This window comes from Mustela nigripes, chromosome 1 (genome assembly GCF_022355385.1).
Source record: "Mustela nigripes isolate SB6536 chromosome 1, MUSNIG.SB6536, whole genome shotgun sequence".
NCBI classification, from domain to species: Eukaryota; Metazoa; Chordata; class Mammalia; order Carnivora; family Mustelidae; genus Mustela; species Mustela nigripes.
The window spans coordinates 21,469,471-21,715,442 of record NC_081557.1 but is presented as its reverse complement, the minus strand read 5'-3'; the positions used below and the strand labels follow the sequence as shown (position 1 = coordinate 21,715,442).

The following is a 245,972-nucleotide window of genomic DNA, read 5'->3' as shown; positions in this document are numbered from 1 at the left end:
AATTTATTTGACAGAGAGAGATCACAAGTAGGCAGAGAGGCAGGCAGAGAGAGAGGGGGAAGCAGGCTCCCTGCTGAGCAGAGAGCCGGATGTGGGACTCTATCCCAGGACCCTGAGATCATGAACTGAGCTGAAAGCAGCGGCTTAACCCACTGAGCCACCCAGGCGCCCTAAAGAAAATATTTTTTTAAAAATGTTTTAGTTTTAATTTTTTTAGAGAGAGAGAATGTGTGTATGTGGGTCAGAGCGCCAGAGAAAGAATCCCAAGCAGGCTCCATGCTCAGCACCAGGCCCGATGTGGGACTCAATCTCACAACTCTGAGATCATGACCTAAGCCAAAACCAAGAGTTGGATGCTTAACCAACTGAGCCACTCAGGTGCCTCTAGAAATTTCATTGTAGGCAAATTACTTCACCTTCCTAGGTCTTAGTTCCCTCATCTGTAAAGTGGGATAAAAGAAAATTAATATATAATATATTAGGCACATATAAGTGCATAGTAAATGTTAGGTATGAATTATTCTTCTGTTCTCTTTTCTTCTAAGACAAGGATCTTTATTCCATTCAGACGACATTCCATCTGTCACTCTTACTCAGCTCTGTGGCTTGCGAACAAAGGAAAAGAGACGTGTCTGATGAAGGGGAGTTTCTAGACTAGCCAAGCATTGACCAGATCACCGGACAGCTCTGTCCAACATTGGCACTCAGAAGTTTTAAGTTCTCTTATTTAACACCAGACTCCACTGTTGCAGCTAGGAATAAAGATGCGGCTGGGAAGAAAACAAATTCCTTGGGAATTTATCGTTACCTCTCTTTAATACCATTTTCCCTTCCCGTTCTCTTTTCCTTTTTAAATTTTTTTAAAAGATTTTATTTATTTGACAGAGCATGAATAGGCAGAGCAGCAGGCAGAGGGAGAGGGAGAAGCTGGATTCCCGCTGAGCAGAGAACACAACGTGGGGCTCCATCTCAGGACCCTGGGATCATGACCTGAGTCCATGCTTAACCCACTGAGCCACCCAGGCGCCTCCCCTTCTCTGGCTTTTAAGGAGATATTTCAAATGTGTTCATAAATCCCAAGTCTAATGACAGAGATACAAACAACAAACAAATCAGTGTTTCCTCCTAGTTACTTCATGAAATCAGAGACTTAGCCTAGCTGCGAAGAGGGGCAAGCTGGTTAAATTAATGTTTTAACAAAAAGAGGAACCCTCTTCCATCCTGTTTTACTTTCAAAAATATTGAAGGCAATTTAACAACTTTACGCAAACCAGCCATGTCTGCTTCTGAAGTCATTGCTTTCCCTAATGTCAGCACTGGTTTGGGCTGCTGGCAGTTCAGCAGGATGGGGTGGGGGTGGGGAGACAGGTATGCTCTGGAGAGAGTCTGCCTGGGTTTGAGCCCCACATTTGTTATGGGACCTGGGGCAAATCACTCACCCTCTATAATGGGCTGAAAGATGGCCATTCAAAAATACCTTTGGAACTTGGGAATATTACCTTATGTGGGAAAAGTTTTGCAGGTTTGTCTGAATGAAGAATTTTGTCATGAGAAGATTATCCTGGATTAGCTGGGTGGGCCTTGAATGCCGTCACAAGCCTCCGGACTAGAGAGAGGCAGGAGCTGATGCCCACACACAGGAGGCAGCTGGTGAAGTGATGGTGGAAGCAGTGGGATCTGAATCCACCCTCCCGCGGGCTTTGAACATGAAGGGAGGGGCCGTGAGCCAAAGAACGGAGATCCAGGAGCTGGGAGACGGAGGGAGCAAATTTTCCCCCAGAGCCTCTGGAAGGCATAGAGCCCTGCCTGCACCTGCTTTCTGTCCACTGAAACTGCTGTCGGACTTCTGGCTCCAGAGCTGCGAGAGAGTACATTTCCGTTATTTTAAGCCAAGAGTTTAAGTCATAAATGGCAGTTTGTGATCACAGCCCTCGGAACTAACGTAGCCTCTAGGAGTCCGTGTGGACGACCCCAGACACAAGCTGGGACAGTGCGGGTATTGCGCCGGCGGTGCTAAGAAGGGAGATGGGGAAGCTGGCTACCAGCACCCTGCGGGGCCATTTCCTCATCAGACAGATGTCCCTGCATCCGTGTAGTCCTTCTTGAGGGTAGGGCCCTCGTGTAACGCCACGCAAATCCTAGTGATCGGACTCTGCAGTCAAAATTTTGCTTTGCCTCAGGGTCACCTGTGGTGGGTTATGGAAACCCAAAGACTCAGTTCCCTGAGCTGTAAATGTGCTTCGTGTGGTGACGTACAGAGGACACAGTGCCTCACCCAGCACAGAGCAGCTTTTCTCCTGGTCCTCTCAAGGGCCTGAGAAGACAGCAGGTGCTTCTCCCAGCCTCCTCTCCATCCCTGTCCAGCTGGACACCAGGAGCAGGAGAAAATGGTCTGTGCCGTGTGTGATTCCTGTAGGCGGGCAGCGAAGGTCAACCCGCAGGCCTCCAATGGCCCTCTCTGGGGTGGTCGGTGGCCCTTCGCTGAACACATTTGTTGAGCACCTCCTAAGGGCCAGGTGCTGATCAGAGCGCAGGTCCCAGGAAAATGTTTCATTTATTTATCTTTTAGGATTTCTTTTATTTGAGAGAGAGAGAACGCATGAGTCACCAGTCAGAAGGAACAGCAGGCGGAAGGAGAAGCAGGCTCCCCACAGAGTAGGGACCCCGATGTGGGACTCAATCCCAGGACCCCAGCATCATGAGCTGAGCGCAAGGCAGACGCTTAACCACGGAGCCACCCCAGCACCCCTCCAGTGAAATGTTTTCAGGTAGAACAATATAGTGCAGGGCCACTGCTGGCTCCAGAAGTGTTTTGTGAAGATTAGAAAAAGTTGCCTTTTCTGGGCAGACACAACCTGGTTGGCACACAACTTGGCAAGTAGGAGGCCCCTTTGTGTAAGGAAAAAAGTGTCCCCTCATCCAAGTAGACACAGCACATGCAGGGCCCATGGTTTGGCCGAGTGAGGACTGGATTGAAGGCCTCTTTACCCTTCATCCAGGGGCCTGGTCGGGCACAAGGGTCCTTCCAGAGGCAGCATCCCCTTAATCATGCTTTAAAGAAATTTTTATTTGAATAGAGTTGACACATGATGTCACCTTAGTTCCAGGTGCACAACCAAGGGATTTGACTTCTCTAAACACGACACTGTGCTCCCCACACAGCCCTATTACAATGCCATCGACTCTGTCCCCTAGCTGCTCCTTTTATTACTGACACTTGCTCATTCTGAACTTGAAGCCTGCGTCTGCCACTCCCCTTCACCCACTTTGCTCATCCCCCAAACCCCTTCCCTTTGGCATCCACCAGTTTGTTCTCTGTATTTAAAGGGTCCAATTCTGGGGCACCTGGATGGCTCAGTGGATTAAAGCTTCTGCCTTTGGCTTAGGTCGTGATCCCAGGGTCCTGGGACCGAGCCCCACAATGGGCTCTCTGCTCAGCAGGGAGCATACTTCCTCCTCTCTCTCTGCCTGCCTCTCTGCCTACTTGTGAGCTCTCTCTCTGTCAAATAAATAAATAAAATCTTTAAAAAATAAATAAAAAAGGTCTGATTCTGTTTTTTCTTTTGTGTTTATTTATTATTTAAAAAAATCTTTTAATGAGTGAGAGCATATGGTATTTGTCCTTCTCGGTCTGACTTATTTCACTTAACATAATGCACTCTAGGTCCATCCATGCTGTTGTCAATGGAAAAACCTCATTTTTTTTTTTAAGATTTTATTTATTTATTTGATAGAGAGAAAGAGCGAGAAAGGGAACACAAGCAGGGAGAGTGGGAGAGGGAGAAGCAGGCTTCGCGCCGAGCAGGGAGCCCAATGTGGGGCTATCCCAGAACTGAAGCTGAAGGCAGATGCTTAACAACTGAGCCACCCAGGTGCCCCCAAACCTCAACTTTTTTATGGCTGTGTATTATTCCCCTGTTATATGCCGCAGCTTCCTTATCATTCCTCTGTGAATGAACATGGGGTTGCTTCCCTATCTTGCCTATTGTAAATAACGCTGCAGTAAAGATAGGAATGCATGTATCTTTTTAAATAGTGTTTTTGTTTCCTTTGGGTAAATTACCCTGTGGTGGAATTGTTGGATCATATGCTAGTCCTATTTTTAATTGTTTGAGGAACCTCCATATTGTTTTCCATGGTGGCTGCACCAGTTGGCGTTCCCACCAACGGTGCCATGTGTTTGTGCTCTCTGTTTAAGGGCTCCTCTTTTAGTCTCTCCTTTCAGACATGAGAAAATGTCCTTTCATTTATGAAATGATGGTAAGAGTAGATGGCCTTTGTTTGCTTTATCTCTTTTGTGACACGTTCTCAACCAAGCAAGATTAAGTGGGCAACTTTGTCGGTTCTCTGTTTGGGACATCTTTCAGGTCTGTAAAATTCATAACCTTGGAAAGTCCTAACCAATGGGAGGGGCTGCCTGGTCAGAAGAGCTCTTTTCAAGCAAAGAAGAAGTCGTGGAAAACATGCAAAACATGGAGCCGGGCGAGCTGTGTATGAGCAGCAGCGTCCCCGAGCCGCAGCGATCCCTGTGACATCTCAGAACTGCTGGGTTGCTATGGTTATCCAGATACCTATGTAATTACCTAGGAGGTTGCTGTCTGTGTGACTTATGAGGCCCGTGCCATGCAGATATTCAGAAAAGATTTTCGTGTCTGAGAAAAATACACGCGAGCAACAAACGCCATTACTGGAATGCAACCGCCAGCACACGCAAAAACATTCATGCACACAGGAGAATCATTGTTGCTTGCATGCTTTGGCGTTGAGACGTGCCTCACGTGAAGTCCACATAGTGGTGGGGAGGCAGGCCTTGGTTCCAGAGATCAATCCTCTCTTAGCCAAGCTAGAAGCAGAAAACGGGTCTTGATGAGAGGGGAGTGAATTGGCTCACCCAGCTGAGAATGGAGGGTTTGTGTCAGGAATAGCTTGATCAGGCTCAGTGACTAAAATAGGACTCAGCTTTTCCCCCACCCCTTGACACTCTGCTTTCCCCCATGATTACTGGGCACAGGCTCTCCCTTGTGATGGCCTCACCACATGGTCGGTTGACTGCCAAAGTTCTAGTCTTGGATCCACCAGAAAAAAAGAAAGCTTATCTTTCCCAACAGTTCAGACAAACAAAAGTTCTCTGCCTGGGTCTCATTAGCCTGAGTTAGATCGTGCGCTTATCCCTGACCCTCTCACTGTAACCAGGGGCATGCGGAACCTGGAGCTGTGGGTGCAGTAGGGGGAGGCTACTAGAATCTAGTCAGGGTCAAGGAATGTGGCCAGCCAAGCTTACTTTTAATCCCAAAAGGAGTGGGTGCTAAGAAGTTAGTCCCCAAAGAGACATCACCCATGCTGCTCATTCTCCCTCTCCCAGTGCCTGCCTCTTTCCTGATCTGTTCTCCCTTCTCAAATGCTGCCCTGTAGGGACTTCATCCCCAGGCCGCTTGCTGGGTGGGCCCTGACTGGATCAGACAGTGAGAGGCACAGGTACGTGATCTGAGGGATGGGGGTATTTCTTCCCTGCTCCCTCCCTGCCCTAGTGTCTCTCAGGCCCCCATTCTCACCAGGATGCCAGTCATTTCTCTTCTTGCCTGGTCAGCCTTCCACTGCTGTATCTCTGGGTACCAGTGCCTTTTTTTTTTTTTTTTTTTGTTCCTTTGATCCTGTCCATATAGGATCTTGTCCATATAAGGACCTGTACATGGTCCCTTAAAGTCTTTTCATTTAAACCAAGGGTTAGCAAACTTTGGCCCACAAGCCAAAAACCCCCGTCCCTGTCTCTTTGTGTAAAGACTTACCAGAATGGAACTCCGCCACGCCCATCACTCATCACTAAGGTGCTCTGTGTGGTCAGCTGTGGCAGAGACCTTGCAACCCACAAAGCCATGATATTTATATCTGGTCCTTCACAGGAAAAATGCCCGACCCCTGGGAGAACCATCTGTGATGGACTTTGTCCTGCTGGGACTCTACTGCATTTCCTTATAAAATTTAAGAAGAGAGTGCTACTTTTGCGGTGAGATTTGTATGTGAATATTTATACAAAAGGTCAACCCTGCTGGCCCAAGGGGAGACCCCAAAGGGGAGAGAGACGTGTAGCAATCTTTTTTTTTTTTTTTTTTTTTTTTTTTTTTAAATCAGTGAGCTGTAGTTTCTCCCGGCCCTTGTGTTGAGGGGTCTAAGACAGAGGCTGCCTCTGTTGCTGATACCCGGCCAGCGCTCATACAGAGAGCACACCTGAGTGCTCCAACGCCATCGGAGCGTGCCAGCCAACGGGAAAATCAATATGTAAAGAACCAAACCCAAATGCTGGAAGAAAAAGATGAACATGGCTAGGTTTAGAAAATAAAAATGTTCTAAACAGATAAACAGGAAGCATCGCGTTTTGATTTGTACTGTTTTCCAGGCCATAAACCCCTAATATCCCCCGACGTTTCATTAAGAGCCCCTGTGGTAGCCGGCGTGTCTGCTGCGGCTTGAACAGATTGCTGCAAAAATGCTATCCGAGCTGCAGACCCGATCTTTCACAATGTTTTACATGGGCGCTAAATGGGGGAGAAGTCTGATCAATCACGAACAGAGCTCTCGTTTAGGGGGAAAGTAAATGCTAGGGTTAAATGAACATTATCTATCATTCTGCACAGCAGTTCTCCCAATCAAAAAAAAAAAAAGGAAAAAAAAAAAAAAAAAAGAAAAAAAAAAACCATAGGCAAAGAGCATTTATTAGAGTGAGAGGAAAAAAATAAAATAAAAACAGCAACAAACACATGCAACCGTATCCTTCGACTTTCAGAAAACGGGGAGGATTTGTGTTGTGAATAATAACTTCAGTGAAATAAATGTTCAAATTATGTTGGAAAATTGTTCATTTGGACTCCTAGCCTTTTGCAATCTCCAAAGCTAATAATACTCCAGCTTATGAAATCCCTTACTAATCTATCAAAGATTCTTCATCTGTTGTCATACTCATTCCCCCAGTGGCCCCCCCGGAGGCTTTCCCAATGATCAGCCAGAATCGAAGGCACTAGATGGGATGCTTTTCTTTGATGATTTCCGTTCTGTGCCTGCAAGGGAGAGGAAAAAGCCCTAGGTAAGAACTCAGCCACCCCGAAGTGCGTTCTAGGCTAGGCTGAGACGCCTTTGACAAATTATTAAAACACTCTGTGAGCCTCGATTTATTTATCTGTAAAATGGGACCAATGCCCTCTGCCTCCTGCCACCTAGGTTCCTATAAATTCATCTATTTCCATTTGATGACCGTTTACCAAGAGCCCCTTATGCATCAAGACGGTGCTGGGCAAGGAGGAAGGTGTCGCCCCCGCCCTCTTGCTCCCATGCAGAGCAAAGGAAGCCAGTGACTGCACACTGTGGTAAGCCCTAGAATAGCCAGAGACACTTCTTTAAAAGCACCCAGGAGGCACCTGGGGGCCAGAAAGAGCTTCTGGAAGCAAGGGATCTCTAAATGAATTGTTGAAGAACAAGTCAGGGGGGATGGGGGTAGAATGGAAGCTATTATCACTGCAAGGAAGACAAAAGGTACTGGAAGCATCTTTGCATGGCCACATCCTGAGATTCCAGGAGGGGAGGCAGGAGCCCTGGGAAGGAAGGAGAGCTAAGCAGGACCCAGTCAAGGGCCTCCTGGTTCTGCTACAGGGTTTGGACTTAACCTTGAAGGCAATGGGGAGGCCACAGAAGGGTTTCTGTTGGAGGAGGTGGCCTGACTGTTTCGGAAGGCTATCCCCACCCACAACAGCTGCCAGGCAGAGGAGTTAAAGGGGAGGCTGGAGGCAGGGAGACCTGAAGGCCGGGAGAGGGGCTCAGCTGCAGAAGCAGGAGAAAGGGAGTGGGGAGGAGGGAGAGCAGACCTGCAGGAGCACAGCACGGACAGGACAGCCTGATGACTGCTCCGTGGGGAAAGAGAGGAAGGTATGCCAAAGGATGCTAGGTCCTGGCTTGGACAGAAGGGCAGACGCTGGTTCTGCGCACTGAGAGAAAGAATGCTTGACTGTGGTGCCCAGCACAAGGTAAGGTACACAGTAGGTGCTCACTCTTTGCTAAGTCAAAGCAGAATCCTTCTTCTCCTAGCTTTCTTCTCCTCCTACCTCTGTAACCTCCTCCTCCTGTTGCCCCCCCAACCCTCATCCTGCACATCACTGCCTGGTAAATCTTCTTAAAACACCAATTTGTCTGTCAGATTTAAATGGCTCATTTAAATGGCTCAGGATTTCCCCAGGCACCACTCAAAGCCCCTCCGCTCAGGCTCTCTAATCCAGCTCCCCCACACCAAGCCGCCTTCGATCTATACTGCTTCAGCCAAGCTGTACAGACTGGGGCCCCTTGACCTGTTGGCCTCTAGTCTTTATTCAGGCTATGCTCCCTCCCCAGAGCACCCACCTCGCCTCTCCTTTCTTTTCTGCCACTGCAAATTCAAATCAGAGAATCACGGTGGAGACCAGGAAAAGAGAAAGAAATTCCCTCCGTACTGCTGTTACTTCTGTTCATTCAAGACAGGCTTAATTCTTTGACATCCAGGCGACTCACAGGGTCTGTGGTTAAGGAAGTTATGAAAGAGGAGAAATGAGAGGTAAGTTTGTCTAGATAATAAATAAATTGGCTAATCAGATGTGTCTTAACACAGCTTCCTGGCACATTCCAGACATTCAGAGTCCTTTTGATTTTTGAGATGCGTTTTTAAAGCATGAGTGGATTATGATGGGGGGAGCAGGTTCTTTTTTTTTTTTTTTTAATAGGACCTAAACTGTAAAAACTGCTATTCCCGATCTTACCACAAATGAACCCACTTTAGTATGTCCCGCTGGGAAATGAAGGCAATTGCTTTATGCCTGGGAATTACCAAGATTTACGTGAAAGTGTTACCTCACACTCTGTGGGAAATAAGTCTAAATGAAAAGGAAGACAATTAGCCCAAAAGTGCCAGCTTCGACAGTGTTGGTTGGCTGGTTAGTTGATTCTGAAAGCCCATTTTTATTTCTAGAATCAAAAGTTGCAAAAAAAAAAAAAAACCAGCAAACAAGACCACCAGTAGCTGCATGGTCCACAGATGAGAAGCCCCTGGGGCAAACACAGGCAGGGTAACTTTGAACAGTGCCCATCCCTATGTTTGATCCCCTCTCAGAACTCTGCGAAGGGCAGCCCCCTGGACAAATTGAAATCCCTCGGGCCAAGAAAGCTACAGAGCTACGTGAAACAACCAGCAGACCCAGGTTCTGTCGTCTGTCCACCAGGCTGCCCCATTGGCACATGACACACCTCTGGCCCCAAGTGGGCTTCGCTCCCTTTCCAGCCACTAGGGTGGCGTTTCTCCAATCATGGTCCAAGAACTACCTACATTTGCATTAATACGTGGTCTCTAGTCTGTGCTTCCTGAACCCAAATCTCAGAAGGTGGGTTCATGCTTCAACACCATTTTTGTGGCGTCAGACTAGCAAGGCTTCATTTTTCTCCCAGGATATTGGCATTCTCCGTCCATTGCCCTTCTCCAACTTAGGGTGTCTGAGCCATTGCTTTATTCTAATCATCCTTGCAATTCTACTGCGCCTTGCAATTCTATTCTGTGTCCCCAGGAAACTCACTCTTCACACACCTCAATAATGTTGTCGAATCTCTTCTAGTCTCTGCAAATTATAATTTCCTAATTACCAGCCCCACGACCGTATAGCATTGGACCTCAATGCCTAATTCTCCAAGGATTTAGAGGCTACTCAATGAAAATTCTCTCCTCCTCTAGAAATCAACACATACACAAACACACACACATGCACACGCACACACACACTCAAACACAAACACACACACCTGTCTCCACTGGCCCCATCCTTCACCTTGAGTCTGGTGAATCCCACCTTCCCCTCCTTCTCAGAACCTTACACTTTCATACACCTCCTCTCTCCTGTGTTTTTAGTCACCTTCTCTTAACTGAACCCTTCCCTTTGGCTTTCTTTTCCCATTGTAGAGCATCACTAGAGTAAAAAATTAGGATGGTGGTTGTCTCCCATATCCTGCTTGGAGAATAATTGCATCAATAAGGACCTATCCTATGTTGTCCATAAATCCTCAATAGAATGAAGAATATGATTCAGTAGAGTTTTTAACACTTGTGATTATAGAAGTGTTCAAATGTACTCAAGAGCAGAGAAACTAGTGTAAGGAACTTCCACTTAGCCATCACCCAGCCTCAGCAACTGTCATGAGTTTATGAACATATTTTAGAGTCAATCTTAGGTATCAAGATGCAACTCCAGATGAAAAGAAATTTCAAAAAACATTACATTCCATCCATTATCATAGCTAGATAATGGACAGTGATCCCTTAATATCATCTAATATCCAGTCCATATTCCATTTTCCCAAGTGTCACAAGATGTCTTTGTAAGTTGGGTTGTTCAAAATCAGGATTCAGTCAGGATGCCCATATTGTATCTCATTGTTGTGTTTCAAGTTGTTTTTATCCCGTAGCAGTCTCCTTGCCTTTATTTTTTTCTAAATATTTATTTCTTGGGCCATTTGTTACAAAGATTATCTCAAATTCTTGATTTGGTTGATCATATCCTTACAGTGTTGATAACTTGTGTCTGTATACCTCACATTTCTGGTAAACTGGTAATTACATCAAAAGATTTCATTAGATTTGGGTTCAGTCTTATTTTTAGTAAAAGTACTTCAGAGGTTAGAGTTTTTAAACATGACACAATAGAGACCACTTTTAGAAAAACTCTCTTTTATATCATATCCTCTTCTAACTATAAACTTTTCTATCTCCTCCCCATCCACAGTTAAACATTTACCCAAAGCATCTCGTTCACTTGTTTAACTTTTTTTTAGCTTCTACCCACTTTTTATCCCACTCAGATCTGGCTTCTGCCCTTGTTGCTCCTAGAAACAGTAATGACCTCTATACCACCAAATCAGAGACTTTTTTTTTTTTTCAATTCCTATTTTGTTCCAGTATAAAACTTAGGAGCTTAAAATAAGAATTTATTTTTATCTTTCCCGATCTTGTGGATTGACTGAGAACAGCTAGGCAGTTCTCACTTGGGGTCTCTCCAAGGGCTGGAGTCATCTTCACGTTCAAGATGGCTTCTTTCCTGATATGGCTGATTCCCAGGCTAGAACAGCTAGATTAACTGGGGTCTGGCCAGTATTTCTCTCTCTGCTTGGTCTCTCTCTCTCTCTCTCTCGCCCGTCTCCTTCCATGAGTCATTTTCACAGTTAGTTTGGGCTTCTTCACAACATGATGGTCTAAGAGCAAAATGACTTCTTACATGAAGTCATGACTGGCCTTCTTCTGAACAAGCCTTTCAAGAGACCAAGGTGGACACTGTAAGGATTCACATGACTTAACCTCAAAAATCACATAGTGCCCCTTCCGTGCAGTTTATCGGTTGAACTGGGCCACCCCTCATTCAATGTGAAGGACACCACACAAAGGTATGAATTTCAGGAGGCATCACTCATTGGGGGACCATCTTGGGAGACTAGTTGTCATACTTCTTTGACTTTTCAACAGTTATCAGAACCGTTGTGAACTATCTATTTTTTGAAATACTTTATTCTCTTGTTCCCATAACACATCACATTTCTATTCTCTTTCTGCCTCTCTGACAAAAGTCTCTCCATGGTCTTTGCATGCCTCATCTTCCTCTGCCCTTGTCCTCCAGGCCCGGCCCTAAGCCTCTTCTCTTCAAAGTCTCTTCTCTCCCAAAGCCATTTCATTGTCCACAGTTTTTACTAATTCCTAAAATGTGCATGGTGAGAATGTTAACTACTCCAACCCCATCTATCCTCTGAGCACCATCCTCCACCTTCTTGAAACTTCCCCTTGAATATCCGAAAGTACATCCAACTTAGCATGTCCAGCTGAACTCTGAATGGACCTCTGTCCCCAACTGGGGGACCTCTTCCAGCATTTTCTATATCATCTAATGGAACCACCATTTCCTCTTTTTGCACAGAAACCTGAGGCTCATCCTCCATGTCTGTCTGTCTGACTCTGTCTCTCTCTCCCTTATTGGCTCTATTCATCCTTTCACCAAAACATTATTTCTAGAATATTTCTGCCCCATCTTCCCCACCTCTATCTCCATTATCACCACCTACTATCCAGACTACCATTCACAAATGTCACCTCTAGGGCTCTCCCTTGAAGAGGGTGAGATCCAGGGCAACGCAAGCCAGTGCAGAGTTCATTGAAAATGCTGGCCCTTGAGAGGAGGCCATGCTGCATAGGCATCTTTTATGATCCCCTGAGATATTCTTAAAAATAGCAACATCAAAATTGAATTTCAGGGATACCTAGGTGGCTCAGTTGGTTAAGCATCTGCCTTCGGCTCAGGTCATGATCCCAGGGTGCTGGGACTGAGTCCCTCGTTGGGCTCCTTCTTCTCCATCTTGTCCCTCTGTCTGCTCCTCACCCTGCTCATGCACACTGCCTCTCTAACAAATAAATAAAATCTTTTAAAAAACTGAATTTTAGCGATGTTGATTAAATGATCTTCATTCTGCAGCTTCCCAAACTGTGTAGGGCTGAGAAAGATCCTCTGTATTTTCTCCCCAAGTGAAAGGCCTGCTAATTGGTCTCCTTGCATCTACTCCTGCCTCTTTAGAATTTCTTCGTGCAGCAGCAAAAGTAACCTTTGGTTCATGCACTCTGCTCAAAATTCTCTAATGACTTCTAATCGACCTTGGGATAAAGGCAGAGAAAAAACAATTCTTAACATAACCTCCGAAATCAAGAAGAGACATGGTCTCTTGTTTCTTGCTATGACATTATGACCACAAGTAAGAGACACTTGAACTCAATCTCAATTGAACAATAAGAAATTTCAGGAATTACATACCCCACGTAACCGGAAGTCCTGCGGTAGAGTGGCCTTCGGGGAACATTGATTCGGCACCTCAGCCTTTATCAAGGGGAAAGGTTCTCATGTGTCCGCTCCACCATCCTTGGAGCCGGCTCCATCTTCAGGAGGAGAAGACGACTGCAGCTGCCCCCCACTTCCCATCTAGATTTGACAAAACTCAGAGGAACAATTAAGGACCATCTTTTCTTTTGACTCACTCTTAGGAGCAAGGTAACTTTCCTTGGAAGTCCACGGGAAACTTTCCTTCTCTTCTCAGTTGCAAGAATCAGGGCACAAGTCTAAGGGAGTGACCCCTTTACACTGGGAGTCAAGTTAGTGTCCCCGAAGGCAGAGCACTGTGTTGGGGGTTGTCTGCATTCCTGAACAAAATGGGGATTCTGTTGGGAAGGAACAGAGGTGTAGGGGATGCTGGGTGGGGTCTCCATTCTGATCTCACTCCAAGTTCCCCTGATCCTCTCCACTGCGGCTACAGGAAACGTCTTTCACATCCTTGTCTATACCTGCTTCCTTTTTGGCAGTCTTCTTACATGCTCTCACTTGATCCTTCCCCCTGGGTAAATTCAAAGTATCCTTCCGATCTCAGCTAAAGCATTACTTCCCCTTGGATTCGTCCCTGCCTTCTGCAAGAAGATCAAATCTTCCTGTTACATAAATGCTCTTAGAATCGTGCACTTCTCCCTTGTAACCTTCACCACTGCTGCACTTCTGCATTGATTTCTGTGATTAAACCATCACTAGTTCTCCCCTGAAACATTTCAGACCGAAAGCAGGGACTATGTCTGATTTTGTTCACTACTGGATCATCAGTGCCTAAGACAATGTCTGACACATAACAAAACCACCAAAACACAGAACTTAAAACATCGTGGACTGTATGAAGGAAGGAGCTTGAAATCAAAGGGAATGATTTTTGTTAAGGTGACTTTTCCCTGGGCATTGTAAAATCTGTAGCCCAAAATGGAAATCTTCTGCGAGTGAAAGGGGGGTTTGCTTAACTGGTAAACCAAGACAACTGGGTGAACCAAGATTTCATGGAACCTGGTTCCATGAAAACCAGGAACTATGTTGACCCTCTTTGTCCCTCCACATTGTCTAGAGTCTTTCCAATACTTCTGTTGTTGTTGTTGCTGTTGTTTGTGGGTGTTTCTTTTTGTTCGTTCGTTTCAAGATTTTCCAATCCTTCTTAAGGAAGGAATAGGACGTGCGTTTCCAAAGGACCACACTGGGATACCTATCCTGCAACTCCCGAGAAGACCTTATTTTTCCTGGTTTATGTTTGTGAACCTTTGGGGGCACATCATACAACTTAACCACAGACCCCTAGAACGTCTGTAGTTTGCACAATATTTTTTCTATACATCATAGTCATAGAGAAATCTGCACTGTCACTTGCCATTAATGGGAATGGAAAGCCGCGTGCCTCTTCTGGAGAGCAAGCTGGTAGTTTTACTTCAGAGTCTTCAGAAAAGGATATACCTAGCAATTCTACTTGTAGGGGTTTGTTCCACAGAATAATAAGCTAACACTCAAAGACATTTGTTTTTGTTTTTGGTTTTTTTAAGCAGCAAGTATATTTTATTTTTAACTTAAATTCAATTAACCAACATATAGTACACCATTAGTTTAGATGTCGTGTTCCATTAATTTGTCAGTTGCGTGTAACACCCAGTGCTCATCATATCCTATGGCCTCCTTAATGCCCATCACCCAATTATGCCGCCCTCTACCCTCCTCCCTCTGTGCACTTGGCCCCGTGGTTCGCTTTGGCCACCAGGATGAGAGCAAATATGCCACAATCAGAGGCTTACGAAAGTGCTTGCCCATTTCCTCTTGGCTGTGGCTCCTCTGAATAGCCATGAGAACACTCCGGGGCTAGCCTCCTGGAGGATCACTCACCTGGAACAGGACAGAATCACCCCGGTTGTCCCAACGGTGAGCCTCCTAAAGAAGCCAGTGGCCAGCCTGTCCAGACACAGGAACAAGTCAAAATGAGGGCTGCTTAGCCGACAGGCAGCTGACTGCCAAGGTGTGAGTGAGCCGGGATCAGCTGAACGCCTGCAATCTTGTAAACTGAACAAATGATTATTCTTGTGTGCCACTGCAATTTTGTGGCTGCTACATAGCATTATTGTGTCCATGGCTCTCTGAAGCAATTGCAGTAGATCCAACAATCGAAGGATGGTAGGATATCATGCAGCCATTAGGAACGTTGTATAGATGTATACTGACTTGAAATGCTCACAATAGATGGATACATTTCCGAAGGAATACAAAACATTGTATAGAATAGGACACCATTTTCATAAAACATACATGTCTGCACCTGCAAATGAAAGTGTCAGGTCTGATATACAACAAGATGCTGACGTGGTAATCTCTGGGTGGTAGAATTTGGGGTGTTTTTCATTTTTTATTTATCTGCATTTACAGTTATTCTGTAAAAACACATGTTGCTTGCATAATTGTTCTACAGCACTGGGTGCAGGAAACTTGGAAATATCGCTTCTTTCAAGACTCACTAAGGAGTGCAGTAGCAGAACATGCTTTTCTGATCCCTCTACCAAACCTGAGAACAAAAGCTTCAATCTACCCTTCCTGACACAGTCATCATTAACTGGAGGGATGGAGACCACAAAGTGCCCTTCCCCCAGGGGAGACGAGGCTCTGGGAAGTCTTTTTCACTGGAGACTAGGGTTCTGTAATGAAGAACACTCTGGGCATCATGGTTACTTACGGTTACTGGGTTCAGAATGGCTGCTTTCCCCCTTCTACCTGCCAGAGACAGAAGGTGATTTTTCTCTTGACCCTTCCCCATGAGAACCTAGTGGGGCTCCTGGAGGCGAAACCTGTAAAAGCCTGACCCCTGACCTCATGACGCCAGCACTCAGGACAGTCTCATTCTCCCTGTAGTCCACACATTGCCTCCAGCAACTTATCAAAATTGCCATCTGAGTGTTCCTATCAGTTAGGGGTTCCAGAAGCTTCTGCTGCAGGTAAGCTGACCTTGGCGCTCGGCGCTCTGTGATCACCTATCTGTCCAGATTGGAGCATGCTGGTTTGTCCTGCAATCTCAGTTTTCTGATGGGATCAAGAAAAGTCACTGGTTCCCAGTTTGTTCAGCTTTTTTCCTTGTTTTAAAGTCAGGAGTGACAACCTCTAAGCTCTTTGTTTGTTGAAGCTGAAACTAGAAGTCGTGAGACAGGCTAGGTTTTTGTTGCCCGAGGTTAGCCCTTTCATTGGCCAGTTTGGCTTTGACCATGAAATCCAACAGTTGGTAGTAACAGGTCCCTCCACCTGAAGGATACACTTTATATTACTTGAATCCATTTAAACTTACTGAGACTTGTTTTATGAGCCACAAAATGTTCTATCTTGGTAAATTCAGTACACTTGAGAACAATGTGTATCTCGCTGTTGCTGGGTGGAGGTTTTTTCAAGACGTCAGTCTGGGCAAGCATTGCTAGAGGTGTTCAAGTCTACTATATTTCTGCTGATCTGCTATTAGTTCCATTAGCTATGGAGGGAGCATTTTCTAAAAATCTCTGGCTATAATTGTGTATTTGTCTATTTCTCTTTGTTGTTTTTTCTTCTCCATTTATTTTAAAGTTTTGCTATTATGTGCATGAACATTTGTTATACTCATTTGTTATTGTTAGAATTGTTTGATTAAGTGACCCCTATGTGATTGTGAAATGACCTTCTTTACTCTTGGCAATATTCTTTGCTTTGACATATAATTTATCTGATATAAATATAGTCACTCCAACATTCTCTTGGTTAGTGTCAGTGTGGTCTATTTTTCTATCCTTTTAACCCATTTGTGTCTTTACATTTAAGATGCATTTCCTGTAGGCAGCATATACGTGGGTATTGTTTTTTTACACAATTTGACAATCTCTGTATTTTACACTGCAATTTTTATACAAATTATCTTTAATATGACCATTAACATGATGATGTTTGAGTCTATCATCTTTCTATTTGTTTCTTTTTGTCTCCTCTGTTCTGGGTTCTTTTTTTTTTTTTTTTTCTCTTTTATCAGCCTGCTTTGGGATTAGCTGATTATTACTTTTTATGACTCCATTCTACAAACTTTGTTGGCTCATTTAACTCTTTGCTTTGGTAGTTTTGTGTTGCTTTAGGGTTTAGAGTATGGAAGTTGAAGAGTCAATTGCTAAAAATTAAGACTTGTGGGACTCAAAATGGCCATGCTTACAAGGCTAAAGGAAAAGGTATAAAACATTATAATACATACATAACAGCGTTAAAGTAAAAATATGCATCACAACCAAAGGCTATCTCACAATGGGGGGTCTGGAAATGTCAGAAGGAGTCCTCTATTGCCTCCCTTTTCTATAAGGGCCATGGCCAAATGAAATGTGTGTCTTGGATCAGGAACCCCTGTTGTATGTACAGAACATTTCAGAACCAAGTAGCCCCAAATGGCACCTTATCCAGTCATATAGTCATGTTCTTGCTACACAGCAATAGACTCCTCCAGTAGTCTCAATAAATGATGCTGGAAAGTTGTAAAAATCGCTCCCAAATTTCTTGGACCCTAGGTTTCAAGGCAATACTATGAATGGGTATGTTTCATTCCTTTACTAGGGGTCATGCCTTTACTATGCAGAAACTTTAGCAAAATGGCTCAGATTAATTCCTAGCGCACTGGAATTGACCTTACAGCACACTCTTTAATATATCATAGTCTACCATCAAGTGATATTTCACCACTTCAAGTGTAATAGAAGAACCTTAAAACAGTGGACATACATTTCTCTCCTCATGGCCTATATCCTACATGCAGCTATCATTATGTGTTGTATTTATGCACACGTTATCAACCCCACAATACAATGTGACTGTCTTTGCTTGAGAAGTCAGTTACATTTTTTAATGTTTTAAGTAATAAGAAGAAAAGGTCTTATATATTTACTCTTTCAGAGACCATTTTTGTCGCCTTTGGTTTCTGTGTGCTCAGCCAGATTCCCAGCTGGTGACATTTTCCTTCTGCCTTTTTTGTCTCTCTAGTCTTCCTTTCCTGCTTTCTTTGGCATTAAGTGAATGTTTTCTAGTGTTGTATTTTCAGTTCCTTAGTGATTTTTTTCACTGTGTATTTTTTTAGTTATTTCTTTAGTCCTTGTACTAAGGCTTATGCTATATGTCTTAACTCATTAGAATCTACTTTAGATATAAAAACCTAATTACAATGAGATATAGAAATGTCCATTCTCCGCAACTATTCTCTTCTCCCCCTTGTGCTATTATTTTTACACCTATTACATCTATAGCTATGTTACAAACCCAATAGTACATTGCTATAGTTATTACTTTATATAATTCAATGTCTTTTAAAGGAGCTGAGAAAAGAAAATAAAGCAAATATATATTTATAGCTTTTGTTATATTTACCTTGTATTTGTCATTTCTGGTTCTTTTCATTTGTCCTGTGGACTCAACTTTATCTGAGTTATCATCTGGTCTAATACAATCCAATATAGCTCGGACAAGCACGTGGTCACCCTGGAACGAGTCTCTAAGCAGAGCTCTCTGACAATTCCCTACGCTGCAACCAACTTTAGGCACCATGAATTGCCAGTTAATTACTCTATGGTTTTAGATAATGTCCTGGGGCAAAGACAGCTCCCCAGTCTGATCCCATTAAACTCATAATCTTTTGTAGGGTAGTTTCTTGAGATCCATGTTTGAGGTATGCTCTGACCCCAGGTGAGCTCTTCTTAGCTGTCTTTTCCTGATTGTTTCTGGTAAAGTAGCTGGCTTACGATTTCATGTGTGTTCTTATTACTAATTTGCACCCTTTCTTTTCAGCTTAAGGAGAGCCCTTTAACATTTCTCATAAGGCCAGTTTGTTGAACTCCTTTAGCTTTTGCTTTTGTTGTTGTTTTTGTTTCTTATTTTACTTTTTTTTTTAGCTTTTGTTTTCTGGAGAACGCTTTATTTCTCCTTCACTGCTGAATGATAACTTTTCTAGGCAGAGTATTCTTGTTTGGAAGCTTTTCTTCTTTCAGTACTTTGATTATATCATGCCACTTTCTTCTGGCCTGCAAAATTTCCGCTGTAAAGTCTGATGATTTTAGGAAGATTCCCTTGTAGCACTCTTTTTTTCTTTTTTCTCTTGTGCCTCGACTGTCATTGTGTCTTTAACTTCTGACATTTTGATTGTGTCTTGGTGTGGGTCTCTCTGCAGTCCTTTTATCTGGAACACTCTGGGCTCCATGATCTAGATGTCTATTTCCTACCCCAAGTAAAGAAGTTTCAACCATTATTTCTTCAATTAAGATTTCTGTCCCCTTTCTCTCTCTTTCCTCCATCTGGGAGACCGATGATGAGAATGTTAGTCCATTTGATGTCTCTTAAGTGATCTCCACTCTTTTTCACTTTTTTTTTTTTTTTTCCTGCTCTGTTTGATTGAGTTCCACTCATTTTTGAGTTGACTGATCCTTTCTTCTGCTTCACATGGTCAGCTATTCACATCCCCCGCTGGTGTATATTTCAGTTGCATTATTGTATTCTTCAGCTCTGTGACTTCTGTTTGGTACTTTCTTATTTTTCCATCTCTTTGTTGAAGTTCTCACTGTCATCATCCATTCTTCCCTCATTTGGTGAGCATCCCTACGGCCATTACTTTGAATTCTTTATCAAAGATAAGCATAAATTACTTATCTCCATTTCACTAAAGCTTTTTCTGAGGTTTTATTTTGTTCTTTCCTTTGGAACATATTCCTCTGCTTTATTTTTGTTTGTTTTTGTTTTGTTTGACTCTCTGTGTTGGTTTCTATATAGTAGATGAAAATGTGCCTTCTCCTAGTCTTAAAGAGTGGCCTTGTGTAGGGGATGAAACTTGTTGCTCAATCCTTGGCACTTGTCCAAGCAGCCAATTACAGGTTTAAGGGCTCCCTGTAATTAAGGATGTACCAAGACTTGAAGTGTCCCAAAGAGGAGGATCTCAGCAGTCAGATTCAGACTTACTAGAAGCCAGACCCTCAGGCATCAGTTTTTACAAGTATGCAAATACATATAGCCCTGTGGGATCACAAACATAGGTCCCAGTGGCCTCCAGAGCCACGCAAGGTAAAGGGACCCCTGGCAGCAACCACCCAAACGGGCACCAGACACAGGTACCCTCAAGGAGACACTGGTGCTCTGGACTGCAGCAGAGAGGGAGCCTAAAGGTAGAGCCTGCCTTCCAACGTCTCTGGAGAGGATCGCAGTCAGTCCCTAGATGCGTGTTTAATTAGAAGTCTGCTCCTCAAGTCTCAGCCTGATGATGATCAGCTGGTCTCTTTCTTAGAAAGACTGAGCTCCTGGGTATTGCTGGGCCCCAGGGGTGGCAGCTGTTTAGGAACTCTGCCACCTTTGGTTATAATCCTGTGCACCCAGCATATAAGTCCTTCTGGCCACCAGAACCTGGCAATGTAGAGGCACCCCTGGCAGCCGCCACAAAACTCAGGTACCAGATAACAACTATGAGCTCCTTTCTGGGTGACACCAATTATTAGAGTCCAACAGGACAGGGACTGCAAGCTGGTCTCCAGAGCCAAGTGATGAAGAGACTCCCTAGGCCACAGCAGCAAAAATCAGGGCCTCGTGTGTGTAAAAGCTCCTTTCCAGGAGATACTGTGGCTCCCACAGATGCCTTCATATAAACAGGTGAACCTCCCTCACGTTAAGTCTGGGTGCATGGACCATTCCCGAGCTGGGCCCGGAAGCTGATGAGCCTGAACCCTCCAGGCCTTTAACAGCGGTTCCTGGGCTCCCTACAGGCTTGTGGGGCTTGGGATATGAGCTCTGTCGGTTTTCAAAGTTAACATTTTGTAGGCTTATCTCTCAAGTGTATGTCTTAAAAGTTGGGATGCCTGACGTGGGGCTCAATGTAAGTGAACTGTTCCGTTGGATTTTTTACTTTAAATAAATGGAATTTTTGAAATGGTAAAGGAAACTTAAACACCAAATAAGCAAGGTACTTTATAAACGGGGGGTGGAGGGGCCGGTATTTTGACATTTTAGCTTCCACCAGAAGAAACAAAAAAAGCGTCTGCCATCCCAGGGGAAATTATATAAACTCTTCCAGATTCACAGCAGTGGAATTCTCTGGTAATTCCCACAGGAGCCAAGACTACCTCTGGAACAGTCTAACTATTGGAAACTACTAGTATCTGGCAGAAACCCAAATAGAACAGGGCAAACGATGTGCCACCCTCAGTCCTGAGAGTCTGGATCAAACCCAGGGGCCCAGGCCGCCTGTGGCAAAGTTGTGAATAAGCAAAGCAGAGACTGTCTCCAATCTCCACCCACTTCTCTAGTCCATTCCTAATCCTCCTCCTCTTTAGCCTTGATCTTTTTCTGGGCCTCCTCCAACTCCTTCTTCCCACCCCCCAACCCAATTCACATTCTGCTTGTGTGATGAGTACTGAAGGGACAAAGCCACCCACCTCAGGGCCCTCGCATTTTAGTAGGGAGCTCCTCTACACCCAAAGTATTTAAGAGTATGTAATGTCTCTCTATTGCTAGAAAGTCAAGCCTCCAAACTGACTGTGGGAAGCATGTGTGTTCTCTAGCCCCATGCTTCCTGCCCCACGAGAAGTCAGCTCAGGTTTGGTGAGGCACCAAGGACTATACCCCCACATCTCACTGCAGAGAGTTGCGAATGTATGGGGTCACAAGGATATGACCTCAAACTCCACCGCTCTGTGCCAGGTCACACATGACCTTGTCCTCTGCGCATATACCCACACCCCTGCTGTTTGGCTTAGCTTATTCACCTTCAGTCTCTCTTTAGATGTCCCTTTCCTTGGGAGGCCTTCCTCAGTGGATCCCCAAAGCTGGGTCTTGACCCACTGATTACCCCCATAACACCGAATGCCTTCCTCCCTCAGCACCTGACACGCCTATTTGCTACTCAGTAAACCAGTAGCCATCACAGCCCTGTCATTTAGCAGGTGCTTAGTTTACTGACTGGTCTACAAAACACTAAGCTCTGCAGGGACCATGACTGCCTTGTCCTCCATTGTATCCTCAGCATCCCATCCAGAGCTTAGGCCATGATGGGCCCACATGAATTATTCATTGATTGAAAGCCGTCTTCAGGGGTGCCTGGGTGGCTCAGTCATTAGGCGTCTGCCTTCGGCTCAGGTCATGATCCCAGAGTCCTGGGATCAAGCCCCGTATTGGGCTCTCTGCTCAGCAGGGAGCCTGCTTCCCTCTCTCTCTGCCTGCCTCTCTGCCTACTTGTGATCTCTGTCAAATAAATAAATAAGTCTTGAAAAAAAAAAAAAAGAACGAAAGAAGTCCTCATAAAAACAGTATTTGGATCTATGTTGATAATGTCCTGGTATCCTTGTTGCAAGGGGCAGCTCAGTGACAGGATGGGGGACTGAACAAGATAAAGGAAAAGATCTCTCCTCTCTTCAACCACACCTTTACTTTTCTAGGGATGCTTCACCTGAGGCTCATCAGTAGGGCTTCAGAAGATCGGCAGATTTCCTGACACTTTTATCAACGATTCCTGCCAATAGCTGTATGTACCTTTTTCTGGAAGGAGGCCCATGGATTTCAATGAGTCTCAAAAGGCTGTGACTCAGAATCACTGCCATACACCCACCTGGTCCGATAGGACAGCCACTAGCGGTATGTAGCTATTTAAGTCTAAATTTAAATTAAAATTTCAAAGGCTTAGTAACAGTAGCTACACACGAAGTGCTCAATAACCACCACAGGACAGCCCAGATGGAGAGCATTTCCATGATTGCACAAAGTTCTGCAGAGCTTCTCAATGTTGGTAGCATTACTCTGCATTTAATGTACAGACAAGATTTGTTTAAATCACTCGGTGTTTTGTAAAATGAGTTGCCATCGTTCAGAAGTGAAAACATCGGACATCTGAAATTCTGATTTCTTTTGGGAAGCGGAACTATCTCCCAGTTTGGGGCCTTGCACTCGTGGCAGCTGGAACGCGCAGGACTGCTCAGTTTAGTTGGCCCCCGTCATACTGAAGCCACTTGCTTGGCCCTCCTCGACACTTGGGTTTGCGACCCTTGTTTCTAGGGGACCTCGGCCACCCTGGTTTCTTTCCAGTCTCTTGTGTTTGTTACCAAACTCCCAAGTTTGGGTAAGTGGGGTTGAATTCGCTGTAGGAGCAAATCTTGGGACGGGGTCCAGGACTGGGATTCGGGCGCCCCGCTGGAAGCTGGGGAGGGGCAGCGCCTTCCTCCCTCCCTCCGTTCATTCTCCGGAACTGGGAGAAGAGAGGGAGAATTTTATCCCGAACATCTGTTGCTTGACAAAGAACTTCTTGCCCGGCTTCCTAAGAGCCCTCCAGTCCCCAGCCCAGTACGCCTGGGCCCGCCCCTCGCAACCAGATCGCTGGGAGGGGCCGAGGCGAAACCCGAGCCCCGCGCCCACCACCCGGGCTGGCGACGTGGCTCGGCTGCCCCGGCCTCCCCCCAGCAGCCCCGCGGCCAATGGGCGCGTGAGCCGGGCTGCCCGAAGCTTCCCTGCCCGCGGCCCGGGGCGCGCCCCTTCTCTCCGGCGCGGGGCGGGCCCGTCCCCTCCCCCGCTGCCGCCGCCGCCGCCGCCGCCGCGCTGGGAGCCCCCATTCCGAGTCGCCGTCCTCTTCGCTCGCTCGGTGCCTCCCCGCGGGCCGCTCTCCTGCCCTGACGATGGCGCGTGGCGGCCGCGACCGCCTCCTGGGGCTCGCCCTGGGGCTGCTGCTGGCGCTGGCGCTGGCGCCCCGGGCGCTGCGGGCCAAGCCCACCGTGCGCAAGGAGCGCGTGGTGCGGCCCGACTCGGAGCTGGGCGAGCGGCCGCCCGAGGACAACCAGAGCTTCCAGTACGACCACGAGGCCTTCCTGGGCAAAGAAGACTCCAAGACCTTCGACCAGCTCACCTCGGAGGAGAGCAAGGAGAGGCTGGGGTAAGGCCGCGGTCCGGGCCGCGCTCGGGGGGCGTCGCAGGTGCCCGCGGGGACACCCGGGCGGCCGCCACGCGGGACTTGCGCCGCAAAGCGAAAGCGAAATCGGGTGCGCGGTCGGAGGGCGGGGACCGGCGGGCGCGGCCGGCGGGCTCGCGCGGAGTTGCCCGGGGGTGCCGGGACCGCGGCGTGGACACGGCCACCGCGCCCGAGCCGGGGAGGTTTCCCGCGGGGAGGCAAGAACGTGGCAGCGGCCGCGGGAGCCAAGGCGGTCAGGGCCCGCCCCCTACCCTCGGTTGCATCAGAAGGGAGGGCGGAGGGTGTTCAAAAGAGTTTGTGCGCCGTGGCATTTTAGTGACATGAGCTCTTCCCCACCCTCCCAGTTTCCTTCTTCTCCCCCCACCCCGCCATTCCCCGGGGTTTAGGGTTAGTGGCACTGCTAAGAAGGTCTCCAGGATAAACAGAAATGGATAAAAGATTGAGGGGCAGATGAAGGAGAGGCTTGATTTCTGGGCGGGGGCAGAGATGTTCTTGCCATCTGGCTAATAGTAGGAATAGCAGAAATAGGGGTATAAAGATCCTCTCAAGAGAAGAGGGGCATTAGGGGATAGGGAGTGGGAAGTGAAAGTGGAAACTGGTCCCCCAGTTTATGTTTCCTGCAGTTGTCTGCGGAGGCACCCAGTCCTTTGGCAAGGAGGGCAAAAAGCTGGCGGGTTTGGTGGCAGATTGTGGATTTCACTGGTGAAGGCAGTTGAATCAGGAGCCAAACCTGGAACACAAAACTTTGGTACATTACTGCATTCTCTCTCTCTCTAGGTCCCCTGGGGATACCGTTGGGCTTGTGCAAAGGCACCTGGGAACCCTTCCACTGAGCAATCAGCCCCAAGACCTGGTACCAGGTGGAGGCTAGGCTGCTCTGGTGTGTGTGTTGGGGTGGGGTGGGGGCTCCCGTTAGCCTGGCCTACTGGGCACCAGGCCTCCCGGAACTTGCTTCCTGGGGGTGGAGGATCTTCTTGTCCTGCTACATGAAAAAGAACACAGCCATCCCTGTGCTGCCAGTGCTACCAAAGGCCAATGTGCTTGGTTAAAATAGGAGGCTAAATTATACCTATTGTGTAGGTGCACCAGCTGCCTTCTAAGATAAAAGGATCTTTGAACTTCAAAGTCATCCTCAAACAATCACCTTTTATTTTGCAGAGAAGTAGTTTCTCTTCTTGTCTGGCACTTAACAATGAGGGCCATTGATGGGTTCGGTCTATTGTATTGCTTTGAAGCACTTGGTAACTGATTTCTTCTGGGACCCTGAGAGGCCGCCATTTGCAGCACTGCCACCAGAGAGCAGGAGGACAGGTTTTGGGATGTGGAGTAGGGAACTCTGTAGTTTGCTGTCCTAACAGCTTCCGGTTTTAGTGCCTTCATCATGACAGGCAAGCCTAGTGGTGAGAACTAGTGTAGGTGGTCCGTCTGCACTTGGTCCCTTTGGGCATACCCCCACGTCACTCATTTAGTCATGCAGCAAACGTTTGAATGGCTGCTGTGTGCCAGGCACCTTGTTAGGTACCAGGCAGATACAAAGTTAAGACCTTGTACGCTAGGCCTCCAAGTCCTTACTGTCAGGAGTAGAGGAGAGAGACACAAGCAGACACTGCGTGTAACTGCTGTGATGGTGCCACGTACAAACCACGGTGACCACAATCGGGAGAAGGAGCCCTTAGGGCTGCAGGTTCCAGACGGGCCTAGGGGCCTGGGGACGCCATCTGATCAGAACCAGCGGGATGGTCAGAGTTTGCTGGGGGTACCAGCAGAGCGAGGCTTTCCTGAAGTGAAAACGACCTGCTCACAAAGGTGTTGAGACCTGTCCTGGGGGTGAGGAGTAGTGGGACAGTAAAGGGACAGGGCAGAGCAGAAAGGGTCTCTGTGAGATGGAGACTGGACATTACTCTGTACATGATCAAAACGTGAGCATCCTCAAAACTTGTTAGGAACACGAGACCAGCAGCAGGACAGAGAACGTGACCGAGGCATGGATGGAGAAACCAGGGACAGGGCAGTGTCCATGAGGGCCTGAAGCAGGCCCAGCCTGTCCCGAGGGCAGGAGAGGGTGAATCCAGACACAAGTGGGAGGTAGAACTGTGCGTGCTTGCTCTTGGCTTAGCGTGGGGGTGGGGAAGAGGAGGGAACCCAGCCGGTCTGCGGCCTGAACCACCGGATGGGGACTGGACACACCACTCATCGGTCAGGTAAATCTAGGCTAGAGGGGAGGGCTTGGGAGCGGTGGGTGCCGCCTGGGACAGACTGGAACAGGAACAGCCACCTCCCTGTCCCCTGCACCCACCGAGCTTGGGCTGCTGAGGGGGAGTGTGGCTGGATCCGGGCAATCACTGCCTGATGTTAGATTCTGAAAAGGGGACCTGTCCTAAAGCCACTGGAGACACGTAGGCCGGGGAGCTGCAAAGTGGAGGCCCAGGGGCCACATGCAGTCGCAGACATGCTGCATGGTCTTGGAGAAAACGTTGAGTACCATCCAAGTGATGTCACATGCAGACCCTGATTCCTAGTTTCTCTTGACACGGTCGACTTTTATTCCCACGTGTTAGGCAGTGTCTGGAGTGGAGATGGCCAGCCTTGCAAGTGGCCGCAGCACATCTCCAGGTTTGCCCGAGGCCCTGCCAGGGGTCTCTGCTCGCTCTGTTCCTCGCTGGGTGAGGGGAGACTGACTATAGTCGGGGAGACTGACTATAAATTGAGACTCCGAGGGGCTGTGGTTCCCTGGAAGGAAGCCTCGAGGCTTTGTCAGTCTTGTGACCTGTTAAAATGGCCGCTGAGGAGGGGACACCTGGAAGCTGTTGAGAGTGCTTACGTTTTCCTGAGTTAAGAGGAGCAGCTCCCTACCCAGACTCAGGTAGACGATGGAGACTTTACACGTATTAATGAATTCATCCCCCATTTCTAATTAATTAAAGAGTAGCTGTCAGTCAGAACTTCAGTTGACAGTAAGAAAGTTTTACCAGTGAGGTGACAGGCTACAGCACAAAGCAAAGAACCTAATCGCTAATTAGCCTGGGTGACCCCATCCCAGGTGAATGGAGTCAGACTTTTTTAAGCATTAGAAATAGCTTGTGGGTGTCCTTGAAGTTCCCCACAGGGACAGCTTCTTTCTCTTGGGACCCTCGGGCCTAGAGGTGGACACTGGGGAGTTCCCGACCTGAAGTTTGTTCTGGACTCGGGCTTGGGGTACCTCAGTAGAGTTGCACGGGCAGTCACTGGACTGGGGGCCAGCTGTGGAACAGGTGACGCCACTGGACAGAGGCATCTGTACCCTGAGGACAGGGGTGTGGGCTCCTGCGGGTGCTCAGCTGGTCAAATTTCTTGAATAGTTTCCGTGCCGTGAAGGCTCTTTCACCCCTGACGTCTTAGGCTTTGACTGACAAGGTCTGGTCTCCTTCTGCTTTACGCTTCAAGTTGTTGTTGTTTGTTTTTTTGCACTGGCCCTAGAGCCCGGTTACGCGGTCATAGCACATACTAGCCGTGTGATCTCGGAAAAGTCATCTCATTTCCCTCAGCCTCGGTGCCATCACTCTAAAGAGAGGGGGCTAGAATGCACCTGGAGAGGACTGCTAGGTTTCATCTTACAAATCAGCTCTGATCAGTTGTCCAGCTGCAGGGCACTGTGTTGAGAAGGATTCTGAGGCACATCTGGGCTTATCAGGACAGAGGCCATGGCCCACCCTGGTCGTGTCTGCCATTGGCACTGGGTCGGGAGAGGAGTATTATCTTCAGAAAAGATAAACTTTAAGATACCTCCCAGCACGATCAGATCATTGATTTTACTTCAGTTGTTTATGCATTTTAGATTCTATGGTGTTTGATCTTTTTCTGGATCAGGATCATGTTAAGTCTTGAAAATAGACTTGAGGGTTTGGTGTTGGCTTTTTTTTTAACTGCAGGAAGATTGTTGATCGGATTGACAGTGATGGGGACAGCTTTGTTACCACTGAGGAGCTGAAAACGTGGATCAAACGAGTGCAGAAAAGATACATCTATGATAACGTTGCCAAAGTCTGGAAGGATTATGATCGGGACAAAGACGATAAGATTTCCTGGGAAGAATACAAACAAGCCACCTATGGTTACTACCTAGGTAAGAGGTGCTGCCCGAGTTTTTTGCACAGCTGGGGCCCTCAGAACAAGCTCCCTACTCGAGCCTGTCCTCTCTGTCGACACATCTGTTGCCTCGGGGAGATGTCACAACCCCCTCAGCAGAACCTCCTTGTGTAGCCCCCTCCTCTGCTTAGTAAGAATGTACAGAGCTGCTTACTCTGACTGAGGCTGTAGGTGGTGAGTCGTGGGAGGCGTCCAGGGCCCAATAATGAGTGACTTAGCCTGGATGGCTTACGTGGTTAAGCATCTGAATCTTGACTCGGGTTCAGGCCATCATTTCAGGATCGTGAGATGTGACTTCGGTTGCTGCCCAATCTGAGCTTACGATCTCGGAGGCATAAAGAACAAAGAGAACAGAGTAGAGATGAAGCCTGTCTGTGGGACAGCTTCAAAATGCTGCCTGGTTTCAGATACCAAAGATGGCTGGAGCCCTCAGGGAAGGCTTCCTGGGGGAGGGAGGCCTGAGAGTTGGGCCTTGAAGAATGGATATGTATTTGGAGAGAGACAAGAGGGGAAGGTGGGTCAGCTGGGGAAGCAAAGGGATAGGAGTGTATTCAGCAGTGGACAAGGTTTGGATAGAAGCCATGCTTGTTCGTGGGGAATGATAGAGGGATGTGTGCAGGCGCAGTGTGCGGCCCCACTGGGTGCATGGGAGAGAGAGCTAGGAGATAGGTCTGAGGAGAGCCGAAGATGCACACACTCATAGTTAGGTTAAGGGAGATCTTAAGAGCCAGACAGAAACATTTAGACAGAATGTTGTGGGTACTGGGGAGGCTTTGTGTGTTCTAGATTGAACAATGATATGAAAGCAGCGTTCTGCAAAGAAAAGTATGACCATGTGGCCTAAAGCCAGCACTCTTAACCACTTGCTATAATGCCCCCAGTAAACTGCTAGGGCCTGGATTATTGCAGGGGAGGGAATGAAGGGACAGATAAAGGCATTCTGAAATGTTTCAAAGAACGCAGTGGATTTGGGACCTTTTGTCCCGTGTGTACTGTTTGAGCAAGAAGGATGAGTGGTCTGGAAGGAAATGCTTTCCGTAGCAGCCCCGTTCAGACATTTCTGCATACATCCTGCAGGAAACCCCACAGAGTTTCAGGATACTTCAGATCATCACACCTTTAAAAAGATGCTGCCACGCGATGAGAGAAGGTTCAAGGCCGCAGACCTTGATGGTGACCAGACAGCTACTCGGGAGGAGTTCACCGCCTTTCTGCACCCCGAGGAGTTTGAGCATATGAAGGAAATTGTGGTTTTGGTAAGATCATTAAAGAACCTGAGCTGGGAAAAGACCAGAGCTTCATCTGTACTAAAAGCTTGTCCCTCCTTGCAAAGAGAGTGCATTTGTTGGCCGGACGGGAGTTGGAAAAGAACTCTGAAGTGGACTACGTTGGGAATCCTTGTCTACCTGATAGATTAGTCAGGGTCGCCTAGCCGCTGTAACCAACAGCCCCAATCCCAGCCTTGGGAAACAAAGGTTATTTTTGTTTCTACCAAGTCCCATGCAGATGGTCTGAGTCATGTGGGCCTTCTGGGTGCTTCCGCGAGTACTATCAGATACCCAGACACCATACACCCAGACACGCTGCCATCTCGTGACTTCCTGGTCATCCTGGAACAACCAGCCGGGAGACAAAGGAAAAGAAGGGGAATGAAGAGAAGGCAACAGTCTGCTATTACTCTTGTGGCCAAGATTGTCCCTCCCTTTTACCTTCCACGGGCTCCTTCTGGATAGGATGAGGCAGGGAGATACAGTTTAGATGTGTGCCAGGAAAGAGCAGATGGGTTCAGTGATCCACTAGCTAGTCTATGTCCCATTTTTCAGCCTTGCAGGAACTAGAAAAAGACACTGAAAGTGTCTTGTTAAACCACTTGAAAGTGGTTTGTTACTTGAAACTTGAAAGTGATTGTTAAACCACAGGGGGATTTAAAACTGGCTGGAAGGATGCTTCTCTTAGGAGTGGGGCTTGGGAGGGTACGTGTGTCTGACCAAGGCTCGGGGTGGGGTGTGAATGGGCATTCCAGAGTGTCTGGTGGGGTCCCAAACGTCTTCATTTTCCGTGACAGTAAAATAAATGCCATCACCTATTTCTTGAGCAGGTGCCCAGGCCAGTTCTAACTGCTTCGATGCTGGGAAACAAGGGGCTAGGGTTTGTTGTTCCTAATTAGCTCTGGACTATTTTAGTTGCCCAGCTGGTGGATGGAGTCCCCTCTTGCCTCATGCTTCCCTCTCGTGATCACCGTGACACCAAGGACTGGGCAGTGGCTCTCAGCATCATTTCTTTCTATCACCCACCATCCATGTGGCGATAGCTACTTTGCCAGGGGACCGTGAAGATGGGGGAATTGTCTATAAGTGCATTACGTGCCTCTGGACTGGCTCCCTGCTCTCAGGTTGGCTGTTCGCTTCAGCCCAGGATGCATCTGACAAAGGAGAGTCATTTAATTACTCACCCGAGCAATAAACCTAATTAAGAAGTCAAATGCACAAAGTGTAGCACATATATGTCCAAAAGTATAATATACTTTTATGTCTTAATTGCCTATTGTTTCATATTTTTATGACATCCACTTAGTCTTCATCATCCACTCGACCCTGGAATCTACTGTTTGTGATTACCCGGTCCAGTGGTTCTCAAGCTGGGTTCCTCACAGTACCCCAGGGGATGATTTGGCGGGATGGTGGGCATGGTTGGCCTGGCAGGGCTTCTTGATAAAAATCGGAGTCCCTCTGGGCTTTTGCATTTGAAGAGAGTGTTCTGCTCTTAAAGTTGGGGGAAGAAGAAGGACTAACAGAAGCCACTACCTATTTTTCACAGGTAAGAAACTACTGCCCTGGGAGGTAAGGAGGTGAGCCAGAAGTTTCCAAGCACTTTCAGCCATAAAAGCCAGACAGAGAAGGACAGTAGGTAGAATTCTCAGATTTACTTAGAGCACGCCTCCAACTTGCCTTCTCTATTGCCCTTTGCTTCCTAGGAAACCCTGGAGGACATTGACAAGAATGGGGACGGGTTTGTGGATCAAGATGAGTATATTGGTAAGTGTGGCCTGGGGTCTTGCTAGGCCGTCCTCGGACATGCCAAGGGACACCATTACTCCACCCACATCTCAAACTGCTTTCCGTGCACATCTCTTTTAGCAACAGCTGCAAGTCTGAAGTTGTCACTCCTATGCCCTCCCACTGGAGAGGGACTTGTCACACCAGTCCCAGGGTACAGCATCTGGGATGCACTTGGGAGACCTCACCCAGGGGCCAACAGCAGGCCCCATGGCTCCGACAGGTGGCCCCCACTCCCCTGTCTGGTTTTACCTTTGCAAAATGGGCATGGAAATCCCACAGGTTTCCAGTGAGGCCAGAGCAGACTGGGTCAGGGGAAAGACCCCAAAGGCAGACGGTGGGTCTGTGGGGCCTCGAGGCACTGAGCAGGTGGAGCCGGGATGAATGCGACTGTTTACAGGCCCAGGCATCTGCAGGAAGGGCCTTCTCCTTAGAGAGGTGACTCCTTATACAGAGGGCACAGCTGCCCCATGCTTGGTCATCCTGTGCCTCTGGTTTTTGATGCTTTCATTGGGAGTACCGCAACCCGCCTTTTGCCCCGGTGGCTTCCATTGAAGCGTCAGGAAGTGGGTTTTTCTGGTACTGGGCACTGCGGGAGTGGGAGTCAAATTCATGCAGCTGGGTCAGAAGCTGCCTTGCTGGTTAGAGCCCTTCCGAGCAGCCGGTAGGCCTCCCAGCATAGAGGACTGGGGCAGGCCAACTGGAACTTTCCATTTCATCCTCACCGCGGTCACGTGGGTGCTCTGGTACAGGGCTCCCTAAAGCAGGTGCCCTCCCCTGGCGACTCTAGTACTCCCAAGTGTTGATAAAGTAAATGCTGGAAAGTCATCTGACGGATGGGATGCATATAATCTTCGTGCCCACTGTTAATAGAGGCAGTTAATTACCTTTTGGCACAAGACCAACGCACACGTTGCCGTTGGTCCCTGGTCCATGGTTGCGTTGCTTGGCCACCCCAGGCCCGAGAATCGTGCCTTCTGTAATGACGAGCAAAGTTTCTTCTAAGCAGAGGTGATCTTTGTGCTCGCTTCGGCAGCACATATACTAAGCAGAGGTGATCTTTGATCGGAAGGCCCGAGCGCTGTCCGCGGGTGTGTGGAACAGACCGTTCGCTCTCGCCGTGGTAATTAAAGCGATCTCGGTGGCACTACCTCCAGAGAATAACATACTGACAGGCCCCTCGTGGGTGCAAGCCGTGGAGCTTTCCCTGTGCCCGGGGTGCGAGCTAGGGACAGCTCAGAGCTGCGGACGCCTCGCCTTGATGGTGGTGATGGAATTAGAAAAGGCTGACGCGTTGAAACAAGCCATGTCACCCTTTTGATTAAAAGTGTGTGCTCTTCCTGGCCCTCCTGAACTCTGCATTGAACCGGTGCAAAGTCAGGGGCAAAACTCTGAGGGGCTCTGCCTGAAAGAAACACTCCATTCTTGACACCGGGGAGGGACGGAGGTGCGGGGCATGGTGCTTGAAAACACAATTCTGAGTGGCTCGCAGGCAGAGGGGAGGCCCGACGTGTGGACTTGCCCAACAAGTGACTTCATTTACGGAGGAGCCTTGTTTTCTGCTGGGAGTGAGCAGAAAACCGGTGGTGATCTGGTGTGGTGGGAAGAGCACCGGGCTTGGGAGTCCTGGCTTCTCCACTTAGTAGCTGTGCGACCCTGTGGGAGTCACGGCATATTGATAAGCCTCAGTTTTCTCATCCAGAAAATGGGAATACACAGCACACATGCATGTGGGACTTGATGAAGCCCAAGGTAGCTAATAAATGTGACAGCCTTGCTCTAAAACAGTCTGCAGTGCCAGGTGTGGCTCTGCCTTGTAGCAGAACCAAGGGTCTTGCCTCTCTTTTTCCTTCATTCACTACGCACTCTCCCTACCACTTGGCATTTCCAAGCTGTGTTTCCATTAAAGAGAAAACTGCGCACAGGGTATCTGTCTTTTCAAAGGAGAGCTAGTGACTTAGCAAGCAATGTACTTAGATTTTTTTTTTCCTTTCCCAGTCATTTCATAAAATATAATAATTCATCTTAGAGAATTGTTATAAGGATGAAATAAAATGATCTCTGGGGAAGCCCTTTGGAGATGATATAAACAACAGTAGGAATAAATGGTTGAGACCAGGGGTGAGAGCAGAGTGGCTCTGTTCCCATGTAGCCTCGAGCTCATACTAGCTGTGGGTCCTTGGGTTAAGGCTGTGCCTCAGTGTTTTCATCTATAAAATGGGAACAGTAACAGTAGCTACTTTTAGAATTATTATGAAAGTTAAACAACAACAACAAAAAATGTGTAAAGTATTTTATATATACTATCTGGGCCATAGGAAGTGCTTGATGTTGGTCTTTATTACTGTTTTTTCACCCACATAGTGCCAGTTTGGCTTGTAGAGTTTTTTTCACGGAGAGGATCCTCTTAATCTTCATAGAAACTCTGATTTGTAAATCACTACCTCCAAGTTACAGACAAGGCAACTTAAGACTCACTGAATTAAGTAACTTAATCCTGGTCACTGAACTAAGGCACGAGCCAGGATTCATCTTCTGGCTCCTGAGCTCCGTTTTCTCTCTGTTCCATGAGGTGGCCTGCACGGCGGCTAAGTCACTATGTCATTATCCTGCAGACACTGCCCGCCAGACATTTGGGTGAGGGGTCCCGATGGGCCCCATCATCTTTCCACAACCTCAGCAGCTCAGGTTTTCCTTGACTTGCCTTCCCGTTTGTCCTGCTAACCGAGAACCCGCTTCCCTTCTAGCGGATATGTTTTCCCACGAGGAGAACGGCCCCGAGCCAGACTGGGTTCTGTCGGAACGGGAGCAGTTTAATGAGTTCCGGGATCTGAACAAGGACGGGAAGTTGGACAAAGAGGAGATTCGCCACTGGATCCTCCCTCAGGACTACGACCATGCTCAGGCCGAGGCCAGGCACCTGGTGTATGAATCAGACAAAGACAAGGTAGTTCACGTTCTCCTGGAGTCATTCCTTGAAGGGAGACCGTTTACACAAGATGGGTTCTGTTTGCTTCTTTGGTGATAGCATTGGCCCGTGGCCCACGCAGCCGTGTCCTTATCGACTTCTCTCATATTTGCCCTACACTGGAGACTTGGGAGATTAAGCCAATACCGTGATAACCCACGGTGAACTCATTAGAGGCCCAAACAGTTCTGGATAGTCCGCTAAGGGCCACAGACTTAATTCCCTCCCCTAAGGATTGCAGAAACCGTCACTTCTTTGGCTGTGGGCCGGGCATGGATTTCAGAGTTGTACCCTGAGTTGTCCAAGGACCGGTTTGTTCATCCTGTCAGTTGGGTCAGCAGACACTTAGCAAACATCTGTAATGTGTCAGGCACAAGGGTGCCCATCCCATGACATCCCAGACATTCCCAAGCAAGCTCGTCCTGCTGGCTCAGACACCCAGCCCTTGAGCATCTTTTGATAAATACCCACATAAATAAATGAGATTTAGAAAGAAGCCCTGCCTCTTCCCAGTTCGATCGCTGTTCCACGTTCTTGGGAGACAGGCAAGTTCCGTAGTCAGGCCATAAAAGGGGAGTGGATCTCTTCTTCAGGGCCTGTTTTGGGAAAGCCAGCACTGCTTGTAGACGTAACCAGATTCTCACCGCGGTCTGGTTTTTGCAGGGTGGTGACGGTGGGTGAAGGGGGTGCCTGGCAGCTTCTCTTAATTATGACATGTGCTATTTTAAATGTTGAGAATCCATGAAATTAGGGGAGTTTCACGCTGAACCGTTCCTCAGAGTTACCAGAACTTCTGTGACAGATCTTTCCTCTCTCTTGCAGGATGAAAAGCTAACTAAAGAGGAGATATTGGAGAACTGGAACATGTTCGTCGGGAGCCAGGCTACCAATTACGGGGAAGATCTCACAAAAAACCACGATGAACTTTGATACCTCCTCCCATGGTGCATACAGCAGACTGTCACAGGCTTTCTCTCATTGTCTTGGAGGGTTTGCTACAGGTGTCTCGCTTACAGCAGTTGGGGACCCCCAAAAAGCAAGTTTCTGACCTCAGATTGGGGTTAAAATGATTTTTCACTCACTGTTTCCTGGAAAATAGTCATCGCGCTCATTTCAGTAAGACTTCTCCGCAAACACATTAAAATCTTGGTCAGTCGCGACACTCTATGGGGATAATTGCTAAAACATGATTTGGTAGTTTTTCCGTTAAACATAAATGAAAGAGCAAGAGAATGTGAAAGAGCCCCAGATTCAGAAGTTGGGGGCCTGGGGGACAGGACATGGAGCTACTGCTGTGTATTTTAACTGCACAGTTTTTGGGTCTGCCACTGTTGAACAGCGGGTGAGGGAAACATCTGGTGAAGCTACAGTGGTGTCCCCCCTCTGCAGGCTTATTTCAGAGCACGTCTAATATTCCCGAGTCTTCCTTCTTGACCTTATACTCTGAGCTGTCACTGTAAATGGTATATAAAACCTCTGTGCATTTTTCTGTACAGACCTGCTAATGTGCACAACAAATCCATATCTTTGTGGTGGTTTTTTTTTTGGTTTGTTTGTTTGTTTTTACAATAAGCAGCAATCAAGAAAGATAATGTGAAAAAGAAAGGAAGTTTAGCCGTAGGGAAGAAAGAATGTCAGGCCTTCGAAGAACTCCAGGAAAATGATGAACACTTTATTATACTTGAGAACATTTTCTTGACATGTAAATGAGGTAGGTCTGAGCTTTGAAAAAGTGAACAGTAGTACAATCCGTTTCCTCGCTGATCACCGACAGGAATGAAGCGGTAGGATCCTGGGGAGGCCGGTGTCGTGGAGCCCTGGAACCCACTCCTGCTGGTCCTGGGGAATCTGTGACCCTTGGACGTGCCCTGGGGACTGCTACACCAGGGAATTAGGAAAAGGTGGTGTTCCAAGTCATTGGCTGAACTGGTAGAAAACAGCTCTTAAAGGTTGAAATTTCACCTTATAAATAGTGAACAAAATAAAGGATCCCACTGAGGATTTTCTACTGTGTGCTGTGGTGTTTGACCTCTGACGTACTATTTGTGACATTCTTGTTCATATAGAATTAACAGTGGGATAGGATTATATTCATTAAGATGATAAAGGCTCCGTTTATAATCTGACTACAAAAATGTTTAGATTATGCTCACCTTTACCTATGTAACAAGTGCATAACTTCCTTCTTTCTCTGCTAGTAGGGGCATTTGCCAGTCATTTTAACTGTAAGTCTCTCTTGGACCGGTTTCAAGGCCTACAAGGCCCTACAGGCTCTGGGCCCTTCCTGTATCAGCATCTCCTTACCGCTCTCCCCTCCACCTCCCGTAGCGACGGACTTTCTAGTCTTCCAGCACAGCAAGGTCATTCCCAGCTTGAGCCCTTCGCACTTGCTGTCCGGGAGATCCAAACACCCATCTCCCGCGTCCTCAGGGAACTCGGATGGTGCCTCTACAAGGGGGCCTCCCACGTTCCCATCATCTATGGTGGTCCCATTTGAGTCCCTGTTTGTATTTTGTCTCATTTCCCTGTTCTCTTCTTGGTACACATTTAAGCCACTGTTTCCTAGGGTTGATGTCCAAATTACCACAAAGAGGGAGGCTTACAACAACAGAAACTTAAGTCTTCCCCAGTTCTTGAGGCCAGAGTCTGAAACAAAGGTGTAGGCAAGGCTTAACCCCCTGGGGGGCTCTTGGGAAAGATCCTTTCTTGCTGCTTCCAGATTCTGGTGGCCCCAGCTGTTCACTGGCTGTGGCTCATCACCCCCCTCTCTGCCTCCGTCTCATGGCCTTTTCTTTCTGTCTTCTCTGTGTGACTTACGAGGACACTTGTCATTGGATGTAGGGTCCACCTTGATAATCCAGCATGCTAACCCCCTCATCTCAAGATCCTTCCTTAAATCTGGTTTTCCAAGTTAAGGTCACAGTCACAGGTTCCAGGGGTTAGGAGGTAGACCTGTCTTTTGGGGGGGCGGGGGGTACCTGCAGCCCACTGTACCGTTTGATGTCTTCTTGTTTGTATACTGTCCATCTTTCCCAAAATGCAATGGGAGAGCAATGGTCTAGTCTGTCTTCTCTACTGCCGTTGTCCAGGACCAAGAGGAGGAGAGCCTAATCTGTAATAGGTGCTCCGTAACTACCCGCTGGACGGATGAGAGGTTGTTAGCTTTCATCAGAGAGAATGTTCTTCCCGGGGGAAAAGTGTATAAATAATTAAAAAATAGCTCACATTTGCTGAGTGAGAAGTTAAGTAATTTGCCTGACTCCACAATGATTAAATGGCAGAGCTGGGATCAAACCCAGGTGCTCCCAGCCCCAGATCTCCACTGGGTAGCACTAAGCCTTACTGCTCCAACTTTCAGAGCTGATACATATCCCCTTTATTTCTTTGCTCACCCACGGTGTATGATTATATGGTCCGGGAATGAGAATAACTCCTCTTACCCAGAACGAGGCTGACACCTTTTATTTTCTTTTTTTCTTTCTTTCTTTCTTTTTTTTTTTTTTTGGTAATGAAAACCTGTCTTTTGGAAAATGAGAAAATAATATCTTGTAACCTAATTAGAAGCATAACACTTGTAAAAGGTGCTAACATTATTTTTACCCCCAAAGGGATTGCTGGTTGATTTATGAAGTTATGCATAGTAAGATGTTAAATATATTTTGAACACTAAATTCTTCCTTTCAAGTCAGTGCACATAAGAAGAGAACCCTCACAGAGACTAGTGCTTCTGGGGCTGAATTTAACACTATTTAAAGAACAAAAACCTTAGCTAGGGGACATAACTGTTAACATGGTGATTTGTAAAGCCTTAGATTTCTAATAGGGTCTGACTGTTTCAAGGAAAACATATTTTGTTCCTAGGTAACATTTCAAGTCAGATTATGGACAAATGCTACAAAATTGATCTGTAATGGGAAATACTGTAGTGTCACAAAGCATTATTTATATGCTTAATGTGACTCAAAGCATTAATTGCTAGGAGCCAAAATCTGTCCAAGCAAAACATGAACACCCATTTTGTACCGCCTGTCTCTTACTATAGGTTTTTGAATGAATTCAAGTGTAACAAAAAATCTAGTTAGGAAATCAGCAACACCTGGAGGTTTTCTTCACCTGTGTGGATTGTTGTAGTTGCTTCTTGTTAGCAAAGGCATGAGTCCTGTCTGCTGAGAGGTGCCCAGCAAAAAAAGAGCGACACGGCTACTTGTTAGCCGCCCAGCAAAAATATTTTGTGGAGTTAAGTGGTGGATGGCTGACTGGATGTTTTTAAAAGTCTTTCTAGATTGATTCTGCCACCTTTATAATAAAGTCTGGCTTCCTCCCAAGTATATGCAACTAGGATTTGGCTCTCTCTGGAGTCTTAAAACAAGTTTATAATGCTAGAATTTCCCATTAAAAACCAATGAGCGCTGTAATGTTCACTGCTTTGGCTCATGCTGAAGACTGTGTCATCGGTACTTAAACTCCTGCAGTTTACATGAACTTGGAGCTCTTTGCACAGAATCCATCTGCACTCTCAATTCGGGCCAGTTCCACAGTCCGAGGCTGGCTCAATGTACCCTCAAGGTACTCAATGCCTCATACCCTAGGTAGGAGGCATCCCGGCATCCCATGTGTTTTCAGTACCTCTGTCATTTTTCTCATATAAAATAGAAAATAGGGGTGCCTGGGTGGCTCTTTCAGTTAAGTGTCAGACTCAATTTTGGCTCAGATCATGATCTCAGGGTAGTGGGATCGAGCTCCGCGTGGAGCCCCACAGTCAATGGGGAGTCTGCTTAAGGATTCTCTCCCCCTCTTCCTCTGCCTCTGCTCATTCCCCGACTCACGCTCTCTCTCTCAAGTAAATACATAAATCTTTAAAAAAATAAAATAAAATAGAAAACAGTGTGCATCTAGCCACTGAGGCGTGGGAAAGAAAATGAATATAAGGCTTGGTTACTTCCCACCTTGAAGGTGCTTGTGTAACGAGAACACAAAACATTTCTTTTCTCTTACACTAATAGCCATACCAGCCACTAAGCCAAGTTCTTCCACACATTTCTCCTGGAACCCTCGTCACAACCTATGAGGCTGGTACCCACAGGAAAGAGGGATAAGCTGGGCTGTGCTGTGGGAACAGACAACCCTACCACCTCAGTGGTCTAAAGAGGCTGCTCTAGGCCAGTCGTCCACGGCAGCTGTGGTGTGGGGGCTCAGCGGGGTGAGAGTCAAACACAGGCAAGCCGGTGTGGTCAGGAGTGACAGTGTTGTATGTCAAAGAATGTTCTCCTAGTTAGAAATGGCAGGGCCAGGATACAAATCCACGTCCCCGTCTGATGGGGGACCCCACTCTCTTAATCACCCCACTATGTTGCCCCCAGCTAAAGAGCCTCTTGGTAAATCCGCTGCTAATATTCCTACCATTTTAAAAAATGGTGGCTATGCATGGTGTAATTTGAGAATTCAGGACCACTGGGGTAAGATGCAGAGCTGGTAGCATGGAAAGACAGGTCCAGAGGTCTGGCTGGATTGAGTTTCAGCTCTGCTACACAGTTCTGTCATCTCAGTAGGTCACCTTCCTCCTGAAAGGCCTATTCTGACATGTATAATAATAATAATAATAATAATCCCCAGCTCTCAGAGTAGTCACAAAGATGCATAAAATAAGGCACATGCAGGAACCACAAGGACTGAAAAGTGACACACACAGAAAAGTTTTTCATTTCTGAGCAGGTCACATGGCTGCAGTCAGGCCAGACCTGCAGACACCAGGTGGCCAGTTCGCATTCTCTCCCTGTGTGAAGCTTTCTCAAGACGGATCTACCACCTGAGGGAACTGACTGGATGAAATGACAAAGGACTTGCCCTCAGCACTGTTGTTATCACGGTGACAGCATTCCAAAGCTCTGTGTGGAAGTGGCAACGACTTTCCAGACCAAAAGAGCCTCTACACTTTCAAAAAAAACCACCCAGAGACCCAACTGAAAAACCATCACTCCGGGTCTTGCTTCCAGAGGAGGAAACTGAGGCTCAGAAAGAGTCAGTTTCTGGTTTTCCTTCCTCTGCACTGAAGCACAGGTTAGACTAGAACTCCTTCCTCTACTCCCACTGTTCGCTCAACCACTGCATCAGAAAAAGGGCAACAGTAATTCCTACCTTGGAGAAAAGGAAGAGGGATTGATCAAGGCAATGCCTGTAAAGCACATCAGGAAGCCAGGGCACAGCCCACGGGAACCATTTTCATTAGTCTGCCACAGCAGGGGCCTCCCACCATTCAGAGCAGACAGTGGATGTATTGGTGCTTCCTTCTGGGCCTCTACCCATGGCAGGAGTGAGCTATCGAGGTTGTGGATCAGAAAATTGTCAGAGGCTTGTTTATTGTTTAAGGACAATGAAGAAAGGCAGGGGTTTTTGTTTTGTTTTGTTTTTTTAAAGTTCATATCTTAAAAAAAAAAAAAAAAAATAGAGGTCACATGGTTATTACCAAGTCCTGTCAGATCAGTGATCCCAAACCAGGGAAGTGTGTGGCCGGGCTGCGAAGACATTAGCCATAAAGATGCACGTGGACAGCACCCCTGGGGGACCGAGGGTCAGACGGACTCGCCCACTGGGATGACTCCAGACCCATTGCTTCTACTCTACAAACCTCCTTTTCCTCTCCAGAAAAAGGCAGAAAGAGCCGGACCGGCCCTGCTGGGTGGCTGAGAGGGCTCGGGGAGACGCTGTGTAAAGCTCTCTACCCCTGGCCTGACTTCTTTGGTGGGGCCAGAGGACTGTGTCCTAAAAGCTTTTAACTGACAGTCATTTTAAGAATTATAAGATATGCCACGGAATCCAAAGAGCTCGTTTAGAAAATCATCTGAATTTTATTTTCTGACGGGCGTTATGCCACGTACAGATGATTCACATGGAAGCTGGGCTCATTAACCTCTGCAGGCCCTTCTTGAAGTCTTCTGGAAGGCCCGTTGGCTTGCTTGTGGCTGGATTCACAAAGACATGGACTGAAGACCCGGTGGTACAGGCCAAAGAGTCAAAATGGGCCAGCTTGGGGTCGCCAAAGAAAAAGCCATCCCTGAGGTCACAGTGATTTACAGAAGGCTTCTCGTCGGTGGCCTTGGGTGGGAACAGAGCCAAGCGGTAATGCACACTGGAGTGACCCACTTTCTCCACGGCCAAAGCAGCCACTGGGACCTGAGGAAAGCCGATGGCTGTGTGGAAGGTACACTGATTGGTCACCATGAACCCCACCATGGGGGACGTCAGCAAGCCGGTCCTCAGGCCACAGTATCTAGAAAGTTGAATCGCAATGCTTATTTCAGGCCTTATGACCCTCTCTCCCAGCCCAAGGATGTGTGTTCCAGAGTGAAGGGCTCTAGCCTCAAAGGGCTACCATTTGCTAGCCGAGTTACGGAGTTAGGTGGGCAAGTTAGCTCACCTCCCTGGACCTCAGTTTTCACAACAATAGAATGTTCCTAACTGTAACCCCTACCCCGTGGGCTAGCAGTGAGAATCAGCAGTGCGTGTCACTTAACACAGTACCATGCGCTACATGAACGGTTCCTGGACATAGTAAGTGTTCATTAAACATGAGCTATTACTAGCGTTACCATTTCTATTTTATCCTCGCTTCTTATTGTGAAGAGCCAGGAACTTCTGGGAGTGAAAACTCACTTTTTATATAGATGGCTACCATGTCTCTCATCTCTGCTATCAGATTATAATCTCTTTAAAGGACAGTGGTTGCGCTTTGTTTATTTTTTAAGTTGGAGGACTAGAAATGAGGCTGCACATGAAATAAACTTGGAGGCTGAACAGGATCAGAAATAAAAGCATAATGCCAAATTACAGTCTACCCCCAACCACCACCAAAGAGGCCCACTTGCGACCTAAACATTTTCACCTGCTTATTATCTTCTTTTCTTGAGAAAATTAACACTGAATGTGAAAATTCACTGTAATGGAACAATCAGGGGTGGTATAGAGGCTTGACTACAAAGTCACTCACTGAGTCACCGTCCACAGAAACAAACTGCCAGACCCCACACAGGGAGGGCACGGTGAGTACCTGTTCCAGCTGCCCTGGGCGTCTGTTGATGTTGCTCATGGGGACATTAGATAACGTTCATTTGCGGACATAGAAGCTGTTCCATGAGAAAAGATCAGACTATAGAGCGGTAGGTACCATTTGATCTCATTTGTCATATAAGAACTATCGGTTGACATACTTATGGCCTAGAAAAAACTCTGAAAGAATGGACTCCAAAAAAGTCTTCAGGAGCCATCCTGCTAGGGAGTTTCTGGCTAACTTTTTCCTTCTTTTGGCTTGTGTGAATTTTCCAGAATGAACACAATTTGCCTTTGAAATAAGGAAAAAAATGTTATTTTAAAAAGTCTGAATATGAATTTTATTTTAAAAATATATATATACATATAGATATACTTACAAAAAAAAAGTAGTAGTTCTCTGACTGGTTCTGCTATGGGCTATCGTCTAGGTCAAGAAGTTCTTAGAATGACCTCCATGGCACACCTGCTCTTTGTTAGGTACTGAGGACACAGCACTGATTATGAGAATTCCTGCTCTCTTAAGTGCTCAACTCTAGGAGACTGGGGTTGGAGGTGGGCTGTATCGGCTCTTGTCTTCCCTTGAGCAAGAAGGAGGTGCTCGTGGTGTTCCTTTCTGGTTCCCCTTCCACGCTCTCCTTTTTCTCTCCCTTTCCTCAGCAAACTTTGCACACTTCTCTGTTCCAAGCATGTGCTAGGCCTGGAAGAGAGAGCAGGGAACAAGCCAGACCATGACCCCTCCTGCCCTCATGTAGCCTTAGTCCAGAGAGCATGCAGTCAGGCTGCTGTGTGGGGGGTGCCATGCCAGGGAAGGCACAGGGGCTCGGTGAGCTCGGAGCAGGGGCCCTGACTTGACCTGAGTATCACAGAAGACTTGAATAGGAAGTGACTTCGAAGTGGGACATGAAGAAACTGTAGCAACTATTCAAGTGAACAGTAAGGGGAAGAGTCCTCCAGGAGGAGGAACGGCATGTGCGAGGACCCAGAGGCCAGAGATGTAGTAGGCACATCCCAGCGATAACACAAGCCCCAGATGTCTAGAACACAGATGGCCGGATGCACCATGGCTTTGAAATGAGCAATGGGTCAGACCAAGACAAAAATGTCCGCAGGAGAAAAATCCAGCAACGACCACAGGCCTGACAAAGACGATGGTGACCTGAGCTGGGATGGTGGTCGTAAGAGGGAAAAAACGGAATGGAACCCAAAGAGATTCTGCACAAGGTCTGACGTCCAGGTCCGTCGAGGGAGACACAAGGGCCCAGGATGGCTTCCAGTCTTACACACTTTCTGGTGATTCATTTGTGGAGAGAGGGAACACAGAGAGGCCGGGGATGAAGGTGAGGACAGTGCTGGGCTCTGTTTTTAACACTGTAGGTGGAGCTGAGGTGCCCACAAGACCCAGAGAGGAGGTGCAGAGTCGAGATAATAACATCACTCGTGTTTACCCTGTCCTGCACTACAGGCCAGGTCTCCCATTAAGTACACAGCTGGATTCTGTCTCAAAAGGCATGTGGCTATATGTGCCTGATGCTCAAAAAGAGGCTGGGTCTGGGGACAGGAGCTAAGATGCTACATTAAATCTAAAATCGGGGTCTAGGCAGGGAACGGAAAGCCATAACGCTGGATGGGTGTAACATACTCGGGCGTGGTGGGCCTGTGGGGAGCCGGGAAGTAAATACTCAGGCTGACCCCACACGGCTGCAGACTTAAAAAAAAATATTGGGCAGACTAAATAAAATTCATGTGTGGCCAGGCCAGGTTTGTCTTTCTGACCCCCCATTTGTGACCTCTGGGAGAGAAAGTAATTAAGCCATGGGAGAGGGAGGGGTCGCCTAGGAGAGAAAGTAGAAGTGGGTGAACACGCACATGAAAAACTGGCTTAGGAAAGTTCCCGACTGGTGATTTCTTGGGGTGCAGCGAGCAACTGATGAAGTGTCTGACTCTGATGCTGCCTGACTACTGTGTGAGGCCAATGCCTACCATCTGTTCTCTCTTATCGCTGACCGGGCAAACTTGAGAACACGGGGCTGTTAGGGAAGACCCCTCGTGTCCATCTAGTACAGGGGCTCTCCCACACTGGTGTGGACCAGAGTCTCCTAGGGAACCTGGGAAACCTCCAGATCCCCAGGATCCTCCCGGAACCCCCTGGGGAACCAGTCTGCAAGGAGGGTTCCAGCATCCTGATTCTGACATGCTTCTAGGGCATTCTGATGCACACACCTAGGACAGCAGCGGCTCCTCTGGGCCCACCGCTTTGGATAAGAAAACGGCTCAGAGATGAAGTAGGCTGTTCCCCTGCATGCAGCTAGAAAGGAACCGGGTCTGCCTACACTCGACTGGTCACCCCAGCCCTTTCAGCTGGGTCCACTAACCCTTCACACTCAGACTAAGTCCCAGCCCAGGGGTAAGGACTGGTGGATCTCTGCTATATTCATGGCTCAGGATGAGACCAGCCATGCTGGTTTCTACCCTGAATCTGTACCCCACTCCAACAGCTGGATTCGGTCTTGCCTCATTCCCCTCTTCCTAAGCTCCTGCCTCCATCAGTCCGTAACTCGATTCTACTCCCCACACCGGCATCTCCCCGGGCTCTGGTGCTTCTGGGTCTGTGTCAGAAGCTCTGCTGCCATGTGAGGTCTGGAAGGAAGCATCTTTCAGATGGTAGGAGGCCAGTGGGCATATGGCACAGGCACACCTTTCAGAGGGACAAGGCTATTTTCAGCACTCACTATAAACAGCAGAATGGGCCTTAGCTTATGGTCAGCTACCTGGAATGCCAGAGCAGGATTCTGGCAAAAAGTCTATCCCACACTCCTGAAACTAAGAATAAGCACAAGCTTGGCAGCATGACCTGATGACCATGCCAAGTCCTCCAGGAGCGTCACGTGGGCAGCTGAAGGAGGGTCAGCTCTTGGGACTCTGTACAAGGAGGTCCCTGTCTGGGTGGCGCTAGGAAGTCCTGAGGCTACAAGGAGAAATACAGACATTTAGAAATCTAGACTTGGGAGAAAATACCTTACATGTGAGCACGTATGAAGTTAAGAGATTAAGATGATAGAACAGACGCTTAGGAATGCACTATGTGTCTTTCTGGAAATAATCTGTCTTTAGTTGAGCCTATCTGAATACCGCCTTTACAGGACCGTTTCAGCCTGGGGCTAACTGAAATCAATCGGAAGCAAGTCCCGGTGGCAGCCATGCCCAACCCCACGGCCTGCAGGTAGAAGACTGGGTGAGAGCTAACATGGCGAGACCTAGGTTGGACTCGTGGCCCTGCCACTGTGTCAATGGGTCACTCAGTGTCCCAGAGTCTCAGTTTTTTTCTCATCTCCAAAACAGGAATGAACACTCAGAACACAGTCCGGAGTGGATTTTGTGAAAATTAAGTAAGGCGGGAGCGCAGAGCTTCTAAGGAATGGAAGGGAGGCCAGGGTAGCCCCGAGAAGGGACTGCAGGGCTGGAGGGGAGCAGGGCGGCAGAGGACCAGGGGCCCAATCGTGCAGGCGCTGGATTTCAGCCCTAACAGAGTGAGGAGCCACTGCGGTGCTCTAGGAGGGGAACCAGAGTCATGATCCCACTTGCATTTCAAGCGCAGAACTTGAGGGAACAGGCTGGGGAAGGCAAGAGTGGGTGAAGAGGGAGCAGGAGGACACGAGGGGATGATGAGAACCCCGCTGGGTGGCGGTCCTGAGACCGAAAGTTGTGGCTCCAGACACATTCAGGGAGGGGCTCAAAGGACCCAAACCTGGGTCTTCCAGGCTGATTGGCTTCCGCCTTTCACAAAGGTCAGTGTTTGATGGTAACAGCACCTACAGCAAGAGCGGGGCCTCCTCCGACTCCTTTCTAGCCTTTGGGGCTATTTTCCCACTTTCTAGCCGAGTATAATTTTAGGTCCAAGTCTTCCAAGTACTTTAAGAAGAATATTATTCCAAACCTCAAGGGAATGCCCATGCAAATAAATTCATTTGCAGACTTGTAAGCTGTTTTGTTTTCCAAAGGGATGAAAGGGATATTTTGAACAGTCTTGACCTGAAGAATACTGAGTTTTTCCTTTGATTAGTTTTAGCTGAAATACTGGCTTTATTTTAAAGGATAAATGATGTCAAGAAAAAAGCAACAAGAAAGATTCCTTAGAACTAAGGTCCAGGAAGACATGAGCCTGAACAAATATTTAAGCAAGCCTTTACCCCTGCTATGTTTATCTTGTCACTTGGCAATATTAAAAAAAATAAGAAAAATGATACTTCTAAACCAGGTTGCCTATCTCCTCAAGAAGCTGATGTAATGGGCTGGCCGTGGCTCGCAGTAGGAAAATGTCCAGACCCAGTGGGCCGCAGATCATCACCATTGCAATTTCCACAGCGTCTGGGTCCCCAAACTGAGCAAAGCGAACGACAATCATTTACTGTCAGAGCAGAACAATTTCTCCGCAACAGTGTTCTCTCAGGAAGTTCATTCTGGTAAATCAGCGTCAAAATGACAAGAAAACCCAACCTGTCTCAAGAGATACAATATATAACAAGCAAAAAACTCCAAATCTATGTTCAGAAACAATGTTAAAGGGTCTGATGAAGAATTCAAGACAAGAAAACAAAGGAAGTGTAACAAATTCATTAAAACATTTTGAATAAAAATAAGAAGACCGTGACATTATGCTCAATTAACAGGAAAACACAGTCTTACAGGGTAAATGTGGTAGATGATGATCTGATTTTTTCGGACATCCAGAAGCCGAATCATCCATGAGAGATGGCCCTGCAGGACAGATTAGGGTAGACAGAAATTTTTAATCTACACACTAACAATGTTTTAACTGTTGTGCTTTTTGTCCATGCTAGAGTTGCTCCTGGAGAGAGAGATTCCAAAGAAGGTATCTCCGACAAGGGAGTACTCCATCTTCCAAGCCCTCAAATTCAGCAAGGCAGGGATGGAGTGATCAGTCCTGCACCTGCTAAGAGCAGGTTCAAGTGGAACTAGGCGGAGGTGGGTGATACTTCCCTCACACACAGCACACAGTGAAGGGCCTGACATCCAGCATCTTGCTATCAGGAGAAATTGCAGGAGACTAGAAAGCAGTTGAAAAACCTCCCTGAAATCCGCCAGGTAGCAGGAAACACTGAGAACACACAAAGAGCAAGCTAGAATACCAAATACACGAGAAGGGGCTTTCTGAGGCTCTGCCTTGAGAAGGGAGAGCTGCGGGAGACAGAGGGTGGGGGATATAGAGTTCTTCCTTTTCAATCACCACAGGGTGATGTTGGAAGTTGACAGAATGTTGAGCTTCTGCCAAGTAAGAGGTTACTGAAGAAGGTAGGTACCCCAGCTGAGAGGGCCCCCATCAGTCCATGCACGGGCATGGCTTTAAAGCTTTTTTTGTCATTTGTTTCTTCACAATATTTAATTATTAATTTTATGGTACAATTAATGCATGCACATTAATAGAAAAATAGAAAACATAGATAAACACAAAGAAAAAAATTTAAATTATCCTTTATTTCCTAACTTAACAATGACCAGAGTTGACATTTTGGTACACATCTTTCCAGACTGTTCTTTAGAACAGGAGATTTTTGTTTTGTTTTGAATAAAACCAAGGTCGTACTGCAACTTGCTCTCTTCAATTATATATCAAGAATTTGTTTTCACATCAATCAATAAATTTCTTACAATTATTTTTAATCACTGCTGCTTATAAAAATCTTTTTTTGTCTTTGAATACTTTCAAACTTTTTTTTTTTTTTTTTTAAGATTTTACCTATTTATTTTGAGAGAGAGCTGGAGCAGGGGTACAGACAGAGGGAGATGGTGAGACAGACTCCTCGTTGAGCAGGGAGCCCGACGTGGGCCTCGATCCCAGGACCATGGGATCATGACCTGAGCCGAAGGCAGATGCTTCATCGACTGAGCCACCCAGGTTCCCTGAAATACTTTCAAACTTAATGAAAAGTTTATAAGAACAGTACAAAGGATGCCTGCATATCTTTTCTACAGAGTCATCCGCTGGTAACACTTTGCCACAGGTGCTTTCATTAACTCACAGAACTCATGAACTACTGGAGAGGGGGTTGTACACATTGTGGCACATTCCCTCCAAACACACAGTTCAGTGCGTATTTCCTAAAAAGGAGGAGAGCCTCTACCATAATCATAGCACAGTGACCACACTCAGGGAAAGGAAAAGGAACACGGTTTATCTAATCTATAGTTTACATTCCATGTTTGCCAGCTGTCCCTCTAAGGTGCTTTATTAAAAAACAAAACAAAACAAAATAAAATAAAATAAAGAAGAAGAAGAAGAAAAACTTCTCTTTTTTTTGGTGTAGGACCTGATCTGGGCTCATGTATGATATTGAGTTGTCATCCTTTAACCTGGGACAGGCCTTACCTTTTATGACACTGATATTTTTTAAGAATATGGGCCAGTTATTGCACAGCATGACCCTTAACTGGGGGTCTCCCTGGGGACCCCTCAGGGTTGGACTGGGGTTTGCATTTTTGCTGGAATGCTACATAAGAGGTACTGGGCCCTTCTCAGGCATCACATCCACATTTGCCTTTGATCAGTCATGTTAATTTTGACCCTTTGATTAGGTATTTATTGTCCAGTTTTCCTTCTAGATAGTTTTTCCCCTTTGTCTATTTTTTTTTTCATGGTAAACTATACACAACACAGAATTGATCATTTTAACCATTTTTAAGTATAGTTCAGTGGCAGTAAATATATTCACATTCTTGTATATCTGTTCTGGGTTTTTTTTTTTTAATATTTATTTATTTATTTATTTGAGAGAGAGCGAGAATGCGGGTGCATGCACACATGTGGGCAGGGACGGGGAGAGGGAGAGAATCTCAAGCGGACTCCCGGCTGAGCATGGAGCCTGACATGGGGGTTCAGTCTCACAACCCTGAGATCATGACCTGAGCTGAAATCAACAGTCGCGACGTTTAACCCACTGAGCCATCCATAAACCGCCTCTACTCTAGTTTTTATTTTTCCTTTTAACGAGTACTTTGTGGGGAGATACTGAGATTACCTTAGTCTCGTTCTCAGATACTGTCCTATATAACTTTCCGTCTACCTCCTACCTTCCTATTTAGTATCCACCAATGATCTCCACAAGACCAAAGAGTAAGCAATGCCCTACACTAACTCCCGCCCTCTCCTCTTTACCTTTCCCTCCTTCCAGAGACATGGGTGGAAGGTTTCTACAGTCACAGGCTCTGAATCTGGGTAAGGAAATGCTCACCTGGATGATTTCCAAGAGCCATTTCTGTCCTGAATTGCCTTAATTATTCACAAAAATAGTCATCCCTTGTCTGGTATCATGTTTAGATCTTCAAATAATTCTTGGCTCTACTCTGAGCCAGACTCTGCGGTGGATGTCAAGAAATAACAATGCATAAAGCAACAGCGCCTTTCCTTGACCGACCTGTCTTTTGAGGGAAGTGACACTAATAGTACTCACAGCGCAGTGTGGTGAAGGCCACGTGACACTCCGGGCTCAGAGGTCGCTCTCAAAGTTCAATAGAAGCACAGAAAAGTAGCAAGTCTCACAGCTAGAGTCAAGGCGCATGGAGGTGAGCGACATGTCTGTGGGGGCTCCGGGATTCGGGGGGCCGGGAGGGAGTGTGTTCTTGCACATACACTATCAGCAGGGAGCAGTGGGAGATGAGGCTGGAGTAGAGGCAGGGCAGAGCATAGAGTCCCTGGGTGTGAGCTCAGACCTGAGTCTGAAGATGATAGAGCGTAAGCAGAAGATAACCCGACCAACAAGGCCTGATGACTCACCCTGGACGCAGCAGAGAGGTCAGGTCAGAAGGCAGAAAATCCAGGGGCAGCAGACCAGCTGGTAGAATATTGCAATAGTCTGGATGAGAAAAGAGACTGACCTGATGAGGACAATGAGGGTGGGAGTTGTGAGAAGACAATGGATTCAAGAAATATCTAGAAGTGCCTGAGTGTGGCCATGATGGTGAAGGAAGAATCAAGATTGACTTTCAAGTTTCCAACATTTCAGAGAAAAAAGAAATCATGAGCAATATTACTTATCTCAAGCCGATCACTATAACCACTGTCAGACAGATAGGGCCAGTAACTATATGCCCATTTTACAGATTATTAAACTGAGATCCGGAAAGTCAGAGTGACTTGCAAAAAGCCACACAACTACTCAATGGTACAGCAGAGATACCAGGTTCATCATGGCACATGTACAAAGAGATGATATAAAATTATTCAAAATGCTGGAACTGGAGAACCATATGCAAAACAAAACAACAAACTTGGATCCATACATCACATCATATACAAAAATTAAAAAGCGGATCATAGATCAAAATTTAAGACCTGAAATTTAAAAGACATTCAGAAGAAAACACAGGAGGAAATCTTAGTGGTTTGGGGTTTAGCAAAGATTTTCTTAAATAGGATGCAAAAAGTAGAAGCTATCAAGAAAAAAATCAATAAACAGGACTTTACCAAAATCAGTATCTTTTGCTCCTCAAAACCTACTATTAGAAAAAATGAACGGGCAAGCCACAAACTAGGAGAAAATATTGGGCAAACCGCTCCAACAAAGGACTTGGATCTAGAATATAAAGTATTCCTGCAAGTCAATAATAAAAAGACATACACTATACTTTCAAAATGTGCAGAAAATTTGAGCAGATACTTTACCAAAGAAGACATATGAATGGCAATAAAAATATGAAAAGATAGTTAATATCATGAGTCATTGGGGAGGTGATCATTACAACCACAAGGAGATACCCATTGCACACTAAATGGCTAAAATTAAATGGCTAAAATTAAGGGCTAAAATTAAAAAAGATGGACTATACCAAGCAATGGGGATGCAGAGGACTGGAAATGTAAATCCTGATTGCCGATGGAAATGTAAAACTTTGCAACTGCTTCGGAAAATACTCTGCCAGTTTCCTGAAACAAAGTGAACAAGGCACCTACTGTACCACCCAGCCATTACTGCTAGGTATTCACCTGAGAGAAACAAACGCATACATGCACATTAATTCTTGTATGTGAGTATTTGCAGCAGCTTCATTTATAATAGCTGGAAACAACCCAGATTTGGTCCACAGGTCCACAAAGCACAGTGCCTCCACGCTATAGAATATCAGCCACCAATTAAAAAAGAATGAACATACAACAATGTGGATGAAACTCAAAATAATTGTATGCTGAGTGAAAGCCAGACAAAACAAAACAAAACAACAACAACAAAAAAGAGTACATACTGAATGATTCCACTTGCAAAAATTTCCAGAAAATGCAACTGAATCTCTAGTGAGAGAAGCAGATCAGTGGATACCTCGGGGTGGAGAGGAGACGGTTGAGCAAGGGTCACCAGGAAACTCTGGGGTGACGTTCATTATCTGTGTTGCAGTGACCGTTTTGCAAGTGGAATTATGCCCCAGGTCATCAAACTGTATGCTTTCAGTATGCACAGCTTATTTTATGCCATGATAGTGAGGCTGTTTTAGAAAATAATAATACAATGGAGGGAGATAAACCAATATCTTAGCAGCAGCAGATATACCAATATCTTAACAAAATCAGGCTCTCATCATGGGATTATAGGATTGTTAATGATGATGCCTTTCTTGTTTATCTTTTTCTGAATTTTCCAAATTGACCTAAATGAGAATATATATTACTAAAATTTAAAAAGTTACTTTTGTGGGGTATGCTTGGGTGACTTAGTTAAGCGTATGACTCTTGATTTTTGGCTCAGGTCATTATCTTGGGATCCTGGGATGGAGCCCTGTGTTGGATTCCCTGCTTAGCAAGGAGCCTGCTTCTCACTCTCCCCTACCAAATGGCAAAGATCCTCTTTTCTTTCAAAGCTGTGGTAGGCCAGAGGGGACTATGAAAGGGTTTTATGTGTTCCACAAGAACAAAAATATCTTACTCTAAAGCAACCTAAAGAGAAGGTACCACATTAACAAAATGTCTCATTCAGCTGGACTGTTCAGCTCAAATGTCTTCCCAATACATCAGTGGGAGACAGAGGCAAGGGATATGGAAAAGAAAGAGACAATGCCAGAGAGCAACAGAGGGTGAATTATTACATGATGTCATGACCCATCATTTCTTGCGTTCACCCAGGAGTATAAGGATTAAGGGATAATCCAGCATAATTAGCAAGTAATCTACATTGTATATCCTTAAAAAGAATACATACTGCAAAGTGCAAGTTAGACGATGGAAAAATGCTATTCCACATCTGACCAAATATGGTGAAGAATCATTTATCTGGGTTTCCACTCTTTGAAATATTTGCTAAAACTGTCTGTACTGAGTTTAGGATTCACTCTGGACTTTTATTAATAGTGAAAATAACAACTTCTTAAAAAAGTTTTCAGGGAACATATTTTACCTACTTAGATGGTAAGCAATGTTTTTAAAGCCCTCGGTGCACTAATTATTTAGATATCAAGTACTGAGTTTGATCAAGTAATTTTTTTTATGTTTATTTATTCAACAAATGTCACTGGGCTATGTCCTAGGATATAAAGAAGCAAATATAACCCATGCCTTCTCAGAGCTCTTAATCTAAAGACTAAGAAATCTATTAACAGTTGCAGCACAAAGTATCTGTGACTTGAGAGAATAAAAAAGAAGTCAGAGAAACTGGAGAGGAGGTAACACTGAAGCAGGGTTTTGAAGGGTATATAGGAGTTCTCTGCCTAGAAAAAGAGAGACATTCTGAGCAGAGAGGACAGCATAAGGCAGTGAGGCATCAAAAATGCTGAATTAGGGGCTCCTGGGTGGCTTAGTTGGTTAAGCAACTGCCTTTGGCTCAGGTCACGATCCCAGGGTCCTGGGATCCAGCCCCACATCAGGATCCCTGGTGAGTGGGGAGCCTGCTTCTCCCTCTCCCTCTGCTGTTCTACCTGCTTGTGTCTCTCACTCTCTCTGTCAAATAAATAGATACAAATCTTTAAAAAATGCTGAATTATTTGATAAATGCTAAGAGCTTTGGTGAGAATTAAGATTAGGATCCTCTTGAAGGTGATAGGACTTGAAGAAGGAGACCCTTTATCCCATGCAGAGAGAGTTCCGGCTTTATGTTAGAGGGAACAAGGAAGTGTGTTGGGTACAACTCCCCATTTAAACAGAAATGAATTCATTTAAGAGAGAGAGAGAGAGAGAAAGAGATGGTCATGTGTCTTGAGAGACCTCGAGGGCCTCATGCGGTCAGGCTTCGAAAGGGGGTAGAAGCTTTCTAGCAGAACTCTCCTCTACCTTTTGTCTTATTTTTTCTTTCTCTCTTCGCATCTAGTTTGTATTACCCGGGATTCTTTTGGTCATAAGTGACAGAAACATAACTCAAAATAGTTCAAGCCAAAAGAAATGAACTGGCTCTCAAAAGTGGGAAGTCTTGGCATATGCTACAACCTGAGTGAACCCTGAAGACGTGGTAAGTGAAATGAGCTGCTCACAAAAGGACAAACATTGTATGAGTCCATAGAGATGAGGCCCCTAGAGTTGTCAAAACCACAGAGACAGAAAGCAGAATGGTAATTGCCAGGGGCTGAGGGGAGGGGAACGTGGGGAGTTGCTGTTTAACGGTTTCAGTTTGGGAAGATGAAAAAGGTCTGGGATGGTTGGGATCCCGGCTGCCCAACACTGGGAGCGTACTTAGTGCCACTGGACTATACACTTAAAAATGGTTTAAATGTTAAATTTTATGTTATACAGGTTAACACAATAAAAAATGTGGAGAATCTAAGATGAACACACACCTTCTGGTACTGCTAGATGCAGGAGTCGAGGGACATTATCGGGGTCCTGACACTCTATTTCACTTCACTTTCTGTGTTGGCTTCATTTCCCAAACGCTATCCTTAAGTGCAGACAAAGATGGCCACTCTCCACTGAAATCATCTGCAGAGCTAATGTTTGCAGCCAGCAGCAAGACTGTCATCTGAAAGTTCCAGCAAGAGTTCAGGGGATGACCACCTGGCCTGGTGTTGGGCCCTGGACCACTTCTGAACCAATCACAGTAGCCTAGGAGTGGAGAACCCTGTTTGGCCAAGCCTGGGCCATGCGTCCAAGCAAATACTGCCATCCCCAGCTCAAGTTACTCTTTCTCTCTAGTTAAGAACTTTTAGCTCCAATTCAAAACCCCTGGGGGAATCTGACCAATGAATTGCTTGTCCAGTGAACCGTGATGGTGAGAATGGGGATAATCTTAGGGATAATATGGTGGCTATCGGCCCATTTTTGTGCATTTGGGGTAAGTTACGAGGGTTACCAGAGCAAGACAAACAGCTCAAGGGTGTCTTTTACAACAGATACTAGACAATTTTACAGGAACGTGGTGCGAGCCATGTGTACGAACATATTTCTGGCTGCTAAACATAGGACAGGCTGGAGCAGGAGAATCTGATGATGAGAGGATGAATCACAGGGCTGCTGCAAAAAGATGACTCTGAAATTTCTAGCTTAGGAGAACGGAAATAGAGTGATGTCGTCCACCAAGAATGGAACTATAAAGGGAAGATCTGGTTTGGGGTAGGGTCACAAGGAAAGGATGATGAGCGTGGCTTTGTTGGTACTTCCTTCAAGATGCCTATGGGACAGCCCCAGGGGAGAGGCTCGGTGGGCAGTGGAACCTGAAGACAGTGTAGCTGGGGCCAGAGCTTAGGGAATTTCTGAGACATAGAGGGCTGGTGAAGTCATAAAGCGTGTGGCAGGCGCATGGAGAGCACAGAGAGGAGGCAGAGAAGAGAGGGCAAACCCTTGGGGGCCATGGCCATAAGATACCCTTAGTGCCCTGCCCATTTCTGCTCAGAAATATGTTTCCAAATATGCTCATGGCATCTTGCTGACTCTCTCTTCCCAGGGCCTTCTCTCAGGCTGCAGCCACAAATGCCTGGGTCAACAGTCCTCAGCAGATGACAGATGGGAGGCAGAGGGGAACTAGCTTAGCTTCCTCACTCCATTGTGTCCTGCACCACCTCCCAAGGGTCTCCCTGGGATGGCGTCCCCGCTGCTCACAGCAGTTACCTCCTCATTCCTATCTGCTCTGGCTTCCTTCACTTCACAGCCTCATGTGTCTATTCTACCGGCTTGTCCTAGGATCAGCTCCCAAGTAAACCACTTATACTCCAACCCTTGTTTCAAAGTCGTCTTCTAGGAGAACCCAACTTAAGACAGAGGCACACAAAGAAGAAGGCTCTGAGAAGAACAAGACTGAGGGGTCCAAGTGGTGTGAGAATATCCAGGAGACAATGATTTCCTAGGAGCCCGGAAGGAGAAAATGAGAGAGGAAGTAGGGCTCCACTGGAAATACTTGAGTGGCGATGGATCCAGGAGGAGGGAGCTATTCCCAGATATCACAAGCCAAATGTTTCTGAATCTCCTCTCAGGCCTGCCTGAGCACCCTAATACATCTCCATTTTATAGATAAGAAAACTGAGGCTCATTTAGAGTCACATAACTAGCAACAGATAGCAATGAAATCCAAACATAAGTCTATCTGACTCCAAAGTCCATCCCTCGAGATGGCCTCACGAAGAAACCATGGATTTGGTTCAGGAGAATGTAGTGAATTTATGAAAGAGAATTGGTTTGGAAATGGGCTAGAAAAGAGAAATTCCAGATGGCTCAATACCCAGGTGAAGGCCAGGCAGGCAGGCCGGCCCATGAGAAGGATATGGGAGGCTGTGATTGGGGCACATACGCAGGAATGGGTTTGAGATGTAGCTGAGAGCAAGCATCTGGACACAGAGGTGGGATCGGAGAACTTCCGGTGCCAGTGCTGCCACCGAAAGCACATTTCATCTCATCAATGATGGTTCGTAATGATGAAGAAATTGTGAGCACAAGCATCTATAATCCAATTAAATGGTTTTGTGGAGGGAAATGGAGCATACTTTTCAGGTGGTATCCAGGCAGAGATGAATAGGAGGTGTTGGACCATGGCTGCCAACGGTGCCGGTGGATTAGAAGGTACTGAGCTGATGTTATAGCTCGGGAGGTAAGGAAGGAAGACAGCAGGGGGTTCAGAGCTCGGGCGTATACTCTGGAAGAGCACGAGCGACAGCAAAGAGAACATCACCGTGGCAGCACCACTCCTACAGGGGGCCTTCTGCGGACTCCAGCAGCCAAAAGGCTCTGGCTGGGAAGGTTATCACTGGGACATAAAAGCACCTGATTAGAACACCCAAGCACCTGACTAGAAGAAACTCGGCCTGTTCTCCTCAAAGCTCTTTCAGTTAAAAGTGATAGTCAGCTCAAAAGGCTGTAGAAAAGGAGAGTTTATTGGCTCATGAACTGGGAAGTTTAAGAGTAGCCTCAGGACACTGGGGATTGAAGCAATGTTCACAGAAATTAGCCCTGTCCTGCTTTCCTATCTGACTCTGCTTCCGTTTGCTCCAAGGGACATGTCCTCCTGCAGCAAGGCCATATCGTCCCAGCTCAACACTCACGGAAAAGGGAGTGAGCTGCAGCCTGCCCATGTCTGAATATAAACTCTCATTGGTTCACATCCAGTCATGTGGCCATCTCTGGTCCAATCAGCAGGGCCAGGCAGGTGGGTGTCATGGCTGCCCAGGCCTGGTGTCCTACTGAATTGGCAGCTTTGCCAGAACCCCATGGAAGAAAGGGGCACTTCTCACCAAGTAAGGGGGTGCTGTTACCTAAGGAGGAAAGGGATGCTGGATAAATAAAGGCTGAAGGCCCTTGATTAGCAGAACTTTCCAGGGGATTCTCAGACCCAGAGCAATGGCTAATACCAAGGCTATAATTATTAAGAGGCCAGGGCCTTAGGGTCTTGATAAGACAGGGAGGAGGGAAGAATTAACAATCACAGGATGACTACCATGTGAGAGACGGTTCTTGCTGGTGCACACACGGACTCATTTAGTTTTTGTAACTACATCAGCTTCATTTTACAGATGAGGAAACAGAGGATCAGAAGGTGAAATAATTGCCCAATGTCACCCAGATACTCAGTGTTGGAACCAATAAATGGAGGTACAGGTCTCCATCCTCTGGCAGTGAGAAAACTGTTGATTTCCTGTCCCCTTTCTTATCAAGCTTCATTGTCAGAGCCCCACAGGTATCTTCTGTGACCCTCCAACCAGATTTTCTTTAGGCTGTTTCCACAGCTCAAGACGTACAAGATGTCTCCTCTTTCATCTCGGAGTTGAGGAGGACGGGATGTGCTATTTTATTGTCCCCGAACAGACAGAGATGGAATTAAGAAAATGGGGCAACGTGGTGCTGCTTACACTGCCAAAGTGGTCACAGGGTCCCTACCCAAATTAACCTCCACCCCACCAGGCTCCTGAACGTCCTTGTTCTTATACGTTGTGGAACAAATGGATGTTGCAGACTCAGCACATCAAGTGGAAGGCGGGAGACTGGAGTCAGTACCAACTGGTCCCTCGTTCCTGCCTCTGATTTGTGCTAGCTATATGACCTTTAACAAATTAGCCTCAGTTTCCTCATCTGGAAAGTGGGAAGGACCACACCTGTTTTAAGGATGCATTATCCTCATTCTAGTGGTTTTGCCTACAACTTCTGTCCCTTCTGGCCACAGTGGACCAGGGATATATTCCTGACCCAAGGGAAGAAAAATCACTAGTGATCAGAAACCACTGATGTGCCACAGAGAATTTCATCTAAGAAGAGTAATTCTCTTACCAAGCCATTGGTGGGTGCTACAGACCCTGGGTGAATGAATGGGGTTGGCACAGCTCTTTGTGCCCAAGCACAAAAGAGATGAGCAGAGGAAGCCAGGCAAGAAAAAAGAGAGCTTTGAGATAAACAGATAAGAAAGAATCCGAATGAGAACAATGACATAGCTCCTGAATGAGAAAAAGAACAGGGGAGAGCCTGCCCTTGGCTCCATTTTCCTTGGCTTGAGTGACATCTCAGTCTCCATTCCCTGGGAAGTTTCCATTCCTTGTAACAGAACAGAACAGATTACAACAGTGAGAGGAGCAAAGGAGTGTTGTGAGAGTTCTTGTTTCTGACACGTAGTAGGTGCCCAATAAACATTAGCACAGTTCTTCCCCTGAACTTCACTGAGGGAGATAAAACTCATTCAAACTAGCTTCATGTGACTACAGCCAGGTCCGTATTCGGGTCATCTTCCCTTCTATTCCAGAAACCACAGCCAAACTAACTCTGCAAGATATACTGCACAATTAGTGTGCACCTCTTAGCCTTGGCTAATTACCTCTTTTATCAATTAAAAATATTTTCCCATTAAGCCAAGGAGTTGAGAGGGAGAAAGGAGTCTCCTCTATTTCTAAAGCCTCTGAAAAACTCCAGCAAGATAATGTCACTGGTTTGGTTAATTTCAGGTGCACATCGGGCCATTCAACCTAGGTGAATTTAATGACTCAGGACAGGTCGGGCGATGAATGTCCCTGTAAATCATTTATAATTGCAAGCATAAAAATTAAAAATCAGTCTGAAGAGCAAGATAACGTAATGCTAATGACGGAGGGCAGTAATCTGAAGATAGAGGTTCCTCGCTTTAATCAGGCCCATTCGGATGACAGAGCACTAAGCCTCTAGGGGATTGTTCTGGAAACAAAAGGCTGGGAACCTACTTCAGTCTTTAATGACTCACCATGATAAAAGAAATTAACTGAATTTTCATATTATAATTATAAAACTTAATAGGGAATTTTTTTCCCCTTCATACTTTTTATTTTTCTCCTGGTCGAGATAAACCAACATACAGTCATTCTCCTTACAAGGATGACTTTAAAAGGCCAGTTATGTTCAGCTACATCATGTTGAAAGTCCAGTTAATAAATTATGTCCAGGAAGAGGAATTGCCAGTGCTATAAAGGAGACAGCTTCTAGAGGCCTTAAGAAACTAGAAAGTTCTTTGTCTTATTTTCAGTCTTTATGTGCATACAGTAGCCTGGGTGAGACAAGTCAGTCAGAATCAAAACAGGGTGAGGAACAAGACATCCAATTCATCCCTTGGGATACTTCCAAATCACAAATGAAATACCCTCCTTCCCTCATCTTTTCTGCCTAGTGGAAACCTAATCATATTTCCAAGTTCTTGAATTCAGGTGGAACTTCTTTCAGGAAGCCCTCTCTTACTACCACCCTTCCTTCCCCTTTTCCTAGAACTTCCTTACTCTGAAGGTTCATCACTCTTTCTTCTGGGTTTCCTCTGAACCTTGTACACAAACATAATCCTGGACTTCTAACACTGCATTGTAAGAAAGAATGTAGTTAAGACTGCATTCTCGGGGCGAATGGGTGGCTCAGTGGGTTAAAGCCTCTGCCTTCGGCTCAGGTCATGGTTCCACGGTCCTGGGATCGAGCCTCGTATCGGGCTCTCCTGCTCAGCAGGGAGCCTGCTTCCTCCTCTCTCTCTCTCTGCCTGCCTCTCTGCCTACTTGTAACCTCTGTCTGTCAAATAAATAAATAAATAAATAAATCTTTAAAAAAAAAAAAAAAAGACTGCATTCTCTCCTACTAAACTGTAAGTTCTTTGAGGGGTGACTACCTGGGAACCATGACCAACTGACCCTCCAAATACCTGGCCCATCGTAGGCCTTCAATAATATTTGTCAGCTGACTGATACTTATCTTAACTATAGGCTAACCTAGGATAGACAAGTTAGAGAGAGAAGTCAAGAAAACTCCATGTCTTTAAGCACGATGAATAAAAATTGCAAAGAGAGATGAGAAGGGAGGGGGGAAAGGTGGGGTTCTCTTCAGTAGATAAGCTTCTGTAAGTAGACACCCATGTACACACACAAATTCTTGCTCTTGTGTGTGTACACAAGCAAAAGATAAGAAAAAAATGGGTATTTTATCTGTACCTTTTAAAATATTTCCAAGAGTCCTTGATAAAAATAGTCTTTCCTGAGCAGCTGGAGTGATATTGCTCCATATAATTTTCTCTCTACATGAATTGCATATAGTCATATTGTGAGATGAATGAGTATGGATCTCTAGCTGCAAGCAAAAGAAACTGATTTCAATCAACTAAGGGGGAAAAATAAGTCAGGGTCTATTTTGTTATGAGGACACAGAAGTTTCTCAGCAAAGCCACGAGGGCCCACGGCAAGCCAGCCATCAGGAGGCAGAGAACTAAGACCTGGGAAGTCATCCCATCTCCAGAAGCTCTCTTTTTCTCTCGTGGATCACATTTCCTTGGTCTCTTTCACCCTCTATATTAAATTAGTGTGTATGTCGGAATCACCTGGAGGACTTGTAAAATGCAGATTGCTGGGCTCCTTTCCAGAGCATCCATATCAGTAGGCCCGAGGAAGGGCTGATAATCTGCATTTTTCACCCATTTCCAGGCAATGCCACTGTGGCTGGTCTGAGCACCAACAGAGAGAACCTCTGCTCCCTCCCTGTCAGTGCACAGGGCGGGAAGATGGCCACCAGCATGGCTACGTTTGCAGGACACAGCTCTAGTCACCAGGAGAGACTCACTCTCATGCCATGGCAACTTCTTGGAAGACAGAACTGACTGACTCAGTTGCAGTACTATACTCACCGTGGGCCCTCAGCTATGGCCAGATACACAGCTGACTGGATGTGTAGTGCAATTCCTAGGAAGAAAGAGCTGGGCAGACAACCCAGTGTGATTGCCATGAGACATAAAGAAGTCTTTTGTTTTTACTGGACTAGTAGAAGCCCAGATGCCTTTATCACCAAAAAAGCTCAGGACTCAGGAAACTCACCCTCAACTGAAATAAAACTTGGAGTTGCTCCCACCCCTGCAAACAATAGTCCCTAACAGCATACAGAGGCAGGAAGGAAGTGAACCTTACCTCAGACTGTGACACATTGAAGCAGAGGGTGGAAGAGCTTGATCTAGAGCAGTGGCTCTTAACCAGGGAAGATTGTCACCCAGGGACATCTGGTAATTTCTGGAGACAGTTCTGGTTTTCACAGCATGGGTTGCAGAGGGGTGGGGTCGGGGTGGGATGAGGTGCTTCTGGCAGCTAATGGGTAAAGGCCAAAGAGGCTGCTAAGCATCCTAAAAGGCACAAGAGAGCCTCCACAACAAAGAATTTTCTGGCTCAAAATGTCAATAGTGTTAAGGTTGAGAAATCCTGGTCTAGAGCCTACAAGAGCCTCAAAAACAAACAAACAAACAAACAAACAAACACCTACAGCCTTCACATCCATAAAGGGTACAGCAATGTTCGCAATGGTTGAATCCCAGCCCCACTTCCTGAACTAGGATCCTACATGGAAGCTTGCTGGCTGAGTATTGTGTGAAGCCACAACACCCCTGAGGCACGTATATAAAATGAGATAATAGTGGAGTTGGAGGGAATTCAGTGGGAGTTAATAGCTATAAATGATTTAGTCCCATTACTGGTACATAGTTAAGTACTCATTATATGGTTGTTACATATCAATATTCCCATTCTTATTCTTACTCTTATTAATTTGTGAATGGAAATAAGACTATCAACAGATTCCTCAACAGAAAGTTTGCAGGCCAGGAGAAAGTAGAATGATACTTTAAACTAAAATACTAAAAGAAAAAAAAAAATTCAACCAAGAATGCTATACTGGCAAAGCTGTCCTTCAGAAATGAAAAGATAAAGATTTTCCCCAAAAAACAAAAGCTGAGGGAGTTCATCACCACTAGACCTGACTTATAAGAAATGTTAAAAGGTGTTCTTCAAGCTGAAATAAAAGTATGCTAATTAACATAATACACATGAATGTGTAAAACTCACTGGTAAGAGTAAATATACAGTCAAAGTCAGATTCTTTAATATTGTAATAGTAATGCATAATCCACTTACAACTGTTGTTTAAAAGTTTAAAAGGTATCTAAAAAACTATATTAAGCATAGGATGCCTAGGTGGCTCAGTTGGCTAAGCATCTGCCTTTGGCTTAGCTCATGATCTCAGGGTCCTGGGATCAAGCCCTGCATCCAGCTCCCTGCCTAGTGGGGAGCCTGTTTCTCTCTCACTCCGCCCACCGCTCCTTCCACTTGTGCTCTGTCTCTCCCTCTGTCAAATAAGTAAATAAAATCTTTTAAAACAATTTTAAAAACTAAATTAAACATATTAAAAACAACTATAATAACTTGTTATTAGATACACAATATAAAAATGTAAATGTAACATCAATAACCTAAAATATGAGGGGGAAGAAGTATAAAGTTTTTGTATACTATGGATCCCAAGATGATATCAACCTAAAACAGAATGTTATAAATATAAGATAATTTTTGTAAGTGTCATGGTGACAACACCAATAAAAAATCCTTTAGCGGTTACCCAAAAGATTATGATAAAGAGGTTAAAGCATACCACCACCAAAAAAACAAAAATCCCCATCAAATCACAAAGGAAGGCAGCAAGACAGAAAGCAAGGTACAAATACCTACGAAAGAGAAAACAATGGGAAAAATGGCAATAGTATGTTCTTGCCTATTCATAATAACTTTAAAAGTAAGTGGATTAAATTCTCCAATCAAAAGACCTAGAATGGCTGAATGGGTAAATAAACAAGAGCCAGTAATAAGCTGCCTATAGAGATTCACATTAACTTTAAGAACATATAAAGACTGAGAGTGAAAAGATGGAAAAAGATATTTCAAACAAATGGTAACCAAAAGAAATCAGTGGTACCTATACTTAAAAAAACAGACTTTAAGCTAAAAATGATAAGACACAAAAAGTTATTATATATATAGAAAAAATAATATATATAAAACAATTCTAGATATTTATGCATCCAACATCAGTACACCTAAATATATAAAATAAATACAAAACTGAAGGAGAAATAAATAGAATCCAATAAGAGTTGAGGACTTTACTACCCTACTCTCAATAATAGAAAGATTATCCAGAGAATCAATAAGGAAATAATGCATTTGAACAACACTATAGACCAAATGGACCTAACAAATATATTCAGAACATTCCATCCAACAGCAGCAGAATATTCTTTTCAAGTATATATGGGACATCTTTTAGGATAGAGTGGATTGTTAGGCTACAAACCAAGTTTCATCAAATTCAAGAAGATAAAAATTGCATCAAGTATCTTTTCTGACCGTGTTATGAAATTAGAATTCAGTAATAGGAGAAAAGTGAGAAAATTTGTAAGTGCATAGAAATTAAACACACTTCTGAACAAGCAATGGATCAAAGAAGAAATCAAATGAGAAAAAAAAAACTAAGACAAATAAAAATTAAAACACATTATATCAAAATTTGTGGGATGCAACAAAAGCAGTTCTAAAAGGGAAGTTTAAATAAAAGAAGAATCTCAAACAAAAAACTTTACATTTTCAAGAACTAGGAAAAGAAGAACAAATTAGGCCATACATTAGCAGAAGGAAGAAAATAATAAAAATTAGAGCAGAAATAGATGAAACATAGCATAGGAAAAAAGAAAAAAGATTAACAACATAAATGAGAAATAATAAAGGAATTTAGTAAAGTTGCAAGATATGACAATCAACATACAAAATCAGTTGTGTTTGTATAAACCGATAAGAAACTATGAGAAAGAAGTAAGGAAAGTGATCTCATTTACTATAGCATCAAAAACATTAAGACACTTAGAAATAACCTTAACCAAGAAGGTGAAAGATCCACACTAAAAATTATAATATTATTACAATGTCCATACTACCCAAAGCCATCTCAATGTGATTCTTTTCCAAATGATTTGGATATTACACCAAAAGTACAAGCAAAAAAAGCAACCATAAATAAGTAGGACTGCATCAAACTAAAAAGCTACTGTGTAACAACTAAAAAAAAAAAAATCAACAAAATGAAAAGGCAACCTGAAGAATGGGAGAAAATATTTGCAAACCACAAATCTATTGAAGAATTAATGTCCAAATTATATAAAGAACTCCTATAACTCAAAACAAAGAAAAAACAAAACAAAAAACCCAAACAATGGACTAAAAAATGGCAAAAGATCTGAAAAGATCTTCTTTTCCCAAAGAAGACATACAGATGGCCAACAGGTATATGAAAAGGTGCTCAGTAACACTAATCATCAGGGAAATGCAAATCAAAACCATGCTGAGATGTCACCTCATACATGTTAGAATGGTTATTATCAAAAAGACAAGAAATAACAAGTGCTGGTGAGGATGTGAAGAAAAAACGCTTTTGTGTTTTTGGAGAAAATGTAAATTGGTACAGCCACTAAGGAAAACAATATGAACGTTCCTCAAAACAAACAAACAAAAACAAAACAAACAAAAAAAAACAAAACCACCACCAACAACAAAACACTAGAACTACTATGTGATCCAGCAATCCCACCTCAGGTATTTCTCTAAAGGCAACTAAAATACTAACTTGAAAAGATGAATACATCCCCATGTTGACTGCAGCACTATTTACAAAAGCCAAGATACAGAGACAATCTAAGTTGTCCATCGACAAATGAATGGATAAAGAAAATGTAGTCTGTATGTGCAGTGGAATATTATTTAGCCATAAAGGGAAGGAAATTTTGCCATTTGCAACAACATGGGTGAACCTAGAGGGCGTTATGCTGAGATAAATCAATCAGAGAAAAATGAATACTCGTATCTATATGATCTCATCTGTATATGAAATCTAAAACACCCCTGAACTCATAGAAACAGAGAGTAGATTGATGGTTGCCAGGGGAGGGAGGCGGGAGGAACTGGTAAAGGTGGTCAAAGGGTACAAACTTCTAATTATAAGATGAATAAGTTTTGGGGATGTAATATACATAATGGTGACTATAGGGTATGATACTACATATCTGCAAGTTGCTAAGACTGTAGATCTTAGAAGTTCTCACCACACATAAAAAATTGTAACTATGTGAGATAGATGTGTTCACTAATCTTATTGTGATAATCATTTAGCAATATATACAAATATCAAATCATTGCACTGTACACCTTCAAGTGATACAATGTTACATGGCAATTCCATCTCAATAAAGCTGGAAAATTAATATTAAACTAATATAACTAATACTAAAAAAGGACGCTAAGATTTTCTAAAAAAAGAACAAATGGGGGGGGCACCTGGGTGGCTAAGTCGGTTAAGCATTTGCCTTCAGCTCAGGTCATGATCCCAGGGTCCTGGGATTGAGCCCCACTTCAGGCTCCCTGTTCACCAGAGAAGCCTGCTTCTCCCTCTCCCTCTACCCCCTGCTCCTGTGCTCTCTCTCTCTCTCGCTCTCAAAGAAATAAATAAATAAAATATTTTTTAAAATGTTTTTTTAAAAAAAGAATAAACAGGGGGTCAAGGAAGGCTCTCATTTTCCAGAAAGGAGACACTAGACCTTGTGATCAGCATCATTCTGCATTTTCTCTCCATCTCATAGCAAAGTGTTCTTATGTTGGCACTTTTCATACTGAATTAGGGAAAGTGAATATTAATCTGAGCTGATTCTAATCACCCATGACAGAAAATTCCCACTCTGATCAAACTTTCATAACATATTAGGAATAAAAAGCCTCTCTTGCCTCTCACAAGTCAATCTCCATGCTGCCTATAAGCGTATGGTAATAACAAGCATCTGTCCTTCTGCAAAAGGCTCCTTACCATAGACTTGTGACAACTGGAATTGAGAATGCAATCAAAATGCTAAATGGCCAAGTGACGAGGCCAGGCTTCATCACAGTGGACAGTGTTATCCAGAGTTTTAATTCCCCAGAATGCCAGTATAGAGCTCTGCCCACAAAGATGCCACACTAGAAAAGCATCAAATCTTGGAACTTCTGAGTTGAGAAGACTTTAGGTATCTTCTAATCCAATTCTCTCACTGTTGAGCTCTCAGTTCAGAAAAGGGACTACTGGAATTTATCTAACCCCAAGATATTAAATCGTCTGTAGGAACTGGCATTAGCCATTGCATGGGAATCATCTGAAAGTCTCTGCCTTCTAATGCAATTTATGATAGATGGTCTTTTAAAATTGGCAGCTTGGTGGTGTTTAATTTTACTTAGTTTTGGTCCAGTCTGATAGTCTTGGTCATTTAATGGGTTAGTTATATTTCTTGTGATTACTGAATTGTTTCTGCCTTCATATTTTGTTTTTTCCTCTTAGCTAATCCATTTTCCTGGCTTCTTACCTCCTCTCTTTTACTGGCTTCTTTTAGATTGACAAAATTTTTGGTAATTCCTCTTGTTTATTCAGTTGGTTTAAAAGCAATAGATTGTAATGCTATTCTTGGAATGGTTATCCTTAATACTTTAACCTACCCACTTAACTGTATATTTGTACACAAAAGTCTCAAATTACTCAGTAGCTCTATCTTCTTCCCAAACATAACACAGATGTTAGCATGTGAAAATGACCATAGGGCCCTGAAACCTGAAATATTTACTATCTGCTCTTTTCAGAAAAAATTTGCAGACCCCTGATTTGGGATAATGATTTCATGGGGTAGAAAAATTCTAGGTTGACAGTTATTGTCCCTTTGGACATATTACTTCAGTGTCTGCTGGCCTTTGTTATTACTTATAAGAAATTATACTTTATGTATTGCAGTTTTACTATGATGTGTCGAGATATGAGTTTTTCTTTATTTACTGCTTAGAATTTGACATGCACTTTGAACCTAAGGAGACGGTCATGTCTTCAATTTCATTTCAGATGCTATATCTGTGCCATTTTCTTATGTTGTAGTCCTTGATCTATCTCCATGTCTGTTAACTTATTTTTTTAAATATTACTGTTTTGTTTTATTAAAATGTCCTTCCTGCTAGTGCCACATTCTGAATTATCTCCTCAGTGCTATCTTCCAAGTCACAAACTCTTTCTTCAACTGTGTACAAATCTAGACTTTATCCTGTTAACTTTTTCCAGTGATTATATTTATTTCCAATATTTCTAATTTGTTATTGACTGATGGACTGATTGCCTTTCATTGCTTGCTCAGCTCCCCTTGTCTGACAGCTTTGCAATTACCTCCATAAGGCTACCCCAATCAAAACTTTTAATGGTATTTTAATGGTATTTCAGGGGTCCTGTCCCATGTATTATTGGGAAAACAGATTCAATCACGAGGGAGTGGGCAACTTGATTAAGTTCTTACTTGGGAGACTCTGTGTTCTCCAACCTCTACCATTTTCCTGTGATAATCCTGTCCAGTGATTTCAACCAAGGCTGATCCCCACCCTCCTCCTCCCCCCACCCCACCGCTGCCAGGGAATATTTAGCAATGTCTGGAGCATCTCTGGTTGTCACAACAGGAGGTTGGTGTTTGCTATTACTAGCATCTGGTGGGTCAAGGCCACGAGTAGGATGTTGCTAAACACCCTACTGTGTACAAAATAACCCTACTACAAAGAACTATGTGGTCCAAAGTGTTAACAGCACTGAAGGTGAGAAACGCTGGCACAGCGTCAAGCAGTCGTCCGCTCTTTTAGCCCTTCCACAAAAGAGCTGCGCCCTAGCCCCCCAGCTCAAGCAGCCCTGAACATGGCCCAGTGAACACTATTCATCCTTTTTACTCCTCCCTAGTAGACCTCTTCATCACCCTTGTTGACTTCCAGACCCCGTCAACAAGCCCAAGGACTCATGGGAATTCAAGTTGCATTTCTCGTCCACATAATTATCTTATTTCTGAGCCTAGCCTTTTATAGAGTTTTAGTTTTCTACTTCCATATTTTATCTCTCATTACTGTGGATGTGGAGCAGAGATACTGGGCAAAAGCATAAACAACACACTGAGCCACCCTGATCCAGGCCAGCTTCCTAATGGGGCGAGTCTACCTAAATCAAGCATTTTTTTGGCCCTTTTCATTTATTTATTTTTGGATAAAAATATCCAATATTGCACGATATCAGATATTGTGCAATACACTCTGACACAACTCATGGTATAATGAGATCCTACCGCCTAGACAGAATCTTCCCAGTTACTTTGCAGCAGCCAAAATAGGCCTTTCAATAGATCTCCATCCAAAAAGCATGTAGGGGCAGGTATTAAAAAAAAAATAACCCTGATGAATGTCTGCACTTTTTGCAGGTGGAGATTTTTGAGAACTGCATTTCACAAGAAATACAGATTCCTCCCTTGTGACATATGTTCCCACTTCCTGTGTCTTGGTGATCCTATGAGAACTGCTGTATGGAAAAGGGACAACTCTGAAATGTTCAAGGCAGGCATCTCCATTTCAGATGAGATATTAGGAGCTGAGTGTAGAAAGTGTATAGTGTATAGTGACCTGATCTGCCGCTTTTCACAACAGACCCTAGGGTTTTCTGACACTGGATGGTGAACAGCTGTCATTGTCATCCAACATCTTGCTCTTCCAAACCCACTGGGTCTGAATGATTTAGGGGCAAGACCAAGACTCGGGTCCCTGTAAGCACACCACACAGCTTTATCTGATTCAGATGCCACATGTCCCCAGTAGTGTCTCCCCTCTAAGGAATGTCCAGCCCAGGCAGAGGTGTGTTTCCCAGAGATGTACAGCATCTCCCCCCTAGAACCCTATTTATCATGGGTCTGCTTCTCACTCACTCTCGGCACATTTGGTTGTCTTCACGGGATACCCAACCCAACTAACTTCTCTCTCTGAAGAAACTGACTTTGGGTCATGAAGACATGGTCATTGACCTGTGGGGAAACTAACTAGAAGGTCATGTGGAATTGGGAGCTGAAAACATCTCGCTGGGTTCACTAAGATAAGGCCATGTGGACGTAAGGCTAAATGCATGATAGCACCCGGCTAGGGGGCAAGTGAGCACCAAACTCTGCTTGCTACACTGTGTGTTCAGACAGCGGTCCTTTCTCCTGATTTGCACAAAGTTGTCAAGCAAGCTAGCAGTGCAAGTAGATGAATGTGGGCAGACACCTGTGGTCTGCAAAGACAAGAAGGAAAGAGCTAAGCAGCAGTGATGAGAGACATGTGACTCCAGGGAGAAGGAAAGGGGGAGATGTTGCCTGGGTCCTGAAAAGTATCAGGCTCTTTGCTCCACTCTCTGTAACAACCAGCTCTGCTTCCTGCCCTAGGCTTGTAGGAGGTGTCCTACTCTCCTTCTGAGAAACTCCCTTAATTAGCTTTAATGAGTGGATTTCTGTTTCTTGCGATTAAAGATATCCTGTTGTAATACATAAATATATGTATTTATGTGTTATACATAAATACATTATACATTACATATACATTGACACATTACAAATACATTATACATTACATATACATATACATATACATATACATTATACATTACATATACACAAGTTGTGATTAAGCTGCAGGAGGGCAGGGGCTGTATCTCATTCACTACTGTATGCTCAGAGCCTAGCAGCATTAGCACATAATAGTTGCTCAATAAAGATTTTCCAAATAATGAAACTATATATATATATATATTTTTTTTAAATTTATCTATTTTAAAGTAACCTCTACCCCCAACATAGGCCTCGAACTCACAGCCCTGAGATCAAGAGTCACAAGCTCCCCCATCTAATCCAGCCAGGCGCCCTGAGGATTTGCCAAATAAATGCCTGGATGAGAAAGTAGTGACACGTGTGGTTTAAGAAAGTGGCAGCATTTGAGACTCCTCACCAAGTGCACCTGGAACAACAGAAGGATGAGGGTTTCTTCAGTGAAGTTAAATCAGTAACATTTTTCACCTGAAGCCACTGCCAAAATTTCAACAGTCTGAAGAAAACACAGTGTGAGCCCCAATATTCAGGTGGCTGTGATGCTCCCTTGGCAAAAAGAAAATTTACCTCTGTGGTAAAATGAAACCCCTGAAAATATTTTGCAATTAAAAAAAAATCAATAAATAAATTGAAAAAAATCTTAATTCTTTCTGGAATCACAGATACTACAGCTGATATGGTCTGTAAAAGATCAGTCCATCTAGCACTACTGTTTGAAGCAAGAGCTCAGAGAGGTTCAAGAACTTGTACAAGGTCACACAGCAAGGATAGGGGAAGAGAGCCTGGATCCCATGTCTTTGGCCTCTTTAGGCAGTGTTTTTACTATACCAAACTGTCCTTGGCAAAGGAGGCTCTTATCTTTCCTCATTTCTCTGCTACTACAATTAAAAAGACTCCTCTTACGATACCTGTTGAAACAGTTCCCATTTACTACTTTCAGTTCTTTTAATCTCAGTCAAATGGTTGGAGAAATAACTGCATTTATGCATTTATAAATTGAGCACACATTTAAGAAACAACAACCCATCAAATACATCAGCTTCACTGCAGCTAAAGTTTTAAATGACCAGGTTACCAAAAAAAAAAAAAAAAAGTGCAATTTTCTACTGTATTATTGCCTGTGAAATATTACAAGTGCACAACGTAATTACCTTAATGCTATTTTTGATATCATATCAGCAAATTAAGCTGGGTCCCCACTGTGACACTTCCATCAGGGTAAGCATTATCCTGTTGTGAGTGTCGATCCCCGGGGAAAATGAAGTCGCTCGAACGGTTTGGACGCTCCAGCAATTAGCCACCTTGAGACTGCCAGGAAGGGCTGATTCCGAGCCACTTATGGAATGTTTTAACCTGTAAACATCTAGGACATTTACCTCCTGTTTGTTTTTTTTTCCCAATGAAGCCCCCAGAGAATCCTCTTGATGCAAGCAAAGGATCATTTTATATAATAAGAACTTTTCTCCCTCTATTTTCCTTCCTAATCAACAGCAAATCCCCTTCTGCTATTAAAATGCACACCACGAAAACTGGAAAAACAGGGAATAAGTATATACCATGCTGAAGTTAATACCCAAATGCTTGAGGAGAAAAACACACACAGTGCGATGTGTTGGGGGATTAGCTATCTTCACGTTGAACAAACAAAAATAATAACTTCCAACAAGCTCTGGAGGCCAGTGATTTGTTTCTGAGGCTCAGAAGCTTTATCAGGAGATTAGAAAGGGTGCAACACACACACACACACACACACACACACACACACACAGACACTTAGGCTTTGCAAAATAGCTTCATAACTTTGGATGTAAATACCCAGTGCGCTGAAGTCAGATCCAACATATTGTTTAAAAAAACTGGGCAAAAATGTCCCTGGGTGCATTTAAGCTACCAAGATCATGCAGACTTTCAAACAATTTCTCTTCCAAAGTCAGAAATTGTACTCTATCCTCAGCTCACTCTCTCTGAGCTCTGTTAAAAGTTAAACTGGAAAGACCTTGTGATATAAATGTAATAGTAAGTTTTTAATATAATTCAGACTTGTGATTGAATTTGGTAAAAACTGAAGTTTTGAGGCTGCAGATTATTCATAAAGAACTATGAATAAGTAAGAAACCAACCTCTCAGAAAAGGAACAGTTGCCTCCAACTTGGCAGCCTTTACAGGTTTAGTTGCAAAGATGAAAGTATTAAGGTCGGTTACTAGATCTGGAGCATCTCTGCATTTTCGGTGTCTATTTTAGGTAGAAAAATCACCCCTTAGGCTGCCATTCCATCTGGAAAATGTAATTAATAAATCATCAGCTCTCAGCCCCTGCACGCTGCTGTCTAAAGCGTACCCGAAGCGAGACAAAGAAAGACTAAGCTGTATTTATTATGTATCAGCCCTTAGCACTGCCCTGCAAACTTTAAGTATCCCTGAGCCTCTGAAAAACAAGGTGCTTAGATTTACCTGGACAAATGTGGTCCTCCCCTCCAAGCACACAGAACTGTCTCTGCATCGCCCTGTTATGCGTGCTCTCCAAGCGCCGGCTTACCACCCATCTCAACCACACATCTGGAAAGGGGAAGGAAAAGCTCAAGTACCCCAGTGGGGCTCCAGGGCCCATCCAAATGCCCCTCCTTTGATGACAGCCTCAAGAAAGCCCAGAGGGAAGGAGGAGACCTCGTTGGGAAGCTCCAGGAGTATCCTTAAATCAGAATCAGATTGAACAGGTTCAAACGCAGGTTCTGTGTGGCTATGAACTTGGGAAAGTGACTTTACTTTTCCAAACCTCAGTCCCACTTCAAAGTAAGCACTTGACTATCAGCTATTACTGCGATTTAAATGAACTTATTTAGAAAAGAAGCAAGAGCATCTCACCATCAGGAAACATCCTCTGGTGGATTCTGATTTATCAGGAAAAAATCATCTCAGGTTGCTTGGTAGAAGTTGTTCAGCAATGCATGTGATTATTTTTATTTATATTTTAAAGAGAAAACTGACGCACAGAGATGTCAACAGCCAGGCCAAGGTCAAGGCGGTAGCTCAGCTCCCTGGTTTAAAGTCTGCCCAAGATCTCACGAAGGTTTCACTCTTTCCATCTAATCTGAATGCATCTCTTGTCATCCTTAAACCAGAAGAACCAGTTAACCAGTTTAATGCTACATTAAACCTAAAGGTTTTCCTTCTTTTTTCCTGGTTCTTTTTAGCTTCGAATTTACGATATTTACCCACTTTGCATGCAGTCCTAATTAACGTCTGAATTTGACCATTACAGTGGATATATATATATATATCTCCATCCCTCCACAGCTAACTGGAGTATAATCTTACTGGGCTTCTGGGTGTCTGTACCTCCCAGCATTAGAACAAGTATTTGGGATTAAATCCAGCCTGAAATGTTATTTGCTCTGTTTAGTACTTTTATGGTGATTCTCTTATTATCTGCATGTGCTTTGGTGCTAATTGTACATCACAACGGCTGTAAGCAGGCTGTAAGCCTGAGAGCAAAACAGGAGACTGGGGGGGTGGTTGGAACCAGCTGCTATTCCACAGAATCCAGGCAAGAAAGGGCCAGAGGAAAAGACGCCAAAGGAAAGCAGAAAAGGGGCACCCTGACTTTGCAGTTCTCTGAAAACATGGCCTTGTGATGCTCGAAGGCCAATTTAACCGTTTCAGGACATGTAGCAAAATGTTCCACCAAGAAAATATTTAAAAGATAAAAACAAATGCTATTCCTAAACTCCTAGGAGGGTGCCCGAAATAAATCTGAGTCTTCAGACTCTAGAATCCATATGGTTATATTCAAGGGATGTTTAAAAAGGGAAATATACCATTTAAATTATTAAAATAGATGACAGACTTTGATGATAGTTAGCATACCGATACAAGCATGAAGATTAAAACAGCCAAATAATAATGTCCCATCCTGAGTTTGAAAAGAAATCTCTCTTTAAACATTTTAAAGAGATTTTTTTTTTTATTTATTTTTTTGAGAGAGGGTCAGCATGAGCAGGGAGAAGAGGTAGAAGTAGAGAGAGAGAAGTAGACTTCACGCTGAGCAGGGAGCCTGACAGGGGCTCCATCCCAGGATCTGGAGATTATGACCTTGAGCCTAAGGCAGACGCTTAACTGACTGAGCCACCCAGGCTCTCTTTTTAAAAATAAATAAATAAATAATAAAATAAAATAAGGTAAAAAAAACATTTTTTAAAGACTTTTAATTTATGAAAAGAAATTTCAAAATCATCCTTCTGATATTTATGCTACTGAAAGAACTCACAGGAAAAATTATGCTTCACCCTCTACAAAAATATTTCCAATATAATTGAGAAATCACACTGGGCCTCCGAGTCATGTTCTCTAGCAAAAAACTCCATTTCTTTTGCATGTAGTTTGCAAATTATTTTGAAAGACCACATACGGCACTATAATGCATCTATGGAAGTTAGATAAATTGCATATAGAAAACAAATTACGTAGTAGTTCTTGGTGCTTTTATTAGCTTAAAAGTGACTTTAGCATTGACATTTTGCCCAGTGTAATGAAACACAAATTCTCACTAGAAAACATCTTGGTGTTCATCCTCAAATTCATCTTTTGCAATTCCCAGTTTTCTTTTTTTTTCTTTTCTTTCTTTCTTTCTTTTTTTTTTTTTTTAAGATTTTATTTATCTATTTGTCAGAGTGAGCACAGGCAGACAGAGTGGCAGGCAGAGGGCAGAGGCAGACGGAGAAGCAGGCTCCTGCTGAGCAAGGAGCCCGATGTGGGACTCGATCCCAGGACGCTGGGATCATGACCTGAGCCGAAGGCAGCGGCTTAACCCACTGAGCCACCCAGGCGTCCCAATTCCCAGTTTTCTGACAACTGCTCAGCCACTGGAGATGAGGGACCACCACTACCAGCCTTATACTGAGCTTTCCCCTCAGTCTCTAGGATTTCAGCTCCTTCTACCTTTCATACTGATCTGGTTGAGATCTCTTCACATGAGCTCCTGAAGCCTTATCTTAAAGTCCCTTCACCCACTGGGGTCCTTTTCAGGCCCTGGATCTAATTTCGTATTTGTAGATTTGTATTCTCTTTTGTAAACGAGTCTTCCCCAAAGTATTTATTTCAAGCCTATAAAAACTGTCCCTTGGTAGAACTGAAGAACCTTCTTGAAGCATCTCAGTCAAGTCATGTAGAGCAAACTGCCAGCCCCTTCCTCATCCCTTCACAACCAGGGTACGTTTCCTGAAATTATATCACACACAGAATGCAAAGCAGCTGTAATCATGAATGAGAGGGTCTGTGGGTGACTCTCTTTTACAATGGAGGCCAATACTATATAGGAAAAGATGATGTCGTGAGATTTTTTTTTTCTTTTGTGAACAGAAGCTTTTCATCAACTACCCCTTGTTTTTCATATGCAATGCAAATATACAGATAACCTCTGGAGTGAACCTAGCATTCCAAAGATAATGATTTTGACCAATTTTGAGCAAGGATAGGTCTTTTAAAAATTTCAAACTTGCAAAATGGTATATAGTTTGGCTTTCTGTTTAAACATTTGAAAATTTCCTAAAAATTCCATTTCTAATTTTACTTTGATTTAAATTTTAATTTATGCAAGCACAGCTCAATCCAGAATGTTTTTGCAAAGTTCATAAAAATATCTAAAGTATCTAGTCTCTTTTCCATTTTATTCAAAAGATTGCAGATTTCACAAAATAATTATTTTTCTAAAGAGACGCCAAAGGAAAGCACAAAAGGGGCACCCTGACTTTGCAGTTCTCTGAAAACACGGCCTTGTGATGCTGGATGTCTGGAGTCTTTTTAAATCACTACGTAATTACATTTCACTTTGGAACTTCTTAGGAATATAGCATTAAGAAAATGGGTGAGAAGATCTAATTTTATTGATCACTTCACTTTTCCCAGGTATTTGCTAATAGGTAGCTAATATAAGCCTCAGAATAATTCCATGAGGTAAATACCACTATTCTTATTTTATAGTCCCAGAAACTGAGGCTCGGGAAGGCAATGTAACTAGTTCAAATCAAGTCACGTAACTAACTAGTAACTGAACAAGTATGGAGTCCAATCAATTCCATTACACTAGATAACTAACTACTTGAATACGTACTAAACCGTTCTCACAGTATGCATGAAGAGAATCACTAAGAGAAGTGCAGAACTTGTCCCCAATCTATAGTTCTCAAAAATGAATATATACAGTTTGACAATTCCACCATGAAGAAGGTGGGGGTTTAGGGAAGATAACAGCATCGTCAAGGACAAAGAAGCGTGAAAAGTGAAGCCTCTTTTTTAAAGAGCGGGAGAGAGGGAGAATCTTAAGCAAGCTCCATACCCAATGCAGAGCCCAGTGCAGGGCTCGATCTTATGACCCTGAGATCATGACCTGAACCAAAATCAAGAGTTGCCTCTTAACTGACTGAGCCACCCAGGTGCCCCTCCCAATCCTGGTCACGTGTTACTAGCAGTGTGACAGGCAGAAATTGGGAAGAGTGGAAGATAAAGGATAATATAATATTTCCTTGAAAAACAACCCAAAGTGCTGAAATTCTTGGGATGCTGCTAAAAACTGATCGAGGTTACCCAGAGCAATCAAGATCAGGAAGGAGGGGAGACCCTTCTTAGAGGCACTGGGCTTGGCATCAGACCCCACACTCTAAAGAGAAGAGAAAAGGTTGTCAGGATGGAAGCAAGACAGGGGCACCTGGGTGGCTCCATTGGTTAAGCGTCTGCCTCTGGCTCAAGTCATGATCCCAGGGTCCTGGGATGGAGCCACATGTGGGGCTCCCTGTTTAGCAGGGAGCTTGCTTTTCCCTCTCCCTCTGCTGCTTCCCCTGCTTGTGTGTGTTCTCTCTCTCCCAAATAAATAAAATCTTTAAAAAATAAAGAAAAAAGGATGGAATCAAGACAGTATCTATTTAGAAGTTAAGATTCTGAGGCTGCAAGTCAAAGATCAGAAAACAATTCCAGAAAGTAATGTCATTGAGATCTCTCAGAGGAATTCAGTGGAGACCGAGGAGTACCCACCCAGTTATAAAACTAGACACTGACAGACTGAATGAGAAATGGACAGAAGCTGAAACACCAAATCAAGGAAGATGGACAGTCTTTGGCAACAGAAGAATGGAACTCTAAAATGAATTTGGGGCATAGGGTTGATTTTAGGTCTTTTGGCATCGATAAAAATGACAGCAGCACTCGATTTGATCTTGAGAATCAATGCCAATTCCTTATTAAACTGTCAATCTTTCTTAGTGTCAACCTTAAAGATCTTGATTCCGTGAATGTACCAGTGAACCTGAAAGCTGCAAGTTTCAACAGCCCTCCTTGAAAAGTAAACACCAGCCTCTCACCCAGAATTTCTGGAATTTCTGGTGCATTTGATGCCACTTTCATACGATTTTCCTAAGAAGCTACACTGTTTACTTCATGAATAATTTGTAAAAAATGTCTAATTTTGAAAACTACTTTTTTTTTAAAGATTTTATTTATTTATTTGACAGAGATCACAACTAGGCAGAGAGAGAGAGAGGCAGAGATAGAGGAAGGGAAGCAGGCTCCCTGCTGAGCAGAGAGCCCGATGTGGGGCTCCATCCCAGGACCCTGCGATCATGACCTGAGCCGAAGGCAGAGGCTTTAACCCACTGAGCCACCCAGGTGCCCCTTGAAAACTACTTTTAAAATAAATAGCTGTTATTAATTTCCTTAGAGTCCCCAAATAACTAAAACCTATTACTCTACCATGGAAAACTGTGGGAAGGGCCAATGCTGGCCGTCGGAAAATTTATAAGACCTTGATAAGTATCAATAACTTTGTCCAAATCATCTTTCCCTAAAAGATCATTCTTGTGTCATCAGCCCACTTGAGCTCCTTTGGGGCTATAGAGAAGCCAGAAAAAGGATTCAAATCTGATTTCTCTTTTGGGAGTAAAATATAAGGAATTCCTTAGCTTTGCAGCTCCCAGGAATATGTGGTGACTTGGGTCATTTGCTTATCTATACCAAACTTTGGGCCAATTCAGACAACCCAGGGAGTAAAGCACCTGCTTGAGCTCAACAACATTTCCAACCTCAATTATACCAAGCCACAGAATTCTCAATCTGTCCCCTCATCATTCTCATTTCAAATCAGGGCAAGGTAAGTATATTTACATGCAGGGTCTCTTCACTTCTAGTCTGGTGAGGCAGTGAGGCAGTATTTTTCCAACAAGAACCAAAGATCAAGATTATTAAGGACAATGTGGTCATCGATGCAGATGGATATGTAATGTAGAAAGAAACGCATTTGCTACATGTCAGACACTGTGCTAAGCACTTTGCCTATACTCTTTGATGCCAGTGCCTAGCACTATCCACATATGTCTGTCCGTATAAACCCACAGCCCTAACCACACACTTGCCTTCTTCTAAAAACTATTACTTGAATGCCTGCTGGCCGTCAAACATGGTGCCATGGCCAGGAGGTATAGCAATGAGCCCTTGAAAAGGAAACAGCCTGGTAGAGAGGACAGCCATTAACAAATATATTAGCACATAATAATGACAAAACCAAAGTACATACAAGGTATAGGAAATATCCTTCTGTTCAGTAGGATGGGAAGTGACTCTAGAACTGACTCCTGGTATTGGGCCATGGGTTTAGGCATGTCCTGGAGGTCATTCTGTGAATTAGCCTGAGCAAGCATGTGCTGGGGACATCTTTCCTCATCACTATCTAGATCATTTTTGGTTTCATTGCGACAGTCCCACCAGACATTAACTCAGAGGGTATTGCTTGAAAGATAATTCCCACAAGCTTCAGACCTGCATTTCTGGGGTTGTCCATGGAGCAAGCATGCCCACACTACAGAGGAGAAGACCATTTCAGGGGTCTCCTTCTACCGTGGACATCTCACTCAGCTCTGCTGCCGCGACCGCCATGGCTCACCCTAGTCCTGACCAGTAGACCCAACCCAACAGAGGCCAGAGAGCAGCATGTAGATCAGGCTTTGCTCAAGGATAGTGCCACAGAGTAACACACAGCCAGAGAGTCTGGATTAGAAGGGTCAGCTCTCTCTCATTGCCAGCTGGGTCCCTTGAACCTTTCCCTGCTTGCTTTCAGTCTGCTCTTTGGTGGCAGAAGCCACATTCCCTATCCCCACCCCCAGAAGCATCTTCAGGCGTATCTAGAACCCCTGTGGTCTAGAGCCAAAGAGAGGGCTCCCTTCACTAGCTTCCAAGGCTTCTTTCCTGTCTGACTCCTCCTGTTTCCACTCTGGGATGGTCTCATTCCTCAGTGGAGACTTTGCCTTTTACTCTCAGGTGTGTGACCTTGCTCAGGACATCCCCACACCTGGATACATCTACAGAAAGGCCACCAACAAAGTGGAAACACAGGCTGCAAGCGTTTGCTGATGGCCGCTCTTAAAGGCACGTATAAGTCAAGGTCTAGTAGTCACTTAAAAACAACACGGAGAACTCTCTCTGGCACAGGAAGCAAGTGACATGTCTCTGACCTCCAGAGAGGCACTAACAGAAACAGAAAAGGTAAAGTTAAATTTTCCACCTTAGTAGCCACATTAATAAAAGTAAAAAGAAATGAGTGAAATTCATGTGAATAGTTTATTTTATTTAACCCAAATATATCAAAATATTATGGTTCCAACATGTAATTAATACCAATGATTATGAGAGGGATACTTTCGTTTTCTTCACACTCCGTCTTCAAAGTCCCACAGGTATTTTACATGGATAGCCCATCTCAGTTCAAACGAGCCACGTTCCTCAGTGGCCGCTGGTGGCTAGTGGCCACTACTGGACAGAGCAGCTCTAGAGGCTACAGGCGAGTGGAGCTGGAAGTTGTTCCCACTCCTTCCATAACACAAAGTCATGTTCAGACTCAGAATTTGTCTCCTCCCTAACCCAGGGATGGTGGCCCAGGACTTCCCGGCGTGAACTTCCTAGGCTACTCGTTAAGGCTACCTGCTCTGTGGACTAACTGCTCTACTCCAGGCAATGGAACAGACCCAGGAGAGTAGAACGCGGCCAGTGCCGGGCACCGGTAGCACCCCAGACTGCCCAACCCCTAACAGCATCACCGTCCTTGGGATTGCTGCTACGGCGACCTTCTAATAAGGGGTAAAGAGGACCCCAGGGGAGTGATCCTACCCTAAAGCTTTCATAGTGTCTACCTTTGGCTAAATTTCATTGTATTATTGATCTCTGGTCAATTGATTCTGACATATACGACTCTGGGTATTATTAGTAAAGTCAGCGGTTAGGAACGCTGCAGCTGCTAGTGACGGAAAAACCCATCCAGACTAACTCAAGTCAGAAGTAGGCGAAGGACGCGAGCGCTTTCCCGGTCCGCGGAAGTACGGAGGCCCAGGAGGGCGGGCTTCAGCGGAAGCGGCGTCATTTCACAGTCTCTCCACTCTGCGTTCCTCCACACTGACACAATCTTCGGACTTCCCTTAGTGGTCCCCCCCAGCTCCAGGAAACCTGGAAACGCTCTGATGTCTCAGAGCGACTTCGACCGCAGCAACCCCCACACCCAGCAGGAGAAAAATAGCCTCTCCGCGAGTTTCCCTAGGAACCCTCAGATTCACCGTCTGCCATTGGCCAGAACCGGGCCACATGTCCATGTCTGAGCCAATAACTGCACAGGATCCCTGACCTCCCCCAACCGGCTTAGGCCAATCAGAGCCCATCTGAGGCGCTAGAGGCAGGATTCGTCCCACCCGAACTGTACAGGAGAATAGAGGGGGGTGCAGTCCCCACAGGAAAGGTCAAGGTCACTCCATGTGAGACGCGGACGGGGAACACTGGAAAGGTCCCCGACACACGTCCACTACAATCAACATGATGTGTCCGAGGCTGTTACTACATGTTGCCTCCTGTGTGAGGACTGACCTGGAGAACTGCTGGATTCTCGGGTAGCCTCAACTGTGCCTCACTCAACTTACTTCAGTCCCTCCGGAGAACTCTCATAACTACAAGACTTCTTTGGGCAGAGAAGAATCTCCCTGGCACCAAAGCTTTTAAGAAAGCAAGCCCCCATTTTGGATGGGTTTTTCCGGAGCGCTCTCCTGAAATCCTGAATATAATCCAGGGATAGTAAAGGCACCAATGCCTCACAAAAGATAAAAAACTATGGAAAGATTTTAGGAACAAAGCTCGGGTGTCATCAGGTAGTACCCTAAGATGACACAAGTGAGCCTGTGTAAGCACGAGGCTAGCTCATCTTTCAACAACGAGTGAAAAGATTTAAGGAAGCCTGTGATGTCAAATTTCTGTGATGAGCTCCTCAAATAATTTTATTTTTTCCTCAGGCTCAGAGCTTGCTGTGCTAGTTCTTTCTGGTGACAAGAAGGCGCCATGCGTTTAAGGGGGCAGGGGGAACCCCAGAAGTAGGAAGCAGGGGGTACACTTTGAAAAAGAGTAAATCTTGACACTCAAGTATCCTTTAGCATTTTTCTGCTCCAGAAGGCTTTAAAATATCACATTCATTTGAAAGATGGACTGCTTCTCCTAAGTTTATAATCTATAGCAATTACTGTAATTAATAATCAGTGACATCCATATGGGCAGGAACTGTGACTGTTCTGTTCGCCACCATGAACCCAAGTCCTGGAACCCGGTAGGCATTCAGTATGTATCTGACGCAGTGAAATCAGGTTGAATTTATTTGGAAGAAGCCAACCTATTTTAAGCACACCGCCTTGGCCTGAAGACTATTCCACTACTCTCATATAATTCCTCTAGGTGGCTGGGATTGAGGTGAGGCAGGTAGTGACGCTGGTCAGGGAGTGGTCAAGAACAGAACACTTAAAGGTGACCTAAAAGCAATCATCCCAACAATTCAACCCCAGATTGGGGATCCAGAGATGGGAATAACACAAGGTCATAGATGTTCAAGGCAAGAGGAACACCTGTATAGCAATAACACAAGGGCATAGATAAGAGTAGGAGATGTGAAGTGTTATGGGCACAAAGATGAAGGGGCAACTAATTTTCCCTAGCGGGATGAGGGAAGATTACAAGAAAGAATTTTGGCTTCTAATTGTTCTTACCAGCAGCCTCCACAAAGACAATATTCAAGGTCTCCAGAGACCCAGAGGAGTGGTGAGTGGGAGGCGGGAAGATCAGAGGGGCCATGTAATCCCTACAGTTCTTTAAAAGTGTCTTCACAGATGAGCGATTCCTCCCTTTGCTGCCCCAGGAACCTTTGCATATGTCCCCATCACAGGCCCACGGGGTCCCAATCCATTAGAACAAAGCCACAGCCAGGAGACAACCCAGTGTCCTCGGAATTGAAGAGTTTAGCAGGCATGGGCAGAAAGTATTTGCTTTTGAAGAGGCAGTAGGTTGTTTCTGCCATGCTATCTTGTTTCTGGTGAAATTTAATAAAGAGTGGTTCAGAAGAAGGGACCACATCCTCTCTGCTAGATAGATCTGTTTTTGCCACATGGTTTTCAGTGTTCCTAATGAACTGTTAACAAGCTGTCAATTAAGTGCACAAATTAGGAGAGATGACACGGAGGGGTTTCTGCAACAGAGCACGCTCCCAGGCTGCAAACCACAGACCCGGCCAGCAAGCCCGAGAGCCTCGCATTTGGACTTTCCAATGAACACCTCTGACCTGGACGGGGGAAATGGGGAAATGTCACAGTTAGGTCCCGGTTGGAGGTGGGGGTGGGGGTTAAGACATGAACTAAAAGTAAAATGATTTTATTTTCCTCCCTCTAAGTGCCGAAAAATCCTCTTGGCTTCTAGGAAATCAAACAGTTAATTCTCTGCTGCAACTTGTAAACCTGTTTAACTTAAATGGGTGCTGACAGAAGACTTTATTCTGTGTGACTTTTATTGTCATTTCTTTTCCAGCCAATTGGTTCTGTAGGCTTTCTGCTGTTTATCAGGCCCCTCTTTGGGGAAGGAACTCCACACAAAGGAAGAAAACTGCACAAACTTTAGATGTACTTATCCCTGCTCTCTGCCTGCCGCTCCTTCCCAAGAGAGTCTCCTACAAGTCCGTCTTATTGGAGGAGCCCTAAATCTCCCTGGCCTGGTTTATTGCCCAAGATGGCATGTTAAGGGAATGGCTGAGGGCAGCATTAGGAGTGCCAAGGAGAACACGAAGGCAGCTAAGCACATCCTGGGGGCCAGTGTGAAGCTCTCTCACACAAAGGAACATGAAAGGTTTTCTGCAGACTCAAAAGAGAAAGGAAACAAAAATCAGAAGTGCTTCCTCCGTGAGAATTGTTGGATGGGTTCCTCACACAGAAATGGGATAACAAAAAGACCAGTTACTGGTTAACTCGAAGAAAGAGCTGCACACACCGGGGAGAGGGGCGGGCGTCCTAATACAGTGAATGAAATGGCCCCGCCAGCCCATTTGTCAAAGGAGTCAGTGGGAGGAATTCTGGAAAGGGGGCTGCGGGTGGGGGGTGGGAAGGGGTGCAGTGGGGGGGCTTTCCTAAACACATGGAGCTGACGGGTAATAACTGATCACATGTCACACCCCAAAATCAATCCTTTCCCCCAGAAAGACATGGGAACCTCTGCTGGCTGGGCCCTAAGACTTGCGGGGCTGATTCCCTACCAGCCAAGGCCCTCTGGGACTCAGTTCCCCACCCACTGAGGGCCTGGAATGAGGCTGACAATCCCCAAATGAAAGGAGAAGCCAGGGGCAGGACTCGCCTCTCTTCCAGAGCAGAGAGGCCAGGCTGGAAGGAGGACTCAAGCCAGCCGCAGGCCCTAGGCCCTGGGAGGCCCCACGGACCTTCATCCCTTCCTGGGCCACTGCTGCCTCCTGCTGTCCTGCCTTTTAAAATCTCAGGTTTCTCCCTCAGTCTGGTTCATCATACCCCCCTCACTCAGTCTGGCCTGCACAAGCCAAGATCCTCTTCCAGTCTAGTCTGAGGCCCTCACCCTACCCTGCTGTAGGGCAGGGGTCCTGAATTCGGAGTCTGAAGACCCAAGTTCATGTCCTAATTCTGCCATTCCCTGAGTGACAATGAAGACATATCTTGATTCCCTGATCTTTGCTTCTTTTTCTGAAAACGGAATAAAGCTGTTGTAAGATTCAAATGAGAAAGTGGAAAATTTTGTAACCCAGAAGGCAATAAACAAGAAGTTTAAAAATTCTTCTTCCCCCTCTCTCTTTCAGCAGCAGCACCTCTGTTCCAAAAGCTGTCTTCAGTGGAGCCCCAACACGTAAGAGAGAGGAAAGTCTGAGCCTCACCCACTCTGCCGTACACTCTAGGTCAGTTCCCAGCTTCATAATCTGAACACCATTCCCCTCCACTAACAGTCACTATTGATAATTGCTCATCCAAAGCATTTTGAAAATAAAGTCCATGCTATCACACATAATGAACAGAAGCTAGCCCACTATGACCTTCAAGTGCTTATTCTCATCAGACCCAAGGAGGGGCAGACTCGCTCCTCTGAGTATACACCTCTTCTCACAACAGCCCGTCATCCTCATGGTGCCACCTGTCTCATTCACCATACCGCCCTCCTCTCTCCTTGTCTTATACCTGTGTTTATATAACCTTTAAAAGAGGTATCTTCTATCCATTTTGTGAATCAGCCCTACACACACATACATGTGCATGTGTGCACACGCGTGGGCACGCACACACACACACATACACACACAGCTTGATAAAAGTACAAATTTCTTAAAACCAGTCCAGAAAGAATGAGCTACAGATTCATTGATAAGAATGCTTTGGAATCCCCTTATGATCCTTACCACCAGCCAAGGTTCCCAAAGTGACTACAAATAATTGTCCCCAGCTGACTAATGTCTCAGAGTCTGCTGGACCCAGGAGGGGCTGGCGGGGTCGGACATGTTAGCAGAGCTCCCCTGGTCAGCCTCACCTAGGCCCAGCTTTAATTCAAAGTAAGTGCTCCTGCAGGATTCCCCACTACCTCCCCCTCTTTGCACTCTGCCCATTTCATTAAGCAGTTCTTCCCCAGATCTAAATACTAACTGTCTGGCAGGCTGCAAAGCCGCATTCCCTACCCCCCAGCCCCTGAGAGGCCCAGAGGGAAAGTCAGCAGGCACAATTACAGCTTTCATGTGTCTTTCTGGAGCGAAGACTTAAGTGTTATTTTATATATTTTCTCTGCACCATGTCAGTGATTTTTCTCGGGAAGCACAAGCCTCAGGCTTTCTCTCCCCCACCAAACCCCCATGAAAATTTCATAGAAAACTTATCCAGACTAAGAAAGGCAACATTTTTTTTTTCTCCTGAGAGCTTATGTAGGCTGCTTTCTGCCGCATGCAGCTGTTATAAACACAGTCACAGACAAACCCAAGAAGACAGAAGAGTGGTGTAAAATATGAACATGGAAGAGAAGAAGGGAATTACAGAAATCAAGAGAGAGCTCCTCATTTATGGGGAAAAAAGAATAACAGATTGCTTTCTTTACAAATGAGAGAATCAGGCCTACAAGGGGCCTTTCCTGTTTCCCGTCCCAAAACCAACACGCCAGCCCACCAGGCATTTGTGGCTCTCTTGTGCCCTCTAGTGGACAGAAGTGGTCACTGTTTTTCTTTGAGTGACAGCCAGAGTCTCTCATGCACTTGTCGGCCTTCTTATTACATCATGAATTTTGATAAGCCCATTAGCCAGCCAGGCAGCCAGGAGGAGGATGTCTTTCTCACTTGATGACTACACAATGAGGAGTAATATATTTTAATTTAAACACCATAAACCTATTGAGTGCTTAATTAACTTTAACCGTCTTTAGGGGAATGAAGCCAATTTGAGGGGGTCAAAAGGAGTTGTTTCAATATCAAACAGTTTTACATAGTCAATCCATTCATTCGGCCTACAGCTACTGATTAACACACAAAATTAACATGTTAGTAAAAATTCATATTCAGGCCTCTAGGGAAATTAAGATGCGCATGCACAGGGCATGATTAGCACAGCTATTGTTTCCTCCCAACAATATAATTTAATGGGTTTTTAGAATTACAGAAAGAGAGACTTGGTGCTGGTTTGAATTGATTATTTACCACAATGCTTTGAAATATAGAAAGGCTAGAAAACATCTCAAGCCAAAAGGGCCAGCGAACAGAGGCGGATGGGCTTAGAGTGAGTGTATCTTCCTAAGGAGCTTGGCCAGGATGAACCGATGGAGAGGCAGGTTGGACCGGAGCTGGGGCCAATGAGCAGAGTGGGGAGAGGCTTTTTTGGCTGCATGAAAAAGCATAGTAAGAGCTGCCTTCCCGGGGAGGAGGAAATTATTTCATTTAAGATTTAATCATATTATACGCCCCGTCTATTTCCCAGATGTGTCTGAGATATATACATTATTCAAACACACAAACAGAATCAATACAAAAGTGTTGCTTTTTTTTTTTTTTAAATAATAAGTCGATGAGAAAGAGAACAGAGATCAACAGCATAAGGTAGTTACCACCTTCACAAAGCTAATTTAGTCCTGAGCTTCCTGGTAGCCAAGGAGAAAGTGGTAAGGGCACTGGGAAATCTAGTTCTCATTATCTGACGTCCTAAAGGTAACATACAAGTTTGTCTGAATAGAATATGTTTACTTCTTTGGCGTGAATTTGAGAGATTGATTGTGTGATTGCTTATAGAGGGCCATTGTTTAAGAGGGATAGGCAGGGTATAGATGGCTTAGAAAAGATACTAAAGTATTCTTCAGAAAGTACTTCTCATGTGAACACTCCATAACAGGCAAGGACAAAACTTTATATTGAAACTGGCAAAACAATTTCTGTAGGGTATTAAAATAATCCAGTCTAGGTATATGCCTTCTGGTGAACTTTCTAGAATCCTTCTGATAATAATGGTAGCTTTAGGATCCAGACAAGCAGGAAGCAAAAAGGACTTTTTCCTCACCCACCATTTACAGCACCTTTCTAAGAACTTCACAACTGATTGGATGGCCTTCAGTCTCTCCCTGTCTCTAAACCATCTCTACATAGCTAAGAAACGAATCCTTCTAAATCATTTGCTTTAATATACCCCTTTGCTCAGAATCCTGCAGGGTATCTTTGCTGCCCACATGGATCTACTTACAGCTTCGTCCCTCAACATTGCCTCACAGAAATCCTCTGCCCAACCAGGCTGGTCATTCACCAACACCTCACCATGCCTCCAAATCCCTGCTCACGCCATTCCCCCATTCTGCCCTGGCTTGCCTTCCCTCATCTTCAAATCCTCCTTCCTCCACCAAACCTTTCTACACTCTCCTCAAAGACTAATTTTCTGCACGATAACTAGTCAAGGCTCTTCACTATCCGACCCCAACCCCTGCTTCTGCAGTTACCTTCTACGTATCCCAAGCTTCAGGCTACGAACACCTGCTTCTCCCCAAACTCATGACCAACGTCTTTGCCCACATCATCTTTCTGCCTGCTGGCCACCCTCTGCTTTCAACCTAGCACACCTTCCTTCAAGATGCAGCTCACCTGACACCTCTTCTGGGAGGTTTCCCCCGATAGGGCAGGTCTCCTCCACCCTCACCTCTTCCACACCCACCAATTCACTGTGAATATTTAGTTCGGCTTCTATCTCCCCTGCCACGCTGGGAGCTCCTCAGGGACAGGCTGAGTGTTTTCATGGCTTCTTCTTCTTTTTAAGTCTCCTGTGGTTAGCAGTGCCCGGCACTTAATAGAGCTAGTTGCATGACATCGCTAGGAAATCCTCAATCACAAGCACACCCACCAGACTCAAAGGTCCTGGGCAACAGGGCTCCGGGGCTCTGCTTCTCTGTGTCCCTCGGGAGGCTCCTCTGTGGTGGGAAAGCAATCCGCTCTGCTTGCTCTTGTGGGAAGACCTCTCACAGTCTGTCAGACTGACCAACTGTCCATGTATCTGTCTGCTTTCTTCTCTCTTCTCTCAGGAGCCTTTATTCACCAAAGAAGCCTGGCGAGGGCTCAGTTGGTGGAGCTCCCGACACTTGATTTCGGTTCAGGTCATGATCTCACAGTTGAGGGATGGAGCCCCGCGTTCGGGCTCTGTGCTCAGCAGGGAGTATGTTTGAGATTCTCTCTTCCCTTCTTCCTCAGCCCTTTCCTGACCCCCTGCCTTTCTCTCTCTCTCAAAAGTAAATAAAATCTTAAAGAAGAAGAAGGAAAGGGAGGGGGAGGAGGAGGGGGAGAAGAGGCAGCAGCCGCCGCCGCCGCCTTTAGCTGGCAAAGAGGACAGATACAAGGAACCAGAAAGAGAAAAATAGAGTGGTCGAGAGGACCCACGAGCGCGGCCTCTTTCCTCACAGACACTCTGACCAGCTGGCCTTGTTTCCTGGAGCTGGGAAAGGCCCAAGGTCCGAAGGTGCTAAAGCCCAGCGCTCCAGCAGAGTGAGCAGACCAGCAGCAGTGGGGTCACTCTAACAGGCTAGGGGGCAGGGTGACAGAGACAGGGCCTGGGTCGGCCCCAGCAAGGGACACAGGACCGATTCTGCTATACTGGAAAGCTTGGGACCTGGGAATCACGTGTAGGTCAGGCTCAGGAGACCCAGGCTAGCAGGGCAGGAGGGAGAAGCCTCGTGCTGCTCACAGACCGGCAGCCTGTCCCTCACAAAGAGGAGATGGCGTCTTAGTGTCTCGGGGACCCTGGCCTGCTTCCACTCCTCCTCTTAGTCTCCATTAACCACTTGCGTCCACTGTTTTTCCACAGGTTTCAGGAAGATGCAATTTCAAGCCAAATTTGTTCACGGGGATAGTTTTCCTTTTCCACTCCTGGATGAAGAGGGTGTGAGCGAAAGCTGCTCAGAGGCACACAGCCAATTCCCTGGCTTTGGTCTGTCTGCTGGGCTTACTCTGTTGGGTGCCTCGCTTCCCCAAGCCATCGGACAGAAGAGGTCAATCCTATCCTGTCATGTGCTTTGGGAGCTCCTACTCTGATCCCTTCCTGCCCATCTCTACTGAGAGCTATTCTACAGAATAAAAATATATACATTTCATAGCCGTCGGATACATCAGTGCGGGGGGCGGGGGGCCAAAGCCCTTATGGAGCCAGTAAAGGGCTCCACTCTCCATCGGAGGGGCAAAGGCAAGATGGCTGCCCTGGGCCTCTGAGCTGACCACCCCCGAGGGCACCCCTCAGCACTGATAGGGAGAGATTTCAGGGGGGCAGTCTAGCATACTCACTTAAATCTTAAAAAGGTGTGCGTTCTTAGGATTCTCAGTTTATTTAGGAATCTATGCCAAATAAATTACCATGGATGTGTTCAGAGATGTAGCTCTATAGATATACATCATGGTATCTTTTAGTGAAAAGCTGGAAACTCGCTCAATAATAGATTGATTAGTTAATGAAATTATGGCATTCATTCAATAAAATACCAGCAGTCTACAAGAGCATAATATTTATCAACAGAAAAAGCACTCATCCTATCTTATTAAATCAAAGGAGCATAGAACAAACATTTCTAGACTATAATCCCATTTTTTTTGAAAGCTGCGTGTGTGAATGGACCCAAAAATTTCTGGAAGGATAGTTACCAAGATGTTCACAGCAGTTATCACCATGTGATGGAGTCACGGGGCCTTTCCACTGTAATTTTTTTTTTTTTTTGCTAATCTGCAAAAAATTTTGCTAATTTTTGAATAATTTTGAAAAATTTTTGCTAATCTGCATTTTAAATTTTCTTTTCTTTTTTTTTTTTTATTTTTTTATTTATTTATTTGACAGAGAGAGATCACAGGTAGGTAGAGAGGCTGGCAGAGAGAGAGAGAGAGAGGGAAGCAGGCTCCCCGCCGAGCAGAGAGCCCGATGTGGGACTCGATCCCAGGACCCTGAGATCATGACCTGAGCCAAAGACAGCGGCTTAACCCACTGAGCCACCCAGGCGCCCCTGCATTTTAAATTTTCTAACAATAAAATTGTGTTGCTCTTGAAAAAGGAAAAAGGCAATAGGAGTTACTTGTAATTATTTTTTTAAAAAGCTGATCATGCAACTTTAAAGGTGTTCCCATCTCTTATTACCAAATATGATCCTGGGTTTTACAAAACCGTTACCATAGTTGGCTAAGACTGATGACCACCCAGCACCCATTCTTCCCTTCTTCGGTAACAGAAGCCTGATGTTACCCCAGGGTGACAAGCATTCAGCTAAATGACTGCATCTCCAGCCTCCCTTGCGGAACCCAGAGACCAAGTGCTGCCCAATGAGAGGGACACAAAAGTGCCGTGTGGGTCTCCCAGAAAACTCTTCGAGGAAGCAGACGCCCCCGGAAGTTCCGCCCACCCTCGGTCCTTCCCGCCTTCCTCCCACTTGCGGCTGCAAGGGTTGAAGTTCCAACAAGCCCCGTTATTTAGGATTCTCTGCTCTGCGCAGACACCCCACTCCTCACTGCTACAGTGGGTCAGCAACTAGCTGGGGAAAAATAAAGGAGGAAAAGGACTTGAAAGTCTAATTGGGGTGGCAAAGAAAGCCAGCAAATACTCCAGGGTTGGGCTTTCACGGGCCATTATTTAAAATCATAAATGCTGACATTTGTGGAACTGGTGGAGGAAATGTCGTTCTGGCCAGCATTACCCACAGAGAGCTATGGCAAGTTGTTTCACTTAGAAGATGTTGAACACGGGTACTGTGATTGTCACTTAATGGGTCAGGGAACCAAGAGAGACCTGCCTTTGTCTGTTAGAGCCTCCTCTCTGCAGACCACAAATATTTCCTTTTATGTCTAGGAAATGTAATTATGTCTAATGCAAATTACAAGCCAGAATACCACCACGACACTTCTTGCTTTTGTGGGGCTTTTGTCTTGTCATTATTTCCAAACCCTGCAGTCCCCAGAAGGCAGAGCATTAACTCCCAAGACCCTTTGGGGAATGTTTAATCATGCCCTTCAAGGAACCGGTCACTGAGCATAACACTGATGCTGGACAAGGCTTCCAAGGTGACATTTGAACCACATCCTTCCCCAAATGGAAGCTTCCAGGCACCTCCCTCTTGCCTGACCTATTCAAGTCCACTGTCCCTCCTGCAGATAAAGCTCAGTTAGGGCCTTGTCTCTGGCATTCCCACAACCCCTGAGGCCAGTCTCTCATCATAACAGCCTCTGCCTACTGAGTCCCGACAATGCGGGGGCGCTGGGCTGATCGCACCTTAGAAGAGCCATCACACGTAACCTTCAGAGCAGTGCTATGAAGTGGGGACATGTACATTCTATAAGTGAGGATACGAGGCTTAGGGAAGCTTAATTGCCCACTCTAGGCCTTGCAGTATGATTCAAAGACTATGAATCAAAACAGAACCAACAGCAGCTAAAAAAAAAAAACCCTTAAGAAACAGCAACCTGGAAGCAGGCCCAGGCCTATGCTCGGATTCCAGAAGACAATGGCTCCAAACTCAGAACAGGATTCAGAGGGCATCCTTGAAGAGCCTCCAGAGACTCACAGTGCAGATAGGGCTGGGGCTGAGGCCAGAAAGGGGCCAACCAAGTAAGGCTTTTCCTCAGCCGCATGATGAAGCTTGTTCACAGCATTCCTATGAAGCTTCTGGCTAAACTCTTGCTTAGGGTTAAAGCTGGCCCCTACCAAGTCCTCTCATTATGTACCAGGCACACGTTCCTCCCTGGGAAGGATGTGCAGATATGGGACAGGAGAAGGCCTTAACTTCTCCCCAGGACATTCTCAGAAACCAGGACATGACGCATCAGGCAAAATAGAGATCAAGTCTATTGTCATGCCTCCCCTTGACCCCTGAGAGAGAGATTTTTCACAGGACCTTCAGACACTGATCTCTCTGAGACCACCTCAGTAAGCCCCTCTATGCCCGTGGCTATAGTGCCCACCGGTGGGGAGACTGGGCCCCACGGGGCCACGCACAGGAGGCCGCCATGACAGAAAGTGAAGCGAAGCGGAAAGCACGGTTTCCGGCAGCGGTCCCTGGCCTCCTAGCAACTCCACAGCCGGGCTTGGAGTGGTGCCTGAGTTTTTTGTTTCTGATTTTTGACCACTCCCCCAACCCTGCTTCATTTTTTGTCCACATAGGATCCTCTTGACAGACCCCTCTCGTGGCTTTGTGAGGGGCCAGAGAGCACCAGTGCTGAATGGCTGCCCTCATTTGACTAGGGGAGCTATCTCTGACTCCTTTGTCAACCACAAGCTAAAATCTAGTCTTCCTGAAACTGCGATTTTGGTTCATGAGATGACAATGAAATCCCTTTTCCTCTGGCAGTTTACCAAGGCTGCTTTTGTTAAGGTAGTGTGCTTGTGGGCAGCTCTCCTGCTCCACAACAGACACCAGGCGGGATGGGCAAGGGTCTCAGCAGAGACCTCTGTGGACACCAGCCTCCTGAAGAGGAACACAGCAGACCGGCGACTCGGAGGCAGATCCTACAACCGGGTGAGGTGTGGGCCAGACACCCACCATCTCAGTATCCTTCTTCCTGTGCAGCCACTGTCACCAAGCACTGTCAACTCAACATCCCCAACGGTGACTGTAGAGCCTCTACTCCATACTCTGTCCCAAAAGGCCAGCTGCTAACATCTGTCTGGGCTACTGTACAGGCTGCCATCTTTCCTCCACCCTTGCATGCCTTCATGGTGTGATCGTGTCCCCCCAACCCCCTCCGCCACAACACAGAGCATGGTGTGAATTCACCTCTGCCTCTAGCACTGATATGGCATCTGTCTTGCATAGGTACACTCTGTTGGTCCTCTGTCCTCACAAACTCATCTTGGTGGACACCCAGCTCCTGACCTGCAGTTCCTGTCCTCACCTCTGACAGCTGATTGGTAACTAGGTTATGTTGTTCTCACCCGCACAGTCAGGCCTATCCTGTCCCAGCTCCCCTTCCCATTTCTACTTCCACTGCCCTCAGGAGGCCTGCACCATCCTGATGGAAGTGACCTATGCAAGTGACCTCCTATGAGCTGACTGCTTTCCTAAAATACAAGGTGATTTTGTCACTCTGCTGCTCGAGATCCTTCAGTGGCTCCCCACGGCCTACAGAATAAAGTTCAAACTCCTTCACCTGCCTTTTAAGAGCCTCTAATGATTTAGTCCCAACTTACCTTTGTCATCTCATTTCTGAGCATCTATATACAAGGGTCTCGCCCTCCTTGCTAACATAATTATCACTGTTCCTTTCAATCCAGATATAATTTCCCCTTCTTTCTGGGTAAAATCAATCTCTCCATTCAAAGCATTTCTGCAACGCATAGTGTATGTGTTAACCGAGCCCCCCTTTATTCTGCCTATTATTACATTTCCTTGCTTTCATTGCAGACTGGCCCGCTAGACGGCAAGCTCTCGGGGACAAGAATCCCGCCTCATCCACCTCGAATCCTCTAGGTCGTCTTGAGCACAACAGACGCTCAGTGTATTTCCATTAACTGCAAATGAAGCAAATGAATCGAAGTTATGAGTTGTGTTGAAATAGGTTCACGTGGATTTGAAAAGCACCATGGTCAGGATCATGTTGAAAAGCAGCTCTGGAGGAGAAAATGGCTCTTCAAGGGCTCGCAGTATGTTTGAGATAATAGAGGTGATTGTCCAACATGAAAAGCCACAAAGCAATGTAAGGAAACACAACGTTCTTCAAACATGCATGCAAAAATAAAGCAGAGATTGCATATAATTTATGAAGCCCATAGAGGTGTTTTCATGTCTTGGCTCTGAATTATACCTCTAGGATTTAAAATTCTACCAGCTTGCTTTGGAGAAACAAAGATTCTCTGAAAAGTCTTCGTATTGTTGCCCATGACTGTTAGATTGTGTAATTGCCATCAGTCCATAGAGGAAGCTCTCTGGGGGCAGTGCTGCCTGTTGGTTAAGAGCCCGAACACCCAAGTTCAAATCCCAGCACCGCCACTTAACTTGTTGGTGACACTGGGCAATGCCATAACCTCTCACCTCATTCTTTTCCTCCTATAAATGGAGAAAGTTTGGTAAATACCTACCTCATTGAATCTTCAGGAGAACTGACTGAGTTAGTATACATAAAATCCTGAGAACACAGTAAACCCTAAAACAACACTATTATTTTTAAATTCCAGACAGGGACGGACACTGTCCATCTAACAAGCATTTATGTAATATCTAGTATTGAAGTACTAGTCTTTCCTTCTCACTGATTTTAGGAACTACTTTTTAATGGGAAGTTGTGTTTTTTTAAGAGGTTACCATTCATTAAGGATTGACCCCTTTCATAGGAATGCAGGAGAGCAGCTAAGAGTTTGGACTCAGTGGCCAGGGTGCCTGGATTACCTGTGGGTGTCTTCGCTATGCGACTTAACCTTTCTGGTTCTCAGTTGCCTTGTTTACAAAAAGAGGATAGTCACAGTATCTACCTCTTGCCACCCTTGTGAGGATGAATGAGTTGGGACAGGTAACAGCACTTTGGGATATGGTTAGTGTTCAGTAACTGTAGCCATTCTCATCCAATAAACAGGTACTAAGCACCTGCTATGTGCCAGGCACTGTGCTAGTTGCTGGGGATCCAGCAGCAAAAAAAGACAAAGTCCCTTCTAGAGATGTAGGTGCTGTGATCATCATCATCAATCTTGAAAGTGAGACTTAGGGCATATTTCAATCTGCCTGAAGTTACCTGCTAGTAAGTAAATAGGTTGGGGTTCAAACACAGCCAGGACTTAACTAGAGTACCATCCCCTTCAACATGAAGCCTTCAGGGCCGGATTCACTCTTTCCCAACCGTACAGACCATGCTCATGTCTACAGAGTTAGAATTTGGACTCCTGAGGCCAGACTGCATACCTGTCAACCCTACTTCCGTCTTCATACCCCTGACTGTGGGGAGCAGCCCCAGGCTGATCCCCAAGAAAGGCAGAGCCACTAACTGGACCACAGGTGGACGCCTGACCCCAAAGTGGTCCAAGTATAGGCTTTCCAAGACCCAATGCAGCCCACACAGACCCCTCGCTCTGTATGGATAATGGTAACTAATGAAACCAGTCAGACTCAGCTTCTCTCCAGATGTGAGCAGAAAGCTTCAGAGAGACGCAAACCAATGGGAAAGAGGACCAGGAATAAGAAAACACTGAAGAAGATGCAGAGAGCACAGAGAGTAGCATCTCCCTAGTTGACAGAGGGCAGAGGCGAAGACCTCAAGCTCCAGGTACGGAGGACGAGAACTTGGAAACGGGACAACAGTGAATCCATGGGATCCCTACCCAACTACAGATCCCACATCCTGACAAGAAGCCCCTTTTTTCTGAGAGAGCTCCTTAAGACCCTGTTGGCTCTAGCTGTGTGTAACCATTCAAGACTCTCCAATCCCAACTTCCCTGTCCTGCTTTCTCTTCTACTTTTGCTTTACACATAACACTCCTGGGACCCAAACAGACCACAAGCATCCCTGCTCACTCTCTTCCACGCCCTACACCCATTTCCTCCAGGGCCCAGCCACACTCACTATCTGCCCAATTCCCCCTTCAACAGGTGTGGCTCACCACCTGTGTCCTCTCTGATTTCCAGTTTCCTTCTTTGCCCACAAACACAAGATCTGTCTCCCCAGCATGACCCCAATCAGACTGTGGGCCTGGTGCCTTCTAGTATATTGCCTTTTGCACAGCACAGTAAAATCCAGTAAACATTTGATGGTTGGCTGGAATTTTTATAATGCAAAGTATCATAGGACTAGAGGAGGAGTTCTCAACCTTCAGCCCCAGGGGGTGATTTGCCCTCCCCTCCCCCATCCAGAGGACATTTGGCATCATCTGGAGACATTTCTCATTGTCACAGCTATGGGGATGTGCTAATGGTATGCAGAGGGTAGAGGCTAGGGATGTGCTCAATGCCCCCAATGCACGATACGGCAACCTCCCACAATGAATGCCTCCCACAACATGCCTGAAATGCCAGGAGAGCTGAAACTGAGAGAATCTGGACTAGAGCTATAGGAAAACTAAAGAAAGGGGCGCCTGAATGGCTCAGGTCTTGGACTCAGATCTGCCTTTGGTTCAGGTCATGATCTTGGGGTCCTAGGATCGAGCCCCAACTTGGGCAGTCTGCTTCTACCTCTACCCCTTCCCCTGCTCGTACTCATACACACTGTCAAATAAATTTAAAAAAAAAAAAACTTAAAAAACAGAAAATTAAAGAGAAACAAGACTGGGGAAATACACTTAAAATTGACACATTGGCTAGATGATATTCCTCTAAGTAGTGTTTATGATTTTAGACAAATTACAGTAAAACCTTGTGGTCCCAGCCCCAGGATAATGCTGATTTGGATATGAGGCAATCTACAATCAGCAGCAAATTCACCCCCAAGATTCCATTCACCTCTCAGTAAGCAATAGCATGACCCTACAATTCATGGGGTGGCGTTTCGGGACCCCACTGCTAGCACTCTGCGGGGTCAGGCTGTGGCTCCGCAGTGTTGGCTGAGATCATGAGCCAGCTAATGCCGTTCTGGCTGGTGTGACGATCTTTTATCCAATCCGTGGACTTCACTGGGTTTGGTCCCATTTACCTGCTTTTTAACTTGAACGGCATTTCCTCCTCTGTGTTTGTCACACACAGGGCTTCGGAAAACAAGAGGCCGACTCTACCCTCTGTTTTGCTAGTGGCTGGGCCTGTGCAGTCCCCAAAGGGTGGGACCATGCCGGGCCCTGGGCCACTGTGCTCAGTGCCTGCAGGGGGACCATCCTTGGGAAACACTCCATTCTCCAGAAAGCCCTAGGATAGCCACCCATTCTCTGTCTCACCTCCCCTCTTTCAAACTTCATTTCTTCACCTGTTCAGATGGGGTCAGGGATTAGCACCTAAGACAGCGGTTGTTGCAAGAACTACATTAAATGAGACCGTGTATATCAAGCTCCTGGAACAGAACTGGACACACAGTTCAATGAATGGCGCAGATCCTTCCGTCTTATTCCAAACTAGTAAAAGCCTGCTATAGCTCTTTCAGAATCCTGAGGGGGTCCCACGATTTCCTCCTGGAACCCCTCTGTTCTTCAAAAAAAGCACTATCAAGCCAGAGGAAACTCTAAAGCCCGGAGAATGGAATCGGCTTATTTCTCTGAAACTAATTAAAAATCAAAAGTTCTGCCACCATTTCCAAGCCAAATTTATTCTCACATGTGGGCTACGCATTTTTAATTTTAATTTGATTATGCACCTCTCAGACTAGCAACAGGAATGGATGAGGGCCAGGGTTCTGTCTTTTTATATTTTCTCAGCATTACCGACCTAACTGCAGGTGCCTAATAAACAGTAAATGAACAAAGGAAAGAGCCACAACCTCAGGTTCTAGCTAACCTCAGGTTCATCCTAAGGATGAAGACTAGTTATACAAACATGAAAGCTTATCTGCTTCTACTCTGGTTCACAACTAGACATAAAGCTATCAGGACTGAAGAGTTTAACGGCAGCATCAAGTTCAGATAAAATCTGGCAAGCCCACACGCCTGCGTTGAGAATTTCTGTAAGGCAGTGCCCGAGAGGGCACACAGACCGGGAAGGCTGTGTGGCCAAGCAGGCACCAGGACTGGCTCCCAACCGAGCTGGGTTCCATTCCTGGCTCCACAACCTTCTCAGTACAACTTCAAGTCTGCCTCTCTCCAGGTGCAGAAGAGCACTAATCCACCTGCTGCTCTGGGCTGAACGGTGTCCCCCATGCCACCCAAATTCATATGCTGACGTCCTAATTCCCAGTACCTCAGACTGTAACTTTACTTGGGGGAAAGGCTATGCACTCTAGTTTAAAAGAGGTCCGGAGGGTAGGCTCTGCTTGCGTATGACTGGTATCCTTCCAGAAAGGGGACATTTGGAGACAGGCGCACACGGAGAACACCATGTGGAGATGAAGCCAGAGACCGGGGTGATGCTTCTACAGGCCAAGGAACACCAAAGACTGCCAGCCAAGCACCAGGAGGGGGGGGGGTGGCAGGAACAGAGTCCCCCTCACAGCCTTCAGAAGGAGCCAACCCTGTCGACATCTTGATCTCAGACCACCAGCCTCCAGAACTGTGAGGCAATACATCCCTGTCAGTTCAGCCACGTAGTGCTGTGTGCTTTGTTACGGCAGGAAACCAACAGAGAGCCTTGCAGTGTGAAGTCGGTTGCTGTTGGGCTTACGGATCTGAGTGCCAGGAGTGGAACATGACACAGACAGCAGATACACGTGTATGACGAACACAGGAGGTATCATATTGTCTGAATATAAAACAACTCCCTAAATGACGATCTCCCATTTTTCTAATGAGAAAACCAGGGGGAAAATTTCAGGGCTAGAGAGGAAGTAGCCAAATGTCTCCCAGCAAGACTCAGTTTAACCTAGTTCACACACATGTAAAATCACATGCAGAAGAAAACCACATGTTGATCTTAGAAATGCGGTTTCTAGTTTCACAGTTCATGAAATAATTGTATTCTAACATCAGTCTTCATCAATCTTAGAAGCTTTTTTTCCCCTGAGACATTTTCAAGAGAACTTCACCTTCCTTTCCATCTAAGTTGTTGGAGATGCTGCACTTTTGAATCTGTAAGTGATGCTGACGTGAAAATTTTGTCCTAATCTCCAAGTACTATGTTCACCTACCATGATAACTGGGGTTTTTTTTCCTTTGTGTATTTGTGCTTTTATGTATATTCATGACCTTCACGGTGTAACCCCAGTGCTGTGTAGCATGATGTCTAAAAGGTGCATGAAGACAAATTCTAACAGTTGCCACTGTGAAGACACACCTAAAGGAATAATTCCTAAATTGCCGCTGGGAACATCTATAGGAACTGAAAACTAACCTTGATTTAGGCCCTTTCAGGCTGATATGATTCTTCAAAATAAAACAATGAAAAGAGAATCCCATAACATGAGGGAACTTACAAGACTTGAATATAAGGCAACTTTTTCTTTTTTGAGGGGCAGTTCTTGGGGGAAAATCCATTACTTTAGTTCAGACTCTATGCAGCTTATGCATAGTGGGTTTTACCAATCCTGACACTTTTTTCTTATGTCCCACAGATTCTCATCCTTCAAGGCCAAGTTCAAATGTCCCTTCCTCTCACCCACAGAATTAGAATAAGTCTCTCATCACTCCGTTCCCCACTGCACACCACTGCCTACTCCCTATAGTTTTCTCTAGTCCTGTGAATGGGCCGTTATCTTAACCACTCACACAGAGCACCTTGGTTTGCAAATAAAAGATCCCTTTTTGGTGGCATCTGGATGGCTGTTGGTTGAATGACTGACTCTTGATTTTGGCTCAGGTCATGTTGTCAGTCTTGTGAGATTGAGCCTAGTGTTGGGCTCTGTGCCGGGCTTGAAGCCTGCTTGAAATTCTCACTCTCTCTACCTGCCCCTACTCTCTCAAAAGGAAAGTCCCCTTTTCTTTAATGAAGAAAGAAAATAACTATTATTTTCTTCTGATCATAAAAGTAGTACCTACTTATTGCAAAAAAAAAAAAGTCAAATTCTATGGAGATATTGAAAATAACATATGTCTGAGACTCGCGGGTGGTGCAGTCAGTTGACTGCCCATTTGGTTTCAGCATCTGATCTCGGGGTTGTGGGACTGGGTGGTCTCTCAGGCTCTGTTTGTGTTTTTTTCTCTCCAACTCCCTCTGCCCTTCTTCCCCCCCCCAAAATAAATAAGTCTAAAAAGAAAATAAAATACGTCTCCCAAAACTCCCCTGCTGCTACATTTTTTGTGTAATGCTTCCAGAATTTTTACTGCATGTACACACACATGTTCAAACACATGGATACATGGACACATTTTTGAAGGATGAGAAATCATGCTATCACCTGTTGTTTTGTAACCTGTTCTTATCATTTAACAGATTATGTAATCTCCCTATGTAAACAAATATAAATTTATATTATAATTTGTAATGGAAGCATAGTATTAGAATATCAAAATTTATTTAATCATTCCCCTATTGATGGAACTTTCAGTTCTTTAAATTTTTTTTAATAAGCACAATGAAAACCTTTGAAATTACAGCTTAGAAAAATGATCATTTCCTCAGTATAAATTCTGAGAAGTAGCATGCTAGTTCAAAAAGGTCTACTTAATGTCACTTTTAACTGCTCCCAGTAATGGTGCCAAAGAGTGTCTGTTTCACCAGGTCCTCACCAACATTAGTACCACCATTGTTTTTAATCTTGGCCAAAACAAAAGGACAAAAAATTTTTTTTCATTGTTTTAATCCCCATTTCTATTACTAGTGAGTTTGAGCATCTTTTTGGTCAGTTCAGTTATACAATTGTTTATTGCACAATATAATTATTTATGTTGTATTAAGTATATGAGAACATAGTATGATTATTTATTGTATAGTGTGATTATTCTTTGTATTATACTATAAAATTATTAAGTTCTTTATAAATATTTGCACAATAATAATAGCTAAGACTGATGTTGTGCAAGGCACTGTTTGAGAACATCTCTACGTGCTCCCACCTCCTCCGGGCTGGCAGGGGGCACTCACCAGAAATCTGGCAAAGCTTATCATTTAGTTTGAAAAGCAATCTATATTCTTAGGTTTGAAATAGGATTACATTTTGAAAGAATGTGAGTATTTGTTAAACATTTTACATACTTTTATCTTATTTTATTCCTCCAACAATCTCGCAAGGGTGGTACTATTACAATTATCATTCTCACTTTACAGATGAAGAAACTGAGGAATGGCATGCTTAGGTGACTTGTTCAAGGACACAGATCTAAAAGAGATGGTCATGATTTGAACCTAAGTTTTCTGATCCCAAAGCTTCCATCCTTAACCACTACACCAAGCTGTTAGGGACAGAAGCCCCTGGTAGGGACACTTCCTATTGCCCAACACAAGTGGTGGTTGGTTTACAAAGTCCCTCAAGATAGCCTTGTCTCTAAGCCAAAAGGAACACTGAAGCCTTTAAAATAAAAACAGTAAGGGTCAGAGACAGTGTGCAGCACAGGAACCCACCATACTTGCCCCCTGTGCTTTAATCTCTTCATTAGATGCAGAAGAGTCCCTGAACCAGAGACTGGCTTGGGGCTGGAGAGGGTCCCAGGAGGTGGGTTCCCTGCAGACAGAGGCAGAGAGGGGGTTGGGTAGGTCAGCACCCGAACTGGTTGGGCCCATTCCATTTAGAAACCTAGACTAATAAATTCTATTAGTCAAGATAAGAGAACAGGAAAGCGCAAAGTGAGGGAGATTAAGTGTGAGGGAGAGAGGGAAATAAAGAGGGTGACATTTTCTGAGTGCTCACCAGGCGCCAAACTCTGTGCTATTTGCTTTTGGATAAGTCCTATCACTTAGTCCTCCCAACTCCCCCGGGAGGTAGGAATGAACACATCCCATGTATAGATAGATGGTAATTGTGCGAGATCACACAATAGCAGAATGAGGGCTCAAGGCTAGTTCTTCTGACTTAAGTCCAGGAAGGATCCTGAGGGTTCCATGGATGTCCTGGCTAGGGTGAAGGACAGATTGATGGGGCAAACCTTAGAGCTTGCACCTACTATCCACCAGGGCTTGAGCTGCCCCAGCTGAGGGTTTCCTGGAATGAAAGGATTCCACTCTTTAAAAAAAAAATGCTTTTAAACACAGTACCGCACCATATCTGGTTCATGCCTACTTCCAACCACCCATCGGGTGCACTAAATAGACACATATTAATCACTGACTGTATGCAATGCTCCCTGTGCTGGCGGCAGCATTACGAAAACAAACCAGACATCGTGACATGGCCTTGACATCCCACCTTCCACCTTCTGGTGGAGAGAAGGATCGCACCAAACAGCAACAGTGCCAGGCAAGCGTGGCAAAGGGGAGTGAGCACAGGAGCGGGCCAGTGTCACCAACTGCAGGCGAAAAGGGAAGGTTTTGCTGCAGGTGCAGGTTACAGAGGGGCAGAGAAGTTCTTTGTACTCAGGAGGGCAGGGAGACGTTGTGGGGGGGGGGGGGGGAAGCTGTGTTGAGAGGATAAAAAGCCATCCATACGTCATGAGCACAGAGAGGAACACCTGGAGACAGAAGAGGCATTTTAGGGATGAGGAACCCCTCAGACGGGCAGTCAGTGCTCTGGGAGCCTTTGTTCCCTTTGTCACACCCTTCAGGAAGCTAGAATCCTGAGAAAGAAATGCAGAGGAAGATGAACAGAAGCTAGAGAAAGGTTTGTAGCTCCCGACCTCAGAGTCTGCAAAGCCTTCTCACCAGCCGGTGGGGGGGTGGGGGCGGTGAACACCTCTTTCTCCACAGAAGACGAGGCCAGAACAGCCTCAATGAGAACAGAGCTTTTTATTTTTTATTTTTCAAAAAAGATTTTATTTATTTATTTGACAGAGATCACAAGTAGACAGAAAGGCAGGCAGAGAGAGAGGGGGAAACAGGCTCCCTGCTGAGCAGAGAGCCCGATGCGGGGCTCAATCCCAGGACCCTGGGATCATGACCTGAGCCAAAGGCAGAGGCTTTGACCCACTGAGCCACCCAGGTGCCCCCAGAGCTTTTTATTTTTAACATACAATTTAAAATGTGCATTCCCTTTGATCTGGAAAATTCCTCAAGAAGAGACATGTGACTGCAGTGATTACTATAGTAACATAAATGTCCAAGAGCAGGGTGCACGGTAGATCTATGTAGGCATCCCCTCCCCTCACACACTATAGCTATTACAATTAGTGTCACGGGACAAACACTAACATGAAAGATGTTCCTGACACTGTGAAGTGAAAGAAATTAAACTATGAAGTAGTGTTATGGTATTATTCAATTCATACAAAAGAAGAAAAAATCAATGCATGAAGAAAAACATCAAAGGGCGCCTGGGTGGCTCAGTGGGTTAAGCCGCTGCCTTCGGCTCAGGTCATGATCTCACGGTCCTGGGATCGAGTCCCGCATCGGGCTCTCTGCTCAGCGGGGAGCCTGCTTCCTCCTCTCTCTCTCTCTCTCTGCCTGCCTCTCTGCCTACTTGTGATCTCTCTGTCAAATAAATAAATAAAATCTTTAAAAAAAGAAAAACATCAAAGTGTTCAGAGAGGCTACTGATTATTGATGAGTGTGCAATTACTCGTGATTTGGGCTTATCTACATTTTCTAAAGTTTCTATAATAATGATTTATTACTTTAAAAATACAAGCAATTTTAAGTGTTCCTCCCAGCCAGGGTCAAGACCCAGAACAAGTACATGGTTGGCCGCTTTCCCTGACTCTTATTTCTATGACCTGGCTTGTTCCAAGGCACAGAATTCAAGGCTGGAGGGGCACCTGGGTGGCTCAGTGGGCTAAAGCTTCTGCCTTCGACTCAGGTCATGATCCCAGGGTCCTGGGATTGAGCCCCACATCGGGCTCTCTGCTCAGCAGGGAGCCTGTTTCCCCCTCTCTCTCTGCCTGCCTCTCTGCCTACTGGTGATCTCTCTTTGTCAAATAAATAAATAACATCTTAAAAAAAAAAGAATTCAAGGCTGGGTAACAGCAAGTAGAGTTGCACGCCATCACTGCTATTTCATTCAGTGGGGGAAAAAAAAACATATATATATATATATATATATATATATATATATATATATATATGGTTTTTTTTTCGTTCGGTTCCTACCTAGGGTGTGTAGGCTAACCCTTCCGCTGTAAGAGCCGCTGCTTATTCTGCGTGGTCTCCATGCAGGGCTCTGTGCTGAGCAGCTTCCCACTATCTCACTGATCCTGCCAACAACCGTGGAAGTTGGGGACCATCACTCCCATTTTACAGATGAGGAAACAGAGACCCAGAGAACACAAGGCACTGACCCAATCCCCAACGACCAGTAACAGAAAGAACAGAGTTTCAAACTCTGGTCTGTCTGACACCAAAGCCTTGAGTTTTCATAGACAATTCTTCCTTCTTAGGATCCGGTTCGTTAATATTTATAGAAAATGCATCTGCATCAAAGAGGTGTTCCAAAATTCCTGGGACTGGCATGAAAACCTCCATTTGGAAGTCGTCAAATATAAGGGAATAGGTAGCAATGGTGACAATCAAATAAATTTTATTAAAGGCCAGGGTAATGAATATAGCACTCAAAACTCCTCACTTCCTAATTAACTTACTACCTTTTCTACAATGACACTCCTATCTGTGCGGTGGAAATGTACGCTGCTGTGTATCTCCCCACTCTGCTTTCCACGACATCTCCTGGGTAGCTTGAAACCAGCTACAGTGATAGTATTTATACCATGGAAATCAGCCAAAACTAGAAATCAGGGCTTGATTTGTAGTTTTGTTGTTTAGACTTCAGGAGGTTATGAAGAAAATGTTAATAATATAGATTAGACTTAAACTGTGCCATCCTTGTAGCTGTCACATTGTGACTAGCACAAAAAAATTGCAGAAATACTCCTCTGGTATCTGAAAGCTAGTATCCACCTCACTAAAGAAGCAGCTCACGTCACTGACAAACGAGTCGAGTTCTGATATGTGTCTTTGTTGGGTCATTCGCGTTGGAGCCGTGCTCATTCGTCAGGGATGTGAGTAACTTCTTTGCTTACCCAGACTGCCATCACCTGTTTATCTGTAGTCTGATTTCGTTCCACTGGTTAGATGGCAACCGCAGGTTGGCTTCGGATACAAGAGTTCAGCAAAAGCAAACGAAAGCACTCTGTGATACTGAGACTTACAAATAAAGTGTGTTGCCTATGTTAGTATTATTTGTAAGTTGTGAGCTATACCTCTTTTATTAACAGTAAAATTTATTGTAAACTTTCTTTTTCCTGGACAGTCAGTCACTTGTTAAACATTTAAAGCATACCACTGCATAGGACTACGGACACTTACATAGCTCTTTCAATGATAAATTCTCATAATTAAAGAGACAAGGTCTTCAGTAGTCCCAGTTACCCCCTGGGGAAGAGAGATTTCAGACCTGCCCCTTCCTGCAAACACAGGCCCCAGCTCCCAGCTTCTTACAGTCATGTGAACTCTGGGCCCACCTTTGCGAGAGGTAACCACAGGTTACTCAATAGAGAGAAACTCACTCCTTGACCATGAATCTAGAAACAAAACAAGCCTGGTGAAACAGGTGCTTTCCTGAGCACCTTGAGAGAAGTTCACCAGACTCTCTTCTCAGTTCCATGTGAATATCTCATTGTCACATTTACCACATGACATTGTTAGCTACTGATTTACATGCCAGTCTTCTCTGCTACACCTGCGTGGAAACGTGGAAACTGGGGTGTCTCTGGTCCAGGCCTTGCCCAGCGAGTGTTCAATATTCTTGGGCTTGTGTATGAGTGCCTGAACTGACAGAGTAGAGAGGAAAGGATCACTTTTACAAACCTGGCACTGGCAGAATTAAGAGGTCTCACCTGTTATTTAGGTATTTCCGTTAGGATTCAAGAGCAATGTTTTGATTGTGATGCTACATCCAAATGGATGCAATAGCAAGTCAATTCAATAAGTCATCCACATTTTTCAAAATATGCTACGTATATTTGTTATTCCTACTCTACAAGGCACGTGACCATCACCAGTATTGAGCAACATCCATGGAGTTCCTACAAATAGAGAAGCTGCCTTCGCAGATATGGCTCTTAAATCCCCAAATGTATGAACAAAGACACTAGACTCACCACTTTAAGTTCTATATTTGTAGAGAAGGGGGAAGAGCAACTTATCAGTGGTTGAGAGGCTGTTTGGAGTGGGAGCAGGTCCCACATGTACAATTTTATCCAGAGGGGCTTATGTCTACCTTATTTCAGACATCTGGGAACCCATGCCCAGGACACTTTGTGGACAGGAGACTGAGATGCAGAGAGGTAACAGCTACTCTCCAGAACACATGATCCTGAGACCAATCACAGGCAACACATATTTTTGACTTGGCTGCAAAACCACCCAACGTTTAGAGAGTTCTCTACGTTGTGCCTGGAATTAAAAAAAAAAAAAAAAAAAAAAAAAAAAGGTGAGGGGATGCCAATCAATACACAGGAGATAATGAAGTCATTGCTTAATTCAATCATTAAAAAAACAGACATAAAAAAAACAGCCCCAAAACTTTCTTTCAGGATCCATATAAAGTTTGGTATTGGCCCACTTGCCTGATTTCCATGCTTTCCACAGTTTTTAATTTCTCCTTTCAATCACTGGAAACCAAATACACGATGTTGCCCTCTTAAATTCTCTCTCGCTAGGAACTGGGAATTTCCTGACCTCACAAGCTAATTCAGAACGCATTACTAGGACTGCCTTGCAACTCACCCAGCATCTAAGGGGTTAATCTCACACATTTTCTGTCCTCCCTTAAATAGGAATAATAGGAACCAGGAGCCAGCTTTTATGACAACCTTCCGAAGATGGTGCTACTTCTTCAGAGCACAACAGTTAAAAAAAAAAAAAAAAACAAAAAAAAAGAGCCGTGCAAATGGAGATGAATGGTACGCAGGCCACCGAGGTAATTAAAAATGTATTTTCCATCTCCTAGTAATTGAATTGTGTACAAGCTGCAAGTTAATGAGGTCATCTACCCTCGAGCACTGACAGGAAAGCAGGAATAATTATCTTTCAATTTTTTCTTATGTAGCAATTAATTTTAACCATTCGCTTACACCCCACTTCCACTCCCCTCAATCCAGTCAGTCAAAGTCATGGCTAAACCGAATTGACAAGCAATTGATACGGTGGCGGCACGGAGCTGCCGAGGCGGGCAAGGTAATCAAGGGGCTGCAGCTGTTGAGGGCTAAGTGCTTCCAGGGAACGTCGCCGGAGATTTCGCATTCTGCCACTCGGAGGACACGGGACACACAGTGGTGGCTGACAGAACATCTGGTGCCAGGTGGGCTGGGAAGAGGCACGGCTGACTTGGGGAGGCAACAGAAGGATGGACAAGGATTGATGGATGGACAAGACTTTGAAACAAAATGTCACTTACGAAAACTGTTATCCGAGAACAGGGGAGAAATGCTCAGCCGCTCGTGAAACTTGTCCTGAACTTACAGCCGCTGGAGCTTCTGGGAGGGTTCTGGCTCCCCGTCAGGAGTGGGGTCCTGATGGCTAATGCTTCTAGCATCCACGAGCAAAAAGTCTCTTCACTCATTTCGCTCGACCATCCTCATTCTGAGCCCACAGTTCCGGTTCCGGCAGTGCTGGGGAGCGATTTCGCCCAGGTGTGCTGGTACTGGATCGACTCAGCCCACAATGCCTCGTGTCAGGATAGGCAATGGCTGGGGTCTGTCCATCAGCGATGCTCATGGGACTGGTGCTTAGATCAAGACCCAATCACTCCACTTTTCTAACTGATGCTCTTAATATTAAATATGGTGGCCAGATTCCTCAATTTATATCTGTCATCCTGATGCCACTATTAATAGCACCAACTTCCATTCCTGAAAGTGTCCCATTATGGATGATAATTTGTATGGCCACCTGGTGATGGGGTGCCCAAGGGTGAAAGGTGGGATATGGTAAGGGGACAAGCTGCCTCAAAGTGAGAAGCCCCCCACGCTCCCCGAGAACAGGTTGCCATGTCTTCTTCTTTTCTTCTGTATGTCTGCATAATAACTGGCATGAACATATCTAGCAGCCTTGCACTAAAAATGCGTCAATGACTTTGCGAACCCCACAGACGAGAAGTCAGTACAGGGAAGTGATGCCATCAGGCAATGTGGTTTTTCTATGTGTCTCTGTGCTGAAAACAGATCTGAGATAAAGCTAGTTTCTCTATTCATGAATCAGGTTAAGTTTTTTGAAGAATGTTGAGTCAGGCAGGACACATGGCTGGAAATCTTTACAAGTTCCCAGATACTTGCAATTAGGGAATTTCCTTTTGAAAGTATGGTCTGACAGTTTTAAATTAAGGAGAAGGCTCACCCCAGAGCAAAGCAAAAATTCCCCAAAAGGTATCCATTAGGACACCAAACAAACCAAGTGTCTTCTCATCAAGTGAAAGGGCAGGATGCAGCATCTTTTTTTCTGTATTCCTGGGGCTTTGCTTTATCTGCATTCAAATCATGTCTGTGCCATCGTCCCAAGGAGACCAGAGAAGGGAGGGCACCACCAAAGGGGACCACAGAAGAGAGGGCATCTTAAATCTAGCCTTACTCTATTAGTGCAGGGGTGGCCGTTTTGCTCAGCAGTGATCAGTCTTTAGTTCTAGTCTGACCTTCTACTGATTGGATGAGGCCCACCTGCATTATGGAGAGCAATCTGCTTTACTCAAAGTCCTCTGACTTAAAGGAAATCTCATCCCAAATACCATCACAGAAACATCCAGAATAATGTCTGACCAAGTATCTGGGTACCATGGCCCAGCCATGTTGACATAAAATGAACATTATAAGCACACACGAGGGACAGAGTTGGTATCATTCCAGAACATCTCCTTGGCTAAGACCTGGGAAAGGTAAGACTTCTGTGCAGCTTCCCGCTTTCACATCATGTTTTTGTTTTCCCTTTTCTGTTTCCCAGAGGAAACAAAAAAACTGAGTAGAGGAGAAACCATTTAGGACATTTATTGGGAAGGACATATACTAAAAGGTGAAGGATGTTTTGAAGATAGGAGACAGTGGATCGTGGATCTACACTCCAGGAATGATCCACTGGAGATGTAGGGAGGAGTAATTCAGGAGGGATAGGCAATGGCCAAAGGAACCAGGACCTCTAGACTAAATCATAGAACCCCAGAGTGAAAGGGGACTTCTGAGTTCCCCACAGCTTCTGCCCACCAGAACAGCAAGGTTAAATAACATAGGCAGGGCTACTCAGCTAGTTAATGGCATAGGCAAGTCTTATAAATGACTTGGTGTTTACTGAGCACTTACTATGTGCCAGGCATTTATTTTACAGAGAAGAAAACTGAGGCTCAGAGAGGTGAGTTGTCCTGGGTTAGACACCTACCAGGGACTGGAGCTGAGATTTGACCATGAGAGTGTCTGACTCAGAGACCTGAATACTTACTCTCTGTATCAGACAGCCTCCCAGGACAGGGGTCCCCTCAACCTGCAGGAGTGAATCACCAAGACTCTGAAACTCCTCACCTGGAGCTACTCACACCCTTCCCAGGGAGAAACAGAGCATCCTAACTCTTGGAAGACAAGGGAAGATTCTTTCTATATCTGTGACACATAGTCACATGGTCTCTCGAAGCAAGAGACAAGACTAAGATCAGATCCTTGAGGGAGTCTGCCGCGGCTGCCACACACATGTATACACATGCGGAGGTGTTCGCGAACAGAAGGCAGCACTTCACGTGGCTGTGAGGAGGAGAAGGGGCCACAGCGGGAAGCTCTACCATCACCTGCCAACAACAAGCTGTTCCATCCCCATGCCGAGCCCTGGAACCAGTGTGTGCTCAGAAACAAAGAAGCCTGGCTTCATTTTAGCAGCCAAATCGCCATCCAAAGAAAAAGACTTCCCAGGACAATAGATTTCTCTGGGGAAAACACAAAAAGGTGGGCAAGTGGTTTCCCACTGAAAAGCATCACCCATCACTTTCTCTCCAGACCCCAGGCTGCCTGGTCAGGCCTGGAGAGGAAGACATGCGCTGGCTCCAAACAGAGCCTTTTTTGTTTTTTTGTTTGGAATGCAAATGTACTTTTTGAGTTGTTTGAGCATTTTGTTTTAATAGAAAAAAGACATTTCTTGGAAAAAAGTAAAATGGTGGTGCCGATAGCAGCTACGGATCACACTTGATAATAATGGTAGCAGCGATTTATTGAGCACTTACTACATGCCAGGAACTATGCCTCACCCACCCTCTTTCACCTGGTCTTCACAACACCTCTGTGAAGGATATTCTGTTCATATCACCATTTTATGGAGGAGGAAGTGCAGGCTCCAAAAGGTTAATTCACTTCCCAAAGACACCTAGTGCATATGTGCAGTCTCAGAGGCTTAAACCTGCATCCACCCGATTCCAAAGCCTGTGCTATGTGTGTGTGTATGTAGATGACCTAACATAAAATGTAAGCACCCTGGGCATTCACTGTGCGAGAAGCAGGAAGGACACAGAATAAAGTCAAACTCTCTCTTCTCTTTCTCCGCTAACAGGTCCAAACACTGGGAATATGCAGCCAAGTGCCCACACCGCCCCTGTACTCGAGGGACAAAGATGGAGGGACCTCCTGCCCTTTGCATTTTCCCAGACTTTTTCAGTTTTCTAGATATTAGTAAGACACAGGGTCCCAGGTGCCCTCCCCAACTGCCCTCATGACATCCGCCCACTGCCTCCTGATGCATCCCAGCTGGTACCTTCGATCCCACTCACGATAAAACCCAATGCCCTTCCCTGGGCCAATGAAGTCCTACATGATCTGGCTCTAGTGCTCCCTTCAACACTGCTGAGCTCCCGATCAGCCCCAGACCCCCCACCTGGACCACCGTGTGAGAGGGAAATAAACCTTTTACTTGGGTAAAGCACGGCACTTGGGAGACTCCTGTTAGAGCCACCTAGCCCACATACTACTCGTACTCTTGGTCTCTGACCTGATATTTAAACCTTCTCCACTCTCCGCAAATCTCGGACCTGCCTAGTCACCCGATCCCGCATTCTCAGCAGACAACTTGATCTATATCAGAGAGGAGAGGGGGCCAGCATATAGGAACTCTCTCTCAGGTTCCACTATGTAACCTTTTTCCGTGACATCGGCACCAAGCCTGCTCCTCCCTTCCCTGCAGGGACTCCATGGGGGTGTCCCCCATCCTGTCCTGGCCAGGCTTTCCATCAGGGCTTTGGGTCCCATGTTCCCACTTACCCTTCAGGGAATGATGATTATCAGTCATCTCTTCTCTTTCATGATTCAACCTCGCCCTCTCAATTGTGTCCACAGCAGTATTTAAACATGCTTGTGTCTTTCTCATCTTAATGATAAAAAATATGTGTATTGGTCACACCCATCATCCCTTACTCTCAAATGATCTCTTAATCACTTCCCAGCAACATTGTTTAAAAGAGTTGTCTAGGGTGCCTGGGTGGCTCAGTCAGTTAAGTATCTGCCTTGGGTTCAGGTCATGATCTCAGTCCTGGGACTGAGGCCCACATTGGGCTCCCTGCTCAGCAGGGCGTCTGCTTCTCCCCTTCCTTGCCCCTCCCCCTGCTTGTGCATATGCACTCTCTCTCTCTCTCTCTCTCTTTAGTAAATAAAATCTTTTAAAAGAAAATCATCTACACTTTCTGTTCCTATCTCTTCTGCTAGTATTTACTCTTAAACTCCCAGCCTACCCCCCAAAAAGTTATGCCCCAACACTGCACAAGGACTCCTAGTTAACATTTCCAGTGACCTCATGTCAAGGAATCCATTCTTCAACCCTTGGCCTCAGAGAGGATTCACCCTTGTTACTCCTTCCTTGAAACTGCCCCCATTACCCCACCCACTCCTGATTTTGTTCTCACCTCTCTTACAATCCCTATCGTATTTCATTTTGAGCAAACTTATGACATGGGACTATTCCTATCTCCATTCTAGAGATAAAAAAATGGAAACCCGAGATGCTAAATAAATCACCCAAAGCGATACAGGGAACTGAAAGGTCTAGGATTGGAGCGCAGCCTGCCGGAGGCCAGAAGCAGGGTCCTGAACTTCTGTGTGCAGTTTTGTTCTAGACTCAAACAGCTGGAAGCAAGCAGAGTATGAAAATATTGGATCATTTCTTTTCCCACAAAGCAAAGGCTGGCGTGTAAGGAAGTAGCAAACTCCTTAGCAAGGGCATTTTGACTATTCTCAGGGTGATGTTGCCAGGATAAACACGGTCAAAGGGCAAAGGAACATGAGACCACATCAGAGGTTATGTCATTATAGTGCAGTGGCTCCCACCTTTGGAAATCCAAGTGGCAGCATGAGAAGAGACCTGAATTCTGGTTTAGGTTCTGTAGTTAATTACCTATGTGACCCTGGACGCTATTTAACCTCTCTGGGCCTCAATTTTCTCGAATGGGAAGATCATACCTGCCTTCTCACCTCGCATAGCCTTTTTTGAAATTCAAGGGACATCATACAACAGGAGATCTTGGACAAGTGGAACACACCACTCACATGCAAAGAGACGCGATGGGAAAGAGAAACTTGGGGAATCCCTAGTAATGCCTGAGTAATGAATTCCTGTCCCCACCTGTATCTCCTGGAAAAAGGCGAGTATTCTGAGTTCTGATCCAAAGAGCAAACTGGCCTAGGTCAGTGGTTCATCAGCCACTCATTCTCAGACCGGTGGTTCCCCTTCCCCAAACCCAGGTACTGGCGTGGTATCCCATTCCCATTACAGACCGAGCCATGCTTGAGGATGAAGCTCAGAGTCACTGGAAAGGGGCCCCCTCTCACAGAAGCACAGGAATTAGGCAATGTGGAAAGCCAGTGAGAAGAGGAGTAATGTGTGACCCGGAAAGGGGATGTATGCGCCCCCCAACCCCCAGCTCAAACCTCACAACAGGTGTCTGGCACTACATGCAGAGGACGAGAGTGAGAGTGTGAATGACAACAGCTACAGCAGCGAACACACAGCCAGCACGGTCTGTGGATGTACCAAGTATTCCTCTAACTGCTCCACCCAAGAATCCCTAAGGTTAGTGTCATTATTACCCCCCCTTTCCAGACGCGGCCCCTGAGACATGGGGAGGCTAAGTCCTCTGCCCTGTCCGCCATGATTCCGACCTACACGGTCTGCTGCAGGACCTGCACTGACCACTTCCATTACCTGATGTGGCAAGAACAAGTGTCTTCCCATTTCCTGGGTTTCCTGCCCTTATCAGAATCCTTCTGCATAATTACAAAACTTACAAAGCCTATCAGAAATGGAGCAAAACCTCCACCGCTTCTCATCTGCGATGCTTCCCTTGCCGGTAACAGCAGGAGAGGAAAAAGAGCCACAGAAATAGAAAATAACTGCAGTGTACAATTTTTCATTCTCTTCACTTTTTTTTTCGTTCTCTTTCCTTTGTCAGATGAGCTGTTCTTCCCAAGGGGGCTCCTCAAATGATTCTACTCACGGGCCTCTTACCCTTGACTTTACATCTCTTAGTGATTCAGAAACAGGGTCCCAGGCAGAGGGGGAGGAAGTGTGACCAAGTGTGTCCACACCCCCTGCCCAGGCAGCAGGCGGCGAGCCCCCCATCAGCCTCCCTGCTCAGCAGAAGGCTTTCACGTGCAGCCATCGAGAGGAACTTGCTTTAAAAATAAGCTCTAGAGGCTAACGACGGAATGCAAATCTATTTCTAATGCCAAGTGGGGGAAAAGAAAATACGTTTGCTCTGTCAGTTATTTTAACATACCCCGCAACCTGGGATGAATGTCTTCCCTGCGTTGGCCTTACTAAAGAAGCCCACCTACAAATGTTTTACTTCAGAAACACACGCGCAGGTAAAATGAATCATTCCCACGCTCCCCAAGTAGGAAGCAGAGCTCCGCACGGCCACAGCTTCGGACTGGCAAGTCACCTGCGCGCTTTCTTTTGACTCTCCTTTGTTATAATTTTATCACACAGTCATAAAGTTTACCAAGGGCACATTTAGTTCCAGAGTCTGGGAGGGGGGTCAGGTTGGGCGGAGAGGTAGGAGCCCCTACAGCACTCACTACAACCAAATCTAAAGTCTTCAAAAACAAGAGGATTGTGTCTGTGAGACAAGAAAAATCAGCTCAGGGGTAATGCAAACCCAGCCTGTGCCTAAAGTCAGGGTAGATCACTCCCACGGTGGCTCCGCAAACCAGCCAGGGAATGGGCACCTACTCTCTTGCTGCTGGGGCCAACCACAAAAGAGGCAGGAATCCCCCCTGCGGTGAGAGGGCTAAACTGAGTTCTCCTGTAAAAATGACTGCTTCACTGTTCCTGGAAAAAGTGTCCGGGAATCATCGGGGCCTTTGTTTGCGCCCCCTAACGAGGCACCATCACTATCATCATCATCATTATGTAGTGACTACTCTTGTGGCTCCAACACATTTCTACAGCCCCTCCTGTAGCTTCCAGAGAACTTCGAATACGGCGGTCCCTTTATCCATGATATTGCTTTCCACAGGGTCACTCCCCCGAGGTCAGCTGCAGTCCTCAAGCAGAGAGAGGGTCAGAAGGAGCCTCATGCTACATCCTCACGCCTACGTCCCGCACCTCGCTTCATCTCGGCACGCGGGCATCTCACTGTCTCACATGATCACAAGAAGAAGCGGGAGTGCCAGAAGGGGAGGGTACAGGATGGTAAGATACTTAGAGAGACCCCATTCACATCCCTTTTATGACGGTATATTGTTACACCATTCTTTTTTATTATTGGTTATTGTTGTTCATCTCTGACTGTGCCTAATCCAGAAATTACACTTTAGCAAAGTTATGTATGCATAGGAAAAAACACAGTATTAGCCGTGGTTTCAGACATCTAGCAGGGTCTCAGAATGCCTCCCCTGGGAGTGAGGGGTGCGACTGCAGACTAGCAGGGCTGGCCCAGGGCCTTAGCGGCTCAGCGCTCCTTCCTCTGCACCAGGTCAGTCAGGTCCCAGCTAGGGCCCCCAGCAGGGGAGGCTGTAAGGTCTCTCTCCGCAGCCTCAGCCTCACGGGCCCACATGCGACATTTCCATGGTTCTGCCCTGAAACATCTGCTCCCCTCTGCCTGACCCCTCCACCCCTGCATTTCAGTTTCACAATCATAAAATGCAAGCAACAGATACACAATCTCAATTGGGTGGTTGTGAAGATTAAAGTATATTATATAAATATAGATACAGACACAGATATTATCATCAGGATTTTGCACTGCAACCCAGAGAAATGAAGTCCGGCTAATTTAGGATGAAAAGGGATTTATTGGAAGGATTCTGGAGAGCCCAGAGATCTCCAGAAAGGCTGAAAAACAGGTTTAAAGCCGATGTTGTAATGACACCCAAAATCACATCAGAGAGCAAGTCCCTGGAAGAAGCCTCTGCCACAACCGCCGTCCCCAGACACACCGTGGAGGCTGACACCAGAAACACAGTCACGGCGCAAGCAGGAGGCAGCTGCCCTCGCTCTCCTACCCTCCACTGTCCCCACTTCTATACGTCAGCCGCCGCTAGGTCACAGCCTGGGCCTGATGCACTGGCAGAGGCTGGATCGTTCGCCAGCAGCTAGGAGGCCACAAAGGAGGCTGGGAAAACAAGTGCCTGGCATTTCCAGCCTCCGTACTGTGTGTTGCGGAGGAGGTGATTCCTGTCATCATAGGAAGTGTGTTTAGTCGCTAAGAGCCAACAAGAATGACTAATGTGCATTAAGCAGATGAAATGCTTCATCTAGTACCTGATGTGTTGCCGTCCTGTCCCTTTTCTCATTGTACCTTATCTGTGTTATAAAGACATCCCCAACTCCCTCCCCCCTCCCCCCCCACACCCCCACAAAACTTCTGGTCTGGAAAATCTACCTATTTCCACCTGTCGGTGTCTCTGTTCTTCCCCCATGAAGTCACTGGTTATCTGATAAAGAAATCTCTCCTAATGTTTGATAACTGAAAATGGTTTACTTAGTGTGATCCCCGCCCCCCCCCCCCCACTGCCCCCCGAGTCTTTCGATTTTCACATGAGATTCCAGGAGCCATAAAGCTTCAAACCCAGCAGAATTTCAAGCAGCTATGCAATTCACCTTGCGGACTGTGGGGTCGGTAATGAAGTCTTTCCACTGAGGCAACTGCTCTTTAAGAAAGAACCTTAGTAAACCAGGATCACTGACTCCCTAGTAACCTCTTACCTATAGAGAGAACTCACATGCTTCCCCGGATTTTACCTCACCCAACCTCCCCCCAAACCCCATGTGATCTTCATGGGAAGTGTTACTGCCTTCAGGTGCTAAATGAGATATCCTGAAAGGTTGAACATGTCTCCCAAAGGACTAAATCTGGCAAACAGGGGAGCTGGGCCAGGACACAGGTTTCCTGACTCCTGGTCGAGGGCTTTCCACTTTCTCTAGTCCCTTGCCGTCCTTCTGCAGGTCTCAAGGACAATCACAGTGGTGTCCGTGAATAAGAGAACGAGGGGAATCCAACAGACAGTCCCTGGGACGCAGGACAGGCTGCCAGGGAGGAAGAAACAAGCCCAAGATGATCTCCTCCCTAGAGTGAATCCTTTTGCTTTGATCTAACTCTGAGTCTTTTCAACTGAGTTCTGACTCCAAAACATTTACATTCACCAGGAGGAACAAATATAATTACTCTCTTTGTGTCTCAAAAATTGCAAAACTTAGGGGATGTACAACAACCACAGAAGGAATCCAGGAGCTGAGATGGGGCTGAGGGTGGGGGGGAGGGAGACCCGATCTGCAAAACCGGTGTGAGCCTCTTTAGCAGCAGCGATGGGGAAAGTGTGCGGTCTCTGAGCTCCATGATTAAAGCAACTGCAAATTAGTTTCTGCAAAGGTCTTTCCCCTTAAATTGAAAAGCACCGTGTAATGGAATTTCATAGACGCTGCTTTGGAAATGACTTCATACCTCACTCTGTTCAGAGCTGAGAGGCAGTTGCATGGTATGAATCGTAAGAGGTTGAGGCTCTCAAAGGGCTGCCCAGCCTTCCTCCCACATCTGCATCTACATAGTGCCGGGCTGCTCACCCCATCCCTTAACCTGGGTCAGGAATTAGTGAACTCAGAGGGCTGGAGTCCCTGCCCTATGTTTAGCAGGCTTCTCCTACCCCAAACCAGGCTATCTACCTGCAAACCATGCTTTCTGACCAGAGTCAGGCCCCTGGGGTTGCCAGCTACAATAAGCCTGGCCCAGGGACATGCATTTCAAATAAAAGGCTTTGGAGGACTATGGGGTTTCTGGGCTCTTTAAGATTTCCAAAAGAAGCAATGAAGTCAAGCTGACAAAGATTTAATGAATGCCACACCGATTTGTTTTTTTTTTTTTTTTCACCAACTACCTTTGCTTTCTTCGAGGCGCCCCTCCAAAACATAAAAAATCAGATTTCCAAATTGTCAGCAGCTTCACAGTGAATCAAACAGGTTGCGTTTCAGTGTCAAGCCTTATTGACTAATATTTCCAGAGAGACCAAATCCTTAATGCATTCATGCAAGGAAAGTGTATTCACACCTACTATGTGCCAAGCTCTGGGATAGAACAATGGACACAGCTATCAGTCACGGCTCTCATGGTGCTTGCAATCAAACGATGGAGAAAGGATGCTTTCACATAATTATTCCAACAAATGAAAACTGCAGCTCTGACAATGCTCTAGGTCAGGTAGTGGGTGGTCCTGGGAGAGCCCAGAGAGGGGAAACAGGCCAAGCCAACACATCGAGAAGGTGACCTGAAGAAGCTGAGAACTAAAAGGAAAAGTTAACAACAGAAGAGAGACAGGAAAACCCTCAAGGCAGAGGGCATGGCAGGGCCAGAGCCCCTCCTGGGCAGGGCTGTGCTGAGGACTGCGGAAAAGGCTAGGATCATCCGGTTTGGTGAACAAGGAGGAACATGGTACCAGAGGAGCCTGAATAGGGACCAGACCCTGCAGGGCTTTGCAGTACACCAAAGGAGTTTGGTCTTTATTTGACATGCAAATTGATGCCATGGAGAAGTTTTAAGTGCAAGTGAGGGTGGAAAGACAGTAAGTATCATGCCATTAGGAAATGTCTCTCTGGAGAGACATATTAGGAGGTGGGGCAGGAGGTGGCATGGGGGGTGAGGGGGACTATGAACTGCTTGCCAAAAACCCATCAAGAAGGTGTTCAGAGCCCTAGCTGCCATGGGAGAAATCTGACTCAACCACAACCACAAGGGAAATGGCACAGCCAACTCAGGAATTCAGGGTACCAGTCTCCTACCCCAGAACTCCTTCTACTGCAGTGTTACCTAGTAGCACAGCACAACTTGCTCCTGGGAGTAAGTTGGTAAACCAGGTACCAAAACCCTAGACCTCTCTGGAAAACAGCCCAGGGTCCCAGATGATAGCACTGACAGTAACAAGTAATCTAATAATCAAACAGTAAGGTACCAACTCCAATAATGGGAAAGCAGCACCCACCTGGTGATCTCTTTCCAACTATCTCTGTTGACATATCCTATGCCTAAGAGAGAAGTTCAAGTGTGTGCTCTTCAAAAATGATAAGAGTAAAAACCATTTAACTCCAGTCACTATCTATGTGCTTATGCACTTGAGATGAGGAAGAGAACTGGTCACCCAAAGGACCAAAGTGTGTGAACACAGGCTCACCTCATTAGAGGTTTAGGTATCAAAGAGTTAGGGTACGGTGTGCTCCATCTTGGTTTGGGCAGCCACAGTACAGAACACCATGCACTGGGTGGCTTACCGGAGATCTACTGCTCATGACTCTGCAGACTTGAGGTCCACGGTAAAGACACAGGCAGATTTTGTTCTGGTGAAGCCTTTCTTCCCGGCTTACAGTGGCCACCCTACTGCTATGTCCTCATGTCCTCATGAAGGCTCCACTCTCATGACCTCACCCAAACCCAACTATCTCCCAAAGGCCCTCTTGATACCATCCCATTGGGAGTTAGGGCTGCAACATAGGGATTTTGGAGGGACACAAACATGTAGTCCATAGCATGCTCATTTTGTTAAATTCTTCCTTATTTGCTTATCATTTAATAAAAAGATCTACCTAAATAATGGTATTAATTTTTAAACTATTGTCAATATTTTTTTCTGTAACAACCCTGTTATGACCATGTTGCCCGGAGTCTACCCAGAGCTCTGCCCCTTCCCCTCTGCCCAATCTGCTAGAGTGGCTCCCATACTCTCCCTCCCTTTGTTTCTGTTAAAAATTCATAACTATGCTCCACAGAAGAGTTTCATGCGAGCCCATCAGCTTCTTTGGACCACATCAGCATGGATTAGATTATTTAATTAGTTAGAAATCAGGGCTCTGCACAAATAATGGAAGGTAAGACGGATGAGCTTTGATAGGGAGGCAAAGGAAGGTGGAGACAAAAAAAGGGAGGCCTGGATGGGTTCCCCTGGTGGCAACCAGCAGTGCTGAAGTGTCACATGCAGGTAAATCTCAAGTTCCTGTGTATCCTTGGTTTGTCCTTCAAGAAGGTCAGTGTGGCACAAAATGCCTCATGTTGAACTCCCTTTCTTTAGCTCCCTTTCTTTCTTCTCCTGGAGACACTTCCAGACTACGTTTCTCTTTCAGTTAGGTGAGGCCACATGATTTCTGCCTCAGACAACAGATGGAAGTGATGTGTGCCACTTCTGGGCGTGGCTTATAAAAACCTCTTGCAGAATCCTCCTCGCTATATTTTCCCAACCCCTTGGTGAACACAGGCAGTTCCACTGCTATAGAGCAGTGGTTCTCAGTTGGGGGGAGATTCTCTCCCCCTTTCCCCAAGAGCGTTTGGCAATGTCTGGGGACATTCTTGGTTGTCACCCTGGAAGAATGTCCTACTGGCGTCTAGCGGGAGAGGCCAGGGACACAGCTAAACATCCTACAATGCATAGGACAGTCCTCCATCCATTACAAGGAATTAGCCTACCCCAAAACGTTGATAGTCCCACTACTGTGAATTCTGAGCTAGAGGGGGGCAGAGCCACAAGGTGGGTTCTTGAATGACTGCACGGACACACAGACACACGGACACACACACACACACACACACCACGCACTGACTTTTGTTAGGTAGTGATTTTAACAAGAAATAAGTTATTGGGTTATGTTATTGAGATTTGCAGGTAATTACAGCAGCAAGCATGATCAACAAATACAAGTGACAGAGATTAGTTCTCTTAGCAATGGAGTCCTATCACTTGACAGGTCCTGTGAATGTTTGTGGGATAAAAAGTAAAAGGCAGTGAACACTCGGTCCTATCCGTTAAGTCAGTAGGCTTCACACCACCATGGCAGGGAATAAGGTCAAGAATGCAGTGGACTTTTCATAGCTCTTTCATTCATGACTGGGGGGGTGGGGCGTCTTTGGGGAAAAACTCTTAGCGACGCAGCGGAAGAACACAGGAGGAACCCATAGCTGTCCAGGAAAAACACACAACCCTCCAGAAGGACAACTAGCGCTGACCTCTCCCACCTTCCTCTTTCTCTTCTTTGTTGTATGAAAGCCTGACTGACAATAACCAGCAAGGTCCGGTGAGTGTCTGGTCTGGTCTTGCTGTGACTAATAAGATGATTGGTTGTAGATATCCTCTTTATGGTTGTTCATTATATCACCCGAACATAAAGTAATTTAATTTCAGTGGGATAATTAGGGTATTTCTAATCTAACTGATAGTCTGAATGAAATGAGATTCTCAGAGGGAGATTTGTGTATCAGGAGACTGATGACCTCCGGCCCCAATTTTCACACAATGTATTAATCTGACAGCCCTCCTTCCCAGGCATACTGTATCCGTACATTCCCGGGCCTGTGGGTTAGAGAACACACCCGCAAATGAGATTACTTTACTTATAATGAGATTTCCTTGGGCTCAAGGAGACAGATCATAGTATTTTAACTGAGGCCTTCAGACTGACAGAGGATCCATCTGTTAATAGAAGCCCTGAGATGCAAATGTACTCAAGAGGGAGTGTGGCCTTGGCTGGGCTCCGGGAGATGCCACTCAGCAGAAGTGACAACTGAGCCCCGTAGGCTGCCTGCCTGCCTGGGGCAGCTCACGGCCTCCCCAGCAGAGCAACCTGGCACTGGCCGAGGGCCCCAGGAAGGCTGTTCTCACCTGCCCACAGGAGGGAGCTGCTCGGCTGAGTCCGCTTGTCGAGCCCGAGGTGGGGAATAAGGAACAAGATCATGGGACAGAGGAAGCAGTAGAGGCTGGCGGGGGATGGTGGAGGGGGTGGTCAGCAAGGAAGGCAGCCGAAAAGACCTACCAGCTGCTCCTCAAGCCCCCAAGCACACCCCCAGGGGCAGACCCGCTGACCTCTGTCCTCCACCCTGGCTCTAAACCTTACCAGTAGAGCTCCCCTGTATATCAGTCATCCGCGGCACCATGCGGCCTCTTACCAAATCTGCTACTAAAACACTTCCCGTTATTCTTTTACTCATTGAGCACCATATACACTGAGCATGGGTCAAGCCTCAAAACAGAGAAAACCCTTCTTTTAGGCTATTTACACACATAGGCGTTTATGGTTCAAGCCTGCTTGGGAAATTCCTTTGAATTCCTTTTAAAATTTAATGTGAGAGAAAAAAAATGGTCTGTTTCTCTGGAAGAAATACCACGTTTTCTTCCAGAAGGTAATAAGAACTGCGTGGCTCATCTCGTTCTCCTGTTTCCTTGGGTGCCAGGAAGCTTAGAGACTAAGGTCTTGCACAGTAGCCTCATAAAACACCAGCATTGGGTTGATGTTTTTAGGTCTTTTTCCTCCTTATCTTCTATCTTCTTATTTTTCTATTTCCAGTAAAAAAGAATGATTTCTAAGTGTCTTATTTGGGAAGGTATTTCAAGTTCAATTTGGAAAGAATAAGCAAAGATAACCTGAAATAGGGTCACACTGTATGCCAACTACACTTTAATAACATCTTTTTAAAAAAAGAAAACACACAGGGAAATTCTTCACATCCTCAAAGAAATACACTTCCTCTCATTTTCTTGGAGACATGTAGCCCTACCAATTTGTCCTTCGCTTTTCCATTTTTTAATAGATACAATAAATGAATAAAATAAAGGCACATAATAAAACAAGAAAAAATAAATAAGCAAAGATAGCCATGTTGACTTACAAAAGACCACTGTTAAAAATTTTTTAGTATTTACTAAGTGCCTATTAATAACTAACATCTGCGGAGCATGTGATATGGGTCCTTTTCTAAGTCCTTTCTGAACCTCACAACAGCCTCTGCTGTAAGTACTATTATCCCCACTTTGGAGATGAGGGAATGAGGACCAGAGAGAGTTTGCCTAGGATTACACATTCAGTAAGGAGCGCATCCAGGATCAAAATGTGGGCAGCCTGGTACCAACAGGCATCCTCTTAACCAGGGCTGCTCAGCACACACAAGTCCCCATGCTAGGTGAAGAAAAATGTATGTCACGCATGTGGGACACCTCTGCTATGCTGCCTCGCATCCCCCGAAGCTTCCTTTCTCCTCCAGCCTTGCCGCAGCGACTGTCCATGCCGAGGAGTGACCTGATAGCACCCTGCCTCGGCAGCATGAAGGGTCTCGTTTTCCCCCAGGGGTCTCTGCCCCAACCCCAACAGAAGCAGGTGACGATTCTGACTCCTGCACAGACCTAGAAAAATCAGGGAGCTAACACCACATAGGGCAAGCCTTGACTAATGAGGGATGGAACCAATAGGTAAGGGCTCCCTGTTTCAGTCCTGTAGGCAGACAATTCTGAGGCCCCCTCTACACAGCTCCTCGGGGATGAATTCCATCCCCAGTGGAATTCAGCCACGGTTGTCCACACTGCCGATCAGCTCAGGCATGCCAGGCTGGCTTTCCTTCTTCTAGGTCATACCTCCTAGATCCTCGCTCTTGCTGCTTGGGATCAATTTCTAAAGCACACTACTCATAGTTAAGAGCTTGTCTCAGCTCTGCTTTGCGGGGAAATCAAGGTGAAGATACTAATGTTCCTAGCTTGAGGAGTTGAGGAGGGTGACAGGTCATTACAAGAGGAACAATTCAGTAATGGGAGATTAAGAATCCATGACCGAGTAGCCAGAACAATGACTCAAGCTATAAAAACACAAGAGCACAGAGAAAGCAGAGTAAGTAGGGAGCTACCATAAAGTTTTACAGGAACACGGCCATGTGTGGGCGGACATGTGGCCTATGGCTGCTTTCCCGCTACACCAGTGGGGCTGAGTAGCTGCAACAGAGACCCACAGCCAACCAAGCCTAACATATCTAGTAGCTGGGTCTCTGAGATAGAAAATCCAGGAGCCGATGGAAATAACGAGAATGGGCACATAGTCTACCTGACAGGTGGTGGTGGGATGGTCACCAGAAGCTGGGAAGAGTGAGAGCGTTGAAGAACAGGAACAGGACATACAAGGAAGAGGCAACAGGTGGACCAAAGGCACAGCGGAGCCTCAGCAAGCCCCTGGCAAGGAATCACACGCGGCTCACTGTTGCACGAGAGAAAGAACCGCAACAGAAGTGATGGGAGACGAGACTACAGGCAGACCTTTCCTGAAGGAAATCAACACTGGGTTATTTCTCTCATTTGGAGATACTTCCTTTAAGAGGCAAGGATGCCCTAATGGAAAAGTGACTCCAGAGCCTGGTTTGTGCCTTCAACTGAAGGGAGTTGACGTGAAGTTCGTAACGTGGATGCTCTTCTGACGAACAGTGGGAGCCCCGCTCATAAAGCAGCCCCCTTTGCAACTGGGCTCTCCTGCCATTACAGTGCATTGCCCTCCTTGGGCTGCATGCCTCGGAGTAGGCCAGCTGTGGCCTCTTGCTCCAGACACAGCTGGCTAATCACCATTACAGTCAGACGCCACAGGGTGCTCGGACAGGGTGCTCCGCCACAGGCCTGCTTTGCCGTTTCCTGATATGAGGACGTGGCAGTAACGGAGGGGGCAAGAACAATCCTGGAGACAGACCTCCTGCACAGCCCCGGGAGGGGTCCTTCTTCACACCTTCGGGAAAGAAAAACCCCTGAGTGATCCCACACGGTCCGACCATGAGCTATTTTGCATAACTCTTCAGAGACCCTCACTGAGGAACAAAATATGTGCCCAGCAAGACAATACACCTGGTCTAGATAAACGACGAAGGTACCCCCTGCCCTTGAGGAGCTCACAGTCTAACAGGGGAGATAGACTTGCCATTCTCAAGGCAGGGCAAGTGGTGCCCCCTCCCCTCTGACGGGAGCGCAGCTCCTGAGAGGTAAAGGCGGAGGAGAGTAAAAGCTTCATGAACTTCTTAAGGGAACATGCTGTAATGATTATTTTAGAATGAACTACAGTTACCGCTTCAGCTGCTGACATGCGAGAGGGTACGCGAAGTACTAGAAGATACTCCTAACCAGTCTCCTCCCCCTTGAGAGCACCATGATTTCCCTGACAATACTTATCTATACTCTTGACCGATTTGGATGAACCACTTCGGAAAAAGCAATGCAAAGGTCAATTTCAGCCCCCAAAGGACAGAACTTACACATAATTTGGAAAACAACCTGGTCTCTACAATACAAGTTGCTGGCATGTAGATAGCCATTTTCAGGCGTTTCAGATTTGTCTGTAAAGTCTAAGATGGAGAAAACCAGTAGTGGGTTTTTTTTTTAAAGGAACAAGAGTTAACATTTACTAAATCTTGGCAAGCACGGGGCTGAGGGCTTCCTCAGGTTCCTTATCCCCCTGCATCTTCCCAACCATCCCGAGGCAGATTCTAGCACTGTGACCATCTCCATGTGATACAGCAACAGCGTCAGAGTAACTCATCCTCCAGCCATCCCTAGAAGAGGCCGGTGTCACCTGACAGTTTGCCCACAGGGCCCGCACCCTTTACCACGGCTCCAAATGTCTCGCCTTGCGGGCCAGGCCCCCGTTCCCGCCCTGGGCGCCCCCCCCCCCAACAGTTTTGCCCTGAATAGGCTTCAGGATAAGTTCCTTCCTTGTGATAAGCAGGGCCCACGATCTCTGACAGCTGTTCCCCGCTCCTCATCATCCTCTGAAACAATCAGTAAGCATTAGAGAGCACTTTTCCCTTTACAAAGGTGATAATTAGATAACAAGCTGAGATTAAAGTAATTACAGTCAGACAGCTGGCGAGGCAGCACAGTCATGTTGAAATATTGTTGGTACTTCAGCATCTGGTTCTAATAACAGCACAGGCTAAAGGATTTTACATTAATTACAGAACATAATTTAATATAAACATATTTAATTACAATTGATGAGCGATAAACTGTTCAAGAATGACTTAACCCTTTCCGTGTGTCAAAGTGATGGGAACTTTGGGCAGGCTGCAGCCTCTTCCGCTGTCTCTCTCAGCCTCCCCCACCATGCCTTCCACAACTCCCTGGTCCCCTCTCCTACAGAAAGTCCCCCTCAAAGACAGAATGTTCTAGTTGGGGATGTTGCTCATTGACTATCCCATGGGTGTCTGGTGCACGTACAGCACTGCCCATCCACAGAGAGCCAGCTAAAAGGAGGGGGGTGCGCCAGCCAGGCTAGGACACGTTGCTTTGACTAGACCAACTGCCCTTCCTCACATTACCTCACGCCGGTGAGACAAGAGGTTGGCTCTCTTCAGCTCATCTTCCCCATGTTCTCACACCTTTATGTGGTGTTGACTTGGCTTCTGACAGTCAGTGAGCCACCTCTTAGACTATCCTCAGGTCTCTGAGAAAAAGTATGTCACAACTAGGAAGTCCCTGGTGGCCGGAGTATTTTCACAATTTTAGAGGAAACGTGTAACATCTGGAGACCCCTACCTGCGAAAGGACAATCTGTTTTGTCAGGAGTTCTTCCTTACATGCTGCTAACCCCTATCCTTCCCCCTCCAAACTGGCAGAAACAGATCTTGTGTGAAACAGTTTCAAACAACTGGAACCACACAGACACAGTCCTCCATGGATAGAGGACTCAATCATCATCACCTGCAACCTGCACATTGACTTCCCAGATTCATAAATGAGAGATATTAAAAAGCCACAAAGAGGCCATGTTATGTACTACATAACTATATTCCCCCCAAGCTTCATATTTTGAAATCATAACCCCCAATAGGGTGGTATTAGGAGATGGAGCCTTTGGGAGGTAATTAGGTTTAGACGAGGTCATGAGGGTGGAGTTCCCAAGATGAGATTATTCGTGAAAGTCAAAAAGTGGAAACAACCCAAATGTCCATCACCTAAGGAATGAATAAACACAATGTGGCTCAGCTGTACAACTGAGTATTATCCAGCCATAGAAAGGAAGGAAGTATATGAGAGGCTACAGCATGGATCAACCTTGAAAACATCTTGCTATGTGAAATAAGACAGACACAAAAGCGCACATATTGTATGATTCCATTCATATGATGTGTCAAGAATTGGCAAATCTATAGAGATAAAAAGTAGACTCATGGTTGCCAAGGGAAGAGAGGACATGGAAATGAGAGGGACTGCTAAAAGGTATGGGGTCCCATTTTAGGGGTGATGGAAATGTTCTAGAATCAGATAATGGTGATGGTTGCATAACATTGTGAATATAATAAAAACCACTGAATTTGTATACTTCAAAATAGTTAAAAGAGTAGATTTTATGTTATATAAATTTTAACTCAATTAAAAAAAATGCCAATCTGGGAACTGGAGCTTAATCCCACTGGAGAAGCTGGGAGCCTATGTAAAGTGGGTGGCTCAGCTTTATCTCATCCAAGAAGTGAGGAAGCTGGGGTATTTATATACTTACTCCCACCAGTCACTGATGAAGAAGGTTGCTTCAGTGCAATCCCTACCAAAATTCCAGTGGAATTTTTCACAGAGATAGAAAACAAACAACCTTAAAATTTGTATGGAACCGCAAAGACCCCAAATGGCCAAAGCAATCTTGAGAAAGAAGAACAAAGCTGGAGATATCATGCTCCCTGATTTCAAACTATATTACAAAGCTATCATAATCAAAATAGTATGATACTGGCATAAAAACAGACACATAGATCAAGGGAATAGAATAGACAGCTCAGAAATATATCCATGCATATTGATCCAATGAATTTACAATAAAGGAGGCAACAATATACAGTGGGGAAAGGGTAGTCTCTTTATTTATTTATTTATTTATTTATTTATGTATTTATTTAAAAAGACTTTTTAAAATTTATTTAACAGAGATCACAAGTAGCAGAGAGGCAGACAGAGAGAGAGGAGGAAGCAGGCTCCCTGCCAAGCAGACTGCCCGATGCAGGGCTCGATCCCTGGATCCTGGGATCATGACCTGAGCTGGAGGCAGAGGCTTTAACCCACTGAGCCACCAAGGCGCCCCAGAACAGTCTCTTTAATAAATGGTTTTGAGAAAGCCAGACAGCCACAAGCAAAAGAATGAAATGAGATTACTATCTTACACTATATGGAAAAATTAACTACAAGTGGATTAGATTTGAATGTAAGACCTGAAACCATAAAACTCCTAGAAGAAAATGTAGGTGGTAAACTCCAGGACATTGTCCTTGGTGCTATTTTGGATCTGACTCCAAAAACAAAGGCAACAAAAGCAAAAATAAACAAGTGGGACTACATCAAATTAAAGGGATTCTGCACAGCACAAGAAACCATCAACAAAATGAAAGGTAATATACTGAAAGGGACAAAATATTTGCAAGTCATAGATCTGATAAGGGGTTAACATCCAAAATACATAAAAACTCATACAAATCAACAGCAAAAAAGCAAACACTCCAAAAAAAAAAAAAAATGGGCAGAGGATCTAAATACCTACCTTTCCAAACAAGACATACAGATGGCCAACAGACCAGGAAGAGATGCTCAATATCACTCAGCACAAGGGAAAAAATGCAAATCAAAACCACAATGAGATGTCATCTCATACCTATTACAATGGCTATTTCAAAGTCAAAGAATAACAACTTTTGGCAAGGAGGTGGAAAAAAAGGAACACCTGTGCACTGTTGGTAGGGATTTAAAATTGGTGTAGACACCACGGAAAACAGTGTAAATGTTCCACGGAAGTTCCTCAAAAAGTTAAAAATGGAAATACCATATGAGCCAGCAATTCCACCTCTGGGCATTTATCCAAAGTAAATGAAAACACTAATTTGGAAAGATACATGCATCCCTATGTTCACAGCAGTATCATTCACCATAACCAGGATATGGGAACAACATTAAGTACACATTGATGGATGAATTGATAAAGAAGACAGAGTACACACACACACACACACACACACACACACACACAGAGGAAAATTACTCGGTCATAAAAAATAATGAAACTTTGCCTTTGCAACAGCATGGATGGACCTTGAGTGTATTATGATGAGTGAAATTAAGTCAGAGAAAAATAAATACCATGTGAACTCACTTCTTTGTAGAATCTAAAAACAACTAAAAGTCACAGATCCAGAGAACAGAGTGGTGGTGCCACAGGGGAAAGGGGCTAGAGGGTGACGGAAAGGGGTGAAATGGGTCAAAAAGTACGAGCTTCCAGTTATAAAGGAAGTCAGTCATGGGGATGTAATGTAAGCACAGTGACTCTCGTCAATAGTATTGTTGTGTATATTTGAAAGTTGCTGAAGGAGTAAATCTTAAAAGTTTCCAACACAAGAAAAAAAAAAAGAAGGCTTTGTAACTTTGAATGGTGATGGATAGTAACAGACTTCATGCAGTGATTACAGTGTATACAAATATCAAATCATAACATTATACACCTGAAACTAGTAATGATGTTATAGGTCAATTATCCCTCAATTTTAAGTCTGTATAAAATGCTTCACAGCACTAGACACAGAGAAAGCTCTCAATAGATGTAGTTATTTTTACAGAAAACTCAATATGATTAAATAAGTTGACAAAAATGGCCCAGCTTATGCAAAGTGGTGGTAGGATTTCCTCAGATCTGTCTACATGACATAATCTTTCTTTCTACAACACAATCTTTCATATAGAGAATTATACTCACCAAATATATACCAACCACCTTGCACACACACATCCAAAGGCAATCATGTCATCACTGCATTCAGAGGCTACAACAACATCTTTACTCTCTCCTTCCCCCTTATGTACGCTGTTTGGGGGGAGCAGCTGCTTTTCTCACAAAAAGGCCTGAGGGCTGATGTTTATTGTCTGCTCAAGTTTAAAAAGATGTGGTTTTTTTGTGTAGACAGTCATTTGAGATTCAAAGCCGGCACATTTGCTGCCAATTTAGTGCAAAGGACCAAGATATAGGCACACCTGAGACTGCAGGAGCAGTAGGGCGATGCTCGCTCACTCACGTGTGGGTCCTCCTGTTCCCCTCCTGAATCATGTGACTTTCAGTGGGCTCAACAAAAGGGTGCCCTAGTGCGAGAAAATGGAAGGAATCTCTTCCCATCATGCCCTGCATGGACTCCCGGCAAAGGGCACGCTGGAGGGATGACAGGAGGATGTGGGGCTCGGAAGCCAAGCCTACCTGATCAGGTAGTGGTTGATAATAGTGTCGAAGTAGCTGTAATACACGGCGTTGTTCACATGGCCATACTGGTCATTGTCCTGCCACCTTGTCTGGATGGGTAAGAAGTACCCATAGGCCTCATGGTGCCGACAGCAATCCGCAAATCTCTGGTTCTTTGGTGATGTGCTCAAGGAACGGACATTCCAAGGAAGCAACCTGGAAACCCAGCAGGTCATAGCTGGTGATTGTGGTCTTGGAGCCGACCTTCAAGAAGAAAGCAACAAAGGATAAAGATAGGGTGCCGAAATCTTGATTTCAGGTTTACAAAAGCAATTTCATTCAATTTTGGCCATCGGTTTCAAAAGGAAATTCGATTTTTCTCCTAGGAAATAAATCTTCCCTTATAATCCAATTACTCATCACAAACCTATTTACTTTTTTAAAGGACTCCTTACTTAAAAAGCTTTCGCAAACAGTGACAAAAACAAGTAAAGTCTCTGTTAAATCTGACTAGTGGGAATTTTAAGTATATTTTGTAAGGAGGTCTTCTGTTCCATAAAGTATTTTCAAGGCAACTTCCTTCCTTCTATCCTTCCTTCCTTCCTTCCTTTCCTATTTATTTATTTATTTATTTATTTATTTATTTATTTATTTGAGAGTGGGGGTAGGGGCAGAGGGAGAGAAAGTCTTAAGCAGACTCTACACTGAGCATGGAGCCCCAGGCAGGGCTCAACCTCAAGACCCCGAGAAACCAAGAGTCAGACACTTAACTGATGTCACCATCCAGGCACCCCGAGGTGGGTGCGTTTCTGATGAAATCTGTAACACCACTAAGGGTATAAAGAGAGAATTCAGGCAACGAGTATAACATAAAATGCTTGCCAGAAAATATCATCAGCTGGGTCTACCAACTATCAGCACTTTTTTAAGGTTATGAATATTCTTCCCTGGAACAAAGGTAATTTCCAAAAATGGAAAGAATTTTAAATATGCATAACAAAGGGGCGATACCCAACAACCCAATGACCCCAACCATATGCATTATTCCAGCTTTATAGTCATGTATCTGGATATGCATTCTTAAGTTGAACCATATTGCACACGCCATGTCATTATCTCTTCTGCTTTACAGTAAGTCGTTACCATGTGTACATATTCTTCCACATCATTTGTAAGGTTGGATTCCTGGTAACATTCCATTGTATTGAAGCAGCACAATTTATCAAACCCTCTGTTGCTGCGTACTTAGGATTCTGACTCCAATTTTATTGACTGGGATTAGAATCTTGGTAAATAAATCTTCCCACACACCCACGATTATTTTCATAGGATAAACACCTCGAAGCAGAATTGCTGAGTCCAAGGGCAAATGAACTGTTAAAGACTTTGATATAAATCAGTGTCCTCCAGAAAGGTGGTACCAACTTCTACCCTCCCCAGCAGTGTATAAGCAGGTCAATTTCCTTGTCAATTTTAAAACGCTTTGTCGATTTGACTGTGTTCTCTCATTTCTAAACAAATCCAATGAAACGTGCTAAGTGGAGAGAGGACTCATGCCACCAGCTGATAGAATAACCAGTATCAGAGTGACCCCTCTGTTTGAGAAGCACTATCAAAGCTACAGAAAATGTAGAAGAGCTGCTTGAAGCTAGGAGCAAATAATCAAGGCAGCAGGACAGGGAGACACATGCAAGGGAGCCCAGCACTTGCCACTGTTGTTCCTCCCTCGGGTATATGCCGGCTCACTGTGTGGGGAACAAAGCTTGTGAGACAGCAGCAGCCTACAGCTCAAGAGAGTCTTGTCGTGTTGGAAAAGGGGACAAGCAGTAATAGGCCAGCTGCAGAGAAGTGAGCCTGGAGGTACAGGTTCCCTGGAGGCCATCTACTTGCTCTCAGGAGACAGACAAACCCGCGGAAAGCAACTACTACAAGGCTAAAAAAAAAAAAAAACTAAAGAGAAAGTAGGAGTCTCACTGCTGTGGATATACAAATCAGCTTTCAGGGATGCTGAGGAGGAGGGCAAAGACACCAGACGTTCAGGTACAATCCGAGAAGGGCTCCTCTCTTACAGGGAGGACAAACCTTAAACTGACCAGCCTTGATCAAGCTCACCTACCCAAACATCATCTGTGAGCCAGTGGATAACTAAATCACCTCTGGAGGGAAACAACACCACCTACAGCCTCAGTAGCGTTTCATGCACGAAGTCTGCACTCAGTCAAAACCTACCAGGATAGAGGAACAAACAACCAAAACCCCAAATTGTTAAAAAAAAAAAAAAAAAAGACAATAAAGAGACTCAGAGACTCACACAAATTTTGTAATAACCATGATTACTAGACTTCAGAGAGAAAGGGCTAATATCCATCCCTAACCCATAAAGATCTCTAAAATTGAGGGGGTTACGAGTTTTAAAAACTCAAAAGGAAAATAAGTGAAAGTCACAAAGAGACAATTCACAAATGTTTTTAAATGACCTTTAAACATATGGAAAGATGGACTTCGGTCCAAATATGAGAAATTATAACTATGCTGTATTACTGTTCCTCAGTGATTAAATTTGGTAAAAATACAAAGCTTGACGGCACATTCTCTTGACAGGACCGTAAGGAAAGAGCCACTCTCACACATGGCGGGTGGGAATGTCCTCCACCTCTCTGGGAGAAGAATGTGACAATATCTAATAAAATCACAAGTGAGTTTAACTTTTGACTTATATCTAAGAACTTACCTTGAAGGTACACCTTCAAGAATACAAAAATACATATAAATAAGGAACATCATTATTTATTGTTGAAAAAAATATTGGGATAAAACCAACACGGAAGGTTGGTTGATAAACTATGGTACATTCACATGATGGTATAATACATAGCTGTGGAAAAAAAAAAAAAAAACCTAAAGAAGGCATATAAGGAGGGATTTCCAGAATATATTTGCAGTCAGTCAAAATAAGCGAAGGACACGAAAACATACACAGTATGCTACTTTTGTATAAGAAAGAAGAGAAAATTCTTTTCTGGGAGATCCTAACTAGCTGGAGTGAGGCAGAGGGAGAGCACCAAGGTGATATCCACAGCCTGTATGTCTTGAAAGCAGCTCTACAGGGCACTAGGTGTCTGCCAGATCTGGAGCCTGCTCCTCGGACCCAAGTTCCAGGCCTGGCAAAAAGGCCAGTCACAGGACTGGGGGAGGGGGGTGCTTCAGTCTGCTATCTGTGCAATGTCCTGGGGGTGACACCCTGCCAAGTCTTAGAATTGCTAGCCCTCCCACTATAAAAAAAAAAACAAAAACAAAAACAAAACAAAACATGTGCACAAACCAGTGTTTAGAATTTGTTAAAAAGATTTTTGTCTCTGCCTGCCATAGTTTCCTGGGACCCAGGTATACATACCCCTACCCCATTGTGGGTGACTAGAGCCAAGGGATCAGGGGGTGTCCTCTGGGCAACAGCTGCAAGAACCAAGGCACCACACACATAAAAGCTCCCTTCCAGGAAAAGCTGGTGCTCTAGAGCACGGCAAAGGGAGGGCATAAAGATGGCACCAGCCGGTCTCCATCCCTAGAGGTGTTCCAGAAGGCTACTAGATGTGTTAGATTCGATGCCTATCCCTCAGGTTGATGGTTTAATAAGATAGTTATTTGTTTATATTTACAAAAGGAAACTTAGGAAGGTTGAACCTGAAACTAATGAGGGTACATTAACAAGGTGGGGGGTGGTGAAGAAGGGGAAGTAATGTTCCTCTGAATATAGCTTTTGGGGTGATTTGGGGTTTGGGGACCATGTTCATGTTTTACATACATAAGATGATGATGATAATGGTGATGATGATGATGATGATGATGATAATGAAATTAACAATGATGGAAGGGAAAGAGATATAAAATGGAGTATAAACAGAACCAAATGAGTCCAACTATATTTCAAATGACTAACAATCACACTGAAGGGGAAAATAATTATTTTTGAATACAGAGTTTTGACTATATACCCTCAGGCTAAAGACAAAAATCTTTTAACAAATTCTAAACACTGGTTTGTGTACATTTTTTTTTTTATAGCGGGAGGGCTAGCAATTCTAAGACTGAGAAAATGAGTAGATATGTCAAGGATAATGTGAGCTAGGTTTCTCACTTGGAGAAAGGATTTACAAATAGAAAGGAGAAAAAACTAAAATGAACCTTCCGGTGTTAGATTAAATTTTGGAGTATCAATATGAACTCATAGATTAGAAATACAAATAGAGATTTCTTATCCCCATTGAGCCTAGACACAATGGCACTCCGGCAGCAAAACGATCTTACTTAAATGTCCAGATCTTAGATTCTAAATACCTTTCTCCACTAAAAGAAACCAGGATGCCTTAAAGAAATGACTGATTCCAATGCTGAGGCAGATTAAAAAAAAAAAAATGATCCTGGAACATCTTGTTGTGCCAGCAGGTAAAGAACATTCAAAGAAGATGGCAAACGTTCATAGGACCCTGCCTAAGGGGATTTGAAATAGCCAAATTTGGAATATTTCAGCATTAGATTTAAAAATTAGATCAAGGGGGGAGGGTGCCTGGGTTGTCAATCAGTTGGGCATGAGACTCTTGATTTTAGCTTGGGTCATAATCTCAGGGCTGTGACAATGAGCCTTGCATCAGGCTCCATGCTGGGTATGGAGCCTGCTTGGGATTCTCTATCTATCTCCTTCTGCCCCCTCTCCCCATTCTCTAAAAGAAAAAGATTGATGGAGTATCATCTTCTCAATTAAATAAGAATTCTTAAGTCTGCAAATTAATAGACAGGGTTAAGGGAAAAGTTATTTGTTACATAAGTGTGCCAAGTAATAAATGTAGAAAGGATAATAGATTTATAAAATCATCATTTCGCAAATATAATAGTAATAACTGATTCAGTCAAGAATCATTAACGAATGCTAAAATAAAATAGGTACAAGTTTGGTAAGGAACATACTATTTCTTGGTCCCCAAATATTTCTTCCACAAATTATTCACTCATTACAAACCACTAACAGTAGCTTTATGGTGGATCACACACAAAGACAGTATGATTTTACAAGTTATTCAAGTCAATAACACCAATAACAAACCAAAAGACTGAGAGATACAATATCACTTCTGTGTTATTTATGGCATTATCTGAATCTAATCATAATGGAACATCAGAAAAACCAAAATTGAAGAACATTCTACACAATAATTGTTCTATATTCTTAAAAAATATCAAGATCATAAAAGACAAATGAGGTACTTTCAATTAAAAGAGACTAAATAGCACTGACAACTAATCGTAATGGATGATCCTAAATCACATACTAGACTGGGAGAAAAATGCAGCTATAAGGACATTATTGGAATAACTGATAAATTTGAATTTAGATTGTAGATTACACAATAGTATTGTATCAATATGAAACTTCTTAATTTTGATAGCTGTACTGTAATTATGTAAGATGAATTCCTTGTTTTTAGTAAACTCAACTAAAGAATTTGGGAATAAAGAAGCATGACATCTGCAACATCCTGTCAAATGGTTCAGAAAGAAACAGTGTGTGTGTGAATGTGGCTTGGGAGAACACCTGTGTGTGGAGGTAAGGATGATAAAGCAAATGGGGAGAAAAGATGTAACACATTTGTGACTCTTGGTAGAAGATATACAGTAATGCTTTCCACCGTTCCTACAGGTTTTCTGTAAATTTGAAATTAAAAAAATTAAAGTTGTCCTGAAAACTATCATCCATATGTTCAAAAACAGATTTTAAAAAACCATTTTACCAGAGCACTGGAATCTACGAAATATAATCACTTTATTATTAATTCAGTAGATAAGTTAAACAACATATTAGTCACAGTAGAAGAAAAAAAATAACTAACTGGAACATAGGTCAGTTTGAATATCCAGACTGAAGTACAAACAGATAAAAAGATTTAAAATACAAACAAGCATAACTGACACACATAGGACAGAACTTTTTTTTTAAGTGATATAATTGTTGTCATTAAAGTTCTGATAAACAGGAAGCAGATAATGGGCAAGAAGCAATATTTGAAGAGATACTGACAGAAAAATTTTCCCAAACTGAAAGAGATGGAACCACAGATTCAAGAATCATTATCCTCCAAGTTTGTTAAATTAAAGAAAAGCAACCATAATAAAACTGCTGAAAACCAAAGACAAAGACAATCTTGAAGAAAAAAAGAAAAGATATTTTACCTTCAAAGCAACAACAACAGGCTGACTTATTTGATGAAAAAATGGAAAACAGAAGACAAAAGAATGGCACCTTGAAAGCTCTTAAAGTGAATAATTGCAAAGCGAGAATTCTATACCCAGAGAAAATACCCTTCAAAAATAAAATCTAAATAAACAGCCATTTTAACAAAACCTAAGAGAATTAATCCCAGCAGACCTACACTAAAGGAAATATAGACTGGTACTCTTTAAGCAGGAGGAAAATGATCCTCCTATGAAAGCATAATAATGCAGAAAAGAATGAAGAGCAGGGGAAAGGGCAAATAAGTAGGTAAGTTTAAATTAATACTGAATCCTTAAATAATAATAACAATGGTATTTAATATATATAATATAAATATGTAGATATTTAAAATATTCCACAGCAGTAGCAAAGGGATAGTAAATTCAGTGATATATATAGTGTTATATATAACAATAGTGTTATATATATAAACACTTTGTTATATATATATAGTGTTCATATATATAACAACACTATATATATATAGTGTTCCAAGGTCTCCACATTCTTCAGTAAGTGGTGACAATCCTAATTTAAGGTTGACTGTAAGTCCAGGATGCATGTTGTAACCTCTAGGATAATCATAAAAATAACAGAAAATGTGTATTTGGTTAACAAAAGGAAAACTAAGCAATAAAAAAATCTTCAAATCCAAAAGAAGGAAATAATGTAAGGTGAAATGACCAAAACACAGATGAGACAAACAAAAAACAAAGTGAGGTAGTAGACTTGAGGAAAAAATAACAATAATTACATTAGTTGTAATTAAATACTCCAAATAATAGGTAAAGATTGTCAAAATGGATTTTTTTTAAAAACCCAACTGCACATTACTTAAATGTAAGGACACAGAAAAGCTGAGAGGAAAAAGATGGAAAACATACAAACATTAACCCAAAAAAATTCTGGTATAAATGTACTAAAAACAGACAAAATAGATTTTAAGGCAAGAAATATTACTACATATAAAGAAAAATTTGGTAAAGATAGGAGGTCAATTCAACATGAAGATCTCATAACATAGTCTCAAAGGTAGTAAAATCTAACAAAACCAAAAAAGTAACAAATTCGCAAACCCCGTGGGAAGCTTTAACACACCTCTTCAGTAGCTAAAAGAACAAGCAGAAAATAAATTAGTTAAAATTTAAAAAATTAGAACAACATGATCAACAAACTTAACATAGCACTCAATGACTACAGGATATTTTATTTTCAAGTATCTATGGAACAGTTACCAAAATAAAACATATACCAGGTCATCAAACACATCTCAACAAATTTCAAAGAATTAAAATCAGAGTATGCTCTCTCACCAGAGTGAAATTAATCTAAAAATTAATAACAAGGAAAAAACTTTGAAAATCCTTAAATGCCTGAAAATCAATTAATAAAGTTGTAAATAACCTTTGAGTTAAGTAGGAAATCACAATAGAAATAATAAGACATTTTCAACAGAATAATAACACAAATATGACATATAAAAACTTGTGGTAGGGGCAACTGGATGGCTCAGTGGGTTAAGCCTCTGCCTTCAGCTCAGGTCATGATCTCAGGGTCCTGGGATAGAGCCCCGCATTAGGCTCTCTGCTCAGCGGGGAGCCTGCTTCCCCTTCTCTCTCTGCCTGCCTCTCTGCCTGCTTGAGATCTCTCTCTCTTTCTCTCTCTCTCAATCCATCAAATAAATAAAAATATAAATAAAATCTTTAAAAAAAAAAAAACTTGTGGGATATAGCTCATCTGTACTTAGAGAAAATATAACTGTTAAATGAAAATCTAAGGATGAAAATCAATGGCCTAACAAGAAGCGTGAAAAAGAACAGCAAATTAAACTCATAGAAAATATAAGAGCAGTAATAAGAGATAAAGGCAAAAATTAATTTAAGAAGAAAAAAGTATAATAGAGCACAGGTCTGTAAACTTTTTCTGTAAAAGGACAAAGGCTAAATATTTCAGACCCTGTGGACTACATGACCCGTCACCACTATTCAACTCTGCCATTAGAGTACAAAACCAAGCACAGACAATACATAAGTGGATGGATTTAGCTGTATTCCAATAAAACTATAGTTACAAAAACAAGTGATGGGTAGATCTAACCAGGAGTCATATTTTGCCAATCCATGCAATAGAGGAATACAACAAAACCAAAAGTTGGCTCTCTAAATAAAAAGAAATTTTTTTTCATAAAATATAGTAATACTATAAAGGAAAAAAGAACATCACTACAGAACTTATAGTCATTAAAAACACAAGAGACATTATAAATAACTTTAGACCAATAAATTATATGATTTTGATGAAATGGACAGATACCTTTTTTTAAAATACTAACTTATCAAAAGTGATACAAGAAAAAAATAGATAATCCAGACAGTCCTATGTCCATTAAAAATAAGAAACTGTAATTTAAAGTCTACCTAAGAAGACTTCAGGCCCAAATCGCTTCATCAGTGAATTCTTTAAACACTTCAGAAAGAATCAACACAAATCTTATATAAATTATTTCATAGGATGAATAAAATAAAATCACTTCTGAACTCATTTTATGAGGCCTTTACCAAAACTTACCAAAAAATAATTATTACCAGAAAGGAAAAGTATAAGCCAATCTCTCTCATGAACATAGATGAAGGAATCTGACAAAATCAAACATATTAATGGATCAAGTCCTATGATACAGAAAAAAGAAGATTTTTCAACCAAGTTAATTTATAACAGTAATAACAAGGCTAGTTTAACATTTGAAAATCAATCAATATAATTTACCCCATTAACTAAAGAGGAAAAATTATAGTCACTCAATAGATGCCCCCAAACAAACATTTGATGAGATTCAGTGCCCATTCATGATGTTTAAAAATCTTGATAAACTAGTAATAGAAGGAAACCTCCTTTTCCCCTGAGATTAGGAATGAAACAGGGTGTCTGAAATCATCACTTCTATTAGGCATCATAATGCTACATTATCATCAGTGTGTTTCTATTAAGCATGGTGGTCCAAAGAAAAGAAATTAAAATTAAAATTATTTTTTCTAAGTTTTAAAAGAAAAATCTGTGTCATTGATCACAGATGATATGATTATATACATTAAAAATTCAAAATAATCTACAAATAAACTATTGATTAAAAAGTGAATTGAGCCATTATGGGATACAGACATCATACTTTAAAAAAATCAACTATATTTATCTATACTAACAATGAACAACTGGAAAATGAAATTTTAAAACAATATCATTTACATTACTATAATGTAAGCTATCTAAGAATCCCCAGCATCAAAAATACCAGATACCTAGGAAAAAAGCTAATAAAAAAATATGTAAGATCCATACATTGAAAACTATAAAGCACTGCTGAGAGAAATTAAGGAAGAGCTACAAGACTGGAGAGATAGCTGTGTCCATGGATTAGAAAACTAAGTATTACAAAGATGTCAAGTTCTCCTCATTGATCTTGAAGTTCATTATAAACCCAACCAAAACCTGAGCTGGTTTTTCTATAAAAATTAATAAACCGATCCTAAAATTTTACATGGAAAGGCAAAGAGCTAGAATAGTCAAAAAACAAAACAAAACAAAACAAAAACCCATGAAAAGGAATAAAGTTAAGGAATTTACATTATGAAATATCAAGATGTACGATAAAGTATGGGCTGATTAAAATAGTGATATTGGCATACGATGGACAAATAAATCAGCAAAACAGAACAGAGGGTCTAGAAAATAGACCACTCATATAAGACCACCTAATTTATGAAAAAAGTACTACTCAAAGCAATGGGGGAAAAGATGGTATGTTTAATAACTGACATTTTTAAATGAAATTTTAACCCACCTCAGAGCACACATACATAGCAATTCCACATGAATTACATGTAAATGTAAAAAGAACACTAAACCTTCTGGAAAGTAACACAGGCTATATTCTTAATGTTGGGGTGAGCAAAATAATTTCTGCATACAGGACATAAAAATCATTTACCATACAAAGAAAAGATTAATAAATATAACTTTCTCAAACTTAAGAATTTATATTTATCAAAGATACCAGTAAGATATGCAATACACATATCCAGCAAAGAATTCATATCCAAAATATAGAGAACTTCTAAAAATCAATGAGAAAAAAATGGACTATTCATTTTTTTTCAAATAAGCAGAAGATTTAAGTAGGCACATAATGAAAGAGGATATCCAAATGGCCAATAAGCATGATAAAAGGTGCTAATCATCATTAGCCATCAAGAAAATATGATGATAACCACAATGATTTCACTTTTAAACCCCTAAGAACGGCTAAAATTTTATTTTGTTGGTGAATATGTAGAGCAATTAGAAGTTTATTACTCTTCTGGTGGGAACGTGAATGGTAGCTACAACTCAGAATTCCCAGTAGCTACTAAACTGCACACACGCATACCCTGTGACCCAGCAATTTCATTGCTTTGAATGTATCCAAAAGGAATGCATTCATATGTCCACCAAAAGACACATACAAGAATACCTATAGCAACATTGTTAATGTAGCCCCAAACTGGTAACAAAACCAATAGAAGGATGGATAAATAAACAGGGGTAGATTGCTGGAATGGAGTACTACACAACAACGAAAAATGACTTTCTGGTACACATAATCACATTACGATATCTTACAGAAATAATTTTGAGGGAAAGATGCAAAACACAAAAGAATACCTGCTGTGTGAAGTTCCAAAACACCAGGAGTAAGCTACAGTGACAGAAATCAGAACAATTACTACTTTCGATAAGTACTAGGGAGTAAAGAATGCTGTTGCAGGGTTAGTAATGCTCTACAACTTGGTCTGGGTGATGTTTACATGGGTATATCACTCTGTAGAAACCTATCAGGCTTCTTTCACTTATGAATGTACTGTACTTCAATTAAAATGTTTTCCCAGGGTGCCTGGGTGGCTCAGTGGGTTAAAGCCTCTGCCTTCGGCTCAGGTCATAATCCTAGAGTCCTGGGATTAAGCCCCGAGTCGAGCTCTCTGCTCCGAGGAAAGCCTGCTTCCCCCTCTCTCTCTGCCTGCCTCTCTGCCTACTTGTAATCTCTGTCAAATAAATAAATAAAATCTTTTAAAAAAATAAAATAAAATGTTTTCCCAAAAAGTATGCTGAGTGGACAGAAGTTACATGATTATATTAAGTCTCTAGCAGTTTATTTTTCATTTTTTTTATATAGAGAATTTATTTCTTCTCCATTTACCTTAATGCTAACTCAAAAAACTTGAGAAAGTTAAATTCTTCTTTATCCATATAAGGCCTTGTTCTATCAGTTGCTTTGTGAATATGTACATACAGCCCCAAGAACACACTGATAAAAATGGATTTTCACTCCACATAGTAAAAAAGAAAGCAATGTCTTAGAAACTTTGATGACCTGGAAAAAAACTGCCATCTAAGTGACATTTACAAGGAGAAGGTTTCTTAAATTTGTACATTTTTACATTAAACTTCCCCGAGGAATCAACCTTTATCACCTGTACCTTTTGGGAACACGGAGGCTAGCAGTCATTCACATGAACACACACCAAAAAAATCTCAAAATAAAAGAATGCTCTGTGTGTCCTAAGTACCAGGTGGCATTGTGACTGATCTCTGAGAGAAAGTAGGGGGAAATCCTTTTCTCAAACAATTTTTAAGAACTGTATTGATAAGGAGCAAAGAACATGAGCATATCCAAAGGAAATCAATTTTGACACCTGCTTCGTAGATACTCGGATTTTACAAATAATATTAAGGGCATTCCAAATCCTTTGGGAATGTGCCTTGACTTCACAAAGCTAGTCGCCACAAAAGGGCACATCCTTGAAGCCTAAGTAGGTGGGGGAGGATCCTGCCATGTGAAGAAATTCTCAAGAAGCTGTGAAGATATTAGCTATTTTACTCAATTTATTCCAAGCTGGAACATAATAGTACATTATTAATCTCTTTTGATTTTACTTAATCTAATGAAAAAATGTTCATCTTTTTGATAAGTGCTCATTAGCCATTTTTTTCTGACATAAACAGACAAGAAAGATGTTCTTGTGCTGCATTTAAAACACAACTCAGCTAATTACAGTGCAATGACGCAAAGAAGAAAATCAACGCGCTGAAGTTTCTCACTTGAATTGTCTTTATAGTTGAATTAAAAATCTAACTCAAAAAAATGTTTTAAAGGGCCCCAGCAGTGTATTTTACACTCTGGCTGAATAATGTTTAAGTAAACAAAGGCCAAATTCCAGCACATGGTAACATTTTAAAATTTTCTGATATCACTTACTCCCTCTAAAAAGAGTCGCTGAATTTATGAAAAGAGCACATGCTTGAAGGGGGGGGGAGCAGTAAGCTCTCCTTTTGGGAAGTGGTGATAAATTTGCACAAGCAATTTACCCTATTTTCCAAGTCCCTGGTAAGACCAAAAGCTAATGTGTAGCTCATAACCGGTCCAGGTGGAAGCCAGGCCTGGGCATGTTAATAGCATAAAGCTAAGTGATTGTGTAAAAATCAAATTTTCAGTCCAGGCTGATGTCCAGGCTTTTTAGGAATATCAGATGGTTTGGACTTCTTGAACCTTGTGTTAATCCGCTGAAACTTTATCCTGAACAAGTCTAACAGAATGAATGCCACTTCCCAAAATGCTTGATTCATGCTCCACGAAGAATTTCAACTGCAGTAATCTGATCTTTTGGGTATCTTAAATCCAGCCTATTACCCAAATGATCATTTCATTGACTTTTTTAAGTTAATGTTTTATTATAAAATATACTTATCTGAAACTAGGAACGTTAAAATTTATTTTAGCTTGATGACACATAAATTAAGCATATTATACCCAAACGCACAAAACATCACGAGACAAGTCAAACTGATTACTTAGGTATGTCACTTCTTCCTATCCTCTGAAGTTAGTATCCAAAGGAACACATGCAGTTTTTTAAAGCTTGTTTTAATGAACACACAGAATAGCAAGAGAATGGTCTATTGTTGAGCTCATTGGAGGGACAGTTGTCCAAGTCACCTTCACAAATGACTGTGCTATCATTTCATAGTCATTAGACACCGGATACTAAGAAAAAAGACATTCATCTGTGTCTTACAGGAATTCAAACTGCTCCAATGCATGTTAAAAAAAAAAATGGTTAACCTTCATTAACAAAGAAGCACAGGACAGCTGTACCTCGGAGCAAAAATGCATAGCTTAGACGTTACCAATTCAGGGTGAACGAGACAGAAATTCAAGTCCCAAATCCACCACTTGTTCCTCAAGGAAAACTAGACAAGATTCTTCACTTCTCTAAGCTTCACAAATGAATACATAGTAAGGGAAATAATATTTAAATTGCTTTTATGCATAGACAGTGAGATGATTAGCAGAAAGCAGGTAGCACAGGGCCTGATAGACCAAGATCAAATTGTAGCTGAGATTAATGAACCACCAAGAGGGCATAAGGCTCAAGGACCTTTCCATGAGTGAGGAGCCAACCTTCCTCCTACCTATCCTGTGTCATTTTCAACATTCCAGAACTGTGTGGAATGAAAGGGCTGGCCCTTTCCCTATGTGGCACTGATTGGTTGGTTTCAGGCATCATACTTACAACGTTGACCTTGTTATTATCATCCCAATTTAACCAACTCTCTTTCTTACATTGCACCCCAAAGTGTCAGCATGGAAGAGGAACACAGTACCTGGTACGTTCAGTCCTTATGGATCACTAGAAAAACTGCATCTTTTCTGTAATTCTACTGCTGAGTTTCTATTTCCATCAATACTGTCTGGCACAAAGGAAATGTTAACCAACTTTTTAAGTAATGGAATGGGTCATGTTCATTTTATTCTGCTTTTGACTAAAGACAGTGAAACATCAATGTGTCTCAACCCCATACATGCTTATCAAGGTTGACCCCAAACATCTCATTTCTCCCCATGAACATAAGGAATGAATCTTCTTTCACCCATTGTTGAATGTCCACTACATTCCCATGAGTACCTGAAACTCTTCCACAGACCACCTCATTTAACCCTTAAGCAACCCTAGACACTGACATCCTTCCATTAGGAATGTGAAACTCAGAGAGGTTAAGGAACTTACAGAAGGCATGCAGCTAGCAAGTGAAGGAGTCAAGACTCAAATTCAAGTTGTTCTAACGCCAAAGTTCACGCTTTTAATCACAAAACTGTAACATCAGGAAGGATTTCTGGAGATGATCCACAAACACATCCAGGGGCATTCACACCAGCAACAATGGGATGAAACCAAATGCCACCTAAGTGTTATCCTTTTCACTTTGGAGGTCATCTGGACACTGCTTAGCAAGTGTATTCTTTCATTTAGTTCTGTATATATATACGAGAACAACTACTATGGAGTGGTTGATGGGCCAGCTGGAAACAACCTGTTTCCTAACCTAGATTTTCCGTTTCTTCTCAGGCCTCATCCGAAGCCCAAGGGCATCGTTAAAGTCCTTTCCTTGACTATGATGCTCTGGACAAGCACATCAGGCTTGAAAATAAAGGAAGTAAGATGTTCTGTATGTTACACAAATTAGTTTTATCAAATTCTCTTTTTACAGATCTTCAGGTACTTCCGCTGAAGTTCCCCAATGATAAACACCACATATGAGGGGCTTCACAATCTTCCTCAACTGCCTGAATTCATCTTCTATTGCTCCCCACCATATACCCTAAGTCCCAACCACACTGAACCATTTGTGTTTTCCTAACCCACTAGGCTATTTCTTATCTCTGTATTTTTGTATATACTGTTCCTTCTGCACAACATGTCTTTTCCTCTTAAAATTTCAACTGCCCATATTAAGAGCCCACTCAAACATCACCTTCTTTATTACATCCTCCTTGGTCACCCACCCCCCGCCTCTGTCTACAACCTTCAACAATCAGACAGAGATGGATGATTGCTCCATTCATTTAGTCAGTCAACAAACTATTCCTGGAGTTAGGACAGTTTAATGAGCCAAACAGACCAATATCCCCACCCTTGGGAAGCTATATTCTTGTGGGTGGGAGACAGTAAAAATAAATATAATAAATAAGTAATTACAGAGACTGTTAAAAGGTGATAAGAGGCACGTAGAATAAAATCTACGGTAACATCAACCGTGTGGGGGTAAGGCTGTACGGAAGAGGCAGTGCAACTGAAAGCAGTGGTCAGAGTCGAGTCCATTAAAAAAGTAACAAAGACATCCAGAAGGTGAGGGCCTCTGAACGTTTTATACTAACTCTTTCCACATACTGTTCTGCAATTTCTCATCTGCATTTCAGTCTTCCTCCTGAAGCTGGGAGCTGCCCAGGGGTAGGGACCAAGTGAATTATCTTTTTCTCCCCAGTGTATAATACAGCACTTGGCAGAATGCTCAATTTATTGTTTGTTGAATGAACAAATAAAAGAAACAAACTCTTCACCTGCTGCACAGAGAATCACTCACTTCCACCCCTACATTTTTTAAATGATGCTTTACTCTGCTTGCCTTTAATATCCCCCAACAATCTTCCTGTCCTCTAGTCCAGTGATCTCCAAAGTCTGGGATATACATTCAAGCGTCTATCCAGGATGATCCAATGATGAGAAGCATGGAGAGGTGGGAAGAAAATACTAGAACTTTCACTTGTATTTATTATTTTTTTTTATATCAAGACTAAAAGACAAATGATGTGTCACTGGAATATGTTATATGGGTTGATGCTGACACTCTCGCTCACAGTGGGACCTGAGATGTCCTAAGGAAGAGTAGGATTCCACACTAGAATGGCATCCCACCTTGGACAGGGCCAAGAATAAACAGATTGATGCATCATACACTGCTATAGACTGAAAGCTTATATCCCCCCAAAATTCATATGGTGAAATCCAATCCCCAACAGGATGGTATTTGGAGGTGGGGAGTTTGGGAGGTGTTTAGGTCATGAGCGGAGAGTCTCAGGAAATGGGATTAGTGTCCTTATAAGAGAGACTCCAGAGCACTTCCTCACGCCTCCCACCATCTATACAGTGAGAAGACAAGTGTCCATAAAGCAGAAGTCACCCCTAGCCAGACACCAGATCTGCTGGCACCTTCGTCTTGGACTTCTCAACCTCCACAACAGCGAGAAGTAAATGTTGTGTATACGCCAACAATCCATCTTCTTTAGTTTTTATTTTAAAAGTTTTGATTATGAAAGGGAAATATACACTTGATTAAAACATTCCAGCTCTAAAAGAGGATTACATGAAACAGATCAACTCATTGCCTTTATAAAGAGTTACTATCACATTATTCAATATCTTGTTCCCTACTGTCCACCCACACTAGTACTTGACTCTCATCCCGCCCCCAACCCACATCTGGGCATCCACATTCGTGGATGGGATTACTGGAATTGTCCCATGACGACTAGACTAATGAGGTCTCTCTGTCCGGTCTCTTTAAAATCATTTACCACTTTTGTAATTATAATATTGTTGCTATGATCAATTCTTTAATTGATATCTTTCTCCTTCTCTAGACAGAGATTCCTGGAGGGCAGGGACCCATTGCTGTTGCTTTCTTAGTTTGTCCTGATTCTAGAAAGCACTCAACAAATATTTGGTGAATGAATGAACAACAAGTATTACAAACAGTAAAAGTTCTGGAGAACTGACCCAAAGCTTGTCTTTGCACCTCAGTGACCCCTGGGAAGGGCTGGGAAAAACACAGATGTCAGAGATGAAAAGGACTATCTCATTATTTAAGATGAAAAGGACTATCTCATTATTTAAGAGTCTCATGACTCTTATTCTCTGAGTCATCCCAGCAGAGAAACAGCAGCCCCGTTGAGGAGACAGGAAAACAATCTCCTCTTTGTGATGCAACCTATCCAAAGGAATGAATCTTTTTCATCAGGCTCTTCCCTATCCCAAAATTTTCTTCTTCATAAACAAAAGGTCTTGATGTCTGAGAGACTCCTAGGTTGAGTGAGACTTATCCAGCCTGGCTTGGATTGTAAAGGGCCACTCAAGAACCGACTCCGTCTTGATGGAAAGTAAGTGACGTGCACCACGAGCTCCCATAGAACACAACAAAACCTCACCACCTGACTTGGGCATCCTGAACGCAGCCAAGCAGCACCGGTTACTAGACAAGGAGAGCCACGTGCAGCTCTGTGGAACAGGCCTGCCACACTCACCCTCCAACTTTCTCTGGGGAGAACAAAGCAAGAGTGTGCCGAGGGCACCCAGTGATGACTGGACTGTTGAGTTCTGATCGAACCGTGTAGGGTTTCTTCCTTCCTTCCCCTTCCTCCAGGGGCTGGAGGCCTAGCACGTGAAGATGACAGGGCAAGGCTGGCAGTCACTTTAGCATACTATGAGACAGTATGAGAGACCCCCAGTACGGGCTGCTTACCATGTTTTACAAATACTCCCCACCCAGAGAAGATAATTGTGAAAATTCCCTCAAAACCCATCACTCTGGGCTCTGGTACCATCTGGTCACAAACACATGGAATCAACCACAGCAAGGGACATGACGCTGAGGACTGGGAGCAAACAAATAAAAATGAAGGGGCCACAAGGGCAGGAGAGAAAAGGTGGGACCACACAAGACAAAGAAGACTGAACCAGCCTCCTTGAACCTGCTTCTCCCCAAAAAATGGGAGTAACGAATGCCAAGCCACGAACTTAGGCGTAAAACGTCAGGTGCACAAATCTAAGGCGGGGAATCTGTGATGAAAACCAGGGGGGAAGGGGGAGGTTGGTTGACTAAAGTCAATATGACTTTATGCAACGTTTTCAGTACGATCCCCAGCTGTGTGAATGGAAGTACCATTGCTTGCAATAAAGTAAGAACATGTCTGTTCTTCCTGCATGAATTTGAAGTACATTCAGTTTTGGGGGGGGGAACTCTCAAGTTCCAGAGGAAGATGAACTGCGTGGCAAAGGCCTAGAAGCCACACTCTCCGGGATGCTCGCCGGGGTGGCTCCCACAGCACACGGAGAGCCCCTCTGCCTCCCCACCTAGTCTGCAAAGCCGGCAATCCTTAGCCTCCTCCATCCTTTCTCTGTCTATGTCAGCAGACAGCAAAGGATGTCATTAAACGGGTCAATTCGATCTAATATTTTCTGTGTTTGTATGTGCATCTATATAATATATAAGCATTTTTTAATGCCCTGCCTCATTCTAAAAGGGATACAAGGTGTTTTACAGTGATACATACAAAAAATGCAAAATAGCATACAGATGATAAAATATTTATTCTACCACTCCTCCTCTCCCATCCCCCTTTTTTTAAAAAGATTTTATTTATTTATTTGACAGAGAGAGAGAGAGAGATCACAAGTAGGCAGAGAGGCAGGCAGAGAGAGCGGGAGAAGCAGGCTCCCTGCTGAGCAGAGAGCCTGATGCGGAGGCTCGATCCAGGACCCTGAGACCATGACCTGAGCCAAAGGCAGAGGCTTAACCCAGGCGCCCCTCCCATTCCCATTTTCTCCTTGGGTTCCCAAGTCACAAATGCCATCCAAGTTGACCCCACACCTGCTCTGAATGAGCGTGCTTCAGCAGCAACGACCTGAATCAAACCTCGGTATCCAGCTTCATCGTCACCAGTCTTCTCCTCCAATCCTAACGCTGTCAGGTAGGACCCAGGAGCACAGTGGTGGCAAGACAAGGCCTCTGCCCCCAAAGAGTTACCGGTGTAGGAACCCACCTTCCTCCCAATAGGCAGAAAGCTTCAGAAATTGGCAACGTTGACTTAGAAAGTACCAAGTTAGGCACAATGGGATTGCTCCCTCCAAAAATCTGAAGGGTTCTCATATGATTTCTCTTTTTCCTCTGGCTTTGAACTATGCTATTTTATGTGCACCTTTGTTTGAACAGGCTTCAGATTCCTTAGGGATGTAAGGAAAGGAGAATTGAGTAAATACAGGCTAGCAACATAGAAGAGCAGTTAAATGAGGCCATACGGGAGTCCGCGGACTTGGCTGCAACTCCAGGCTTGGCTATGAGCTAGGACGTTAGATTATTTTAGACTCCTTAGACTTTGGGCAACTCACTCAGCATCTCCTTGCTTCAATCTTCTCATCTTTAAAATAAGAATACCAGTACGATGGGAAGATTAAACGGCATGACGCATATAAAGCACTTCGCCCAGGAACTAGCAGTGGTAGCTAGTGATCATCAAACATATGCATATCTGGAAATGTATAAATGTGGGAACATTAAATATACGTAAGCCTACTTGAAGACATAGTATGTAGAAAAGGATATCATGATACCATGGAGCTGAATTGGGATTTTATTTTCATCACTTCTCGAAACCAAGTCCGAGTTGCCTTAGATGTTGACTTCTACTCATGAATTTAAAGAAGGAGCTTCTAACATCTCGAGTATTTTAAAAACACAAAATTAAAAACTGCAACAACGCAGGAGTAAACTCTCTGTCGTTGGATAACTGGACAAATGGACAAGCAGCGAGATCCCTCCACCATGGCTGTCACTGGGAGGGGGCTGGGCTACGGGTCTATAAATTCCCTTCCTGCCACAAGACTCTGAATTTGAATTAAAATACACAGTAGTACAGTGAGAACAAAGAATCACACAGCCTCAAGATGGCCCTTCGGTCAGCTTGACCTCAGAAGACTAGATCAGAAGAATGGAAGGCTGTTTTCTGCAGCACAGCAAAGATAAGGGATTCCTGGACCTGAGAAGACTCAGATGGCCCGAGGCCAAAACATAGTGTGCTGGCTTATTCTGCGTGGCTCCTGGAAACCAAATGCAAATTTAATCAACCATCAATCAATATTTATTGTATCCAGGATTATGAAAAGCTCTAGACATGTAACAGAAATAAGACAGAGTCACAGGAACAGGCTGGGGGATCATTAGGAATGACAAGGGCCATGAACCTTACTTTTTCTCTCAGGAGCTGGGCTGTGTCCCCCGAGGCCCAGGTCAACCGTCAGTGTTTTCAGGTACAAGCTGCCAGGCCTGGGTCTCGCTTGGAGAGACCTTTCGTCAGTTTCTGTCCTACACAGCGAGCTCCATGCTTTGAAGAGCTACAACATTGTCATTCTGAGATAGTGGCTACAAAAGGCTGTTGGTGATCTTCCCAAACACGGCCTCTTGACTAAAGAGTCAGCAGAAGCATGACAGACAGTAAGGAGTAGTCGAGGAGCCCCAGAGTGAATATTTTTAAAGTCTGCATTTGAGTTCCCAGAAGAAAGGTACAACATCGTCAAATAAACAAGTACATCTGAAAAATACCTGCCCTTATCAGAGAATTTTAAAATAAATTGTTATTTTTCAAGCTGCTCCCTGGTTCCTTACAGATGAGTGTTAACTTCTGTTGCCCATCAAGAGCTTTTTGATGCCTTTACTCCCAAGTTGTCACGCTGCCTACAAAATCTGCAATAAAGCAATTAGAAGCCGTAGAGTAAACAAAATGTGTTCAGTAGAATGGCAGGCTGAGGAAGCAGATCAGAAATATTCACACACTGTCTGTCAGGGTGTTTTCTGGCTTTTTCTCTGTTTTATTCATTTATACTAATGTGTGGACAAGAGGGTTGAAAACATTTTGCTAAGAATGAAACCCTGAGATTTATATGTAATTCCTAAGCTTATCCTTGGGAAAGAAGCCACAATCTGTTTTCAGACAAGAGTAAAACACTTGCAATTCCCTTTGAAAAACAACATCCAATCTTCCCTTAAATTGAGATGCCAGAGCCAGTAGATTGCGATTTAAATCAGAGAACAGAATTAGCCCAGGTACACCAGGGGGGAAGGAGAAACAGAGCAGACACTGGTAAATAGCCTATGAATTCAAAATGTAGAGTCTTCCCCCTGCCCCCAGCCAATTCTGACTCCCAACAAATTAGAGAAATAAATTGGCAGTTCACCTACGACTTGCTGGTAAACAAACATTTTTCACCAGACACTTCATGACTGTCTTTTTTGCTGTGCCTTTTTAAATTCCATAAAAAAAAACTGGGACGGAACGATAACTCTCAGAGTTCACAATAATCGCTGGCAGGGCTCTAATGAAAAACAAAATCTCCACCTCATTCCAACAATTTGCCATAGTAACGGAAGCCTTCCTATTATGAATATTAGCATGGCGGCGGGGGGGGGGGGTTGCTGGATCCCCAGTGAGGGGCAGGGGCTGGCACCAGCAGCTAAAACACTGCATCTCCTGGTTGTGATGAGACTGGGGTTTCAGGTTCGGTATCAAAAAGCATAAACACAGCCCAATATCAAGGCTGGACTTGGTGAACACCTTCATGAGCGACAGAAACAACCAACTTCTTCTTACAAACTGGAAAAAAGGTTTGGCCTCCATCGTCCCACAAAACTCGGCATACCTGGGGATAATGGAAACCCCAGATTCATCCGCTCTGTCTTTGGGTTCTGTAATCAACAGAGACCTCTGCTGGCCGAGCATCGCGGGCCAGGGAGGGAACACACTCTGATGGGAAGAGTTTCTATCCCACAGAGGTGCCTTTATCTCTGTAAATGTGTCCCACTGGCAGTTTGGCTGGAACCAGACCTATCTCTCTGAGACAAGGGCATTTCAGGACTCAGCCCAAAGTGGCATCTATCTAGCCCAAAACTTTACCATGAATAGAGCACACAGTCTGCCTAGCAGGCTTCGTCTGCCCCCCCACTCCACCTCCCCCCGAAAAGGCCCTGGTCTCAGGTGAGGGGACATGAAATGCCAGAAATGACTGAGCCTTCTACAAAAATAATTATTGCAAAGATTCAGTTAGGGATAAAAGGCCGGGAGGGGTGATTTGCATTAACCTAACATGCTAGCATTAAATTGGGTCCAAGTGGGCTTTTGTCAAAACTTACACCAAATACGGGGAAGCGATCATCCACTGAAAGCAAAGTGGTTCTTCCTTACAGAAAGGTTTCAAACTCACCACCTTTTGTCATGGAAGAGGCTGGTGGGGAGGTGGGGAGGTGGGTTTCTAAAAGACACAGCAGATCCCGAATGGGCTGATCTAACACTGTCATCTCATCCCAGATGGCAAGTGAAGGAGACACCGGGATTTAAGGCACCCAGACTCTTGCCAACAGAATATGAAGACATAAGGAAAAAGCAAACAAACAAGAATCCTTAAATTGCATGGCTTAAAAGGCGCCTAGGTCTGAAGGCAATCCAAGGAACGATGTTAAGAACCATAAGCATCTAAACCTCAGAATAATAACTTCCAAAGGCAAGGAATGGGAATGCTGACTAAATTCAAATCTGTTCAGAGGTTTTATTCCAGGGCACGAGGCTGAGTTGCTGCAATGTACACAAGTGGGGTGTAAAGTCAATGGGATTACATTTTCCTAATTATCTTCTGCTTGAGCTTTACAGCACATACACAAAATGAGATCAGCCGGGACTTGCCTCTCTAACAAATCACTCAGATTTAAACATTGCTCACATAAACAAAGCGGGGTGGGGTGGGAGAGAGGGCCACAAGGCTGGGAAAAGACAGAAAAGGGCTTCTTCAATCACAGTTGCAAGGAACAAAAACCTGGAGGGGGGAAAGAGTTGCTGGACCGCCACCAAATCTCCCCCACTGGAGACAAGAGCCCATCTGCTGAGCTCGGCAACTTCGCTTTAACTACCATTCAGCTCGCGTCTCTGCAGAGATCTGTCTGCAGAACGAGCAGATGGACCCCTGCTTCCCCGAGTCGCTGTGTTATTTGTTTAATAAATTTAATTAATATCCATACTGCATTGGATTGCTCCCAGAAAGGGGGCCAAAATGCTCCCTTTCCCCAATAGCTACATGATGAGTGATTTCCCAGAAAAGAGCAGATAACTGTGCCCCGGGGCCACAGAGAAATTAAAAGTACCATGTGCTTACATTAGTTCCCACGTATTAATTTTTTTTGTAGTACACGCATATAATTTTTGAGGGGTATTTTCACTTTATGAAAGTACATAATTTCAAAAAGGGCAATCCAAAGATTACCTCGTCTCTCAGATGGTAGATGTATTGGAATGGTTTTAAAAGAATCCTATTTAACCATATATTAAATATTTTCATCTATTTCCCCCAAATGAAGCATTGTGAATAGTAAGGAAGTTTCTTTTGGCCAACAGCTAGCTCCAGGACCATTGTGAACGGACTGAAAAACCTCGCTGGTCATATTGAACTTGTATTATTTTCTGAGCCGAAAAATGTGGCCACTGGAAATACAGAGAATAGAAAGGGTCTTGGACAAAATGGAGGCAGTCCATGCTTCCTCTTCATTAAGTGGAGGGCCAAGCTGCTTGGTGACAGAGCCCCTGGAATCAACAAGTATGAATTAAAGCAGTGTTTTACTTGCCTTGTTATCCAAAGTCATCCTGTCCTTCAGCACAGCCTCTTTCATCTTAACCTAGATTTCCCACAGTGTGGTCCCAGAAAGAAAATTCCCTTAAGGATACAAAGGTCTAGGAAACATTGTATCAGAGAAGGTTAAACAGGTTTCTTCACTGCAGGACTTCTCAGAGCCTTTAATGTGCTAACAGGCATTATGAATATTTCTGCAGAGGGGGAATGGGATTCAATAGAAAAGGTAGTATTTCCCCAAACCCAGGCATGTGTGACTCTCCACTATATCTCAGGACTTAATACAGGGCCTGCCAATTAGCTGGTACTCATTAATATTTGTTGAATGAATCCATCAGTGAACAAATGAATGAAGGAGCAAAGACGTGAACCCTCAATGGTTTTGCTTAGGGATAATCCGTGGACACTTGAACATGACCACGGATAAGATTATTTAAAAGCAAAATCATTTCCACACAAAAGAAGAACTGAAGGGACTTGAATCAACTCTCAACTTTGTTGGATTTCACTTTCAAGATGCTATTTCCTTATATTACGTTTACTTTGCATTTTAAACTCTTCTTCACTGCTAAGTATCCTAACAATCTCTCCCACCCCTGTTCCTTTACATGTCATGAAAACCTGACCGTGGAGAATTCTGTACACTTTTCAGCTCCTTGGCAATACCATAATTTTTTTGTCTTTGATATGCTTAATACCTTCCTAGAAACTCCGTAATGAATTCAATTCAATCATAGGCACTGAGCTGAGATGAAAAATTACCCCTTTCAAATGAGTTATTTTAAATGCAACAGCTTACAAAAGCAGAATTATTTTTGAGAACTTGTTGAGAGTCACAATGTTGTTAAATTGAAATTAAAGTTTTATTTAATAGAAAAAATTAAAATGTATTGTAGTGTAGGTTAACCCTTGTTAACCGTTGTGCCTTCTGTCTAAAACAACCCCCTATTGTTCATTTTTCTTCTCTACTTTTCCTACTATACTCCATCCTGTTGATATAGCACAGTTCACTTGTCTTGCCCCCGCCCCCCCAGTTTCATACAACTACAGCCCTTCCTGCTAATTTGATACTCATAGAGAAGACACAAAATGGCACTCAATCCTACATAGCCAGAATAATGACATGATAAATACCTCCCCTCTAGCTCAGCTGGCTCCTAATCTCTAAATTTAAAGAAAAAAAAAAATCTTCTGTTATCTGGTGATTTCAAGCTATTTATGTTGAAAGCTCTCAGAAGGCTTTGCTAACAATAAAACCTTTAGGAATAAATGGAGAAAGCAAAGCAAAGAGGCTTTAAACGAGCAATGCCTTTTTAAGACTTCCCGCATCAAAATATTTCTTGCATTGGAGAATAAAAAATCAATAAATAGAAATCAAAAAATACGGGCTAGATTTTATTTATTTATCTTTAATTTTTTAAAAAGATTTTATTTATTTATTTGACAGAGAAAGATCACAAGTAGGCAGAGAGACAGGCAGAGAGAGAGAGTGGGAAGCAGGCTCCCCACTGAGCAGAGAGCCCGATGCGGGACTCGATCCCAGGACCCTGAGATCATGACCTGAGCCAAAGGCAGCGGCTAAACCCACTGAGCCATCCAGGTGCCCCACGGGCTAGATTTTAGGAAGTAGAGGAAAAACAGAAGGGGCAGGAAATTGATATTTACTGCATGCCTATGTGCCAGCCATGGTGTTCAGTACTTGTAACAAGACTGACAGCTACCATTCAGCTATATGACAAATAACGTGGTAAATCTTTATATGGATTCCTATTTCTTCCAGTAGATACCATTATGATTTTAAAGTTGAGGACACTGGGGCTCAGTGAGTAAAATAGGGGAGCTCAGAAGGTTCAAGCACTGGGACGCCTGGGTAGCTCCATTGGTTAAGCGACTGCCTTCAGCTCAGGTCATGATCCTGGAGTCCCAGATCGAGTCCCATATCAGGTTCCCTGCTCGGTGGTGAGTCTGCTTCTCCCTTTGACCCTCCCATTTCTCATGCTCATTCTCTCTCTCACACTCTCTCTCTCGAATAAATAAATAAATAACTCTTAAAAAAAAAAAATGTTCGAGTACTGCCCGTCTGACTCCAAGACCCACCACTGTGCTTTCCCACTCCATATATATTACCTTAGTTCAGAGACTATCTACAATAATACTGGGATCCTCTGAGTCCCTGCAGAATGGCAAAGAGCATGATAAAAATATTTTGCATTAACAAAATATAGCAGTGGCAGGAGACCATTAAGACTGATGTATGTAAAGACTATCCCTCAACTTAAATCTGTTAACCTCGTCAAAATCCCAAGTCCATCTAAACTTGGTTTAGCTGTCTTTTCCTCCACCAGATTTTCTGACCCGCCTTTCAATGGGATTTTCTCCTGTAGGTATCACTTTTCATATTCTACCGGTGATGTGCTGTAATTGTTCGTATGCCCCTCCATGCCCTCCTCACCTTAGCAGCAGCTATTAATCCAGAAACACGCACTTAACAATAAACCCAGATGAAAGACACAGAAGTACCCCTCTACAGTTGTCTGCCTTCTCCCCAAAAGGCAACATGAGAATTTTAACTCCTAAAATAATTTAACAGATATTTTGGTTGTCTATCACTTACTAATATCAATAAGCATTACTGCACACCTCCCCAGTGCTCTCTTTCTGCCACTAGATGCTGGATAGGATACATTCTGTTTTCCCTACCTCACACGGATAATGTATTACTATGTATTATAGCGTGATGGTTGACCCTAAAACTTCGCAGCTGAAAACAACAAATATTTAGTACCTCACTGTTTCTGTGGGTCGGGAATCTGGGCACAGTTCAGTTGTGCTTGACCCTAGCTCAAGATTTTTCAAGAAGCTGCACCCAGGGGAGCCTGGGTGGCTCAGTGAGTTAAAGCCTCTGCCTTAGGCTCAGGTCGTGATTCCAGGGTCCTGGGATCAAGCCCCGCATCAGGCTCTCTGCTCAGCGGGGAGCCTGCTTCCCTTCCTTTCTCTCTGCCTGCCTCTCTGCCTACCTGTGATCTCTGTCTGTCAAATAAATAAATAAATAAAATCTTTAAAAAAAAAAAAAAGAGGCTGCACCCAAACCATCAAATGGGGCTGCAGCCTCATCTGAAGACTCAAGTCAAGTGGGGAGGGATCCACTTCCAAGCTCCTTCACCTGGTTGTTGGCAAGGTCTAGTTCCTCGAGAGCTGTTAGACTGAAGGCTTCCGTTCCTTCTTGGCTGTTAGCCAAAGCCCTCCCTCAGTTCCTTGCTGCATGGGTCTCTCCACGGGCCAGCTCATCCTGTAGCAGCCAGTTTCCCTCAGAGACAGAAAATGACAGGGGAGAGAGAGAGAAGTGGCAGTATTTATGTCACTGATCTCAGAAATGACATCTCACCACTTTGCCATAGTCATTCATTACACGTGAGTCACCGGCAGGTCCAACCTATGCTCAGGTAGAAGGGAATTACACAAAGGTTTGCAAACCAGGAGGCAAGGATCACTTAGGGCCACCTTAGAGCCTACCTATCTCCAATGTTGACCTTCTATGCCTCAAGAGATACACACACACACACACACACACACACACAAATGAACACCTAGAAAATAACTCTTATTTTCCAACATTTCTGGCTTAACACTAAATGAACTCATTTAAGAACATGCTGCTGGATAACAAACACTTTATTTCTTTGAACAAATATTACAGAGGGCTGAAAAGGACCAGACACTCACTGCTCTGGAACTTTCCTTTAAAAGGAGTAACTGAAATTGTATCGTTAAAATTCACCAAGAACATGACCAACCTCCTCTTCCCACAAGCAGAGATGCAGGAGAATAAAGATTAAGACAACCACTGTTCTTTTATAATTAAAACCACCTCAGCATTTACAGTTAGCAACTATTTTAAGAAGGTGTTCGTTCTCAGGCTAGAGCTTTGATGAGCAAATCCACTTGCCCACAAATGTAAAACACATTCTCTAACATCAGCTTTATTAGTGAGAGTGGTGCTATTTCAATCTCCTTATGCTGCCCTCTTTTGCTTACAGCCCAACTGACCAGAATTTGGGAGGGGAAGAAGAGTATTATTTATTGATTCCCTTCAAAACTCACTATACATCTACTAGAGGCCATCAATGATAAATGGCACAAACTGGACATTGCATCCCTGATGTGAAAACACTTCAGCACCTCCAGAATTTTAATGGCCTCAAGGGAGAAGAAAAGAAGGGTGAGAGGAAATCATTGAGAGAACGATTCATGAGCTGGCTTAGGTTCAGCTATAGAGAAATAGCGTCCCATCTCCCTGTACACCTAAGTTTTTGTAAAGACACTCACTACACATGTAAATACATACATTACAACCTGTAATGAGTGCCTAGAAGGAAAGAGAAAAGTGATAGACAGTAAAGAGAAGTGCTTAGTCAAAGAAGGTCTCTCTAAAGAGGTGATATTTAAGCTGAGAGGAGATGAAAGAGAAGGTTCCAGGCATGTGTAAAAATAAATAAATAAATAAATAAATAAATAAATAAATAAGCATGTTCCAGATAGAGGGGCTAGCACGTTTCCTGATAAGAGGAAGAGCTTGGCATGCTATAGGAATCAAGAAGGCCGCCAATGGGGCAAAGAGTGGAATCAAATGAGATCTCACTGGCTACAGTCTGGGAAACGGATAGGGCAGGACTGGCAGCAGGGAGACCAGTTATGAGGCTGCTGTAGTCATTTAGGGAAGAGGTGGTGGTGGCCTGATCTGGGGCATTGTCAACAGAAACAGAAGTCAGAGGCAAGAAATATTTAGGAAGTAGAAATGACAGGAGAGATTGGGTGGGGTGGTGATAAAGAGGTGGAGAGAGAAAATGAGAGAGAGAGAGAGAGAGAGAGAGAGGGAAATGGAGAGAGGGAAATGACTTCTACATGGATGACTTCTGTGTATCTGGATTAACAACCTGGTGAGCAGTGTGACCCATCTCTCTGGCTTTGAGAAAGCAGCTTCCCAGTTGCCTTGAGAAAAATTCTGCAGAACTCAATTCTCACTTTTCATCCTATCAGCCATGGGTGAAATCCCCCATTAACTGGGAAGTCAGACAGGAAATGGGCTAAAATGCCCGCAGAAAGAGAACTGAGAATTTGTAGAGTATGCATACAACCCAGCAAAGGTCTTTATTGATCATCTGCTGCAACCACTTTACTTTAACAGATGAGAAAAGTGTAACTCAGAGATGTTGAGGAGCCAAGACCCAAGTTAAAGAGCCAGTTAATGACAGAACTGAGGCTAGAATCTTTGTCCTAGATACAAGGCAAAATATGAATGAGGCAGCATGACCAATGGGTACAACAAGGACATGGACTTAATAGCTCTGTATTTACATTTTCCTTTCCTTCCTCCACTAATTCTTAATAAATTTGAATGCAAATGGGTGGAGGAGAGCATAAAATTTTGCATCCTGTTTTGAAGAGAGCCTGCTCAACATATGCTAAGGGATACTAAACCGCACAGAGCTCTAAGTATTACCGCAGAGAAGCAAGGGAAGGAGGGAGAGTCGAAGGGAGGGAAGGGAGGAGAGAAGACCAGCGCGCGGCCAGAGGAGAGGGAGGGAAAAAAGCTAAAAATTTTAGCCTCAATTATCTTGTTGAAAATAAACAAATTTGGACCTATATGAACCTGTGATGCCCTCCTTTGCTTTACCAGGCTACACATGGCAATGAAATCTGTGTGAAATTTTTAATATTTTAATTTCCTAAGCCTAAGGATAGATTTTATTGGATTTTCCATTTTTCTAGTGGTCCAGTTCTAGTTCGTTTCCTATATGAAGAAAGGAACAGATTGTGAATTCAGAAAGAGGTAACAAGTGAAAAGAGAGAAGATGATAAATACAAAATATCGTTATTTTAGCTGGAATATTCCCCTCCCAAATGACATTTCAATACTAGAGGCATTCCATTTCGCTCCTCAATCTACTGACACTTACTTTTAACTCTCCTTTACAAACCCATTCTGATACAAAATTCAGAGAGAAATCTATGTAAAATATTTCAAATTGTGACTCATCTCACAGCAACATGTTTGACTAAATTCAAGTTCTCAGGAGGACAACTTTGAGTGAAGTCTTTCATGCAGACTTACATCTCCAAGCTTTAAAAAAAAAAATGCTTATGTCAACAGATCCAATTTTACATGAGAAACAAATAGCTTCCATACACATTTACACCCACCAACAGAGAAAACAATCTAGCCTGAAGCTACCCACTTTTCCTGAAATTATGGACAGCCTATGCAAGTTGAAAATGACTGTATGAAAGCTTTAAAGCCAGAATTAATTCTGTTTAAGATATCCACCAAAAAAATTTTTTTTTTCCTCTTAACAGGAAAGTTAGTTCTTAGGGCCTGGGCACACTGCAGATTTGAAGTTTGGAAAGGAAAGGTCAATCGCCCCTCTTTCTTTATTTCACGCTCTCCCCTCAAAATGGCTGGCTCAATTCAGGTAACGCTTTCCCCCAAACTCTCATTACACCCCTCATTGTAAAGCCGAATGTGACTGCTCAGAGAGTTATGAGTCATGGATAAGAGGAGGCTATAAAGCCCTTCTCCTCCAAACTGAAAAAAGCATTTACTGCCAACCTCAGGAGAGAAAAGTCAGATCAGTCTCCCTGAAAGCGACTGAATTCGTTCTATAAACTCCCACAAGATTCCTCTCAAATAATTTTCAAAAAGAATTAGTTCAGTCTTCACCAAAGGAGTTAAAAAAAAAAAAAAAAATCCAACTGTGTTTCTGTAACTCGGTGATGAAGATATAACTTGATAATTTTCTTGTCAGTGAAAAGATCCAAGTTAACCCTCTTCCAATTCAGTTCTGTATTTAAGTGATACCTTAAAGTTTAAATAATAAAATTAAATCAAGCAACAAAATAAAGCAAACCCCGACATTTTTAAGCATGTCATAAACAAAGAGAGCCGTCACAAATTCAACTCCACCACATGCCCAAGCTCTCTCAGGACCTATGCAGAGTGGCTCTGTCCATGCCCAAGGGATTTGTGAGCTCTTGACACCATCAGGCTTGGGCAGAAAAGGGAACGGGAGAAGATGAAAGGTCCAAGCCTGCTATTTTTCCCATGCCTTTCTCCAGCATGTTCCATTTTTCTGCCAAGAAAGCAAGGGGTTTTAAAAATAGTCTCATCGTAGTGGTCTACTACTCACGGGGACCCAAAAGAGAGTTAGAGTCCATGATTATCGTTAACCTAGAGAAATAAATACCACTACCAGCTACAACTAGGCGAACATCCCTTCCACGGAGGCACATTCCCCACTTGGACTCGCCCATCGGCCCCATCACTCTACCCCACTGCCTAGACCAGACCCGGTGGGTGCGCACTGATCTGACATGCAATGTGGCCCAACACGGAAGTAGTCCGTCAGATGGCCAATCACGGGCCGCCTCCAGCAACGCCCCCCCACGAGGTCGGCTCCTCGGAAGGACACGAATCATGGTTGGTAACAGAAGTTCGTTGCCAACTTCGACCACACTAACTCTCACCTGTGGCCTCCTCCGTCTTTACCTCTTGTCGCACACGTGGGAAAGGGAGGGGGCATCTGACGGCACGTTGCATCTGAATGCCTGATATTGACAAATCAAACTCCAGAAATCTTAGACCTAGCTGATGTCCTCACCAAGAGGCATCCAAGCCTTAGGAAAACCCTTCCACCACAGCAAAATATTAGGGATAGGTGAGCTAGGGCAAAAGAAGAGGCAAGACTTTCCTCTGCATGGGCCCATGTCTTCCTCCCAAGCGCTAAAGAAAATTTTTTATTAATACTTCACCTGCTCAACACTGCGGTTAACTCTGAGTCTTCAAAGAACCTTGAGACAAATGGCAACTGTCTATGGTGTCACAGGGTTATGCAGGCGTTACTGGCAACTGTGGCACCCTAGGACTTTACACATTCATATTCCTTTTCTTTGGTACGGCATTCAGTTTTGAAAAGCTTATCTACCTGAGGTCCAGGCGTGGATTCCCTCCTCCAACTAGAACAAGTAACATAAGTAGTAATTTTTGTATGTGTGCACATGTGTGTGTAGAAAAGGTCATGAAATACTAGAATTGGAAAGAGAAAATCTGGAGGTAGAACAGTGGGCCAATCAACATGGCCCCCAGACCTAGGTTAAAAAATATCTTAGGTCTGAATGGTACTTTATAAGCACATCTTTATAATTTATAAGCATATCTGTTTCATTTCAGGAAGCCTCACTCAGTCTAAAAGTCCCAAGTTGTGCCACAATTTACAAAAACATGAAAAGAGAATCCTGTACCCAAGCCCTGTGTTTCTTCAGGAAGTCTGTACTAGCTGTGAGTACATACATTATCCTCGACATTCACAAATGTGGGAGAAGTCTTACGACCCTAAAAATTCTTGAAAGCTTGACGCCAAAATAAACAGGCCAAGTGTGCTAATCATCTGACAAATGTGGAAGGCTGCGATACCCTCCTTCCGAGTATTATGAAGATATTCTAAAGCTCACTTTTCTGCAAGTAGGATTTCCACCATATAAATTTCACTAAAGCACAAACTGAATAGAATCATGTCAGTATAATCCTCACATATTTCTGCCAGCTGGGATCCTGGATGTTGAGATGTGACCGCCTCTCCATGGGCCTGAAACCACCAATCTGTTTCCCACGGGTCACTGCACAGCCATCAGATGGAGACACTATGTGGTCACTACCCTAAGGAACAAATCCAAACCACCTACGTCGAGGGAAAAAGCTCCAGCTCCCATTTCCAATCTCCCGAGCCACCCAAGTCCCTCTGCAATGGAGTATCAATAGAGAGACTAAATGAATTGTTTACTTAATTGTGCTGTACAAGCTGAATAATTGCACGCTTTCCAGAAAGGCTTTGTAACCAATGAGATGGCACTGGATCTGCCAAAACCTTTACCTTGAAGCCAACATCCTTTCTTTCTACAGTCTCTCTCCTATCACAAATAACGGCAACTCTGGTATTATTTCCAGAGGAGGCAAAACCATGGCAGAGCCGTCAAAAAAACATGTCTTTCAAAATGGAAAAAATCTCCATTAAGATGTACCCGCTGAGAGCTGCTATCTCCCTATATGCCAATGTGAGTTACCAACCCTGATTTAATCGGTTACACACTGAAACAGCCAGCAAATGGCACAATAATCCATCTTTTGGGTGAATAAAATTGGTCCATTAATGAAAGGACCACATTTTAAAGAGGATAAGAGAAATGTCATGAAAATAAGGTTGGTTGGGAGCTATTTTCCAAATATCAGTTATTGGGCAAGAAGACTAGAAAGATGGAAAACGGAGTGTTACTAATGTGTTGAATGTTTAGGATGATAAAAATCAACTAATACCAAGACACAAAATACTGAGATAAGATATATTGGGTGGGAAAAAAATCCCTTAAGGGTAGCAACAATTGAAATTTTAGCTAAAGAAAACCCATATTAGTTAAGTCCAGAGAATAAGGCTAAGGGAGATGTCTTTATAACTCGTTCACCAAAATTTGCTTGAAGCATTAAAAAACAGTGGAAGTTCTCAAAGCAAAGCACAGACTTCTGGTCAAGGAACAGTTTATAGCACTTATTTTGTTTTCCTTTCATTATTTTGGTAAGGCTTTGAAGACATGGTTCAAAATAGAAAAGTGTCTGTCCTACCTAGATCTCCCACCACCCACTCCTCTTTCCAGAGGCATCTACTATCACCAATTTGTTATGTTTTTCTCCCACACCAAAGATCTAAATATTCTTTAAACTCTATTTCGTAAAAATTTTCCTCTTCTATGTTCTTGCCCTTGTTTTTTGTTGTTGTTGTTGTTTTATTTTTGTGCAAGAGTTTTTCTTTAATAATAATCAGGGTCTTTTCTCCTTGGTAGGTCTATGTTCATTCAGTTTGAGATTCTCCAATGAGCTGTTTCTTCTGAGGCCATAATCCCTGATGATCCAGTCTAATCCACAGGTCTCACAAGATTAGGACTTTAAAGGAACAGTAGGCATCAGAATCAGACAAGAATACAAAGATGCTATTTTTACCTAAATGATCTTCAAAAAAAAAAAAAAAAAACACCCAAAACCAAGCTATTTCAAACAAAGGGAAAATACAATGTATAGCCATCACCAAACCAAAGTTCTAAGACTGTTTGAATCTTAGCCCGACAATGTGGTCCTGATTCATGTGCCCACTGGGTTGGATCTTGCAACATCCACCTCATCTGATTTTTCGGGTGTAGGCTGGCCCCGAGCAATATTGGCCTGAGTACCTCTGAATGTGTTTCAAGGTAGAAAAGAGATGATGGGTATTCTATTGGGAGGAAAGATAAGGAAGATGTCACATATGGTCAGAGAGGCCTCCCAGACTCCCTACTATGAGAATACCCAAAAGGAAGGTAATATGCGAATTTCAAACATATCAGGTCAATTTTTTTTGTCCATTCTCTATACAATTAAGGCTATGGACTGTTGTGGGGTGGGGGTGGGGATCCAAGTTCTAGTCCTGATTTTGTCACAAACTTAATGTACCCTTGGTTCAATCACCTTTGATTCAGTCTTATTTATAAAATGAGGTTCTTGGCCTTGATGAGATTCAAAGTCCTTTCTTTTTTTTTTTTTTTTAAGAATTTTTAATTTATTTATTTGTCAGAGCAAGAGCACGCACACAAGCAGGGGTAGTGACAGGAAGAGGGAGAAGCAGGCTCTCCACAAAGCAGGGAGCCCAATGTGGGACTTGATCCCAGGATCCCAAGACCATGACCTTAGCCAAAGGCAAATGCTTAACCAACTGAGCCACCTGGGTGCCCCTCCAAAGTCCTTCTGACCTTCAACTTCCTGAGTTCAATATGCAATTTTTCTCCATATACTAACTTATATACCTGTTATGTGTATATAAATTTCCTTTGATTTCCCACAAATTTATTTGCCATGAAATAACAAAGTATATACTTTAAATGCTTTTGAATCCTTATCAAGAAAGAGAAGTAACTGTAGTAGGCAGTGTCATTTTGAAGATGTCCATCTTTCATTCCTTCTCCACCCTGATTTCTTTTGGTGGTAGTATCTGTGTACAACTTTGGGGGCACAAGTTCCAGTATTTGCCTCCCCAACTACAGGAGATTAAAGGAAACCGGAAGTTCCTTCTGCAGATTCTCCTTTCATCAGTCAATCCACCCATAAGACAGGCATGTGACCCATCAAATTTTCTCTCTCAGGACTCTGAATCTTTAGCAGAACAACACAAGAACAGAAGAAACAGCTAGAGTTCATTCCCTCTGTATGTGATACCCAGGCAAGACTGTTGAGTAATTCCTGCTACAAGGATTTCTTCAATCTTACGAACAACCCCATATCCTTCCAATATATTCTGTTTCTACTGGTTAGTGGTTTGCTGTCTAATAATGTACTCCAAAACTTTACTGCCTTAAAATAACAACCAGTTATTTACTCACAATTCTGTAGATTAGCAATCTGAATAGGGTTCAGCTGGGATGGTGTGTTTCTGCTCTGTGTCACCTGGGCTCAGGAATGGAACTGATCTCCAGTCAGTAGGCACATCTGTCAGGGGCTGACTGATCTCAGACTGCCTCCCTCACTCGCTTATTGGAAACTGGCAGGAGCCATGAGCTGGAACACCTCGTTCTCCATGTTTTCTCTCATGTTCCAGTAGCCTAAACTGGGCTTCTTTAAATGATGAAGAAATGTTCCAAGAGAACAAAAGCAGAAGATGAAACTTCCCTTCCAGCACATTCTATTGATCAAAGGTAGTTTAAAACCAGCCCAAATTCCAGGGATGGGAGAAGAGACTTCATCTGGTAATTGGAGGGAGAAGTGGCAAAGAAACCTTGCCAAGAAAAGTGGCCGCAGGGAGACGGGATTCACTGGGGACCAGTACTGTAGTAATCTACTATGTTGGATTCAATCTCTGTTGCTTGCAACCCAAGAATGATTACTAATCCACCAGTCAGCAAATTCTGACACGGGATGTCTAATCTAATCCACATTAGATTTGAGAGGACTCTACCTTTAGAACATTTTTCCTCTTCATACCTCACATATCAATGAGATTATTTGGAAAGAATATAGGTGTCATGGTAGTGGGGCTGTAAGAAGCAATGAATTTAAAGGGAAATTATCATGGTTCAAGTCCTGCCCGTTATTCAACTATGTAATGTGGAACCTGCATGATCTCTGGGGCATTCATTTATATTCATTCATTCTGTGACATTCATTTAAAGAATGAATGAATGAGTGGAAGAAATGGGGGTGATAATACTTGCCTGAGTTGTAAAATTGTTGTGGATATTAGAGTGAACTACAGGCGACCCTCACGGCAAGTGCAGGGCGATTAAAATGAGCATGCAGGGTAAGACTGTGTAAGACTGTGAATGGAAAACATTACACTTGTCCCATGACCTACAGAAATTTTTGTCAAAACATTAAAATTATTCTCACTATTGTTTATAAATGTAAAGGAAAGGGGGGTATGTTGCTTACTTAGTACACCAAAATACTAGAAACATTGAAAATAAAGTGGTTTATTTATTTGTTAAAAAAAAAATCAAGATTCATTTCAAGAGTGCTTGCCTTCTTGTCATCGTATAACTCATACTATGGAGTGAGCTGCTTTTCTGTGCCTCAGCAAATTGTCTCCTTCCTTTCTAAGTTTGCCTCTGCTTACAACCTTTTATCCCTTGCTTGTATTTTCAATGTCCTGAAATATCTCCAAGAGTTCCGTTTATGTGAAGTTTTTGCTGGTGTCCTCTCCTCTGGGACATTTTTATCCTTTAAGCACACCTGCTTTCCTCCCTTAGGTCAATATATTTGCCTCCACTAAGTTCCTCTGACTGCTCGTCTTTCAAAAGGCAACAGTGTCAACATGCCCACACCAGTTATTTCTTCACTTCACTCGCAGTATTATCACTTTTATTTCTTTGCTGCACTTTCACTTTTGTTGGCCAGTTCTCTTTCTGATTGTCCCTATTCATACAATGTCACATGGGTTTATCACCAGGGAACAAGGAGGAAACACAAATACATACTTTGCTGTCTGTTTCTGAGCTGAGTAACATGTGCACAGTGACCATTCACTGACAGACTAGAGGTGGCGACATGACTGGTCACTGATCATGGACATTTGTCACTTACACGATGATTTATGGACTAAAGAGCTAGCAGCACAGTTTCTGGTACTTTATGCTACTTTTAAGTTACTACATTTGGTAACCGAAATTAGAATGGTATCATTAGGAGACTGGTCTTCTGCAAACCAGGGTAATTGAAACTTGTACATATCAGAGCTATCCAAGCAAGCATTGTGTTTTAAAGATTATGTCAACTTTAATTACTCCCACAGTTCTATGAGAGAAGGAAAGACTCACTCTTAAGTTAAGAGCTCACTCTTAACTGTACTAAAAAAGGGATTGGCAGGGAGCGCCTGGGTGTCTCAGTCGGTTGAATGTCTGACTCTTACTTTCAGCTCAGATCATGATCTCAGGGTAGTGGGACTGAGCTCTGTGTCAGGCTCTGGGCTCAGCATGAAGTCTGCTTGAGAGTCTCTCTCTCTCCCTCTGCCTTTGCCCTCCACGTGTGCACTCATGCTTTCACTCTCTCCCAAATAAATAAATAAAATCTTTAAATTAAAAAAAAAAAAAGGTAGGGTTGGATTTAATTCAAACATGTCCTGGGCTCCACCAATTTTCATCTTTGCCATCCCACGGTCTGCAGATTCACGCTAAATTACGAAGCCAGGAGGGGAGGAGGGAGAAATGCTAAACAAGTGAATTGTGACCTTCCACACAGGCCTTCAGAAAAATTCCTGGAGAGGAAAATAAGCATTCCAAACCCAAAGGCCATCCAAAAGTGAGAAAAGACATTATCCAAATTAAGTAGATCTTTTCTTTACTTTTTCCTTCCACAGCCAGAAGAAAAGTATTTCAATATGGCTTCCCAGGAATGGGGCTGGTGGTCTCTAAAATATCCATTTTCCTTTATTAGTAGCAGAATCCCAATTGCTGGCTGTTTATGCTGCCACCCAGAATAAAGGTCCTACTTCCCAACTTCCCTTGCTGCTAGTTATGCCCACATGATTTAATACTAGCCAATGAAATAGAAACAAAAGATTGTGGGGACTTGGGGGAACTCTTTAATAGGAGCTTATTTTAGTGAGAAAAGCAACCTTTTGTCCGTCCTACCATCTGGAATATATGGGATATATATGGGACAGGATGTTAGAAAGCACAAGCTTGGACTAGAAAGCAATGTTGAGCGCGCAGATGCCAGACATTGCGGTGGTGGAACCTAACACAGAAGGTGCCTGAGTCCTTCATGTCTTTAGGCAAACATCATCCCAGCTCTCTCCACATGACCTTATTTGTATTTAAGCCATTCTTCTAGATTCTTTCTTACCCACAGATCTGAACGTCCTTCCTAATTGATCAAATGAATACTCTTATCTAGTCAGCAGGCTATTTTAGTAGCCCAAGTGTCAACGTTTGAATTCTTTCAACATTCCACACAATGGAGGTCACAAATGAGGCAGAAACACACGGGCAAAACGATACCCTTCATATGGTGCTGGATATTTAGGAAAGGAAAGCTTATGATTGTTTGCAAAATCCTAATACAGATTCAAATAATCAAAACTCAAACACAGACCTGGCTTAAAAACTCTTTGGACCAAAAAAAAAAAAAAAATGGGGAGGGAAAGAGAGTACTAGGTCACAGCAAGCTTATTATAAATCAGAAACTGCAAGTGGGAACAGAAGCCCCAAAATATAATTCAGTATAAGACTGCACTCAAATAAGCATCTAGAGGAAAACAAAGGGTGCCAACTCAGTGCTGATCCCATATCAAAGGAACATTTAACAAATAGAAATTGAGGCGAGGGAAACCATGGTGGTCTGGACATCTCCATTTCATGAAGGATGGGAGAAGAAACTGCACTTATGTAGCTGGGAGCAAAGAAGACAGAGCAGAGATAAGACTGGTATTTCAAATATCTGAAGCATTATCTTGTAGAAGGGGGATTTTGCTTCGATCTGTGTGGTTTCAAGCAGAATTGGGACCAATGGGTGAAATAAGTATAAAAGCTTTTTCAACTCAATAGAAGAAAAAAACCTTCTGAGAATTAGAACTTCCAAATTGGGATGCACTACTTTGTAAGATAGTAAGCTATCTTGCATGGTGAATTGGGTATACTTTTTAAAGTAAAGACCATAATGGAATTCAGGACTTATTTTGAAACTCAGAATAGAAAACAAATACACTAGTGTGTCTTGAAAACCTTGAAGAAACAAAGTGATTTTGATTCTAGCGTGACTATCAATGAAGGATCCTGAGGAAGGGAGTTCTGCACTGGGTAGAAAGCTGTCACATGATCCTGCTAATTTTACTGTTCAATGAATACTCTCTCTTCCTATTATATGTGAAGTGATTAATATGCAGTGATCCAAGTGTTGCACAAAACGCACCCTGAGGAAAATGATGATAACCATATTGGCCAGAACTCTTCCAACTCTAAGTGGATGAAACCGACTCAGAATATTTTGAGGGGGAAAATAAGAAATTCAGTAGTAAGTTATAAATATCACTTCAGGCATGAGTATTCAAAAAATAAGGCCAGAAATCTTGCTCCATCTCTTGGGTTCATTTTCTCTGAGCTGGTTTCAGTCTCAGGAGACTCTTACCATGCAGAAGCCTAGGTCACCTGTGCCAGCTTCCTACTGCATCTCGACCAGCAATTTCAATGAGCAGAGAACTCCTTTTTCTCTAAAGTCTTATAACTGACTTGGACTAACTTGGGGACTTTGATTGGCCAGGCTTGGGTCACATGAACTGAGAATAGGGCAGGGGTCGTTTCTACAAAGAAAAGAAGGCTTCTGAAGTAAGGGATGCTGTGGAGATTAAAAAAAATACTAAATGTTCACTAGAATTACAATAAATGTGGTAAATTTTTAATGGCAACCTTAATGGAATTCTGGGGCTATTCTGAATTTCAAAATAGGAAACAGAAATACTGTTCTATCTTAAAATCCATGAGAAAATGAAGTGAATTGATTCTAGGCCTTAATCTGAAATTCTAATACTCGTGCAAATAACAATTTTAACATGTCTGTCTTTTCACCAATTGCCCCCACCTTTTTTTTTCCTTCAGATGCCTCTGTTCACAGACAACCTCATCAGACAACATAATAGCAAATGAAGAAAAAAGCATAAAATGTTTATTGAAGTGGATGAAGGCATGGCATGTAAAGAAAAAATTCTTCATTAATAGCTGAAAAAATTTTTCTCTATATTTAATATTTAGGTGACATATTTCTATTTCAAGAGAAGTAAACATTACAGTCATGAATAGCAAACAGAAACACAAACTCCATTTATTTGTAAAATAAACTCATTTTCTTTTCATATCAATGCAAAAAATGACCCAATGCCATATGTTCCATTTGCCATGATTCTAAGACAGCAAAGCTATACAATTTCTAGATCATTAACTTGTCTTCCTATTTTTCCATGTCTTACAGTTCTGCTAGGTAAGCGTTCGTTCATTCACTTTGATAATGCTACCTTTTATAGGTTTGGTATTTCATTTGCTCAATTACTCCATGCAAAACTACAGCAGCCAGTGGATAGGGGTGTAGGGAAGAAAAGGGCCCACCCCACAGTTTCTCTAAAAGAACAAGAACTCAAAACTACACTTCCAATGGTTTCAAACAAAAGGGGGTTTTGTCTTTTGCTAGTCTCAAGTTTGAAAAAGGCATACATAACCCCTCATTTCATGTCATTGGCGCCAGGCTGAATGTCACCTACTCAGGATAGCACAATGGTACCACACAGCAGCATGTCAGCTCTGTAAGTAGTGGGCGGCAAGCGGGGCAAGAGGAAAGTGTCCCTGCAGTTATATGGGAATCATGGAGGGGTCCCTGGAAGAGAAGAGAAGCAACTGTGGGCTTAAGGTTACCTGCATGAAACCAGGGGAGCAGAATTCTATAAATATACCCCAAACTTAGACCTGAACAATAAAATCCAGGGTGATTGCAATGATACAAGAGAGAGATACCCTGAGATTAAAGCAGCCCTGTATCATCCCTGTGTTTTCCTTTTTTTTTTTTCATTGCCTAGCTATCCATAGAGAGATTTCTTCTGGCCAGCTTGGTCCATTCAAAAGGCTGCAGGAGATTGAGGCCATTATGAAAACAAATGTACTCAACCTCTGAAATAAGCTATAGAGGTCACACTAACTAGCCTAGTCTATGTGATTTAGACTAGAAAGTCATCAGTAGATGCTTCCCCAAGAAATCAAACAGGAACCAGTATACAATCTGAACATAGAAACCTATTAACAGGATGCAGGACCAAAGCACTAATAGGGACTTAAGAGAATGCAGCAACTCATGACAGATGCATGCTTACACCATGAAAATTTACTACTTCTTTTTTGGAGATAAACTCAAGAGTTCAAAAAATGAACAGATGCAGTAATAACTATAAGAAGACCATCATGATTTATCGAGTTTGAATAAATATTTAATAAATCCAACATGGAGGACCTCACTGAATCCTTTCTTTCTTTCTTTCTTTCTTTTTTCATTTTAACTTAAATTCAAGTTAGTTAACATACAGTGCAGCACTGGTTTCAGGAGCGAATCATCACCCACATACGACACCCAGTGCTCATCTTAACAAGTGCCCTCCTTAATGCCCATCACCTGTTTAAGCCCATCCCCCTACCCACCTCCTCTCCAGAAATCCTCAGGTTGTTATACTTAAGAGTCTCTTATGGTTTACTTCCCTCTCTGTTTTTATCTTATTTCATTTTTCCTTCCCTTCCCCTAATTTCATCTGTTTTGTTTCTTAAATTCCACATATGAGTGAAATCATATGTTCGTCTTTCTCTGACTGGCTTATTTTTCTCAGCATAATACACTCTAGTTCCGTCCACATCACTGCAAATGACAAGATTTCATTCTTTTTGATGGCTGAATAATATTCCATCCTGTGTGCACACACGCACGTGTGTGTGTGTGTGTGTGTGTGTGTGTGTGTACACACCACATCTTTATCCATTCATCAGTCAATGGACATTTGGGTTCTTTCCATAATTTGGCAATTGTTGATAGTGCTGCTATAAATATTGTGGTACATGTGCTCTTCTGACTCAGCATTTTTGCAACCTTTAAGTACCTAGTACAACATTGGTTGGATTGTAGGATAGTTATATTTTTAACTTTGGGAGGAACCTCCACACTGTTTTCCAGAGCCACTGTACCAATTTGTGGTCCCATCAACAGGGTTGAGAGGATTCCCCTTTCACAACATCCTCCCCAACACCTATTGTTTCCTGAGTTGTTAATTTTAGCCATTCTGATAGATATGATGTGGTATGTCATTGTGGTTTTGATTTGTATTTCCCTGATGATGAGTGATGTTGAGCATCTTTTCATGTGTCTGTTGGCCATGTGGATGTCTTCATTGGAAAATTTTCTATTCACATTTTTCAATGGGTAGGTACTAATAATATCTCCATTTTATAGACAAAAAAAGTGGATCTCAGGCAATTTTGTATAATTTCTCTAAAGCCACACAGCCAGCAAAGGTAGAATCAGGATTTTAACTCAACCAGTTTGATTCCAATTCTGTGCTCTTACCCACCAGTGCTTTTTTTCTTAAGCACTTTGCATGAACTTGCTCATTCAACTTGATTCTCATAACAACCCCAAGAAAATAGAAGTTATAATCTCTATTTTTCTAATGAGAAAAATCAAGAAGATAAATTATTTGTTCTAAGTCACCTTGATGGTGAGTGGCAGAGCCAAGACTGGAACTCATGTCTGTCTGACTCTAGAACCCACTGTCATAAATAATATGTCACACACAGCTATTTGCCCACCAAAGTCTATTCTCTTCTTCTTCCTGGGCACATGTGTGCATCACAAAAACTACACTGCTAAGCTTCTTCTACACTTAGGTGTGGCCATTTGACAAAGTTCTTATTACAGGAATATGAGTGGAAATAACATGTGCAACTTCTAAGACAAAAGAAATTCCCTAACCCCAGACTTCCTCTCTCTAATGCACATGGACTGGAATTCACAATATCAAGGATCAAGCTAGATCCTAGGGGATAACAGATTTAAAAGCTTGGAAGAGCCCAAGTTCCTGAATGACACAGAGCAGACCTGTCCCGTTTACCTGGACCACCTTGGAACTGTTACATGAGAGGAAAGTCGTCATTTCTACATTATTTAAACCACTGTACTTTTAGAGGATCTTTGTTACAGCAGCTTAACTGATCTCTAATTAATAACGCCAACAAGTGTCACATGAAAAAGGTAAAGATGCTACAGACTTAGGTAAGAAGACAGACATGAGGATGTGAGAGAATCAGGAAGACTGATATTCTAATTACTGTACTCTCTATGAAATCAGCACTGTAACATATTTTTAATTCCTAAACATAATGAAGTATTCTCTACAAAAGGCAACTGCAAAACTTCATCCAATAAAAAAAGCAGAACAACAAAAACCAACCATCTGGGATGTAACAGACCACACATACTGGGATTTTTCATTTCTTGTTTTTCCTCTGCTTTAGATACCTAAACAGAAGAAGAATCTTTTTGAAATGGATTGGCTCTTGGTAGAATCCATTGGAACAACCAACCTGAACCCGCTAGATCATACCAAAACAAAATCTCCTTTAAAACAAGTGTACTGGGCACCTGGCTGGCTCAGTTGGTGGAGCAAGAGACTCTTGACTTTGGGGTTGTGGGTTCAAGCCCCATGTTGGGTGTGGAGATTACTTAAAAATAAAATCCTTAAAAAAGGTGTACTGAGGAGCACCTTGGCAGCTCAGTGGGTTAAAGCCTCTGCCTTCGGCTCAGGTAATGATCCCAGGGTCCTGGGATCGAGCCCTGCATCAGACTCTCTGCTCAGCAAGGAACCTGCTTCCTCCTCTCTCTCTCTCTCTGCCTGCCTCTCTGCCTACTTGTGATCTCTGTCTGTCAAATAAATAAATAAAGTCTTAAAAAAAAAAAAAGTACTGAAATGAGCCCAAAATTACAACGATGGGACATACTAAGGTACTATGTCTGGACAATACTTCAATTATCTTCATTTCAACCCTACACTGTATGTTGCCTCTCTTGGACATGTTGCTGTGGGTCATGCAATGCAATCTCTTTTTTCTTTGAAAAATATTAGGAAAGATGTAAGGACAAATCTTCAATTATACATTCACCCCTGAGTCTGTGGTTACCCAGAGAACCCATGGGATCTTCCAACTGAATCTGAGAAATCTTAAGTTTTAATTTTTTAAAGTTAAAAAAAAACCCCACATTCCTATGGGAAGTAATTTTCTGAACCACTAAAATGATCATAACTTTTGACACCCTAACTCTGGGTTAGAAATGACAAAAAGTATTTTAATGAAATGGTAAAAAATATTATATTTGGGACACCTGGGCAGCTTAATCATTAAGCATCTGCCTTCAGCTCAGGTCATGATCCCAGGGCCCTGGGATGGAGCCCCGCTTTGGGCTCCTTGCTCAGCAGGGAGACTGCTTCTCCCTCTCCCACTCCCTCTGCTTGTGTTCCCTCTCTCGCTGTCTCTGTGTCAAATAAATAAAATCTTAAAATAAAATAAAAGTATTATATTTGCAAAGAAGTTCCCTAAAGCATTTTTAAAGAAGGGAAAAGCTGTACATAAGACAGCAGAGAAAAGAGTTAAATGATGATCCATCCCTAGGGGAAATAGGAGACTGATATTTAAAAACAAATCCAAAAATCCAAAGGAAAAGCACTGAGAAATAAATTTAATCTTTTTTGATATCTTCCAAAGAGATTTTAAAAAGGAGACTGATTTTCACATGACCCAGAACAACACCTCGAAGAGACGCGACATACAGTGTAGGAATTTAAAAAAAACGAGTTCTGCAAGTCAGGGAATATCAGGGAGGAGCAAAGAGACAAACCCCAACTGGGGACTCCTATGGGACAGCTGACTAGGCTTTTTCAGTGAATGGCATTTTTTTTCAAAGAGGAGTCTGCTCTAGATGAAAATAACGTTAAGAAATATAACAACCATGGCAATACAGAGATCCTTATTTGCATCCTAGTGTGTATGGATCAAGATTTTAAAATTACGTTTTGGGGACAACCAACGGAATCTGAATATGATTGGGTTAGATGGAATACCAAAGAATTACTACTAATTTCATCACATAGCATTACGACACTACAGTTCCATAAGAAAATACGCATGTTTTCTAGAAAGGCATAATGAACTACGTAGGGGTGAAATGACAAAAGGACAAGGACCGACTTCAACACGCTGCGGTCTCCGTTAACAGCCACCACAACAAAACACACACAACTCCGAGTGCACTTCTCTGCCTCGGTAGTTCCTATTTGGAGCCGACGCTGACTAGCTCTGTGACCTAAGTCAAGTTCCTTGACCTCAATGCCTCTGTTTCTCTCCTGTTTACTAGTGACAACAACCCCATCTACCCTTCTCAGGTTATTGCAAGGATCAAATCAGATGAACTCTGGAATGCACTCAGCACAGCGTATCAGCTGCAATTATTATGAACCAAACCCCAGTCACCGAAACACTCAAGCCCTCGAAACCTCTTCTGTCTTGCTCTCCAGTTCTCGGTCGTATCCCATCTCCTCCCTTGCTAGCCTCAGTCTTCTTCTTGAGCATCTGTTTTCATTGTTAACAGTGAATTAACCTCTCATTAATTTTTAAAGTGACTTTTATTATTTTTTAAATTTTATTTTATTTTACTTAAATTCAATTAACGAATAGTGTAGTGTATTAATTAGTTTCGGAGGCCGAGGTCAGTGATTCATCAGTTGCATATAACACCCAGTGCTCATCACATCACGTGCCCTCCTTAATGCCCATCACCCAGCCACCCCATCTCCCCACCCACCTCCCGCCCAGCAACCCTCGGTTTATTTCCTACGGTTAAGAGTCTCCTTTGGTTTGTCTCCCTCTCTGATTTCATGATTTTCTTTTTAAAAACTGAGGAAAACCAGGGAAGCACATGGAGATAAGGAGAATACAAAAGTAGTGGGTGTAATTACACTCGGATATGGGCATGGAGAAGGACAGAGGAAAAGTGGAATATACAAACAGAGGCATTCTGAATGAAATCAGAACCTTATACCTAATGCTTTCTGTTATTAGGTTCAAGCAAAGAAAAAAAGAAAAGCAAACACAACAGACTTAAGGGGCCCTAAGAACAAATGATAATGAGTACAGGCGTGCGTATTTCAGTGGAGGGCATGTTTGGCTTTTCCTGGCAAACCTAGAGCATGAAACGGAAACAGAAGACACAAACCAATAGGAGTAATAGTAATATTACTTATCTCATTGATTCCATGGTTTCATGGGTGTGTAACCTACGCACACAAGGTCCTGTGCTTAGAAGGGCCTCATCCTTGGTTTCACCTTCTACAGTCACCATTTCGAAATTCTTAGTAATTTTTTAATAAAGGGCCCCACAACACTTTCATTTATACTGGGCCCTACAAATTATCAGTCCTCATTCTACCTTATGAGATTGGCACTATTATTCCTCCTATTTTAAAGAAGGGAAAACTGGGGCTTTCGGAGGTTAAGGGACTTGCCTGAGGTCACACAGTTGGCAAGTGGTAGGATTTGAACACTGGCTCTTTCCATAGGAAACTGTAGAAAGAACTGAGAGAGGAAGACAGAGAAGAAGAAAAGGGAGAACAAACAGCCGAGTAAGCCAGGAAACTAGGACATCTCATCTACCTGGGCACCAGCTCCTAAGTAATGCAATCAAGGCCATGGACTTAGTCCGAGAGTTAAAGCAACCCCATGAAGAGTCTGTTCTGTAGCTGATGCCAGACTCCATAGCACTAGACTGTGTGAGCAGAACACGGAAAGGGTGTAAGCACCCCTTCACCTTCCCGGAAACCTGATTTGCAGGAAGGAAAGGCCAGATTCATTGTCCCATGTCCCATGTAACTGGCCGACTCCTCGGAGGCTTCTGTGTTGCCAGGAGAACTAAAGCAATCAAGGACTAGGATGGTCGCGTTACTCTGTTAAACTGAAACCTTAAAACCTGTTCCAACATAATGCTTCCTTAGCTTAGGCAGCACAGAAAATCCTGGGTCCATTCCAACCAGTTCAGAAAGTCACAGAGCTCTGCAGGCAATAAAGGCCGGCAGGAGGCACTGCAGGACTCAATAATTACCCACATCCTTCCTCAGACCCACCCAGGGGTTCCTTCTACCTGCCTCTGGAACCGACCAGCAACCAGCGAGGAGGTTCATCTCGATAACATTAGCAAAACACAGAGTCACACCAAGTCTTAAAGGTTCTGTTCCAAGAGGTTGAGTGGCTGTGACCATTCTTCTAAATGGACTTAGAGCACATTTCTAAAAACAAAATAAAAAATCTTAGGTATTAGGGGACCAGTGCCCAGGTTAGCAGTAAGAAAACAATCCCCCCACTCCGACCTCTGGTCTCCCTTTGGAGGAAATGCAACAGGTTGTATTCTGTAGTGCTTGTTTCATTTGGGCGAGAGTGACGGGAAGAGCTGTGAAGATTCCTGATGGCCATCAGGGGGAGTCAGACAGACTTTTAGGCTGGAAGCTAGTCTGGAGGGGGTACCTGAGATAGGGAGGAAGCTCCTGTTCGTCCTTGGGATGCTCTTTCCATCCCTGGATCTGCTTTCCTGCCTCGTCTTACAGAAAAATACCCTCTTCCAGAGAAGGTGGCCACACAGTAAAGGCAGAGTGGTACCCAGAAAACCAGATGGCCTAATTCAGAGATTTCCAAATATGGCCACAGATCACAATCCTCTGGAGCAGCTTTTTAACATACAGATTCTGTGACCTACCCTGCAGGTCATTACTGAAGCTGTTCATGCAGCTGGCTGAGAAGATTCAATTAAATGAACTTATTCTCTCCAGGACACATGAACTATAATGTGGGTTATTTATGCTTAAGATTGGCTTGTTTTAGGTAAGATAGAATTATTGTGAATTAATTCTCTTTCATTGATTTGACTCATTAGTTACCACCAGGAACAAGCCTTTTTAGTTCCTTGTGCTGACTTAGCAGCTGCTAGATTGTGGTTTTGATAGGCACAGGTTAAGGAGAAGAGAAATACAGGTCCAGTAAATGAGGTCATTAGCAATGCCTTAATCCTTACCATTTTGGTGTCTGGCCATGTCTGACTGACCTAGTCATCGGTAAGGACCAGTAATATGTAATGACTTACAACATTCTGAACGTTTACCTAGGAGATGTAGAAAACCCACAGTCGCAAGAGACTGAATGGAGCTTGCCAAACTGTGTTTATTGACATAGAAGGTACTTGCAATGCAATTAACTGACAAAGGATCTGTTTCCAGAAAAGATTTAACAACAACAACACCAGAAACAAGAAACTTCCTATGAATCAATTAGAGAGGCAAAGACTATCCGTTAGAAAAATAGGCAAAGCATATTATGAGGAAGCACTCCACAAAAAGGAAATCTGAATGACCTACACAACTATACAGTGATGCTCAGGGAAATAAAAAAATGAGATACCATTTGATACACACTAGATAACCCAGGCGGTAGTGAGCCTGGTGGAAAACAGAAACTGCAGTAGAGCGCTGTTGGGGGTAAACAGCCACAACCACTTCAAAGAGTATTTTGAACAGGAAAGCAGACGACGTGCAGCGCCACTCCCCCGGGTCTGCCCTACAGAAGCTCATGCGGCTGTGAACATGGAGACTGTTCCAAGGTGTTCACTACAGCATCATCCGTAATAGCAAAAGAAGTAAAACAACTTAACGGCTCATCAGTTAGATGTATACATGTCAGAATGAATAAATCTCAAAAAATACAGTGTTGAAGGGCAAAAGCACATCCATGGTAAATGCAAACTATAAAATTCAAAATTATACTAAATATTATTTATGGATACACACAGATGCGGTAAATACACACGATCATGCCTGGGAGTGTGACATGGGTATGACATGCCATCTTTAAGCGAGGGAAAGGAGTAAGAGAGGGAGGCAGAGCTTTGACTCTCATTATTCTATATTCATTTTTAAAACAGACAAAAGAAATCTGAAGCAAATATGGCACAATATGAAATCTGTATTGTGGACACATGGGTTTCTAGAAAATGATTTTCTTTCCTCGTTGTTTTAAACGTTCAGTAATGCTAGCCTTTCAAATGAACTTAAAAATAAGAACATTAGAGAATTCACGTGTCCATGTATATTTCAAGATACTGGAAATTCAGACCTTAATTGTTGACACTCACTACCTTCAATGACACGACTCAACAGACTGGGTGAGTGGTAGACAGAGAGAAGGAGGCACGGATGGGTGGGAAGATGGATGGATGAATGGAGGGGTCTTGGATGGATAGATGGATGAACAGGTGGCTGGACAGACTGACACTGGGACACAGAGCTAGAGATAGAAGAAATAAAGTAGCTTAGAGAAGTGAAAAGTTTTAGTGAAGTCACATAAAATGAAGTGCTCAGATTTGGGAGTCTGAAATCCCAACTCTGCACCCCCTTGGCTGCTACCTCGGGTCGGGCCACCATGTGAACCGCATGCACAGACAACCATGTGAATGGTGCCCCCTGGAGTTGTGCGGTGTCCCCGGCGCTGCTGGGTTAAGTCTCTGGGCTGTGAGTCCTCACTGCTTTACCTGCCTCACGGGGTCTTTAGGAAAACTCAACGGGACAATGTATGTGAAGGGCTTAGCACAGAGCCCAATACACAGTAAGGAGTCGGAATATGGCAATTATTACCCAGGCAGTACTAGCAAAATGGACACCAAGTCCAAGGTTCAAGGATAGGTTAATGTGCAACAGTAGCCCTAGCAGCTATCTCCTTAGAATTTAAAAAATCACACACCTGCAGTGGAAAAGTACCATATGTACCTTACATCTACCTAGTCGGTTTGGCTGATCTTCGTGACTCTTAATTTTCCCAGCAGGCACTGGAGTGTGCTCAGCCAGCAGCCTTCCCAGCCGCTGTCCTTCCCGTCCACAGTGCCGCAAGGGAGAGGGGTTAGGCTGGGCTGTTGGGGCCCAGATCCTCGCCCTGCTGCCGTCAGAGCAGACGGACCTTTCTGTGCCCTTAGATACAGGGATCTCTTGGCTAACGTAAGAGATGAAAGAGATGTTAAGACTTTGTAAACATAAGCCCAGTTTTATGTGAAGCCCTCCACAAAGCATCTATAAAATGCTCACGGTGTAGACACATACACAATAAGCTGAGCCTTGATGTGGTGTGGCATGCAGGGAGAAGCGGGGAGGCAGCAACACGGGGCCGCTGGAAGCCGTCTCTTCTCCGTTTCCACTGTCATAGCGCAGAAACTGATTTCATAATTAAAAATAAGCTGGCTTACACACACACTACAGGCTTCACATAAGATTTTCCTGAAGGATGCCTCTTTCAGCCATCTATTTCTATGGCTAGTTCAGTCATCTATTTAAGCCCAAATTTAGTGCCTTAAAATCCCAAGAATTGACTATTTCTCTTGATTCTGCACTTGGCTGGGTGGTTCCTCTGCTTTTCTGGTGGGCTTGCTCATCCTCCTGCCACCAGCTGGGGAGTCACCTGGACCAGAGGGTTCGAGATGCTTCCTTGTGTGTCCAGCACTCAGGAGCTCTCTTCCCCACTGGCTTTCGTCCTCTGGCAGAGCAGAGCAGCCTCTTCCCCTGGCGGTCTGAGGGGAAGGACCCAAGAGGACAGAAGGGGCAGTTTCTCCACCCGGTCGTCTTAGGGCAAGGACCCGTGAAAATGGAAGTGAGAGCCGCGAGGCCGCTCGAAGCTGGGCTGGGACCTGGTCAGCGCTGCTTCTCCCCCATCGCCCCATTCTGATGGTCTTAGCAAGTGAAAGGGCCACCAGATTCAGGGGGAGGAGAAACTGATTCCACCCCCAAATGGGAGAAGCAGCAAAGGCCTTCTGCACAAGACGGCAGCAGAAATGGTTTCAGCTGCCTCAGAAAACAACCTGCCACAGAGCTCTCTGAAGTCCAGCAAGGACTGGTCCGGGCTTCTGAGTATGAGTTATGTAAAAAAAAAAAAAAAAAGTCCGTGGTTAACAGAGAAAAGTTTGAAACCCACTCAGCTAAAGCCAAAGACCAAAAAATAAAAATAGGAGTGGGCAGCAATTTTTTTTTTTTTTCCTCCTGGAGAAAAGCCTTCCTGGTGGGAGCAACAGGGTTCCTGAGGAAGCGAGATTTCTCCTCCACTGAGCAGACAGTGGAAGTCATATCGATGTGACCAATGACGATGGTGAACAAGTGACAGGGGGGAGGAGGAGAGCGGGGTCCCCACTAGAGCAGGTACCTGAGACTTGTCCTCGCAGACCACGGAGGGGGACGCTCTGATGCTCGTGTGGAGACAGGCCAGGCTGCCCGGGGAGGGGAGGGGGAGAAGGTGAGCCTGAGCGCGCTGGGGTGAGGGAGCAGCGCAGAAGGAAGCGAAGACTGGGCCAGCGGCAGCTGCTCCGAGTCAGAGATGCCCTTGACCGGAGGGACAAAAGGCTGAAAGGCGACCCTCCTCTGGCATTCCTCCCTTCCTCTTCCGGAGAGAGAAAAGGAAAAATGAGAAAGAGGCTTTGTCAAAATAGCAGAGCCATATTCATATAATAATTGAACCCTAAGTAAATGAGGGGAGAATCTATAAATGCCTTGACAACTCAAAAGGAGAAGACAAAGAGGAGAAAAGAAGGGAACAGAACAACACTGAGCTTCAGACAATGAGCCAGCCACCCCCCTCTGAGAAACACTTTCCCGCTCCCTCTGTGCGGGCAGGTGGGCGCATAGAGTCACGCTTGTGTGTACGTGGGTTTATAATTGGTTTCATTTTATTCCATAGTAAAATGGATTAATAGTGCGTCCATATTGTGACAACATTCTCTAGCAAATGTCCTCATTAGGAACCCTAACTAGCTTTCCATTATTTCAAAACTGTCCAAATCTGGGTAGACCCCAAAGACCATCTGGAACCTGGACATATGCCTGGGCAGCAAGGGACTGTCCTTCATTAGACCTCTCCCTGTCCCACCTACGTGAAAGAGAGAAAGAGTGATGGAGGGTTGGGAGGCAAATACTCTGGAAAACGGCATTCCCTGCTCAGACATTTGGCTTCATGATTTCATCTTCTCTGCAATTGACCATGTTCATAAAACTTCAAAGGAGATTTTTCTGGTGCTTTGGCTATTTCAGATTAACTGGGACAAGCATTTATTTAAGTATGCATTGATGTCTGCATGCATACGCGGAACACTCATCCGAGAAACAGCAGAAAGTACCGCTGCTCTTTATTTTATCTTTAAACTATTTCAGTTTGAAAGGGAAGCTTTTAAAAAATCAAGAATAACTTCAAAATCCAGAGGGAGAAATTGCCAATAAAGTAAAACCACTCACATTGATTTATCATTGTATTTCTGCAACCATCGCTTGCTTCAGTAGCTTGTCACTGAGGTGGGTGTGGGGGGGTGGTATTCATCGGGATCTCACATCGCATATAAAAAGCTGATATGGATTTTAAAATTCAATCATAAAGCTCCCCCAAGTGGATAATCCTTAAACTACACCAAGAAACCAGCCAGGGTATCTAGGATGGCAACCCAGACTGAGTCCCCAAATATATGCTTTTAATCACAACACTGACCTGACTTATCCATCATTTTGTACATAATTTAATAAGATCAGCACCCTGGGAAAAGAACTCTATAAATGTTAAAATGGAATCTGCAAAAAACACTCCCCCTGGCTTCCTGGGAACTTGACGGGGGCTAGAAGCTGCCTGTGGCTATGCAAGATCTTACCTGGACTCAGAGGGTGCAGGATACAGTGATTTACAGCCGCTCAGTGGTGGAAAACCCCCTCAAGACCTCTCTGGAGAAGCTCCCTGGTCCATTTTAATTGTGTTTCTTAGTCCACTATCTGGACTGATTATACTGAATTACTTGGCACCCCTGTTAAGCCTGTCACTTAGATTCCAGAACAAATTAAGTTTGTTGAAGGCTTTGCTCTTTCTCTCTATTAAAATATTCATATCTACTCTAACAACCTGATAAAAACTGGCTAAAAGCCTTGATGGTATCCCCAACAGGGAGTGCCATTTTTAATGAACACGCAAGCATCATAAATAAAAAATAACTGGTCTTAATAAAGAATTGATAGAGCAGCTCTGGCCCCAGATAGGTGTCAATATAGCAGCTACACACAGCCTTGAAAGACCCAGTGCGGCAAATGAGTCTCCCACAGCCTGAAGGCATCCAAACAGCAAACTCCAAACAAAGGCAGAATCAATGGAATTCCCAAATAACTTTCCATAAAATCACTGAATCTTGTGGGTCTCAGTGGACGTGGATGGCAGAGGGTGTCCAGGAGGACCCTTCCGGGGGACCATAAGAAAGTGGGGGGGAGGGGCGCCTGGGTGGTACAGTTGGTGAAGCAGCCAACTCTTGGTTTCTGCTCGAGCTGCGATCCAGGGTCGTGAGATCGAGCCCCCCATGGGCTTCACGCCCAGCACAGAGTCTGATTAAGATTCTCTCTCTGTGTCCCCATCAAATAAATAAATAAATAAATCTTTAAAAAAAAAGAAAAAGGAAAGCATCAGGGGAGTACAAAGGGCATCCAGAGTACGAAGGGCTTCTGGAGGTAACCAGTGACAGCTAACGTTTCTTGGCCGTTTACCAGGTACAAAGCATTATCATCCCAACAGCTCTGCTAAATTGGCAGTCTTATCCCCTCCTCACAAATAACAGCAAATGGAGTATATATAAGTAGCCCAAGGTCTGAATTCCAACCCAGGTCGGACCCTAATCCTGAGTCCCTAACCACTAACGGCTTTAAAGACACTGCTTAAAACTCCCAGCTCATTCCAATTAGTTTTGGGTAAAAGGTGGGACAGGAACTCAACAATCACGGACTCCTGGCCTCCTTCCCACCAGGCCAAAGGACCGCTCGTTCCAGCCCCACCCCTTGGTCCCACTCGAGCGCTCGGGACTTAGATTCATAGGCTCCAGAAAATTAACTAACCATATACTCACGGGGCCTCTGGAGTCACAGCAGAACTGGAGTGCTGTGGGATGGGAATGGGGAATCCCATTATTTCATCTCTCTGAACCTACAAACCGTGTCCATTCAACAGGGATGACACTCTTAACTGTTCACACCAGCTCTATTCCAAAAGGGTTTCCGGCAGCTGAGAACACGTACTTCAGTGAACAGTGGTCCGAATGAAATAGAATTTTATTAGCTATTTATGACAATGGCACTTGTTATGACACAATCTCCAAGAAGAGCCCAGGCCAGCACCTGGCTCACAGCGGGCTGGCGGTTAATACTGTTTTCCGGCCCCCATGCCCTGGACCACTCACAGAACTCCAGCTCCCCAACAAGGCCCTTTCAAGGGCTCCCATGCCCAAGCTACCACCCCACCCTCCTAAGGCTCCCAGAACACAGCTCTCATCCCTCTCATGACCTGGTGTCTCAGGATGGTGAAATCAACAAAAAGAAGCTGAACCAATCCTAGCTTCTTCTCACTCCTCAAATGCATTCCCAGAAAAAGGGCTTAATTGGCCAAAAGAATATAGTTGGAGTAGTGTCCCCTCCAGGAGAGATTTACTCACTTAATTCTAGACCTCCTTTCCAAGCAGTAGGCACAGGACAGCGGGAACCCTCCCCTGAGGTCGCCCAGTGTGTGACACCCAACAGAAAAACAGAAGAAGGAACCTTACATTCAGGGAGTGGTGTAGGCAGTCCAGACAAGCAAAACTTTCTATAATCGCACTGTTTTCCTGTTTTGTTTCATTGTGAGTTTTAGACAAGGACCATTTTCTGGAATGCGAGCACAGCCAGACTGCTTGTCCAAGCTGAGTCATGTAGCCTCAGCTTTCTTATCCATAATACAGGGAGAGTGATTAATCGTCCCTCTTAAGGTGGCTGTGCAGATGAAGTGAAATAATCGTGTAAAAGACTGGAGGGCACCCAACATACAGCAAGGGCTCCACAATATTTAGTTTTTATTATTGGAGCTAAAATATAAAATAGATTGTGTTAGCCTTGGCACCTGGCTGCCAGTTAGAACACCACTGCTGATAAGGGAGAATATATTCTAAGGTCAAAATCACAGATTTACAATGAACTCCTTTTTTTCCTAAGATTTTATTTATTCATTTGAGAAAGAAAGAGACAGGGAGAGAGAGAGAGTGAGCGGGAGGGGGCAGAGAACAAGCAGACTCCCCACCAAGTGAGCAGCCGATGTGGGGCTCGATCCCAGGACTCTGAGATCGTGACCTGAGCTGAAGTCAGATGCCCAACCAACGGAGCCACCCAAGCACCCCTAAATGAACTCTTGACAACTTTAGTTGTTATGAAAATAAGAAGTTACCACTGAACTCTTAATCAGCTAGAAAAAGATTGCCTTTTTAAAATCAATACCAACATGTGGGTCATGTATCAAACACGGGGTTGCAACACACATGATCTTTTCCGTTATCCAGTGAGTCCAATGTGATTCATGTTTAAAAAAGAAAGTAGGCCTCTCACAGCATGTGTCAAAAGTTTCTTAGGTTCAGGGTGTTATAGAACCTCGCCACCCCCAACCCACACCCCCAAGGCCATATTCAAAGTCTAAGTGGCATCGGGGACTTTCATTCAGCAACTAACAGCTACATTGCTAAAAGTTAGACACATTTCTCAATAGACCGTGGGGATCAGAAAGACGATTTCTTCCATTTTCCACATAGGTCAGAACCTTCACGGGGCTACAGCCAAGGGGCCCAACCCTGTTCTCATCTAAGGGGGGGAAGGGGAAAGGTCAGGGTTCTCCCTGCTCAAAAATATCTCCCCTGTGGGACACCTGGGTGGCTCAGTCGGTGAAGCAGCTGCCTTTGGCTCAGGTCATGATCCCAGGGTCCTGGTACCAAGTCCTGCATCAGGCTCCTCGCCCAGCTGGGAGCCTACTTCTTCCTCTGCCTGCCGCTCCCCTTGCTTGTGCTCATGCACACACTCTCTCTCTCTGACAAATAAATAAATAAATAAAATCTTTAAAGGGGCACCTGGGTGGCTCAGTGGGTTAAAGCCTCTGCCTTCAGCTCAGGTCATGATCTCAGGGTCCTGGGATCGAGTCCTGCATCGGGCTCTCTGCTCAGCAGGGAGCCTGCTTCCTCCTCTCTCTGCCTGCCTCTCTGCCTACTTGTGATTTGTCTCTGTCAAAGAAATAAATAAAATCTTTTAAAAAAAAAAATCTCCCCTGTAATCCTACCAATTGGTTTCACTGAGTCTACCAAATTCTCCTCTAAAGAGTGAATACTACATAAAAAAGAAATCTAAGAGGAGATGCTCCATTGTGTAACACTGGTTTTCCCTAGGTGGTAAGATTGTGATTAGGGTTTTCTGCTTTTTTGTTTATCTGTATTTTCTAGGGTTTGTTTTTTGTTTGTTTGTTTTTTGTTTTTGTTTTTACCATGAACAATGAAAAGTTCATTTTGATTTTAAAAAGACCTTTTGTAGATGGATTAAATAAATTCTATTTAGCAGGAATCCCCTTTAAAAAGGAAGAAAGGAAACCACAATGAGATATCACTCCACTATCATTCAAGTGGCTGTTTTTGTTACCAGATAATAACAAGTGTTGACAAGGACTAGGAGAAACTGGAACCCTCCTATCCTGCTGGCAAGGAATGTAAAATGGTGTGGCCACTTTGGAAAACAGTCCAAGTTTGACATTAAGTTACCATCTGGCCCACAATATCCTACCTCAGTATATATTTTAGAGAAACGAAAACATAGAGCCACAAAAAAAATCTGTACACAGGTGTTCACCCAGCATTATTCATAATAGCCAAAACGGGGAAACAACCCAAATGTCCACCTGTGGACAAATAGATCAATCAAATGCAGGCTAGTCATACGGTGGAATGTTATTTGACCAACTAAAGCAATGAAGGGCTGGATACACACTGCTACATGGATGAAATTGGAAACATGCTAAGTGAACAGAGTCACAAAAAGGCCACGTAGTCTATGACACCAGTTATAGAACACGTCTAGAGGAGGCAAATCTGTTGCGACAGAAACCAGATCAGTGGCTGCCTGGTGCCGGGGGATGTGGCAGGCAATGGAAGAATGGTAGCTCGAGGGTACAGGCTCTCTTCGAAAAGAGATGATTGCACTTATTTGTGTATATGCTTAAAAACCAGCGTGCGACCCACTTCAAATGGTGGACTGTATGAAATGTCAGTGACACCGCAATGAAACGGTTATCCCAAAATGAAAGAAAGCAATCCAAACAGGATGGGATTATTGACGTGTATGAGGAGGGAGCGGCTTTGGATCAGGGGCACGTGTGGGATCGGAAGTCCCCAGGGAGAGGGCACCAAAGACAGGATGTGCTATGCAGCCAGATGATCAACCCACACAGGCCTTGCTCCGCTCATACACACCAACCAATCAGGAACCCAGAGCATTCCCTACAGCTCACCCTGAGCACGCCAAAACTACCGGAAGGAGAAAGGCAGAGCCAGGAATCAAAAACTGACTCCACCGTAATCACACAACGTCAGCCAACTCAGCAGTCATTTCCCAGACCCGGCTGTTCATCAGAATCACCCAGAAAGTTTGTGTGTCTCTCTGCTTGTTTTGAAATACAGACTGCTGGGTCTTCCAATGCAGAGATTCAAATTCCATGGGTCTGGGAGATACCTAGGAATCCAGCACCTTTTAAATATGTCCTCCATGTTTCTGACCATAAACCAGGCATAGGAACTTCTGGATGGGAGGACAATCCCTCTTAAGACATCTTTGAAGGAGGGGCGCCTGGGTGGCTCAGTGGATTAAGTCGCTGCCTTCGGCTCAGGTCATGATCTCAGTGTCCTGGGATCGAGCCCCGCATCGGGCTCTTTGCTCAGCGGGGAGCCTGCTTCTCTCTCTCTCTCTGCCTGACTCTCCACCTACTTGTGATTTCTCTCTCTGTCAAATAAATAATAAAAAAAAAAAAAAAAAAAAAAAAGACATCTTTGAAGGAAATAAGAATAACACCCTTTTAAATTGAAAAAAAAAAAAAAAAGCCTTTAGCTTCCATGCAAAGGCAATACAAAGGAACTGCTTAATAATATGATTTTTGAATCCCTGGTATAGCTACAAGACAAATTTTTTTAAAAATACAAATATTCATGTGTCCACAACTCAGCAATTCTCAGTTTTGGTGAGGTGTTCCAATCAATTCTTCTAAATTGTTCCTAAATCACTGCTTAAAACATCACAGACTCTAAAAGCTGAAGATTTGGATACAGAAGTCAACTCTCTCATCATAGACAAGACAAAACGTCAGCCTCGGAGATGAAGGATCCTTCCCACCCGGCAAGCGGACCCAGATAAGGACCCAGGCAGGGCTGCTCCCAGGCCTGCCCTCTCTCTGACGTCACAGCACATTCTGCAAGAATAGCTCACACTGAAGTCTTCAGTTGCAGTGAAATTAGTCTCTGCGGATGTGAAGAAATGGCATTTAAGCAATAACACAAACCTATGGAATCCAAGACGCATTCTAATGAGAAAGAACCTGAAAGTGACAGGACTAGAATCTACAACGTACAGGTTACCTGGTTCCACAAACCACAATGAACCAACAAGAAATGATGCTGGGGGGTGCAGATGGAGTCGGAGCCTTCTGAGAGAGGGGAGTATTATACTCTCAGACCCAAACCTGATGTCTGCTGCAAATTACACAGGGGGTGTTTAGGGGGCATCACTGGAACTGTTGCTGCCTCTGCAAAGGCTCAATCACACTCACTGTCCAAGCTGATGTCACCTGTACATTTTCCCAAGGCAGCCACAAAGCAGCAAGGAGCCCTCCCCTACATGTGAATAGAATGGAATACTGGGTTTGGGTTTTTTGGTTTTTTTTTTTTTTTTTTTTTTTTTTTTTTTGACAGAGAGAGAGATCACAAGTAGGCAGAGAGGCAGGCAGAGAGAGGAAGGGAAGCAGGCCCCCTGCTGATCAGAGAGCCCGATGTGGGGCTCCATCTCAGGACCCTGGGATCATGACCTGAGCCGAAGGCAGAGGCCTCAACCCACTGAGCCACCCAGGCGTCCCATGGGTTTGGGTTTTCAAGATTTGTCACAGGCATGATTGTAACCGCCGTACCAAATCCCTGCTGACTTCTCTCCCGCTTGCCTGCCCCTGAAACCGGGAAAGCAGATGAGTGTCACATCAGGGCACAGCCGGCTGGTGGTGTTCTGAGACCTAAGAGCAACGGCGGTGCTCTTAGGAGACATTCTTGGAGTAAGAGTGAAACTGTGGCACCATTAAAAGCACAGGACTTCAATCAGAAGACTGAATCTGTGTGCTGATTCGTCTTTTATTCACTCTAGGAATTCGGTCATATCTGTTAACTGCTCCAATTTTTGTTTACTCACAAAGGAAGGAACAGTTGCCCTACTTACTGTTCAGCTCAGTTGAATGCCTATTTGTAAACAACATAGAAACTTTGCTAAACTCTATACTCCATGCGTGTAAGTTGTTAATGGTTACTACGGGGTGCAGCGTCAGGGGAAAGGTGATCGTTACCAGAAAAACGACAACGTCTGCCAGGTAATAACAAGAGCTACCATTCATGGAACACCTCTCGAGAGCCTGGCCAAGTTCCTTCCATTCCCTCCACCCCGAAGTCTTCTAAAGAAGGCATATTATTGTTCCGTTTGCACTGGACCCCACAGCTAGCAAGCAGCAGGGACAGATTTTGACCTTCAGCAGTCCAACGAGTCTGCCAGTCTATCCTCAAATGGATAGACATCAAATACAAAGCTTAAAATGAAAAGGGGTGGTGGAGCTCTTTATGTTTTGGGGTGTCTGGGGGGTGCTTCTCTTTACTGTAGTTTCGAATAGCTTGTGCGACTCCATGTGAGACGGGGCTGGTTCTGAGGCTGCATCTCCTCTCTCTGTATCGGAGCTAACGAGAAAACCCACGCCCTCCCCTGGGTACCTGGCTCAGTGCTGAGTCTCCTGGGCTCCAACGTGGTACTGTGCCCAAATTGGGGGTGGCTTCCCCAGACCTACTTGTTAGGAAGGAATAGGCTGCTTGTGTCTGAAATCAGCAGAAGGGAACAAGCAGCTTGACTCTGGAATGGCACTTACACGTTCTGTGCAAATTAGCTACAAATTGAAGAATTTCTACAAGAAGAAACATGCCCATGTTTCTTAATCCACAGAAATATCTCCTGAGATTGTGCGTCCTTGTCCAATCAAGAAGCTCAAAGGGAAGACTCTGCTTTCACCAAAAAAGAAGGGGTGGGGGGATTTGTGAATCAGCATCTGAGACCTCTGTGGGACCCTTGCTAGGCACAGTCACTAGAGCTCCCCAGGCCTCCAGCTAGAGGGGCAAGGACGTTTATCATTAGAGCCTCAAGGGGGCGTTCAAGTGACAAGACTCCCTCACAAGAAAGGCCCCAACAGAGACTAAGCTATTGGAGGAGGGCACGTACATCCTAAAGCCTCTATCCTTCCCAAAACGCTCCTGATCTCAAAGCTCTCTTCTTCTTTTTTAAAATTTTATTTATTTATTTGAGAGAGATAACCAGGCTTCATGGCCATGATCCTAGGACTCTGGGATCATGATGGAAGGCAGATGCTTAACCAACTGAGCCACCCAGACGCCCCTTTTCTTTTTCTTTCTTTCTTTCTTTCTTTCTTCCTTCTTTCTTTTTTTTTTTTTTTTTAGGTTTTTGTTTGTTCTTTTAAGACTCCATTTTTAAGTAATCTCTACACTGAACGTGGGGGTCGAACTCACAACCTTGAGATCAAGAGTCACGTGCTCTTCCAGCTGTGCCAGCCAGGTGTCCCTTAACCATTGCCTCCTTAACGGTGGGCAGTAGCAGTGGCAAACCCTTCACTCCTCAGCAAGGCCTCAGAAGCCCTTCAGGAGCCCCTTCGGGAGACAGTCCCACTCACCAACGTCTCATTTCTTCCCCCACTGCTGCCCCCAAGCGCTGCAGCCTAGCCAAGCAACCATCTGTCCTGGTCACTTGTCACGTGCCTGGCATGGTTGAGGCAGGGGAGGTCGGTGCCACAACGATCACACACTGTATCCATGAGTACTTGCATTTTCCTAAGTGAACTGTGTTCTTTTCCTTCTCCAGGTCTTGGTTCAAACTACCCTCTCTGACTGGCCTGTCTTGCCCATTCCTCTAACTTCCTCTCTGTTTATAAGAATCAGCTTTAGAGTTCTGCTCGCTTGGGAAATCATCATTGACCCTGTCCCTGAGCCCGGCTGGGGACACCAATTACCAGAAGGCTCCCGCGTGTGATAATGAAGAAGCAGGACTGTGTTTCACTTTAACAAGCACACTCAAATTTACATTCCAGATGAGTGCTGTCCTCTTTAAAGAAGTTATTTAGTCCACTTGAAGAGAGCAACTGAGTTTCTGATGTTAGTAGCCCCTTCTTCAACAGCTAAGGAATACATTAAATTTCCCAGAACATCAGGCCACTAAGGGTGGCTTCACTTTTCCCACTTCTCAGAATTCTGAATGAATCAAAAACTCAGGGCCAGGAGGCAACCTGGAGATCAATTCAAGTCCTCTTTTTACAGATGTGGAAACTGAGGTCCAGGGAAAGTTGAGGTCATCCCAGAGATCAAGTAGGAAGTGAGGGGCAGAGTTTGTGCAAGACCTCAATTTTTCTTTAAGCCAAGGACACACTTAAGACTTTCATCTTTTTTTCATCTCACACTCAGAAGAAAGATTCCTCCCATCACCTGCTCGGAATCACCTTCCATGCTTTGTTTTGCTTTTTGCTTCCCAAGTCAAAGTATAATATTAGGCTGAAAATTTAAATCAAAGGTGGAATATTGTAAGAGCTCCAGATGGTTTCTCCATAAGACATGTTATGTTGAGGCATAGGGCCATCCCCAATGAGCAAATCTAATCCCAAAGTTCCAACCAGTCTATAGTCCAATGCTCTTTAAACATCACTTATTCACATATCATTATCTCAATTGTTGTCAGATTTGACCACCACTTCTACTAATATTCTCTTATTTCTTTTCTTTGACTCCCTTTTCTTTAACTCATTTTTTAATATCTAATTTAAATAAACAATAAATAATCCAAGAAATCATGTGTTTTATGTTACACTGTTCTCCTAGCACATATAAGATAAATACGTAACTATTAAAAGAACAAATATTCATGTGTCACTTAAAATCACTCTGCAAACTACCTCCAGCATGCATATAACATTATAGGGAATTTACTCTTATTCTACAACACAGCTGATTCCATCCAAAGCAAACCCATTTACTGGTATTCTCCATAAGTTTCCATTCAGTTTTCCGGAGGCAACTATTTTATCTGAAATGCCAGTCAGTAGTAGCAAATGCAGATCCCAACCGAAAGCTTATCTTTACGCTAATAGCTTTTCTTATCAACCGCTAGATCACTATGCCTTCCACACATTTGATCTGTCACTTTGTTTGAAATAATCCTTTACCCTAATGTTCTTCACTGGCTATTAATAAATATGAACAAACAGCAAAAATAATTACCCTTTCACCTAGGAAAACACTGGTGACTACGACTTAATGGTCTACCAGTGACATACGGCTTTACCCAGCATAATGGATGCAAATGTGTAACAGGATATGGGTAAGTTATTTTCACACAAGCTGTCACTTGTCACACAAATTACATGGGCTTCTTAGCTGTTTAATTCACAGATTTTAAAAAAAAAAAAATTCTACTCACAATACCTGCATCATTCCTAAGCTCCTGGGGAAAGCAGAACCAACCCACAAAACTACCCAAGAATAAAGACTAGAGCAGCAGGACATTTTCTGTCTGTATGAAAATTCTGCCATGGGTGGTGGAAGGAATGTTGGTCAGAGTCATTAAACGATTCAAAAGTCTTCAGGGGCAGAGAGGGAGACCCGTGATTATGAGCTAAGCGCAAATCTGGGTGCCACGTCAGAACAGGGCCTCATGGAGCCAGCCTCGTGGTTTATGGACCAGCCAGGCCCAGAAGAGGTGAGGTGGGGGGGTTGCTGCTGGCACCATTCAAATGCAATGTTAAGGTCGGCTGCTTTGCATCATCAATCTACCCCAGACGGAGCCCTCAAAACAGTGCTCTCCTCGCAAATTCCTGAGGAGCAGTGACTGGGGACAGAAGGCCAAGCGGTCTGTGTTGCCAGGGGGCCCTGGGGTCTGGGGCTGCAGCTCTGTGGCTGGCTTCCGCCTGGGGCTCTGTTACCGTTTTAGGAAACTAGCAGATGATTTTGCAAACTGACCTGGTTTTAGTCACCGTTTTGGTTGTTGGTTTTTTTTTTTTTTTTTGAGATTTTATTTATTTTATGGCGAGAGATCACAAGTAGACAGAGAGGCAGGCAAAGAGAGAAAGAGAGAGGAGGGAAGCAGGCCCCCCGCTGAGCAGAGAGCCCGATGCAGGACTCGATCCCAGGACCCTGAGATCATGACCTGAGCCAAAGGCAGAGGCTAAACACACTGACCCACCCAGGTGCCCCTTAGTCACCATTCTTACACCTGAGAGCTGGTGTATTTTATATTTTGCCTCCTTATAAAAAATAAAGATAATAATAATAATAATAATAGCCAGTATTGATCCAGTCCTTAGCATGTACCAGGCACTGTTCTAAGCAGTTTCCATGTATGCACACACGGAGAATCACAGACAGCTGGACCTGGAAGGACTACTGTGGGGGAAGAGCCTTGGACCGATGCCAGGAGAAATGAAGTCCAAGAAATTTTGAGCAAGTCCTGCCTCTCCCCACACCTCAGTTTTCTCATCCAGTAAGGTGGTCAGATGAATGAGAGGTGATGAATAGGTTTCTAAAATAATTGCCAATTCTGAGCCTCTGACCTGTTTGGGACACTGAGTTGAGTGGGATTCTGAGCCACAATCCATTCATTAGCCATGTCCGCTACCATGGGCCCAGGAGCGGGGATTCAGCATGTCATCTGTTGGCCATCTCCAAAGAAAGCCTCTCTAAGGTCCCCTCCTGCTCAAATTACTTGAATTCATCATTCCAGCCCAACTGTGTCACCAAGGACAGTCTCCTTATAAATTAAAAAGAGAAAGAAAGAATTGGCTGTGGGAACCTGGATACCTCGTTTCTGTCCTTCGAGCATGTGATCTTTACAAAATCCCAATCTCAAGCATCGCTATCTCGAGGATGAAAGAAACGTGTAAAGCACACAGCCCCGTGACCGGCACCCAGTGGATGTTCAGTGAAGTAGAAGCCACGACTGGGATTTTCCTTCTCCTCCTCCTCCTCCTCCTCACCATCATCATCAGTCTATCAGCCCCAAACTGAATTTACAACAATTTCTGATCCATGATTTGTAATTTAAGGAACATGCGCTTAAACAAAAACTGATGAGTCTCATTTTCCTTGAGAAATAAACTTGAGTGCCTTCCCAAGGAAAAAATCACTCAGATACTTCATTATGGAAAATCCCTCCAAGACCCAAAAACAGAAAATATTATAATGAACCCCCATGGACCATCCCTAAGCTTCAAGAATTATCCATTCATGGCTACTCTTGCTTCATCTAAATTCCCACCCACTCACCCCCCCCTTTCAGACAACATGTATTTTTTTTTTAACCAGACACCAGACATTTCATCTGTAAATATTTCAGTATCTATCTCTAAGCGTAATTTTAAAAGTATTTGCTAACTGAATGTCGTGGCAACTGCAAGGCATAATTAGGAAATGATTGCCTCACATCTCTAATAATATTCCATAAAAGTCACTAACAAGTGTATGCATTAAAAATAATAATAATAAGGGGCAGGCTCACGAGGCCACATGGGAACTGTGGTATGCATGATTTGTTAGAGCTACACAAAGTGAGTTATTTCATTCCTCCTGATATTTATGACACCGCTAAAACACTGAATACATCAACATCAGAATTAATCATGAATAATATTTAATTAGTGCTTGACAAGGATCAATTTGGCAACCCTTTTTGTTCTTTCTCCTTCCCCCAAATAGAAAAATAGTCATAAACTAAAGTGTTTTATTTTTTCCATCTGCTTCTGGTAAAGCGCATCCCTGAATTGCAAACTTAGCTGAGATCTCCCGAACTTTCATAGACCCAGGTAATTAGACTCAGATGCTGTCCGGACTGGGATTATAAATCAAGTCTGTATACGTAAGCAGAAAACGGACTGCTCACACCAAAGTGGGTGCTGTTTTTCATGGACTCGCCCGTGCAGCCGACAGGCCCCACGTCTGAGCAGAGCAGAACAATGCTTTCACGTATAGTTCCCACGTCCGTGAACGACCTCCTCTCTCACCTCTGCAACCCCAGAAAGCATGGATTATAAACGGAATACTTTATTTACAAAAGAAAAAAAATTCTTTGGGACACTCAAGCAAACATTCTGCCCAGAGCTACGTCCGTAGGTACAAGCCAGGAGACTCAGGCACTCAGAAGGTACGTGCCGTGACCTCTTTCCAACCAAACTGTTCACATCCATCCAAAGCACTCGGCGCCCCGAGGACCTTCGGTGGCACTGTGTACCCTTCCCCATCAGGGAGTTGTGTTCTCCTACAGAATGACGAGGAGAACTTTCAACCCATTGTTCTGTTACAACAGTTGCATTCATTTAATTTTAGCAGAATGGCAATATTTGTTGCAGCTGAGTTAGTGTTTTAAATTGCAGAGCCGAAGAATCCTGGGTTTTTGAAGATATTGGAAAGAAAGTATTAAATGGTTGTTTTTAATATGGGGTGGGGGTGGTGTCATTCTAAGAGATCCCTTTTTCTTAATCTCTGACTCATATCAAGTGGAACGAGGGTTGAAATGCCTACTGGAGACAACACACAGCATCTCAGAAGATGTGGAGAACAGGAGATTGGCCAAGCACGTACATCCTGTATCTAACAGAAGCCTTACAATAGGCCTGCGGGGGACAGATACGGTCATCAACTCATGGAGGGGAACACACAGGCTCATGTGGTCAGATAAGGGTCCAGGGTCACTGCGCTAACAGATGAGTTAGGAACCCAAACTCGGGCCTTTCTGACCTCACAAGTCCAGGTCTATACCATACAAACTGATCCCCCATAAAGATCTTCCAGGGTGCCTGGGTGGCTTAGTGAGTTAAAGCCTCTGCCTTTGGCTCAGGTCATGATCCCAGAGTCCTGGGATCCAACCCGCATCAGGCTCTCTGCTCAGCGGGGAGCCTGCTTCCCTTCCTCTCTCTGCCTGCCTCTCTGCCTGCTTGTGATCTCTCTCTGACAAATAAATAAATAAAATCTTAAAAAAAAAAAAAAGATCTTCCAGCTTCGTAATTGTTATAACTAATATTATTGAATTCCACATGCTGCTAAGTGCTTTATATAAAACTTGTCATTTATTCCTCACCTCTGTTCCTCTTACTCCCATCTTACAGGTGAAAACATGAGGCTTAGAAAGGAGATGTGAGGTACCCACCATCACACAGTCAGGAAGTCTCCTGACTGCTTCACATTTTGCTACATGTACCAGAAAGCTGGGCCACAATACTAATTATATGCCAGGGGAAGACAATCTGAAGTTCTGAGTGCCCAGGGATCGAGTCCCGCGTCGGGCTCTCTGCTCAGCAGGGAGCCTGCTTCCTCCTCTCTCTCTCTGCCTGCCTCTCTGCCTGCTTGTGATCTCTCTCTGTCAAATAAATAAATAAAATATTAAAAAAATAAATAAATAAAAAATAAAAAGCTAGGCTCTTGGAAGATATGATGGGGATAAACATTCTATTTGGTTCTACCCTCCCTGTGCCAAAATGCTGAAATTCCCTCCTCTGTAGCCTGGGAGATGAGGTCAGTGGATCTTGTTTCTGCTCCACTGACTTTTCCACACACAACCTGATAGCTTCTGGAAACAAACCAATGATTACGAGATCATTAAAGTATGTTATTTTAATTAAAGGAGGGTCGTACGTAGAGAGGGAGAGGAGAGGGGCAGTAAGCCTGCTAGTGGTCAACCCAAGCACTGGGTGAGACTCACCTGGGCCTTTCTCACCACCCCGCCTTCCCCGTCTACGTCCACGTCACAGCCTGACTGGGCCCAGTTCTGCTTTTACACCCACGTCAAACTGGGTCAGCCCACCTAGAACCTCACACGTGACATTTTCCAGATCTGCCTTGAGAGGTGAAAAGTTAGTGCCTTAAAGCAGTAATCACCACAAGAACTAAGAGAGAGGCTTGAAATTCAATAGGGCTTTGAAAAAGGAAAGAAAAAAGAAAGTCTAGACTGCCAAAAAAATAAATTGGCATTGTTGTAAAATTGTGTTGCACAGCGAGAATACAAATATTATTCATGTTAAGGAAAGGGCTGACCCAAGACGTGATTTATAGGCACTTCAAATGCAGTACAGGAAGTAAACGGAAAAATTAGGGTACAAGGTCACCGAGTAGGCAAGAGTCAACTTAAGGGTAAAGTTAAAAACTTTCGGAAGAAAGCACACAGTTCAGCTTGCCATATAAATTAAGATCTGTCCTCACTTTAAAGAAACGGAGAAAACTGAATATGAGAAAGGCTGCGTTACTAAAGGCGTTTTCTTCCCCACATGCAAGAAAGCAGGAATACTTGTTAGAGGGTGAGAAATGCCAAAGGGAGATTTCATAAAGAAACAGAGGGGAGGTTAATGCAATCCCAGAACCGACTCTCTTGTGGTCAGTAATGTAAACAAAGGGCATCATAGGCAAAAGGGCTCACGAGGCACTGTCCTGAGCGAGACAGAGGAATCCAAACCGAGCCTTGTTTTCAGGGACGTGTTGCTTCATTTTTTCACTAAAACAGCCTAAGTGGATCTGGATGGCTCCTAAACTTACCAATGGCCAAGGAGTGACAACAGAAGCAGAAAGCGGTTTCAGCTGGGGAGCTGACTCTGCTCTCTCCAGTCTTCTTGCTCTCTGGCCATTCTGTTTCAAATACAGCGAGCACTAAACACCGTCTTGTTTTGTTTCTTCTTTTATTTTATTTTATTGATTTTTTTAAGAGATTGTGAATGTTTCCCAAAGAACCACTAGAGGGCAGAGCTTTGTGATGTTCCGGAATTACTAACCGCAGAGCCCGCTAAGACCTCGGAAGGGCCCTTATTCCCCTGGGAGAAGGAAACCGCGCGGTGGCAGGGCGGAGCTCAAGACCGCCTGATACCGAGTCGCCCAGAAGGGGGCGCTCCAAGTGAACGGGACCAAGAGGGAGCACAGGCTCAGCCAGCCAGCGTCCCGCGCATCCTCCTGGTCTCTTAAACCACACGCTCCACTGCCGCACCTGAGGCTACTTTCACTGTAGTCCTTCCCTTGACCAAGCCCCTGATGTTCATCTTATTATGATTTCACCGGCATATGAAATAACTGGGTGAGGGGGCCTGGCTGGCTCCGTCGGTGGAGCATGAGACACTTGGTCTCACGGTAGTGAGTTCAAGACCCACAGCCGGCAGCAAGCCTACTTAAGGAAAAAAAAAAAATTGGGTGAGAAGAGGTGGCAAATCAACTCTGCGCCCAAAGCATCCCTTATTTTCAGCCCCCTCTGAAAACTCTCCGTCTTCTGTTGGGCTGTTGGCCTGCAGCAACCAGAGTCAAAGATGAAGGGAGCACCCTTAGAGCTGCTGTGATGCAGAGAAAAGGGGCCAGGAGAAATTCTTGGAGCAATCCTGAATCAGTCGTTGGCTGACTGGAGCCCACTGAGGGCTCCCACAAAACCCAGTCACTTTGGCCTCTGAGAGGCTTTCTCAAGCTGGAAGACAAGAGAATGTCTTTGCAGGGCCCTAAATCCCTTTGCAGCCCCTGTCACGGGTGGGAGGACCCGAACATAAGGGCTCAAGCGAATTACATCCCATCACCCACTTCTGCAGGAAGGGTCTCACTAACCCATGTCTGGTGTGGCTAACAGACAGAAATCTGATCTCGGCCAAGGATGTGGGAAGAGGCAGTGGGAATTTTCTCTTATTTTCAAACTTTGAGATAGAGACCCATTAATAATTATTGCCATTATGAAAGCAGGTACCTGGGCAACTTGCTGTGTTAATAAAGATACTCCCAAGGAAAGAGCATGGCTTTTAAGAGTACACCAGGGCTCTGGAATGATCAGTGAATTCCAGTAGTAATTCAGGGTGGGCTCTTTTGCTTGCTAGCCAGTACCCCTCACCCCACCTCCAATAGACAGAAAGAGAGAGAGAGAACTCTCCGAGCTTTCCATCTGAGATGAACAAGTCTTGAAATTTATCCAGAGCTGACTCATCTGTGTACTCCCTGTATGTCCCTGGACAAATCAGAGGGACTATCAAAAATCTACCTTCCTAGGAAGGTTGTAAACACCAAATGACAAAATACATGGAGAAGACGACTTAAAAATTCACAAGTACAATCATAACGATTCCTCCCCCACTGCACACATACAAGCCACCCCCAGTGACAAGCCATGCCTTAGGGTATTTTGTTAAGGCACATCCCAGTGAGGGAACTGAAATAAGCCTTTTGTAAAGTAATATGTGTTATTCATCCTAGTCTAACTGAAATCTGGGTTTAATGACTAACGACCACATCATGACCAAGCTCCAAACCATACACCATTTCCCTCTTTGTGGACTCCAACAGGCATTAACACCAAACCTGGTCCACCGCTCACTGGTTTTCATGGCTGTTGCTATTGCTGTTTTAAGCCAAGTTCTCTCCTGGGATTTGCCAAGACGGAGGAAAGCCCCGGCAGCCCGCTCTGTTGGTGGTTGCGAATCTCAGGTTCACTCCTGGAGGCTGAGAGCACGCCCCATGGAGAGGACATCAGTGGGTGAGGCCACACCAGGGCCAGGAAGGTGGAGAAGCGTATTACCGCAGCAGCTAGCTCTGGCCAAGCCAACGATCAGTGCTCAGGTGTGATACCAAACACAGAGCAGAACGGGTCTTCAGAAACAGCCCAGCATACTACTAGGTTTCTTTACGAAGGTTTTCCACTACTAGGTTTTCTACTACTACTACTACTACCTTTTTACTACTAGGTTTTCTTCCCCCCGCCCTCCCGCCCCCGGGCCATCCTTATAATAACCCAGGCAGCGGTTTCTGTAAAAAGCCGGATTAGATCATCGTGCCTGGCCTTTTAGAAGTTTCCACCACAGATGGAGGGACACAGCGTTAGACGAAAGCCCGGCTCACATCCACATCCGTCTACATTCATTATTGGCCCTGTTCTCCGAAATGCTATATGTTATCTGGAGCCTGTTTGTTTTTATCTGTCAGAGTGGTTTATTGTTAGGGAAATGTGGTGTCAGCTGTCTCTTCCCCACCATCAAAGCTGCTTCATTAAAGTTAATAGTGTTTGACTTGCAGAGATCTCTTACCAAGGTAACCCAAGAAAGCCCCTGCTGGCTGTTATTTTTCCGGCAGTAAAGGCACCAAATGGATGCAGTAACTGCATTAATCTTTTAGGAAAGAGAAATTTAAAAAAAAAAAAAAAAAAAAAAAAAAAAGCCTACCGTATGACTCTGTCTAGTAGCTGCTTAATAAATGTGCCTTGAATTCATGAGGCTAATGTCACTCTTTGGTTCGGGACAGGGCTCAGAACCAAATGGCCTATGATCCTGACTCTGCCGCTCACGGCTCCATGGCCTGGGGCTTGTCGCTTCCCCAGACTGAACTTCAATTTCCTAATCTCAGAATTAAGAGGGTTCGATTATAAGGGAGCTTTTTCTTTAAATCGGGGAACCCTCTGGACAAAAGTAATCTGGCAACGAAACCTGAAGTATAAAGCAGACAAAAGCAAACTTTTTCTAGCTAGAAGGAGAGAGACCAGAAGTCCCACCTTCTCAGCGTATCTCCCTCCCTTCCTTACTGCCTCTGTCTACACCCACCTCATCCCTTCCCCAGGGGTCCTGGGCAACCTCTGTTGGCCGCCACCCCCACCCTGGACTTCCTGGAACAGCATCTGAAATCTACTAGCCTAGAAGGAATCATCTTTAAGGTCTTATCTGCTTGGAGTCTGGTTCTGTGATTAAGGAACTGGAGTCAAACCCCATGAGGACCATTTCTAATTAATGTAATAACTCCATGAACATCTCTGCTCAGTGCTGCACAACATTGAACGTTTGGGTTTGACGTTGTTTTCTGTTTATCTTCTAATCTCTGCTTTCTATTGTGTCCTGTCAAATTGCCCTTCACCATTGGAGTAGTGGGTCTCAAGCAAGCTCTGTCACCTCCTGGGTCACTGTCACTTCGTGCTAGTTCAGTCTCAAATGTCAGTGTGACTCAATTTAAATCTCATCACCTCCCTCTCCTGCAGGGCGGTCTTCAGAGTCCTTCCTCACCCAGCAGGCTTCTCTTCGGGGCCAGAAAACCAGCAAAAGAGTCAAACCCAACAGCCCTGCCCCATAGCACGCACCTGACCACAATCAACTCAGGCATCCTTGCCACATCACCCAGCACATGACCAGGCTGCCCGGCGGCCAGCCCTGAAGCCTCATGCCATCCGTCTCTGGTCATCTCCTCTGCTGAGCAGGCCAGGGGACAAGTCCTCAAGGCTGCTGCTACCCAAGCGGGTGTCCAATGGGTCATCTAAAGCCAATTTTCCCTCCTTGCAAGCAAAAGGGAATTTCTCCCCTCAATTTGTTGAAGGAATTACCCCCAGCCTCTGCTGCTCCCTCATAGAAAGGAGGGAAAGGATGATGAATCACTCTTGCTCCAAAAGGCTACAGCCAACAAGCCTCTCCCCTCTCTTCCTGCCCCCAGAACCTCCATGAAAGGCCTTCGGGATGAGAGAAGGCTTGAGTCAATGACGAGAGGTAGGAGGATGTAGTAGGCTGCCCCCACAGTAGGGGGAAGGTAAGGGATGCAGAAGGGAAGGAGCAGGGGGCACGTTATCATTGGCTTTCCTTAAAATGTTGCATCTGCGACCACGCTTCTAGTACCACAGACAGGAATCCCACCAAATAGCCTGTACACATGTACGACTAGGATATCTACCAGACTCTATCTGTATTTATACATGTGGTTCAGACTTGGATGGGTACCAGCACAGCGCACCTGCGGAAAACTCCGAAGAATCCCAAACCACACATTTAGTTTTATTTTTTTTGGCCCAAGTCTCTGAGGGAGAGAATAAAACAAGAACAACGAGAACCCTTCCTTCTTTTTTTCCTTCCTTCCTTCCTTCCTTCTCCCCTCGCTCCCCCCCTCCATCCGTCCGTCTCTCCGTCCCTCCTCCCGCCCATCCTTCAGCTCTGTCTAGGGAGCCTTTCCTTACACCAGGCACTTGCTGGAGGCCATGGCAAATAAAACATGTCCCCTGCCTGGCCATGGTAACTCAAAACCTCAGAAACAATTCCACTTGTATAACACTTCAGCTTTACTTTTCCAGAAGCTTTTACACCCAGTAGTTCACTAGGATCCTCACAATAATGGTTAAGGTAGATATAACCACCGTTTATAACAGAGAAAATAGAAATACAGCAAAGTTAAGGGACTTGTCCACTCTCACAGCTAGTTAAGTGCCTCTGACTTCTGGTCCCTGGCTCTTTCTTTTTGACCAAACTGTACCCAGATGTATCCTGTGATTTCCTTACAACCGCCATTACAATGACTGTACATTCCAGATTTTCCAGGATCCTTTCAATTTTAAATATTCTGTTCCTTTGTCTTCCAAATTGGACTTGTCAGACTGCTTGAATTAGTTCTGAAAATACAGTCACTTATATCAATTTTAGGTTTGAAAAATATTGCCATCGTGGGCTCTCTTTTTTTCCTATAAACATTCTGAAGTGAGATTTAGGCTTTATAGCATTAAGATTATGCAAGAGTCACAGTTTTTCAATCAAGTCATCCTTTGGTGTAGAAAATTATTTCAGTACACACATTATTTAAGCTATTCTGAAAACTACTCTGACATTCTTTTTATTAATCTTTTTCCTGTTTCAAATCCTTCCATCGGGCATTTCTGTCAGGCTTCTGAAGGGTCCCATATGCACACTTCCAGTGCAGAAATGTGTTCTTTTTTGGTTCACTGGAATCTTTCAGAATGTCTGGCACTGAAACAGATTGGCTTTAATTAAAAGGCTATGATTTCTGTGAATTCCCATTAAGTTAGTGAAAGAAATCTGCATTTAAAAAATACAGTTAACACATTAAGTCACACTTGTACTGAAAAATGGTTCATGTTTAAAAAACTACTTAAGCAGATGAAACTAAACTGCCTGTAATAAAAATGTGCTCATTTTTAGTAAAATCCTTCACTTCTGAAGAGAGGGGTTAGTTTAGTACATATGTGCCCAATTAGCCATAAAAACTCAACTAGACATGAACCATGCAAACCGCCAGTCCGCCTGTTGATGTTAAAACATAGATCCCATTAACAGGAATGTAATTTAAATGGTTAAAAAGTGATAAAGTACACAAGTATAATCTGATAGGGTTTGAAATATGATACTGCTGGACACCGATGACAAACCAGTTTTGAATTATGACTCCAGTGAAGTCTGAAACAGCTCAAGCATGTTAATTAGTGACCCACAAATTCAAGAACTGCATTATGTTATGTTATATATTTCTATTCGGTCACACCTCTTTACCCACCGGCAAAAGCATATCCTCTAATAGTCAGAGAGGAAAGCCAGATGAAGCTTTTTGAATTCTAGGCGCTGGATACTCTAGGAACACCTGACATAACTTTCCCTCATTCAATTTAACTTATCTTTCAAATGTGATCCAACTCAAGACATTTTCTCAAGGAACAATATTCCAGAGGACCCATGAAGTGCAGAGAAGTTCACCAGTTACTGGGAAAATGCAGGAAGAGCAATCAATATGGTCACTTCTTTCCACATGAGTGAGCCCCGAGCTGTGTAAGGGACGCTCCCACATCAGCATGGGAAAGCCGGAGAGGAGCAAGAACTGGGAGGAAGCGATCTGAATCATCTGTTATAGCTTTATTAGAGATAAATGTGAGCCGATGCGCCTTACTTTTCATTATAAAATAACACCCTGTCCATTTATGGGATACGCTTAAGCCTGTCGAGAAGATCCTGAAGGCTCACCACTGAACTGGTGACCTTGCTTTGAGAATTACCACCCTGCGTGCTTATAATATTAAAGGCAGGATTTGGATTTCTTAGATAACCATTCATAAAGCAAAAAAATCTAATAGATTATTTTGGAAGGCAAACTAAACTCCCATCATCTCATTTGACCATCTCATCTTTTTAAAGGGCCACAAAATTGCACCTGACCGTTGCAATTCCACTTCTCTCCAGTTATCTTCCATCCTTAGAATCAGCTCCTCAGACCTAGTCCTAATCCTGTTTGCTCAGATTCAGCGAATTCCCTCTGCTGTCACATTCACTGGAAAAGAGAAACATATTATAACACCATTCTCCACATACCATGCCACGATCCCATATTAAATGGCTAGGAATAGTACGCCCTACCAGAGGACCTGAGCTCTGTCAAAATTACCAAATGAGAGGCTGAATAATGCATTCTAGCTGTGTCCCTAAAATAACTAGTTTGGAGGAGAAGGAGGAAATCAGCATGTGAGCCCTGGCAAATCAATCTATGAACCATGGGGTATGAAGACCTCCATTCAAAGTTCACCAAATGTTACTGTGGCTTTACATCAGTAATTAGACTGAAATTCAAGAAAGAGATGCTGTCATTGCCGCCATCTTAACCAAGCTCAGATTCATGTGTCCGTTCCATTTTCTGCTGCACCTCTTCTGAGCAACATCATATCTTGCCCGGACTTTTGCAGTAGCCTCTCATCTTTACAGTGCTGAAAAGTTAATCTTCCAAAAGTCCAGCTCCAATAAAATGGCTCCCCTGATCACAAAACTTGGATCATTTGTTGCCATTGCCTGTCCGCAGAATTAAGGTCACATTCCTTAGCCTAGGATTTGAGGCACTCTCCTCTTTCTGATGTCCTTTCCCACTTCATTCCCGGCAGTCTACAAGGCCCAATCCTCTCTGTGCAGACTGCATGTGCTCCTGCCGCTCCCTTACCGAGGGTACTATCCCCTCCTTCATTCCATCTCCTCATCATCACCCCACTGAGTCGAAATCCTTCCCTTGAGTAAAGCTTAGAAGAGAGGAATTCCATCTTTGCTATAAAAAGTGCAAAGAGCAGTGCCTGGCTTAAAAGCGCTCATTAAACATTTTCTGTTATTGTTGTGGTTACCGCTGTCCCTGTGAGTGTGCCATGAAGTCCTTAATCTTCACAGACGGACTAACCCCTTGCTCCTATGGGATATTTAACTGTAGCTCTCTTATGATGTGCCTAATTACTTCTTCTTGACTCCTATAGTTATTTAGCTATACAATTCATCTCCTCTTATGGACTGTGAGTTTCTAAAACAGATCCAATTTCATTCACTTTTATATCTTCCATGTCAGAATACAAGGCCCTACACGCAAATCTTTGAAGAAAAATGTTACATATCATGCCAAGCCACAAGGGGGCACGATTGAGCCACTGTACCAGTGGAATCCTCCTAGAGTTATTCATAAATTAGGTTTTAGAATTGAAAGGTTTTTTTTCCCCTTGAAGGTCTATTTGTAAATCTGTTTAAATATATATGCATTATGTATGATTACAAATCTATTCATGTTGACATGGAAAGATAGCTGTGATATAGTGAATTTTTAAAAGGAATAAGCAAAATAGAAGGTCTATGATCTGATTTTTGTATAACATCTAATCTTAAATACACGTGAGAGAAATAAAAGTCTGGAAGAATATCCACCAAAATGTTAACGGCGGTCATCTCTGGGAAGTGGGGGAGGAACACAGAATGGGAGTATGGAGATTTTATTTTCTATTCTGAACCCTTTTGGGTTTTTTAAAATAAACAATACATATTAAATTTTATAATCATTAAAATAAAGACGTATCCTTTAAGAAATCTCCAAGCAAAGTGTTTATTTTATTTCTCTTGTTACCTCACCTCCAGCCCCATATTTGATATATTTAAAAGTAAATATTTTGGGAATTTTCTGATAAATTAAAGCAAAGAATCCCAAATTCTCTTGGTACATGGGGCCCTTAGTGTCTCAGTAATTTTTTTGCAGCACCCCTTGAATGAAAGAAATACTTAACAGTTCCATTTCTTAAGTGTCAAAATCCAAACAACTTACCAAGTATTTATGTCCTAATAATTTCGTGGCCATTTGAAAGAATAATACACATAAATTGAAAAAATGTATTTTTATTTCATTCTTAAATGGCCACAATTACTTATTAATGGATAGTGTACCCCTCTTGGGCATCATACAACTTCTTAAACTTTGGAACCAGATCTCATCTCCTACTCCACACTGATTTTCATTAGGTACTCAGTTTTTAGCACAACTTACAACCACCTAACACCCAGCTTCACAAAGATAGGGCACCATTGGAAGGAATGCAGTGCGACCTAATGTTGAAACTATGAGCACCTTGAACTCATAGTTCTTGGGTATCCCACAACCGTCCAGTATAGTTGTGTTTCCCCTAAAAATTTAATTTATCTCATAGTATCCCTGCATGTTTACTCCAGCACCCATGGGCACCAGGGCACACATTTTGGGAACCAGTAAATTCAAATGATAAAACTGATTCCCTGTAAGGCTGGCAAAGGAGGAGAAACTCATTAAACTAGACTTGAAGTTATTCCAACCTAATAACTCAGTCGACACTATTTTTTTTTTTTTTCTCTAAACCGAAGTCTTCGGGGAAGGAGAAAAGGATGGTGTGGGAAGCCGGGCTGAGCGCTGGATTCTGGTGGTTTCTCTATATCCCTATTCACCAAATTCCTCTGCCAATGATTCTCCTACTCAAAACTAAGAACAACAGCAATCTCTGAAGCAGCATGTTCCTGGGAAACACCCAAATTCTTTTCTGTGGTGTCTAGGATCTCCAACGAACCTACTCACTTTTCCACCGCCCTCCACCCCAAAGTCTGAGGGTCTCCTACAAAGATGTAGGAGAGCAGAGCAGGTCCCACAGCACAAAGATGTAGGAGAACACAGAGAGACTCAACTGCTAACTGAGTTGGCCCTCATCTTTCCCTGCAGAGCTCCTGGGACCAAGCCCCCCTGCTCCCCGCAACAAGTACAGAATAATTACTATCTAAAACCACTTGAAGTCTGGATTAAGAAGTATTTTTCCCTAAAGTTTAATGAGCTCAGTCTCACATCTTGATTTAATGTGATGGCTTGTGATTTTCTATTATCAATTATCTAATTGATAGAACACGTTAGAACACTATTCTAATAGAAGACTAAAACAAACTCAAAAGGCATCTCCAATTTGTGGGGAGGGAAGTTCCATGCAGAGACTGCTTACACAAGTCCCTGGCGATCACAGAGAAATGGAAACAACACAAATGTCCAAATGAACAGACAAGTGTGGTCTATCGAGCCATACAATGGTGTCTTAACCAGCCTTAAAAAGAAAGGAAATTCTGACCCACACTACAACATGGATGAACCTGGAAGACATTATGCTAAGTGAAGAAAGCTAGTCACAAAAGGACTAATACTGTGTGATTCTACTTAAATGAGGTCCCTAGAGTGGTCAAATTCACAGAGAGAAAAGAGAAGAGAGGTCCCCAGGAGCCGGGGGAGTGAGGAGTGCAGACTTATTGTTTTGTGGATATGGGGTTTCGGTTTGGGAAGATGAAACAGTTCCGGAGAATGGTTATACAACAGTCAATGTATTTAAGGCCACAGAATTGTACACTTAAAAGTTAAAATGATAAATTTTAGGTTAGGTATATAATTTGATTTTTTAAAAAATCACACTGATGGCTTTCTGCTAAGGGAAGACTTGGATTTAACTGGAATCGCGTCCTTCAAGGTCAGTTGAAGAGCTTGTAGCAGATCTAGAGAGAAGTCCATTTGGAGGACCTGGTGTTAAATCCACACAGGATGTTTCAAAAGCCAAAGGCCTGTTCCAAAGGAAACAATGTCTAAAGGAGAACTGTAGCAGCTTGGAGAAGAGAAAAGAGCTTCCACCTCTTCCCGGCCTTTTTCCTAAGAAAATTCCAATTTCCTCCACAGCTTCCAACCCTTCAGGCACAAGTGTGAAATCCCCACTCCTCTCCCTCTCAAAATCGATAATGCACTTCCCCGATGCTGCAAATCCGAGGCGTGACAAAATAGGCCCTAGAAGGACTGCTTGAAGAGACAGGCAAATGCAAACCCACCCGGGTACTAGAACACAGTGTCCTGGGAGTAAGGCTTCCTGCCAGACGTTTCCTTGTTATCAGCGTCGGGCTGATGTTGCTAAAGGTCTAAGGCTTGAAGTTTGGGGTGCAGGAGAAGGGGTCTCTGGGGATAACCTGGGAAATTCTGGAGGATACCTTCTCTCTAAAGGCTCAGAGGAGTCCTGTAAGACAGAAATTTGAATTGTGCAAATCCTCACCCACTGAGCATTTTTAAAATATGCCTAGCTCCTCCCCATCTTGATTTCTCTATTTTGTAAGTGGCATCCAATCTCAAATCTTTAGAGTCTTTTTTATTCCTCCTTTCATCAACACATTCCATTAGTCATCAAACTCTAAATTCAGCTCTAACAATATCTCCTTTTTTTCCCCTTGTCCCCAGCCATCATACTAGTTTATGTCCTTATAACTACCTCAGTAGCTTCCTCCCTGGTCTTCACATCTGTTTTCTTCCCTCTTTACAGCCTGCATCGGAAGAATGTTCTAGATCACTGTGCTGAGTATGTCACAACTATGCCTAAAAAACTTCGGTGGCTCCCCATTACCCACTGGATAAAAAAGACCAGACCCCTTAGTCTGGCATGTGATATTCTTTGTGGTTCTCACTCCAAACTGCCCTCCTACCTTTGCCACCACAGGGAAACTAACCCTACTGTCAAGTCAAAAATTCTCCATTCCCTGAATGGACCTCAAGGTTTCCCATCACACCTCGCCCTCCCTCGCCACCAGCCACTTGCTCATCCTCAATCAGTTCTGAACCCCCTCCTTTTCTCCTTGTATTTTTTTTTAATGATTTATTTATTTAACCTGGGAGTGGGGAGCACTCGAGAGTAAGGGGAGGAGCAGAGGGGACAAGGAGAGAGAGAATCTCAAGAAACTCCCTGCTGAGTACAGAGCCTGACTCAGGGCTTGACCTCACAACCCTGAGATCATGATCTGAACCAAAACCAAGAGTCCTACGCTCAACCAACAGAGCCACCCATGCATGCCTCTCCTTGTTTTTCTCTGTCTTTGAAGTCTGGCTTAAATGCGGGGACTTTGTGAAATCATTGATCTTTTCTTTGAATTCTCCCAGACACTTCAACAGTAGGAATCTCATAGTTCATAATATACTCAGCTTGGCTTAGTGTCGTAAGTTTCAAAATAGTCAACCGTACAGTTGACCCTTGAACAACACAGGGGTTAGGGGTACTGACCCACTGCACAGTCGAAAATCCACATAAGTTTTACTAGTCTATAAACACATATTTTGTATGGTACATGTATTATATACTGTGTTCTTACATTAAAACAAGCTAGAGAAAACATTATTAAGAAAATCATCAGCGGGGGCAGTGGGGTGGCTCAGTTGGTTGAGCCTCCACCTCTTGGTTTCAGCTCAGGTAGTGATCTCGGGGTTGTGGGAGCAAACCCCGGGCCAGGCTCCACACTCAGCACAGAGTCTGCTTGGGGGTTCTCGCTCCCTCTGCCCCTCCCCACCATGCACTTGCGAGCATGCATGCTTTCTACCTCTCTCTCGCTCACTCAAAAAAAACCAAATCTTTAAAAGAAATCTTAAGGAAGAGAAAATACATTTACAGTACTGTACCATATTTATTTTAAAAATCCATATTTAAGTTAACCCACACACATACTCAGAACCCACACAGTTCAAACCTGTATAGTTCAAAAGTCAGCTACATATTAAAGTATTCCATATTGGAGGACCACAAACAAATTTGAATATAAAACTGTGCTATCAGGGCACCTGGGTGGCTCAGTGGGTTGGGGCCTCTGCCTTCAACTCAGGTCATAATCCCAGGATTCTGGGATCGAGCCCCACATCGGGCTCTCTGTTCAGTGGGGAGCCTGCTTCCTCCAATCTCTCTCTCTGCCTTCCTCCTGGCTCCCCTCTGTTTAACAATGCTTGTGATCTCTGTCTGTCAAATAAATAAATAAAAATCTTAAAAAAAAAAAAAGAGAGAGAGATGGTATAAGAAAAGGAGATGAATTTTAAAAATACAAAAACAAAAAAACTGTGCTATCATCTCTTACTTTCCCCAAATGCTTAACGTAATGCTTTATACATCAAAAACATTTAATGTCTGTTGAATAATATTTAACACACACCATAAAATTCCTAAACCTCAATTATATCCTTAAGCCAGTGATCATATTCCTTTTTCTTTCTTACATCACAGATATTTTTCCTAATGAAATCTTAGATGGAATCCCAATATATGTCTTACGGGAAGATTTTGTATGTGTTCTATATACAGAATAAAGCACTTATAAGTGGCATCTCACTTTATGTACATTTATTTTAAGTTAAAATTTATAGCATTTCCTATTATTAAGTGAACTATGAGAATAGCAGGCTGTTTCGATGAATATAAAATGTGAAGTAGAGGGTTACGAGTAGTGATTTGCACTCAGCCATTTCCTCAGCTATTTCTGGGTTTTTCACATGATTCAGAAAACCCTGACTCACATCACTAAGTCACAGCGTGCACCTTCATGTGAGCAGACATCAACAGGGTAACACATTCTATTTTTTTAAAGCTCAGATTCAATCTGCTAGATCTGTGACACATTAAGAAAGCCATACACAGCAATTAAGAACCTAGAGTCTGCTCCCAACCCTGGTTCCCCTCTGTTTAACAATGCAGACCTTAAGCAAGTTATTGGGCCTCAGTTTCTGCATCTGAAAACTGGAAATAATAATGGTTCTTCCCTCATAGGTTGTACAAGAGCAAGATGGTGTTGGACAAATGTATGCCCCAATTGTCTTCAGTGTGTTAAAATGTGGTATAGGATACACTGAGGTGCGCAGTTTTAATGTTTTATTATATACTCAATCATTATTAAAACATTTATACGTGTAACGCATAAAGAATAGCAGTATAATGGAACTCATGTTCCCAACTGGCAATTACTGTTGAAATGCCCAGTGTACCCCTCCGTGATCCCGTTCCCTGTCCTCCCTCATGAGGGAACAGACCTTTGCCATATTTTATTTTTAATTTTTGTTTAGCACTTACCCTATTACTATGTGCCAGGCTCTGTCCAAAGTGCCTTCCAAAATGTCCACCTCTCACCCTCCCCACAGCCCCACGAAGTGGACAAGATTCTCGCTGGCAATCTACAGATGCAGAGCGTAGGGCACAAGGAACTATGACAGCATGCTCCCAGGCAGTTTGTACACGTTGCTGCCAGCATTTGAATCCACGCAGTGGGCCTCCGGAGTCCCTGTTCTCCCACACACCCAGGCTTGACACAGGGTGTTAAGGGCCCTCTCACGCCCTCCATGACCAGACACTGACTTAACACCCACCATGTGCCAGGCACGGGACTGGGGACTGCAGAGTTTAAGGAAAAGCATCTTCCTCTCCAGCACCTGACAGTTCCCAGAACACTGGTTCCTTCCACAGGAGCGGACTCCAGCTCTCTCACAGGCCCAGGCAGTCTAGAAGCGCCCGCGAGCTGTGTGTGGCCTTGAGGACAGGCAAGCAGGCCCAGCCACTTCACCTTGGTGTTGGCCAGGGTGGGTCTCGACAACAATCAATCCCCAAGGAATCACGGGAAATTCCAAACTGTCTGCCCCCACTCCCCCGGCCTCTTCCTCATCAAGGCTTCCTCTGAGATGGGAACCACGTAGGATTGCGCAGGAATCCACAGCCTCTGCCAGCAAGCAGGCCAGTTACGGCCTCGTGGCCCAGCCCACAAGGAAAGGCCTCCACTTGAGCGCATGTCACTCCCCTAATTATTCTGTGTGCCTGGAGTCCAACAATAACAGAGCGTTTTTCACAAACAGCTCCCACCATGAACCTTGCAGCCTCGTGCATGCAGCCGAGCACTGAGAAGTGCTAAAGGGTCGGGGGTTCGTGCAGCCAACAGTCCCAGGCCTCTGGGGGAGAATCCCGGGCACTTTCTAGTCCAAAATCTGCCCCCAAAATAACTGCCTGAGGCCCCAGCTGCCTCCAGGGCCTACTTCCTGAGGCTGACCTGGGTCACAGTGGGTGGGGCCCTAAGAAGGCCCAGCAGATCTGAAAGCAGCTGCACCAGAGCCACTAAGAGAAAGAAGCAAGGGGTGGGGGACAGGATACTAAAGAAAGATCTTTCCTCCAGGGTCACATTCAGCGAGTGCTCCCAAGGCTATATCATATCGCGAAGATTGGTTTTTCAGTAAAGTTACTTACTCAATACCAGCCCTGGCAGATACTGGGATTGGAGGTACGGTTCTAGGATATAACGGCTAAGTCCCCTACATTATTGGGGGGGGGACAGCAATAATCAAACTAATAATTTTGGATCGTGATTAGTGCTTTGAAGAAAATAAAATATCTTTGTCCCATGGGGGTGGACAGGGAAATGAATATGAACTAAGATCTAAAGGAGGAGGTAGCAAAGCAAAGGCAAGGGAAAAGCATTCCAGGCAGAGAGAACAGAAGTGCAAGACCCTGAGGTCTCTGATTAAACGCTGATTAGGGGTTTAAAAAAAATGTTTGATGAAAAACTAGTGCTCTCAAAATTCTAGTACATGGTAGAGTTACTTCCTTAAGAGCATAAAGATCAAAGTGCTGTGTTGGAAAGAAATTTGTCCTTGGCTTTAAACGAAGATGCAAAAAGAATGTCTTTGAATATATATTTACATTTATATGTCTCACAAAGATCTTTTTAAAAAGCCTTTCATGTCCTTTATCCTTTAAACTTTTGTAATATAGGTTGAAAGCATGATACAATCTTTCTCTTCCAGCTCAAGCACTGAAAGATCTTTCTCCTAGAACTAATGAAGACATCCGTTCTGTCCGGATGTAATTTACCTCCCTTGTTCCAGATTTTGAAATAAGAATACCACCTACCCCTAATTGCAACTATGTAAAAAAAAAAAAAAAATGTGTGCACAGGGATTAAGACGATGGGAGACTAGGAAGGGGTGGCAGTTGTTTTTCAATATTCCTTTGTTACTATTAAAACTGGGAATAAAAGATACATTGTGCTTAACTGTGCAATTTGCTTGTCTTCAATGTGAATAAATGTTTTTAACTGCTGTTCATGTCCCATTTCCAACATCACCGCCACCGACAACCTCTCCCGGCTACAAATAAAGTTGAGAAGTGCAAGAAAGAGGTCTTTACAAACCCTCGTACAGTGAGTGCTTCGGCTCACGCACAATCCCTGTGCACCCTTCTTTCTCTCCGTGGACGGAACTTCTTGGGGATCCTTCGGGATCCTGGCCGTATTTCCCCCCAGGCTCTTATTAAAACCAGGTGCGCGGGAGGAGGGCGTTTTGCAAAGAAAAGGCTTCGCTTGGCCCAAAGCTCCCCCTTCCGGTGTGTTTTCTAGAAAGGATTCGTGAGCTGAGCAAAGAGAAAGCTGGCAACTCCTGCGGGGCGGGCAAACGGGGCGTGTGGTCACGGCGGACCCGCGCGCGGCCTGGCTGCGCCAGGGCCAAGTGTGCAGGGGCCCCAAGTGAGCCGGGGACACGGACACTGCGCCCCCGCCTCCGGGAGTGTGATCGGCGCGCAGGTGAAGCCCCAGAACCACAGCTCGGCCCGCGGGGGCCTAGAAGAGCGGGACGGCGGCCGCGGGGCCATCGCAGATCCGAGCGTGAGAGCCGGGCGCGCGGGGGGCCGGCCGAGCCCCCGATCTGCGGAGCTCCGCCGCCGTCTGCTGCCGGAACTCGCGCGGGTCGCGCGGCGCTTACCGTCGGCGGCCGGTGGCGCTCGCGTCTCCAGGGTCCCGGCCCGGCTCGCGGGGGTGGGGGGGAAGTGGCGCGGGACGCGGCGGCTGGCGCGCTGGGAGCTGGGGTCTCCGCACTCGGGGCAGCGCGGCGCGGGGTGCCTGCGGGCCTCTCTGCCCGCGACCTTTGACCGGCGGTCGGGCCTGGGAGGACGAAGACCGCGCCCCCTCCCGAGCGCGCAGGGAAACTCCTGAGAGAGCTTGGGAGAGCTTGGTCCTGCTGGGCCGGGACCCCCACTTCGGGCCCAGCATCTGGGGTGACGGCGTTGGTTACTTGTGGGGGTCAGAGATTTGAGTGTGGGCGCTTTCATCAGACCCTAGAGCTATTCAAAGTGGAGACCACGGGACGAGAAAAAAGGAGCATTATTAGGTTACAAACGGTTAAGGAGCAGAGAACAGGGAACCCCAAAAATACAGTTGCAATTTTTGAGCGGCCACTTACTATTCCTTAGACCAAACGACAAAACGACTTTTTTTCTTTCTTTCTTTCTTTTTCTCTGCTGCTTTTAAGAGCGCTTAACTAGGCTCTATATAGCCTCGGTTCCGACAGCCCTGCATGAATTTTCAGTAACCCCAGGAAACCGCCAGCCAGACAAGACGGTGAGAAGGCCTCCCATCCCAAATGTTTGCCTGTACATTTGGTCCCATGAAAACTCCAAATCGGGTCGCCCCAGCATGTCTTCTGGGCGTGGTGCCCTGTTTGATGGGAAAAAGTATTCTCGGCCCGAACCCCAAGATCCTGTGACAGCTAACAAAGGGAATTCTAGAAAAGTTTCCAGACTGAAGCAACCCTAGTAATTTCTGGTAAAACATTATCTAAAGCCAGTTTCTCAAATCGTGGTCCAGGGGCCACCTACATCCTGGGATCCTTGGTAGAGATTCAGGATTTAGGGCCTACACTATAGCTAAATAAATTAGATTCAGAATGATGAGGCCCAGGAATCTGCATCTTTAGAAGCTTGTCTTTCGAGGTTTCTGCTCAGTATGGTTTGAGAATTACTAGACTTAGCCCTTTATGTGATACTGCTGAAATGGTGCTTGTTTTTCCATCTGGAGCACTGCCTCCAGACTCTCAACAGTGTTAAACATTCTTCTTCTCCTTCTCCTTCTTCTTCTTCCTTAGGCCACAAAATTTGGCTTCCAAACAAACTGTGCCTTATTTCATGAATTTAAAAAAAAGAAAGAAAGAAAGAAATATGTCAAAGCATTACTTCCCACTGTCTGGGGCTCTGAGCACATCCTAATAATTAAAAAAAAAAAAAAAAACCACTAGGTAAGTGAATTATGCTGAGTGCCTTCCACTAATGTTGGGCTATTTGTCAATCTTAGCCCAACCCACTCCTGTCCTGCTGCTATTGACTGAATGCTTGCGTCCCCTAAAATTCATGGTGAGACCTCATCCCCAGCGTGATGGTATTTGGAGGTGGGGCCTTTGGAAGATGATCAAGTCAGATGATCCCTACTGGGATTCAGGACTTTATAAGCGGCTTGGGAAAGCTGCTTCACCCTTCTGCCATGTAAGACACAGCTCGGGGATGAATGGCTGAACCAGGGTATGGGCTTCCACCAGACACCAAATCTGCCAGTGTTATCCTAGCTTCCAGAACTGTGAGGAATTTCTGTTGTTTATAAGCTACTGAGTCTATGGTATTCTATCCTAACAAGCCCAAATGGGCTAAGACACCTGCTGGTTTTTCTTCTGTTTCACTCAAGCCTCAATCAGTACAGCCTTCCTGATAAAATGGAAGCTGAGCCTGTGATGATGGCAGCTTCCAATTTGCACTGTGCAATAAAGTCATCTGTGGAGCTTCTTAGACTACTGACCCACACTGAATGTCAGTAATCCCAAACATATTTGTTTGCAGAAAATTTATTTTACAAAGCATCTCATGGAATTAATGAGTTATCAAAAGTGGACTGTCAGAAAGAGCAGTGCATTGAAGTTGAGGAAATAATTAAGAGGGTAAACAATTTTTGCAACAAAAATATTTAACACCGGGGCGCCTGAGTGGCTTAGTGGGTTAAAGCCTCTGCCTTTGGCTTGGGTCATGATCCCAGGGTCCTGGGATTGAGCCCCACATCGGGCTCTCCCCTCAGCAAGGGCCCTGCTTCCTCCTCTTCTCTCTCTCTCTCTCTCTCTGCCTGCCTCTCAGCCTTCTTGTGATCTCTGTCTGTCAAATAAATACATAAAATCTTTAAAAAATATGTATTTAACACCTTCTTTCTTGCAGTATCAAGAATTGGAAATAACTCAAATTTGTCTAGCAGTAGAAAGTTGGTTAAATAAATTATGGCACATCTATATGAAGGAATACAAGACGACTATTAACATAGTTTAGAGATTATTTATTGACTTGGAAAGATCTTGTTGAGTAAAGTGAGAAGGGAACATGAACAAACGCTCCCTTCTTGTTTAAAAAAAAAAAAAATCTAGTGGTAACTGACATAAGACCCACAAAAGCAAACTCCTAAGGGGGTGATAGTGAACACAGAAAAGAATCCCGATTTTGAACTGCAGACCTGAGAAACAGAGCCGAAAACAGAGTTTTAGTTTGAAATCTACTGAAAAATCAATTAGATAAGCTCTCCAAGTCATCTGCTGCCCCCCACGGCAGCAAAACCCTGAAGGTTTATTCTTTGGAGAGGGTGAATGTTTCAAAAACAAGAGGACTCGATGAAAATTTAAATATTGCCCCAACACTCTCCCCCAGCAGGCTGGAAGCCTGACATACATCCTCCAGGGAAGGGATTGCAAGATTTCTTCTCTATGTCATGAAGGGTTCCTGATCAGATCCCATAAAACTGCGCTCTGGTGAAGCCCACAGTTGACAAACCCATCCACACACACGAAGCTTCTAATCAGAGTTTCTCTGCCCACTTGGCAGATATCAAGAATCACCAGATGTTAGAAGGAAAATGCTAATGTCAAAGAAGTGGTAAGAGCAAATAGAAATGAAGACTATAAAAAGAAGGCACCTGAGTGGCTCAGTGGATTAAAGTCTCTGCCTTTAGCTCAGGTCATGATCCCAGAGTCCTGGGATTGAGCCCCACATCAGGCTCTCTGCTCTGCAGGGAGCCTGCTTCCTCCTCTCTCTCTGCCTGCCTCTCTGCCTACTTGTGATCTCTGTCTGCCAGATAAATAAATAAAATATTTTTTAAAAAAGAAGAAGAAAAACCATTTTTTAAAATTACAATTCTCAGAGAGATAAAAGAAGATATAAGTCTATGGAACAAGAACAGTCTGTTAAAGGAAAGACCAGATCAACTAAACGATAGTATTCCAGGGAGACAAGATTGAAAACAATAGAGGGGAGGCTATCATTAAATAATTAATTGTTTAATCAGTAGGATTCCCCCCACTGAAGGCCATGAGTTTTCTGATGGTAAGGGCATCTTGAGTGCTCAGAAAAAATGGTTTAAAATAAACCTACACAAAGCAACATCACTACGAAATTTCAGAATATTAGTACAAATAGATTTGAACCACATCTAAAGAAAAAAAAAAAAGAGTGACCTAGAAAGGATCAAAAATCAAAAATAACTTCAGACTTCTTGACAACAGCACTAGAAGTTGTAAGACAATGGTAGCTAATATTATAGACTTAACTTTAGCTCTATTGGACTATAGTGAGTGTTTTACAATTCATCCTTACCACAACCTTATGAAATAGGTGCTTTTCTTATCTCCATTTTACAGGTGAGAAATCTGAGGTACAAAGGAACAAACTACAAACTTGCCCAAATGACCTAGGTAATAAATGGTAAGCACTAGGATTGAATCCAGGCTGTCTGGCTCCAAAGTCTGAGATCTCATTGATATATCATACTGAAACAGTGCTTTTGAAATTAGACATGAAAAGTACATCAACACAAAATTATATATCCAGCCAAATTATCAGTAAGTGAGAAATAAAGATATTTTTAGACATGCATGTTCTTTAAAAAAAATCTACCTTTCACATACCCTTTCTTAAGGACAAATATATAATTCCAACTCTATGAGGTACCGAGAATAGTCAAATGCACAGAGACAGAACGTAGAACATTGGTTACAGGTATGCAGAGAGGTGAGAATAAGGAGTGGTTAATGGGTACAGAATTTCACTTTGGGAAGATGGAAAAAGTCTTGAAAACGGATGGTCGTGATGGTTGCACGATAATGTGAATATGCTTAATGCCTTTGAATTATACACTGAAAAATGGTTAGAATGGTAAATTTTAGATTATGTTGACCAAAAGGGAAAAAAAAAGCTACTAGAGGAGAAGGTACACCACCCCAATGAGGGAGTGGAACAAGAAGGAGAAAAGTTGGGATACAGGAAGCAAGAAATCTAACTCAAGAGCAGGCCAGAAGGATCCCCAGGATAAGGATGGAGATGCTATCCAAGGATAGCAGCTGTCCAGGAGACACAGAGAACAACATTCCACAATGCAGCAGGTCAGAAGGCTCTAGGAGTGACATCTCCAAAAAGAGGAATCAATGAAAAATAGAATGTCTACTGAACTTATATAGCTAACTGGGAGATAATTGGAGGCTACATTACAAGGACATGAAAACCTAAGCAAACAAACAGGATGATCGTCATGTCTGGGAAAACCTCAAATTGGCATAGAAATTAAAAAATTATCTTGGTACTCTTATACTCTGTGGCTCAGCTGTGAATTGCATGTATCTCATCACAAGATGTTGACCATGGAACACTGATCCAATCACAGTTATGATAGAACTTCTTTGAGAAGATGAGTGGTGTGTAACAGGGTGGGCAAATGATCACGAAAACCAAATTCTTGGGAATTAGTCGATAATACTTATGAAAGAAAAACCAAGAAGTGGCTTAGACACATGTGTTAAGTACCAAAATAAACAACTAAAAGATTTAAAAGCAGTTGTCTCTAAAAAAAGCAGAAAACTAAGGAGACAGAGTGGTTTGGAAACTGCTATTTTTTGTGATAAGCCTTGTTGAACTATTTGACTCTTCAAACCACATGGAAATGGAAGTTAGGTAAAAATTTTTAAAGAACAGACCAAAAAAAAGACAAATGCAATTCTGAAACTCCTCCAGATGATCCAGAAAAGTCTGTTTCTCCTTATTTTCTCAAATCAAAATCACTTTTTTTCAAGCAGCAGTTTTCTGCATGATTCCTCTATCATTCTCTTCCATTGTACGCACATTTTCATAAGACGAGCTTTTGTGAACTAACCTGGGAACGCAACCATTGCTTATACTACTTCTCCAGAGATGTGTAGCTCCTAACCAAACAACTTCAAAAAAAATAAAATTTTTTTTCAGAACTTCTGTTTATTTACTGGGGACCATATTATCCATTCCCATAAGATTTTACAATACAGCTGAAAAGCATTTGAAAAATCGGAGGGTTTTGTGATTGTGTTCAACACCATGCCAATTGTTTGGTAAGAGCCAGTGAATGGGGTGACACCTGGAAAGAGTGATGGGCAGGGGGCCGTCCCTGGGGAAGGCCCCATCCAGGAGGCTCAATTCAAGCTGAACCTGTCAAGATGGATGGTAGCTTGTGTAGAGGGTGGTATTGATCAGGATTCTATGCAAGTGACAGATACTCAACCAAACCAGCTAAGCTGGAAGTAGAATTTTTTGGGTCCACCCAACTAGGACATCCACCAGCTTCCGGCAAAGATGGATCCTGGGTCCAGAAGTGGCACTAAGTGCTCTCCATCTCCATGGCTCCCCTCTGCAGCTCTAGTCTAACCTTTGGAGCTTTGCCACTTAGGGTGCCAATGGGGTGGGTGGATAACTTTACCGGTTCTACATCCAAATCCCAGGGGAAGACCCAGATTGGTTCTCCAGCGGTTCAGGTGAATGGATACTGTGATGAACCAGGCTTGAATTGGCTGCCAGAAAAGGGAAAGATGGGGAATAAACTACTGGGGTGCCAAAATAAAACCTATTACATCCCTGTGTAATTGTACATACCAAATATGCTCTAGAGGAGATTTATTAGCGCATGGGCCAATTGGCAATATAAGTAAAAATGCCTCATAAATGCTAAAAGCACCATGAGATGTTGGTTGTGAGTCAGTATGAAATGTAAGTCTGCATCGGCCCTGCCCAGCCAAACTGCAATTACTCCTGGATCTTTAGCTCTCTGAATGTTTTAAGTTTTTCTTTCCTCCTAGCAGATTCATTTGTCACCGTTTCCCCGAATATTGGCCTCTTTCTTCTCCCAGAGTCTGCTTCCAACTGCAGTGAAAAATTTGTTCAAGTCATTTTTCAAAGGAAGTCAGAAAGGGAAAAAAAAATGTCCAAAGTTGGAATGGTTTGAAACTGAAAACATAATGGATGTATGTGTGTGTGTAATCAGATTGTTCTCAGCATCTTTCACTCTACCGTTTCCCTAATCTATTGAGTCACTTTCTTGGCCTCGTTGCTCTAGTCCTCCAATAAGCCAAAAATGTTTTGCTGATACTAGCTGCAATTTATTGAGTGATAGGATATTTGTAACGTACTTTGAGACTGAGCTTATAGCCCCAAAGATTAGGCAATCAATTAGCAGAGAAATATTTTTGCCATCTAAAGAAAAAAAACAATTTCAGAATAATTAACTGTCTATATTGGGATTTCCAGTTTTTATAAGGCTACTTTAGACATCTGAATTTTAATTAGGTGTGCAGCGTTCATTTACTGCTGACAATGTGAAGTAGGCTGCTGCCGAAATTTGGTTCTGGTAAATGTCTCAGTGATGTCAACACTTGAATATCTAAGACTATATTGAATTTTGTATTTGAAGGTAATATGGATGAAAGCTAACTACCTAGGAGTCTTGAGGTTTACTAAAAAGATCCTGGTAATATTCTCCGTAATGGGCACTAGCAAAATCTTAGAATATGGCCTCTACTTCATTAGCACAAAATTACCCAAACAAGACATTATTGGATAACTGCTCAAGGCCATTCTCAATCCACTTCCTCCTTACCAGCTTCCCACTACAGCGACTGAAAATTCCAGGTATTTATTTTCCCAGCCTCCTCTGTAGCTAGATGGCCATATGATCCAGTTGAGGCTGTTTAGATGGAAGAGAAAGGGGGTTTGGGGAAAGATTTTCCTATCTCAGTAAAAGACAAGATGCATGGGAAGAGAGCCCTTTTGTGTCCGTCCTTCCTGCTTCCTTCTTTGTGGGTCATATTTGAGAATGTAACACCTGGAGCTTTAGCAGCCATTGGTAACCATTGCTGAAACACTGCGTATGATAAAGCAGAAAAAGCCCGGGTCCCTGGGGCCATCTTTGAGCCACAACACCAATTAGACTGGCACATTTCATACTAAGTGTGACTAGTAATCTACACTTCAGCCAGCGGGCATTCTATCACTTTTAACCAAAGACATGAATATCTTTTTTTTTTTTTTTTTTTAAAGAGAGAGAGAGAGCATGGAGGAGGGGAGGCAGAGGGAGAGAATCTTAAGCAGGCTCCACATGCAGCACAGATCTCTACATGGGGTTAAACTCGGCTCAATCTTACAACCACGAGACCATGAACTGATCTAAAATCAAGAATCAGATGCTTAACCAACTCAGCCACCCAGGCTCCCCATTATCTTTAAATTATTCAGGGATATAAATTATTTACCTGCTAACCATCCTCTGCTCTCCCTTTTCTGATGCTACCTGGGTTTTTATTTGGGTATCCAGTCTTCTTATGTATTTCATGTAGCCAGTGGGTACAGATTCTGTCCCCACATCCGGAGGCGATCATTTGTTGACTTAAGTCAATCAACAAATTCCACGCCCCTGGCTTTGAGTGGTGATTGATTCAAGGATTAGCTGCAACTTAAGTTGTCCTACCGGGGAGAACTTTGGGTTTGTATTTGGAATGCTAGGAAATGAGTGGTCTCTTACCTTCTGAACTACTCACATATGAAGCCTGGAATGCAAACAGAAGGCAAAACAGAAAGATGAAAAGAAACTGAGTCCATGATAATGTCCTTGAGGTGCCAGATCACCCTGGTTTTACCGTTACATGAGCTCATGAATCTACTTTATTAAAGTCAGTTTGAGTTGCATTTTCTGTTCTCATTCTGATTTGACACATCTCCTATCTGGACAGATGGGCAACAAAGAAGAACACCAAATGGAGGCATTTTAAGAAGCAAAAGTGAAAGCATCCCTCCATATCTCCACCATATTAGGTAGATGTATGGTCATTCGTCCTTTTTTTCACTCACCAAAGCTGGAGAAAAATATGACACATCAAGTTGTCCCATGTAATGTCACATGCCACTTACTCTGTAGGGCTTTAGCAAGTAATTGGCCTGTCTGTCTTGGTGTCTATACAGGTAAAATGGAGGTGATAATGGTACCCATCTCATAGAGAGGCATGGGGGCTAAATGTGGGAATGCATGTCAAGTGCCTCTGACAGAGCCTGTTCATAGTCAACTCTCAGTAGATGTTGATTATTATGATGATAACGAATCCTCTGTCAACTAGGGATTGCCCTAGGAGACCAATATCTCCTGCCCAATATTCCCAATGATCTTTGAACAAGATATCATCATGTTGAAGAGCTCATTCCTCTTCTTTCAGTCAAAAGAGAGCAAAATAAGATTCCTTTTATTTTTTATTTTTTTTTAATTTGACAGGCAGAGATCACAAGTAGGCAGAGATGCAGGCAGAGAGAGGGGAGGAAGCAGGCTCTCCGCAGAGCAGAGAGCCCGATGTGGGGCTCTATCCCAGGACCCTGGGATCATGACCTGGGCTGAAGGCAGAGGCTTTAACCCACTGAGCCACCCAGGCGCCCCATCCTTTGGATTTCTAAAGAGACCCACAACTCCTTAGCTCACACATAGATCTCCTAATCAAAGTTCACTCCTGCCTTTCAGAAGGACCTGGAGCACTTAAATGCTATTGATTCTTACTCTCTGTGAAAAGGGGGTTCTCCCCCGCTGTATCTATCCTCTTACCCTGGGAATCCAGAACTAGCCAGACAGCACACCAGCACCACGACCTGGGTGAGAAGAAAGCCCAGCTTGGGGCATGTTTATATTTGGGTATTGCTGCCCCCTCACCCCTTAGTCCGCCGGGGAAAGACCAGGATGGATTCGTAGACCCAGAGGGAGAGGGAGAAACCTGGAGACTGAGAAGCAGCCTCTGTAAACAAGGTTCCTGGAACAGCTGCTTTGGTGATTTCATCCCTGGTCAGGGATGCCATAAAAAAGAGAAATATTCAGTGATCCCCGTTCCACATCGCTGTAAAAGACTTAGAATCAGGGCCCAAAAAGCTTGGGTTCCAGCAACATTCTGCTTTGACAGGACCTTAAAATGCCTTCTGGAGTCAAGTCAGGGAGAAAAATTCTTAAGGTAACTGAGTGCAGCAAATAACCAAGTATGAAGAATTTACTCTAATTGCCAAAAAGGAATATGGCCAAGGCTCCTCAGGAAAGGGGAAAAAAAAGTGAAAAAGAAAGCAGAAATATTATGATAAGAAGAGAAGGGATGTTCATTTTCAAACAGGAGATAAGATATGGATTAAAGTTCATCCTCAGAATAGTGTAGCAAGAAACTTTATAGCCAAACTGACTCCCAACCGGAAAGGTCCCTGTTTCTCGGATCTCTTTGAATTATAGGGAAAACTAATTGGATCTTCATGTTTACCATGGAGGAAACCAAGTGTTACTCAGGATGTAAATCCTGGAGGTACTTTAAAAGGACAACGCTGACCTTTACAAGCCTCTAAACTTATAGATCTGTAAGGAGAAAAAAATTGATTTCCTGACCTTTGACTGGTTCCTTGTCATTTTTTTCCCGCCTCTACGCAGGGGCCTCTATTTCCCTTACTCTCTCCCTGGTGTTATTTTTTTCTGACTGCGCCATTTGTCTCTGTTTTGTTTTGTTATTTTCTGACGGTGCCTCAGACCCAGTGGAAGGGAATAGGCCTATTACCCAGCCCAGCCCTTGGAGAGGCGAGCAAGGCCTGCAGAGTGACTCCTCCATACAACGACCCTGGGTGAAGCCTGATGCCCCTCAGGGGCCTCCACTCTCTCTAGAAGCTGACTCACTGCCTCAGCAAAGCCATGACAGTAGGACTAACTACCATGACATAATACTGTGCACTGAGTATTGTGGTAAGACAATTTCAGATGATATCTTAATTAATCCTCACAACAACTCTGTGCCTTTGGACCTCTAACAGGCTACACACAACTCTCTCATTTCACAGGTCAGGAAACTCCCGTTGTCCTCACCACATCCTTTCTCCTTCGTCTTCCTTTCTTCAACGCACCGTCCTGCAAGCAGAGAGTTGAGGTAAATGGGGGGAAGAGTGTTGGAACTCGGAATTTTAGGGCTGGTGGCCCAGCGGCTGCTAAGAAAGGAAACTGAGGCCGAGAGACAGAGCAACTTGCCATACAAGGCCCATTAAGTTCCCGGGAACCCCCACACCAGCATGGTTTTACCTTGGCCCACAGCATTTTTTTCATTCACTCAAGCGTGCTCAAGGACGCCACAGTGAACCACCGTTCCTCAACATTCAGTAATTCCCTGTGGGCTGTCTGCCATCTTTACTGTCAGTGTCTATGGGGAGAAGTGAGGGCAATTTGGAGGCCATTGCAGGACTGGAGGGAGACGTGGGGAGTGAGGGGGCAGGGGAACGGATGAGCATACACCATGAAGAAGTCAGGCTGTGGGAATGACAACATCATGGGGCTGGGAATGGACGATGCTAAGTGATTCATCCATTTATCCCCAATCCTCAAGCAAAGATGACCCTTCTCAAAATAGGCCAGGGGCTAGGGCAGTATGATCTGAGATATGTTTACCTCGGGGATCTGCATAGGGGTCCCAAGTCATTGCTCTTTGCCGTTCAAATGGTTTACAGCAACATCTCTTGCTTTTAAGGCATTTGCTTACCATCGTGAAGATTTTTGTCATATTTGTGAACCATCTGCATTATTATTAGCTTAACAATTTATATCTATTTTTAAAGACAAATAGATATGCTTTAGGGAAAAGTTTGCTTCAATAGTATCAATGGAAAGTCCGTGTCATTTGTGAAAAATAGAGGCATAATAATAAACACCATGAAAACAAAACAATGTTATTAGGTGCTACCTAGCTAGTTGTCTGTCAAAGACTCTGTGCCTCAGCTTTGTTCTCTTTTTTGTTAAAAAGAGAGATTACCAGGTGTTAGGTGTTAAAGAGAGGGCCAAATGGAAATTGTCTCCTTGACCTAAATAAACCAGAAGGATTGGCAGAGAAGTTAAGAGCTATTGAACATCATCTAAATTATCTATGGACCCACCCACCCATGGTCTTCATCCCAGGCTCTGGGGGGAATTCTGTGGGTCCCTTTCATGTTTCTCCAAAAACCAACACAGTGGCACATAAGAATTGATGCAATTCACCAGAGACCTATTATCCAGCTCTGTGAGTTGGGGTGATTCACTTCTCTGGGCTCCAGATTTCCACAAAATGGGAGAGAGACCAGATCACGTCTCCCAGTCTTTTTCAGCTCTAGAGCCTCCTGCTGGCTTTATCTAAGAAAACAAATATCAGATTTGGGACGTAGGACAGCGTGGATGGAACAGGCAGCCAGATGGTAACTTGAAAAGGTGATACAGAAGGGGCCTGCATGTTGGAGAAAGGGTGGGGTGTGGAAGTATCACAGACAGGAATCATCCTGTTCCCAGGCTCGCCTGCGACCACTGAAATAATATGTTCAGTCCCAAAATGCTCAGATGGTAAAAAAATGTAAAACTCTGATCTTTTCATATTCAACACTTGGATTTCAGAACTAAGTTGCATAATTTGTAGTAAGAAAATTTATTTCATTTTCCTTTTAAAAAGTCATTATCTACTTTCTGATATGAGGCAACCTGAATAGACTGGTTTCTGTTTGCTTGAGAGGAGATTTGAGAAGTGGTTAGAAACTTGGCCTGAATCCCTTCACTTACTAAGGGTATAACTTAAAGGGGGAGGGGGGTAATAATGATACCCACCGTGGTACCCATTTGTGGAGCATACCCCTATTAAATTGCAGTGATTGGGTAAGAAAATATGGGTTAAGAGTTTAGCACTATGTCTAGCAAACAGTAAATGCCAAACAAAAATAATAGCTTGTAGTGTTTCCTGCCCATCTTGGCCCTTCTACTCGCTGTCCCACCACAGACCCCTTCCCTGCAATGCCAGCCCTACTCAGGTCCTTCCTTCCCATCTGGGTGATCACTTTTCTCATTGTCTGGCTGGTACCTCTTGTATGCCTGTCTCTGTGTCCTTTGCCAGATGCAGTCAGCACTCAGTAAACCTGTTGAATGGTGTAGAGCCCCTTTTAAAAATAATGGAAGCACTCTTTTGCTGCAAATAGGAAGGATTTTACATGGATATTTGTATGCTGTGTTCAGATTGGCGGCTGAAACACCTACCCCCAAAGTGTGTTGTACGCGAGGACTATCTGTGCACGCAACCTTTATAGGACTTGGTTGAAACAATTCCTGGTTTGCTAAATTAAGATGGGGAAGAGAACATAATCTTCCACTTCTGTTTCATTTCACCCCAGGATAAGGAAGAGAAAAGGATGCAAGTGTCCTAACTGTCCTGGTTTTCTTCTTGGATTCATCTAAGTGTGTTTACAAAATAGACTCGGTGGATTCCTTAGTAACACACACAAGATTAGCCCCTTCTGATATCTGAAAGATATATGAATTCCTGAACTGCTGATGAGAAAGATCCGTGAAGAGTTTTTTTTTAATTGGTTTAGTAAGATTATTTCCAGTCAACAATTCCCTAGTTTAGTGGCAGAAGATAGATCTGTTTTCCATTAAAGTTAGATGCCAGACTTTTGAATCACTCCAAATAAAAACCCTTCCCTTAAAGAGCCACTTGCTCTCATTTGTTTTACAGTAAAAAATAAAAGTCAAGATAGAAAACATTATCACCAAACGGCATGCCGAAGAGGCACTAGCAATAAGAGCACAAACAGCTCTTGTGCCAGTACTCGATTTCCAACTCCCAAGGCAGGATGCTCTCCCTGTGCTTCATTGGAAACAAACAACCATAAGCCAACTCGCCCTCATTTGTTTCCATCAGCTCAATAAAAATGGTTGCCTCCTACTTGGGAGTTAGAAAATGCTTTCTTGTCTAATTTTTATTTGGTCCTCAGGACATCCCTGGGAAGCAACTAGGGCAGGTAAGAGAGATAAGATTGGAAACAGCTGCCATGTCCACCAACTGATGAATGGATAAGTACAATGTGATATAACCATATAACGGAATATTACGGAGCAGTAAAAAAGGAACGAAGGCCTGAAACATGCCACAATAGGGACAAACCTTGACAGCATTAGACTAAGAAAAAGAAGTCAGTCCCAAAGGACCATATATTGTATGATTCCCTTTCTATAAAATGCCCAGAACAGGCAAATCTGTAGGGACAGAGAATAGATTGGTGGTTGCCTAGGGCTGAAAGAGAATGATGGGGTTGGGGTGGTAGAGAGCCAAAGTGGGAGTAACGAAAATATTCCCAAACCAAGTGTGGTGATGGTTACACACAGCTCTGTGACTATACTAAAAGCCAGTGCATTTTATTTTTTTTTAAGATTTTATTTATTTATTTATCAGAGAGATAGAGAGAGTACAGGCAGAGGGAGAAGCAGGCTTCCTGTGGAGCAAGGAGCTGGATGTGGGACTCGATCCCAGGACCTTGGAATCATGACCTGAGCTGAAGGCAGCCACTTAACCGACTGAGCCACCCAGGCATCCCAAACCAGTGCATTTTAATATATAGACCTACTGGATGGTGTCTTATATCTCAATAGAGCTGTTTTTAAAAAGAGAGATAACATCGTGGAGTCTATCTTTGGCCTGGATGTGGGTTCCCCATCCACCCAGCTCCACCGCTTAGTTACTGTACAACTGTCTGAATCACAAGCAACCTCTCTCAGAAATAACCCTTGCGGGGCGGGGCAGAGGACTGGATCTGAGCTCGCTCACAGAGGGCCTGGCCGTGTGCGGAGGACGTACCTCATATTTGATACGTGGGGGCTCTGCTTAGGATCCTTCTGACTTAGAGCTCACTGAGGCTCAGAGGATGAAATGGGACAGATGGGAAATGGGCCTAACTAGCCTCCCAACACACGGCACAGGTCTGCCTACGACATTCAATTTGGAAGGAGTGGTAGCAGGCACTTACGCCCTACCATGTGCTGGCTCTGGCTGGTAGTGAGGACATAGTGGAGGGCTCAGCGATCTCTGTCCTAGTGGGGTTCACAGAGGAATGACTCAGAGAAAAGGTTCAGGAGCTGTGTTAACCAGAGGTAGACCATAGGTGCTACCACTGATGGGCTTTAGGACCCTGGGTGGTTTACTTAACTTGCCTAAGATCCAGTATATGCAAGTGTCCAATGAAAATCACAATAACACATAATTTCTGTGTCAACTATACTCAAAAAAATTTTTTGCTTTTGCTGTGAAGGTGTTTTTAATTTTTTTTTAATTAAGTTTTTGTTTTTATTCCCAGTATTGTTAGCAAATAGTGTTATATTGGTTTCACAGGTGTACAACATTGTGATTTAACAAGTCTATATGCCATTCAGTGCTCATCATGACCAGGGTACTCTTTTTTTTTTAATAGTCAATTTTTTAAATTTTTTTAAATTTTTTAATAAACATATAATGTATTTTTATCCCCAGGGGTACAGGTATGTGAATCACCAGGTGTACACACTTCACAGCACTCACCATAGCACATACCCTCCTCAATGTCCATAACCTAACCACCCTCTCCACAAGCAGAGGACCCCTCTCCAGACTCCCCTCCCTCCAGCAACCCTCAGTTTGTTTTGTGAGATTAAGAGTCACTTATGGTTTGTCTCCCTCCCGATCCTATCTTGTTTCATTTATTCTTTTCTTACCCTCCAAACCCCCCATGTTGCATCTCCACTTCCTCATATCAGGGAGATCATATGACAGTTGTCTTTCTCCAATTGACTTATTTCACTAAGCATGATACCCTCTAATTCCAACTACATCATTGCAAATGGCAAGATTTCATTTCTTTTGATGGCTGTATAGTATTCCATTATATATATATATATATATATATATATATATATATATATCCCACATCTTCTTTATCCGTTCATCTGTTGATGGATGGACATCTAGGTTCTTTCCATAGTTTGGTTTGACTATTGTAGACATTGCTGCTATAAATATTCGCATGCACATGCCCCTTTGGATCACTACATTTGTATCTTTGGGGTAAATTCCCAGTAGTGCTATTGCTGGGTCATAGGGTAGTTCTATTTTCAACTTTTTGAGGAACCTCCATGCTGTTTTCCAGAGTGGCTGCACCAGCTTGCATTCCCACCAACAGTGTAGCAGGGTTCCCCTTTCTCCACATCCTCACCAGCATCTGCCATTTCCGACTTATTAATTTTAGCCATTCTGACTGGTGTGAGGTGGTATCTCATTGTGGTTTTGATTTGTATTTCCCTGATGCCGAGTGATGTGGAGCACTTTTTCATGTGTCTGTTGGCTATCTGGATGTCTTCTTTGCAGAAATGTCTGTTCATATAACCAGGGTACTCTTAATCCCCTTTTTCACCCCCCAAAATTTTAATAGTAATACATAATCTATAACATCAATGTGAACATTTAATCAGATGATCTATATGAAGTATTAAACAACACATACTAAACACTAAAGAAGTAACTGTTATTACTATTTTATTTATCATTATCACTAAGAATATTATTACATCTCTGGCCAGAGGACCATCTTACTCACCTTCTATTAGCTTATTTCCTTATTTATGAACTGGAGATATTTATGATTATCTCTAGCTTTTTATATAACCCAGGCAAGAAAATTTGTGTACAAAGTATTTCTGACTCAGGATTATTATCTAAATCCAGAGAAGTAGCACCCCTCCGAACCCCGAGTGAACCGAAGTATGGCTTTGTTTTGCCTCAGACAGCAAACCCTTCTAAATTACAACCCTGGGCAATCAAGATGATAGTAAATTATCTGGGCCATCCCCTGGCCTGGGGGACTTAGGGTTAGGGTTCAGGTAGTAAGTCCTAGAGTAAGTGGACGTGTAGCCTGGCTGCAGATTGATGAGGGCTGAGAGGAACTGGTTATTTGATCCCCAGGAAATGTTTCTGGGCTGGGGTCACTGTTGCCAGCTTTTGAATCAATAAGGCAGCACCTTTCAGACCAGAAAGTTCAATTCTATTTATCAAGTCAAGAGAAGGGAGAGAAGCAGAGGCACTAATGAAAGCAGGGCACTGGCTAAGCTGAGGTGGAGGCCAAAACTTTAGCCCTCCTAGAAGACAGAGGGATGAGGCAGAGCGTCTCCTGGTTTGCACGGGTTTCTGGGGACTTCCAAGGGGGGATGTGGGTTCTGTCTTCAAGAGCTCAGCCACCTTTCTAACCTCTCCAGAGAAACAATCGCTAGACACCAACTCATTCCAAACACCTTCACTGAGCATGTACCAGGGGCCATTCTCGGCACAGCTAATATCCCTTTGTTCATTCATACAACAGTAAATATTGAGCCCTTACCCTGTGCCAGACACTGGGATAAATGGAATGATGAATGAAGCATGGCCACTCACCGAGTTTCCAGTTTTGTAGGGGGAGGAGGAAATCAGCCATTACAGAGTGATAAACGGTAGGAGGAAGGACTGAGCAGGGGGCTATTCAAGCACGTAGGATAGAAACCAGACCTGGAGGAATCTAGGGTGGCCTCCCCCAGGAGGTGACACTTCTGTCAGGCACTGAAGGATGAGTAGAAGTTTCCCATAGGAAAAGGAGGAAGAGACTGCAAGCAGAGGGAGTATATATCCAAAGGTCTAGGTGTGAAACCCAGAGTGCTTCTGCAGAAAAGAACGTGTTCTGTTTGGCTGGAGTAAAAACAGCCATGATGGAGACAGGCCAGAAACACAGCTAAAAAAGATTACCTCCCTGCTCACAATATTCCGTGGTGTTTTCTGACCTGACCGAAATAATCCCAAGAATCCTGTCAGGTGGCCTGACCAACAAGGTCAGGAATAATGATTTCAAAGAGTCACAGTCCCTTGCCACATGTGCCACCATCTGGGGACTGAGAAATAGCAAAGGTTCCTCCCTTGATTCCCACCGCTAGCTAGTGAGGCTGCCTCCAGAGTCTGAAGGCCTGGCAGCCAGTTTTGGTCCCCTAGGAAGTGTCTGTGGCCCCAAACCTGGAGCAGACACACTGCGTAAATCATGACACAAAAAAAAACAATCCTCATCCACATGTGGGTTCTCTTGGTGACTCTCTGTTCATAACTTGAAACTAAAACACCCCTTCCAATCTCTCTCTACTCCCCTCTCCATGGGTTCCCAGCAAAAGCACTCCCTCAATTGTTCCCCATAAGCCATCACTGAGATCTTCAGACAAGGAGGCCTTGTCACCTGTGGGTCTGGGACAAAGTGGAACAATGTCCAACATGGCCGCCAGGGTGGGGCAATGGGCAGAAGCTCTGGTTTCCTCGGTGAAGGGAAAAAGACAGAGGGGGAAAGGAAAGACACAGATGAGCTAACATAAAAGGCTTGCGCAGGGAGATAGACACTTGTATGTATATCTGCATTCTTGACCAAGAATGGAGTGGCTTCCTGTTTCTCAAACTTAACGGGCCTGTGAATCACCTGGGGGAGTCTGCGAACGCCCACCTTCTGAATCGGTACATCTGGGGTGAGGCTTCAGGCTTGCATTTCTAAAAAGCTTCCAGATGATAACCACGTTAGTTATCTATTGCTGCATAACAAATTACCACAAAATTTAGCAGTGCGAAACCACAACGATTTATAGTCTCACACCGTGTTCGAGGGTCAGGCATCTGGGAGCAGCCTTGCCGGAAGATTCCGGCATGAGTTCTCTCATGAAGTGACAAGCAAGCCGTCGTGCGGGCTGCAGTCTCTGAAGGGCCCAGGCCCTCGGCTTCCAGGAGTGTCCCGGTTGGGTCCTGTTGCAGGAGGCTTCTGTCCTCCACAGCGTGGGTCTCTCCAGAGGGCTGCTTACCTGGGATTTTCCTTCACCTGAGACGGAAACCACAGTCTTTTCACACGTAACCCCAGAAGCGACATGCCATCCCATCTGCCATGTTCTATTGGTCAGAAGGCCACACGGAAGGTGAGAAGAATGAAACTCTACCTACTTGAGAGGAAGAGAATCGACACATTTGTGACCGTGTTTTTAAAACCATCACAGACATTGTTGGTGCCGGGTCTCAGTCCACACTGAACAGTCTCCACAGGCCTATTGCTGAGGTCGGAAAGTCACTTAACCTCTCAATACCTCATCTGTAAAATGGACATAAAGATGGAAGCCATCACATAGGGTTTTTCCTTATGGAAGAGAGGGTGCGGAGAAACCGCTTAGCACAGTACCCGGCGCATGGAAGTGCTCGGTTAGTGGTGACCACTGTGACGATTATTCATAGTCTTGTCACTTGACAGGCTGACCTGTCTCCCAGTGCTGGGGGAGGGCATGAGGGGGACGTTCCAGGCTCTGCTCTCCTGCTCCTTCGTCCCAGTGCTGCTCGTGCTCGTCGCCTTCTGTCCCTGAAGCAGCAAGGTGAGTACTGAATTGTTCCAGAAACCCAGAGACCTTCTCCCCGGCCTCCAGCCTCTTGCAGAGCGGCTGCTGGGAGGGATGCAGGGGAGCCTTGCCTAGAGAGCATGAAACCCATGTCGGGGATGCAGCTCACACAGTCACAAGGTGGTCATGGGTCGATGTTAAGGGTCATCTTGGAACTAGGCCCACCGAATCAGAATCTCTGGGCAAACTGCTTTTATAACACCCTCTGTAGGAGAATTCCCAGGTACACTGGGGTCTATGAGGCACTGCACATAGATGCAAGAGATTTATTTGCTCACCTACCCCCCACCCTCTGCACCTCCCAAAAGAACGGGAAGGCTTGACTGTGAGTTCCTGAGAACAATAATGAGCTGTCCTCCTGGGGCCTTGTCTGAGGCCAGAGCTGGACTGGCCCTGGGGTTGACCCGGTGCAGAACTTCTGTCCTGGTGACTAATGATGCCGCACGGCCCAGCCTGGCTGGGGTTTGTCTACAGGCCCCATGACAGGCCCATCCACCCAGATAACCGCAATCTTGCTTTGTGGGATCAAATACTGGCTCAGGATTTATGAGTCCAAGAAACGACAAGGCTGTGCTAGAGAGGGGGTGGTGGGGGGCAGGGGGTGGCCTCGTCTCCCTCCAGAGTCTTGGCTGCCTTGCCGAGCTTCAGGCTGCAGGGCAGGCCGAGAGGACAGGCTGCTGCCCGCCCTGGGTCGGAACAGGGTCAGAATGCCAGGGAATAGCCCAACAGCTGCTTCATGTCTGCACTCGACCCTTCGGCTGGTGTGAGAGGGTGAAATCATTGCATGGTACACGCTGGTGCATTTTGTCATCCTAAAACTGAAGACGAGGTTAAAAATTTTTTAAAAAGCAGCATTCTCCCATTCTGTAATCGGGGAATGGAAAAGATGTTTGTCTTTTGTTATCCTCTCCACAACGGGAATTAACGACTTGCTGAGAGCTGAGAGGCTGCAGGCCTGAGTTAGGAATTCCAATCAGCATCTTTCTAGCTTGGTTCCTCCTTTAGGAACCCGGGCCTGTGCCTCACGCAGCTCTGGGAAGTTAGGAAGTGTGGGCACACGCCAGCCTGCATGTCCAAGGGCTCACAGTGTAGCGTCCACACACTGATTGATCAATTTATTCATTCATTTAAGTGATTTGATTAAATGCTCTTTGCCAGACACTGTCTTAGGCAGCTGAAGATATACTAAGACTGATGACGGAACTTCCATTCTGGGGGGTGTCAAAGGAGACAGATAATAAACAAGGAAACATACAAATTCGGGTAATTCCTGCAGGTGACGAAGCAGGGTTGGAGGTGGCTTGGAGCATTTCGAACAATCATTAACCTGTGCCGTGGTTGGAGAAAGCAAAGAATTAGATATGGATTTGCGATCTCGGCTTCCAGTTCCTTAATTGTTCCTCTTCCAAAATGGCCCCCGGACGAAGGACTGCCTTGTCCTCTTTTCAGTTTCCATTTGGTTGGGATAGAACGTTGCACACAGCCCTACAGCACAGGGACCCCATTAATAGCATGGTTGTTACCGCACGGATCTGTCCAGGTCAAATTTTATTGTTTTTGGCTTGAGGCTGCTGCAAAATTTACAGAGCAAGGAGAGGTACAATGTGGTCTACTGAGCAAGTTACTGAGTTAGAGTGAGTTTCTACGCTTGACGATACTTAGCATTTAAAGGCAATTTCATAAAGTCATCATTAGACTCATATATCACAATGGCAATTCAACAATGACGTCTAAAGGTTTTAACTGTGATTTTCGGAGCAGCCAGTACACAAAAGCCTTAAACATAGGATTGGGGTGATTTTGCTTCTATGCTTTGGGGGTGATAGAACTCCCCAAGACTTATGGAACACTGTGAACCCGAAAATGCACACATCTGCGTTCACATAAAATTTCAGGGTCCATGAACTCTTGAAGTCCATCCATGGATCTCCCAGGGGATCCATGGACCCTAGTTTCCTGCTCTAAAATTTATATTCATGGAAAGATGTCCAAGATATTTTTAAGTGCAAAAAGATAAGTTGCGGACAGTATATTCAGCATGATTCCATTTTTCTTTCAAATGTTATGTATAAATGAACATTTGATACCTGCAAGAGTAGCATCAAGTGAAAAGTTTACTTTTTACCTTTTTTTTTTTTGCATACCTCATTTTGAATTATTTTATACAGCAAACATATTATTTTGGTAGTAATCTTCTTAAAAATTGAGCCTTCAGGGACGTCTGGGTGGCTCAGTGGGTTAAAGCCTCTGCCTTCGGCTCAGGTCATGGTCTCATGGTCTCAGGGTCCTGGGATCGAGCCCCACATTGGGCTCTCTGCTCAGCAGGGAGCCTGCTTCCCCTTCTCTCTCTGCCTGCCTCTCTGGCTACTTGTGACCTCTGTCTGTCAAATAAATAAATAAATAAATCTTTTTTAAAAAATGAAATTTAGCCTTCAAAAAATAGAAATCATGACCACGAGTCAGACAGTGCAGTTATCCTTTCTGGGAGATTGATCTTGACTGAAACCAATGCTTCCAGAAGACTCTAGTGTGGACCAGAATATAAGGGGCTGAATACAAGGTTATGCGGAAGGTCTATCTCAGGGCCCTTTAGATGTAAGTTTGCTGGACTTAAAGATTCAAATGGATAGCAATGGAATAATTTAAAAATGTATTTCTTTTTATTTCAAGATTTTATTTATTTATTTGACAGAAAGAGAGAGAGAGAGAAAGCATAAGCAGAGGTAGCAGGAGAGGGAGAAACAGACTCCCTGCTGAGCCAGGAGCCCAATGCGGGACTCAATTCCAGGACCCTGGGATCATGACCTAAGCCAAAGGCAGATGCTTAACCGACTGAGCTACCCAGGCATCCTAGAAATGTATTTCTGAAAGAATTTGTCCCCAGTGAGGAAAGAGCAAATTACTCTGGAATGATCTCAAATCGTTTTAGGTTACATTGGAGAGGTCTACCACATAAAGCATTAGGATCAAAGATCTCTATTCTTAGAAACCAGTGCCAGTTTTCTGCTGAGTCCTCATCTGAAAGGAGCAAAGCTGAAAAAAGCAAGAAGAGTGATAACCTCAACTCCCACAGTTCCATACCAGGGCCCGGATCACAGGGAAAGCTAACATTTGGGGGTATTTGGTGATGCACATGGGGATTCCAATAAGGAAGTGTAGAAATTCGGTCTATCATGTTTCAGATCATGACACCCTTCCCATCTGTACTCCCTGCTAAGGTAGCAAGTAGAATATAGAAAAGTACTAAGTAAAGTACCTTGCGTTCAGGAATCATTTACTGCTCTAAGGGTAGATTTTTGCAAAACCATAGAGCTTAGTCCATAGCATGGTATACTAAAGGGGGCTTGCCATTCAGGGAAGAAAGAGACTTTGGTTTCTTTCTCTTCTGAATTAAATCCTGGCCTGTCTTTGCTGCTTTCCTCCCCCCATGAAACCAAAGATGTTGAGAAAAGCCTTGGGCCAACTTTTGCTCCATTTCTCCCGGCCGTGGGGAAGGGAGACCCATTACATTGCCTGGAGTCATTCCATCTACTTGTGTCCTTGGCCAGTCCTCTTGAGCTTGTACTGGGCAGGGCTGATTGCCACACTTCAAAATAGCTCTTCCGGGGAGGTAAGAGAATGCAGTGGTTAAGTTAGCTATTATTAACATGATTGTAGTGATACTCCAGGACAGAGACTGGCCCTGCGAAGACCTTGGCTTCTGTGAGTGAAAGTGACTCTTCCATCCCACCTCCAGGGAATAAAAGCGTGTTCACCGTTGGGACCATTTTGACCCCGCCTATCTTGAGACCAAGACCATCACAGAGTTCCAGGACAGCCCGCGACATTAACAACCCACATGACTTCATTATTAGCCACTGCGGTTGCCATCGTCTTATACTCACAGTGTGGCTTCTGGCCATGCAACAGAACCACGTGAATTAGTTATCTATTTTGGTCTTTACAACATATCGGCGAAGCCCAGAGGAGTGGGCCCACTTGACAGACTAGAAAAGTGAGGCTGGTAGCAAATAAGGAATTCTTCCCAGGTCTAATCATCTCAATAGAAGAAGAGAAGGTGCTTAAAGCCAGGTCTTCTGACCCCACGTCCAGTGTTCCTTCCCTTCCACTAGCTTAGGTTAGGCAAGTAACCACAAAGCACAGTCCAACCGGTGAGAATCCCAGGGCCTGAGCTCTGTTTTTCTTGGACCCAGCCAAGGAAGCAATCTTTTACCCCCCCAAAACAAAAATAAATAAAAACTAGCTACCATGTTCTTAGCTCTCACTCTACGTCAGACACTTCATAAATATTATCTCCTGATTCTCACAAGAGCCCTGCGTGGAAGGTACCATTATTCGTGTTATGAATGAAGAAACTGAGGCTCGAGGAGCATCCAGTGTCTTGTCACAGACAGAAAGTGGTCATGCCAAGACTTCATCGCCCAGGCTGCAACCCTGCGGAGGTCCAGATGCTCAGGCACCGTGCCTGCTGCCTTCCCCCAGCGGGCTTGTTCCTTGGTTCATTTATCCGGCCCTCACCTCAGGACCTGACACAAGAACCTTTGCTTGGTAGCGGGCTAGTTGATTGAATCAAGCCAAATACTTCCACCTTGTCTGTTAACAGCCCTTCAGCGATGGCGCATTAGGGGTCTAAGAGCCCTTAAACCAGCAACACAAAATCCCTTCTTTCTGCAAAATTGCTCTTTCAGATGGCGGGGAACTCCACGAGGACGCAGAGACAGATTCCTCAAACAGAGTCTCACTCGGCAGCATAATTAATAAATGTCCCGAGGAGGGTCGGGGGAAAGATTTGCTGCCGTTTTGCTGGGCATCTGGGGAGTGAAACGCAAGCAATTCAAGTACATTTTTTATTTCCACTTATTGCCTTTGTCAAGAATCTCCATATTCCATAGGCCAGATGGATTGGGGTGGGTTGGTTTCTTTTTTAAAACAATTCCATGTTTGCATGAAATACATCTCCCCCTCCCACCTCCACTGACTAAAAACTACAAAGAAAGAGAAAAAGCAAAAACCTAAGCCTCCGTTGTTGACAAACGCTGGAAGAAACGTGGAAGAAACTTTCTTTTTATGCAATGAATGCTTTTTCTCATGTTTCAATAATCTCTTTATCCCCCTAAAGCAACTCAGCGCAAAGCGAATACAATTTAGTGGAGGGAAATACACTTGCAACAGATTGCCCCCCTCAAAAATGTGCTGATAGTGACAGCGGAATTGAAGGTTTGGGAGGTTTGTGCCAGAAAGGGAAAGCGAGCCGGGTTGCCTGTGACCTGGAAATCTCGGCCCCTCAAGTCCTGGAGTTCAGCTTCGGGTTTTGGTGTTCCCCTTGGAGACTCCGATTGATAGCTGTTGTCTCTGCGGATACAACTTGAACTAATTCCCAGGATAATGACCGGGCCTCCCATGATTTACTAACCTCACCGCTATGCAGCCGCCGACCAGGGCCTGTTAATCCTTTAATGGTCCCTGCAGTGCGTCCTGGCCGCTCTGAAAATTCCACAGCCCTCCCTGGAACACTGAGAGGCATTGAATGCCCTCTCCCCTCCCCTCCCCCCTCTCCACCCCCACCTCTTATCTTATCAGGTGGCTAATTCCCACAAATTATTGTGTGATTCAGGGGGGAAAAAAACCGAAATTGCTCTCAAATCATAAATTTGTCACTTTCTGGACAGCTGCTAAGTCAAGAAAATCTTGACCAAGTGGGGCTTAGTCACTGTTCTGAACAATTAAGACCTGTAAGTGCATTTGGCTCTCTCTCAAGCGATGTTTATTGATGGGAAGGAAGAAAACAGTTTATAGAGAGGTTTAACATGCTCTCCACTCTTAAGTGGAGTGTAATCCTTCAATGGGGGTCGTGTGACTCACAACACACTGTCCCAGGCAAATTGTCTCCGTGGCCCACAACACCCCATTCCCTGTGGTCATCCTCAGGCTCAGTATTTGCCTTAGGATGGAGAATACCCAGGCTTCCTAAATCCAGTCCTACTCAGAGCCGAGAGTAATCACGAGGGCCATAGGAGGTGTCGAACACATGGGGTTCCCTGAACACTGAGCCTCAGAGAGGACATGGAGGGACTTTTCTTTTAAATTCTATATCGGGAATCTCTCCACTTCTCACCACCTCCTGTCCCGCCGCCATGATGCCTCGGTTGGATTATTGCAAGAACCATCCCGCCGGTCTTTGTCCTCACCCACTTCAGCCTGTTCCCACATAGCAGCCTGAAGGATCCTTCTATTTATTTCTTTACTGAGGTAGTAATCATATAGCATAAAATTAAATATTTTACAATATGTAATCCAGTGGCTTTTAGTCCATTCTCAAGGCTGAGTAACCATCACCTCTGTCTAGATCCAAAACACTTCCATCATCCAAAGGAAGCTGGTCCCCCTAAAGCCATCTCTGCCCACTCTCCACCTTCCCTCGCTGGCTACCATGAGTCTGCTTTCTGTCTCTATGGATTTGCCCACAGACACTCATACAGTGGACTCCTACAACATGAGACCATTTTAGTCTGGCTTCTCTCGCTTACCGTGTATTCATGTCTCACTCGTGTTATAGTGTATATCCGTACTTCATTGTTTTTTATGGCTGAATAATATCCCATTGTGTGACTATACCACATTTAATTTATCCCGTTATCAGCTGACGGACCTTTGGTTGTTTCTACCTTTTGACTGTTGTGAACAGTGCTGCTGTGAACATTCTCATATAAGTTTTCCTTGGACTACCCATTTTCAATACTTGAGGAACTTACCTAGGATTGGAATTGCTGGGCCTTGATCTTCTTCATCTTTGAGTCAGATCAAGTTACTCTTCTGCTCAAAAGCCTCCAGCAGTTTCCCACCCCAGAATAAAAGCAAAAGTCTTTACAATTCCCTACAGGGTAGATCCTGCAACCTCTCTGAACTCACCAATTACTTGCCCATTGGCCCCAACACACCAGCCTCCTCCTGTCCTCCTACGTGGCGATGCCCCACCTTGGGCTCCTGAACGTGACCGTTGTACCTGGGATGCTCCCTCTTCTCTCCTCTCTGACTTCCTTTGGGTCTCTAACCATATAATGATCCTATTTAAAATGGAGTTCCCATCCCCTTTATCCCTGCTTATTGTTCTTCAGCTGGTCTAATAAATATTCATTTGGTTTTGTTGTTATTGTTTTTGTCTGTTTCCCCCAATGAATGGAAGCTCCGTGGGAGCAGAATTTTGGTTTTATCCATTGACATTCCAGGACCTAGAACAGGGCTTGCACTGGCTAATAACAACTAGCCCTTGCGTGCCTGCCTGAGTTGCCAGAGGGGTGCTTTTGTATGAAGAAGTCATCTCCTTTTCCAATTACAGCAAGGGACATTAGTTCAATCTGTATGCATTTATCAGGTTAAAAAAAAGTTCAACACAAAGTAAATTAGGCATCACACCCAAACAGAAATATTTTATATCCCAAGCCAAAGGCAGAGGCTTTATTTAGCCCACTGAGACACCCAGGTACCCCTCATTCAAGTAATCTTGATGAGAGGTTATGGGTTAGTTTAACTCACAAGCTTCTTGTAAAGAGGTTAAGAGAGTCAACCAAGGGTCACAACTAGCAAGTCACTGAGCAGGGAGCTTGAACCCAGCAGAATGCTTGCCCTGAAGCACTGTCCTGGGTGATCTTACTATTTGAATGTATGCAATGAATGGACACACAAAAATAGAAGCCTCAGAGATCCAAATTTTCATTTCAAAAACCCAGATGGACTTAAAACACTTTAAAACACTTGCTGTGGTCTAGGTTATTAACATATCTTTCCTTCCACAGCTAAGAAAGAGTTGTTACTAAAGTGACAGAGTTGACTTTTGGGGGTATGGATACATGAGGGGGAGCTGAACTACAACCCACACCTAAGAGCATGAGAACTAATATAACTTGATTTTCCTAGAATGGAACTTAATTCCTATGTCAAAGTCCCATGTCCCTGGGGTCCAATCTTGTTTAATATTAACAGGGCTAGTGCAAGTTCCAGGACACTCACTGCCAAAGCCTGGAATATTGTCTTTTTGCTGTTCCAGGAATCCTTGCACGCAAGTATTTACTGAGACACTTCCCCTGTCTGCCTGTCCCCTTCGGGTCTGGAGGGCACTAGACATTCAGCTGGGAGGTCTATGGTGCCCTACCACTCGGTCTCCCAAGACATACCACTTAGTCACCTCTTTCTCGACTCTTGCCATCTCCTTTCCCAAGCCGCTCCTCCTGCCTAAAGGAATGTCTTACTGATCTTCAGAAGAAATCCTTCTTTCTTTTAAATTGTGGTGATTTCTTTTCTGAGTCATTCCCTCCGTGATTTCTTTCACTCCATGGCAAATACAAATACAAAAATACATAAAAACTCAAAGAAGTTACCAGCCAGCCATCTCTTCCTATCATACCTATTCCCTGAGGAAAAGAAGCCAGGAAACAGCAACTAGAGTCGGGAGAGGGAGAGCAGAATGCTCAGAGAAAAATAAAAAGGATAATATTTCCAAAGCGGTATCTCCCGCCAACATATTGTTGAGCACACACTGTGGGCCAGTCATTGCTCTGGGTGCTAGGGATACAGAGGCAAACAAAATATACATAGAGTATGTATTAGTTTTCTATTGCTGCTATAACAAATTCCCACAAGCTCAGTGGCTTTAAGCAACAAAAATATATTATATTATAATTCAGAAGATCAGCAGTCCAAAATGGTTCTCACTAGACTAAAATCAAGGTGTATCATCAGAGCTGCATTCCCACGAAAGCTCCAGGGGGAGATCTGGGGAGCTGTTACTCTGCCTGCAATAGGAGGTAAGAGTCTGGAGTTGCTGTGGTAGGGGCGATTATAGGAGAAACGTGGGGCTGTAGGACAGGTCTCAGGGATGGCAGATTGGGAGTTCAGGAAATGCTTCTCTGTTTAGGTTGGGACCTGGAGGATGAATAAGAGAGATTTGGGAGAATGGGAAGAGGAGGCTACAGAAGGAGGGATCCAGACAAAATTTAGAGCAAAGGCTCAAAGGTGGTAGAAAATGAAGTCGATCTTTGGAGCTGTGAGTTGTTGAGCAAGGCTGCAAGGTAGGGGTCAGGTGTTCAAAGGCCTGGTAACCCCCCAGGATGTCTAGACTTTATCGTCAGGGCAAAGGGCAGTGAGACAAGAAGACCTGCATTTTAGAGAAGTTCTTCGTGGGTGGCTGCTATGCTGGTATAGATGGGAATGGGCAGGACTGGTAGTGGAGAGAACAGTTAGGAGGTTGTTACAATAATCCAGAGACAGATGATGGAGGTGGGGTTCCCTAGACAAGTAGAGGCAGTGTAGAAGGATTTAGATTTAGGACTGTCAGGGCTTGGTGATTGATTGGATGTTGGGTGAAGGCATAAGGAAGAAGGAGGAGACCAGGATGACTCCCAGGTTTCTGGCTGGAGCCACTGAGGGAGGAGGAGGAGGCTTGAGGAAGAAAATGATGGGTTCCATTTTAAACATGCTGACTTGCTGGTACCTGTGGGAGAATCAAGTGGAGATGCCTGGGAAGCAGTTGGCTACAGAGATGTCATTGTGTCCGTGTGAAGAGTAAATGAAATGTCCACGGAGTGCATTTAGCCCAGTGGCTGGCACAAAGTACATGCTCAGTAAATGTGAGGATTAGTATTATTACTTTTATATCCAGTTCTGGGCTGTGCTTCAGTAAACCATGCCCTGAGAGCCACTGGGGGCAGGGGATGGGGACAAAAGGAAAGCAAGTAAATGCGGGGAGAGCAGGGACCAGGGTGATTCTGCCGCTGCACGTATGTCCATGCTCTCACTCTCAGAGCCATCGATGAAGAGAGAAAAGGTAGACAGTTTGCCCACTGAAGTTGGGGCATCAATTAGCATTAACCAAGTACAGAGAAAACAAAACTACCCTGAGTGCACAATGGTCCCTGGAGGAATCGGAAGGGAAACTCCTCAGGCTGATCACTAAGATGAAGTCCAGGCTGGTTGGTTTTTAATGGGGGGGAGGGAGGAGCAACATCAGCAGTGGCAGCCGTGAGTTGATTCTCCTCTTAGCTCTGATTTCGACCCAGCATTGCCATCAAAGAGAGCTCTGTCTGCACATCTGGGCACACAGGCACTTGTAAGAAGACTGAGACAATTTCTCCCGGTAGTTTAATATTCGTATGTCCCCCTCACAGAGAGCAATTAATTAGTACTTGCCCCTCAGAGAGAGGAATTAATTTTTCCGGGCAAAAGTACCATTTGGTACAAGGAAAAACTGTATGATCTATGAGTTACCGGAGGCAATTTATTTCCTTTAAGTATTACCATTATGAAAGTAGCAACTTCGTAAGAGAAAAATGGAATTCAAGGAACATTAACCTCTAAATAGTTACAGCATTTCAAATTCCTGGCTTGCCTTCACTGTCACCAGGATAACTTTCGAAGTTGTGAGTTTGAGGTCAGGCAATGCAATGAGAAATATCCAGAATCCAGTTGGTTGTTGTTTTCATGGATTTTATGTGTTGCTGGGCTCCAAGACTGGAAAAATATTCAAAGAATGAAGGATTCTACCAAGTTTAAAGGTCTTTCAAACTAGAGCAGAGACACTTAAATATCTCAAGCATCATAGAAATGTGAAATCCAGTCAAGTGATGAAGTAGTTGGCTGGGAGGTGTGCAGAATTCTGTGTGTACAGAGAACAGTTGGGAATTGTAACTTGCATGGGGGGACACTGAGATATAGGACCGGAGGTAAAGCTCGGTGAATCCCATCAGTCCAGTGGACAGTTCCGTAGTCAGCATCCAGATTCTTATCAACCCTACCAAAGGTAACTCCAAAAATGTTTGCGGGTAATGAAGTTGTTTCTTCAGGTGGTAAAATTTCCTTAATTCTGAAACCTGGAGGAGTTTTCATACAGAAGCCTAGAGATGGCAAGGGAATCAAATAAACAAGCAAAAATATTAACATTTTTGTGTTAAAACTTCAGTACATGTTTGGGACTTTAAGTGTAAAATTTAAGAGAACTTGGTCTATTAGAGTTGACAGATTGGTTTTGCAATTCTTTTTAAGGTGCCGTGCGAATGGATCTTGCCAGGAGATCCTAATCCCTGTGAAACTGAGATCATAGCATTGTCTGCTTTCATTTTCAAGAAGAATTGCTTTGGTCCTTCTACACTAAGGATGGCTTGGGTTTTGTATTTAATTTAAAAAAAAAAACTTTTTCTTGTGGAAAGTTTCAACATGCACAAAGGTAGAGAGACAGGGATACTAAACCACCCTGTACTCAACACTAAACTCAACAATTTTTAACATTTTTCTCTTCTTGTTTTATTTACTGACCCTATTACCAATGTTCTATTCCCTTCCTCCTCCTTAAGGATAATGACGCAGACACGAGGGTTGTTTTTTAACTGGAGCAAAATCAATGAAATGTACAGATTTTTAAGGGAAAATTTGATGATTTTTTGATAAATGTATACAAGTAAGTCATCGAAACCTTGATCAAGATACAAAACATTTCCATCACTCTAGAAAATTCCCTTATGCCCTCCTCCAGCTAATCTCCTCTCTCCATAGACAACCTCGGTTCTGGTTTCTATCACCATCGAGTTATTTTGCCTTTTCTTGAGCTTCATATAAAAGGAATCATTCAGGGGTGTCTGGGGGACTCAGTCATTAAGCGTCTGCCTTCAGCTCAGGTCATGATCCCAGGGTCCTGTTATGATCTCAGAGTCCTGGGATCGAGCCCCGCATTGGGCTCCCTGCTCTGCGGGGAACCTGCTTCTCCCTCTCCTCCTCCCTCTGCTTGTGTTCCCTCTCTCACTGTGTCTCTGTCAAAAAAAAAAAAAAAAAAAAAATCTTAAAAAAAAAAGGAATCATTCAGTATGTTCTCTCTTGTGTCTGGTTTCTTTTACTCAGATTGCTGTTGAGATTCATCTGGATGGTTGCATTGATTAGTCATTCATTGCTTTTTATTGCTGACTAATATTCCCTTATATGAATTTGCCACCATTTATTGACTCATCTTCCTGTCGATGGACATTTGCGTTGTTTCTAGTTTTTCACTATTGTGATTATAGGTGATATAAACATTCTCGTGTAATTCTTACTGGTGATACATGTTTTCATTTCCTTTCAGTGGATACTAAGGGGTGAATTGTTGGGTCAGAGGATAGGTGTATATTTGACTTTATGAGGAACTTCCAAAAAGTTTTCCAAAATGACTTTACCATTTTAAACTCTTACTAGCAGTGTATGAGAATTCCAGATGTTCCACATCTCTGTCAGTATTTGGCGTTGTTAGGGTTTTTTTTCACTGTTCTAGCAAATGTGAAATGGCATCTCAATTGTTGAGATTAATCTGCCATTGTAAGTATGTGTGTATGTGCCTGTGTCAAGAAAGTCTTCCTATTAAATTTTTAAGTATGACTCAGGAAAATGATAGACTCTTTATTAAGGCATTTGAATTTATGAAGATATTTATTTTTCTTGTTAAATAGGAAACTGTTGATAGTTTCTACAAATTACATCTTCTATTCCTAGATTAAATTTCGTATTACCATAGCGGACAATTCTTTTCATATGTGTTGTTTATTCTCACAGACACAATTTGATATACCGCTTTTGCATCTTTTCCCATGTAAAATTAGTTGAAATTTTTGGTGGTAGGGGAAGCAGGGTCAAGGTGGGGCTGTGTCCTTCTCCATTTAAAGATCAAAACCAAATTCAATTCATAGAATAGCCTCAGTTAACAGGCCCACCTCTGATATTTTGGAAGAACTTGTATAATAAAAAGGATTATTTATGGTGCCGTAGAAAGAGCAGTGGCTTGGGATGCAAAGAGAACAGCTCCAAATGCCATCAGACCGCTCACCGGCCTTAGGACCTGGCAAATTTCTCCACCTCTCTATGCTTCTGCATCTCCTTCATCCCAGAGCAAAAGGATGGATGGAGGACAGACGCCCGGTAAATCCTGATGGCAAGACTGACGACTTGAGATAAAGTTTTCTGTGAAATGTGACAAGCCACTGCAGGTATCCATCCACCAGGCGCGGTATCTCCTGACACACAAAACCACTGGACGTTCGTCTTTGAACATGGGATTAAGGTTCCCACCATGGAGGGGCTTAAAACAAAAGAAATTTATCTCACAGTTCAGGAGGCCAGAAGTCTGAAATGAAGGTGCCAGAAGGACCGGTTGGGGGCTCAGAGGGAGCATCTGTTCATGCCTGTCTCCTAGCTTCTCACGGATGCCAGCAATGCTTGACGTCCTTTGGATTGTCATGACTCCAATCTCTGTTCTGTGTCTCTGTCTCTGTCTCTGTCTCCATCTTTTCTTCTTCTCTCTCTCTTTTTTTTTTTCCTTCTCTTCTGATGAGCACAGGAGTCCTATTGGGTTAAGGACCCACCTACTCCAGTATAACCTCGTCTTAACAAACCTTACCTCCCCCATGAGGCTATTTTCAAATAAAGTCATATTCTGCGATTCCAGGGAGGACACGATTTTGGGGGGCCACCATCCAAGCCGATACACTCCCTATATTGACACACCTTTGGAAACGCCATCTGCGGTTATAAAACACGGGCCTCACACTCAGAAGACCGGCATTCTAGTCACTGTCTTGCCTGGAGCTGAATGACTTGGGAAAATCTACTTTACCTTTCTGTGCCTCATCAGGCAAATGAAGTCAGTTCAGGTGGCCTCTAAAGTCTCTTTTAATGAAACCATTCACAAGATTTGGGGACCCAATGGAGTCGCTTGCGTGCAGGGAAATGTGGGAAAGAACCATCAGGAAGCCATGACAGAGGCGGGGAGAGGGTATAAGGACACAAACAGGTGGCCTTGTTGGTGAGCACCCCGGCCTCACCATAAATCTTGGTGGATGGGGGGCAGGGGCAGTCCTATCCCAGGGCGCCCAGGCTGCAGGTGCCCAGAGAGCAGATCTAAAGGTTTTACCTGCTAATTCTCACCATTCAAAGCCTCTGGCCTCTGGGATGGCTTTCAGCTGGAGCTTTTATTGGTTATTCAAGCTGTTCTTCTGAGCTGGCTTCTCTTTAACAATGGAGTTTATTACCATATAAATTGAAGACCTTGGTACACATTTTGGGAAATGTGGATTGATACCCCCCAGCAGGAATCAAGTGAACAGATTCCATTTACCAGGCATTGTGATAAGGACCCTCTGTACCTCTTTCATTTTGTCCCTCAAAAAACTCTTTGAACCCGTGTGCCAGTCAGTCAGTGTATTGCCGCTCCGCTCCAAACTCACCCTTCAGTACCTGCCTTGCAATAATTGACGGGACTCTGAGCCTGTCTTCTTCACCGTGACCACTGTGTGAAACTCTGTCAGTAGAGGGCAATGGAGGAACGTGATGGGAGGAAGAAGCGTCTCTTCCTGGTTGTGCTGTGCTCCTTGGCTTCTGCTGGCTCCAGGCATTTCACCCCTCCCCATGTGGGGGCCATCCAGGGGTGCTCTGCTCTGCCCAGGGTACCCAGTCCCTCAGCAGCCTCACAGTCCCTGCCCAGAGCCCAGTGACCACCTCACTGTGTCTTTCCTGCTGCAAACACCTCAGCTCTCCTATGCACCTGCCCACCAGACCAGGTTTGTCTGTGCCCTGGAGGATGGTCTCTTATGGCCCTCCCAACACCGACACCACAAATCCTGGGCCAAGTGTTACCAGTCAGGAAGCAGACTCCCAGCATCCTACCTCCCTTTGCTCACCTACCTGGGCTCACCTGTCCCTGGCCACTGTATACCAGCTCTGGACCAAACAGCCCAGCAAACGTCTCTGCCATCTGGTGGGCTGCGACCTCCAACTGAGTCTGAACCCCAGCCTCAAGGAAGACCTCCCCACCCCAAGATCGTCCTTCCCTTGGGTACCTTCCCTCAACTCTGGTGTACCCTCTAGAATTCTCTTCACATCTTTCTAGTTATTGACCTCTCCATGCTTAATACTTCTTTAGATTAAACCACCTCTGCTCAAATCACTGTGTGGTTTCTGCCTCCTGCTTGGACCCAGACTGATACAGGCAAGTAGTACTATTATTTCCTTCTTAGAGATAAGAGAATGCGATGAGCAGAGGCGAAATGACTTCCTTGGAACATGTGAGGAATGCAGCAGAGCTGGACGCAAACCCAGGCCCTGTGGTTCCAAAGCCTTCGATTTTCACCCCTCTGCTGAACTAACTAGGGATTGGTGTAAAGACATCACATGGGGGAGAGAGATGGGCTGACCTCCCCTCGGCTCTCCTTTCCCATGCTTTTATGTCTTGAGTATTCAGACTAAAACGGGGGCCAAAAATGCAAAAGAAAAAAAAAAAAAAAAAGGCCAGCTCCTAGAGGAAGGTTTTCAACAGTGATGAATGTCAATGGTCATCTCAAATGAAGGGCCAATATAAACATGAAGAAAAAGAAAAAAGAAAAAGAAATTGTATTTAAAAATCACTTTCATGCATATTACATATGGTCAATATCTTTCCCAAATACACTTATTATGAGGCTGATATTTGATTTTTGCCAATTTTCCCAGTTTTCTCTTAATCTGATAAAATGCCTCATTTCCCTAAAGAGACAACTAAAATCCCAGTTTGAGGGTCTTGCCTGTACTCTTATTTGGCTCAGAGCATCCAGGTTTCTGGATGATGTATGTCCATTCAGCAATCAGGGGCGCGGGTCCCCACTGGGGCGCTCACAGGGAACATGTAACAGCTTCCATATTCCTGGAAATGAGGCCCCAGGCTCCTCTTACAGTTTCTCCCTTGGGGATCACAGCAATGTGAGTCCTAATTAGCCTCAAAATAACAAATCCCAATATTAATGATCTTCCTTGAGGGTTGTTCTGGTCTTCCAACTTCAGTAGGGAAAAAAAATCCTGTGTGAGGATTAACCATTTCCTGCTGATGAGACATGGTGAACTCTGACCTGTGAATTAGGATCCCTAGATTTGAGTCCT

General features: G+C 44.1%; 2 protein-coding genes and 1 long non-coding RNA gene across 3 annotated transcripts; 1 reads left to right on the top strand and 2 right to left on the bottom strand.

Annotated features, from left to right (window-relative positions):
* Positions 1 to 6,692: 6,692 nt before the first annotated feature.
* Positions 6,693 to 20,361, bottom strand: LOC132021677 (uncharacterized). The gene is made up of 4 exons (XR_009405425.1): positions 14,766 to 20,361; positions 12,846 to 13,010; positions 8,383 to 8,534; positions 6,693 to 7,052 (listed from the first exon to the last, which is right to left on the bottom strand). It is a non-coding gene; the product is annotated as an uncharacterized LOC132021677 (long non-coding RNA).
* Positions 20,362 to 23,446: 3,085 nt separating this feature from the next.
* Positions 23,447 to 36,000, top strand: RCN1 (reticulocalbin 1). Its single transcript, XM_059406506.1, has 6 exons — positions 23,447 to 23,802; positions 27,747 to 27,940; positions 29,041 to 29,219; positions 30,938 to 30,998; positions 33,767 to 33,966; positions 34,810 to 36,000. Exons 1-6 carry the CDS (start codon positions 23,549 to 23,551, stop codon positions 34,915 to 34,917), a joined length of 996 nt encoding a protein of 331 aa, XP_059262489.1. The 5' UTR covers positions 23,447 to 23,548; the 3' UTR covers positions 34,918 to 36,000.
* A 4,809-nt stretch (positions 36,001 to 40,809) lies between these two features.
* On the bottom strand, positions 40,810 to 211,715 carry LOC132011359 (uncharacterized). The gene is made up of 3 exons (XM_059389843.1): positions 211,429 to 211,715; positions 127,974 to 128,219; positions 40,810 to 41,254 (listed from the first exon to the last, which is right to left on the bottom strand). Exons 1-3 carry the CDS (start codon positions 211,713 to 211,715, stop codon positions 40,870 to 40,872), a joined length of 918 nt encoding a protein of 305 aa, XP_059245826.1. The 3' UTR covers positions 40,810 to 40,869.
* Between the last annotated feature and the right edge of the window lie 34,257 nt (positions 211,716 to 245,972).

Excerpts from the sequence above, each read along its gene's own strand:
- LOC132011359 (XM_059389843.1), bottom strand. The coding sequence starts at position 211,715 with ATGCTGGGCCCGAAGTGGGGGTCCCGGCCCAGCAGGACCAAGCTCTCC. Across the intron at positions 128,220-211,428 it reads AGCGCCACCGGCCGCCGACG|GTCGGCTCCAAGACCACAAT; the intron begins GTAAGCGCCGCG and ends TTCTTCTTGAAG. Across the intron at positions 41,255-127,973 it reads ATCAACCACTACCTGATCAG|ATACTGTGGCCTGAGGACCG; the intron begins GTAGGCTTGGCT and ends TCAACTTTCTAG.
- RCN1 (XM_059406506.1), top strand. The coding sequence starts at position 23,549 with ATGGCGCGTGGCGGCCGCGACCGCCTCCTGGGGCTCGCCCTGGGGCTG. Across the intron at positions 27,941-29,040 it reads CACCTATGGTTACTACCTAG|GAAACCCCACAGAGTTTCAG; the intron begins GTAAGAGGTGCT and ends TACATCCTGCAG. Across the intron at positions 33,967-34,809 it reads ATGAATCAGACAAAGACAAG|GATGAAAAGCTAACTAAAGA; the intron begins GTAGTTCACGTT and ends TCTCTCTTGCAG.